The following is a 281,976-nucleotide window of genomic DNA, read 5'->3' on the forward strand; positions in this document are numbered from 1 at the left end:
ATATGAAATCATGTTTTTTTTCCTAATAAAATCACAAACTAGGGCAAATTCATCTGCAATAAACTGTATTATTATTATGAGTGTTATTATTTACACGTGAAATAGCACATACCGCAGATTTGACTTTGTTCGAACGCAGACCAAGAATATGCCTCTTGAAAGTTCTTGTAGGCTGAAATGCTGACATTTTAGGCAGGGGACATACGGTAGCTGTTCTGTGTTGTACTCCGCCCTCCGTTATTAAAAAAAAGTAAAATGTATATTGCATTAAAACTACCCTGCCAAGTACAATGAATTCAAAACGTTACTTGAGTAAATGTCGTTTGTGAGTACACACGCCTGCCAATGGGGGTGCCTAAAAGGGAGAAGAAGAAGCGGGGGGGGGGGGGGGGGGGGAATCCACAGAAGCTGCCATGAATTGTCTGACTGTGTGGGGGGTCTTCCATCTTGGACAACAACGACCACCACCACCACTCACTCACTCGGGCTCCAAGTGTAAGAAGCTGGAATCCCATGTGAGTGTTTCTTCGACATTCCTTTTTGTGACAGTCACTTTGACCTTTCTCACGCCTAATTGAAGAGTTGATTTACATAAAGCAACCGCCGTGTCCCTTTGTGTCTTTCCCAATGCGTTTTTTTTTTTTTTTTTTAAACTCCATGGCGCGTGAGACAACAATGTCATTTGTCCTTTTTTTTTTTTTTTTTTTCCCATATTGCAAGAAACAATCAATTGAGCGTATGTTCATGTATTTATGTTATTTTAGGCCCGCTTTACAACACATTAAGAGACAAATGTAATGACAACGTAAATTGCTAGCAATGTAAAACATATCCGGGACATTGCACAACACATTTTCCGATTGAAGGGTGTCAAATAATTTAGGGGTGCGTGATTGGCGTGTCCGAGTCAGCTGGGAGTCTTGACTAATGAGCAGCTGATTGGCTCCAGACGTGTGGGCGGAGTCTGTCTCTAATTAGACCGCCGCTTTGAACCCATTGGCTGCTTGAATGGCACAAGGCGAGCCCTCGGCCCAATCACAATGAGCGCCCTGTTCCCATCGGAGGATGCTACAGTGGCTTCAACAGGAATGTTGATCAGCTTAGAGGGATTTTTAATGCTGGAGGCAAGAAATACGGGGAAGTGGGTGTAATCCACACTATGAGCTCATTATTGGACTCCGCGGTAACTTTTTGAACTAATAAAATAAAAAAATAAAAAGTGCAAAAGCAATAGATTTACTCTGATTATATATAACACTTTTTCCAGGACTCAGAAGGTCCAGATGAAACATGGGGGGAAATTGAAAAGCTGTTTTGTGCATCTAACTGTGTGTACAGTTCTTGTTTTCCCATATATTACAACAAAACCGGGCATATGCAGACATTTTGAAGGGCAAGTGCTCAAGCCCAAAAAAGGGCACCCATTGCCAAAATTATTCATCCATCCATCCATTTTCTGAGCCGCTTCACCTCACTAGGGTCGCGGGCGTGCTGGAGCCTATCCCAGCTGTCATCGGGCAGGAGGCGGGGTACACCCTGAACTGGTTGCCGGCCAATCGCAGGGCACATACAAACAAACAACCATTCACACTCACACCTACGGGCAATTTAGAGTCTCCAATTAATGCATGTTTTTGGGATGTGGGAGGAAACCGGAGTGCCCGGAGAAAACCCACGCAGGCACGGGGAGAACATGCAAACTCCACACAGGCGGGGCCGGGGATTGAACCCGGGTCCTCAGAACTGTGAGGCCGACGCTCTAACCAGTCGTCCACCGTGCCGCCAAAATTATTCATGCAATAAGAAAAAGCATTAATATATATTGAACTCAATGTACAATATTACAGTCTATATACATTAGAGAAGGGAAATAAAAATAAACAACTTGGATAAATGGGATGTGTGTGTACAGAATTAAACAATCACAATTAAACTCATGTTAAGTCAGAGTCCACACACAACTGTCACAATTTAAAGTGCCTCTGATTAAGCTGTTCAGGCTTTTCTTAAAATGTTTCTAGTCACATCTCACCACACACGCCATCATCTGCAGAGAGCCTCCGCAGCATTAGAGGGTCTCATTGCATATATAATTGGAATTGATGACACAGAGGGTCATTTTTATTTTTCCAAATATTGATGAATGAAGAAAATAATGGGCTGCAGGAAAAAGTCTACTTTTTCATCCAGGGCAAAACGGGCATGTGCTTGATCACCACTTGGGGTCTATGTGTCCGCGTGCCTGAACAAAATGCAATGTAAATGAACGAAAGTTCCTATACAAGTGCAATAAATAAAGTCATTTGGCCTTAGAAATGCACAAACACAAATATATTGTGAATAACAGCCATCTCAATCATCACAAAATCTCTCTCTTCTCTTTCTTTCTCTCCATCAACATGTTCAATGTTAAGTTCTCCTTACGACCTCCATATGTCAGGGACGAGTGCGTGAAAGCTGCAGGAGGTATGTGTTGTAAAAAGTGAGAGCAGTTGTGTGGCGTTTGAGGTGGGAAAACAGGAGATTTTGGTTTTGGGTGGGTTTTTTTCGGGGGGGGGGGGGGGTTGTAGCTTCTTCGCAACACTTTAATTAGTGTGCAATCAAGTTGAACACGAACAAAATGCATGTAGTGTGTAATTGGAATATTTGGTTCCCCTCCCCTTTGCACACACATACACACACACACACACACCCGTCACTCCCTCCTCTCCCGCACACATGCTTGGAGAAAATGTGTGTTTGATTTGAATGGGGAGTAGCCTACTCCGGGCTCACTTTACAACATATGGAAGACTGCTCGCTTCTCAGTTGGGTCGAGGTGCGCATGAGAGAGAGGTGGTCCACATTTTCACGTGCCACGCCGTTGCCTTTAACGCTCTGAAACAAAACCAAGAAAGTCGCCTGTGAGAGAGATTTAAGGGACAGTTTTTGACTCAAGGACTTCCTAAAGGCTCATTTGTGGAGCAAATACGGCTTGCCCGGTAAGTTTAATATGATTATTTATTATTTCAGCAAGCGTGTTTGCATGCAGTGGGAAATGACAGGTTACATCAACCTGTAATTAGTTTTAAATAAAGCCAGTGGCTGTCAGGACCTTATTATAAGATGAGCTTGTGTATAGTGCGCGCACATTCACAGACAGGTGTCATTCTCAGCATTTGGGGGAGGGGGGGAGGGAGGGGGGGGGGGGGGTTAGCAGCAGAAAGAAGTCTGCATGAACTGCGCGAGAGGAGGTGGAAGCTTAAGGGGCGATTCCGAGCCAAGGGTGCATGCCAAAGCAAGCAACGCGGCTCGGCTGCCTTCTTCCTTCAACATGTGTGTGTCACTCCCAATATTTTCCCACCTCGTACTCCATCTCCACCTGAAAAGCATTCTCTCCACAAGAAATGACATTGTAACGTTGCGTCGTCAAATTGCAAACGAGACACCGATGTTTTTACACTGTAAATAACTTGAGTTTATTTGAAAAATATGAACAAAACTAAGTAATGGAAGATATAGACTTAAGTTCATGGAGCTCAACATTTTAAGTCATTGCAATTATTATAGATGATCTTGAATTAAATAAATGTAATATAGCTGAAGTGGATTTAATTCAATTGAGTGAATTTCACTTAGAATGTTTTGTACAGCGAATGATTCCAAAAACTAATTCTCAATTTCATTTTTTTTAAAGTGCATGCCGACATGGAATGTTTCCAACAAATAATTCTACTATTTTGATTTTTGTTTTACACCAAGTACCACCAAAAAAGTACTTTGCTCTCCAAGTAGCACTATAATGAGCTGCTTTCAAATAGTAGGCGTAGCAGTGTTCATAAAAAAAATAAAAATAATAATATTTAATATTGGAAGCCTGCTGTAACATTTGCAGTTTGGACATAAACACTGTGCTTAAATAAAGGTGATTAATAATGATTAAATTAAAATGTATTGCAGAAAAAAGTTGGACCTAAATAAATGTTTTAAAAGACATAGTTCTTAAAGATTTAATTCAAATGTTGAAAAAAGTTAAATACTACTGAACTGCACTTGGGCAGCGGTTCTTCCGCATACCACTAGAGGGTGCTCGCGCGCCACTAGTGGTACTTGTACCACACTTTCAGATCACTTCGCTAAGTGATTAAATTAGATAAAGAAAACAATGTTTTTAAAATTTAAAAATGTACATTTACACATTAGCATTAAACCCTGCCATCATTATCATTGATTATAGTCAGGTTTTTTTGTTTACATACCTGTCCATTTTCTTTACCTAATAATGAGCCTTATGAAGAATATTAGTGTAGATTCTGCATTGAGCCACTGTAACCCTATTCCTGACAGGGTTACAGTGACAAATTAGACCACTGTATAGAATGTGCAAAATCAGAAGATGAAATCAGAGTACAAGTTTAACAGCAGTGCCTTATTCAGACATGATACTATCAAAAAAATGCACATCATTGTATTTTTATTGGTATATTTTGGTGCCTTAAATGCACTGCTTTTGTACCGTGAACACATTGGAATCTTGGGAATTTAGTCCAATGACTAGTCCTTTAGTGTGACTTGCTTGACTCCTATTGTACCTCCATTCGAGACTGTTTTGTGTTTTCTACGGCGCTTTAAGCGATTAACTCTTGAGTGTAATATCAAACCCTCTCAAACGATGAGCTCCACCCCGTCGAAGCTCACACAGTCTGCTCTCAAACGAGTCCGGAGCTGAAAGCGACAGTCCCGTCCAGCTCTTCTTATCTTAAATGCTTCAATGGCCTTAAAGTATGCACCTATTGCCCCTTGAAACAGTGTCAGCCACTTGACCTACTTCTCACCACTAACGACTGGATTCAATCCACCCAAGGAATCTCGGAATTTGAATCGGTCAAGGATGTGAGCAATGTTTGAACACAAAGCATCACTTGTGTGTGTGTGTGTGTGTGTTTGGCAATGAATCGTCATTATTTAATTGCAGTGCGCTGGGTCTCTACCATGAACAAAAACAGGAGAAAGTCGAGCCAGGAGCAGCTGCAGCCACATGATGTGTGCAAGCTAATCCAAGGCAACACTCTGCAGATTTTGGTCACTGTGTTGCGTATGCATGTGTGCTGGGGGTCAGAAGGGTGCTCGCATTGGCACGGAGAACACAAAAACTGAAGCAGATCAATCGGAACAGTTTGAGTAACGTGGACCGACCCAATTTTGTTTCTTCTTTGGCTTCAACGGCTCACTCGTGCAATCAGTTGTTTGTTCATTTTTAATGCCTAAAACTATCTTTCCACTTCTTAACACCTTGATCCCCCCCCCCCACATTTTGCATACAGTAAATAGACAATCTTATTTTTTATCTGAACAATCACAATTCTAGCCACCAGCAGTTTTTCGGGCAACCTAACCCTTTCTTAATACAGTATGTTAAGCGCTAACTTTCAATTCAAACATGTCTATTTTCACTCAACAGAGAACGCCTTGAAGATGCTCTTTAGTTACTGTTATGTCACATGTTGCCTTAATGTAAGCCTTAAGGACAAATATTAATTAAAATTAGAATTACATTTATTAGTGCGCAGACCTCTGCCAAGGCTGAACAATCTTTCCCGTACCTGATTTGTTTGTCATTTAGATTTCACAGAGAAATGGAAAATTGGTGGGTCGCAAACAGTGATGAATATACACTTGGTCGGGGTAAAAATTCAAGCTTAGCCCACAATAGAACACCTGTTTGTACAGTTTATTTTATTTCATTTTATTTAATTTTATTTAATTTTATTGTAAATAACTAATCTGCATCTACACTAGATCTGACATGGAATATTTTTTAGTTCCTTGAAAGTAAAAAATAAATAAATAAATAAATAAATAAATCTGTTATGGCTATTAGGTAGATAGTTCATGTGTGGCGCGTAGTGGATAGAAAACTCGAACGACACTAAATTGAGCACAGACCAAAAACATAAACACAACACTTTTGTTTTCACATTTTAGGGTGGCCTTTTATTGTGGGCAGCCCAGGGCATACCAGTGCAATATCATGCTGTCTCATCACCATCTTGATACGGCGCCCGTGTGAGGTGGGTGGATTATCTCGGCAAAGGGGAAGTGCTCACTAACAAAGATTTAGCCAGATTTGTGAACAATAAAAGAGAAAAAGGCATTTTGTGTCTATAGAAATCTATTGAATCTCTTGAAAAATGGGAGCAAAAACAAAAGTGTTGCGTTTATATTTGTGTTCAGTGTATATTCATTAGTTTTTTTCACAGAGGAATGAAGGCATGTTCTGGTCGAGAGCTTCACCGAATGTAATGTTGGGCTTCCTTGGACCGCACACCACCCCTTTACACACTTTTATGCAAATTGCTTGGTCACAGACAGTGATGAAACCAACCTTGGAGGAGGTAGAAATCAAAGTTTAGTCGACAAAAAGAACACTGTTTGGATGTTTGTTTCTTTTTGAACTAGTGAATTCCAAGGATGTATGTTACAAGCTAATTGTTCGTTCCTTCGGGACAAAAAAAAAACAAAAAAACATTGATGGCCAAATGATATTTCATGTGTGGAGTGCAGTGGATGGAACTGGAATGTGAAACTCATTCATTCGCTTGTAAGTTAGAAGTGAAAGTAAAGTCTTGATGTAAGTGGTTGTGCTTGTGTGTGTGTGTTTGCGTGTGGTGTGCATGCTTATGCCCTCACCTTGCCTGCTAAAGTGTTAAAATACCTGCCGTCCGTCGGCGTGACACTCAAGATGTGTCTGGCAGCGGGAAGACGATGCGCGGGCAAATATCGGCATGCTTCATCCTGCCTGCTCCCCGCGTCCCGCTTGGCCTGCATGCATGTGTCGGGTGGTCTGGAGCATGTGTGCGTGTGCCCACCAACCACCTTGTTCATGTGAACATCTCGGATTGAATCTTTTACTATTCTATATATTATAGATATATATTATATAGTATTTGTTTGAGAATGTAGTCTTATTTTTTCTTTTTCTTTTCCAGAATAAAAGGCTTAACACCATGAGAATAATGTTGTTTTTGAAATTCCCTTAAAAAATGAAAACAATCAAATGTTCCCTTGTTTAGCTTTGACTTGAATAGTATGACTTTTAGTTTTCTCTAGAAAATATATAACTTTGTTCTCGTAATACATACATCTTTTTACACTACAAAATAATGTACATCTTTGTTTTTATAAAGATTGTGGCTGTTTTCTTGAAAAATCCAACTTTAGTTTCATTTTATTTTCTGAAAACTATGAATTTCTTATCATAATAGCGCAAAATGAGCAACGCAAAATGAGCAACGCTTTAGTTGCTATGGTAATTTTGGGTACACTAGGTAGTTATGTTTAATTTGCGTTAGGATTATAACAGGGTTCTCGGAAAAAAACTAATTTCTCCCCTGGAAGGGGTTTCTTGGACCCAAAAACTTTGAGAAGCCCTCATCTAAATATCGTGGCGGGAGTTTTAGCATCCTTAACAAAATGTGCTTCCATGATTTAACAAGGGCCACGCAACCATCCAAGAATTCCAAACATTTGATAAACTTATTTCGTGAGCTCAAAGCGGAATCATTGCTCCTGACTACATGTTGCTCTTGAGCAATAAAGGGAAAAAGAACACACTATTAAGTCGATTTTTGGGGGTGGGAAAAGGCTGCAGACTTTAACCTACAAAGTGTTTTAAAAGCGTGCTCACCTCTAATTTCCTTAAATCCTTCCATGCTTCTAAACAAACCACTTCCTCTCAACACCTAACTTGTCCAACATCCAAACTCACTGCTCCAAATTTTCCCACGCATTTAAAAGAGAAAACATTAAGCACCAGTAAGAAATCATCATGTGCCTTCTCTTTTTTTGTGTGTTTTTGGCAAAAAGGCACAAACGTTTTGCATGTTAGTGCTTCTTTTATTAATTTTATGAATGACTCACTTTAGGCCCACCGCACACCGAGCGCAATTGAACTGCGCAATCGCAAACAATTACAGTCAGCGTACACACATATTAACAGAAAAACAGCCCCGGGTGTTGTGATTGTGAAATGTTTTGAGACTCCATCTGTACTGGACTATATTGTTTTTTTTTTTATTGAACCACAAACAACATGGCACGATTGTCAAAGAAGAAGCGAATTGGTCTCCGTAACTGAATTATAATACAAAGAGAGGAAACAGGCAAGAAATGAAGGAAAGTGTCTTGATATTTGAGAGACTGTTGCCATCGATAGCACTCGTGCATTTCGGTGACAAAGATTCTCCATGCTTCGCTTTTTAGCCAGAGGCATAATTGAAATTATAAATGTTAAGTATTATTGTAAAACTGAGTTGAAAACTAGTAACTACAACCAGCACGACAGTTTAGTTGTGTTCAGCCACGTCGCTCAGTGTGCGGTGGGGCTTAAGGATGTGAAAGCGAACATTGTCAAAAACTAAATGAGTGAAGCTAATGATTGGATATGTTAACTAACAAAACTGCGGCACGGTGGACGACAGCCTCACAGTTTTGAGGATCAGGGTTCAATCCCCGGCCCCGCCTGTGCGGAGTTCGCATCTTCTCCCCGCGCCTGCGTGGGTTTTCTCCGGGCACTCCGGTTTCCTCCCACATCCCAAAAACATGCATGGTAGGTTAATTGTAGACTCTAAATTGCCCGTAGGTGTGAATGTGAGTGAAAAGGGTTGTTTGTTCATATGTGCCCTGCGATTGGCTGGCGACCAGTTCAGGGTGTACCCCGCCTCCTGCCCGATGATAGCTGGGATAGGCTCAAAGTTCAAACATTGTTCACAACTCTGAGTGGTGTCCTAGCCAGTCCACCAATGATAACAGACTGCAAAAATGGCTTGAGAATGACTTTGAGACTTCTCTTCGGATTACAAGCCAGTGTAGCATCAAAAAGATTAAGTTACATCTTCGTATGTTAAGAGAATATTATGACCCTAAAGCAAATTCTCATTTCTTACCTCCCTTATTAGTACTGTCTAGTAAAATGTGGGGGGAATTATGTCTAAAACACAGTATAATAAGCTCTCATTGTCCCCCACTCCTTCATATGGTTCTGGCCAATTAACCCTTTTTAACCCTTCAGTCTAGCAGCTCAACTAATGCCTCAGACTCTTACCCTTCCTCATGTTTGTATGCCCTCCTCCTCCTCCTTTACCCTCCCATTTTCTCACCAAAACTCTGACCTCACAGTACACCTTAGACACAGAAAAACACGCTGTAGCTTGGCCTAGAAGCAATTTTGTCTGCTTTTGTGCAAAGGCTGTGAGAACTACCTTGACCTCGTTATACACCTAGAACCTTCTCTCCTTAAAGGTTCGACGCTGGATGAGATTGTGTTGATCTTGAGACCCTTGCTTGGAGTCCCGGCCAGAACCTGATACATTGTTTTGTGGGGCGTTCAACTTCAGCGTCTCGTTTTCTTAGATGAGGAGATAGGAATAAGCAGCGATGGGATCGAGTCACATATGTGAAATTTGAAAGGAAGTTTCAAGTCTAAACCTTGACGTTTCAACTCTCAGGTTACTGCGGCAAAAATCAAACAAGTCGAATCCCCACTAAAGTTGAGTGAATTTTTCTTCGTCACACATTAGCCACTTTGCGCTCAGAATCTATACTTGCTAGCTGTACGAACACATTCACAATCACATAGCTTTTTAAAACCAGTCGCCGTATCCGCCGTATGCTTTATTGTCTTCTCAATTAAAAGCACCACCAACATGAAGCTGAGTTCATGTTTGACCAGCTAATTGTCAATTGTCAAGTTAATGTAGTTTACCTGCTTTCGGGGGTTTTATACTGAGTTCAAATCGAAGTCAAGTCAGGTCTCATGAATACCAAATCAAATTCAAGTTGAGTCTTGCATAAGGTTTAAACAAGGAAGTCCCAAGTCCTAAACTTATCAATTTAAGCCATATGACTCAAGTCAAGTGAGTCAAGTGCATTGCATTTTATTTATTTATTTTTTTTGTGTGTGACTACTTTAAGTAATACTGTTAGTATATCATTATAATTGCAATTTGCACGACAGCTCAAAAATGAAATGTTGTGTTTGAAACCTCCAGGCATGCTTCCATGCCCCCTTCCTTCCCAGAGTAGACATGAGCAGGGTTTAAAAATTTGTCAGTGATCCCTCGACTAATGACGCCCTCAGCTGGGAAAGTCCACCCCCTCCTGCCCTGAACTCCCCACACCCCACTCACCTCGCTACCAATCTCTGTCTCAGACACACACACGCTTACGCAAACACGAGGATTGTCGTCACCGCTGTGGAGATGGCCGTCATCAAGCAGGCCACTGATATCTGACCTCTGTTACCTGAGGCCTGTCAGTCATGTTGATTCATATGGACAGGTTTATTTGCCCTACTCTCTCTGTGTGTGCGTGCATGTATTTGTGTGTCTGGGTGTGTGCGTGTCGCATACAAGGCCTTTTCCTACACCTCCATTGTTGAACAAAGATACGGTGCAACCTCTAAAGTCGAAATAAGGTCATGCATTTCAGAATGAAAATACTAACTTAAATGTTCCGAAAAATAAGCTTTATGAGTCACACAAAACTTAATCATTTGTCACAAGATCCAAGAGTAGTGACTCATATAAGCTTTGTGAAGATCATCTCAGGATTAATTGTGCATTTTGCCAATACTCTTTTTTTTTTTTTTTTTTTTTATATTATTATTATTTTTTTAAAATCTTTGATAATATGATAATCTTATTTTTTTCCTATTACAATGAAGGCCGTCTATTCCCAGTTCACTGTTCACAAACTCATTTTTATTTTCAGTTCAGCTATTTGTTTAAAAAAAAAAAAAAAAAAAAACTCCTATTGCTGTATTTGTGTGTGTGTGTGTGTGTGTCTGTGTGTGTGTGTGTGCTCTTTCTGTAACTCCCTAAAATCCCTCAGGATGATACCCAAGCCCTGGTTAATGAAGAATTAGTAATTGGTGTCAACAAAGTTTATTGAAGTGATACATCTCGATTGAAGGACTAATATCTTTTTTTTTTTTTTTTTAAGTTTAGCCTGGGTTGTTAGTGGCGAGCCTTTGTCACATTTATGTTTTGCTATATGCGCACTTCTGGGGTATATTATTTTAAAATCAAATCAGCTGTAAGCCATAGGGTAATGTTATAAGACATGTTTGAAATTATATTAAAGTGTTTTGGGGTCATAGTTTGGTGTATATATGATTGAATCATTATATGCCATTTTATAAATTTTGGGGGTGTCAATTACTAGCATTTTTCGCTACTCACAGCAGGGCTTGTTACAGGTCCCATATTTTACCAAACCAACTTTTTATAGTATTTGAGATGCAATATTGTCTCTATGGTGCCTCAGTAAACATGTGAAATATGAATTAATATCGTCCACGCGTTCCTGAAATCAGGTCATTCGAATTTCACAAGCTTATTTACGTCACTAGCAAAGATCTCCGCCTACCTCTCCGCTCACGAGCCAGCGCTGTCAGCAAAACAAATACGTGTGCTCTCGCAAGTGGGTCTTCTACACGGAGGCAACCAATCAGAGGAAAGGGATCGGTCTTTGCCAACTATGGACAAAACTGGGCTGAACAGAAGTAGCTGTCAGAGGGGCTTTTTCTGGACACTCATATGACAAAACCAAGGTGTTTATCAAAATGAAATTGACACTGATAGACTAAGTCCATATTAGAGAGTCACGCTATGGAGGTCTAAATAGCCAAAATATGGGACCTTTAATTAAAAAAATTGCACTGTATTGTATAAAAACACAATGAAAGAGAATGTGAAGAAATAAACTGGTTTTGTAAGCGTACTGTAGTATTTGTGTGCTGGATGCGTGGCTCTAAGGGGCGTCGCCTAATGGATGACATCACAAGCTGGGTGTGACTTGTGTCCTACAGCTGTTCCTTATGAGTGAGCTCATTTTGTATTTGTGTTTTTGACTGTTTGTCCCATTCAATAAACAGCTGAGAGTGCATCGGCGACTACTATTACTGTAGTTTTCATACAGTCCATCTTTTAGCATTTCTCGTGACAATGGAGGTGACTCCGTCGTCAGCATTGTTTAAAAAAAGAAAAAAAGCCTCAGTAGTTATAGAAAGCTGCTAATAACCCCACCAGGGATTACTGTACAGCAGACTGGAGGTACAGCAGGGCACCATATCGGGCCTCCACTCACTATTATCTGAGAGAGGACCTCCCTTTGCGCACCATCTTCGAGAGGGTCAACCCGACCAGCGTGAGAGGCTCCCGCTTGGGATACAAAGCGGCTCAGCTGTCCCGCTCCTATTCCCCCCCCCCGCCAACCCCCCATCAAAAAAAAAAAAAAAATGCAACCTGGAGCCCACCACTATACACCCAAGCCAAATAAAGCCTCTCAGCGACTTCTGTTTTCCTAATCTGTGAACTCTGACTGAGGCGCCCATGCTTGAAAGGGAGACAACTCAACATGGGATGATCTCCCAGTGACAGGGAGAAGCTGAAAAAACGAATCCCGGAATGTTTCTGCTGAAACCACAAGACCACCCTGTCGTCCTCCCGTTCTTGTCCTTCCCGCTCCCCTCCACCTCACCCCGCCTCTTTTTAATCTCATTTCTCTTCCCTTTTGCCCTACATCATCTACCTTGACTAATTGGTTGGTTGGCACCGGATGATCAACCGTGTTCCAGTTGCCAAATTGCCCGAGTGCTCTTTGTGGCAATGCACAACTTGGATGTGGAAAACCTGATATTCTTATCATATTTTATCAGATGCCTAATGGCCAAATGAATCAACACCGCCCTAGTTTATACACTGAGGGTTGAAGTGCAATTCCATTGCCATCAATACATAGAGGAATGTTACACTGACAACAAGCAATGCAGTATGTATTTACATTTGCACTCCTTTTTTTGTAACATGGTTTGCTAGATTTGATTATGTTTTTATAGATTTTTGTTTTCGATTTTGCAGCCTACATACAATGTATGTATGTCCATACAATGGACTATGCAACCAATTACTATGAAATCTATTCACTAATGGGCTAAAACCGATGGGGATAAAACAAAGGTTCTTTTTTAAATTCAAAACCTTATCAATTGCTCTTAGAAAAAAAAACAGTCTTCAGAAGGTAATGAAAGACATTTTAAGATCCCCAAATACTGTACATATAAGCCTGAAAACAATTCTTTTTTTGGTTTCTTTTTTTGCTTGCAGTTTATTAAAGACGCCAGCGTTAAAGTCCATTAAAATATTTTCTCAAATATTTCGACCTGAAGGATTTCAGCAGCAGTTTCAGCATCAACCACATCTAAAAAAAAAAAAAAAACAATGCATGAGCACACCATGAGTGTTGAATGCTGAGGGTTTTTTTTTTTATGTTGAGACACATTGTTAGTATTACAAATGTCAGCCATCTAGACCACATTGGCGAGCAAGAATATTGATCTTAAAAGATTACATGAAACCTGTGCTTTTTATTATGATATGGGAGACGTCATGAGGATTTTATTAAAAAGAAAAAAAAGCTAGCATCCCCTCCAGAGAGTGTGCTTTGTCACTGTTCCCACTCTGTTCAACCACCCGCTCATCTCCCAGGCCGCGCCATATTTAGTCATTCCAGGCACTGACACGCACCGTCGCAGTCGTCCACCTTAATCTGTCTCCCTTCAGTGTCTCTCCCCATCCATCCATATTTTTGTGCCCTAGTCACATTCGTCCTGTCGCTGTCTCCCTCCTATTGCGTCCATTAATCTCTGTCTGCGCTCACCCTCCATGTCTGCGCACTGACTCTCCGTGTGATTATGTCTTTACTTTTAACATCTTGCAGGCTCATCTCATTTACTCTCCCGGAGTTGTTAAATCTGGAAGCTTTTAACAACTTTTCCTACTTCCTTCTACCTCCCGTGTCTTCATTCCATCTCTGCAAACTTTCAACCACCTTTCTCCCCTCTCCAATCCTCTGCTTGCTTTTTTTTCCTTGGATGAACTTGCTGCTATTGGAAGCTGGGCCCGCATGCTAATGATTTGCTAATTCCATCAGTCGTCCCTATGTGTCCTCCCTGCGGTACTGAGCCTTTTTGATGGAGTGCCTTGGCTGATGAACTCTCCCCACTTCAACCTCCTCCTACTCGGACACATGCAATTGATCGATGTCCCATTCCCTCTCTAATCATTTATGGGCAGCCTCCTTCCTTGAAATCCATTTTTTATACAATGATTGCAACAGCACGGGATGTTCCTTTTCAGTAATGTTTGCATGCCTTTCATTTCTTTGGGAAGAATCTTTTTTTTTTTTTGCTTTTTAAAGCTGATTCAAAAGCATGGCACGAAAGGGGATATGAACTCAATGATCCACTGCAACTGTGTCCAAACGTCTGCCTTTACAAAATAAATGCTGTTGACGTTGGTTTACTAATTTAGCAAAATGTTAGAAATGCCTCGCAGTATGAGCAATGAGGTTCTTTAATAACAGTAATAAACAAACTTGCATACCCTGTAAAGTGAATTTGGATATTTGGTTTTAAATACATTATACGTTGCTGAAAGCATATACAAAGACTGGGAACTATGTAGTCCTCAGTTGAGCAGATAAACACTGCAGGTTTTTTTTTTGGGGTGGTGGGCATGGGGGGGGGGGGGCAAAACACTGTAAGAACTTGCGCGCCTTCATTTGCATCAGCAGTTATCCACCAAACTTGCAACGTGCAGTTAGCTAGTTAGCGATGACTATACTACGAAAATGCATCTTCCCTTCGGATAGTCGGCTCCACTTCAGAGTGCCTCATTGTCAGCCGTGAGTGCATGCACGTAATAGAGAGAGAGGGGAAAAAGCGATGGTGGAGGAAAAAAAACTTTTGACAGCCTGCATGTAGTCAGGGGCTTCTTCATGCTGGCGTGGCCCTTTTAGAGTGCCTCGTTGTCAGCCGTGAGTGCACGCACATCACGAAGAGAAAGGCAAATGAGAATTGGGGGGGAAGTCTGACGTGACGGCCCGGTGGGATATATTCCAGCCAACGGAGGCTTGAAACACATGGAGTGATTTGTTGGCATAAGAAAGATGCTAGGCGAAGTAGCACCCCTTTTTCCAGGTAGTGGAATTCGTATTTGCTTAACAGTTGAGCGAGGCATGTTTTTGTTTTTAATTCATTCAAATTTGGCAGGGTTTTCAGAGACTTTAAATACATGCTTCTCTGAAAATGTCAAAATGAATATGATCATCTTTGTAAAGGAGAAATAATTGTTGTATTGAATGTCGTTCGATTACACAAGGGTACCTAATGTGTTGGCCATTATATTCAAGCCAGGAATTTGGACACGTATTATTTATCAAAGTGCAAAATTTGGAGGTGCACCATCCCAAGAGATACGAATGATGCCAGGATCCACATTTTCGAATACACTTTCACATTGATACACATTTTCGAATGAGTGTAATATTACCTTTCACACACCATAAGCAGCATTTATATATCCTATTTTCTTGACATTTTCTTCCTACGTTGGGTAATTTTACTCTCTTTTAACACTAAGTCTTCACTTGAAGTGAGGCCAAATAGTGTGCAGATGAGTGCCTTCTTTTGGCAGTGCACTCATTTTTTGTTTTGTTTTTGAAGGGTTGCAATCCTTGGACTCTTCACACATAGGAAGAACAAAACTTTTGTCTTTCCGACTGCCCTTAAATCCATCTGTCTGCTTTCTGCGCTTGACTGAAGTGGATACAGAGGCCACCTTTTGTCCTTTCCCGATGAAGAGGGATGCTGTTGTATGAGGGAGAGAGTGCGGGCAGAAGGAGGTGGCGGCTGTGATTCATTGTAATTTAATAAATAGCACACAAAGAGGGATGTGGTTCCCTTCTCAAAACCCCTTCAGCTGTCAGTTTTCAAATGAGGCACCTCTAGATTTGACACCCAGGGAAGGAAAAGGGGGATTAGGGAAGGAAAAGCCCCAGGCCTTATTCATCCCCTTCTCTGTCTTCCACCCCCCAATAGCTTTCTCACCCTGAACCCCTTGAAGATTTCTTTGGGACCAAGGGGCCCCTTGTCTATCTGAGGGTGTAGAAATGATGTCACTCAGGTACCAATCAATGAGGATTGAAAGCAAATCCTAAACAGTTATCACTTGTGGTGTATTCACGCGTCATTGAATGATCCTAATGCTGCTTTCTCCTCAATTAACCAAATATAGTGTCATGATTGTTTATCACCAATCCACGTTGAAGAACACCCTAAAATACACACCTTCAAAATAGTTTCTGCTCTTCGGCAATCATGTCTGTCATCATCATGTCTTTGACTGTTTTTTTTTTTTAGCGGAAAATACATTTATAGTTAATTAGTTAGTAACTCACATACTTTGTGGAAGTAGGAGTTGCGGCTCAAGAAATAAATTTTCCTCTTCACTGTTGGAGTCCAATGTCATAACTAACTGCGGACCTGACGGTCAGTTGCGACCGTAATAAGGAAAAGTGGGATGGAAAATGGATGGATGGATGGATGGGCTGGATGGGCTGTTCGAGTGCAGTTTGGACTTCAGGTGAAGACATTTTAGTGTTGCAGCTCTTTGTATTGCATATTGCCACAAGCTACAGGACTCGGGTGAAACTACGTGGCTCAACATGTCAGAATTTTTGGTCAACGCAGTTACACAGACATGTTTGTGATTGCTCAGCCTTGGCAGAGGCCTGCGCTTGACTGACTGATCTTTTAGTTATTTCCTTTTGTGGTAACAATATAAGTTTGACACTGACCTCTGTGTTTGTATCTGTCTCCTGCAGGAAGGGCCTTACGTGAAGGGTCACCGAGCACTGACAATCTCCTTCCTCTGGGCTGCAATTAAGCACGGCTAGAGAGATTTTAGTGAGAAGTCCGACACGTCTGCACGCACTCTCGCCGCTCGCATTTACTCACACTACTTCTCTGGTAGATTTGCACAGATTTACAGCTGAAGAAGCGTCCATTCATAGGTAGCCAGGCCCTCGGAGCAGAATGAGGGAACCCTGGTCGTACCTGCTGTGCTTGTGCCTCTTGGTGAGCTCAGCGTCCTCACACAGTGCCAACAACCCCTTCGCGGGGCAGCAGACCCCGGCGGACCCTTGCTACGACGACACCGGTGCGGCCCGCCGCTGCATTCCCGAGTTTATCAACGCCGCCTTCGGCAAAGAGGTGACAGTGTCCAGCGTGTGCGGCCGGCCGCCGTCCCGTTCGTGCAGCGTGTTGGAGCGCGGCGATGATCGACCGTCGGTGCGGACGTGCCAAATCTGCGACGCCGCCGACCCCCGTCGCTCCCACCCTGCTTCCTACCTCACCGATCTCAACTCGGCTCACAACTTGACTTGCTGGCAGTCGGAGAACCTCAACACCTCTCCGTACAATGTGACTCTAACTCTTTCCCTAGGTAAAAAGTTTGAAATCACTTATGTAAGCTTGCAGTTCTGCTCTCCCAGACCTGAGTCACTAGCCATCTACAAGAGCATGGACTACGGCAAAACATGGATGCCCTACCAGTTCTACTCATCACAATGTCGACGCGTGTACAATCGGCCCAACAAAGCCACTATTACAAAGCAGAATGAACAGGAGGCTCTGTGTACTGACGGGCACACTGACCTCTACCCACTCTCTGGAGGACTCATTGCGTTCAGCACCTTAGATGGACGACCGTCCGGCAAAGACTTTGACAACAGCCCGGTCCTTCAGGACTGGGTGACCGTCACTGATATCCGTGTGGTCTTCAGTCGGCCTCAGCAGTCGCGGGAGCTGGGAATGCCTGCCGGGAGCAACGGCGGAGGAGGGAGGGACGAAGACCCCGTACCGGTCACCTCCACTCTGCCGGTGTACTTTTACGCAGCGGGGGACTTCCAGGTAGGCGGAAGATGCAAGTGCAACGGCCACGGATCACGCTGCCTGAAAGACAAGGAGGCCAAGCTGGTTTGCGACTGCAAGCACAACACGGAAGGGCCCGAATGTGACCGCTGTAAGCCCTTTCACTACGACCGGCCATGGCAGAGGGCCAGCGCCCGCGAGGCCAACGAGTGTCTGCGTAAGTACGTTTTTCTCTTTAGGTTTCAATGAACTAAAAACAAATAGCCAGCGAGATAATCGCTTGTACGTGTACACTCACAAACTCATGCGGACCAGTGTAAAGTAAATAAATATGCCCGAGTGCAGTGGCTCCCAACTACTGTGGCGAAATCATCCAATTTGTCTGAAAATGTATTACTTTCAAATAACTTTTTTCCATCTGTCTATGCCACCGACGTATCGTGACAGTCTCAGCTCTAAGTAAGTCTTCAGATTTGTTTGCTTAACATGTGCAATGTAAATAAGTGATTAAAGTAAAGCCCTTCCCCATCATGCAAAGAGTACACTTTGGTATCCAAGTGAAAAGAACAGTCATTTTATAAGTCTGTTTCATACAGGCTGTCCATTGTCGCCTCACAATTAGATTTGAACAAAATATCCATCCATCCATCCACCATTATCAACACCGCTTATCCTGGTTAGAGTTTCACTCTTGAGGTGACATACTGCCACACGGGTCCCGCAGAGCGAGGAAAAGGTGGAGTTCTGTGAATTCTCAGACATTTCAAGTGTCCAAGAGAGGTTATAGCATTGTTCCCATGCTATTTTCAACAATGCATTTTGATAATGCATAAAAACAGCAGACAAAGTGAGGATAGATAAATACCATACCATTGACCATACTTGGACATACAGGGTTTCCGCCTGACAGCGATGATATATGAAAAAGGGGTAGGTTTGTAATGGGGTGCAACGTCTAAATAACTTAGAAACAACAACAACAGAAAACAGCAGATGTGGTTATGTTTTTGCAGCTTTTGGTAGCTGCCTGTTTGAGCTGGTAAACGTGGCGACGTCTTTCAAAACGCAGAGAATCCATCACTCGCCTGCTTTTCCCATCAGGCATGCGAATTAAGTGCGCCTCTTCAGGGAAACGGTCATGTTTTCTGGAAATGTCTAAATAGTAGATGACAACTACTCAGCTCACTGGCACTCAGCGACAGCTAAATCATCCAAGCCATCATGCGACTGAGCAGTGTTTACGCTCTGGAAGCTTGCCACATCAAATTGTTATTCTTATTTATGTGCCAATGTCTGTTAATGTAATTGTATAGCCCTTATGCAATTATGTTGATACGCTTTTTTCGATTGACTCGCTTTTTCATGTGTGTAAATTTCATATTAGATTCGTACAGCTGTTTTAAATACAAACAGACATTCAGTGAAATTTAATTCAGGTCAATTTTGCCTGTCATAAAAATGTGGAAGCGTGGCAAAGTAATACCGAATTAGTAAGCGCTGTCCCCATTTTCACCTCTGCCTTCTGATGAAGTCAAATTGCAGCCAGAAAGTGTGTGTGGGGGTTGGTGGAATGAAGTAAAACATTTGCAAAACAGTGTATATTATTTCTAACATGTTGTAATTGCTCCGTGAGCTGGCCTGAGATCATATTTAACAATGCCAGATCTGTTGAAGGGTGACCGGGAGTGACAAAACCAAAGCGAAGAATCCAACTCTCATTCATGCTAGCAATACCTTACCCTCTGCACCTTCTCTTACTCAATACGTGTTCTTCTGCAACAATATCCTGTAAATCCCTCTGTGCTTTCTCCAGCGTGCCTCTGCATACGCCCTCTTTTAAATGTCCCCGTAGCGCTTTCCGAAATGTTACACCCGCTTCCTGTAGGTCTCTTCTCTGTGGGATGTACAACGTATATATGTCAACTTTATTTCTGGTCCCGAACAGCCCCGCTGCACCGTCCAACTCCGATGACCTAATCCCGGTGTTGATCGCGGGCCAATTAAAGCTCGCTGCACGCTATACCTTCTTTCACCAGGACACGCCAGAAAGTCAGGCCCAGATGTGTGAAATGTGAAGTTCAAAACAGTTATTCGGCTAGGACCTGTTCCAAATGATCCTCAGGGAACTTTAAAAAACCTTTAGTGTGTACTATGTCATCCAAAAAGCCCCTATATGCCCCATGTTGATTTCTTTGTGTGTTGTTTTCTGCAGAACAAATGGCTGCAGTGTGATAACTGGAAAGTGTTTAAACAGGACAAATGTGTTAAAAGGGGGGCAAGTTACAGAGCGGGGAAGTCCCTTAGGTGTCACTGGAACCCAAACTGGGGCCTGAGGGTGTTTTGAGTGGAAGGGAAGGTCTGAAGAGAGCAGGGCGTAGGGTTGTGATCCTTTTGCAGGGTGCTGACATGGTTAAGCTGACGACGAGATGTTGTAGGATGTCATGGAATACGAGCAGGGCTCGTGTGTAGACAAATGAGCAATTCTCACTTTCCTGGGCACAAAAAACAATGTGTCGACCACATTTAAGTTCTCGCCTCCCTGGAAAAAAATGGCAACAAAAACTGCAATGTCTTTTAACAAGACAAATAGCACTGTTTGATATTTTACTTTATACAAACATACAGTAATGACATATTTAAATAAAATGTACAGTATTAAACTGCTTTGCCACATTTTTTGACATTGTTCTGCTCTGACTGGCATGCATGCTTTGGCATACCCAATTAATTGTCGTAAAAAACATGGCCTGCTATGATGCTGTGATTGGCTCTTGGCCTTAAATAATGCTGGTGTGATGACTGACATTTCCAATGTGGTCACCTTGCATTGTTAAGCATGACACCATTTTAAGTTACTCAGGAGTTGTTTAAAAAAAACCAAAAAAAATCAATGTTGTACAGTTTGGAGACAAAATAACTTCATGTGTGGGGATCATTTAAATGGATTGTTGGCTACTGTCTGCCCCGTAATGTTAAGAAAGCAAAACCTTACGATGATGTTTAGTTTTGCCTCGCAAGTACAGTCTGGACTCTTCTTTAGACTCATTGGCTGCCTCTACTAGTTTCTGGATCCCCACGCTAGAGGTTAGCGAGAGCAATCTGTTCGTATTGATGAAGACGTGATGGAAAAAGCTCCGATTTATCTGCAAAGTGGAGAAGGAGAGAATGAGGAAACAGATGCGACGGTTCTGTTTGGTTGCTGCTTGTGACTGAGTATTGTTGGTTTTGCTGGCATGGTCCACGCCGGACTGTAAGTACAGTTTGTTGACTTTAAAATTAAGTCTGCTAAAAGAGACTGTATAGGATGAGAGGCCTCTTGTGGAGTCATGTGACACGGGTCCACGATGATTTATGGTCGCGTAGTTGCCTCCAGTGTTGGTGGCATGCAGCAAATTATTCTCCAGTCCTTCCTCTACTTCATTTGGAGCACAGGAATTGCAGCTCAGGGATGCTCCACGGCCAGAGCCAGGCACCATCCATCGCTAATGGAGCTTAGCTTAGCCAGATCCCACTGTGTTACACTGGTATGCATTCATAGCACGAACGCCGCGGGTCATTTACAGGCTACTTGAATCCGTCGGGTTTATTTTTCAAGATTGCAGGTGAGCTGAGGTTGGCAGTAGAGCAGAGGGTGTGACGCTGAATATTTTATTATAGTACATCTGAATTATTGCGCTTGGCAAGCCATCACCGATATGCTGGTCTGGTTTTGCGCACTTTCAAATCAAATCAGTCGAATAAATAAGTACTCAGTGCAGACACGCATTACACATGAATGCATGTCATCACCTGAAGGAAATACCCTCTATTTTTTATACTGCTGAAAAAAAAAGTTCGTACCGGTTATGGAATGGATTCTTGACTCACTTAAAATAGTGTGTTTTATTAAAGGAGAAGTAGAGAATGATTTTTTTTGTTTTGTTTGTTTTTTTAAACTAAGTCTATTTTGGGGTTGCCACAGTCAACAAGTGGTGAGCATGTCCTTCGATGTCATTGTGAGTGTGATTGGCTGTTTAATGCCCTGCGACTGGGCGTCAATCCCTGCGCCACACTCTCCAGGCAAGACTCATCTAGTCACGCTAACGCCAACTCACAATCGCTGTTACATAAGCGCAATAGTTGCATTAAGGGTTGATTGATAGGTCATGCCTGGAGAATGAGACAATGACGTAATATATATATATTTTTTTAAAGCGACTATTGTTGCGTGACCGTCTCGGAGGCTGAAAGGAATCAATAAGCAGAATCGTCAGGCAAGCGAACAAACAGTTCCTACGACTCAACTAGCGTTGAAAAAGAAGTGGTTTTTGATTCCCATCCCTGTCCGCAACCCTAATGAGAATATGTGGTATGAAAAAATGGATTGATGGTACTATTTAGGGACCTTTTGGTGGGCTCAGCCTGAGCTTCTTTGGAAACTATTAGCAGGAATTAAGGAGTCATTGACAGACAGGTTCCCGAGGGAAAGCAGTATGATACAACAGAAGTGTTTGTGTGTGTTTGTGCAATCGAGAGATGAAGAGGCCAGCCAAGAGGAACCCAGCTCGGAATAATCTCAGATGTACACAGCGCTGTGGAAACCCCGAGGACCACATAGTCATTTCATCAGTCTCTGGCCTCTGACAAGGGGCAGATGGTTCTTTGATGCTGATTAGAATTTCAAAATAGGCCCTCCATCCTTTCACTGCGTTTTTTTGTTGTTGTTTTTTTCCCCCACTGCACTTCTACCAGCCGAGGGCAAGTCGAGGTCATTCTGTGTTCCACTTGTAGAGCACATTCGTCAAGACACTCATGATTTGAAAAATGACTTCACTGCACAAATGGAAGCGGAGCAAAAGTTAAAACATGTCACTTCATCTCCGTTGTAACACAAGGAAAGAGCACACTGCGTTGGATTCTCTTCAAATGGAACGTGCAATTTTCAAACGTCTGTCGCCTGAGGGCAACATGGTATAAAAGACTGATGAGATACCAAATTTAGAAGGGGAAGAGAGCAGGGCTGCTTTGATAGCACTGCCCCTATGTGTCATTATCCTACTTTCGCTAATCGACTTGAAGCCCCCACCCCCGTAACTCCCATGCCGCTGGAGGCTAACAAGAGCTCATCACATCAATTACTTACAGGACCAAACTCCAAAACGAGCGGGATTAGGTATTTTTGTGCATTGAGGAGGTGCATGTTCGTGAAAAGAAACCAGTTGTGCTTTTGAATAATTAAACAGCCGAAGAATTTTGTTGTAAAATCAACGTTCCTGTGCAATTATGCCTACCCCACTAAAGAGAAACTTAAACGCCTTTATTTGCACCAGCGGTTATCCCGCGCAATTGTGGTTAGCTAGCTAGCTATGCTCGCACCTCGAAAAGGCATCTTCCCTTCAGATAATCCACTGGCGTGACATCTTTTAGAGCGCCTCATTGTTGGCCACAAGTGCACGCAGGTCAAGCAGAGAAAGACGGCGGGGGATGATCATTATTATTTATTTATTTTTTAAAAATATTTTAGAGTCAAGCTCGACGGCCGCCGGCACGGTGACTGACTGGTTAGCACATCTGTCTCACAGTTCTGGGGACCGGGGTTCAAATCCCGGCCCTGCCTGTGTGGAGTTGGCATGTTTTCCCCGCGCCTGGGTAGGTTTTCTCCGGGCACTCCGGTTTCCTCCCACATCCCAAAAACATGGTAGGTGGTAGGTTGATTGATCGGTTCAGCGTTCTACCCCGCCCGAAGAAAGCTGGGATAGGCTCCAGCAGCCCGCAACCCTAGTGAGGATAAGCAGTAAAAGAAAATGGATGGATGGATGGAAGCTTGACAGCCAGCGTGTGGACCAGGGCTTCGGGCTGGCGTTGCCGCTTTAGAGTGCCTCATTGTCAGCCGTGAGTGCACGCAGAGAGAAGACGGAATAGCAAAGGTGGGAACGGGACAAAAAGCCCAACATGACACCCAGGTTGCAGCAGTTGTATTTGATTGACAGTTGAGCGGGGCATGGTTTCAGCAGGCACGGCCACAGCATTTGAGAGTGGAGCTATCGAATTGAAGCCTTTTAATATATTTGGTGACTTCATCATTGAAATTTGGCAGGGTTGTTAACAACACTCTTTGTGGTGTGTCAATTTTTATTTATAAGACATTTATTTTCACTTTCAGGGACTTTAAAAAAGCCAAAAACCAAAGGGCGTATTTTATTTCCCTGTTTTTACTTTAAAAAATACTTTGCCAGCAGTGATGTCGCTTTACTGGTTGAGGCAAGGTTTGACCTGTTTGATTGACAGTCTTCCCATCAAGTAATTATAACGGGGTGAAGTCATGTTAATTGTCTTAATATGTGGTGCCCACACTGCTCTATCAAGTCACACGCCCACACCTGGTAGCAATCAACCTGACTTTCCCACCAGTGGCTTTTTCTATCAAGTACCCCCTTCGGCTGAAATCAGACCCGCTTGCTTTTGTCGTTGAAATCTTGCAGTTTTTCTTCTTTTCAATATTGTTGCAAGCCTGCGGGCTCTGTTAACTGAGGAACGATGCGGTTTCCAACCAACACGCTCGTGTTGTTGGTGGCTGCGAGACTTGAGGCTGTTAAGAGAGAACATGAGTGCAGGACTGTTCCATGAACTCTTCTGTCTTTACTTTTAATGAAATTGTGTCTGCCTGTTTGCGACTGAGACATCAATCCCCTCTGTATTAATGTGCTTCAATTGTTTTTGACACATTGAGTGTATTTGTCTGTTGGTGTACAGCATGTGACTACAATTGTGGAAGTTGCATGAACACAAGTATGGGACGGTGTGTACTGTGTAGATCAACCAATTCTTGTCCTCTGTACAGAAGGTCCAATTTGTGAGGAGGCTATACCTCATATCTTGTATTGTATGAGTCGCTTCACATAGACTGCACCTTACCAGAAGTGGGACGAAGGCACATATGTGCAAGTCATAAGTCTCAGGTCTTAACCTTCAAGTTTCAAGCACGTTCCAAACTATGCGGCAAAATTCAAGCAATTCAAGTTGAGTGAGTCAAGTCGTTGTTTTTTTTTTTGGAATAAGCGAGTCGTCATACAATCTTGCTCACTCACAACATACGGTATATTTGCACCAGAGCCACTTTGCACTCAGTAGCTGGACTCACAGTATATTAGTTAGCTGCACTAGCAAATTCAAAATCAAATTTAAAATCAATCCAGGGACAGAAAAAATAAATAAAATGGCATTGAAAAAAATAAACAAAACTGTCAGTATGGAAACACATTTATAGACTTGCATTTGCATACCAGAACACGTGGTGACACTATAAGATCATCAGGCCATTTTAGTCCACAGAAAGAAAGAAAAGAAAAAAAACTAGTACAAATCTCTCATTACATAATTATTTGAATAGTGTATTCAAGTACACGGGTTTTCTATATTTTGATCAGCGTTAGGCTATCCAAAACACTGATGTTTGTGCATTATGTGTTTCATGTCATTTGACCCTCCCCCCACCCGTCCATGGATACATTTCCAATACATTCGTATTTGGTGTGTGTGCGTGCGTGCGTGCTTGTGTGTGTTTCACCACACTGTGCCGATGCCATGGCTTCAACAAGGAGGTAATTAACCGGGTGTTCCCCCTGGTGTCCTGAGCAGGTGGCTGGAGCAGCCAGGCGCAGTTCACATATACACGCACATGCACATGCATGCGCACACAACGAAAGCCAGTTTGGCCAGCCAGAGCGACATAGGGTGTGCTGCAGCATGTCTGGATCACAGCCCGGGCCGAGAAGGGAAAGATGGCGGTCAGAGAGTGGCCCTCCACTCTTCGAGGACCAATATGAGTCATTGGATTTTGGGGGAGTTCCACATGCGTCCAAAATCAATTGGCTGTGCATACCACCTTGGCTTTGGTTGAGGTGAAGGAAAAATGAGGTTGGATTTATCCCTAACATATGGGCAGGGAAGAGCGCGGCTGTCTGGTCCTCAAACACACTTGCGTTCTATTTTGTTGAGAGTTGTCGTCAACAGGCCGATTTCTCACATAGAATCCCTGAGCTGCTTTGTGAGCTGGAAAAAAAAGAAAACTGCGCTGTTCTTGAGTCAATGTTACCTGGCATGTTCCCTCTATTTAAAGCGCTTTCTCGATCGTTAACTCAGAAACATGTGCGGAGGAGGATGTTGGCTTCCTGTTGACTGAAGCAGTAAATCTGTCACACAATAACTCCAATTTGTTGCTCTTTATCTTAATGACATAGAGTTATTTTCTTCTCACGTACTAAAAATGATTTGTCGTCGGTCTGTTTGCCAACCGCAGCTTGTTTGTTGTGTGATTTCCTAGACAACATGCGGGCCATTTTTTACACTTCTCAACAGTGGGCTACATGCGAGAGGATATATATATATATATATATATATATATATATATATATATATATATATATATTTGCTACATTTGGAAAATATGTAAGCTTTATACAATGAAACGTGGTCTTCCAAAAGCTTAATTTAGGTGTCAGGGTTGTCCAAGTTTCAGGTTGGGGGTGTCCGTGTGTATTTTTGTGCTCGTCAAAAACAAGTTTCCAGGATCCTTTGACAACTCCAGCTCAGGAGGTGAATTGTACAACAGAGGTGCCTTGAGCTACGAGTGACACAACATTTGTGGGGGTTTTTTTTGGTGGCAGTGACTTGTCTCACTTCACAACAAGCGGCAGTTTGGCAGATTGAATAGTAAATAATCTTCCAGAAAGAGTTTTCAAGCTGTTTAATGCCACTCTCAGCGGAAGGTTACTGTCAAACTAAACATCAAACAAAGAGAATTACTCATTTTGTATTTCAAACAAACACACAGCCTCTGCTAGCTTGATGCCAACATAGAATGGGGACACTCCATAGCCACATGCTAACAATCAGCATCTACTTTGCATTGTCACCCTTTAAGTAAACTATATCTGAACACAAATGGTTCATCAATACACAGGTGACCAAGGCGCACACACCAGAATGAGCAGTACAATGTGCAATTAAGGATACAGTGTGACAAAAACAAAGTGAATTTAATTATGTCATTACTGTGTTTTTATGAAGTATAATATTGTGGAGTGCTAATTTTCTCATTAAAACACATTATAAAGTGTTTTTTGGGGGGAGTGGGGGGTGGATTAATGGCATTTCCATTCATTTCAACGGGGAACGATTGTTTGAGGTATGTGTCTTGAGTTGCGAGGGTGTTCAAGTAACAAATTAAACTTGTATCTCAAGGCAGCAATGTACATCACACGCAGTCAATGTTTTCGCATTATTACAGTCTTATAATTCTGCAAATAAGATGTGACAACCATCCCCGGCAACATATGTTAAAACACTCAAAAGGTTGGATTCATTACAATCTCCACATTTGAACGTGCCTCTCTGTTGGACGATACTGTTGCTTCACAGCAGTAAATCAACAAGATGCCGTAAGACGGCCGTCAGTCCTTCAGCTGCGCCCAAAACGTAATCCATCACTTTCATGTTCTACGACAAGGTGTTAATGGTCCCACATGCTCGCAGCTGTATGTGTATTTGAGATGGCAAAAACAGAATCCTACCGTGTTTTCTTCGTCGTTGCATGCATGATCGACGTTCACATTCTCCACTTGCCTTATGGCCTCGATGGTGTTGGACGGAGCACCCCCGAGATCAGCAGCAGCAACTTTGCGCAATCCGCACCACCTCAGAATTGATTAATATTTGGGACTCTATTTGATTAGCGTCTGAATTCCAAACAAATTGGGCCGCATAGTAACCAGATGGAATTGGGAAACAGTCTGAGAATGTGCTTCCCCCTCCTTTTTTTTCCAGGATCTGGGTTCGGGAAAAAACACAGCCGCATTTCCCTAGCCTGGTGACAGATTTCCTTTTCGAAGTGTGGATATCATGTACAGCTCTCGTGATTGCAGCAACACTATTTAGTAATTGTACCTTTAAAATAACAGCTTAAAAATCACTTTGATGGAACATTGGCTTGTTGTCTGGAGAATAGATTTGCTGATCGGCATTTCCTAACCTATTAAGCCAAAGCACATATTTTAAATTCGAAAAATCTCACGTCATGCCACAAAACAAAATGTCACAAAAATTATACAATGGTACCCCCACTTACGAGTTTTTTAAGAGACGAGCCGTCGGCCAGCTGAAATATTCACAGGCAAATATTATTTATCCTCTGTGAAAAAACATTAATATCACTGCAGCGTACTAAGCAGTTGTGACCGTCTTCTTATAGGAAGATAAACAAAGATGCAGTACATTATTTGTAGTAAATAAAAAATAGCCTTTGGACCAATGATGGGAAACATGATCATTACAAACTTGATTACTGACTAAAATGATCGAAAGACGATAAATACATGATGTTATAATGCACAAATGTATATTTACCATGTCAGGAGCTGATGTTTCAATGCGAATGTGTTCTGTTAATTTTAAGCATATACATCCATTGGCTTGGCATGAAGTTATGACAGTGGATTTATAGTAAAGTACAGACACTAAGGGGAGCCAAAGAACATAAAAAAACAAAAACAATCATTCCTTAGAGCTACTTTACCTCACTCAGGTCCTAAATCTAACTCTGCAACATAAACAAGACGAGCAGGCTTCGTAATAGCCTTTAATCTGAAATGTAAGACGAACCTTTTAAAGTTAGGAAAGCAACCTCAGTGATCCAGTCAGATTTTCAGTTTTAACTGAAAGAGCGCCTCACGTCTCATGTCCCATTATATCCTGGCTCACCTCATCTAGTAGCTCAAACTTCTTCCTTTATCTGAACCCGTTTTCCTTTAATAGGCCTTGGGAGCCTTTACTCATCAGTGACTCGCGGGATTAACGTGTCTCTTCTGCAGTGATTAATAACTTTTGGACCGAAGGAAGCCGGATTCATAAATTATGAAAGGGAGAAATGAGCGCTGCAAATATTATTTTGATGGATGAGGTCCAGAGCTGCAGCCAAACTCAGAGCAGTAATTTAGTTGTAAACACTGACTCTTACGAAAGCCTTCCTCAGTTATACATAGTGGGGATGTAAGCATATATTAACAATATATCGTATAGCGCGTCCAGGAATTCTTTTGACTTTTTCCACATATCTCAACTGTACGGAAGTAAATCTGAATGGTTTTGTCCAATTTATCGCTGTCATCTACTTACAACCTCATTAACCTGCTGTCCGTCTGCAGCGTGCAACTGCAATCTGCACGCCCGCCGCTGTCGCTTCAACATGGAGCTGTACAAGCTCTCCGGGAGGAAGAGCGGCGGCGTTTGCATGAACTGCCGCCACAACACCGCCGGCCGCCACTGCCACTACTGCAAGGAGGGCTTTTATCGAGACATGGCGCGAGCCATCACTCACCGCAGGGCTTGCAAAGGTAAGCCCTCCCATTATGCGCTGCATTAGCGTGGATTTGCTTGTGGCTGACAGGAATGTGTGATACTGTGGAGGATTGGTGTCATGTCTTTCTATTTTCAATTCGCAATCAAAAATGAAAAAAAGTGATTGTTTGTTTTTTTAAAGGCAAAAAATATCACTACATAAACTTGCTGCTGCACCAAAGTGTCACTGGTTAGCCTCAATGCTACCAGAAACACAGTTTTGAGATGTGTTCCCCCTGTGAACATTGTTCCCTCATCTTTCATTTCCCGCAATATCTGGCTTTAACATTCTCTCTCTCACACACACACTCAATCCTCGTGACTGTGTAATTGTGTTTTATCAAAGCGAAGTAATGAGGACGTAAACAATGTATCGCCCTCTTTTTTTTCCCCTTCCCATCTGTCCCAGATGTGACGGATATTAAAGCCTAAAACACTGAACGTCTTGCTCCATGACAGATCACAGCAATACCTCATACCCTTGCTTGCCCCCCTTGCTCCAATTTGAGTGTAAAACCTCTGTCTTTTCCCCTCGCCTGACCGTATTTTATTTTCTCCTATTGCCATATGTCTGGGTAAAATAGAGGTGAAAGGTGCGGTATGCTTGAGTGGGGTGAGTGTCACATCTGAAGTGGAGTTACGACAATAAAATACAGGTGTCTCCAAAATGGGGGGGGGGGGGGGGGGGGGCAAAGAGGCAGCGTCTGTTACTAATCAGACCTGCTTTGTAAATGAGCATCTATAACCGATTTGAGTGGGGGAATTAACCCACTGACAAACCAATTCTTGCCTCCGTCGCCGCAATTTACCTCCCACGAACACATACTTCTTTATTTGCTACCCAAATCAACCTACAGAGGATCCTGTAGCACTGATGCATTCCTGTCGTGGATTTTAAAAAATACAAATAAAAAAATGTCAGCAATGTGAAAGAAAAATCCCAATCAAGCCCAGCTGCTTCAAAACGAGGTCTTAAAAATGCAAAAGTGTTATGTGTGAATCCAAGCCTTTGGCATACAGCTGTCATTCTATTGGCCACAAGAAACAATTAATAAAAGACAAATGTCTGTGTGAAGAACCACACAGGCAATAAAACCACATTGGTCACAATTATCTGTAACATCAGTCTTTATACAATATGCTGTCAGAGATCACTGTGGGAAGAAATCTCATTCTTCAAGGCCTGTTGGGCAATAATGTCAGCATTTCTAACGAAGTTTCATTGAGTAGATTTTGTGTAGTTGAAGTGAAGATTTGTCAATGTGCCAACTCCAACTGGAATTCAATTAATCAATCACAAAATTGCAGAAACCTGCGTAACATTCGCCAATGAGCTGTACCTGCAAAAGAGGAAATAACTGTCTGGAACGTTCCAAACAAACCTTGGAAGGTGATCAGACAAACTGTCGAATATATTACAGGTCAATCTGATCAATAAACTGCAGAGCCTAGCGCGACAAACCATGATATACTGAAGAAAGACAACCTTTCCTGTCATAGCCTGTGTTTTAGTTTCGAGGATATTTAGTTTTGTTTCATGTTTTCCGGTGTCCCATGTTGTCCATGTCTTGTGTGCTCGTTTGGTTATTGTCTCCAACTTCTCGTCGGCCCTCTACCTTGTGTGAACCAATCAGCTGCCTCCAGCCACTCGTGCCTTGTCCAGGTGTTCCTCATTGTCTCGTCAGTTTTCTTGTATTTAGTTCCCTGGTTCCTTTCAGTCCTTGTGGGTTCATTGTCGTATGTCGATTGGCATCTGTTGTCCTGTCATGTCTCCTTAGACCCATCATGTTTCTGTAGCGGTTAGTTCTTTGTTCTCTGGTGTTTCTTTGTTACTTTGTGTTTAGATTTTGGACTTTTTTTAATTTCGCTTTTTAACTTTTTTTAATTTCGCCTTGGTTGCCTTTTTTGGTTTTGTAACTAAATCCTTTTTTGAGATGCTTCCCTGCACTTTTTTCCCCTCAACCTTTTTGCCTCCAACACCTCGAAGACCTAATACTGACACTTTTCATCGAAGAAAAGCCTTTTTAACATATTTTATGCAAAACCATCACATGCCTCACTTGGGACTGCCAGGAACATTCTTCCGCTTTGTGGTCTGCAGTTCCGGCATTGTAACAGATGTTGTTTACGGGAAATGTATCAAAGTAAAAATTGCCAGAAATCTAAATAACAAAGTAAAGTATAGATGCGTGAAAATTATACTAAGTTATATTACAGGATTGGTTTTGCTTAAGTGACGTCTAAACCACAGTCCATCTCCATCCCCTTGATCCAAATAGCTACAACCAGTGGAAGGTGTATTTGCGATGGATGTGCTCCATTTTACATACTCTACATCAACAGTATCCTCCAGGTGTCTTGAAACGTTTCTTGGCTGGTTGTGCATTTAAAGTTTACCCGCCATCCTCGTATAACACTTAGAAGCCCCGTTTTGATTTTTTTTTCTTCATTCCCGATGGCCATGTCCTGTGAAAACATTCAAGCATTGCATTGTCGGGATGAAGTCGTAAAACAAGAAGAGTGGCGAGAGCGTCTTAATGCGGCCCGTAACAGAGGACAAACATCCACTATTTGCACACGAGAGGCTCTGATCAGATAAACAAATGCCTGTTAAAAGGACTACAAATCCCAAGGCAATGTCTGTCACAGCTGCATTTGCACAGGCTTGAAAAGTCATCAGCATCTGAGGACTTTTTACTGCTTTTTAACTGGCCCGAGCCCCCCCGCTCATAAAACTTCAGGAAAAAAAAAATGTTTGAGGAGAAAGGGAGGGGGCAGAGTTTGACACCCCTACCCCCACCGTCCTGATCACCCTTACGACCTGCTCATATTTGCCAGGTTGTTTACTGAACACGGTGGACAAAGACTATAAACTCTGATGTTTTAACAATCTGAGTTTGTTTTGTTTAGAAGGTCTGCTCTCACTCATGTTCTTGTTCCTCCTCTAACTGGACGACTTGATGCTGTTCACTCACCAGCCAGCTAGTAGTGACGTCCATTTGCCACTCTTGCGTCCTGGCGGGCCCACAGACCCCAAACACCACATCAAATCCAAGGGTGTCTGCTGATTTAACGCAAGTGAAATCATTCCATAGGGTCAATCCAAGAAGGATTATCTGTCGAATTTTTGATCAAGAACTTCAAAGATTCTTTATCATATGACAAATGATAAGTCAGAGGCTCATTTTAAATGATGTTCATATTCATAGCTATGTGTAAGTGGTCCAATCTGCTGGATTTCATTACCACTAATGAGGGCAGAACTCCAGGAATGCCATAAATGTTGCTGCACCTGGTGATGTTGCCTCTGGCCGATGAATTAGGAGACACGGTTGGCACGGAGTGGCAAGGACCATCTTTTCTTTACAGCAGAAAGTCTTCCTGACTTGACCCTTGTGTCATGCGCCACCATATTTCTCTGCGGGTCAGTCGCTTAACCCATGCCATCAAAGCCCGACTGTTCCGGGTGAGCCGGCGTGACCTGAATGGCGGGGATTTTGCACGGACTCTGAGGGCGTCAGATTTACGTCCGCGAGCACTTTGACACCTGTGGACTGGACTGGCCTTGCCCAGAAAAGGAGAACGCATTTCTGAGGATCTAAGCTGTAGTTAATCCTCCACTGGCAGATCTTTCTTGGGTCAGTTTCAGCCTTTTAAAAGCTCCAGCCAACAGGTGGGCCCTCGTACGCCGCTCTGCTCTAGTGGCTCAAAAATGTCCGGTGCAAATAAACACATTCACACTTCCATCAAGTCACGGAAAGAAAGCGTGACGTGTTAGCAGCTGCCTGGCAAGCCCCGGAAAAAAAGTGGAGGGTTCCAGGGTTTTCTATGTCCGAGTCATTTTGTCTTTTCTAATCTTTTTTTTGTAAGGTTGACCTTTTCTAACTGTTCTGTTAGGACTAGAAAGAAAAAACAGGGACTAAAAGTGAAAGCCAAGGCAGTCAGTCCATCCCCACTTGGAATTCAAATGCTACGTTTTTGTCATTGGTAAATAATCCATTTGATTGACTACAAATAAATAGTTTGCTCAATTTGGATCATTGTAAAGTCACATAATTGCACAAAAATTATTTCACTTTCTGGTCTGGTGGGACCAAAGAAGATCCCATAAAATGTTCTTTTTGCTTCTGTTAACAATTTCTTTAATATTTCCAAAATTAACATGTAAATCTTAAAAATACAAGCAAATGCTAGAGGGTTCAGAATAGGGTGGTTCACCTTTGGGCTTGGGGTTTCCTTGGTGGTACATTATTTCAGTTGTCTTTCTTGCCCAAACATTTATAGGGCTTTAAAGCCAACCCAGCATGGGTGCAGTTGGTTTACAAAGCACTCAATCAAAATGATCGCAGAAGGTTTAGATTCACTGTTGTTTACTCTTCTGAACACACCGGAAGTTCTCTTTGGAAGTCGCTCTGTCTCTCCCTCTCTTTTTCTCATCCTGAAATTCACTGGTTCCATCCTGCATTCACCGCGGTCCCTATGAACCGAGTGAACATCCTGTGTAACTAACTATAAGTGAATTGGACAAACATGTATTTAATAGCTCTTTAAACCAAAACCCATGTGAGAACAAGCTTACCAAGAGTTTTTGCTTGTTTATGTTAGGCATTCGCCCAGGGTTTGCAACACTTTCGAGAAGTGATGTGTCACCAGACAGGCTCCAGAACAATCATCCCAGATGCAGACTGAGTCGCAGTCCCTTTTCTACTTATTTTTTACCTACCCTCTCACTTCGTTTGCTTTTTTTAAGTCAGGTTGATCTGCCGCGGCCACCTGCTAGGATTAGTTCGCTTAACAAATATGAATTAGTTTTCGAATCAAATGAGAAATGTGGAAGGATTGGATTGACAAAAAAAGTCGGTGGAATATTACAAATAAAGAATTTCGGTGCAGAATAATGTGCTCTTCAGGATTCACACATGTAATAATTCTCTGACAGTGTCAGTCTACCCTGAGCATTATCGTTAAGGAACGCGGCTATTTTTCATCTCGAATTGCATCTGAATATGTATGTGGTGGCCAGAAAGAATATAGGTGGCATCCAGTATGTGTTTCAGAAATCAATTCTAACTTCATTATCTCTGCTCTCCCAATTATCCCAACCAAATTACCCCCCCCCTCAGCCTGTGACTGCCACCCTGTGGGAGCAGCGGGTAAGACGTGCAACCAGACCACAGGTCAGTGCCCCTGCAAGGACGGCGTCACCGGCATCACCTGCAATCGCTGCGCCAAAGGCTACCAGCAGAGCCGATCCCCCGTCGCCCCCTGCATCAGTGAGTAAATGCACAAACGCGCTCGGCCCAGTAGTGGTTCAATTTCAGCTCGGAGCACATTATCTAATAAAAGATGCAATAGCTAGGAAAAGTTGTAACCTAAAGTAAAAGCAGCATTCGCTAAAGTCACGGATATTAGCGGACATAATTTAAAGCACACGTCTCAAGTAGCCTCAAGTCACTTTTGGGCTTCTGACCGGCCAAGCCAATGTACATGTGTTTTGTGGGATTGGGCAGCCGCAGAAAATGCCACGATAATTTCATAAAGGAAAGACCAAAACATATGTGAGGATGTGCGCCAAGCTGATGCAAAGTCGTGATAAAGCGCAACGTGATCGTGGCTGAGAGCTCACTGAAAACTTCAAGTGAAGAGGGACGTTTTTCAGGTGGAGAACTCTACAAAACGCAACATTGTGTAGTGGTTTTCCAGCTACATGGAAACATATTACTACAGTATAGCTTTGAGCAGGCATGCCCAAAGTCCGGCCCGCGGGCCAAATCCGGCCCGTGTCCAAATTTCCTCCGGCCCGAAGCATCATGTCATGAAATCAATAATATGTGGCCCTCCAGCAGAGTTTACCACAGTAAACAATACACACATACAAAAAAAAAGTCATTTTATATTGCACCAGAGTGTGGCAGTAGACCTGTGGCTGCATTCTCATCGCGTGACCCCTGTGTGAACTTTTACCCCTGTGGTATGTTTTTAGCCCATTTCTAAAATGGCAACTGAAACTAAAAAGAGGAAAGTTGACAACGAGGGCCGCCGTGTACGAAACAACTGTGTCTGCCTAATTTGCCAAGTGACTGTGGCTGTTTTCAAAGAATTTAATATTAAGAGGCACTACCAGACGAAACATGCTAACTATGACAAGCTAACGCCGAACGAACGCGCCAAAAAACTGACGCCACTGGAAGCTGTTTTGATAGCACAGCAGCGCTTTTTCACAAGAGCCCGTGACTCAAATGAAAATTCTACAAAGGCGAGCTACAAGTTTCAGTGAATTGATTTTTTTGTGATGATCAAACCACAGTTTTGGCAAATTTCTGTCATTTGATGTGACAATAGTATAGTCACTATACTATTCTTTGTCAAAATGCACTGGGATGTGATTTGTTAAAACAAAATCCATCCATCCATCCATTTTCTGAGCCGCTTCTCCTCACTAGGGTCGCGGGCATGCTGGAGCCTATCCCAGCTGTCATCGGGCAGGAGGCGGGGAACGCCCTGAACTGGTTGCCAGCCAATCGCAGGGCACATCGAAACAGACAACCATTCGCACTCACAGTCATGCCTACGGGCAATTTAGAGTCTCCAATGAATGCATGTTTTTGGGATGTGGGAGGAAACCGGAGTGCCCGGAGAAAACCCACGCAGGCACGGGGAGAACATGCAAACTCCACACAGGCGGGGCCGGGGATTGAACCCGGGTCCTCAGAACTGTGAGGCTGACGCTCTAACCAGTCGTCCACCGTGCCGCCTAAAACAAAATCAATAAATAAAAATTTCAGTCAACTTTCATAAAATAGTTCATTTGTATTTAATTTGTTAATATTTTAACCTTTAACTATCCTGGTAATGTAATCGAAAACAGATTCTCATTTGCAATATCGACCAAGCTGCAGACAGCAAAGTGATATTGTTACATATTTATATGTTAATTTACAATGGTAATAGTTCGAGGAATGTCAGGCCGAATGATCGGCCCCCATACATTTTCATCTGACCAAATCTGGCCCTCTTTGCAAAAAGTTTGGACAAGCCTGGCCTAGAGGCTTCTTACGCCGTTTTTCCTAGGATTGCTGCATGACAATATGAAAAGCCAATCAAGGTTAACAGGCTAATTTCTTACACAGGTTCAGTTGGTTAAGTTAGTTGATGATGGCAAGCCGCTTCTGGTTTCAGGAGGACAGCAGTATCGTACCACTTTTGATTCTGGGGCTGTGCAAACTTAATGATGACATTCCTACATTCTGAAATTATGTACAGTGAACACTTGCTATTCTCAGGAGGTCGGGACCAAGACAAAAATAAAAATTTTCTCACCATTACACTGAATGTAGTTGGGTAATTAGCGAAAGCCTTCCACTTGTTTCTCTTCAGAAAACCGGCCCACCAAATGTCTTCCTTCAGTCTGCATTCTGGTGGTTATGCCACAAAATTCTCGAGAATTTTCTGGCTTGCTGTCATGTGTGGTGAAGGGCAAGCAGACTGTACCAGGCACACAAACTCTCAGAAACGACCTTTGCCGATGCAACATCACGCTGCGCCATGCCGCACGGCGCCACGTGGTGCCACATGGTGCAGTGTTGTTTCTCTCGCATTGCAGCTCCGGAGCAGATGGCCAACAGGCGAGGAGAAAGAACTATGATCATGGATGGCAGACTCCGACCATTTGTGTGCCACTGAACCGTCCAGGGACCAAAAGGAACTGTTTGTATACGTGTGTATTAGGCACATGCATACATTAAGGCTTATTGAAAACTTTGTGTGTGACAATATGGCCTCATGGGGAGCATCTTTGCTCCTGTTGCGCCCCAAGACAGAAGACAAGGTTGTTAAGCAGCCAATTAGTATTTTAGATGGCAGCATCGCTGATCACACTGATCCTCTCATTGTGTTTCACTAGATGTGGTGGAGTCAAATTAGCCACCAGAACTCACCCCCCCCCCCCCCCACCACCACCACCACCACCTCCTTTTTAATATGCTGTAATGACCTTATTTGCTGTCATCCATGATTTTACTACTGATTTATAACAGTTCCTTGTGAGTCAAAACGGCCTTCGAAGAGCAACATGTCACACTGGCTTGGTTTGGAGCATCTAATCACATCCAATCAAACGTCCGCAGCTAAAGAACTGTTTATAGTTGTTGTTCGTCGTTATTTTGGAATGTTGCATATAATTGGAAGAGGTCCTCGAGGGGTTCCATGAGGCACTTTTGGGAGAGCCAGAGGACTGGAAAGGGTGGGGGGCGAGGGGGGGATTGAGGGCTGCATCTGTCTCAAGTTGATCCAAAACCAAATTGCCTCCTTGCCATCTGTCCATCTGTCTGTGCATGCTTGTGGTAGATTACACGATGTTGACTTTGCCACAGAACAGAAGAAGATGAGCTGTATCAAATATGGGATTTTACATCTCTGGATTGGATTCTTTTTGTCACATCTATCTTTGACTGTTCTTTGTACGTCAAATGAGCAAAACCATGCCATCGGTTCATTGTTACAATGCAGTTTCTTTAAGCCTGTTTTCCTTTCATCGTCTTGGTTAATCTGCGTATTTGTATGTTTTGACCAGACTTGGATAGTCTCCCTTCCCGCCTCATACAATCAGGGTCCACAATATTAAGTACACCTGCACTGTTGTATGAGACCCAGCTATAATCAATACTTCTGCCTTGAAGATAACTTTACAAAGTTTACATCAGTGATTCCCAACCAGTGTCGCACCACATTAGTGTGCTGCGGTCTGAAATTATTATTTCTTTTGTGCAAATATTCTATCTATCTATGGCAGTCACATATCGTGACAGGCAGGATTATTAAATGCTTTACCATGTCAATCTGCTCAGGGCCTTCAGAATCAGGAGTCCTGTTCCATGTAACTTAAACTGTAAGTTAACTAAGATAGTGCCTAAACAATTAGATTTCAAATTTGTCATCATTCATCAGTATTTTTCTGTCTTCTGATTGGTCGATCAGAGCAAATCTTGTTACAGCCAAATTTGACAAGGAATGCACGTTTGTAGCAATCTGCACACATTAATACGTTTAAGAGTCAGCATCTCTAGGGGATATGATGTATTTTATTTCATCGTTTTGTTTTATCATGTTATTAAATGATTGATTCTGAACTGCTCCAGCTGACGTACATATCTTCAATCTCACCTGGTAATGTCATTCTGTTTGCCTGCTGACTGACAGCATCACTGAAAGGTGAGGATTTATGTTTCAGCAGAGAACCAAACGTTTTCCTTGTCTGTTTCAGAGATCCCCGTGGCGAACCCCACAGCTGTGGTGAGCAGCACAGAGGAGCCAGCAGGTTGGTGTACACTCGGTTGCACCCCGCCCCTCCACTACTTCACGAGAGGAACAAAAACATTTTTTTTTTTTTCATATTTCTGGGCTCCAGTTTGAAGGTGTGGAATAAATATTAATGGAGGGTGGGGCGCCTCCTTTTTGAAGTGCTTTGGCCCAGACAATTTTTTTCCCCCCTTTGTCTCGAAATCCCCAAGTCCTCGGCCAAGTTTCTTTGACCTCGAGCCCGCAGGCGCTCTAAGCATCGCCGCAGCTCCAATGACAAGGCCGGCCAACAAGCAGCAGAGGTGATTGGTTACAGCGTACGTGGTAGATAAAGTGGAAGGAAGCGTTTTGAGGCGTGAAAAGACTTTTGGCAACCGACTTGGGAGGAAATTGGTTCAGTTTCTCCCTTGAACCCCCCAAATTCTCCGCTCGAATACCCTTATTTTCCCTTCTTGATTAAAGTTGATTTGGAAATGTTATTGATTTAATGGGCATAGGTTCCACTGTGGAAGGTTTTGTTTTTTTCTTCCTCAGTTTCATTGAAAACGAGCAGTGGTACAAATCAATATTGGATACATCTTGTCATTCCATACAAGACAACAACATGCTCTTGTCTAACAGTTCAACAAGATGATGATTTGTAATAAAAATACAGTGCAATCTCTGAGATCAAACTAAATACATTCTACTCACTGTGAGTCCTTATACAATGATGCATTAATTACTGTAGATATGACAAACAGATATAAAGTGATGCAAGAGTCATCAAGTCAGAGTCTCAGGGCTTGTTTACAAATGTGGATGCTGATCTACTCGCTGGGCGCATCCAGGATTGTATCTGCCAAAACGAGCAAAATTGTCACGCAGTTAATTTTGTGTGTTCTTGAAGGAGTATATGCAAATAGTGAATTTAGCACGCTCAATGGGATTTATAAAACCTAAGACGAATTGCGCTGGCTGATTTTGCGTCTTTAGATACCGTGACTGAAAGGCAGGTGCAAACCAGCATGTTAAGCGATGTCAAATGCAAAATGAGAGACGGCACGAAGACCTTTTCAGTAAGTATTTTTGAAATGCCAGAAACAAAAATATTCGGAACATATCGTCTATTAAGCGATGCATTTTGGAGCTTCTTAAAGGGCAAACTTGGAGCTAGTCACAAGAAGGAGTCATGCCATATCCCCTACGACAAAACCCCTTTTAACTCTGACTTTTTTTGTATCTGGGTCATTTCAGCGCACTGACACCATTGGTGCTGGCCTTTTCCCAGAACAGTTTTTTCAGCATACTGTCCTAACTTTTAAATGCAATGTTATACAGGATTGGTTGAGGACTCTGATTGCTCTTCGGTGTGAATGTGTGCGCAAATGGTTGTTTGTTCATATGTGCCCCGCGATTGGCTGGCGACCGGTTCAGGGTGTACCCCGCCTCTCGCCCGAAGATAGCTGGGATAGGCTCTAGCACGCCCGCGACCCTAGTGAGAATAAGCGGTACAGAAAATGGATGGTGATACAGGGTGGGCACTCGGGACGACTTAGGTTTTTGCGTTTGCGGTGCTGTACCAAATTTTCTATAGTGAAAACCATCAGAGCAACCTGAAGCGCAAAACCCTCTTTTACAGGCAGATGTCTCCACTACTTTTACATCTGTTGCTAACAGCATGTGCAAACTACTCGAGTGAGTGAACATGCAATTTAGCGCTTGCTATTTGGGATCTTATCAAATAAGGCCTTAAGAGTTCTAACCGAAATAACTATGTGCTTCCATAACTGAATTTGAAACTGTAATCTCAAATGAACTGTAGAAAAACAACAATCACACAATAACATTGCATTTGCTGTCTTCAGTCTCCTGCATGGCCTTTTCAGTATAAATTGCCATTGATTTTTCAGGATGTTCTGAAATAAGTTTTCATTTCCCTTTGAGTTTTTCAACATATCACAATTGAACAATCAACGTCTTTTGTGTTGTTTGCTGCCTCCCTGGGAAAATGTTCAAAATCCCATAGGCAATTCTCCTCAGGCACTCGTAAATACGCCATCCGTGTCTTTCTCGCTCTCCTTAAACTTGACTGTCCGAAATGTTGGTTTTGTGTGGAAGGGGCGGAGGATGCAATTTGTCCTTGTCGTAGCAGAGAAAAGGCTTCAAGGCGGCAAAAACATCGAAGCCCTCAGCCAATTGTGCATGTTTTCACTGGGTCAGTGGCCGATTTATTTATTTTTTTCTTTTCGCGAGAGCTTTTCCAGGTGAAAAGTGGCTCCTCATGGGAAAACGCGCTCTTGCTGTTCCCCTGCCAACGTTTCACCACCAATACCTCGGGGGCCAACCGCAGTATACCTCGCATTATACAAGAAGCAACGCGCACATATTTGGCGTCGCTGTAATGAAATCCATGCACTTCTCATACAAATGCATGCCTGTCACAGTTGCAGGCACACGTTCATGATAATGAGCTGCATATGAAACCGCAAGTTCACCTATAATGAAAAGACTTTTCGAATGCTAAGATTTTTAAAGCAACAGTTGGGAATTTCTTCACACCCTGTGTCTTCAAAATAATTTGTAATGAATTATTATGTTGTATCATTAAAAAAAAACCAACAACAACAATTTGCATAGCTACATATGGGGACCAGCGTGCCAATAAAACAGACTTAATAAAGCAATTACTCCTCTCTTTGTAAGTTTAGGCCAATTAAAAGATCTGTTTGTGCCGTATTACATCAATCTTGTTTATAACATTGAAACTTTTTTCTTTAAAATATATGAACTTATCATAAAATTTGCTAACTTTTCCTCGAAGATCCTTTTTAATTCCTATGAAATTTAGGGGTACACGTAGTCATGTTTAATTATCATTAATATTTAGGAAAATGTGCACTCTAAGAACCATGTAGTAGTGAATTGCGAAGATATAGCGTTACACTGTTTTTCACCCTTATTTGTTTTGGGGGGGGGTGGGATTGTGGCTAAAACAGCACCCACGCAGTGACGCAGTTGGACATCCAACATGAGTCGTGGCCGCTTTTAGAGTGTCTCGTTGTTGGCCATGAGTGTGTGCAAGTCATAGAGCAAAGGCGGAAGAGCGAGGGGGGTGAAAAAAGTCTCCCTTGACAGCAAGCGTGTGGACCGGGGCGTCACACGGGTATGGCCGCTTTAGAGTGCGTTTAAAAGCCCGGTGACCCAGCGGACTACACTATATTCTAATTATCGGGAGCAGAAGCATAAGAAAAATGCCAGCTTAAGCAGCATTCATTTTCCCAGGTCGAAGTAGTGGTGTTTGATTGACAGTTGAGCAGGGCGTGGAAACACCATTCCAACATAGTTATTAAAGGTCTTTTTTTTTCCCCTTCCCTTTCTTTTCTCTCCTCTCCTCTCCTCTATGTGCCTTATAAAATCTCCTGCTCATTGATAGACAGCCAAACCTGCTGAACATTTTTATGACTTCCTTGGTCTTCTGTTCCTTCCTAAACACCTTCATTTGCTGCATCCATCTTTCCTCCCTACACCCAAAAAAAAACAAAAAACGATGCAACACCCTGACTCGCATGCAATTCGGGTGTTTTGTATGTGGTCACTTTTGAGTGATTTACTTTGGTAGGCGACGTGACCGGCTGGTTTTCCTTACAAAACCAGTGAGACTACAAGGACCCGGTCCAGTTTACCAGCATGCGGGTTCTCCGTTTCGTACTCTCGACATTCCAAGCAGGCAGCACAGTCAGTTTCCCGTGTCCCCTCAAGATGCCTGACTTCAAACGTGGGAAATGATTTTTGAATCGCCTTTTATCTTGCCACTCATCATTGTCAGGTGTCTTTTTTTAAAACCGCAAATACAACAATTCAGCATTGTTTCACATTTACAAAGTGATAGTGCTCATCTGTTTTGAATAGTTCATATAATCTCCCGCCTCCTCCCTCTTTTCATCATCATGCAACAATTAGAATTTTGATAAAAAATCAAACATACAGAGGAAGATGTGCGTTCCCTCCAGCTTGCTTGAGGGCTCTCCATATAAAATGAAATTATTGGCATTTTTCTCTATGCAGCTTTCAGGATGAGAAACTTGGTGGGAAGCGTACGTTTCCATTGTAGATTAACGAGCAGGACGACTGAGGCAAAGAAAAAGTTTTTAATATGTATCTGGCCAATGTGTGGTCTCGGGCTTCGCACAGGCACCCAAGGCCCACTCGCCCCATCCAAGCACGACCTGCTTCCACCTCGCTCTGTCTTTTCTCAACAACCTAGAAAACATGTCAAGCTTAACACTTTGAGTCCTCTGCTATGGTTCACCTGCCTTTCGGCACTGCTTTTTGTCCATGTCAGATGTTGTTTTTCTTCCACACAAAATAGCCACGCTAATCTTAACATCATCGTTGGACTCCTTGCCATGTAATCCAATATGAGCTCTTTAAATTAATTTGTGTTTGGAAATGACATGCTTGCCATTATGTAATGAGAAAGAGCCAGAAACAAAGGAAGTTTTCTCTCAAATTAAAAATAACAACTGCTGGTTTTCACTTGAATAAGCACATTTGCCCTCAATTTATGAGTTCCGTCCTTGGCTTGCTCCACAACTCCAGGTTCATGAGAATGCGACCTTTTGTATGTGTTGAGAGATATTAGATGATGCAGGTCATTTTCAGAGAATATTTTTCCATTTTGGCAGTCAGGTACCTCGACGTATGAGTGACCCGACATCAGTTTTTCTAGATACAAGCCATCGGCCGATTTTCTGCTTTGATTCGCGAGTTGCTGGCGGCAAACTTTACAGCAAGCTGCAGTTTGACAGATAGTGACCAAATCTTCAAAAGAGGACAAGTGCGTTCTAGGAGCTGTTTATTGCCACTCTCAGTGGAAGATTACTGTAAAACTAATCATAAAACAAAGGGAAATACATGTGGTGTTTTTAACCAAACTGCATAACTTTGCCTTACAAAAGACCAGCGGCTTTATACTAGCACTTAATGGGAAACGCCATTGGAAACTAGCATCGATATTGCGGTAGTTGTCAACCTTTCAACAGCTTATATTTGAACACAAAGGGTAGCAACACATGCAGACAGACAATACAACAATACTCACAGGCATATATTCTTTATCCTCAGCGAAAAAACGACTATTACTGCAGGTCGGTTGCGACAGTCGTCTTCTGCGTTTTGTCATCAAATCTATGTGTAGCTGATATGTATGCGTTGTACAAATTGTTTAACTGTTTGCATTGTATTTAATCTTTTTTTTTTCTAAAGTACAAAATTATACAGTGCTATTTTTCTTATTTAAAAAAAAAAACACGTTAAAAATGTAAAAAAACATGTTAATCTGGGTCAAAGTTTCAAATGGTAAAACCTCAGAAGTATTTGACTAAATTGAGCCTTTTGTTGTTGTTGAGCTTTAATATATATTTTTTGCTTTTTCTTTTTTATTCATGGTGTTTTTGTAGACTGTGAGTCCTACTGCAAACCGGTGAAGGGCAACCTGAAGATCAACATGAAGAAATACTGCAAAAAGGATTATGGTAAGTGTTCACTATCGTAATGTAATGTTAGCAGTGGCATTGTTGACCTGAGGTTGTTGTCGAATGTGTCCTCAGCGGTGCAAGTGAACGTGCTGGACATGGAGACGGTCGGTGACTGGGCCAAATTTTCTGTCAACGTCATGTCAGTGTACAAGAGTCGCGGCGAGCCCTTAAAGCGAGGGGACAACATCCTTTGGGTGCACATGAAGGACCTGGCCTGCAAGTGTCCTAAGATCCAGATGAGCAAGCGCTTCCTGGTTATGGGCGGCAGTGACGGTGGGACGAGCCCGGGGGCGGGGCCTGGGGTCGGACCCGGCGGGGGAACCTCCAACCCGGGGGCGGAACGCGCGGGCCTGCTGGCTGATAAGAACAGCCTGGTGATCCAGTGGAGGGACGTTTGGACGAGACGACTGAGGAAGTTCCAGCGCAAAGAGAAGAAGGGGAAGTGCGGTAAAGCGTGATGGGGGAGTGCCGCGGAAACCTACCTCTTCCTCCACCTCCATGAACCCTGACCCAGTCCCTTCCATCATGGGAACGCTGCACATTACCAAGACTGCATGTACCCTACCAGTTTTAAGGACCACATATTGTGTATAATGTATAATTATTTTCCTTTTTATTTTTTTGTAATGTCACGTCTTTCTCGTCCTATGGTTTGCCTTAAAAAGGGACCCTTAAAAAGGGTATGAAGTGTAGACAAAAGCAGACAGCGTTCCCACCATCGGTGATGACTTTGGTGCCAACCAACCGCTCCGTTTCCAACCACTACTCCTTCAAAAAGTCTTCCCAAAGGATTTTTAGAAGCAGCAATGAAGTCCAAGGAATCATCTCCAGTCGCAATGGGGTGTTCAACCTTTTTTGGGTACCGGACATCAGCAGGAACGTCTTTGAATCGGGATTTTTTTTTTTTTTTGTAATACACTCTTTGGAATTTTCCACAAAAAACTTGCTGCTGCCACAAGACCGGACTCATGCAAGCGCACTGCTTATTTTCTTTTCCCGTTATCTCATCCAACTATATACTCTTGTCATAGCATCTGAGCATTCTGTTGGCATACTGTGGGTCACATTTCTGAGGGTATTTTCGCACCTCTCCCTGGCTGGACCCTCTCATCGAAGGGTTAACATGCATGACACATTGCTTTGGCGGGAAGAAGGACAACTGGTTAGTATTTCAGAAGGAGACCACTCGACGGTGGTCTTGAGCGCATTCGTTTCTGATGTGTCATGTGACTGGCAGAATTTAATTACGTCAAAAGTGGGCTAAACGAGCCGACTATTTAGTCTGAATGAACGAGGCCGGAACGTTTTTAGCGTACTGTATTGTGACATGAGACCATCGCAATTCATTCCTCGTGTGTTTTGTTATGATAGCGTTTTCGTGGTTTGTGCCGGTCCATCGAGCCCCTCACAGTGAGACGCTCAAGAACCAAACCAATGCGAGCACCTCCCAACTTATCTCCCCTGTCGTCCTTTGCCAAATGAGCACAGTGGGGTTTTTAAATTTAATTAAGAGACTATGAAAGTCAGATTTGAAAATAAAATGTCTGGTAGCTCTCCAGCTTTTTATCCGCCTTTCATTCTACACGTTGCAGTCTACAGTATAAGATAAACAAAAGTTTGACTCTGAGGTCCATGCTGACAGGCATGTCTTGAAAGTTAGCGGTTGTTTGGCTTCGGCCGAGGCTGCGTGTTTGGCTTGTCCTTCCTCCAAAAGACTCTCTCCTCTGCTGCGTATCAGCCAAGCGCCAGCCGAGCACCCCCCCCCCGAGCCATTTTTGCATGTTGTGTATTGAGTGTCTTAGATAAGTGACAGCGCAGATCGAGGTTGCCAAATCTCCTGAGTGGCGCACTGTACTCCGCACTGTAAGCGCTCGTTTTCCTCTCCGAGAATGTACGTCAAACTGTGAAGGACTCACTCTAATGTATTGATCGTGTTAGATCGCCCTAAGAACTTTGCTTCTTAATGTTTGATCCAAAAACAAACGTAACCAAAATAAGTTCCTGTCAACAATTGATGACTTCACGGCATCATGCCCAGGGCTCCAATGACAATTACAGTGGAACCTCCACATAGGAAATATAATGTAACGTGAAGGAATCCGTTCACAAAACATTTATGACTGTACAGATGGTGTCGTAGGTAACATTTTAACATTCATGTCATACAAGTGTAAAGACGAGATAAAGTTGCTGTAACGTGACAATAAATGTCTTCTAAATTTGACAAAGCACTGAGAAGGGTGTTTTTAACAACCCTGCCAAATGTTATTGCTGGAAAAAAAACATACCAAGTATAAAAATGAGGCTTCAAAATGGATGCTATTTTGTCTAGCAACTTTCTTAATGCATGCGCATCCCTATATGTTTGAGCCACAAAAATGTATCTGCTGAAAGCCTACAGTGGATGAAAAATATCCTGAGAAAAGAGGCAGTAGCCAGCAGCTAGCTAGCGAGCTAACAGACTTTCGGGGCTCCTCTCGCCTGACGGACGGGCGGCGGGCTCGTCCTCGGCGTCACGTCCTTGCTTAGGAATTTCAATAACGACGCCAAGCTGTTCTGTAAATTGTGGCATTCAGGGAAGAGGCAGTTTCGGCGTGTTGGCATAGCTAGCTAGCTAACTGCGAGTAATTCGCAATTGCGCTGGATAACTGATGCGAACGAACACGCTCAAGTTCTTATATAGTGTGGGAGGGGTGACTCATACCGGAAAACCAAAGTGCATCACTGGACGCCATTTTAGCCACGCCCAAAACAATCAGGAAAACTGAAATGGTGAGGAACATTTTAACGGTATTTCTCCACAATTCAGGACTGCGTAGTTCTCAGTCCTTGCACGTTTTCAGCAATCATCTTTAAACATGTATAATGTAATCAGAAACAAATCTCTGAATTCGCTCTACAGGGTCAGTACGATAAAAGTCAAAGAAATTAAAATGACTTGGCCATTGAAGGCACCCGACAGACACGTAACGTACAAGAAAATAAATTGTCTCCAAGCTTCTCTGGTCATTCACATGCTAGTCTTACCCATTTATGTTGGCTTGTGATGGATAGATTAATTTTTTGATGTAATTGATTCCCAACATTCCCCCCAAAAAATGCCTGTTAGGTTAATTGAAGACTCTCCATTGTCCATAGGTTTGAATGTGAGTGTGAATGGTTGTTTGTCTGTTTGTGCCCTGACATTGACTGCCGACAAGTCCAGCGATTAGGCTTCATCTCACCTGCAACTCTAATGAGGATAAGTGGTATAGAAATAGATAATTGAATGGTTATCATCACACTTTTGCAATCACTGTTATCTGCATCACACACACACAAAGCCAAAGAAAAAGCAAAAAAAAAAAAAAAGAGTTGTTGAGTTAATTCTTTAGATCCTCATTGACCTGAAGGCAATCATGCGTCATGTGATTTTTGATACGTGCAACTTTGGAGGTTCCACTGTAATTGCAGTTTCGTACAAACGGTAACTTGTTTGTATTTCTACTAATAACTGGTTAAGCAGAGCTATTTTACTCTGTATCTGGAGCTCATTTCGCAACAATATGACTGTGCCATATTTTGGCATCTCTCTTCACGTCTCTCTGGCTCTCGCTCAAGTGCCCACCCTGAACGTTGACGCGAAGATAAGAGCGTGCCAGATGTTTTCTCGTCTTTTTAGTCAGCCTCATGGGGAGAGCCGTCCTGTTGTTTTTCATTAACAAGACCCAAAGCTTGGCAAAAGAAGCCAGCCACTTTCGTGCTTTTGCGTTGTTTCTTCCGCCACTGCTTTTTATAGCATTCACAGGTGTGTGTATGTGTGTGAGAATAGGTTCGTGTGTGTGTCTAATTATTCAACGCAAGTAAACAAGTGATATGCACATCACGCTCTGCGCCCTCATTGCTTTAGACGCTTTTGAAGCTATTTTGTATGTACGCTCACTACCCGCAACATTACAGCGGGTACACTTGCACAATCTAATGTACAGGTGTCAAACTCAAGGCCCGGGGGACAGATCCGACCCACCACATCATTTTATGTGGCCCACGAAAGCAAATCACGGGCATCAACTTCCATGATTATTGCTAAAATTTGCACCAAAATTAAAAATTGTCATATGTAATAAAAAAAAAAATATTGTTTACCAAACCCCTTTTTTGTACAGTAACTTGAACAATAGTTGAACAAACTGTTACTGTATCCTTGGCTTCTGATTTTAAAACTATTTATCCATCCATTTGTTGTGTAGAAATTAGGTGCATAAACATTTATATGGTTTCACAGTCATACTGGCCCTCTTAGGAAATCTGTATTTGGCCTGTGACAAAAATGAGTTTGGCACACTTGAGTGAGATTCAGTAGAAGAGCTGTCTCAAAGGTAGGATTTTTCAACACTTCTCAGACAGCGTTCAAGAGACCGAAGAGATTTATTTTATTATTTTCAGCAATTTAAAATGGATCATTACTGTTTAAAAAAAAAAAGAATTGACAATGTGTGGACAGATCACTATTACTGATTCATGGAAAAATATTTAATTGATTGTTAAAATGTTACCTAAAACATCATCGGTACAGTATTTGGACGTGCAAGTATTCCACCCCACCGCAGCGAAACATGAAATTGCCCCTGCATTTGATTGTTATAAAATACTGTATATTATATGACTAAAATGTAATTTTAAATCAGAAGTCATGGAAAATAGTAGTAGCAATAATCATGGCAAAGCCAAAATTATAGTGCATTACTTATCCAATTTACATTCAAAAACTGACTTGGTGAAAATAAATGCTTGTAAAACCAGTTGAAGTGAAGAAAAATTGCAATTTCGGTGCACATTTTTTGCCAACATGGATTTAGTGAGCCATATAAAATGATCGGGCGGCCCTTGAGTTTGACACCCATGCTTTTCACAGTATCGCAAACTATTGGAGAATTAGCATCTAAATATTAGATTGATTTATTTCTAAAGTACTGCAAAATACAACCGCAATTATTAAATCAATCGAAAAGGGTGAAATTATCTTCCAAAAGCAGATTTGTGCAGGTGTACCAAATAAAGTATCCTCCTTGTTTTCCTCCCATTTTACCCACTTGTCATGCTGTAAATATGCGGCGGGCTGCCGTCCTCTGTTGCATCACGTGAGGCGTCACCTTATGACTGGCGTCCATGTATTGTACAAACAAATCTGATGATGTTTCACGGATGCCGAAAGAAGAAACATGTGCTTTTGTCATCGCTGCCTGGAGATGTTTCACATGGTACGCAGAATGTATTCCTTTAAGCTTCTACGACAAGCGCCCTATTGTAAATAACTCTGGGCGTAAAGATGACTAAGTAGTATGTGACACAGGGATGGTTGGACCCTTTGATTCCACCCGTGGAAGTACAGATGGAATAGACCCCACCTCTTTCTGTTATATGAATGTCTGGAATAATGGCTCGCTCATTCCATGAAGTATCCACGGCCTTTTGTTTTGGTGCATAGCCTGCTCCTTACTTCTATAACCAAGTCTTCCTTGTACTTTTTTCCCCTTGAGGCAATGAACCACTGAGTTTTTCATTTAAATGAAACAAAAAATAAATTATTAGTTAATGAGCTGTGTGCCTTGTTGATGGTCTGTCTCGTTAATAGCGGGCTGCGGAAATTAACATGAATACGGCTTTCCCGTAGGAAAAAAAAAAAATGCTCGCGAGTGCATCGGGCGGCGCTCCAGCGTTTCCTCTCACTGGGGATCGACTGGTTGGGAATGAGGGATAGAGTAGCTCCCCTCCTCTGTGAACGGAGCAAGACCAAAAGCTCTGTAAATAAACTTTGAGGCACACCAGTGTGCTTCACCTCTGTGGAAACCTAACCCTCCAATCAAAGTCTGGTCCAAAGCAGGAAGGTTTTTTTTTTTTTTTTTTTTATCCCCTTGTATTTCACTCTGTCACCTACGTGGTCGTCGCTCCCCAAATTCCCAATTTCTATCCAAACAAAATCCTCCTCCTGCTGGAAAGCAACCATTTATCATTCAAATCCCCCCTTGGCCTAAGCTACCAAGTCTTGTCTGGATATTTGTATACCTTAACCATCAAACGCATCTGTCTCGGACATCCTGTCCGCCATGTACTTGTTGTGCCAGCTTCTTTAACCGGTCAACATTTTTAACTTAATGGACAGTGCTTTATGGTCCTATGTGGGAGTCAGTGACAGGAACAGATTGTTAGAGATTGCACAGATAGCACCTGCATGCATTCATTATTAGTGCTGTTCAGGGACAAGGAGATTTTCCCACAAATCGGGTCACGTTGGTTGAAAAAAACATTTTTTTTACCCGCAGTTTAGTGTACAGTGTATGTGAATATTATGGCAAAACAGTGGTTCTGGGGAGGAGTCAAGTTTTTAAATTGGGTGTGGTTTTGTTCAGAACCCTGCCAAATTGGATTATGATTAAAAAACATCGTAAAGCACTTAGAATGAGGCTTCAAAATTGCAAAAAAAAAATTAAACTATGCTCTCAAACGCTGTGCGCATGTCTGCTAAATGCACGAAACCACACCCCACTGACAAATGGATGCTACTTTGTCTAGCATCTTTCCTATGCCTGCACTTAACTACATCTTTAAGCTGCAAAAATATATCTGCTGAAAGCCTCTGTTGGCTGCAGTATAGCTCACTGGGTCGTCATGCGGCTTTCCACGAGAGGCGCTAGCTTTGCGTTGAGCGCAACTGTCGCTGTCCCAGACGCTGATGTCACTCTGGAACTAATTATCTGAATGCACGAAAATGTGAATACATACTTGGCAGAAGGGGCGCCGTACGGGGGAGAAAAGTGATGAAAATTCCAAGGGTCCTTGAAAATAGTATTCTCGACTCGCGGCATTGAAGTGACATTTTTTTTCAAGCGGCCCAAAATTCCTGGCCGTGCCCCAGCTCGGCACACACGGCAATGTCCCGCATCGGCAAGTTATGTCTGAAAGGCACCGGCAAATGAATCTTGGCTATACACAAAAGAAAAAAGTTACAAAATGTATATAAAACTGAAATAATGATGGTTTCGTGCGGTGGTAATGTGGTGATCACCGCCAGTGGTGGGACAGCACCCTAGTGCCCTCTATTGACAAGCTGCCACTGACTTTTGTTGTTGTTGTTGTTGGAGTGAATAAAAACGAATTTTGGGACCAATTAACCAAATTTTATGTTTTCTTTTTTTCATTTTGCAATGTGACTCTCAACTAGAAAAGTATGAAAAACATTTGGAAAAAACATCACTGCCAAGCCTTTCAAACTTGGCACTGATTTCCTTTTTTTTTTTTTAAAGAACAAAGTAAAACATAATGGTAAAATGCGGTCCGGTGATTTATACGAAAGCTTAGGAAGTGGGTGTTAGTGTGTTTCTTTGACGGTGACACAGTGTAGCAGAGCTGGTATCTGGAAAGCGGCGAGCTGTTTTGAGGCTTTGGAAAAGTGGCCAAAGACGGTCCATTCTTCTCCACATTCTTCTTCCAGCACTCGCCGAATGTGCTTTCATAAGCTGCCAGCGCAGCTTCATTGGCTTTAAATGGAGCCTCATTACCACTCGGCTTTAAAGTTCAACAGCCTTTTCCAGCATAGGGTCTATTGTGTGTAAGTATACGTGCGTGTGTGCGTGTGTATAGGCCGTGCACTTTTTTTAAATTTTTATTTTACGATCGCTCCCACTTGGTTTATTTCTTTATTCTCTTAGTTTTTTTCCCCCTGGGAGAGGTGTCTACATGTGTGAATATGTGGATACCTCAGCGAGCATGAGCGTGTGTGTGTTTGTATGTGTGTGCGGTTCACCACACATAGAGCCTCCCTCCCCTTTGAAAACCGCAAAAAATTGTGGCAAGAAATCTTTGTGGGGCTGCATCATAAATATTCAGCGCTGAAGGTCTGATCTGGAGCGCTCGTTTTTGGGCCGCATGTCTTCGCTGTGAGTGAAAGCAGCTGTCGTGTGAGGAGACAAAACTCCCTATGGATGTGAGCGTGCGTGACAATAGCCACACCTCTGCTCACACATCTGTCATGCTTCCATCTTTCCATTTGACAAAAGCATATTCCAGAATGCATGACAGCGACACCCATGTGTTTTCTCTGGCAGTGGCGGGTCATGCCTTTTGTACCTGGGCCTTTAGTGGGCACTTACCCAACTTAATACAAATCTTAATATTGCGTCATAAATATAGATACGGTCGATACTATACAAAAAATGTAATAAAAACAGCACGCAACTGGGAAAGTTTTGAAGGAATGAATGTTGACGGTGGAACCTTAGTTTTTGTGCTTAATCCATTCTAGAAAGTGTGACTCAAAACAAATCGTACGAAATCCAAAGCCATTTTACCCGCAAGAAAAAATGTAAATCCAATTCATCTATTACAGACTCCCCAAAATATTAATAAATAGATGATATAAGGATTACTGTAATTAAAGTTTTCCATATTGAAAAAAGTGACTATTGAAGGGGAACAACAACTCTCCCGGTCTACTCGGCAACACTTGGACAATTTTGGAGTCACAGTGGCATAACTTCCTGTTAAAAGTCAGGCCTTTCAAATACAAGCTTAGCACACTTTCTTTGGCCCCATGGTGTCTGATTTAGCAGTTGCACTCAAGCTATTTTGTGCTTGTTTATTGAGTGACACTGAATGACAACCGGTGCATCCTTTGACCATCTTCATCTCGTCAGAAAGGTTCTATTTCAGTGATTTCTTGATTGATCACGTCTGGAGATTATCAGGCTTGGGTGTGATCAGTGCAAATGAGCTCAGCTTTCCCCAAAATGTGATTAGCCCGTTAAATCATAGCATATGCTCTTTATCCTGTGCAAAGAATGACTATTATTACTACGGCTTATTGAGGAGTGACCTTCTCCTTGTATATCCGTATGTCAGCACAATGTCCATTGAATTGAAGCAAAAAATGTGGCAGTCTTTGCATTCCATTCAGTTAATTAATAGTACAATAGTAGATAGTGACATTTGTTTGAATACAAAAATGTCATTTGTTTTGGGAGGCTGGACGGATGAATCAATATTCCGTAATAAGTCCCCATTAATGTTGCAGTTTTGCAAAACTGTACACATCGAAACAAAAGTCAAGTTCTGAATTTTAAGTTAATTTTACACAATTACCTATGTAAGATTTTAAGAGATAATCAGACAAGATCTAACGGTGGTATTGATATTTGTTTGTGCCGAATTATTTAGTGCCTGACCCGTCTTTGTCATAAAAAGCCTCAAAGTTAGAACGTACAGCCATGGAAAAAGCCACCTTTGACCTCCCAGTGCAGGCCGTACTGTATCATACTGTCCCGTTCTGACCCTGTCCTCTTCAAACCCCATCTGTTTCCGTTTAGCGCCAGCTTCCCCACCTTTTGCGCTGATCTCCGGTCCGCATTAAGCGCCCTAATTTGTCTGCCAAAGCCCGGCTCTGATTGCTACCATGTGATGTCGTGTGAAAGGTGAGGTGATGCCTACTTATCTGTGCAGACGGACAGCTCGGGAAGGTCAGCACAGGCGAGGGTGACAAGGGTTCAGGTGGGGGCAAACCAAAAAGCCATGAGAAAGTGAAATATGGAGACCACATGACAGCATGGACATGGGGGTTGGGGGTGACTTGATGGTTTTTGCGAAAGCTGAAGAGTTTTTCCTTTGGGATTTCATCTGGCTCCACTTGTCCACCAAGACCTTTCCAGTTACGTTTCAACGTCTTCAGGCCCGGCAATAAAAGATATCCACTTCTTCCAATTCAACTTTTCTTCACAGGCTTCTTCTCCAGAGAAAGACCAGAAAACTTTCCTCATGCTAAGAGGGAATTGTGGTGTTTGCTTGCAAATCTAAGTGATGTCATGCTACGGTTTTAGGTGCTTTGTACAGTCCTGCGGTGCTTTTCATCTGAACGCTGAAAGCTCAGGCAACCAACTAAACACCAGGTATTGATGATAAAACTTACAGCTTAACACCATGAATTTGGAAGAAAAGTTAACCACAATTTTGCAGTAAAGTCCCTCTAATGGCTTTCTCCACAGGTTGTATTATGGCATTGCTCATTTTGTTTCTACCAGGATGGACAATCCAACTGCAGGATATCATGCCTTGCACTCACTGAATTCAGAGGTAATCCAGGATATTCACACTTTTAAATGTTGACAAGCACTAAAGACAGTACAAAAGACTGACTTAATATGTTAAATATATTGCATTATGTGTGAGGTGTGTTTCAGCTGTAGCATGAAGGTGAAAGGTATGCTTGTGTGCGTGTGGTAACACACATAATGACAGCCAATCAAAATGTGCCATTATTAAAGGGAGAATATGCAGTTTTCTAATTGCTAGCAAGATTTCAATGAAGTCACATTTCAGTCCGTCCGTAAAGGATTGACAGAGTATTTGGTCAGAAATCGGATCAATGAGCAGTTTCGATAATGGAATCGGAATCGCTAAAGTCTTATCCCTAAATATGAGAGACACGACATCTAAGGTCATCTGTCATAAAACCTACAAAAAATGACTTGAAATTTGAAGCTCAATGGACTTGTCGAGCACTATGGGGCTCTCTTGTTCTTCAATTTCTAATTTGGCAATTTGCAGCCAAAACCGCTGCTGCATTTCGTATGAATGCTCCGAATGCATGTGCTAGTAAGAGGTGTGGTGCGGCGTTAAGAGAGCAGAACACTTTCTAAGGGAGCCGAGGCCCACATTCCCTCCAAGCCTCCTCCAGGGGAGAAGTTGTGGACAAGTGAAGCCCTTGTGTCAGCCGAGCAAAGAAACACGACTCGGGCTTCTAGTTTCAACAACAGCCGCACCTGTGAAAATACGGGTGCCGTATCCACGTATCAAACCAAATAAACTCACCTTGGCGTCGAGCGAGCGCACGCTCTGATGACAGGTGCCACTCGGCGGCCGAAACCGGTTGGCCAGTAAAACGCCCTCCTGGCACACTGCTTTTTTTGAACTTATAGAGGAGCTTTATGTGCGGAGTGACTGCGCCATGCCAACTGGTTGGGCAGTGCCAAATTACTGGTCTCCATGGCAGAACTACTGAGCAATAAATGTTGGGAACCAGTAATTTTTAATAACACATTCCAAAGAGGGTATGTCACAGCTTAGCGGGCCAAACAGCACCCAAGCAGTAAAATCTGCGGAAACTTGACTTCCTGCACTCTGCTTCTGTTTCCTGTGCAGCAAGGCCTCAAGCCAAGCTCGAGCCAGGGCAGAACAAGCACTGGCAGCATGTGATCCATCGCAGTTTATTTACTGGCAACAGAACCTCAGCGCGTCGGTACCAATGCTGAGGGAGGTGGGAGTAAAGGTGGGAGTAAGCCACATGTGGAAGTCCAAAATAAGTCTCAAGTCCTAACCTTTCAAGTTTCAAGCAAGTCCCAAGTTTTTTTTTTTTTTTTTTTTTGAGAAGTCGTAGCAAGGGGAGGGAAGGTACCTCATCATGCAGACATGTACTGCAAAAGCCATCGAGAAGTTGACCTGAAACCTTTTGTACCTCATGTACTGTACATCTGGGAAGATTAACTGCGCAGCCTTGAATGTTTGACATACATCATAATGTTCAAGTGAAGCCGTTTGAAGCTGTTTTTACAATGCATATGCTTAATCTTTACTCTTATTTTCCACTGTCAAAGGACACCCACCGGACTCTTCTTTAAGTTCACCTGCCGCACATCAAATAGTAACGCTCTGTCAAATATTTTGCTTTGACAACGGTAATGGTGTTTAGTTTTGGTATTTTGTATGTCCAGTCCATTAAGCTAATTATTGAGGATTGTAGTTGCAGTTGCGGGGCTGACATATTTACCTCCACCAAGGAAAGTTTGGATTCCGTGGTTTGGAAGGTTTTAAAGCGGGCACACTCACATTCGGTCATGTTGTTAGGTACATTTGCACATCTAAATATGTTTGTAATTGCAGTTGTAACAGAACTGCAACGGATCCGACAGCGAGGAATTTGTTACTGTAGCAACATGACAAATATTACAACCATATTACTTTATAATACAGTGCAGTTGTAAAACCAAGATAATGAACATTTTATTTTATTTTTTTTATCTCAAGTGGGATAGTTTTGCTTGGAATGTGGCGCTCTGACCACAACACAAGTGCAATGTGGCTCTCTGTCACCGCCATTCTTTCATTTTATTCCCCGGAGAGGTCATAAGGCTAAAAGAGCTCTTTTGTCTGATTAATGGTGTTTGCTTCACTTGCGTATTTGCTGCCTGGCGTTGATGAATCCCAGTGTCCTCGTAAAGTACAAGTGCGCACAAGTTGTTTCTAAATGGCAATTGTTAACAGCTCGGTGGTCTCCATAAACGCGTATCAACTCAGATTGTGAACAAAAACAAGGCAGATTTAAAAAGTGACAGTGACGGAGCTATAAAGATGTCATATCCGGGTCCTCAACATGAAGCTTAGTTCATTTGACCTGCTTTTGGTTAGCTGAACTGTGACGTTAACGTAATTTACCTGTTTTTGTTGGTTTTATCGTGGTGGATATAGTTGTTGTGTCTCTTACCTTTGAGTTGTAAACCTTGCATGTTGCCCTTATGTTTTTTGTTTTTGTTTTTCCAGTTTTATCAAAAACATAATCCTTGAATCTAAATGAAATAATCTTCGGCGCTCCCTCCACGATACTTGCTTCACAATGTGGTCGCTGCACTCCGCATCGTCGCACACTGCCAGTTTTGCACGCACTACACTAAAATAAACTATATCTGACAATGGCAATGCCAATAATGGCATTATTTAGGTCATGTTTAACTTATTGTTAACAAATAATAATAAAAACAAAATACTGAAAGTTCAAATATGACTAGGCAACTGCTATTAGGTTAACGAAATGTGAACATGCAAGGCTTGCCAAGTTATGTAGTTTAAGTCTAAGCCAAGTCATGTCTTATGAATACCTAATCAAGGTCAAGTTGAATCATTCATTAGCTTTGCAGTAGCTTCGCAAATACCAAGTCCTAAAATTGGCGGCTTAAATTTGACTCAAGTCAAGTCATATGGCTCAAGTCCCCACAACGTATTTAGCTTACTAACAGCTGGCTATTCTTAAGGGTGAAATTTGCCCCAAAAAAAAAAAATATATATATATATAGCTGGGCTAGGCTCCAGCAGCCCGCGACCCTAGTGACGATAAGCGGTAAAGAAAATGGATGGATATATATATATATAATATATAATATATATATAATGTATGTTCCACTAGATGGCAGAAGGGACAATAAACCAGTGCATCCACCTGTTGTCATTTGTTAAACAATAACAACTTAGTGTTCATCTAAAGAGGTCCATCTGTATATATGTATATATATATATATATATATATATGTATATATATATATATATATATATAATGTACTATAATTAAATCTAAGCAATACCTTAAGTAAGTGACCAATATGACAACACATTTTTGGCTAATATTAATCATTTTAAAGCTGTTATTAATGATCCTAATTATGAACCAAAAGGTTTGTGGCAGGTCTTGAAAGCTTCTCACTCCATTTTGCTTATTTATTTATTCATCTTTCACACATGTTGGTTTGTGGTGCGCACAGCAGCACGGAACGACACATTCCACAGCTCCATTCGGACATGTTGAGCTCCGACGCAACTAACACCAATCCTCCAATCAGCACTGCGGTCAGCACTTTTCAGCAGCGCTCTGTGACACCTACTGTGGACTTGGACTGACTATTGACCTCTTACCCCCAAAATACGGGACGTAAACTGTTGTCTGCAGGTAATATTCAGATCATTTGAAACAGATTTCTAGGCTTGATTTATTCATTTTTTGCTTGTATATTCATGTTATTGACAAGCTTCAGTACACCTGCACAGCCTAATGATCAACTCCATGAGCTGTATCCAAAATCCAAAATGAGCTTTATTTTCTTTTATCTCATTAAAATGTGCAGGGAATACTTCCTTGCCAGAGGTAAGTAAATCTACAGTATTTGCTAGAAGTTGCAGCTGTGTACACTTCCAAAGTGAGGCATGTGCAGCATCAACATCTGGAGGTGAGATGTTGCGAGTTCCCCTGAGTCAGCATGGGATGGCTTCCTGTCAGCTCCCAAAGTGGTCCATGGCTGGTTTTTTTGCCACATGTGTGCCAAGGCTTCAACATCTCTCACAGCTGCTTTCTCACGTCCGTCTCCTCCTCGGCTTCAGGCCAGCGCGAAGATTCCTCACGCTTGCTTTTTGCCTGTTTGTCTTGACACCTTTTCACATGCGTGTCTACCCTGCAGCTATTCTCCCACGAAGTCAGCACCCCCGCCTCAGATAAGAAACCCATCGTAAACGGTCGAAACCACGCTATACACAACTAAATCTACTTGTTTAACTGCAGTTTATAGTGGTGCCGTACCTCGACATACGAATGACCCGACTTGCAAGTTTTTCAAGATACAAGCCATTGCTCGGCTGATTTTCAGTCTTCAGTTGGGAAAAAAATATATATATATAATACCCCTCACACATGCTATAAACGTGTAAAGTTATTAAAACACACTTACTTTAAACAATGTCTGCCTCAGTTGTAACACACAACAAATTAATTTGCAGGGATAAAATGTATAGAAACTCTATTTACAAAATTGAAAACATTAGTTTGTTGATTCAGTCAAGTCATTATTTTCTTCCCTATTGTTTTCAAACAATCAAGTCAGCATCTGCTATATGATTAAACATGACAGCTGTATGATTTATTTATTTTTTGGCCTATGGGGCCCCTTGAATTCTGCCTAGCAACAAGTGACCAAGGATGACCAGACAAAAGAATCAAAGCAATTTATTTACATTACTGCGTCTGCTGGATAGTTAACATTTTATTCCAGCTGAAGCTCACATTATTTTTTCCTTACCTTTTCTCTATATGACATTGACGTGGGACGATTTTATTACTTGATTCATGAAAAAAAAAAAAAAAAAAATTATTTACAATGCATGATTTCATATCATCCAATGTATTTCTGTAGCTGCTTGATTGCTTTAACTGTATCTACGCTAAAACAGTATTGTTCCATGACCCGGGACACAAGATGTATGGAGGTTTTCTCATAACACACAACTCTTAGAGACCCTATGTACTGTGTTTATTGTGCTGTAATTCCAATATGCTTACATTCTACTGAACAGGCCCGTGGAATCGACATTGTGCAAGTGTTCTCACGACGAGTTGGAAATCATACGCAAAGGTAAGCACCACATTAGGGAGAGTTTGGAGTGTTGCATATTTTTTGTAGGTGCCAATCTATACGGCTTATTGCACTGCCGGTTTTCTTTTCATTACTCTACCTGCGGGCTGAACCCCCGCTATCACAATAAGCTTTATTTTTATCGACGTGTCCAGACGGAAGCGGCATTCCTGGGAATTAGGCTCAATTTCATTTGGCCTCCAGTGTTTTTTGTTTTGAATACTCCCACAACTGCACCCCCTGATTGCTTTGTATAGCGCACATTATCTCCACCCGATATCAGATATTGTTGCCCCACATTCAAGCTTATTTATTCAATTTGTTTTCTGAAGTATTGCATTTCAGTTATTGTTCACTGACCTCAGAATTGAACCACAACCTACACTGAAAATGTGTGTTTTTTTTCGTAGTACAGAAGAAGAACGAAAAGTTGCCAGTAAAGCATGTCACTTTGTATTTGCCTGCAACATTACCTGCACATTTTATTAGTGTTTTATCATCCATGCTTTGAGGTCAGGGGTGATGTTGACCTTGCACTATACAGCAACCCCACCGCCGCCCTCCCAAACTTCACTTTTAGTCTCCATATAAGAGCGACCTGCCTGTAATTATCTGCCGATTACCCCTTTATTATGAGCAAGCTTTATAGAGTCTAAAGGCACTTCCTGCTTCTCGACCCCCTGAAAAAAAAAATCCTACAATAAATAGCCTCCTCTGCCGGATCGCAGCAAGACGCTAGCCAATCAAAGCGTTGGCCCCACTGTTGTTTTTTTGGGGGGTTCATACGGAATGAGTTATAAAAATATGAGCACTTCATTTCCCACATTGATAGGCTTCTATATCCTGCGTGATGCCCAATTTTGCTTGGTTACAGAGTAGCGAAAGTCATCTAGAGCGGTGGTTCTCAAACTGGAGTACCCGGAATCCCCCCGGGTCAGTGGCTTGAAACATGAAAAAAAGAACCCCAGGTCTACATCACAGACAAAAGCTGTGAGCCACCAAAGTTTTAGCGAGATTGTCTTGATGGTTAAGCATTTTAGTTACAATTCTGTGTAGACCTATTCCAAGCCACCCTGGATGACAACAGGTGCACCCGCAGTAAAATCCATACTAAACCACAATGTTGCCCAGGATTGTCCCCAGTGTATTTGTTGTTGCACGCCGTTGTTGCCGACTGAAAGGTCCCCAAATCACACCGACAGCGGTGGGAAGAGCTGTGAACTTTGTGAATGGGAGAATGAAAAAGGGAAAATCCGTTACGTGCAGCTTTGCCAATTGTAGGGCCAAATATTCAACCCATCAAAAATTTCAATCCTCATATAACTGGGCTGTTTTTTGGGCTGAAATGTACAAGACGGTTTGGAAGCTAGCTCGCGAGTGAGCACAGGTGGCTTTCAAAAAGAAAGTGCAGGGAACAAGTATTTTTACGAGCTCCAAAAATCGAAATGTGTGCATTGCGTGCCTCGTTGTGACTTGTTTTTCCCAACCCATTAAAAGCAGGCCAGTTTGCGGAGAAATGTGTGAGCCTGAAAGGTTTATGTGGTGTTCCCCCAAAAGAAAACCGACTTCCACTGGCAAAAGAATGGTTTGTTGAAACATTGGCACTTTGGAGTTCAATCAGAAACAATCTTCTTTCCACACATGGCGTCAAATGTCTCGCAATGTTCCAAGCGTCCTCCCATGTCGCCAAACATGCTGCCTGTTCTCCACTTGACTCCGGGAGTCCATTGGAGTGAGAAGTTCAATATTTACGTGCCCTAATCGGTGCCCCTTAAAGCTCCTCGGGTTCTTTTACCTGTCCAGTGTTTTGCGGTGTGTATAAAAAGTCTGCACACCCCTGTTCAAATTCCAGGTTGTTGTGATTAAAAAAAAAGATGAGACCAAGAAAAATCATTTCACAACCTTTTCCGACATTGTGACCTACAACCTGTACACAAGCAAATAAACAACTGAAATAGTGTGGTTGCACAAGTGTGCACACCCTCTTTTGGCTGTGTTCAGAATTAATTGATGAATTAAATCACTTTCACAAAAAGTGACTTTCACCTTCCACCATTTAGACTGTCTCTCTGATGAACTCCAAATGCATTTCAGATACTCTAATAGGCTTTTATTTACATGTTTTTTTTTTCTATTCCTAAATTTTGTGGTAAAACTGCATACTGTTTTGAACTGTTCGTGGTTCCCTCCTCATTGACTAAGGCCCCTGTTCCAAGCTGAAGAAAAACAAATTTAGGCCAATTATGTCGTGGTCCAGCTGCTAGAAAGAGGAAGAAGAAGAAAAAAGTCAGGAAAAGCCCACTAGAACATCTGAAATAGATTTGGAGTTAAACAGACTGACTCCCATTTAACATGAGTTTGAATGTGTTTGGTTCGTCCTTGTTATAAGAGCAACGTGTTCCCATAGCTCGCTATCAAGCTACCTAGCACAATAGCAATCTATCCATCCATCCATCCATATCTGAGCCTCAGAACTGTGAGGCAAACATGCCAACCACTGGGCCACTTGCTTGTTCTAACCCTAACCTGAAAATATTTGTACTCAACATCAACGTTAGATTGTACACACCAGTGAGGTGCTTCCATTTAATTTTGAAAATAAAGTAGATTAGAATAATTCCATCACTCTTTGTGCTTCTGAATGTACCAAAACAGGTGTTCACATTCCTTCACCCTCCTCGCCATTACTTTTTATTCTCACACCCGCTCCCTTCCTTTTATTTAATTGTAGATATAAAAATGTCCAAATGTTGCCCCTTTGATGCAGAAGGGCATTCCTGGCATCTCTTAGATGTCGGTGCGGCTTTGTGGTAATCCAAGCCCTCTTGAAAGCATTTTCCTGGGGGGAAAAAAAGAGGGCAGCCTGCTACGGACGGGGCAGTGGGGAACACCTGCAGCTCTGGAGCAGCAGCGACTACAGATGCCTCTTGGACAACATTCAACGCCAGGGTAGAAGCACACACACTTACACACACATGCGCTGACACTTGCGTTTACACAGATGAACGCTCGCTAGCCCAGGCCTCCACATCCACGTGTGTGGCAGAGGTTGGAGTAAGTCACATACAGTATGTGCAAGTCATAAGTAAGTCTCTGGTCTTAACGTTCAAGTTTCAAGGAAGTCCCAAGTGACTGTGACAAAAATCAAACCAGTTTAGTCGAGTCCCCACAAATTTCAAGCAAGTCATTACTTGGGTTAAGCAAGTCATAAGTCAAGTCATAAAATCCTGCTCAGTCACAACTCGCTCATTAACTTGCATTAGTGAACACATTTATAATCAAATTTTCTGACGGTCCTACCAGTGTCTGTATTGTTTATTACTTTTTTTTTGTCTTCTCAATTAAACACATAGCCAACCAACATGAAGCTTAGTTCATGTTTGATGAGCTACCGGTCAAATAAAGTAGGGCAAGTCAAATCATTTCTTTGGTAAAAAAAAAGTCATCATAAGTCGAGTCTTACAATCACTCAATCATTATAGCAGAGGTGGGAGTACATATATATGACAGTCATGACTACGTCTCAACCTTTAGGTTTCAAAAAAGTCCCAAGTTAACGGTGGCAAAAATCAAAGTCAGGTGACTGGAGTCCTCCAAATCTGATGGTATTCCACTCTGCTTTTCCCCCTTCAGTTAATTCCATGATGAGAGAAGCATGGTGAAAATAGGGACAGCTATTTCCACAAAACCCTATCATCAATTTGTCTCTCGTTGTTAAAATTAGCTGTAATTGGCCTAATTGTGGTCAATCGTGATTGCCAACCACGCAGAAAGGAGTAGGGTGTCCCTTCACGACAGGATCACATAGTTGACGATTGTGCGCTCTTCGCATAGTATTTGATAAACTGTTTAAATGAAAACAGGACAAATGATGCACAAGCAGGGTTTGCAGTGGACTGGAAAGCTTTAAGGGTAGGACTTCAGAAGTGTTTTTTTTTTTTTCTGGCATGTATATTTCGGTCTGCGACAGACTGATTGACTGACTGACTGACAGGGCTATTCTTCAACTTTCCTCCACATCAAGATTTCTATCCGCACCAATTTGTCACAGCTTGACACAATTGTCCATTTCAAATCAGTTTATCATTTGATCTGTTGGAGCCCATCAGGAGAGGCGCGAGTGCATCACAGAATGGCCGTCTTTAAGCATACACGGTGAGATTTGAAGTGACAAAGTACTCTAAGCAAGTGTGAAACCAGATTCCTTCTAGGGGCCCCATCAACTGTCACTCTGAGCCGGAGATGATTGACTCAGCGGACACTTTCTCCCTTTGGAACATGGTATTCGTTACAAACACGGGCGTGTCAGCCTTGAGGAGAATGGGACAACCAGAGGTGGGAGACTCGAGTCGCACGACTTGACTCAAGTCAGACTTAAGTCACCGATTTTGCTTGACTTGCTTGGCTAAAACTTGTGAAAGATTCGACTTAACTTTGACTTGCATCTTTTCCAGACACCAGTCCGGGAACTTTTCTGACACACCTCGTAAGTCACCGCCATCAACCAAACGTGCTGAACAAAAACTCTGTTGGCCAGGGTGTGACTTAGTAGAGAAGGTTCCAGGGCAGCTTAGGTTAACCAGGACACATGGCTGCCCTGAGAAGAATTTGTATTAAATTCTTCCCTACCTCCATCCCACCTCCTTCAAATTGTTTCCAGGCCGCTGCCATCACAACGCTGTCAACTGCTTCTCTCTTCTTTGGATTCTCCAATCACACACAATTCCATCCTCATTCCTTCTCGCCGCCTTGAGTCTTCACTTACACAAACAACTAAAAAAAAAAAAGGGGGGTAGGGGCAGGGGGTTCTGTCTGAGCGATGCAGTGTGGATGTATGAGCGCACGGCCTTGTTCTTGAACCGCCGTGAAAGGTTGCCCCTCCAAAAAGGCAGCACTCGCCATAATTCCACTGTGACTGAAACTATGTCTCGTGATTTCGTGCATGCTTGGCTGAGGTAATCAATCTCTTTGAAGTAGTGGCCTGTCTCATTTGGAAACCAAATAAATGGACAATTTCACTGAGTTGTTTGACGTCAGGTTTCACTGAATGTGGAAAATGGAGTGTGATTTCAGCTTCTTTTGCACATTTACTTCAACGTCCCCAAGTCTATCCAAGTGCTTCTTTTCATGCAGTAGCCCCTCAAAACTCGAACGTTTTGACAATTAAACTATTTGACATTTGCCGAGAAGAATACGTCAAAACAAGATTCCACTACCAGAACTAAATGGGGCGAGTCTGATCAAATAAAAGTTAATTGAGTGTTATTATGGAGCCTGTCACAAGCGCATCATAGACGAGTGATTCATAACCACTGTGCTGAAATTTTCTGATTTCACTTAATTATTCTGAAATAGATTATTTATTTATGACAAAAAAATATTATGTGTTCATCTATTTATGTCAGTGACGTAGAGTCTCAGGCAGAGCATTCAAAAGTAACTTTGGATAATGAAGCCACATGCTGCTTCACCATCTCTAAAGACAGACATACTTATCTGATCCAGTGTAGCACCTTTGTTAAATTTCCATTTGAGTGTTACTTTTATAGAGCACTCCGTTTTTTTAGGGACCAAAATCTCATTGGCATATGAGCAAGTTTGTCTGGAGCAGCACGGTGGTAAGTGGTTGGCACGTCTGCCTCACAGTTCTGAGGATCAGTGTTTGAATCTTGTTTTTTTTTTCTGATGTGAAAGACGTGCCTATTAGACAGATCCTACCTGTATTTAAAAGTGAAATGAAAGTGAAAGTTCCATCCCTGTAATCCTGTAATGGATTTATTCTGTTTGTAAAATTTCCTGAATTTGAAATGAATTGTGTTCAATTTACGAGGGTCATTTTCTATGGATCGAAGGTTCTACCTGCCATATTTATAGCCCACAGCTTTAGACATGAGTTCTAATGCGGCTCTGGAGAGGAAGTCTCCTTAGAGTTGTGGTCCTAGGTCATGGTTCTGGGTCCCAGCTGTGAACGCTTTGATGGTCGGTTAAGTTCTTACGTCAAAAAAAAGAAAAACTCTCGGGGCAAAGGGGGATGGCTGCATATGTGTGAGGGAGAAGGTGGGAGAGTGAGAGCAGTCAAATTGCCACCCGGAGATCTGGAGATGCTGTGCGAGGCAAGGCCCGATACTGAGGAGGGTGGATGTCAATGAGAAGCAAATGTCGTCCCATTGTGCCGCTTGTCTCAGCAGAGCACTTGACGTGACCCAGAACATATCGCTATCAATAACCATCATCCATCTAAAAAAGTAAGACAAGCTTTTCAAGGAGCATCCCAACTCACTATTTTCCCTGTAATGATATCCCATTGTTGACAGTGGATGACCCGCTCTGCCGTGACCCGCACTTGGCTTTCAAAGATCTCCCAGAAGTGGACAGGAGGTCCTAATGAAAACCAATTACCAGAACGGAGAAATTTAAGGATGTGTTTTTCCCTTAGAGGTGTGAAAACATGTAGTGTTAGGACATGTTCCATAGATGGATTGTTGGATGGGTGGGCGGGTGGGTGGTTGGTTGGGTGGTTGAAAAATCTTTCAAAAGATTTCCAAGGATGACTAGTTGGTGCCTTGAGAAAACACAAGGGCTTGAAAAAAGGGATGGCAAGAAAACAAAAGAACATTCCAGAGGCGATAAAAGTACCCACACGCTGTACTTAAACATTACGTACAATTCATTTTCCATAGTATGCCAAGAATATCCTCATCTATACCAAATAATGAACTACAGATATCTACACATTGTAGCCTGTCTGGCATTATTATGTAAATGATGAAACCTTCATAATTTTTTCTGAGTAAATGGAAACTTTATTTATTTTATTACCCCACAATATGATTTTTTTTCAAATGTTGCTACATCGCAGGTACTTGACTTACTTTGTTTAGTATGTATTGTATTTTTTTTCTCTCTCTTTTATTGTTTTGAGATTCCCCCATGTACCTTATTAAACAACAGGTCCAACAGGAACCTGTGCAAGTGTTTCAGGCTCCCCTTTGAACAGTGTTAGTACTCCCCCATTAAAAATGCACACATTTATGGCATGCAGTTTCACAGTTTCAAGATTACCACCCTGTTCCTTGATTTAACACACACCATTTTAGTAGACATGGGTCAAATTGGACCCAGAAAAGCCTCAGTGTACATGAGCTTTTAAGCACCTGTAAAAAAACAAATGATGAATAATTTACATTTTGCATATTTTGGGTCACTTTAGGAAATGTCATGCAATTCCAGGATGAATGAATGACCTTGATGATATTTGTATTGATGTCAAATGTCAGACAGGGTAAAATTTGACCCGAACTGTATGTAGGTAGGAAGGTTAAAAAAAAATTACATTTTTTTTTAGAAAATCAATAGCGGTGTTAAAGAAGTAGGAATGGAGCTCTGAGATTAGTGAAGAGACACAAGAGAAGGGGAAAAAAGGGATGCAGATGGAACGAAGGACTACATCCATGCACGGTGGATTAAAAGCACATGTGCTCGCCGGAGGTGAGGACACCACCACAACACATGCGAGGAACAAATGGCGTCACTTGGCCCCACCGGGGACCACACGCCGCATGCTTGTTTCCACACGTTGTTTGCCCATGGTAGCTTTCATCTCTTCTCACAATTTTTCACTTGTTTTGAAAAAAAAACAAATTAACGTCGAAAAATATTATTTTTCATCCCTATCTTCCCTTTTAACTTCAGTCTGCTGATAGAACAATGCTTTGGTGAGCTATGAGTGGATGCTTCCAGAAGATACCTGTATGACTGGAGAATCATTGCGACAAAGTGTTTGGGATGCCAAGGATGTTGTGGAGAACCAGGTACACAATTATGATTTTTGTATTCATCCAAATATTCTTGTCAAATACACACTGAATATCTTTAGTTCAAGTTTATAATTGAATTTAATCTCATAAAATATTCTGAAACAAATATATGAATTGAAATATACATGTATTTTCTTTTTCAAAAATATTTAATTTCATTCAGTTTTCTGATTCAGATATGTGAAGTTCCAATAAACATTTCTTTTCGCTGCCAAAATATTTATGTAATAACATTTTCTGATTTCAAATATCGGAAATTAACACATAGATGTATTTAAATTTAAATTAATCTAAACATCAAAACATTCTACATTAAAGAGAAACAATTTTCTTATTCAATTAAAATATGCAAATACAGTAATTTACATCCAGTTTCTGGTTCTAGAATATTACATTTTGGACACCCCCAAAAAATGTCTAAATCAATTTTCTGCTTTCAAATATATGAAATGAGAGCGAAAGAGCTGGAATATTGGGGACTTGGGGGTGCGAGACAGCCATGCTATGGGAAAGTGTTTTGGGGAAACCAAATTAAGGGGAAGAAAGGCTGTACACAAAGGCCTTTGAAAGAGGCAGACAGCTCCCTTGACGTGGGCCTTAAAAGAGATGCTGCTGCTCATGCCAAGGGGGAAACAACTTAGGAAAGAGAGATGGAAAGGAAGAAAGGAGGGAGGGCAAAGGAAAGTCAGGCCTAGCATCAGAGAACTAAACTGCAAGGAAAATCTTTGGATGTCATAAAAGGCAGTCAACAAGTGCAGCTCTATATTTTAATATCCTGTGTGCATGCATGGACTATACAGCATGACTGCATATATGCAATATGGCAGTGATTCTCACTGTGCATGCATAATGTTAGTGTCTTGAACGTTTTTTGTTTGGTACAGTACATTCTTTAGGTACACTCCAGTTGTATTTAACTTGTAAGTACAACACACTTACATTTAATCCCTTAGAAGTGTTTGTATAGAAACATATTTTTATTTAACTTTGATATGCAATACAATTGGATTTCACCATTATTTTAAGATACAGTTTTTTTTATTTTCCTATATCCAAGCACAGTGTTGATATTGAAACTGTGCATAACATTACAGTTTCTGATTTTTTTTTTTAAACCAGTACAGTACAGTTGTATTTAACAACCCCAATTCCAATGAAGTTGGGACGTTGTGTTAAACATAAATAAAAACAGAATACAATGATTTGCAAATCATGTTCGACCTATATTTAATAGAATACACTACAAAGACAAGATATTTAATTTTCAAACTGATCAACTTTATTGTTTTTTGCAAATATTCATTAACTTAGAATTTTATGGCTGCAACACATTCCAAAAAAGCTGGGACAGGGTCATGTTTACCACTGTGTTACATCACCTTTTCTTTTAACAACATTCAATAAACGTTTGGGAACTGAGGACACTAATTGTTGAAGCTTTGTAGGTGGAATTCTGTCCCATTCTTGCTTGATGTACAGATTCAGCTGTTCAACAGTCCGGGGTCTCCGTTGTCGTATTTTACGCTTCAAAATGCGACACACATTTTCAATGGGAGACAGGTCTGGACTGCAGGCAGGCCAGTCTTGTACCCGCGCTCTTTTACTACGAAGTCACGCTGTTGTAACACGTGCAGAATGCGGTTTGGCATTGTCTATCTGAAATAAGCAGGGGCGTCCATGAAAAAGACGTTGCTTGGATGGCAGCATATGTTTTCTCCAAAACCTGTATGTACCTTTTAGCAATAATAGTGCCTTCACAGATGTGTAAGTTACCCATGCCATTGGCACTAACACAGCCCCATACCATCACAGATGCTGGCTTTTGAACTTTGCGTCCATAACGGTCCGGATGGTTCTTTTACTCTTTGGCCCGGAGGACACGACGTCCACAATTTCCAAAAACAATTTAAAATGTGGACTCGTCGGGCCACAGAACACTTTTCCACTTTGCGTCAGTCTATCTTAGATGAGCTCGGGCCCAGAGAAGCCGGCGGCGTTTCTGGGTGTTGTTGATAAATGGCTTTTGCTTTGCATAGTAGAGTTTCAAGTTGCACTGACGGATGTAGCGCCGAACTGCATTTACTGACATTGGTTTTCTGAAGTGTTCTTAAGCCCATGTGCTTCAGTAAATAATAGAACTACTTGTGTCTGTGTTTTTCTATTTAGATGCATGTGAACCATGAAATCCATTAATAATCTTTTCAGTGATATAAATTTTCATGATGATTGTCTTGGAATTGGAATGTCCCTCAGTCAAAATAAAAATAAAGGCCGATTGCAACTCATTTGTGGGGATAAACAATATATACCCATCCAAATGACATAATTCTATTTCTAATATTTCTTGAACACATTAAAAATACCAACAAGGAAGAAAAAATACTGTTTTTGTAGTTGTAAGATCCCAAATAGCAAATATACAATCATATCCTGTATGTATGAATTGTGGAAGTACACAAATCTTAAATGACTCAAGTCTGATGAAAAAGATCACAACTTTGCATTGTAGTCATGGAGTCCCAAGATGTGGTGCGCACACCTCCACGGGGGTGCGTGACATTAAACGTAAGTCAAAAGTAATGGTGGTCTGGTATGATAATTATACATGTTTATATAGTGAAACTTTGAAGTGGTGTTTCAATTAAACGCACATGGGAGAGTGTGTTGTTGATTTTTGTTTTTATTAGTTTGTCTCATGATTAATTGATTAAACATGGTGCCTTTGTTGGCTAGCCTTGTTTTCTTCTATGTACTATTACTCTAAGCCAACATTACGCACTTTGAACATTAGCACTGAGCTATAAGTAAGTAGAAAACTGTATTTAAATAATGATGAAATGAAAATGTATTGCACATAAAAGTAAAATAAAAACTGTACAAAATAATTGTTTAAAAACTAAGGATTAAATGCAAATGTAACGAACTTAAAAGTTAAATACAACCGAACTGTACTATGGCAGCAATTCCTCAGCATCTAGTTGTTAAACTACTAGTTTAAAGGAGTTGCGAGGAATTGTAAACATCCGATTTACACGACAACAAAATGCTATTTCTCATGCGCCTCGTCTCTATGATGCAAGTGGGCTGACCTTATTCCTTCTATTTGACCCCCACACCCCCACGCATTAAAACCACATTGGACTCTGTCTCATCCTCACACAAACAAACACACCCACTTTTTCTTCCTTCTTCCTTCTGTGTCCCGCTCCTCCATGAAATCGATTTCAGGTCCTTTTTTCACCCAGCAGAGAGCAAGACACTTTTCTGTGCCAGCCTCGGAATTACGCTCATCCGCCCCTCCACTTCTCATCTTCTGCCTCTGTCCCACAATCCTTCTGTGCTCATTCTGAATCATCTCTTCCGTCTTCTCTGTCAAGTCGTTCCTATTGGCAGGAGTCTCCCAGTTTCCACTGTAAATCAGTTTTAATTTTTGTGTTTTATATGACACTTTCAATCAAATTATCCCAATTATTAAATCAGTAAGACATGAAATTGTGGGTTGTAATTGAATAAAGCCTCTAAAATGCAAAATCTCTAAGGCAACCTTCGGCAAAGTTGTCAAACTCAAGGCCCAGGGGCCAGATCCGGTCTCATGCCATCATTTAAGTGGCCCACTAAGGCAAATAAAGTGTGTCTACTTCATGTTTCTTTCTAAATGGATTTGTGCTTTTCATTTTCGCAAGAAACACAGTACCAAAATTGTAATTTTTTCTTCACTTGAATTGGTTTTACAAGCATTTATTTTCACCAAATCCCTTCTGAGCATAAATATTTGCTTGCAACTATTCTGAATTCAATTTGTTGTTAAAAATATACAACAATCCGATGCAGGGGCAATTGTGCATGTGTAATAATATGATGAGGTGACCATACTGTATTTTTATACGGTTTTCATATATTCAGTTTCATACAACCGTTGTTCAGAAAATGAACAAAAATAAGCAAGTATTGGTATTTTTCATTGGTAACAAAAAGTTAAAAAGGACTGTGAGCTGGACATGTTAACCACTAGGAGACCATAAACATATATTTAAAAAATGTTTCAGTGCTTTGCTGAATAGTTAGTGGGAATTACCTATAGTATACCATTATTATTTATTAATAACAATTGCAATAAAATATACAAAAAAATATTTATAAGGCAAAATAATATGAAATTATTATTTTAGTTAATTATTATATATGTATAGACAAATATTTACATTTTTCTTTTATAATATTAAGCGCTGTAAGAAATTACATTGCATGAAGCATTTAACTTTTTGGTGTTTTCACCATTTTTCATTTTCTGCAATGACAATATTTTGCATTTGGAATTTGGGAGATATGTTATCAGTAGTTTATCAAATATAACAAAAATGTCCATTTTACTCAAGCATATCTACCGGGATAAATAGTAAAATCTGAGTAACTGATCATTTTGTAGTGGTCTCTTCATTTTTTACCAGAATTTTACCAAAGAAATACATCGTTTTTGAGTCAAAAACAAAATAATATGGATGAAACTTGAAATGTAATTATTATAGTATCCCACAGTTTCATTGTTTCAGTTTAGGAGTTTGAGAATCCCTGCTCTAAAGCTAAAAAAAACACTTTATAATGGTATAATATTAACTATGAACAGAAATCAGAACTGGAACCCAAGTGAAATTACTTGGTTGATTCACAGAATAAGTGGCCGAAGTGAAAGCAGTTGTTAAAAAAACATATTTTTGAAAGCGCAAGTTAAAAAAGCCAACTGGGTTTGTGATCTCCTCCATCAGGTTGCTGCAGAGCGCTGGGGCCCCGACGCCAAAGGCCCGTCTCTTGCTTTTAGCCTTGACCTGGGAATTACTACCAGACCTCAGCCCAACTATCCCAGCCTGCAATGGAGCCTTGTTACGCTCTCTAAATCAGTGATGTAATCAGCCATTCAAATTTGAATACCAGGTGTAACCAAAGAGGTGGTGCTATATTCTGAGGCTTCCATTGGCGTGTGTAGGCACTGATTAACTCGTTAAAGTCTTTGAGAGGTTCAATTGAGAGAGACAGGAATACGACGAGTAGTTAAAGTGGGATGTCATAAAAGTCTAGATGACAGGTTCCAGATTCTTACAGGATGAAGAAGAATTTTCCAGATTTGACAAAGTTGCAGAAAAGCACGAAAACTGTCCTCGTAAATTACAATCAGGAAAGAATGAGAGTTGATGCTTTCCATATGATGAATGGTAGGTGGAAATAACACTACATGGACTCCAGTATTTGGAATAGGGTTTACAGATCCTAGGATGGCTCCGTGTTGTATGAGGAATATGTTTATTTTATTCACTCATCAGTTGTTCAATGCAAGAAATTGTTTTTAATCACTGAGAAGTGACAAAAATTCCATAGAACGAGTACATTTTTTCCCACATTCTACAGATTAAAGATTAAAGGGCAAAATCCCGAGAAGCCAACTCAGCAATGTTGTTTACATAGTGCAGTGTAATGAGGAGTATAATGACCTCTACATTGGAGAGACTAAGCAGCTGTTGCACAGGCTCATGGCGCAACATCGATGGGAGGCTTCTTTGGGTCCAGAAACAGCGGTTCATTTGCATCTCAAGAATACAGTACATTTCTTTGAGGAGAACAATGTGCACATTTTGGACAGGGATGACCGCTTGAAAGAGGTGTAAAAGAAGTCATCTATGTTAAACTGGAAAAGCCATCTTTAAACAGAAAAGGAGGTTTGAGGCATGACCTATCGTCTGCCTATAGCAATGTCCTGACATCTGTCCCTCCAAATTACGCCTCATTCAATGGGAAGAGTGGCCCTGTTTTGCCACAAGACGAGTAAACAACTGATTGTTTGCAGGACGGTCGTTTCGATAACCACGCTCAGCAACATCAACAGTACCCTATTGTTGACTAACCCCAGGGAACACATCCACCATGGAATAAATACAGGGACTCCACATCGAAAAGTTTAAGGTGAAACGTCTTCAACAAACAAGAACAGTCCATTTGCCTCAAGTCAACCCTTGCGGCTCTCCAGATTAAATTTCCATTGAATGGCTATATCTTGGACTTCATTCAGATACACCTCGTAATCAATAATTTACCGAATCAATCAGAAGTTGCGCTACAACCCCTTAATCATCATGATTTTGGACAATTCTATGGTTCCAACTTGGGGCAATTTTCTATTCCAGTCTGACTGTTCCCCTGTGCACAAAGCAATCTCCGTAAAGGCATGCTTGCATGAATTTAGTGTGGAAAATGCCCATCAAACCCCTTTGGGATGAACTCCTGTAGAATGGACCTGGTAAATGTTTTTCTGTATAAATGGACAAAAATTCCCACAGAGACTCTCCAACATCTTGTAAAAAGTCTTTCCAGACAAGTAGGAAGCTTTTATGGTTGCAAATGGGAGAAACAGCTCGATATTCGTCTCCATGTACAGGTAGGATACTACAATACTATCATATTGCATCCGTAACTATTGCATCATTAAGGCCACTGGAAAATATGCAGTTTCACTTAATTGGTCTCAGAATGATTATTCATTTATTACAAATAATATATCTTGGGGCGGCACGGTGGACGACTGGTTAGAGCGTCAGCCTCACAGTTCCGAGGACCCAGGTTCAATCCCCGGACCCGCCTGTGTGGAGTTTGCAGGTTCTCCCCGTGCCTGCGTGGGTTTTCTCCGGGCACTCCGGTTTCCTCCCACATCCCAAAAACATGCATGAATTGGAGACTCTAAATTGCCCTTAGGTGTGAATGTGAATGTGAATGTGAGTGCGAATGGTTGTTTGTTTGTGTGTGCCCTGCGATTGGCTGGCAACCAGTTCAGGGTGTACCCCGCCTCCTGCCCGATGATAGCTGGGATAGGCTGCAGCACGCCCGAGACCCTAGTGAGGAGAAGCGGCTCAGAAAATGGATGGATGGATGAATATATCTTGCTGTAGTTATCTATGTCAGTGACATTTAGTGACAGGCAATGCACTTCCACTAGATGGCAGAAGGTGGAATGAACCTGCGTGTCCACTTTTTATCATTCATACAACAGGATAAAAGTTTTTGTTCAACGAAACACGTCCAGATTCACACTGAGTAAGTCAATTTGTTAATAAATTGAAACGAGATCGTCGTCATTCCAGTATTGAGTCGTACCTTGACCTCGCTGATGTTCCTAACTGGACTTACTTGCACATCAAATCAATTTTCCCCATTGAAATTAATTGATAAACATTAATCTGTTCTAGCCCCCCCCCCCCCCCCCCCCCGCCCAAAAAAAATACATTTTTTGTTTTGTTTTTAATCAAGAGAATGTGAATAAATAGTTGTTTTATCTAAGTGTAGTTACTGTATGTACTGCATTATCTACTGTACTGTAGTTAATACAATAAAAAGTTGGTGTTTAGTGGGGGACTGGAACGGATTAATGGCATTTTCATTTGCTTTGATGGGGAACACTGATTTCAGATGCAAGTGGATCACTGTATATGCTTTTTGTGACATTTTTCTGTTTGGGGATGTGCTGTAAGAGTTTTCAAATGTAAAATATATGCCTTGGCTCAGAAAAGGTTGGTGAAACACTGGTCCAGAAGTAACAAAACAGATATTTGCTCATTATTAGTTGATGACAGAAGATCATCAAGAAGTGTGTTATAGTTTCATTGCTATGAATGGAAGCTCATTCAATCTTCTCATCTGATTTCAAATCCCCAAATTACCCTCAAGTGACACAAGCTGAAGGCAAGATGGACATAGCACAGCTTATATTGCTGTCATTGCCCCAGGTGATGCCCACCACTCTTCCCTAATCCGCACTGACAGGGTTTTCATCATCTGGGAAGGTGGGAATGATGGAGGACTACTGGGAATCAGGACAAGTAGAGCAAAGGGAGGCGGAACGTTCCTCTTCTCGCTCCCCAGTGGCGGTGCACGTCTTGTAGCCTCAGCCGGGGCCACCAAGGCCCCCATTGTGCCGGTTATCACCAAGTGGTGAGTGACGGCGCCTCAGCCTCCTGCTCCCGAGAGAGGGAACAGCTACAGGTAGGACGGGATTGGAATGTTCCCAGGTGAGAATGCATGAGAATGGAAGAGGGAAGGAAATTACGAGGGCGGTGTAGCAGCACCTGTAGCGGTCTCACAGGTGCAGCGCAGGAGGAATGTGCTTTCTGTAGTGTGGAAGAGCAATAAAAACTTTAAAGTGTAATTTCTCTGGAAACTGCATGACAGTGCTGAAGTGGAAGGAGGAGGTATTTGTGTAAAATGTCAGCATTTATTTGGGAATGCTGACATTGAACATTTTGAATAATGAAAAGTTTGGGAATTTGTGAAATGAGAAGAATAGTTCTCAAGATGTTCTAAATTAGCTGAATATTTCGAATGGGTGGAATTGGTCAAGAATGTGGAAGGAGAAGGTAAAAATGCAAAATATCTTTTAATTTGGGAATTTTATTGTGAAACTTAGGGAAGTTGGGGCATGTCTTAGATACTTTCCAAGAAGTTGTTAATGAGCTGCAGATTGGGATTTATTTATTTTTAATCAATAGATGTGAAAAATGTGGAGTAATTAAAGGTAGTTCCAAAGATGTCCTGGATGAGGTGAACACTTTCAAGTTGGAATGGTTTGAATTGGTCGAGAAATGTGGAAAGAGGAGGTCAACATGTAAAATGCCTGCATTAATTTGAGAATGTCGACATGAAAAATGTGAAAGTGTGTGAAAAATCGTTCATAAGATGTCCTTAATAAGATGAAAATTTTGAAGTTGGAATAGTTTGAATCGGGTGAGAAATGCGGAAGGAGGTGGTAAATATGTAAAATATGTCTTCATTTGGGAATTTTACTGTGAAAATTTGATAATTTGGGAAATGTGACAAATATTTCCGTTGATGTTGGATCGAAGAAATGTGGAAGGATTGGAAAGACAAAACCGTGGGTGGGATTATTGTGTAAAAATAAAGAATTTGGTGCCGAATAACAATGTGGGGATAGTCAGGATCCCTCTCATTATCTTTCCAGTTTATGTTCTCTAATTTAACAATTAGCTGATGTCATCAGTCTAGCAGGGCTGCTCTGCGATGATGTCATCTCCTACCTCAATTTGGCATGTTTAAATACAAATGACACACATTTTTCGATGATGAGCAGACGGCATTTTGAGTTGCAACCGCATCCTTATCGCCGTTGATCTCCCCTTCCGCTCCTTCTCGAACCTTCTCCCATGCCCTCGTCATCCTCGACACACCTGTGTGTTCAATAGCAGCTCTCTCGTATCTGTCGACAGAGATACCAGCATCACAAACATCACACACACACACATTCCTTGACTTTCCAGCTGCCTGTGCACCTGGGCTGGCGGCTGTCATCACCATGGTAACCGGCCTACAGCTGCCTGTGTCACTATCATCCCCCTCATCTTTTTCTTTTTTGATTGGCAGCGGGAGACAAATAACAGCGAATTGTATGTAGAGAATGAAGGGAAGCTAACAAAAAACATTACAGTGAACCTTTGCTTATTCGCAGTCCAGTATTCACAAATTGTGTTAAACCACTATTATGTAGATTTATAAGCAATCTCTTTTGATGGGTTTTTACAGTTATACAGTCAGCACTCAATTAACAAACGTGAATTGTGAACCTTGAAGTGTAGTACCAAGTTGTGCCACAACATGCCGGGCAGCACTGAGGTCTGCAGGAATAGAAGTGGTGTAATTAAGAGCAAAAAGAAGAAGCACTGCACACTTAACACTATCCTCCACTAATAGTCCTTGTTCACAGTTCACGTAGAGCAGGGAGAATATATAGGTGTGAGTATCGTTGTCTGCCTTGTTTATAATATGTTGCTGCTCTGTGTGTGTGTCTCAAATTAGCACTTGGTTGAAGGTTTATATACAGTACATCTATGCTAATTTCCGTTAGCCTGTCCATAGCATTTTGCATCGTAAAATCACTTTAAGCTACACTGAAAAAAATAAACACTGCATGAGCTCCAGAAAAAACGTAAGTAGTCTATCACATTTAATATTTTAGCTTTGATTCAGTGAAAATGATTCATTTAGTGTATACTTTTTTCTTTTATGTAAACCGTCTTTGAATGTTGGAACACACATTACCAGTGTTAGCCAAAACGTTAGCTCTTGCCAACTTAACTTAGTTTAAAAACACTGCAGTGAGGCTCAGCGCTCATACACATTCACACACTTATAAATGTGTCAGACTAGGCACAGGCTCTTACCTTTTATTTGGAGAACTGTGCAAGCAAGAGAATGAGACCAGGCTCTATAGAAGAGTTTAAAAAGTGTGTTTCAGTAGGTTTGTTTGCGTTTTGATGCATTTAAACTTGATTGAAGGGATAGAACTATTCAAGATGTTTTGGTTTTTTTTAGGTATTATCTACCTATAGTGCAGGTTCTCACCTATTGCAGCTGGGTGTGGAACATATCTGAAGAAATGTATTATTCTGTTGTATGAATGCCAACAAGTGGGTACATGCAGGTTAATTGTCCCTTTTGTTCTGCCTGTCACTACATATCGCTTATTTACTGGGGTAAATAAATTCTAATTTTCTTTCTAAGTTGTCTGCCTTTCACCCAGTCAAGTTGGCTGGGAAAGGCTCTAGCTCCCCTGAACATGAAAATGAGGGTTGGGAGGGACAAAGGAAGGAAAGAGTATTTTATTTAAATTCTGAACACTTCACCTAATTAGGAGAAATCCATGGCCTAGAGTGGTGTTTCATAGAACCACCTCAGCAATAATGCCACTCAAGCTTTATTTTTATTTTTTTTATTTTTTAATACCCGCAAATGAACAAAAATAGTAGCTCAATATTCCCATTGTGTTTTCTTGTTGTGCTCATTTCCAATTTAAATATTCCTGTTTTGACTCACAGCAACTGTCCAGAAGGCATTAAAGTCAAAATCCAACACAGACTAGCTTTGCGTTAGAAGTCCTGGGGAGGACCACCTTCCGAGTAGCAACTTTTTCCTTCAGTTTGTCATCCAACTCTGACGGGCTTTTACAGCATGTCAAAGTGACATCGCTGTTAATCATTTCACTAATGAAATCTGCTCAGACGGCATGCATGTATAATAAAATCCACATGAAGAAAAAAAGTGCATGACCACCCAGATTAAAACATCGGGCCGTGTTATTCCGTCTTAATACCAGAAAAAAAGACCTCATTCTCTCCTTTTTAAAAGGTCATTATCAGACGCGGGGTCGGGGGAACAAGACTTTTAAAGACCCCCTGCATGGGCGGCTTTAATTACATCAGAGGAAGTGGCAGCCACCCTGCTCGGCTGTTCCATCCCATGACTCTGACTGAAAGCAGAAATGCCGTTTATATCTTTTAATGCACCCGTGCACGCTAGCAGTGACTCAGCATATGTGCAGGCATGTCTGCAGCGCCTCTTAAGTAGAGAGGACATCAAAAGGTGGGCTTTATGCCCCACCCCCCACCACCACCACCCCACTGCACACCCCATTGCCACTCCTCACTATAAATGCCACCCCAAAAGGAGCCATTTATGGGACAATAAGAGTGGATTTATGGGCCTCTAGTAAATGAAGGCAGTTTAGAGGTGTGGGATGAAAGATGACAAAAGCTATCGTGGGAGGAAAGTTGCACAGCGTTTTGTTACAATTGCCTCCTCCATTCTGGAGATCAGGGTTGGGAGAAGCCACATGTGGACCCCCGGGCACTCCCAATATATTTAACATGTATTTAGTATATATTTTTTTTTAGTTTTAGTTTCTATTCATTTATTTAATGAATTAAATGGTTGATGTAGCTATTTGAACCCAAAACAATTTTATATTCACATTTAACTAGACTTTACCCCGATCTGATCGGTGTGATCAGTATCGGCCGATAATTGGCACTTTATGCTGATCGGCTTTCATGTCATAATTCACCGCGGCTCCGCACAAGACATTTAACTCTGCGTCGCCGTTGTGTATGAATCCAAAAGCGAGTTTATTTTTAGCCTTGTTACCTGTCTTGTGGCGCGGTACTGTAACTATCTGACAGCCAATAACGTTTTTTTCAATCTTGTCGGTTAAAAACATGTCATTGGTGTGGGACTAGTTTGCGGTGTCTCAGACAAACAACACGTAAGTTATTTGCAGTCTGTGCACAACTGATGTACGTCATGGGGAACGTCATCTAAATGCTTCAACACAAATTTGATCGAGCACCTGAAGAATGTACACAAGAAGGAGCATGCCGCGTTCAAACAATGCAGCATGAAAAAAAAAAAAAAAGGAAACGCTAAATGTACGCAAACTCTGGACAACACACATCCATAAAGCTGGGACAGTGAGAAAGTTAGAGTAAGCATGTCATTAACAGTATTTATTAAAGTAATTTAATTCCAAAAAAGTAATTTAATTACAGTAAGTTAGCACCCATTATTTCTGTCATGTTGTAATGTTGATCTGACCTAAATTTATGTCAGTGGCCAATCCTTGAATGCCCCCTAGAGGTCATTGATGTTTTAACTTTTGTCTCAAATGCATAGAGAATAATCATTTTGAGCTGGGATGGGCTCCAGCACACCCGCGACCATAGTGAGGACAAGCGGTACAGAAAATGGATAGATACAGTACTCAGTATACAGTACACAAGTATATACAAAAAACTAACAAGTCATAAAGTACACAAGTATATACAATAAATGAACAAGTCATGTCAAGGGACACATTGCTCCATCTTGTGATCAGTTATCGTTTTTTTAAACTTGCTGATCGGCCCCAAAAATCCTGATCGTCATCATTTAACAAATTATAACTAAATTAATTGTAAATAATAAAATTGTAAAATGAGAATGAATTATTATCCTATTATTAGGATCAACTACTTTTTTATGTACATTTTAACTTTTTTTTAATGTGTGAAAGTCAAGTCTATCTTTGTTTTGCAAAATTAAACTTTTTTCGGTGTGGCTACAAAACTACAAATCTAATCTTCAAGAAAACATGCATCCGTTCTTCCATCCATTTATATTCTATTCAGTTTATCCTGCCTTTTATGGGCAGATTCATTTACAAAAAATAATTATTATTATTATTATTATTTTTTTTTAACTTTATTGAGCCTCAGCAAAGGCACACATTTTAAATTGCCAACAGACAAAAATATCACAAAAATGAGATACTGAATTATCGATCCATTCATTTTCGGGGGTGGGGGTGCGCTGGAGCACCCTAGACTGGTCACCTTCAATCAGTATAGGAGTTCTTTTGGGCTCCTTTCTCCCTCGTGTTCTCACCCATTCTTCTCTTTGTTTTATTGATTCTTATTAACTGTCTTTAATAGTTACCAAGTATTAAGGCCGGCCTCTGTGGCTTTCAGAGGCGCTGTTGGCAAGCCAGGCGTTTGTTGTCGGCATTTTATTGGCTTCCAGCGAGGAGCTTTTTAGTTGTTCGATGCAATCTTGGCACATCACTAACGGGTTTTAATAAAGGCAGCTGCTTTCTTATGGTAGTTAAAAACACTCTCTTCCCTCACTGTGTCCTTTTTAGGAAGTGCATTGTTTAAAGAACAGACAGGAAGTCACTCAGCTTTTGTCCTATAGTCAGCATTTCTCTTTTATTGCTATTGTGTGATTGTTGTATCTTATCCCAGTCAATTTAACAGCATGCGCCAGCATTGCCATTACTCCATAGATATGAACAAAATGTGCGGCTGAATTAAACTTTATTTTTAGTTTTTAAAAAAATGTTTTTGGCGTGGCTGGAACAGATTAATATTTCAAAGGGGAAAGATTAATTGCAAGGTACCACTTACAAATTTTAAATAATAAAATTTAAAACTCCACATTTAAAGGAAATAACCAAAAAGTGTGAATAAAAAATGTTCAAATGTCCAAATTCTAATAAAATATAAAAACAAAAAAGTAAAAAAACATCCAATAAAATAGTAAAAAGAGTAAAAATTTAAGTATAATAAAGTACAAATTCTAATAAATGGTTAAAAATTGAACCGTTCAAGCAAAATAGTAAAGATGCAAAAGAAATAGTCAAAATTCTAATAAAATAGAGGACAATTTTTCTTTTACTATCTATGGAGAAATGGAATGGATTCCACAATAACTTAATCTTTCGGTTGTTTTTTTGTTTGTTTGTTTTTTGTTTTTTTTTGTCCGTCAACCAATCAGACAATCCCGCTCAAGCACCATTGTCCTGTTGGACTAGTTGGAGATCCTTCATTTTTCTTGGCCGTGAAGTTTGACCTTGCCACCACATTCCAGTTCATAAAGGTAAAGGAAAATTCATCCCTTTGAGGCTTGAAGAGTTCCTTTCCCGCATGTAAAATTTACATTATTGAACCTCGACCGGAGCGTGAACATTCCACGATGTCTGTCAGCGTGTGACCCCAGTGCGTGTTTCCTTTTCGGGTTGCTCCATCAATCATCTCTTATTTTCACACAGTCTAATGGTTATTTCAACATGGAAGAGGTGGCATGCAGCTGGCACTTCAAGAGCAAGTATGGCTATGAGTGCCCCATTCAAGCAAAAGGAGACCATCGGTTGGTTATGGCTCTGCAGGATGGGGTAGGAAGGTCCATTTTAGTCGACTGATGGACAGAATGAAGACATTTTATTCGTTTGATACCGGTCCCAAGAGGACAGTTTGGAGAGTTACTGCTTGAGTTTGTCATTTGAGTTGTGCGCATGAATTTATGCCATCATCTCAAGAGCTGCATTTTGACACCTTTTTATGTTCTGTAAAAGAGGTGGGCAAAGTTTTGTGCAAAGAACCCAAATGAATTGACCACAATCCACCAAAGTCATCAGGAACATTGTTTACACGGGCCCTTTCAATCCCAGTGACATCATCCACTTTTGCAGCACGGCCCGATCCCGCAGCGACAACATATTCCGGTCACACGGAGCGCATCGGAGTGAAAACGTTCTCCCTTTTTGCCAATAAACGTCAGCCAGTGGGTCAATTCCGAGAAACGCCTCTCATCCGTTCCAGTTTGAAATAGCCACATTTGTTGACGCCACATTGGCTAACACAGCTGCAGCATGTATCAATCACTTAAAGGGTTTATTAGGGCCTGGATCTTGGGCCTTAGTCCTTATCATTTATTTCTTTAATGAGCAGTGAATGATAACCCATTCACGCTTCAAAGTTGCTAATTCACGCTTGAGTATTTTTGAGTGCGCCACATTGCTGCATATATGCTTTCTTCTCTTCAATACTTGTTGGTATAAACCAGGGGTGGGCAAACTTGTGTTCAAGGGCCACATTTGAATTTTAAAATGGACAGATCGTTCAGGTCATTCATATACTGTAGATGAGCTAAATAAAAACACTTAAACCAGTTTCTAAAATAGTTTATTTTAATAATAAATTAATACTTAACTGTAATTCATTCTTGTGTTTGTACTTTGCATTGTACAGTTTGTCTATGTATTTATTTGTATTTTCTTTTTTTATGCTTTGTTTTACTCTACTGTATGGGGAAAAGAGAATGTTCTCCATTGCCTTGACTGGACAAATAAAGGTTAATTGTCAATTGACAATTGTCTATATAAAATCAATTAACCAAAATTCGAATTGATTAACCAATTAAGAAATTTGTATTTTGTTGTTTTTTGCAATTGTTCATTTTGTTAATTTTTTTTAAGAATTTGATTTTAATTACAAAATATTATTTTATTCTTTATTTATTGTTATTCTGTTGTTTTATTTTATATTTTATGTTCAGTCTTTATAAGGTAAAGTACTGTTTGTTTGTTTTTTAAAATTAAATAAATTAGAATTAATACATTTTAACTATCCAATTTTGGGGAACAGACTACAAAATCAGTGAAGCAAACATTACTTTTCATTATCTAAATATCCATCCATCCATTTTCTGAGCCGCTTCTCCTCACGAGGGTCGCGGGCGTGCTGGGGCCTATCCCAGCTGTCATCGGGCAGGAGGCGGGGTACACCCTGAACTGGTTGCCAGGGCACATACAAACAAACAACCATTCGCACTCACATTCACACCTACGGGCAATTTAGAGTTGTCAATTAACCTACCATGCATGTTTTTGGGATGTGGGAGGAAAGCGGACTGCCCGGAGAAAACCCACACAGGCCACCGTGCCGCCATTATCTAAATACTCTGGGCCTAATTAAAGAACGTGGGCCATATGTGGCCCCCGATCCATACTTTGCCCACACCTGGTATAAACCTAAAACCTAGCCTTTAAAAGTGTAATTTCTTGTCATGTGAGTCAAGAAAACATCATTAATCCTGCCTATAGTGACAGAATGTGTTTGAAAGACAAACAGTGTGGGCCAGCCTCCGCTCATGGGGACTATGAAGTTAAACAAAGCCAAACAGTTGGGAAGTGGCGGTTTATATGACGATATAATCACGCTCATATGGCAGTGACCACCCAAAGGCACCCAGAGGTTATCCATGATTCACTGCGATAATGAGCCTCATCACTTAGGCTGTCACACTATCTCCTAAGAGGCCCGGGCCCATCATTTACATCCCACAAGGAATCAAGGAACCCTGCAAATGTGACCCGTATGATCCATTTCTAGTTGTGTGTGATCCAGAGTCTCCCAAAAGAGGGGCTTCACTTTCAGCGTAATTAAGAGACAGTGAAATAGAGACGGGTTTAATAGATGAATCCATCATCCTTCCATCGTCAAGTACGAGCAGATAATGATTTCGTTAGTTGAAGAAGATGGCCAATTATCCTGACTGCACAGCAAAAACTGGGCTTAAAAAACAAGGGGGTAACGTAATGAAATAAAGAGTAGTCTACTTCATTTAACTCATTCACTACCAGTTAACATGGATATTTGACCTCTCACAACATCAGTGGCAGTGAATGAAAATTGTCTGCTAATAGAACATGAAATTTTGACTTGGCAAAATTACTTAAAACAAGTGAACAGTTGCCCTTAAAAAACCACAGCGATTTCTTTAAAGTAGTGTATTTATTCGACTTACACCCATAGAATTATGTTACAGTGGCATCTTGATTTAAGCTTAATTTGTTCTGTGAGCACGCTCGTAGCCATTAATCCGTTCCAGCCCCACATTGGACTCATTTTGGTGTGCACACCTTGGCCAACAAGGGGCATTATAATAGACACAAACAAAGAAGAGTTTCACAACTAAGTGACTGACTAAGCTGCAGTAATGGCCTTTTTTTTTGCAGAGAATAAATGTTGCTATCATTTGTGATCAAATATCTGTTTCTTCAATGTGTCTTAGCATTAAGCTAGCAGACATTCCTAAGGCAAAGGTGTGTGGTTGCTTAAAAGACACAAAGTGTAATTCTCTTTGTTTTATGTTTAGTATGACAAACATCAACTGAAAGTGGCAATAAACAGCTTGAAGCCTTTTTTTTTGAAGACTGAAGTAGGGTCACTCATAAGTCAAGGTAGCACTCAGTTTCTTATTTTAAGCTAAACTTTACTCATAACCGGTAACAAAAACCTCAATAGGATCTTGTAATACCTTATCAAGCTCTTTCACGGAAAAATGATGGAAGCAAGTGAAATAATCTTACACACACACACACAAATGGTCAGAGGAAACATCTTGGCAGACAAAGAAGAACAAGCATATTTTGTCTAAATTTTAGATCTTTAAGCTTTGCTAGAGTTTAGTTCTTTGCAGTATATAGTATTTGCATCTCATGAAGGCACAAGAACCAAAATGCATGATAATTGGACACAGCATCTGTTAACTTCCTGTTGTCCAATTTAGCAGTGATTACCATGAGAGATTCCTGTAGGAAATTATCAAATTTCACCTAATTGCTCCCAATTATATTTACTACAATAGATGTATCTTTGTTTGTCTTTCTATGCCAGCTACGAATAGTGACAAGCAGAACAATAAGATGCTGTTCCTCTAGGTGGCAGTAGGTGCATAATTAACCTGTGTAGCCACTTTTTATGACATTTTTGTTTGGTGATGTGCCGTGACAATTTTCCAATGTAAAATAATATGGATATTAGCTCAGTAAATGTTGGGTAAAAACTGTTCTACAAGTCCGGGATTGAGTCAGGACTGAGTGCCACCTGTCCAGGTTGGTAAATTCTGCACGGACACAGGCGGCGGTGAGAAGCGTCTGAGCCGGCGCAGCTGAACAACAGCGGTTCCTGCTGGAGGCGACAGTGTCGACCCCACGGTGTGTAAGCGGGGAAGATGTGATTGACTTCCTCGGTCATGCTGGAACAACCGATTGCTAGCCTGCAAAATTGGAAAGAATTTGACTGACTAAGTAACATCCCGGCAAAAATGTAAGACAATGGTCCCTGTTAATTTATTTCATGACCACAGTCATGGAAGCATGTTTTAAGGCTTGAACTATAAATCGATTTGTTTAAATTTTTCATGGTAGTTTGTATTTTCTTTACACTTATTTTATGCTTTAAATTTTTGTTTGTTTGTGTGGTCTAATACATTTGCAAAAACATTTACAACATTTAAAAAGTGTGTTTTATTACGTTTAAATGTGTTTAAAGCATGTGGGAAGGTTATTTTAAGCTCCTAAACTTTTTTAAAAATGATTTTGAATATTTTACAGTTAAGGACTGTACAGATTTGAAAGGTATGTATGGGGCAGTGTGGCCCAGGCGGCAAGTGTATGCCCAGCAACCAGGAGGGTTGGCTGTTTGTATTCCCGCCCGAGCGCATGTCGTTGTTGTGCCCCTGGGCAAGACACTTAACCCACATTGCCTACGAATGAATGTGGTTGGATTTTTGGTGGTGGTCGGAGGGGGCGTAGGCGCAGAATGGAAGCCACGCTTCTGTCAGACTAACCCAGGGCAGCGCTGGCTACACAAGTAGCTTACCACCACCAGGCTGTGACTGAGGAGTGAATACATGAAATTGTAAAGCGTCTTTGAGTGCCTAGAAAAGCGCTATATATGTGTAATGCATTATTATTTCACGTAATAAGGTTCATCTCTCACCTTGCGAACACGTCGGGATTGTTGAGCCGGTGAAACTGTGAGGGTTCACACACCAGCGAGGCGCGCTTACACACGCTTACACATGACTGACCGAGGGGACCCATGTGCAACCTTAGCACACTTTCGGGAGGCCACGTGGCGACTGATGGAGTGCAGAAACTCTGGAGGGAGAAAGTTCATAAAAATCGGATTATTAATGATATGTAAACATTTCAGTTGAATATTGTTTGAATGAATGCTGGGACTCATTTATCTTATGAGAAAATGACTTAATAAAACCCTACTAAATGGTAAATGGACTGCACTACTAGAGTACTGGCTGTTGTGGCAAAAGTACTCACACTGCATACAGAAGTACAGAACAGATAATTGTGTAAAAAAAAAAAAAAAAAAAAAAAACTGATTCAACCCCGTCCACCATGTTCCGGCATCTGCAACTCTGCTAGGAGCCACTTGCCGATCAGCAGAGCCGGACAGGAAATGTCGTCTGACGCGGATCCATGTATGGGGGATGGGAGAGGAACAGGTGCTGAAAATCAGCACTACCTTTGCCGAATTTTTTGCGTTAAAGAGGAGCAACTGCACGTCAGACTTTAAATGAGTCCATGGTATAACATCTTGGTGCCCAAAACCGGTAGCGCGTCATACAATGAGACACCAAAAATACGTAAAAGAATCAAATTACTTATCAACCGTACACTATTTATCCTGCTCATCTAAAAATAAATGTACATATATTTTGAAGTATTTTATTATAATATTTCATTGTCATTATTTATTTAGCGGCACGGTGGCCGACTGGTTAGAGGGTCAGCCTCACAGTTCTGAGGACCCGGGTTCAATCCCCGGCCCCGACTGTGGAGTTTGCATGTTCTCCCCGTGCCTGTGGGCTTTCACCGGGCACTCCGGTTTCCTCCCACATCCCAAAAACATGCATAAATTGGAGACTCTAAATTGCCCGTAGGTGTGCATGTGAGTGCGAATGGTTGTCTGTTTGTATGTGCCCTGCGATTGGCTGGCAACCAGTTCAGGGTGTACCCCGCCTCCTGCCCGATGACAGCTGGGATAGGCTCCAGCACGCCTGCGACCCTAGTGAGGATAAGCGGCTCAGAAAATGGATGGATGGATTATTTATTTAAGGTAACTCAGTTGAGCGGTAGGACAGCGTCCTCACTCCCTCTATTGACCAGCTATGGCAGCTATATGTAGCGAAGCGCATTTACCTGCTGAGTGATATAATGATGAACCCGGTCCAGCATTCCCTCACAAGAGAACTCTCGAGGAGTTAGAGGCTTCACCTGCAAAAGTACAACTGCTTTAGTTGTTGGCTTTTTAATATGAATCAAATTGGTGGGGCACTACCACTTAGGTATGCTATTCAGCTGCAGACCAAAATAAAAATACCAAAAAAAAAAGTGTTCACAAACTTTATGGCTCCAGATACCCCGTAACAGGGAGTTTTTTTTTTTTTTTTTTTGTATAACAAATTAATATTTTTTTTGAGAAAAAAAAGTTGTAATGTTGAATGTATAAAGTCTTATTTTCTTCAAGAAAAAGTCGTAATCGTAAGAGGACATTTTGTTGGGGTAAAAAGTCTTAATTTTATAAGAATAAAGTTTTATTTCTCCAAAATATAGTCTGAATATTATATATTATTATTGTTAAGTAGTTCACTTTAATGATTAAGTAGTTCATTTTAATGAGAATAATTAATTGATCAATTATTTAATCATTTTAAAATATTTGAAATATGTTAAATGCCATATACATTATCTACATAATGTATATTATCATTAATCATAATTAAAATTAACAAATATATGTAGAAAAGTGTTATTGGATTATTTACTATTAATAAATCAACCAAATATGAGATAAATTATGTAAAAAAAAATAATAATAATTCATGAATAGTTTAATTAATCAATTTGAGGGTCAATAGAATAATAAATAAATGCATCCCCTATTATAGGACTCTTGATTATATACTATAAATGTTCGGTGGCAAAATGCACTTTTACAAAAAAAGTAGTGTTAATAATGCTCGGTTTAGAATTTAATATTTGTTCATCTTTAGAATTCCATTACAACCTATTAAGAGGTGTTTCATATGTTGCTTTCCTTATTTAGCTCCATGATCTGATCTCTTCGTTGGACGTCATTAGATTGCACCAAATGAAGTAAGTGTGCATCAATACAATCAGGCTTACCTCCGTGCGTAGAATTTCTTTGACTGCTTCCCGTACTTGCGTCTTGTTGGTCACATCCACAGTCCACACGTGAGGTCTGCCAATGGATTTTTCAGCGTACGGGTGCTGGGAGGAGATCTGTGACCGAAGTTAATCACTGCTATTAAATATAAAATTAATATGAACTATTTACTCTAATATTTACCTTTCTAGTTGTGGGTTTTCCTTTGTAGAAGTTGTTATTGTCTGAGGAGTGTGGCGGGTTCAGCCGTGGCTGTAGGAAGACGCAACCGAGAGCAATGGCCTCGATGGGAGCTGGACCCTCATAGGGGAAACCGAGACCTACGAAAACCTGATGGGGGCAGGCACGTATTTTATTCATTAATAAAAGTATTTAAAAGGATTCTATAAATCGAGTTCTTTAATCTAACAATACTCATATGTAACATTATCCAACATAAAAATCGTGGCTATTGAAAATGCCGAGTGGCTAGTACCTCTGGGAAACCACTAGCCACAGTGGCTGGTGAGCAAAAAAGTTAATGTCAAGCCCTTTATGACTTTTTTGTCATTAGGGGCTGTTGTTTGTTTGAGCTCTACGATTGACTGGCAACCAGTCTACCCTGCCTGTCATCCCAAAGTCAGCTAGGATACGCTCCAGCTCACTTGGGACTCTGACGATAAGCGCTATGGAAAATGAATGATTGAATGGAAGTTGTGATGCATTCGTGTCTGACCTTAGCTCTGCGGAGGAGTCTCCGGAAGTGTCGCTGAGAGAGCAGGCCGTGGTTTCTTACGAAGCTGGGTAAGGTGGAGACGTGTCCGGGTGGCTGGTAGACAGTGGCGTGGGTCTCCAGCTCTTCGCTGATCACCTTGACATACTCTGAAAGTCCCTAAAATATTCACACACAAGTACAGATACTAACAAAAAAGTACTGGTAAAAGTAGAAGCACTGATACAACTCTTTCAGTAAAAAGTACAGAATCTGAAATGTACAAAAGTACAATTGAATTACTTCCAATACCACTGTTTACATGCATGAAACTTCTACTTGACGTTACCTGCCACATGTATTCCTGTTTGCCATAAATGACGGCAATCTTCTCCTTCCTATTGAGGTCGGACTCCTGCGCCCTCACTGCATCGTCACTTACAAAGCCCAGGAAGGAGTTATCAGGTGTATGCGCTACATCCACAAAGACACATATTACTAAAAAAAATAGATGATTTAAATGGATGAAACTGCAGATGAATAACATTAAAACGCTGGCCATGCCATATTCACGTTGTGCGTTAAAATAACAACTGTTGGAGGAAATGAGAGCTCTCCACAAATAAGAAGTCCACCGCTGACTGTTTGGATAGGCAGCTGCCCTCCGACACACTGAGCGAGGTGTGAGGGATGAGTATTTACCTAAGAGATGCAGGAATGTGCCAGGATAGGTGTAAGTGCTGTTTTAGTTTAAAAAACATTTGTGGCGTGTGGGCTTTTGTGTCCGTCCAGAACAGCAAGCAGAGTTGAGTTGTTTACACATACATTTATCGCCGCTAAACAAAAACAACTCAAGCACCTACAGTATCTTCTATCTTTATTTGCAATCTGATACTCTTCATCCCCTTGACTCACGATACAAATGAAAGGGGCATGGGTGAGCAAAGTATGGTTCAAGGGCCACACATGGCCCACTCTGTACTTTTTTTCAAGGCACTATATATCTCTCTCTCTCTGTCCTCCTCCGGCAGGACAAATAAACACGTTCCCGGCGGAGGAATGAAGAGCGGCTCTCATCTCGGCGCATCCAGCCTTACTCCATCCGCCGGCAGGACGGCAAAGGTGACAGGGAGAGGTGTTTGAAAGTTCTGTCTGGGCCGGCAGTTTATTTAACCTGGCTATTAATCCTCACAAGGAGAACACCTTAAAAGTATGTGAGAGATCATCATGGATAAATACAATCGTGTATCATGTTTCCTGAGGCTTTTATTTAATGCGGAGAGTAAAAGGCTTCGATAAGGGGTGGGCAAACATTTGTGCACAATTCGATTTTTTTAAACAGATGAGCCCCATCATTATTAGATGACGTTTAAATTATAATAAAAAAAAGATGTCCATTTAAAATTTGTAAAATAGTTAAATATAATAAAATAATTAATGTCAATTGTTTATTGTAATGTAATAAAATGTACTTATAATTCATTATAATTGATGAATTTATTAATTATAACGTAAATAAATCTAATAAATGTATATAAAAAGAAATACATTTTAATTAACCAATTTATTTGAAAGAAAATTGAAAAATTAATTATTGCAACAAATATTACAGGACTCCTGATTTTGTAAATGCTCAGTGAGGGGGATTCAAGAACTAAGTGTGCTATTTGTAGATCATGGACCACTTTAGATTATGAGAGGTCTTTATTTTTACAATTGCATGTTTCAATTCAAATGAACACCGCAAACTTCAGCTTTACCGATGCCATGTCTTCACTGCAGCTGGCACGCATCTATGTATGGCGTCTGTTTGATGTGCGACGCTAATAAATGAGGCATATTAGATACTCTTACGCAGTAAGGCATGGTCCTAAACAATGTTTACACAATAAAAATATAGAAATAATGCATGCACTATTGATCATACAACACTCACGGAACATGGTCATGTACTGCAGAGGTTGGAGGCCCCAGCTACCCCAAAGTGTTTTAAATCCATGGGGCTGAGCATAACTGCCCAAGTTAAAAGCTGGTTCAGTGCCAAACGAGTCCAGAATTCTGAAGCGGCACCTATAGAACACATTTGCAAAGTTAATGTTAAAATTGGACAGAACCTACATATATATATATATATATATATATGATCAGAAAACACGATGCATGTCATAGGAGAGTTATTCCCAACCACTGTGCTGGGGGAAATTATCCAATTTCACTTAAGAGGTCCGAAAATTATTATTTAATTACTACGCATAATGTATCTTTGATCATCTACCGATCCCTGCGATGTATAATGACAGGCAGAACAAATAAATGCTCTTCCACTAGATGGCAGAACACAGTTAAACTGTGTATCCACCGCTTGCTATTCATACAGCAAAATAATTCCTTTGTGTTCAACTAAACAGGCCCAGATTTCACACTAAGTACATTTGTAAGTCAGTTGAGGCGACATCCTGATTACTTTAGTATATATTCTTTTTGTTACATTTTTGTTTGGTGGTGTGCCGTGAGCTCTTGTCCCAATAGAGGTTGGGAGAAACTGCTAGGAGATCTTCAGTCTCTCATGCATTCTAGTGCACAAGTGGATGAAAGCACTGAAGAGAAGTGTAGTTGCTCCACCTAGTGGTGAAGATGGTAAATTACAGTTTCTTCAATACAATTCAAATGCAAATTTGAATCAGAATGAACCAAAAATGACGACAAAGGGTCACCGGTGTGCCGGACCCTATCCCATCTGATTTTGGCTGAGAGTCGGGGTACACACTGAACTGGTTGCCAGCCAGTCGCAGACATTTCCAACAATATTACATTAACAAAAATGATTACTTAGACTCACTGGTAATATTGGAAAGCCAGTCCCATGGCCCCTCGAAGGTGAACAAGACCGTGATAGTCAGTATAGATGAGGTCAAACGACAGGGGGCCCTTGATCGGACAGCTGCCTCGGCCAGGAGCGGCACCTATCAGTCTGGAGCGTTCTCAACAAAGTCATTTTTGCACCAAAGCTACTACCTGAATTATATCTCTCAGATAGGGGTTGCCCACCTGTGGAGGTGATACTGCGAAGTGGTGAGGCTCACATTGTGGCCCAGTATGGTCAAACAGGCGCTAAGGTCTGCCCACTGAACCAGCTCTCCAAGAGGACCACCTCTTTCCACCATAGCTTCAAAATGTTGGCCTGCACCCCCAGCGAGAGCGCCGGGATAAAGCAGTACCTACAGGTCCAGAGAAAAACTGCATAAAATTTACCAAAGAAAACCAAAATAGTAAACTTAAATACAGTACAGAGCTTCACTTTTTTCACATTTTGTGTCACAATTCCATCATGGGGCATTGTGTGTAGAATTTTAAGAGGAAAAAAATATCCGTTTTGTTATGTTAAAGCTGTAATATAACTAAATGTGAAAAAGTGAAGAACTGTGAGTACTTTCCAGATACACATGTAAATAAGTTGCGAGTTCTAACCCTCATGAGAGATGAATGTGTCTTGTTGTTTTGCTGTCTCATCGTGAGAGCCGCCTGTCTCCAGCACTCTGACATCATTTCCACTCTGGAGCGCATGAATCTGACTGCAGGGCCGCTGCTGTTGTTGATGGCTTCATAGAGTGAACTCATGCTTGTGCGTATCGCCGCCTGTGCAAGAAAGTGGTGTGAGCATGCAAGTGCAAGTCCAGTCTCATGAATACAAAGTCAAGTCGACTGTCGACTTAAGTCTGACTCAAGTTATGTCACTCAAGTTCCCCACCTCTGCTACTTTCTAATACTTGATACCTTCTTTGTGTAGGGCTGAGCTCTCTGATGCCAAGTAGGAGTAGAGTGGTTCCGGCCAGGTTGAGGGGGGCAGAAGTTCTCTATTTGGCTGAGGTACGTTAGTATGGAGCAGGCGGTACCATCCACGTCGTAAAAGGCATAGCAGGGGTCTGACTGCCATTTGTCCTGCAAGAACTACAACATAAATGATAAATGATACTATCTTTAGGAACAACACAAGTCTTTATAAAGCAGTTTTACAATAGGATAACATTAACTAAACCTATGCAAATACTGTATTGAAGTTGCACCTAGTGTATGCAGTGCACCATGAAGGTTCTACAAAAATACTTTCTCACCGCAACTTTCTCTGCACACACTGGATATGCAGTATCCACGGGCAGCACACACGTCTCCTTGGGCTCTATGAGAATTAATTACATATGAATTTACTGGACTCTTCATTGGATACATCTGCACAGTCTAAGGGGATGGGGGGTCAATACAGTGTGTGTAATAGAATTTAAGAGTACAGGCAGTGTGTAGACTTCCCATAAGCCACACCCACCCCACAACAAGCTCTTGCCAATGTCAATTATATGTAACTAACACCCACATACACACCCACCTGATCCACCTGCTTCCTACCAGTTTTTTTTAACAATGCTGGCCCTTGCCAAAATAAACACTCCTTTGCTGTGTAAAACAACCTAGTAAAAGGGAAAAAGGGGATAAGAAAAACAACAAGTATAGCCATACCCTTAAGAACAGCAAATGGCGCATGTTAGAGGTGAAAAAGCTCCATTTTCAAAAATATGAGTGGGCAAGTTTTATGAAAACGCTCATGCGTACTTCATGAGTCAGATTTTGTGGGCGCAAGGCAGGTGTCGGTAAAGTTCGGGCTAGGGCAGGGGGCCAACATCAGGCCCACTGAGCAGGTATTCAATCAGAGTCCTGTAGTAATGTTTGTGTTAATTGTGTCATTTGTATCCCTAATATTGGCTAGTTAAAATGTATCCGTATTTTTTAACCTGGTCCCCTGCTTATTTGCAGAAACCCCCGTTTATTCATGCATTGATGTTTTTTTTTTGCTTTTTTTATTTTCATGGCAATTATAAGGCAGCGTCAATTATTCACTGACAGACTTAATGTGAAATAAATAAGTAAAATTTAAAAAATTACACATTTCACATGTATGCATTTTAATTCAATTGTTACTCTCTTTGTTGTATTAAAAAAATCTTAATTCTAATTGCATTAATTATAAGTAACACAATTGAAAAATGAGAATGAATTATGATTTTATGACTTAAACTAACTATTTCACATATTTTACATATCGCTGGTGTTGGGCCGAAACCTCCTAAGCCCAATTTGGTAGATTTCTTATTTTTTTCACAAAACAACACTATTGGTCAGTCCCCATGTGGGTATGTTATTTTTATAAATTATTGACCAATCTTAAATCTTGAAAATGTCTTTGTCATTGATGATGCAATGGTAATGGTTCAACGTTTTTTTTTTGGTTTCTTGTAAAGTGATGGTTTTGGAGATGGAAGGTTTCTGCCCAACACCAGCAGTATCACATTTTCACTTCATGATGAATGACCTGGCCCCATCTGTTTATTTTAAAAATCAAATGTGCCCCTTGAGCGCATAGGTTTGTCCACCCCTGGTGCAAGGGGAGACGAGGAGGTGTGTGTTTTTGTTTTGTGCATGCGGGTGGCTTGCGTGCACTGTAAGTGTGTCGACAAGCGTGTCCGTGTGGCCCGGCTTTCATGAATTGTTCAAACAAGGAGGTGAGAGTGCACCCGCACATCTCCATGGCCAACACACACACATTGCATGCCAACTATAGTGTGCGTAACCTAATTCTCACCTGACACCTCTCAGGTGGGTCGTGGTGGGTGTTGTTAAAGTTCTATTCAAAGGACTTCATTCCCCTTAACACCCTGCACTCGTTGCCCTTTAACCAGCATCCCCTTGCATTCACATCCATTATCACAGCTTGTTAATTTGGCCCTGTGGGTAACCTCTCTAGCACTGAAGACTTTGAACTGAGGTTTTGGCTCACATTGACACACTGCAAGGCGACCGCAAAGGCGCTAGCAATTGGCCAATTAGTCAATTATAACTGGAGCAAACCACAAACTCTGATGTGAGCAAGTGTTGCTTTTAGGAGCTTATATGGTTGAAATTAAGGATTGGCCAAGCAGGATCTTTATCTAGCAGCAACATCTGAGCAATTTGCCAGTCACTTCTTATACAGTAGATATAAAAAGTCTACACAACCCTGTTCAAATGCCAGGTTATTGTGACGTTAAAACAAATGAAACCGAGATCAATCATTTCAAAACTTTTGACACCAGTAATGTGGCCTATAAACTGTGCAACTCATCCATCCAGCCATCCATTTCCTGAACCGCTTATCCTCACAAGGGTCGCGGGAGTGCTGCAGCCTATCACAGCCATCATCGGGCTGGATGCAGGGTACACCATGAACTGGTTGCCAGCCAATCGCAGGGCACACATAAACAAACAACCATTCACACTCACACCTACGGGCAATTTAGAGTCTTCAATGAACCTACCATGCATGTTTTTGGGATATGGGAGGAAACCGGAATGCACGGAGAAAACACACGCTGGCACGGGGAGAACATGCAAACTCCACACAGGAGGGGCTGGAGATTGAACCCCGGTCCTCAGAACTGTGAGGCAGACGCTCTAACCAGTAGCACACCATGCCGCCTGTGCAACTCAATTAAATGTTTTTTAAATATCTTTTCATGAGGGGAAATTAAAAATGAACAACTGAAATAATGTGGTTGCACAAGTGTGCACACCCACTTCACTGGGATGTTGCCTGTGTTCAGCATTAACCCATCACATTTATACATATTTTGAGTGTGAGTCAGCACACCTGTCACCATTAAAAGAGCCTTTGATTAACCTCAAATAATTTTTTTTTTTTTTTTTTTTGCTTTGTAGCAGAACCCTGAAGGCTTCATGCGCACACTGACTGCTATTTTGAACTGTTCATAATTCCCTCTGCTTTGTGTAAGGCCTGGTGCCTTTCAACTGAAGCAAAACAGCCCCAAAGCATGATGCTGCTGCTACCATGCTTCATTGTAGATATAACAGTTCAAGTCTTCTGGCGAGGCTTTACCACAAGGTTTAAGAGCATGGTTATGGGACTTTCTGACCATTCTTCCAGAAGCGCTTTTGTGAGTTCCTGCAGTGATGTGGGACGAGAGGGCCTTGCTCTGAGTCTCCGCTCTAATTCATGAGTGAGGTCAGGACTCTTTGCAGGCCAGTCCAGTTCATCCACAGAAAACTCTTTCATAGTTGTCTTTATGGACCTTGCTTTGTGCACTGGTGCACAGTCATGTTGGGACAGGAAAAGGCCATCCCCAAATTCTTCCCACAAAGTTGGGAACATGTAATTCTCCAAAATCGTTTGGTATGCTGAAGCATTCAGAGTTCCTTTCACTGGAAATAAAAGGCCTATATTTTTGTTCAAATACCTATGTGCTTTCCTTGATTCTCACGTGTTGGCGGGGTGTTAGGCTGGCGCTGATGATGATTGAAGTGGTCCAGCCTCTGGGAAACCCTGTTCAGCTCCTTCTCCACCAAGCGGGCCAAGCCTTGCTGGTCCTGTCTCAAGCTGGCAAACCAAGATCAATCGATGATCGCAATCAAAATCATGCATATTAACATATACCGCTTATATTGTATCCATATTTATATCTCTCAATTTGTGCTTATTTTTCAAATGTGACTGCAGAATGTCTACATTATTTTTATGTCTATAGTCTCTTTAACGTTTCAATGTACAATACATAGAACTATTATACAAGTATGCATATCAGCAGTTTAATACACGCTACATACTATTGGGTGTATTATAATTGATCATTATATTATTATATATCACTGTCAACAGTATACTTCCCACGATGCAGTAATTGTACAAATATTACTATAGCATAATCAGATAATATTAATTACCACATACCAAGATGAGACATCTTAATCTTGTTTTTTTTTTCAGGTTTGACTAGATTCAAATTTCTTTTAAGTCCTTCTCAATGCTGGTTTTTATTTATGTTGGTACTTTGTTGGTTGTTTCTATTTATTGCTTCTATCTAGCTGTCTATCTGTCTATGATGTGTATAATTTATAGTTTTATGCGTACTATACGTATTCCAAACCTTATTATTCCAGTATTCCAGGTGTCGTATTAGTACCTCTGCAGAAGCATATGGAGATCCTCTGAGGTCCTCTTAGCGTCTCGCTCTCTGTTCAGCCTCTGCACTTGAGTACTAAGAGCCTCTAAGCGAAGAGCCAGCCTGCGAAAACCCAGACCTGAAAATAACATTACACACATCTACATGTAGTGTCACACCACTATGATCATGCTTCAAATTGTTTCTTGGTTTTTCTACCCCGATCCTCAGCAGGGGACCTCCCAACAGGGTCATCTTTGGATATTTCCAGTGGCACCCAGAGGCTCTGCAGCAGTAGCGAGAAGGCAGACAGACCCAGGCAGAGCACCAAGCAACCACTAGAGGGTGCAATAGACATGGAGAAATGAGCTATTTAGTATTTGTTTGCCCAGTGACCACTTTGTGACTCCAAACATTCATATCTCAAATCATATTTCCCCACTGAAATGAAAGGAAATTCCATTGATCTGTTCAAACCCCACAAAAATGTTTTTTAAACAAGAAAAATAGCACTCTACAGTATTATGCTGGCTAAAAACATGCAGTTTTGCATAATTAAATAGAATGTAAATGTGCATCATGATTTCATTGTTCAATGCCCATTGACATTGTGCTCACACCAATTAAATAGAATGTAAATGTGCATCATGATTTCATGGTTCAATGCCCATTGACATTGTGCTCACACCTACAAAGGGACTCAGTAAGATGCTGTAATGTCTTTTCACAGAGGTTAAAAGATATATATGCCTGTGAGTAGTTATTGTCATGTCTACATGTGTTGCTGCACCATTTGTGTCCAATTATCTGTCGCTTATTCGACCATCTATGGCATTTTGCATTGCTTGTTAGCGTTAAGATAGCGGACATTTGTAAATTACGTGTTTTGATAAAATACACAACACATAATTCTCCTTGTTTTATGTTTGCATTGCAGGGAGGTGGAGTCTATCCAAGATGACTTCAGGAGAAAGGTGGACTACACCCTAGACTGGTCCCCAGTCAGTCATTGGGCACATATAGAGACAGACAAGCTTATCTACACACACTCGCACTGTCACTGAGTGGAAAATTAACCCACGCTGTCTGCACCAAAGTCAGACATACAACACCATCAGTGACTAAAGATTAATCAAATATATTTTTTTAAGAATAAGTGTTAATTAGTTTTCAATTACAAATGTCAAAGAAATTGTTGATGCATGTGCGTAACAAGTCATTCAGCTATAGTAATAGTCCACAGCTAAATCTGTTGCATCTGAAAACTGTGATCGTTAATCTGATGATGCTCAGTCTTACCTGCGTGGTCGCAGTGCAACACGCATGACCTCTTTTTTGTTGTTGTCGCAGCTGTCGGATCTCACTGCCAAACACAGAATGAATCAAACTGTACAACATGGTGAGTAATCATTGTGCAACACCGGCTCTGCCGTAATATCGTTTTAGACTCAAATTGTAATTGAATTATATATTTGGGTAATGCAAAAGTCATCATGTCTGGCCAATAATGTGGCCTTAGGTGTTTGCGCAGAAGGTTCAGCAAGCTGATATAATACTGAAGCCATGTCACCACTGTGGGATGCACACTATATAGAATCTATATAGTCTATCTATATGATAGATGTCAACAATTGTGTTAAAATAGACAAGGCATATGCAGACACTCCTCACCTCCTGATATCTTCTTACCCACTGCCAAGCTCCATCAGGCCTGTTTAGAAAACAAACAAGGCTTTTTAAAAAGAAAAGAAATGAAGTCTAGGCTGAAAACTCCTTTTTTGTCTGCTTTCGCTCTTTACATCCTTCTGTTTCTGCGCCCTTTCTGTCTCGCGACCCATGGGTGGGCATCATGTGGTTGCCATGGTAACTTGACTCCCCTTTTTTAAGGAAAACAATACCCACGGTAGCGCCGGGGCCATTCACGGACACAATGGAACCCACGCTATAGGGTGACAGAGTTTCTTTTTAGGACTGCTAGACACACACAAGCTTGGGCTGTAAATGGATGCCACAATGCTTATTTAAATTGCTGCATGTGTACATACACTTTAGTATTTACAAAATTGTTACAGACAGAAAATACTCATCCAAACAACCAAGATAGTGATGTGAGAAATGTGGGAATGGAAACATGTATTTCAGGAGAGGTTTACTTTAGTGGTAAATAAAGAGACTGAACCAGCACTAAGACAGCAGAGGTAACTCCTCTTAATCCCAATTGTAACTGTAATAAATTGTTCCTTATTTAATATCATAATATCCCTCCAAAATATTTGACACCATAAAAAATGGCTGGGCTGGATTAATGGCATTTCCATTCAATTCAATGAGGAAGGATGAATTAAGATACAAGTGTTTTGAGTTGGATGTCCACGGAATGAATTAGATTCCTATCTTAAGGCACCTCTTAAAAGTAAAACAAAACAAAAAACTGCTACATAGAGTAATTATACTGTAAATGTCTGGCAATTGGCATATCTGCCATTTGGAAAACACAAATTGGATTGAAAATGATTCTGTATTGTTTTTGTTGTTGTTTTTTGTAATACTGCCTCTATGTGATCATTCTCACTGTCATTCAGCATGTCATGGAAATGGCGGTACATTTGAACAGCGCAGTAAAGCAAACACTGTTTATCCATCCAAACAGGACTTTCCAGCTCAACCGTGCCAGAAATAGAAAGTGTTCAAACACACTGTCTATCATGACTACAAATAACAGATCACTTCTGAGCCCATTTGTCACACCTTCCCTTCTTGGAATTAAGCAGCAGTACGTATGCTGAACTCTGATTGGCTGAGCGCACCAACTCATGTAAGTCAATTCTGGTGAAGCTGTTGAGCTAATGAGGAAACAATGAAGAAACTGCATTTTAAACACAGGGTTCCGAAAGAGTTCAATACTTTGTGGCCACTAAAGATCTTCACCAAATGCTTAAACGCCATATTTTGGTTTTGTGTTTGTGCACTCCTTCATGAAACTGTGCACGCAGTGATGTCACGCGATGTGTGGGAGCGCAAAGATTTGACGACCATAAACCTCCATAAGCTCGGCCCTGAAGGCTTACTGGCTTTAGACCCATCTGTCTCTCGCTTTCCCTCACACACACACATACACATGCACAATCATGGCATTTTGCCTAGTAATTCATGTACATACTGTACTCCGGTGCGATCCCAGTCATCTGGTTGCACTGCACAAGTCTCACTGTCATCCAAATTGAAATATTTTATAAATCTGACATTCCGTGGCATGTAGAATTATATTGTCTTCAACCAACAACCTTCTCATGCTACATCGATCAGCATAAGCCTTTTGGAGGAGGTGGAAGCTGTGGACACAAAAGAAGCCTCAGTCGTTGTAGTAGTAGTAGTAGTAGTAATTGTTGTTGTAGTATAGTAGAAGGTGTAGTTGGTGGTTAGGAAACAGCCAAATCCATCTCGGGCCTAATTTTTCCTGCTTTGTTTTAAAAGGCCGACCATGCGATAGAAATAAAAAGTCTCCACACCCATGTTCAAATACCAGGTTTTTGTGATATAAAAAAAAAAGAGAAAAATGCGTGATGATGGGTCACTTCCCTTTAACATGAGTTGAAATTTAATTGGTTCATTCAGAACACAGCCCCATCTTATTTATGTGCACAGTTGTAAAACCGCATTATTTCAGTTGTTTATTTCTACTTGCCCTCTCGAAAATATTTCAAAACAAATTCAAATGAGTTGCACAGTTTATAATTCAAATTAATGGTGCTTTTGAAATGGTCTGTGTTCTATTGTGTTTTATTAACCTCTTAGTTCCCAAAATATGCACTAATTTTGGTCGATCTGCTTTTTTAATTTTCTGCCTCAAATGACTGGAACACTCAGCAACAAATAATCAAAATAATGCCATTTGAACAGGGGTGTGCAGAATTTTTTATAACCACTTTATTTGACAAACATCTGTAGTTCAGGACACTGTAACATGACAGGATAGGCTCCAGCTATGGAAAATGGATGGGTTGATATAACATGTATGCATTTAAGGTTTTTGTCCAGATGAGATACCTAGAGCCTTTGAAGTACTGTACTGTATTAGAAAATGAATGACATAATATATTTGTGTCTCAGAGAGACAACATGACTGGAAGAAAAAGAAATAAAAGTTGTTGTAAAAGGCACGCAGGTTTTCCACAATTTAATCATCAGTAATAAGGGTCATGTGTTGGGCGGCTGTGTCTTGGTGCTGACTTTGACCACAGCACAAAGGAAGGTTTTGTTTCCCTGTTAGGGTGCTTCCTGTCCAACTGTCATCCAGTCTGGATGTAAGCAAGTAGCCTGTATGTGTTGCATTATGCGTGGGGGGGGAAAAATACTAATAGTGCGTATATGATCTGGGGAGAAAGAGGAGAGGGATTTTAGTCTTAACGTTAAGAAAATATGTCAATTTTTAATCAGTTCATTTGAGCTGTTGTGCTTGTCGTGCAGCAGCAAATTGAGTTTGGAGCAAATGCGCATGCGCGAGGCGACTTCCCCCTCTTGAATGCCGCTTGACGTCTCAAGACATCTCTCCCTCTCCAGGTAGGAGCAACATCTGCATTGTTTGTCGCACCAAGACACGCTCTCACTCACGTTTGGCGATCTAAAGGAGCGTATCTGCTCCTTTTTGACAAAGGCGTTGAGATGTCCACGCGTTGCTTTCTCACCAGTTCACAGTGAAAAGGAGAAAAGACGACTGCCCTGCAAATTTATGCGGAGGTAGGTGAGATTTATGGTAGCCCATGGCAAACCGTTAGCCGACGTTTTTTGGGTTTTTTTTCCTCACGAAGTTATTTTAATTTAACTGTTTGTGCCTATGTGATTCGTCGGTAGCTGTTTGGTTTTAAATGGTGGGCGATTGTGTCAGTGGGACACGGGCAGCTGGCGGCTAGGTCATGCTAACAATGCTAACTTGGCGAAAATGAATGGGAGAGGTTGAGACAGATTTGTTTGCATTTCTTTTCGATGCACCTTGTGAATTTACTTTGCCTAACTCTCTGAGGATCACGTTTATGTTTGCCTCAATTATTGTTTTCAATGCATTTTGCAGCTGCATTTTGGTAGAACGAGGTGGCAGACACTTCTTTTGACTTTTTGCAGGACGCAAAGATTATTGAGGTCAGATTATCATAAAAGAAGCCTGTAATTATGCTCTGAGATTATTTCTCCATAGACCTAGAGGAACTCGTGCAAGTGAGAGGTTTGTAAGTGCGAGAGGTAATACTTTACATGCCATTCTAAGAAATCTGAGGTATAAATTTATCTGCCGGAGAAATGACGTGGTGTATGAGGTGTTTCAGCAAATCTATACACTTTCTTCTGCGTCAATCGTTGAAAATGTGTATTTGTATTCCATCCATCCATGCGTTTTCTGAGCCGCTTCTCCTCACTAGGGTCGCGGGCGTGCTGGACCCTATCCCAGCTATCTTCGGGCGAGAGGCGGGATACACCCTGAATTGGTTGCCAGCCAATCGCAGGGCACATACAAACAAACAACCAATCGCACTCACATTCACACCTACGGGCAATTTAGAGTTGTCAATTAACCTACCACGCATGTTTTTGGGATGTGGGAGGAAACCGGAGAAAACCCACGCAGGCACCGGGAGAACATGCCAACTCCACACCGGCGGGGCCGAGGATTGAACCCCAGTCCTCAGAACTGTGAGGCAGACGCTCTAACCAGTCGTCCACTGTTCCACCTATAGTTGTATTATTATTATTATTATTAGTATAATAAGTTGTCATTTGTATATATGAGGCATATTTAATTACAAGTTGACCCTCTTGACTGCAGATTCACATTAGCCTAAAGTCTGCCTTGCCTTTCTTTACAGACAATTGATATGCTGTGTGGATAGATGTTTTTGTGAATTGGATCATGGGGAAAATGTGCCATTTAAGTGGATAAAATGCTAGAAATCAGTTAAATCAGGATCAGTGTGTGCAGAGATGAACTATGAGTGAGTCGCAAATGTTCTGTGTGTCTGACTGTTGCATAAAATGAGCACTTAGAAAAGAGTGTTTATGAAGACACACCTTTTTCAGTATATTGCAACTGATCTTTGGACATGCTCTTTAGCCCTCCATGTGACACGCACTAAACCAGTGTTAAATAATCTTCTGTGAGTATGCCACTTTTAGCTCCTTTTGGCCAAATGTCGTTCACGCTTCTTACATTAACATGAGCTTGGCTGATTAAGATGTTTTGTTGACCAGCGAGTCTGGTGAGAAATTGCATTCCCGTCACGTCACAGATTTACTTTTAAGATGTTTTCAGCTCTGAAGAGGTAATGGATTGGATAATGCTGTTTCATAGCAAACATTTACTGTGACCAGCCAGGACTGAGAAGCAAAGAAAAAAAAAAAATCTTTTAACACAAATCTATTCTGTTTTATGAATGGCAACAGGTGGATACCGAGGTATCTTCTGCCATGTAGTGGGAGGGCTTTTAATTGTTCTGCTTGTCACGATATGTGGCTGCCATAGATAGATGAACAAAGATACATTATTTCTGCTAAATGGATAATAATTCTAGGACAGACACAGTGGTTGGGAATGTCTGCATTATTTTATGCCTAATTCTTTCCTCAAAATGTCTGCTAATTTCTCCCTTTTTCCTGTTATCTTTGCAGTGACAGTCATGGGCTGTTCAGTAGAATAGGCCAGTGATCAGTTGTGCGGAGGAGTAATACTGTCAGAGAGCCCCATTCAGTTTCCCACCATGGCTGAAGAGGACTATGCCACCTTTGTGGACGCGAACCAGATGGGGGATCTGGCGAAGAGCAGCGGGCCCACCAAGGTAGACTGCAAGGACCTGAGAGAGTTTAAGCAGATGGCTCGTCAGGGTTACTGGGCCAAGAATCACAAACTTCGGGCGCAAGTGTACCAGCAGCTGATCAAAACCATCCCCTGTCGCACGGTGACGCCGGATGCAGAAGTCTATCGAGACCTCATGGGAAGTGAGGTCACTACGAAGCCGTCCTCCAACATCCCGCTGCCTGACTTTGTGGACGGGAGCCCCGTGCCGCGCTACTGCCTGAAGGCCGATGCAGTTGGCTCCGCCCACCGCATAATCAGCTGCCTGTCTGGTCAGTTTCCTGATATTTCCCACTGCCCCTCCCTCCCAGCCATCACTTCTTTGCTCCTGCACTTTAGCGCCGACGAGGCTCAGTGTTTCGAGCACGTGAGCCGCATACTCGCTTGTAACGAGCCGGGAAAACGGCTCCTGGATCAGACCTTTCTGGCCTACGAGTCGGGCTGCATGACTTTCGGGGATCTGGCCAACAAGTACTGTGCGCCAGGTCATAAACTGATCGTGGCCACGGCCCAGGATGTTCTGGAGGTCTACTCGGACTGGCAGCGCTGGGTGCTCGGCGACTTGCCCTTCAGCCACATAGTCCGCGTCCTGGATGTCTACCTGGTGGAGGGCTACAAGATTCTGTACCGCGTGGCCATAGCTTTACTCAAGTTCTACCGAAAGCACAAGGCGGGAGCCGCAGGGGCGCAAGCCGACCAGCAGCAGGATTCCGGGAAAGTCAGGTCGGACATTCAGGCTTTCGTCAAAGGAATCGCTTCGGTGGTCACGCCTGATAAGCTGCTGGAGAAGGCCTTCTCCATTCGCCTGCTGAGCCGCAAGGAGATCACCTTGTTGCAGCTCACCAATGAGAAGTCCCTTCAACAAAAGGGCATCACTGTCAAGCAGAAGAGGTAGAATTAATACATTTCATCAATCAAAAATGCAGTAAAACCTCACTGCAGTGAACCCGTTTATCGCGTGGGATACATTCCTGACCCACCCGCAAGAGGTGAAAATCTGCGATATTGAGAGTTAGTAATTTTTAATTAGGTTTACTCTTCCCACACACTATCAACATTTAAATTTATTAATTCACACTTAACCGAATTAAAACACACTTTTTTAAACAAGAAAAGGCAACGCATCCTTGCTTCAAGCTTTTTATTTGTCACTCAAAGTTGACGTTAACTGTAAAATTGACTGAAACAAAGGATACTTAAAAATATATTTAAACACCGTAATGTTCAACCATACCATATAATTTCATTTTATGAGTGTCCGCTAATGCTACCATATAATGTGAAACCCCATAGATGGGCTAACGGATATTTTATGCAGCGGGGGGGGGGGGGGACACTAATAGGTGAGTTTGTTAACTGCGAATAAGGAGGGTTTCGCTATATTTATTTATTTTTTTGTCCCCATGAGATGGTTTCTCTTGTATCTTTGTCTCACTTGCTGTCCTTGCTTCCTCATTTGTTTTTTGCAACGTTCTTCCATCAATCTTCCATCTCATCTTCACTCTCTTCCACTTTTGGTTCAGATTTAGGTGGGTTCTCTCCTATCATCTATGATCTCCATTCATTGCTTTCCTTTCTCAGATAATTTATTTTATGCCACAATTGTAGATGTATGGATAAAAGTGTTGCCGCCACCCGGTGATTACACCTACAGAAAAGTAAAACTAGAAGAAAATATAGCCAATCCTGCATTTGTCAGCTACAACAAATCAAATCTACTCTGCTCTGTTGTATGGCAAACATGTTTGTTTGATTGGCTTGAGTTGAGGACTACATTCAAGTTCTTTAATATTAACCTCCTTGTTTCCCAAACTGTACCCACAAAGTTAGAATAAAAGTGTCCAAAATGTTTTAGAATGAATAATTCAGAAATAAGTAATTTAGCCCAACACCAAATTGGCCGATTTAAGTATCGCAATACTTTTGTCCATATACTGTAGTCCATTGCTTCCAGGCTTTATTGATCCAAGGCACATATATTGGAGAAAGAACACACAGCACACCACCAAACAGAAATGTCACACATTTACTGAAAATGATGCTGAAATCTGGGGCTGTTTAGTTGTACACAAAGCTGATCGTTAATTGTTTGCTTGTCACATTAAATCGCTGGCATATACAGATAAACAAAGATGTTATTTGAATTAAATAATCATCAATCAGACCGTCCATCCACCCATTTTCTGAGCCGCTTATCCTCACAAGGGTCGCGGGAGTGCTGGAGCCCATCCCAGCTATCATCGGCCCTGAACTGGTCGCCAGCCAATCGCAGGGCACACATAAACAAACAACCATTAGCACTCACATTCACACCTACGGGCAATTTAGAGTCTTCAATTAACCTACCACGCATGTTTTTGGGATGTGGGAGGAAACCGTAGTGCCCGGAGAAAACCCACGCAGGCACGGGGAGAAAATGGAAACTCCACACAGGCGGGGTCGGGGATTGACCCCGCTCCTCAGAACTGTGAGGCAGACGCTCGAACCAGTCGCCCACCGTGCCGCACTCAATCAGACCGATTCAGTTAAATTGGATAGTTTCTCACACCCGCCAATCTCTCACAACATATTATATTAATGTGCCTTGGCACAATGGCTGGGAATCACTGCTCTACTGTCTATTCAAACCACTCACCAGCCTTAGAAGTGGATGATTAACCATCCCTTCCTGTGTGTTTCTTCCTGCGGCATCTCCAGGAGGAACGTACAGCTGGCACTTAACCCGGACACTTTCTCCTCAGAGATTGTCAGCGCTAAGGAGATGCGGGACATCTGGTCGTGGATTCCCGAGCGCTTTGCCTTGTGCCAACCACAGCTCCTCTTCACCACCTCCACACATGGCTGCAGCCTCAACAGGTACTGTACATTTTACTTGTTTTAGTATTTATTCTTCAAATGACTTTTCACTTTTACTCCCTAATTTAGAAAATGGGTATCTTTAATTTCTATTCCCTATTTTATCAATGTAGTCTTCTTACTTTTTTAATTTATCCAAATGGGTTTTGAATGTAATTGACAGTGCAAATTAATATTTTGTACTCAAGTACGTTTCAGAGACCTTTTTACTTTAACTAAACGCGTTGAATCAGTTATTCTATAGTAAACTACGGTAAGTCTTTTGTTCAACCCGAGCCACCCTAGTTGACAAGCATGTGTGCCTTGAATGAATTTTGTGTTGAATGTACATTGGGTTCTTTGCAGCAAGTTAACTGTGGAACTTCTTCACCCAGATTCTACGAGCATTGTGAAGGCTACGAGCCCACGCTGCTACTTATCCGAACCACAGACGGAGATGTAAGGCAGCAAATTTAAAAACAAATGTCAAACATGATTAAGGATGGAGCCTAATGAATCATGACAACACTTGTTTGGGCTCAGGTATGCGGAGCCTTCCTGTCTACTGATTGGGAAGAACGCAAGAGGGGAGGCAACAAGCTGAGTTTCTTTGGCACAGGGGAGTGCTTCGTCTTCAGGGTTAGTTGAGTTTTTTTATTTATATATATATATATATTTTTTTTTTTTTTCTGGTGCTTCATATAATATCGCCAATAAAAAAAGCTTTAATTCAATGCATTATCGCATTATAGCCAGCAGAGGATGCTGTTCACTCTAATTTCACATGCTTCAATTTGCAGAACCAATTTACCATGTTGTCATGTTGAACAAAACAAAAACAAACTAACCAGTCTGTGTGGTGCGTAGGTGAGTTTCCTGCGCTGATAATAGAAATGAGATATCTTCAATGTGTGAATTATTTGCTTACCACTGATCTCTGCACAAAACACTCATCGTACGCACACATGTTCAAGCAAGGTGTGATCCGGAACTGCTGTAACCTTATCCAGATGTAATTCGTCGGGTCGTAAGTTCGTAGCATGACACCAAAGTAGAAGGACTGAACTGATGTCAGGAATTGGCACCCTAAAGATGATGTGTACAGCGAACGTGTGGTTTATTTTACTTATCCTCTAGTTATGGCTAGGTTATTTATTTGCTATATTGATTTAATTAAATGTTTTTGCATTTTCTGCTTCCGTAATTCAAAGCGCATCCTCGCTGACAACATGGCAGTTTAGGATCTCATGAGTCGTGCAGGTGTTCCTAGTGAAGTGTCCGGTTAATGCCTGACCGAATCCTAATTGTTTGTTGTCAGCTGAAGCCGGAGATGGAGCGCTATGAGTGGGTGGTGATCCGCCACCCAGAGTTAGCCTCCGCCGTCAAGACTCAGGGTCAGGAGGACGCGGAACCCTCCGAGGGCCAAAACTCTGTCGTAAATAGTTTGCAGCAGACAGAGAAGGCAGCCGGTGAGCTGTCGCCCTTCCTGTCCGCCCGCCACTTCAACCTCAACTCAAGGAACACTTCCATGTTCATGGCTGGGAACTTTGACTCTATCATCATAGGTAAGTGGCAGAAGGAACACTCTTTGATGCAGTGATTTCCAATCATTGTGGGCAATGATCCAATTTCACTTAGTGACAGGCAGAACAGTTCAATGCTTTTCCACTCGATGACAGAAGGTACAGTTAACCTGCATATCCACCCGTTTGCATACATACAACAAGGTAATAGCTCTGTGTTCAGCTAAAGAAGCCCGGATTAACGTGTAGTGGTCTAATTTAATTTAAGACTAAATCCAAGTTTAGGCCACTATCAAGAAAAGTGCAACAAAGACTAACTGAAAAACAAAAATAAGTACGTCTCAGAGTAGTTTAAATCCAAGACTAATCTCAAAGTAATCTAAATCCAAAACTAAATGCAAGACCTTGTCTGAAAGTAATCTACTCAACACCCAAGTGTAAGAGTAGTTAAACTAAGTCCAGTGCTACAGTAGTCTAAATCCAACAGTCTATTTCTAAAACTCGAGAGTAATCTAAGTAGGTCGCAGACTAGTATAAATCCAAGAGTAAGTCTAAAATTAATCTTAGCCAATCAAGTCCAAGGCGAAGTGTAAGAGTAGTCAAACTATGTCTACGGCTACAGTAGTCATAGGTTAAGACTAGTCTAAATCCAAGGTTAAGTCTAAGAGAAATCTAAATAAGTTGGGTCCAACATTTAATTAGGTCCAAGACTTAATTAGTGTAAAAGTATTAAAACTAAGGCTTTGTTCACACTGCAGGTCAATTCTGATTTGTTTTTGTTTTTTGCCCATATGAGACATGTACCTGATATTTTTGTGTTAATGTGAACCGTATAATTCCGATTCCACCCAACCCCCCCCCCCCCCCCCCAGGTCCACTCAACCCCCACCACCCCCCCAACAACCCCCAAATCCAACTTGGGCCTCTTTCGTATGTGGCTATAAATCAGATTCAATCCGACTGCAGTCTCACACTCAGGTGGTGCTCCTCTGACCTCAATGTCACGAAAATAAATCACAATTGTTTGACAAAACAGACAAAAACAAGCCTACTAAAATGTTTCACTATCGCTATTTTCACTCCTTATTGCCTTAAAAACAACATCCAGACTTTCAATCGTCAAAAATTACAGCAGAATATGTAGTAGTTCAATGAGGAAGTGCCATTACCTCCTGCACCTGATATGTCAGGCCGTGACCAAAATGTGGGTGGGCCAAAATCTTGCTGAAAAATAAATATTTCTGAAATACCACCAACTCTGCGTTCTCTGGTCAGGTGGCGGTGAAGGCAACGCTCTGTACATCGACTCAGAGCTCAACCACGGGCGCACCGGCTGCTGCACCACGTTCGACAACCCACCACTGTGTGCCGAGAGCTTCCAAGTGGCCCTGTTGGAAACGTGGGGCTTCCAGGACACCATGGCCACATAATGCTACGTCCACTTTATACAACCCAACAGCGTGAAGCGCTTAATCTAACGTACATTACTCACAAAAAGTTAGAGATATTCAGCTTTCGGGTGAAATTTCATATGAACCTAAAATGCACTATAACGTTTTGAGGTAAAACTAATTCGGCCTTCTCTAAACATCTAAATGCACGTCCAACTTTAGGTGAAAACATTTCCTGCAAAATACAGCCGTCCTGCAAATCAACTCTTGAGTGTATTTATGGACCTTATTTCATCATGAAGAAAATGTCATGTTTTTTAGTTTTGTCTATTTTTATGTATAAATGTTCATAACTAGCCTGATAACGTGTACAGTTTCATGTCATGTCGTCTCTGTGGCATTCATATCCATACTGAGGAGCAATTAAATTTGTAAATCTGAATGTAAATTTGTTTTTATGTGAAGTTGTTCATTTCAAGACTACCAAATTCACACTAAAACTAAGTGCAGTCCTAAAGAAACATCAGTGACCACATCTGGTCGTACTGGTATATTGTTCCTGAAATATGTGCGGCCATAAAGTGTTTTTAAATCTTGGATAAACAGGATTCAAATGTAATAATAATAAGTGGATTTGTTAGCTGAAGTTTTGGTCATATAGCTGTAAGAGCTCGAACTAAATTAATGTGACTAGTATCTGTGATGCATTTCAGTGTTGCCATTTTGCACTATGTTTATGCCAGAGCTGCCAAGTGAGTGACAGCTAAGCAGGCCAATTTTTTTTTTATTTTTTTTTTTTTTCTAAAGGAATGTGAATTGTGAGAAATGCTTATGTGTAAAGGTAATGGTGGCTCTCGTGTTTTACCATTTGAGTTTTCCGTCCTCTAGTGACAATGGTAACAAAAAGTCCAGAATAGTGGTCACTTTGGCAATATGTTCTCCCACTTATGCAACCTTTTGATATTTGTACATCTGTATGGTTAAATGTGTATTAAAAGGTTAAGAGTGTAATACATGTGATAATGCGGCTCTATCCTTTCATCGACTCATGTCTTGACTTTTTTCTTTACTTCGTTCACCTACGCCAATGTGTTTTAATGTCAGCTGACCTTGAATTTAAACCTCTAATTCCATCACATTGTGTCTGTCGTCCCCCCCTTCTCCCACTAATGAATCATTCTCTAGGTTACTACTCCAATTTCATTTCCTTTAACACCAGAGATTATTTTTGTTGGTGCAGTCAGTTGCTATCTAATTAAATGATTCTTGTAAATTCTTTTAAATACACTTAAAAATTCAGAAAAATAGATACATGAGGGAAAGAAATAACTCACATATACCTCTATTTTTGTTGTATTTTGAGGAAGTGTCTGTCTAAACTGCATGACTGGAATTTTTTTTCCACAGACATCCACACCTATTTGTAATATACAGTTATTTAGTTACAATTATTTATTTTAAAATGAGTTTTTTTTTTTTTTTTTTTTTTTTTAAATCTGTTTGACCTCAGTTGAAACATCATCCATTGTATTGGTAGACACTGTGTAGTATTAAATGTGGGTTTTAAAGCATTCATATTGTAAATCATTGTTAAAACTGCCAATCCATTTGCAGTGGGTGTTGCAGCGTAATGCCTGCCCGCAAGATGTAATATCTCGGATGGCAAAGTGGCACAGTAATTCCCTCTTTACGATAAGTGCCGTTGACTTCAGCCTGCCAAGGCTGCACTGTTTGTTCATCGAGGATTCTGCTAATCACATGTGCTTTCTATATTTAGCCTGCTGCTTTGGGGTTTGGTCAGGAGCATCACTTGAAGACCACGCTTTCCAGCCCCTGCAATAAGATGCTTATGTCTTAACACTGTACTGTGACAGGCCTCTTCTCCACCAGCCCCCCTTTGGAAAAGAGAAAAATTAAGCAGACTATAGGAGACAATCTAAAAGGATGTTTCTGTCATGTGAGGGGGGGGGGACGGGACATGTTGCATTTAGAGTAGCAATGTGACCTCATCATGGCCTTGTGAGAATTTGTCACATTTCCTCTTTACAGAGGCTCTCAACAAGGACAATGATACTACAAATGTCAGCTTGTCTGTCTATACCTGATTGTTGTAACTTAACATTGTCACCCAAATGTAATTTTGTAGGATACTGGTTGAAAAAGACACTTAAGGCTTAAGGCCTGTGGTGGCGGTGTAGAAATGACATGACGTGTGAAGGCGCTTCAGTGTTACACAGAGGGGGAGGGGGGCCTTCTCTAGTGCTGACTGGACTGCGGAGGAGGAAGGATGGAGGATGAGGAGGCGGAGGGAGCGCACCAGCGATTTCTGACGCACACACTAGCTCCCCATCCGCTCACGTGCCTGGAGGAGAGGGGATTTCTCAGCAGCCACCCCCCTCTCATGCACTCCACCATGCACACGCTGCCTCAAATTCTCTCACTCCTGTGCCCCACGTTGCAGCATGTCACAGCTCACCGCAACGCACCCGGTGCTGCACTGTAGGGTCATGGTGCAAAATGCTGGAATAGGTGTGAACACATGCAATGTAGTGACACATTTACTCTCTCATTGAGCTCAGCCAATGGTGCTTTGAGATATGAGCGATCGGTCTTGCGTGTTTTTCGAGATGAGAGCTGTCGTTGGGACGATTTATTTTTGCTTTGACTTGCGAGCAGAGATTTGAGATATGAGCGCTGAATAGTAGCAGTGAACTCAACTCACTTCACAACAAGCAGCACTTTGAAAAAGAGACATTAAGATGTTTAATGCCACTCCCACTTTAAGCTTACTGTCAAACTCAATATTAAACAAAGAGAATTTAAAACAACCACATAACTTTGCCTTAAAGTCTGCTAACTTGATGCTAACACAATGGGAAACGACATGGACGGACTAATGAAAAGCATCTTTGTGGCCGTGTTATAATACTTGAAGCAATGGCTATTTGAACACAATTGGTGGAGCAGCACATTTAGGCACTTTATAATATTGTACTTTATAAAAATAAGAGTAATAACATCGTCAAATAGAATGTAAAGAATTAAACAGCTTGTGCATTATTAATGTTTGTACTCAATTCATTGTGACCCTCCTTCTGGTGTTCCTGCCTTGGCCAACGGGGGTGCAGTATAATACAGCCATACAGACACAAATGAAGAAGAGTCACCACTACTCTCAGTGACTCAGTAATCTACAATAATAGTCATTTTTCACAGATGATATTGTATGTCTACTTGTGTTGCTCCACCGTTTGTGTTAAAATATCAGTTCATTAAATGGCGTTAAATCCTATGTAACCTACTTACAATGTTCATAAGTGTAGGCTGTTTTTTGGTTCAGATTATGAGTTTTTTTTAAGACACTACAAACTATCAAGTGCATTGCATTATTCGGTTGTTAAATGATATGCCAATAAAAACGTTAAACAAATAAAATTACAATATGTGTTTATAAGACACTGCAAACACAGACATTTAATCCTGCATAACATACTTTCAGTGTTTGGTAGTATGTTTCTTTTTTTAGATTTCATTTTTAGGTCTTTATAAGACTGCCAAATCAGTGTCATTGCATGAATAGCTTCTTTACAGGGCTATACCGATTAAGGCGTTAAATCATGCATAACATAATTCCAATGTTTGTTTTTTTCGTTCTCATTATGTGCTTATAAAACACTGCAAACTAAGAATATAATGCACTGATATCGGCGTTAAATCCTTGAATCCTGCTGCTGCCTCCAAAGGGTCAATATACATCAAAAGGGAGCCTGCAGCGGACTATACCAATTCCACTCCTTTATAGGGGTGACCTTCAAGAAATGAGTGACGAAAATCAGCATTTTACACAAAATACAATAAAGCTTTTCGTATATTTTTTACGTCAAAGCTGTTTTTAGTATTTTTATGTAGAAGAGTAGCTTAATTGTCAATGTTCGCTAAATGTAAACATAAATAGCCGTGTTTGATGGCTTCTACGCTGGTCAGGTGATATTTTCCGCTTCGCCATTTTGTGCCTCTGCGCCGGGTATTTATCGCAAGAGTCGTGACTGAGTCGTTACACCACAGACTGCTAGCTTAGGTACAAACATCTCCCCTTCCCTTCGTCATCCGCCTCAAACCCGAGCTTGTGGGCTTTTGCCTGGGATCCCTTTTGTCACTCGACGTCGTCAACTCCCAAATTTTTTTTTTAATTAATTTTAAAAAAAAATACATATATCTTGTGTGGAACAATGTCGACCGAAGGTCCCGAATACTCTCCGTTCTTCGCAGTGATGGGTGCCTCTGCGGCGATGGTGTTTAGCGGTAATTATCACTCAATCTTTTCTTTATTTCGTTTTTTTAAATTTCAAATTATTCTTCTTAACAAAATGGCGACTTTTTTTATGTCTTTATACGCCAACAGTTTCGAGCAAGTTCTTTCAAAAATGACAAACCGTAAATTGGCCATGAAGCTACCTCCCAAATGTCGTTGTTGGTTCCTTAATTCTTCTTATAAATTAATTTCTTTGCTTTCGGTTTAGTCCTTTAGTCGTTTTATCACATTACATGCTCCAACACGACAGGCATTTGAGCTAAGAGTGCTAAAGCTAACGTCCACTAACTTAGCCTCAACCTGAGCCAGACAGACAGATACTTCATTAAAATAAATTCTCAGAGCAGCAGTATTCACATATTTGAACAAAAGTACTAATAATGTACTACAACCAAAAAAGTAGAAAATGGGATCACAGACTGACACACAGACTGACCAAAAATAAACGTGTGAGATTATAATAATGGTCTCGCTAAACAGAAGTTTCAAATTGGGTCTTATTAATTACATTTGTATTCTCGTAGTAGTATTACTTGCTACATATACAAAAAGGAGTACAGGATTGCTTGAACTGCAGCCCATCTTTTATCTTAAATATGCACAATTGCAGCATAGTTTGTGGTATGTATCAATGTAGATTATACACTGGATATCGTTCAATAGAAGTATATCTAAAATACAATCTGTCCATGAAGTCTGTTTTTTTTTCTTCTGTCGGGCTGGAATCAATCTGAAACGGAACCTATTTCATCAACAGGTATAGTGTGATTAAAAACCTTCATCATCATAAAGTATGTAATGTAACAACTGTCATTTATTTTGCAAACGCTTAGGAACTGTGCTCAGAGGGGTAACTTCCTTATTGCTCAAAGGAATGATACCAAGTCACATGACAATCACATGATGAGCCTTCTGACTGCACTGGCCGTCTGACTGGTCTTGTGAAATGTCGATATAAAGGCATACCTTAGCACTACGTCTCTGAACGGGACTTAATAATGACTTAAAATATATTTGAATATGTAAGATCAACCTACTAGAGCTTTAGGCTTGCTCGTGTATGCTGTTTGTTGTTTTATAGGTTCTTTTATTTTCTGCTGATGGATCCGATGCCATTTCTGAGCCGCTTATCCTCACTAGGGTCGCGGGCGTGCTGGAGCCTATCCCAGCTGTCATCGGGCAGGAGGCGGGGTACACCCTGAACTGGTTCCCAACCAATCGCAGGGCACATACAAACAGAAAACCATTCGCACTCATATGCACACCTACGGGCAATTTAGAGTCTCCAATTTATGCATGTTTTTGGGATGTGGGAGGAAACCGGAGTGCCCGGAGAAAACCCACGCAGGCACGGGGAGAACATGCAAACTCCACACAGTCAGGGCCGGGGATTGAACCCGGGTCCTCAGAACTGTGAGGCTGACGCTCTAACCAGTGGATCCCATTCCCTTCCTTTTTTAAATTAATTGATTTATTTATTTCCACCCCCCAAGGATATTATTGACACAACAAGAGGCTGCATGGCTCTTCGGACTAGTTATTAAACCTCAAGGTAGTGTTAGTGTTCGGCATGGTGAATGACTGGATAGAGCGTCTGCCTCACAGTTCTGAGGACCGGGGTTCAATCCCCGGCCCCGCCTGTGTGGAGTTTGCATGTTCTCCCTGTGGGTTTTCTCAGGGCACTCCGGTTTCCTCCCACATCCCAAAAACATGCTTGGTAGGTTAATTGACAACTCTAAATTGCCCATAGGTGTGAATGTGAGTGCAAATGGTTGTTTGTTTGTATGTACCCTGCGATTGGTTGGGAACCAGTTCAGGGTGTACCCCGCCTCCTGCCCGATGATAGCTGGGATAGGCTCCAGCACGCCCGTGACCCTCGGAGAAGCGGCTCAGAAAATGGATGGATAGATGCTACAAGATGGCAGCAAAGCACTTAAAACTGAGAGGACCATGAAGCACCAACAGCATACATTTAGCCTGTACGCAATCATGAATGCATGTTGCATACAACAACAGTATTGAGTAGTTAAATTATTCAAAACAAACAAACAAACAACCTTGGCATGAGGCTCATCAATAGTATCAGCTAACATCCTAGCCTAAATGACACTCTAGCCCAAACTGATGTGACATCACATATCAGTAAATAAATATGCACACTAGCATTTTACACAAACAGTATTAAATCATTGAACTCCCCTTTTGGCATCTACAGAAAATAATACATTGTGAAGAAAGAAATTCTGAATGTTTTGAACTTGTCTTTTCATGCCAATATTGTATTGAGCAGAATACACGAGTAATCAACAATCAACTCCACACAGTTGCCAGAATAATTGACCATCTTCACGACTGATCTCGATATTGGACCAGTGTTTCCTTGTTTCCCTCCTCTGCAGAACAGTCTAATCTACTACGCCTGAGCATTTTGCTTTCAACATCTTTTGTTGCTCTGACATCACAAGACGTCACTGGAGCTTCTCATCAAACAAATCATTAGTAGGGAGGGAAAAAAATGTAAAAGCTTTTAGCCAGATCTGAGTGGATTAGGAATAAAATCTAGGGGTTTTCGGTACACACCGCACCAGCTGCAGGAGCTGCCACACATGACATATTTCATAGTCTGCATTGAATGCTTATGTTTGAGGACTCCATTGTGTCTTGTCACGCTCTGCTGATGATGACGCACACGCCCAGAAATAATAGAGTTGCTACTGGATAATGTTACTTGATATTATTTATTAGCTTGTTGGGTAATAATGGATATCGGAGCACTGTGGTACCTGGATTTATCCATCCATTTTCAACACCGCTTATCCTGGTTAGGGTCGCAGAGCGCTGGAGCCTATCCCAGCTGACTTCGGGCGAAAGGCAGACTACACCCTGAACTGGTCGCCAGTCAGTTGCAGGGCACATATAGACACGTACATTTAATTTATCCCATGAACCAAGTTCATAAACAGCAAAATGTGCCTTTGAAGTGCATATATTGTTGTCCACTTGATCACAATCCTAATAGTCCACTCTTTATCTGTGGTTTTGAGTGTGTGTGGCTTGGTGGTGGGGCCTGGCCTGGTGAGTGAGATGGAAGTCGGCAAATGGGAGTGTAGATTAATAATTTTAGCGGTAGAAAAGTCAAAGTACTACTATGTAAGCTTTTGTAGCTTCTGTTTTGAAATGAACATGTACATCAGGGAAGTTGTTGGTAGTGTTTTTATTCTTGGCCCGCAGTGCTCAGTTCTGCTCCAGTTCAACAATGATTTAACCTTGTATTGACCACATCAGTCATATAACTTGGCGGATGTGGTGAGCCACTGTGTGGACAGTTAAGTGATTGCCCTGTGTCTATATCCATTTCCCAGAAAGCCTCACTGCTAATCATTACATGGCGCTGCGCAGTCCACCATTGTCTCTCAACACATTGTCACGAGAAATTAGTTAACCGAGAGCATCCCAAAGATGTCTCTTGAGGCCTTTCAGATGCTATTAAGAGTTCTGCGGAGAACACTGTGCACATCTGTGTCTTTTGGTCACAGGCCGAGTATACAATTTGGTGTGTATTGATTAATAGAAAGACGTGCTTGACTGAAGAAGATGGAAAGCATAGTAATCTTCATCTTACGATGCTGTTAAGCCTCACCTGGGAGTCATTTCACGACCTGTTTAGCCAAATTCTCACCAGCTCTGTTTGGTTGCTAATTTTGAACCTATGTAATTGTCCTTCTCTCGTGCTTGCACATGTATGTGTGGTATTTTCTGTGTCAAAGTCTGACTCTCCACTGATGCCTAAAAAGCTGTTTACTTGCTGCCCAATAAGCGAAATGAAAGGTTTGAAGCTGCCAAGTCAAGTGCTGAATTTAAATCCAATTGAGATTCTGTGGAATGATCGATATCTTTTTACAGCAAGTTCATGCTCAAACTGTCAAGGGGGGAAAATGTTAACCCTTTAGTCGACAAGAGACAAGCCAAGCACTTTAGGAATAATCAGAGAGACAATTTAATAAAAACTAGCATGCAAGGAGACATTTCAAATACAACCTGATGGCTGCTTTCTAAGAAGTGTCTGCCCATTTCTACTTTGGCGAGGCCATATATACACATGAATGAGCTGTTATCATCTGCCTCATGCAACTAGCACCCCCAACCACAGACATCTGGCTTTGTCACACAGCAAAGTGGAAATGAAATATCAAAGAGAGAGAGGAAAAAGGTTTATTTTCTTATCATTGCACTAAAACAAAAGATTCTATGAAGTGATGATTAACATGGAATACATTTTATAAGTAAAAATAAAAAACTCCAATTTGACTGAGATAAAACAATTCTGCAAAGAAGCCTGGGCCAAAATTTCTCCTCATTGATAGCAGACTCATCTAGTTATTGCAAACGCTTGATTTCAGTTATTGCTGGCGAGAGTGGCACAACCAGTTACTACATTCAGGGGGGCATTTACCTTTTCACGCTGGGCCAGATAGGTTTGGATTTTTTTCAACCTTAATAAATAAATTCATTTAGAAACTGCATTTTTTTTATTTACTTGGGCTTTCTTTGTCAAATAAATAAAATTGGTGTGATGATCTGATCTGTGGTAAATTTGCCCCCCCCCCCCCAAAATCATTAATCACAAAAGGGGTAAGTAGTTTTTCACAGCAATGTACTTGCCGTCTTCTCACATCGGCTTCTATTCAGACAGCTCAATATTGAATGTATAATTAATTAAACCATTTCAGACTAAGAGGGACTTAAAGTAAAGTGTTTCTGTTTAAATGGAAGCAGATATTCCCCAGTGTCAGCATGTTGGACTTTTAGGAGGAACTGAAAGTGTCATGACTATTTTACATCTCTTTTTATTCATGCGTGATGTCCAGTCTGTGCAAATCTAACCCGTCTCGTTCCGTCCTCTCCTCCGACAGCTTTGGGAGCGGCCTACGGCACGGCCAAGAGCGGCACGGGCATCGCCGCCATGTCTGTGATGAGGCCGGAGCTCATCATGAAGTCCATCATCCCCGTGGTCATGGCTGGTATCATCGCCATTTATGGCCTCGTTGTAGCGGTGCTCATTGCCAACAACATTACAGAGCGGGTCAGCCTTTACAAGTGAGTTGGCTTCCACCACGCTCCTTACATTCTTTTATTGTAGTGCTGTGCCATATGGACAAAACTTTATATCCTGATAACTACTGTCTGTGTGTGTGTGTATATATATCCTGGACCTGAAATGATTAGCAGTTTTTGCTTACCTTTTCTCCATTTATTTGATGGTTGCAAGACCGGTGGAGCGTCCATAAAAGACAGAATGTCCAATGTTTGGGATTATTTCACACTTTTATTTAATGAAAAAAACTAAAGTCCAATGTGTACCACCACATGTATACAATTGCCAATACATAAGGCAACATATCACTGTTAGATCATTTAATATAGCCTATCATCACTAGCTAGAATGTATTTTAATGCCCCCGCAAGTGGTAAAAAATATACAGTGATACCAGTGCACTTTCAGTCGCTTTATTGAACAAACTGTAAGAAAACAAACGAGTAGTAAGCACATTTATTCACGAGCTGCCGGTGACCACAACGGATTCAGTTACTCAACATGCAGACAGCTAACAGGCAGTCAACTCTTTACTAATCATCCGCTGGCGCCCACATCACTCACCAAGCCAAGTCACGCCTTCTATAGCCATACAAACGTCACTATAGTACGATATGATAATAGCGCCTCCAAATGGCCAAAAATAATAACGGCACCTTACACTCTGTTGTTTAAGAATGCAAAATCTATTTTTCCGAATAATCGATGGAATATTCGATTTTAAAAATATTCATATTATTGTGTGTGTATATATATATGTGTGTGTGTGTGTTTTTTGCACGCCACAGTAACTTTTGGTTGAAACTTAAAGGTTAAGACTTGAGATTTATAATTTACACATGTGCGACTTACTCCTAACCTCTGCTAATCGAACACAATTTATATGCTGATATTTCATCATATGCTGACCAAGACTTTCTGTCCCCGTGTTCAAGGAGCTTCCTCCACCTGGGAGCCGGCCTGAGCGTGGGCCTGAGCGGGCTGGCGGCCGGCTTCGCTATTGGCATAGTGGGCGACGCGGGTGTGAGGGGCACAGCTCAGCAGCCGCGGCTTTTCGTGGGCATGATCCTCATCTTGATTTTCGCTGAGGTTTTGGGTCTCTATGGGCTCATCGTCGCCCTCATTCTTTCCACGAAATAAATGCACCCCGGCAGCACATTTCCACTACAAGATAATGTCCTACATGTCGCTGCTAGACATGGAGTGTAAATTCTGTGCGTGGGTGTGGGGGGACATTTGTAAAATTTCCGCAAAACAAAGTGAAAGATATAAGAAAAAAAATAATAAAACAAATATTCAAATGGCTCCATCATAGGGTCTCGTCTCGTCTCAACAATGTGTACAAATTCGATAGTTGACTTGTAAATGCGCAATGTAGTGATTCGTCTGTCGTGTGTGTGTATGCGTGTGTGTTTCAAAACAATTGTATGATAGAGATACCCCCCACTTATTTGGGGTCTGCAGCTGTGGTCTTGGAGAGCTGACCAAAGGGCCGCACAGCTTTTTGTTCTGCTGCAGGATTGCATTCATCTTGAGGATCAGTTTGTAAAATGGACTTCTCCCACCCCCCCCCCCCCTTCCTCTCCACTGATTTTATTTATAAGAAATTGTCCATTAAACTGTTGAAATGCATCAAGTCTTTTAACTTTCCAGGATATATATTTACATATACACATCATGTATACACAGACTTAGAGATATTGCTATCGATAAGTTAAATGCACTATGGGTTGATTGTGCTAAGTGGTTGGAAGTCTTCTGGATGTAATTGTCGGTTTCCTCATTGAAGACACGGTCCGGGAGTTGTCGTGTGTAGCTGTATTCTAATCATGACCGCAAACATTTTCAATGTTTTCCTGTAGAACTGCTATTTGCATTAAAGGTTTGTGCGTGTGCCCGGTGCCGGGTCTCAAACGCTCCCCATCTGCTCTTTGTCGCCCCCTCATCTGTGGCTGTACCTTGTCTTTTCCTCGCATTCCAGCTGTTTAAGTCCTGCATGGATTTTTTAAAAGTGTTTTGTTATTGTTTGATTATGGAGCCGGATGGTTTCAGAAGACTTATTCCAGCTCAAAACCTCTCTGACTTGTTTATCACAATCGAGCCACTGAGAGCTAGAGTGGGCTAACTCCATTCTGGTCATTTTGCAGGAGAGTGGTTACAGGTTTTATAGCTGCAATAAAATGTGGGTTATTTAGATAATAATTCATTTTTCAATTTGAAAAAAGGTTTTGCACATTTGTGGTCTAAGTCAAACCTATCAATAATTCATCACATTCACTTATACTAACATGCAGATGCACTGACACCCAAGCAAAAGAAAATTTACTTTCTAAGTCTTAATTTTTGAGTCTCACCTTCTGGTATGCGTTTGTGGGAGGTGAAGCCTAGTTTTATCAGCAAGGCCATCTTAGAAACTGGAGTTGACCCAGTTGCACTGATGAATAAGAAAATGTGTTGAGTGCAATAAGGGACTGCCCCCGAAGTGTCAAAATTGGAACAAAACCTTGACTTTGACCAATATGAAAGAGAGGTATTTTATCTATTCATTCTGCACTTAACTAAAAAAAAAAAAGAAATAAATTGAGTTAGCCCATTCTAGTTCTTGGTTGCTCAATCTGTCCAGGTCGACAATGAAATCATTGTAAGCATGAAGTGCAATTCAGTTGTGGTGTAACCTTTTGACATTTTGACCTAAAGAAGGTTTCCTGAAACTACTCCTGAGCCGTTTACTGACACATCAACCTTACAATCCTGTATTACCACTATTATCCTAATGTGTCGACATGAATGTTTCCACAAGCAAATTAAAGATTCCATCTTAGATTTGAGTGGCTTCCCATCAACGGCAATCAGTTACGCCTCTTCCACCTTTCCTGACTTATACTGAAAAGATGACAAATAGAATTGTGTTGTTTAAACATAGTGATCATCACCTTTAGAATTCAAATTTATATTCACTCACAAGAAAATGAACACTGAAGTAAGAAATACTCCTTCCTGGATATTATGGGGAACATGACTACAGTCAGAAACAGCTTAATAACTAATACATTTAATGTTTAGATTTCTTAGGAACACTGACATGAACGTGTCTGCAAAATACTTCCTTTTGTTGTAGTGGTCCCTTTTGTACTTTATATTTTTTACACGTCATTCAGGCAGTTAAGAGGTTGTCGAGGAGAGTTTTTGTAATGCCGCTAATGGCACTGAAGGTGGCACTGTCTGGGAATGACTTGAGGAAGTCTTTGCCTTGCTCGACACTGGCGCTCAACTGAGGATCCAAGGGCACGGAACCTGGATGAGAGACAACATCAGTTACTTATGACAAAGTATTAGTTTCTCACTGGACCATTGCTTATATAGTTTTAACTATTTTTAAAATTAAATTACGCACCAATTATTTTTTTTTTTTAATAAACTCACCGAGGAAAGACGATCCTGTAAGTTTGGCCAACTCCTCACCACCGCCTTTGGAAAATATATTGCTGCATTCCTGAAAAGAGGGCATATTATTCAAAATAGATTAAAGCAAGCAGTGACAAAAGGACCAAGTTCCACTCACTGAGCAGTGCGGGCAAACAAAGCCACTCATGTTTTCTACAATGCCGAGGATGCGCACTCCCGTTTTCTTGCAGAAAGTCGCCTCTCTCCTGACATCGCCCGTGGAAACTGCCTGAAAGATAACCCAAGGGGATTTTAAGAAACTAGTTTTAAAAGTCTAAATTCAACTTTCCACAGAGGAACCGCTAAAGCTCTCCGTTGTTTTCTTGTACCTGAGGTGTGGTGACCAAAATAGCCCCGTCCACTACTTTGTGCTTCTTGAGGTTCTCCAATATGGCCAAATGCTCGTCAGATGTCCCTGGCGGCGTGTCCACCAGCAGCACGTCCAGCTCTCCCCACGCCACGTCTGACACAAACTGAGCAATCATCGCTGAGAGGAACAAAGAAGAGGACGATGAGTTCAAGTCTCATAGAGGGTTCCTACACACAACATTATGTAATTTTACCAGACTATAAATACATACCAGACTTTATGGTTACTTTTTGAAAAAAATATCTGATAATTATATTACTGTTTTTGTGCTCAGATCAAGGCCAAATGGTTTTATGTTTTCAATTTCTGATACTTTTCCAGACTAGGAAATGTATAGAACCAAATTCCCTACTTTTCCATACAGTGTAGAAACTCTGGTAGATGTACGCCACCTGTTTTCTTGGGTCCCCTCCACACCACAGCTTCATCCGGGTCGTCCAGCAGGAAGCCGATGGACATGAGCGCGAGGTTTTTCTCCGCGTCGGCGTAGACGGGCACCCAGCCCGAGTCGCACTGGTGCACGTCTGGACGACCCACGCTCAGCATGCGCGGGATACTGGGCCCGCACAGGTCTACGTCCAGGATGCCAACCTGATGGAACACAAAACTAAAGTGTAAATTATCTTTACCCATCTCCTTCATTCTCTCATTCCTCGCTTATTTCCTTCAACGACTTCTTTCCTACCATCCTTCCACGCTACCTTCTGCCCCTTCTTTCCATCATTCTTCTTCCCTTCCTTCCATCCATATTACATCCTCACTTCATCTTTTGTTCTTTCATTGCTCCTATTCTTCCGTTTAGTATTCCTTCTTTTTTTCCATCCCTTTCATTCTTTCCTCTCTTTCCCTTCCATTCATTTAAAACAGTGCACACCTACTTTGGGCCCGCCTTGTATACATAATATATTGGAAAAATACAAATAATACAACTAAAGGACCCCAAACAAGCTGTGATTTCTTTGCCCAATGATTTATGAAGTATCACTGGCCTTTTTCCCAGCATGCCTCAGTGCCAGAGCAAGCTCGGCAGTGATGGTACTCTTCCCCACACCTCCTTTTCCGGACAGAACCAAGATGACATGCTGCACTTGGGACAGGCTGCTGCTATCTAGGAAGAAAGGAAAAACACCTTTAATTCACTGGTGGGAAGAAACGTACTTTATTACTGCAATTAAGTAGATTATTTCAGGTATCTGTACTTGAGTATTTTTCTCACGACTTTTTCATTTTACTCCCTACATTTGAAAACAAATCTAGTTTCTACACCTTACTTTGTCAAAATAGGCTTGTCACTTTTTTTAAACATTTGTTTTATTCTTGAAAAGCGTTTACATTTTTTAGAGCAGTGAACGTCACGTTTTGTCACCTGACACCACAAGTTCGACAAAAGTAGGTTAGAGTTTCTTTTGGGTGCTTTTTCCAAAAGTGTGGCACGTTTTTTTTTTTTTTGTATTTTTTTTTTTGACCAACTAATAATACGTTTTCATTATGAAAAACTACCACGCATTTTAGGTACGGTACTAAACGCGTTTCCTGTTATCTAATCTAGCCATTTGTTGGATTATAAAACGTTTGATCCGTTTTTGTTATTCATCACGATACTCTAGCTATAAACAAGCGTTAAATGGTAAACTAACAGAAAACTCACAATTCTTCTGTTCCATAACTGCTATTTGGCAAATTTAAGCAGCATCCGTGCGCATTGGGTGCCGAAAACACTTCCGTAAAATGGCCACCTGACTAGTGTCAGCCAATCAGATGCCCATGCAACGCTCAGTGTCCAATAGCAAAGCACGTGGTGTTCATGTTACCCATATATGCTCGGACTTAAAACAACTCTACAGGATATTCATTGAAATAGCAGACGTTTTGTCCTCCATTAGCAAGTTGTCTTATGTATTACACCTAAATTTAGTTTTAAATATCATTCGGTATTTGTCATAGATATGTAGTAAAGTAAAGATTTCCAAAGTCCATAAATATACTTTAATTCACAGGCTTGAGGCTAAAGCCACATAGTCCCTCCCCCTTCTTCGGTGTTATCCAATGAGCGGAGAGCGGAGGCGTGATCAGGGTCATGTTTACGTCTGTCTTTCCGGGCGCGAGAGAACAAGAAGTGGGCCACAGTGTGAAGTGCACCTGTCGCATACTCGGATATAGTGGCAGGCTGACACTCAAATGAGCCACTGCTGCTGGGCCGGGCACCAGAAGATTCCAGTAAGGTAAGAGCACAAACCTCTTTTTTTAATATAACATTCATCGACAAAAAAAATGAAACAACAAAGGAAATACTGTGCACATTTGTAGTGTAATGTCATATAGTGTAACATTTAAAAACGGGACAATTCAAACAGTTTAGCTACTGCACTGGCATTGATTTACCTATTTAATTGCAGTTATCAATGGTGTTTAAATGCCTATTTCTATTACAAAATCTTAAATAAGCATCATGGTAACTCATTGCAACTGTGCACACCACATTACTTTCTGCTCACGAGTCCAGATGATGCATTTCCACTATTTAGGCCAAAGAGCACTTAAAGCTAACAAATCTAAATTGTTGGCAATTATCTGGTGCACCTGCTTGGAAAAGTAGTGACCAGCTGCTGTGCTCACTGGTGACTTGAGCCCAGACATACTAACGCTGATCTACAGTACTATTGGAATTTCTCTCATTTTGAATGTATTTTTTTTTTTAAAGCGAAAGGTGTCTTTACAAAAAGGTACTTTTCTTTATCGACATGATAATCTGCTGCAATAAATTGCTCAATTTGCTGTTATAAGTATATATTTTTTATTGCTATAATGACATGATTTTCCATTGTATTCGTCATACATTATAATGTAATATCATGCTTTTGTGGGGAAGATTTTTTTTTTTTTTTTTTTAAAAAGAATGTTCCAGAAACTGCAAAGTGAGCTTGACATACATGTGACCTCATTTTGTGCCACAAGTGCAGATGCGACTTGTTGTGGCAGAAATCTCGGCACAGCGTCAGAACAGAAGGCTGGCTTTAAACATGGCACGTATACGCGCATGCCAATTGTGGCATATGGGAGTGGTGGAAAATGGGCACGCCAGAACTCAAGCTGTTCGACTGCGAGGGACCCAAGAACCTGAAACAAAATGCATAGTAACGCACCATATTGGGATTAAAAGTCGTGTTTGCTTTATTGATTCCAGAGCCCTTCTCAAAGCTGAATGCTGGTTTTAGGAAGCTGTAATTGGTTCACAAGTAAGTCTGTTTCCCCATCGGTTTGCAGAAGGGAGTTTAGAAAATGGGAACTCAAATACAGTGGAAGCCAAAACATCCCAACACAACTTGGAGTCCAAACCATTGTCATGCATGGTGCCAGCAAATCTTGGTCGACTTCAGCTCAGTGACCATCGAGTGGTTGTGGGGATGAGGGCAGAGCATTTATGTTAGCGAGACTCCAGTAATATTTGGTGTAATAAATTAGCTATTACACCCCCCCACCCCCAACCCCTAAACTTGGTTAGCTAAACTGTATTTGTATTTATTTTTTATTCATTCATCTCATTATATAATTGGTTGTTGATTCACTATAAATAATTGATTTAGTAAATTAGAAAACACACTGTTGTGCTCATATGTTTGATTACCCAGGCAGAATTTGTAAGATGGGTACAATTCTTTAAAGAAAACATGAAGGACCAGGCGCAACACATTTAATTTTATTTTAATGGGATTCAAATTCAAATTCGATGATAGCTGGGATAGGCTCCAGCACGCCCGCGACCCGAGTGAGGAGAAGCGGCTCAGAAAATGGATGGATGACCATAAAGAAATTAATGGTGGTTATTGTTCAGTCAGTCATATTTAAAAAAACAGAACAATATTTCACGAATTCTTACCAGGGTAGGTAAACTTACGAGCACAACTGTACATATATGCAGTCATATGTACCCCTGTCATATTGGAATGAAAGTGTAGGCTACACTTTTTTATAACCACTAGGTGGCGGTGGCATTTTGGAATGAAAGGGTACAGCTTTTTCATAACCACTAGATGGTGTCATACTTTTATAAAATATGAAAGTTTTTGCCCATTTGCCCCTGTACCCATGTATAATGCGCACTATTGACTTTTGACAATGTTTTGGGGGGGGGGGGGGAAATGCGCATTATACATGAGAAATTACGGTATTTCCTACTGGAAAAATGACTTGAAAATTATGGAATTAGAATGACTGTGTTCAACTTTGGGGGTTCCGCTGTTCATAAAAGATTCGATTCATCAAACAATAAAAACAGAATGAAGAAGAAGCTCAGTTTAGCATTACAGTAACTGGGGCCTTTTGGGAACTCTCGATTGCAGATCATCCATGCTGAGAAGGGGAAGGAGCGGCCGCCCTCGACATTTGGCCCGGAGCGAAACACGGCGCGGGATGGATTCTGTGACGGGGATGTCCATATCGGCCGAAGCCGAAGAATGGGATAGGCAGACAACAACGCAGGTACGGACTGTGTTCTCCCACTTCCTTAAACACTTAAGAACATTCGCGTAGGAGCTGCTGTTGACCACAGCTCACACCCAGATTCTCAGATCTGTCAAATACACCACAGGAAGGAATTTCTCTTCTGGTTCACTGCAAAAACTGGGCTTAAAAAAAAACCAAAAAGACGAAAAGGGAAACACATTAAGCAAAATTTAACTTTTCAAAATTTCTTTACACAAGTAAACATAGCTGGCCTAAAAAAACAAACAAACAGCGATGTCTTAAAACTAGTGTATTTATACTACCTACACCCATAGAAAATTGTATCTCTTATTTTAAGCCAACTCATAACCAGTAATAAAATCTCAACAAGATACAATACCTTTCTTCAAATTCTTAAAAAAAAATGCTGGAAATAAGTGAAATGCTACAACAATAAAACAAAAAACTGCCTGGTAAGAAATATATTGGCACACAAACAACATTGTCTTGATTTGAGATATTCCATTTTGGTTGGATTCTTAGTTTTTGCAGTGATTTAATTGCTTTTCCAGCTCCGGGGTCAACCTTCGCGGATCACATTCATGGAGCTGCAAGATACTGTAGCACTGTTCTTTTCGTCACGCAGATCACTGAGGTGGAGTCTGAGGTGGATCACCTGGGGAGCTCTGAGCCGACAGAAGCGACGGCCCCGTCCAGCCTGGCGCCCGTGCTCGGCGAGTCTTTCTGCCAGTGTGCCTGGGGAGACGAGCCGAACGCGGGCTTCGGGATCGGCGCCGACTGCCTCTGTGGAGAGGACGACGACGGTGAGATCAACAATAATACGATGGTTGCAATCCATTCGGTAGCCTACAGTAGATGTAAAGTCTACACACCCATGTTCAAATGCCAGGTTTTTGTGATAGAAAAAGAAACCAAGATCAATTAATTCTAAACTTTTTTTATCACCATTAATGTGACCTATACCCTATTGAACTCAATTGGGAAAACAATTTTTTTTTTTTTTTTTTTTGAGAGGGGAAATGAAAATAAACAACTGAGAGACTTTTGTAACTGGGGATGGGCTCAGAATTAAGCTGTCACTTTCAAATGTTATGTTATGTTCAAATGTTCATGTTAAATATGAGTCGGCACACACCTGCCACCATTCAAAGTGCCTTTGATTAACCCAAATAAAGTTCACTTGTTCTAGTAGGGGTGTGTATACTTTTTATAACCACTGTGTATATGTACATTGTAAATTACTTTAAATTTTATTATTTACAATAAATCAAGTAACCAATTATCAAGGACGTTAAATCAAAACCAAATAAAAAAATGGGGGAAAAAAAAGCATTTTGACCAATTTTAGGGAAAAGAAGGCTAAATTAATGCAACAGTTTTATCGCCATGTTATTAGTTATATAATTATATAAGACTCTTGATAACTTAAATTTGTAATAAAATAATAGTTTATTCTCATTTTATATTATGTCATTTGAATTTATGGGATTATTAATAAATTTAATACGTAAATAAAAATAAAAATTTTAATTTCTAATAGATAACATTATTATTTACAATTAATTCAATTAGAATTAATAAAAAAATATATAAAGCAATACAACTTATTAAATGTATTGTACAATTGTTTATGCACCATTGATGCATGCATAACTTTACAATTCATAATTTATTGGATTATGTTTAATTACCCCATTCTTTCATGGTATAATTAATTATTTCATAAAAAATTAAACAGTTGTAAGTGTACATAAATTGTTTATTTCACTAATATTTACTAATAATAAATTGCACCATTAATTCATCCCTAGATAACATTCTTATTTATAGTTAATATAATTATGATTAATTAACCAAATATTTAGTAATAAATAAAAACATACTTGTAATATTTATATTAATTATTAATAAAAGAATGTAATCGAACATTTAAAAACAGGTAAAAAAAAAACATTTTAATTAACCAATTTTAGACATCTATAACATCTATATTCCCCTCCGTGCTCAGTCATGTCTCGGCAGCTATTTTACGGATTTTGTCATCGTTGCAAGCTGTGTCTAATTTTACACGCGTTTGCTGTCCGAGAGGCTCAGAGACAGAGGGACGTGTTTGCGTCTATTATCATTTGTTTTGTGAAGTACCTTGTGTTGCCTTTTAAGTATAAAAGGTGCTGGGGTATACAAAAAAAGTTTCAACTGACTGATTGATTGATTGATATGTAAAACTTGCCGCTGTCAGACTTTGCCTGGGTGTGGGACGAGCGCCTGAAGTCGTCGGGCGCCTTCCTCAGCTGCGACGACCGCAAAGTGAGCTTCCACTCGGACTACAGCTGCGGCACCGCCGCCATCCGGGGCACCAGAGAGCTCGCCGACGGGCAACACTTCTGGGAAGTCAAGATGACCTCGCCGGTCTACGGAACAGACATGGTATGTGCAATGCAAATCTACTTATCAAATCAGATATACAGTATGTACATAAAGTCTCTTCACACTGCAGCCACTGAGGACTACAGAGGGCTAACTCCTTTTTGTCATTTCTCAGGAAAGTGACTTTAAAGTATTTTGGCTGCAATAAAATCTCTGGGCTTTATTTCTTGGTAATTTATATGCCAATAATTATTTCTTCTAGATATTTTCCACAGATCTTATAATTTTGCCAAACATAATGATTTTGTTGTTGATGAGTTGTAATGACACTTTTATCCACAAGTGAGGTACTGTCATAATCTTCAGTTCCGTGGGTCGGATAATGGTCAGCATCATCTAAATTGCCTGGACGAAAAGAAACTAACATTTTTTTAAAAACATTTTTACACAATAGTGGTCTAACCCATTGGTTCTCAAACGTTTTACCCCAAGTACCACCCAAAAATATACCCAGCTTTCCAAGTACCACCATCATGTGTAATATTAAAAAACAGTTGCATTGTAAGTGTTTATCAAAAGCAAGTTGTTTTGAATATTATTGTTAGCCACTGTAACATTATGTACAGGTTGAACATAAACACTGTGCTTAAAAATAGGAGAATTAAAATAAAAAAAGACATTAAAATGAAATTTACATAATACTATATGAAAAGTGAACTTAAATAATTGTTTAAAAGCAAACCGTTCACGATTAAATGCAAATATATTCAACTTAAAATACAACTAAACTGTACGTCGGCTTCTTTTTTCACTTGCCACCAGAGGGAGCCAGTGCACCACTAGTGATACCACACTTGCGAAACATTGGTCCATCGATCAATATTTTATGAAAGATGCTAATTAATATTGACTTGTACTAACATACAAATGTACTGGCACACAAGCCAAAGCACTACTTACCTAACTATCAGTACTTACCTTATGAGTCTTCTATCAATCTCACTCTCTGGGGTGTTGGCCCAGTGTTGCACTGATAAATCAGGAAAAGTGTGGAATACAATAATTGACTGAATAATTGATATGTCAATATTGGAAAAAGACCAGTATTAATTTCTTTCTATAAATGACATAAAATGGAGTTAGCCCACTCTACTTTCTCAATTGAACGAGTGGTGGGCGGTCAAAATTGCTTTAGTGGAGGCTTTGTGGACGGCGTGTATAACTCGCGCCGTGTCGTGGATGTTTCCCTTGTGCGATGCCGAGTTTCCACGGTGATTTGTCTACTCTAGATGGTTGGAATTGGAACTGCGGAAGTGAACCTGGAGAAATTCAAGTATAACTTTGGCAGCCTATTGGGTCACGACGAGGACAGCTGGGGGCTCTCCTACACAGGTTAGCGCTTTGGAGGTGTCCGTGAATGTGATTACAAACAATACAATTACTAAAGTAATGAGACGCTGGCAATTGTCGCGAGGCAATGGCAGGGCACATATAGACAAACAAGTTACTTATTCACACTTATGGGCAATTTAGAGTCGTCAGTGAAGTTAAAATGCATGTTTATGGATTGCAGGAACCGAATTCATTTAGTCAGGCCGTAGCCTTGTCTCTTAGGAAAGATGTGATTTCCTGCCATCTTCTGGCATATATAGGAAATTACAACCCTTTTTGAGTGGGCGTTAACTATACTGGTACCAATTTGCGTGCCTTATCTTGTATGTGAAGCATGGCCTGAAGAAATTTTTGTTATGTCTATTCATGAAGGTCTCCTCCAGCATAAAGGTGAGAAAGTGAACTTCTCCTCACGGTTCGGTCAAGGATCCATCATCGGATTGCACTTGGACACCTGGCACGGTACCTTGACCATCTACAAGAATCGACGCTGCGTAGGTGTGTTCTCAAATGTGTGTGGCCTTTCAAATAAAAGAAGACCGTAGAACAAAATCCCTCTTTGACGTCCTTAGGCGTCGCTGCCAGCAGGCTGCAGAGCAAGAAGCTGTACCCGATGTTGTGCTCCACAGCGGCCAAGAGCAGCATGAAGGTGATCCGCGCCTGTTACACGCCCACCTCCCTGCAGTACCTCTGCTGTACGCGCCTTCGCAAAATCCTCCCGGCCCGCCCGGACGTGTTGACCGCCCTGGAGCTGCCTCCGGGCCTGCTGGCTCTCCTACGCCGGCGGCTCGGCTGGCTGTTCTCCGTCACGGAAGCCGAGGGGGACGCCGACGCCGGCTCCCCGGCGAGCCGCGACCTCGGTGGCCGCGGCTCCCCGAGTCCCCGCGCCAGTCCCGTCCCCAGACCATGTTTCTGCCCCCCGACGCCCCCCGGCGGTGACGACGGCCCCGAGCCAGATGATTATCGGAGTAAAAGATGCCGCTGGACATGATGCGTGCGACTCCCATCAGTAAGTCTGTGGCAAACGTTCAACTGTTGCCGAATAAGATGAGCAAAAATTCACTTTTTTTTTTGTGGATAGCGCTCGACTTATCCGACTTCAAATAATGTGACGGCGTCATGTCCAGCAGAGAGCTTATTGAATTGCTGTCTTTATAATGAATGTAAAAGTGATAATCAGCAGATTAGACCAAAAAGAAACGTGTGAAAAACTCACACTGGGAATGTCGTATGAGGAATATAAACCAGGAAAGAACTGAATTACTTTTTGATACTGTGGAAAAAACTTTTTGTAACATTTCACTTTCTTACTTGGATAATCAGGAAAAAAATAAAAACCAAAAGACAAAAGCTCTGCTGCAGATTTGATTATTTATTTTTTATAGACTCATTATTAAGAAAAAATTCATGCAGTCTAAATTGAATGCGTTATGTCATGATCTAGTGTCATTTGGACCATACCGAAATACCACAAGCATATTTTTACCTTATCGACACAATCGATCAACCGTCACATGATAAATGATGGATGGAACTTTCAACGTGAGGTAATCTTTATTGACCGTTTCAAGTTAGTCCAGGACCAGTTCAGGGTTCTGAGCAGTGAGGCAGCGGTAAACTCTGGTGGAAATGTCCGGTCCAACCCGCCTTTCTCTGCCTTCGCCTTTCACGACCAGATCGGCCAGCAGCTTCTTTTTGTCCTCCTCTGAACTCAAGGCCTCGTACGCCTGGAACACAATGCAGGAAATACAAAAAGTTGGACTAATTCAGTCACTAAAAAAAAAAACTAAGCGTGATGAGAATTATTTTGAGACCCAATACTCAAATGGGACCCAACACAAAATTGGAGGCCACTAAGATGTACCTGCAGCAGCAGTTGAGGTGACGGGTAGGCTGCGGTCACGCAGGAGGCGGTGGCCTGACTGACTCTGTTGAGCTGCTGGATCTGCTTGCTCCAGACTCGTTTAAGCCCGGAGCCGTCCTTCTCCACCCGGACCCCGCCGGCCCACGAGCCGTCCACGCAGAAGGGCAGCTGCTCCGGTTGCTCCGTCAGCAGCCTGCCGGGAGGTCAGAAAACGCTTGCTTTGTCAAGGAGGAACAAATATGGAGAGCCTGAAGCTAAATGCTTGTAAGAGGGGGGGGGGGTTGATACGCAGACGTGGGAGTAAGTCTCAAATCTTAAGCTTCAAGTTTCAAGCAAGACTTAAGTTACTGCGGAAAAAAAAAAAAATGTCATCACTTGGTATAAGGAAGTCCTAAAAAAAAGTTAAGTTGAGTTTCACGAATGTCAAGTCGAGGCGTCCATAATTTCTAGCCCAAGTCCCAATTCCTAAACTTGGCCACTTAAACTCGAGTCAAGTCCTGCGACTCGAGTCCCCCCCCCCCACCTTTGGAGATGCGTACTTATAAGGGCGTTTGGACAAGGACTTTGTGACGGCGCACACGTGGTCTGTGACTTCCTGCCAGCCGTCCACGAAGAGCACGGCTATGTTTTTATGCAGCTGCAGATACACAAGAACCTGAATGGAGTGCAAAGGGCACATTTAGTTTTTGTCATTTTAAGCAACCGCAGCACAGCAAATGCGATGGACGACTGACCTCCTCGATATCCACATTCTCGCCGCCATATTTGGACTGGATTGTTTCATCTAATGCATAAGCATGTTTCCTGTTGGTCAGAAGCAGAAGTGTGTATACACAGGTGTCACACTTGTTTTTTGGCGCACGTTTTATTTATATAACTGGTAACCCTGAGGGAAACCATAACAAAAACAAGGCCTGCGATGAAAACGTTATAATGAAGTTATTGTATGAGAAATATGCGCACTTGTAATCTGGCTGGGACTCTGTTACTAAGACAGTGGCCACCTTCACCGCATCCCGATTGCGGCCCAACTTGAAAAGACCGTGAGCAGAATCCGCCGCTGGCTCCTCCCCTTTATTGTCAATCATCTGTAGTAAGCAACATTAACAGTGTAACATTTTTTTTAACCATCAAATTTGTAACACTGATTATTTTTACCATCAAATTTCAGATGTTTTTTTTTTTAATGATCAAAAAAATAAAAATAAATCTCTGCAATATTCAGTTTTCAAAAATTCAATTGTCTATTTCAGCATAAAATTCCAAATTCAATGTCAAGCATACAGCATACTCCGCTTACAATTTAACATTCAGAAGAACATTTGTCGTCACAAATTCTTCACCCTGGTGACTTGGAACTCGTATTTTGACACAGAATTTGTGAAGGTGGATTTTTAAGTGAATGTTGCATTTACGCAGAATTGTAACAAGAAGTTTTGGAACTGAATATTGAGAAATTTAATGTTCATAAAAAAAAAAAATCTGTCACTAATTCACAGATATACTTTTGCACACACCACCACTAAAAAGATTTATACTGTACTGTAATTGCCTATAGATGCCACCAGATGGCGGTAACAGGACAATTGTGTAAATGAAGTTCCTCAACTCACTTCCGCGCCAAGATGCCACCAGACAGCGCCGAAGCAATATTGCGTTTGCCCGAAAAGGTGAGTTTTTCAGCGACTGACGGAGGATAAGTTAAAAAAGAAAGAATAAATAAATAAAATCCACGAATGGGCGAACTTGCGACTGCTGAACCGTGAATACGCAACTGCTGTGACGCTTTGTGTTCAACCAAACAGGCCCAGATTCCACACTAAGTAAGTACATTTATGATTAAATTGAAACACGATTATCATTATTTCCGAAAATATGTACACTTTTAAAAATGTTTTTACATTTGAGTTGGCTGGTGTGCCGTGAGATTTTTTTTCAAATCTAAAATATCAGCCACACGGTGAACGGCAACGTACTTTTTTCACACAGATGACCGTGTCTAAGAATTCCGATGGACCGAGCACCTGCACCAGCTGGTCCTCTGCCACCGGTCCTGCGCCATCCTCGGCCAGCTGATCATAGAAATGCAATGCAAAACGGTGAAAACATTTGCCAGCCACAGATATTATGCAGTGCACCTGTTCACTCCCCCCTCCCCACACATTTTGTATTGTTATTACACATATAGAGAGGAGCTCTTTTGGAAACTTAAGTGCCCACCTCAGGTAAATCCTTGGTCCATGTGATGCTGTTGGGAAGCGCCTGTGGTTGGATGCTGTACCTCCAGTCAAAAGAAGACAGAGTGCCCAGCAAGATGTCCGAGCCCTGCTGTTGCAGGAGAGCTGGAGATGTGGGAGTGGAGCAGATAAGTGTTGAAAATCCTGACATTCGCTAACTATACTCTCCAAATTCCACTCAAAATTCGCAATATTCAAACATGGCGGCCCCAAAATCAAACACCCCCCCCCCCCCCCCACATTTTATTATTATTATTATTATTTATTTATTTATTCCCTTTATAATTCGATATACATTGGTTTTAGTGTACTAATGTGGACCATCACACCTGGATCAATGCAGACAGTCAAAGTCTTGAGGAAGTTTTCTGGCTTGAGACTGTTGAGATGTTGTGCAGCTTCTTTCCTCCTCTGCAGCTCCTTCCTCTTCTCCTGCTTCTCTCGCTCCTTTGCAGCTCGGCTCTCCTCTCGAGCCTCCCTCCGCTCTCTCGCTTTCTGCTTGTCCGCCTCGATCTCCTCCTTAGAGCGGCGTTTTCTCGTCGGACTCGGCCGTCCGTATTCATCGGGTGGCGGTGGGACTAAAACGTCTTTCGCACTTCTGTCGCCTTGAACAAAGCCTTTTGCTTCCACGCCGCCTTCGGAATCGGAATCGGATATTTCCCATATTGTAGACTGATGCAACGTGCTCATTTTACTTGTAAACAACTTTCGATAAATACGTAAAATTCGGCCGATCGGTTAAAAGAAGGATCATTTAAATCCTGCTTGCGACGGAGTCTGACGAGGGTCAATTAGATGAAACGATGCCACGGTGTCTGTAGAGGGCCAAATAAACATATTTGAAAAAAACGCGTAGGAATTATTTTGTTGAAAGTTTTGCAAACAGGCTAAATGAGCAATCACTTTAAGACGAAAATGAGCCACTCATAAATACATATTATTACACTGTTATTATTTGACGAAGACGTGGGGGCAAAGTCTTTAATGCTGTATAATACGGTTGAGACAGCGTGTGTAAATTATTGAATGACTCTCCCTTTTACGAAAAGGACACCTTAAATAGTCAATACTATCATAAAAACGTGTTACTAATGGTCAAAAATGTGTATTTCGACGAAGGAATATAGGTAAACCTTGTGAAAACACTGTCGATAAAGTTATATTTCGAAAAGCACGTGAGGGCGGCAGCAAAATTACGCATGCGCACTTGTGTGCACTGACTTGTAAACACAACGCTCCGCCATGACTGTGAATCAGTCGCATCCACGTTGTTGTAAGATTTGATTTGTTTGGCCACTTGCAAATGTCCATGTAAACAACACTACCACTACTCGCTCCTGTGAGTTGGACTTTTCCCTCTTTTCCAATCAGTCGTCTTTTATCCTCTCACTATGGCACAACCGGCAGAGAAAGGTAGGCTTGGCAAAAATACACGATTTTGCTTCGTTAGTCGCCTGACCAGATTTCGGTCTTGTCTCGTGAAACCGAGCCACTAAAATGGCCAACTCAGCATGTTTGACTTTGGTGCCGAAAAATCCGAATGGGATTAATGTTTAATCCATTTTTAAATGGAGGAATGAATGAATGAATGGCCAGTGAAATTATGCCCGTTTTGCGTTGGGATCTGATGATTCGGTAAATCAGACAGGCTTGGATCTCAAAAGCTAAACTAGTCAAGGTCTTTGTAGACAAAGATACCTTTCATGCATAATTGATTATATAAGAAGATATATTTATGTAATACTATTGTTATATATTACGATCAGAGGTGGGTAGAGTAGACAAAATGTACTCCAAAGTACCGTTACTTGGAAATAATATGACTGAAGTCAAAGTGTAAAACAATGTGAAAATTATTCTGCTCATGTTGTCTGTTTCTTGGTAGGAATTAAAGTCGCAAGTCGCTTTTTTTTGAAAAGATAGTCACGGGGGTGGATCAGAAAAGTTGCTAAATTGGTAACACCGACTCCTCTCCATTCGCAGCCATGTTGTCAGTGTAAGCTGCGCATGTCAGCGAAGATGCACTTTGGACTGCAAAAAAAAAAAAAAAACCCACCCTGAGCACTGAACTCCAATTAATTGATCAAATCCATGAGTGCCCCTAATGCAGTGCGACATGACCCTTCTCTTTTCCAGATTACTATCGCTTCGTGGTGCTCTTCTTCAACTGCCTGTTGACGTTCGGCTCCTACTTCTGCTTCGACATGCCCAGCGTTTTGCAAAACCAGTTTCAAGGAGTATGTCAAACTTTGATGAGTAGAATTATGGCCTAGAGATAGGTCTGATCTGTCAAATTAATCACATGATAACCTCCATCACGGTCTTGTACCCCACTACCCCCCCAGAACCTGACATGCCCCAATGGGACGGTGGACTGTGTGGAGGGCTTGGGGATGACCCCTCAGGAGTACAATCTTCTTTATGCGATCTATGCGTGGACGTAAGTGTGCGGACACATGAAAGCAGACAGGGGGAGGTTTTTTTTTTCCCCATTCCCCCCCACCCGCCTCATAATCCTCACACCAATTAAATATAACTACCATGTGTACCCTTCAATTCCATAGGAAGCCATAATATTACGATCACAAAGTTCCGTGTGTTGCTAGCCTAATGGCATAATGGGCGAAGTGTAATTTTTAAATGACCTTCACAATATCGATTAAAAAAAAAAAAACACCAACGTGTTTGCTAAAAATTGTGTTTTGTCTTCATTTGTGTGTGGATTCTCAGTCATCCGGGTCATGGTAATCCGCAAAAGTTCAATTGAGGAAAGTGGACTGTTCTTGTTGATTGAATTTGTTTCTTGTTTTCCGAAAACAGAAAAAAAAAAATGGCCTAGGCAATTATGCTATTAGGTGAACCAAGTCATATTTTTACAAGGAAAAACAACTTGTATTCTTTTCAAGAACAATGGTGTATTAAGTCAGGATGGAAAGTCATAATCTTACAAGAATAAAGTTATATTTTTCCAAGATAAAGTTGTAGTATTACAAAGTTAAAGTTTCATGAAGAACACAAAAATACTACTTTACTGTTGTAATATTACACATTTTATTCTGGAAAAGACAACTTTTTTCCCCCTCTATAAAGTAGGAGTGTTAATTCTTGAAAAAATATGCCTTCAAAATGAGAACTTGAGATAAAAATAAAAAATAAATTTTATTCATGTCATATTTATGTGAAGGTCAGAATCATATCATAGCTTTGATTTGCCCCAAAAGCTAAGGTGGGTAGGAGTAAGAGGTTTATGTTCATATGTGTTTCTTAATATTATGTAGGTATTCGCTTTTCAAAATGATACGACATAATAATGCATTGCAATTGAAATGAAATGCGGACCCCAGTTTGGGAAGATGTTCAGCATAAACATGGCTGATCCTCTTTCTCTCATCCTCAGGAATGCCGTCGTGGTGATCCTGGCTGGCTTCCTGATTGACAAATTGGGCAACCGATGTAAGACCATGTCGACCTTACTGGATCAGATTGGATTTTTATTTCGCATTCAAACAAAACCATAGAAGGAAATTGGTGCAGGAAAGGTGCGCTCTTACCTTCCTTCCAAATCGTTAGTTCCAAATGATTGGACTTTTCCTGAGAGGATCAAGGCACTTCTGCCTCACTGTTGTGAGGTTTTGGGTTCAAATCTCGGTTCTGGCTTTCCTGTGTGAAGTTTGCATATTTTCCCAGAGCTTGTGTGTGTGTGTTTTTTTTTTTTTTTTTTTGCAGGGTCCTAAGAATTCCTCACACATTCCAAAAACGTGCATGTTGTTGGGTTCAGACTCTAAATTGTCCTTAGGTGTGAATGTGATTGTGAATGCTCATTTTTGTGCCTTGGACTGGTGACTAAGCCTTATCTTGATTACATCCCCAGCTGATCACAGCACTTATGAGGCACTCAATCAATTTGCTCTGATATCATCATCGACAATATGCTGCTCACAGTCTCTAGGCGCCATATTTGCATATTGTCATTGATTACCACTGTTGTGATCTGGCCTGAAATTAAAATGTTACATTATTATTATTATTATTATTTTTAAAATTAGATTTCAATATTTAAATCATTTCCCCCCCAAAATGCAAATTGCAATCAAATTATTCATAGTTTTTTGTTGCTTCTGGAATTTGCTTTATTTCTCCGGATACCAAATGACCTTAAAAACCGTTGTTTTCCCTTGAGCATTAACTTCCACCAACTTCCACTGAAAAAATATAAATATATTTTCTTGACAGATGTAAAAAATTTCTTTTGGGGGGGGAAAAAATGTGTGTTAACCTCAATAAATTAGCATTTTAAATGTTCAACATGTCACATGAAGCTTTGTGGATCAAAGAGTAACTTCTTCTGGTCTTTTCCCATGTACATCAGCACAATGTTTGCAATTTTTTCTAGCCTATCCTTCGGCTCAAACGTTTCCAACAGGTTGATAAATCACTGCTTTTGCAACAAAAATTGGGCATATGAAAAACTAAGTGAAAATGATTCTGATTATTCTGTTTTTGAAATAGGAATTTAAAAAGTCCGTAAATGTAGCAACCAAATCACGAAGACGTTACTGCTAGTGAGGAGTGCACATAAAAAAAAATACAAATAATCAAAAGAAAAATCACCCTGACAAATACATATAAATTAATAATCACAGATGAATTGTTCAGTTCTAGTTGTGATTTAATAATAACCCATGTTCAATTGTTTAGTTGTTTTACATGTGCTGACAACATTCATATTCGAATTGGGAATAAATTGAAATTTCTGTTCGGATCGTTTGTGTCTATCGCTCTGCAGTCGGAGTCTTCCTCTTCTCCTTCTTGTGCGTTTTGGGTTCCTCCCTGTTCGCCCTGGGCTCCCACTTTAAAGGAACTCCGTACCTGATGCCGCTAATGCTCACGGGACGACTCCTGTTCGGATCAGGCAACGGATCTCTGACCAGTAAGTGCCGTGCATCAAAACTGCATTCTGAAACAATTCATTTGAAGTATGGTAATCCCTTGCCTATTCGTTGTTCACTCTTTACGAATTCACCTATTCACGTGTTTTTTTTTGTTTTTTTTTTTTGGCTAACATATCCTCGTGTTACTCGCTGAAAAATTCTTCTCCCACTTTCGGGTTTTTGTGCTCTTTCCATAATACAGTAGGATGCCACAAGATGGCGCGAAACCCCGTCTAAATAGGAATTGGTCGTTGAAGTGCTATAGCTCAACCGAGAGTCGAAGATCTTTGTATGTCGGGGACGAGCTACGTTTAGCCTGGGTTGTGAAAGGAAGTTAGGAGAGTCTTCCACGCATGTTTATGGACGCGTACTTCAGTTGTATTTTTTTTTGGAGTCAATTAATGTGTCAGCCATTTATTTTTAAGGTTGATGTCAAATGAGTTTGAATTGATATTAAACTGTTTTGGGATAATAGTTTAGGCTATGTTTACGGGCTTGGTCAGTGGTCACACAATATATTATACTTCTAAGTCAAGGCTCCACTAAATAGAAACATTTAGGGGCTATTCGGTGTTGGGCTGGGTCTCTATTTCTTCCAAATAACACTATTCGCCATTTACGGTATCATGCTCTTCTCCTTCAGTCGTTCAGAACCGGATCACTGCCTTCTGGTTCAAGGGGAAGGAACTGGCCTTAGCCTTTGGCCTGACCTTGGCGTTCTCTCGCCTGGGCTCAGTCCTCAATTTCTTCCTCACGCAGCGGTTTGAGGAAAGATTTGGCATGCAGTGGACCCTCTGGGGTGGTAAGCGGAAAGGAAATGTGATATACTGCAAACCTGTCATCTTCGGACTCTTACTGCATGTTCATATGACTTTTGGGTTTTATAGGCGCCGTCTTGTGTGTGCTGGGTTTTACATCGGCTATCGTAGTCAGCTCCCTGGACAAGGTGGGAATGAGGCAGCTCGGTCTTGAAGGGGTCATCCAAGAGGAATCTCGCAAAGTGGTATAAAAATATTGTCTGAATCTAAACTCTTCAAACATCATCGACGTTGTGAAAGACCGTATCTTGACTCTTTATTTCTGTATACGGAGCCCCAGACATAACATGGATCGGGGGATATTAGGTGCGCACAAAATACGTATTTAATTTGTGGCAACAAGTTAGGTAGAAAGTGCAAAGAAATATTAATCTCTGGCCATGAAATACAAATTTGTGACCACAAATTAGGTATAACATACGGATGTAATACTAATTTACGGCCACAAAATACTAATTTGTAGCCACAAATTAAGTGTAATGTGTGCAGGAAATTCTAATTTGTAAATTAGAAATTCTGTATGACGTGCACACAAAATACTAATTTGTGTCCATAAAGTAGATATAATGCTCGCACAAAATACAAATTCATCATATTAATATAATACTTGGACAGTTGTTCATAGGAAGGATGTTAAACCTGCAAATTAGTGTTTTGTGCACATGTTAATACCTATTTAGTGGCCACAAATTAGTGTATTATGTGCACGTTATATCTATATATTGTCACCATAAATATGTTGTTCCCTTTGTCGCGTCTTTTCTGTTTCTATAGAGAATTCAGGATGTGAAGCAGCTGTCCCTGAGATACTGGCTGCTGGTTCTCACTATCATGTTCTTTTATAACGGAATCTTCCCGTTCATTGCTGATGCCAGGTACGGTTAAAAAAAGAATATAGGAAAAAAGCCGTACGCAGCCCTCTATATGACTAAGAATGCTTTATAAAAATCCTTGCATTGTGATTTCCTGTGCAGCAAATTCATTCAGGATAAGTACGACGACTACACTCAGAAGGAGGCGGCCTATATCGCCGGCGCTGTTTACGACAGCTCACTCGTCCTCTCCGCCAGCGTGGGCATTCTCATAGTAAGTTATCTCTCTCCTTATTATTAAAGTGATGTTTTCATGTGACCCTGAAAAGCCTGCACAATCAAAAGGGAATTCAGAGATTTGTTTTTAAATGCAATATACATGCTGGAAGAAAATGTGAAAAGACTGAAAACTAAGTAGTACTCACCTGTGGAGATGGAGTTTTAAACTGTTTTTCACCCTTTTAAGTTTTCCAGATTAAAAAAAAAATTTTTTTGGAGTGCGCTGGTGTCGAAAACGATTGCTTGCTTTTCACGACGATACAATATCATCGTGACAATGTACAGGCCTCAAAAACTCAAGTGTCACGTATTTGGCGTTCCAAGGCAAAATGAATTGATGTTGTGATGGTGTGTTTTTCAGGATTACGTGGGTCTGCGAGGCATTTTCGCCGTGTCCTGCGCCGTCCTCACGCTGCCCGTGTTTGGGCTTCTGGCCTTCACTTTCGTGGCTCCTCTGGTCTCCACCATCTGGCTGGGAGTCACCTACTCCTTTGCTGCGGTGAGTCTGGCTCAGGTTTATGAGGCAGTTTTATTCCTAAAAAGTAATATGATTGAAAGCCACTGTAACATTATGTATAGGACAATTAAAAACTGACAAAGTTAAATAAAACAATTGTACCTAAATGTTTGAAAAGTAACAGTTCTAAAAGATTAAATGAAAAATGTTTTTGCACTTTAAAGTTAAATACAACTGTACTGTATTTAATACATGCACTTTACTGGATTGAAAAAAGAGGTTTAAAGCGCTGTAACATACGCAGTATGAACATTTAATTCCGTTTTTCCTTCTTGTACCACTAAAGGGAGCCTGCGTACCACCAGTGGTACTTTGACCACACTGAGAACCATTGGCCCTACAAGTATATGGTCCTTCCTGAAAAACGGAGAAAAAAACAACAAATTCAACAAAGAAGAAGAATCCAGTTGTCTTGAGACAAAACACAATTTTTAGCAAGCATATTGGTATTTATTTCAATGATATAATGAGAGTGAGCCAAAATGACTTGGGCAATAATGCTATTAGACTAACGATAGACATGAATCAGAATCCGAATCATCTTTATTTCCCAAGAATGTCCAAAAACACACAAGGAATTTGTCTCCGGTAGTTGGAGCCGCTCTAGTACGACAACAGTCAGTCAATTGACAGAACACTTTTGAGACATAAAGACATTGACAAAAACAGTCACTGAGCAATAAAGGGTTGCTAGTTATCTGGTAATGCGGGTACAACTATTTATTTATTTTTTGGGCAATTGTGCAAAAAGATGCAGAGTCCTCTAGCACTTAGAGCAGTTTGAAACACTAATATAGCAATAGTCCGGTGCAATGACCATTGTGCAAAGGGCGCCGAGACTTCAAGGAGTGTATGCGGTTTAAAGGGACGAGTAGCGCGGTAATCTGGGACAATGTTGATTGTGCAAATGTTGCAGATACTCCTCAGTCAGTGTGGCTTGAGTGGCCAGTATTGGTCCACAACAGCTATGCAAATAGTGCAGCGTGGCGAGACTATTACAGCGAGTGCACGAGTGGTATATAATTGGCGCAAAAAAAAAAAGAAAAACTTTAAATTTGACTAAATAACAACATATTACTGTATAACAATCTTACAAATACATTTATCAATTTTATTAAGATTGGTTAATTACAGAGAAAAATAATGAATTCTTTTCTTATTTAAATAATTGCAATAAAAACAAAGAAATACACATTAATAATGTAAAGATTTATGTAATATATTTTTATATTTTGTGTATTTTCCATCCCCATTTTAACTTTTAACTTTTTATTTGTTATTCCATCATTATACAACCACCTGAGGGACTCCACAATCAGAAGCGGGCAATTTTCCAAAAGCCGAAAGACCGTCTTTTTGCAAATTGACTTTGTCTTTTTGGATCGTCTTGTTTTACGATGGATTTCTGGTTTTACTGCTCATATTGCTCCCCCGTGACCCTAATGAGTAAATAATTGATGAGTAATTGATGCTCCCCAAAAGTACACTACTTTTCTATGAGACAGGAGTTTTGTGCTATCTTGCGACCAAAGCGATTTGTCAGTAGGTGGGCGAGCACTTTATGGAAAATGGAGGGCTCGATTATAGTGTTCCAAATTGGTGTTGGAATTCTAATAGTTTGTGCTTTGTTGCAGGCGAGCATGTGGCCGTCCATCCCTCTCGTGGTGCCTCAAGCGACCATCGGCACGGCCATGGGCCTCGCGACCTCCGTCCAGATGATCGGGATCGGTATCGCCAATCTGGTTGTCGGGCAGATTTTGGGCACTAAAAACGGGTAGGAAATCCAGCATCGATGCTTCTTTTTGGTGCGTAACGACCCTCGCTGTTCCCGTTCACTCAGCGACACGAAGATTCCGCTATGGCGGTGGCAGAGGATGATGATCTTCATGTTGGCCAACACCATCGCCTGCATCGTCACCTCGGTGCTGCTCAACGTCGTCGATCACAGACGGGTAACACATCTTTTTCCCTACCCCATCTATTCGAAACGTTTTTGATTTGGGAGAGGTGAAGGGAGAGTTAAGTCGCTGAGTTTAGAACTTGGGACTTGTTTGGCTAAAACTTGGAAAGAATCCACTTGACCTTGACTTGGTATTCATGAGTCTCGTCTTGAATTACATGCCGCTTGCAGTTGAAAATCTGCATTTTCAAGATAGTGCGCCTTCGTTTTTGCTTTCGAAAGGTTTTTATTTTGTATTTATTTTATTTTTTTTGCTTGAAGTTGTGCAAACATACCTCGCAACCCGCTAGTATGTATCGAACCCACGTGACCACAGTCCTTCAGAGTTTTGTAGCTTTGGCTAAATGCTTGGGCTGACCACCGACACACACAAAAAAGCAGTTCCTCAAGAGAAAAACATTACTAACATTTCAGTCCTATTTACAGTGTTTTGTATTAACCTTAATTAAACAAGAGCAATAGTGACATCTTCACTCGTCTGTATTAATAAACTCGACTACACCAAGTTAGCATGATAGCAAGCTAGCGACCAATAATAGCAAATTTACCTTCAAAATTCCAGGCGGCGTGACTTCCTCCCACCGCTGATATTCTGGACTAACTAAGTCTTTTATTTTAGGGTGGGACACTGAACAAGCTGACCAAAAGGTCGGCACAGGCGGAGCGAGAGTCTGACACGGAGTCGCTCTTCCGTGGAGAGGAAGTGGGGAGCGATGATGAGAGCGATGCCGCGCCGCCGTCACACTCCATCAACTCTGTCAACGCCTGACTTCTCCAAGTGTCCTCAAGTTTGAACATTTCTCTCAACCTCCTTTTCGAGCAATTTGATTTGGATGACGATTTTGGAGAGACTGTTTTTAATTGAATTTCAAGGATTTTTACAAGACACTAAATGCAGATCGAGGATGTATTTTTTTCTTCTTTTGCCTAAAATGTATTGTATGATTTTACTGTATAGTTAAATACAAAAAAGGTAATTTCTATATATCAAATAATCAAAACATATGGTATTGATTACTAACAACACTACCGTGACTGTTACACTTTTGATGTTTTTACAGCAGTGTAATTATTATTATTTTGAACTATTTATCGCCAGTGGTTTTAATGTCTTCGTGAAGAAGGGAATTAGAACAAGTCATAGCACAATTAAAAAAAAAGTTAACCAAAAGTGAACACACTTCCTTCAAAATGCACACAGTCAGATATGACTTGAATGTTATGTACAGATGGTTTGAAATCCCTGCAGAAGTTCTTGCAAGCTAAACCATAAAATATGTTTAAAATAAAACATTTAAGAAAGTATAAATTTCTCTTCTTCATCAGTGAACTGAAATAATTTTTGTGGAAAGGCTATTTTAGGTACTAGTCAGTGTTCAGGCATTTGTGTGTCTTTCTGGGGAGGTAAATTTTATGCATGACAGCGCATAGGTGGCGCTATGGTATTTATTTAGGCTATGCTCCGTTTTTAAATCCTCCCTACAATACTGGATTAAGAGTCCTACAATATTTGTTGCATTAATTTAGATTGTCCCCCCTCCCAAAGAAAAAAAAAAAAAAAAAAAATCGGTTAGTTTAAAGGTATTTGTTTTATTCGTCTCGTTAAATATTTGGTCAATTTATTGAATTATTGAGGTGAATTAATCATAATTAAGTAATCTGTTATGTGAATCTGAATCGAAATGCATATGCCCATCCCAATCCAACCAAGAGGAAAAATAGATACTCCAATACTAATAAATGGACTGCCACTGCCTTCAATAAAAACACTAAGAATTTGAAGTTCCATGTTTTGTCCTGTATTCCACTTTTATTGATCTTTTAGGTTTTTCCTTTCAGTATCGATATTGCGATACTTTATGCGGGGCTAGTATCAAAATCACAATTGTGGTATTGCGACAACACACTAAGAGGGAATAACATTTTAAGCTCTTATTATTATAACAGAAAATACAGACTATTTAATGTAGCATGATTGTGCATCTTTATATTAACCTTTTTATAGAAACACTAGGTAGAGTTGGCGGCACGGTGGACGACTGGTTAGAGCGTCAGCCTCACAGTTCTGAGGTGCAGGGTTCAATCCCCGTCCCCCCCCCCTGTGTGGAGTTTGCATGTTCTCCCCGCGCCTGCGTGGGTTTTCTCCGGGCACTCCGGTTTCCTCCCACATCCCAAAAACATGCATTCATTGGAGACTCTAAATTGCCCGTAGGCATGACTGAGAGTGCGAATGGTTGTTTGTTTGTATGTGCCCTGCGATTGGCTGGCAACCAGTTCAGGGTGTACCCCGCCTCGTGCCCGATGACAGCTGGGATAGGCTCCAGCACGCCCGCGACCCCAGGTGAGGAGAAGCGGCTCAGAAAATGGATGGATGGATGGACTAGGTAGAGTTGTGTTATGTTGAAATGCCTTAAAAAAAATCATTTGCCACAATGACTGCATCTTTGTTCGCCTATCTAAGCCAACGGCACATAGTGACAGTTAGAAAATGAAAACATTTTTCCACTAGATAGCAGAAGGTCAAGTTAACCTAACTTGTTGCCATTCATACAACAGAATAGGTCTTCGTGAGTCAAACACTCACAGTGGGAGTAAATGTGTCAGTAAATAGAGAGAAGAGCATCATTATTTCAGTATTGTGACAGTTTTGTTCGGTGGTGTGCCCTGAGATTTTTGTAATGTAAAACATGTGCCTCAGCGCTACAAAGGTTGGGAAACACTGCCTGAGAGGAATTGTTTTTGTGCAATGTCATCGCTGTATGTATTTAGTCCTACTGTATGCTGAAACATTACGAATGATTACTCTGAGTCAAGGCTGAATAGTGGCCATGTTGTGGATGCTAAACAACAGTTGATTTAGAATGACAGCGTGGATTAGTTACAAAACAAAAAACAATTACAAATTGTGTTTTCAGCTGATAGTTGAAAAGGTTCTTTGGGATACATTATTTAAATGGGCCATGTTCTTTTTAATCTGACGAACGATCAGGCAGAAAAAGGTTACAAAATGATTGCATCAGTGTAAACCCAGCCTTTATTGAACCAAAGCACATTCAGTATTATGAGGACAAATTTCATGGCGCATCACTTAGCAGAAATGTCACAAAAAGTATATACTGTATACCAAAACAAAGATCTCGTCTCACTTATTGACTTATTCAGCGTATGCCTGCCATGATTTATTCTGTTGTATGAAAGGCAACTGGTGGAACAAAGGTTAATTATGTACCTTCTGCCATCGAGAGGAAGCGCATTTAATTGTTCCGCCTGTCAATGTACAATGGCACCACAGATGTTTGGCAGATAGTGAACAAGTCTTTAAAAAAAAAAATAATAATAAATAAACACTTTTGCTTTAGATTAATATGTTTAGCTTTATGCTAGCAAATAATGCAAACCACCATAGATGGTGTTGTGTTATTATGAGCCTTATTCACTGTCAGCCCTCCCAGTTAACATGGATATTTGGCAGTGAATGTGTTAGCACTGGATATTTGAATACAAACTAGGACAGAAAATACTAACAATACTCACAAGCATATATTCTTTATCCTCTGTGAATACCAACTAATTTGACTGCGGTAGTATATCCGTATGTCTGAGTTATACTGCCACCAGGTGGCCAAGGTGCACACACCAGAAGGAGCATCACAATGCCCATTGAATTGAAGCCAAAAATGTATCAAAATAGTTTAAATTCTTTCCATTCTGTTTGTCTTTACTGCATGTTTATTTTATTTTATTTTATTTATTTTATTTGTTTAAACTGGACAAGATGAACAGATTACTGAACAGATGAATGGCATTTTCATTCATTTCAATGGGGAGAAAATATTCGTCTTTTGCGTTACGAGTGTGGTCAGGGAACAAATTCAAGTCGTATCTCAACGCGCCACTGTATTACAACAACATAGAGTATTTCATCTGCTACAATTATGGGATTGTGGCAAGTTACTTGGAGGAATGTTACCTGCGAGACTGGTAAAAATGCTCTGTTCACTGTGAAGATAAACACTATAAATACACCCGCCTTAATCTTCTTAGAGTACCTATGCTGCTTGATGGACCACACACACATGAGCGCACACACAGACACGGATTGATCCTTAGGAGCAACCTAATTCCGAGCGTCATCCCCATCCAGGGTCTCCTCTTATGGTTTCTCGGCCTGGAGGGGTTGTGCAGCCCGGACTGTCTGGACAAGATGAGCACGTCGAGCCGCCTCAGCCTCAGCAGCTTGGGCCGGATCTGCGGAACCGGCCCAAGCAACGACATGGTGGTCCTGGACCGGGTCAAGAGGAAGAACTCGGTCAGGCGCATGTCCATCATCGAGGACGGCCAAATAGCCGAGGTTCTCTACTTGATCCCCAAGCAGTGCATGATGGACCAGCTGCCTTTCCTCAACCCCAGTGACTACATCTTATGTGAGAAGCTGGCGTCCATACCTGCGGATGTGTCAGGTACACGCACACACATGCACACACTGCTGCTTCTTTGTACACGGAGGGGGGGCAACAGAATATTGACACCTCGTAAATCATGCCTTGTCTCTATTTGTTTTTTCCTCGGGCACAGTGGTTTCTTGTGTATCAAATTTGAGGTACAATAAGAAGCCAAATCACAGATCATATTTATCGTGTACTCCTCTGAAGTCATGTTGAATGTTTTCAACAAACACAAAAAAAAAAATTTTTTTTTTTTTTTTTATTTTTTTTTTAAATCGCTAGCTCCAATTTCAGCTTTGGTCAAAACTACCAAATATATGATTTCTTTTAGGAATGCAGTCTTTAAAAATGACAATTTTGTGATTTTTATTTTTTTTTTTCCCAAATAAATCAGAACAAGTAAATTGTTTTTCATGTAGTAGTTAATGTGGTGAGGAAAAAGTTCTCACAGTTCTGAGGTCGGGGGTTCGATTGGACATTCTCAGCGTAGTACGGCTGATGATGACGTTTTGGAGACGCCGGCAATAAAATAAATAGTAGGGTGATGGGGCTTTGGTGGTGATTAGAGTCTTGGATATGCCACTGATTAGCAAAAAAAATATATATATATACTGATGCCAAAAATGCCTTGATAAAATTCAGCCATGACAGTAGAAAAAAATTAATTCTCCAATGTCTGTATTTCATTGAGAAGAAAAGCAGTGATATTTGATTTTTTTTTTTTTACCGTTTTCCACCAGATTGAGCCATTTTCCAATTGTAGGTTGACTCATGAAATCAGTATCTGTATTTGTACGTACAGTACGTGTAGGCTGAAGGAATGAGACTCATACTTACCAGTGAGTGGATGATGTCATGGCTCAGAAGCACATTTGCTGAAAACACACACACACACACGCACACGCACACGCACGCTCCAGCCCTCGGCCTGCTCGGACCGCCCCTCTCCCCTTTTTTCATGAAGCAATAGTCCAGCTTGTTCCCATCCTCGCGCTGATCCTCTGCAGTCAGAGCTCTCCTCTCCAAAAGACGTGCACAGAGTCAGCGCCATGAAAGAGAAAGGTAGCGTGTGAACATGTGTACGCATCCTTAAGACTTTTTCCCGTTTCTATTCAGAAGGAAAGTTACATCGTGCAGTAATGCTTTATTGTTTCGTGTAGTAGCATCTAATTATGAGTACGGTACAAAGAATATATTCCATATTCGTATTTGTAGCACTATATATGCCGATTTTAAATGATAAAAGCAATGTTAGTGATGAATTTGGAAAACTCTTAGCATTTATTAAATATTTACATTTATTTGTGGTGAGACTGATTGATGCTTTATTTTAAGTCGTCCTTGAGTTCATCTGTATAACTGCAACGTTTCAAAAAACTGTTTAACTTACTGCATGTCTTTTTTTTTTTTTCAAAAAAAGTTTTCAAAAAAGTCAAACTTGGAACGTGTACGGAAGTAAAGAAATGAGGGGGGAAAAAGCCATTTGTCATTTTCTGCTCCAATATGTTTCACTCTCTACCTCAGTGCATCGCTCCAGAAATATTTTTAACTGACAGATGGAGAAAATATTCAGGAAATGACCAGAACAAAATGAAGGGATACAAACTTTTGTTGCCAAGTGCGGCAAAGAAAAAGCTCAGCTGTTGCAGTTAAACATAGAGCAAGATGTGAATTTGCCATGACCCTTTATAAAAAAAAAAAAAAAAGGCTCCATTATTATTTTCTTTTTTAGACCGGGAAGGCAGGAACGTGTTCTTTTGTGAGTTATCTGCTTAGTCAGGGTGAGGCTACTTTCACTTGCAGTGATAAGTGGGGGAAAAACAGTTCTCTCCTTCCACGTGCCTTCCTGATGCATTCCACGAAAATCTCCTGAGCCTGACTCCCATCTTTCCTCACAATTATGAGATCATCGTTTTGGTAAAATGTGACTCACGGCCAAACTGCCTCCCTTCTTCTCTGTAAAAGAATGCAATGTCGTTCAATAAGTTCACACTTCCCGTCTGCGGCATAAAAACGAATTGTGATGCTTTAAATAGGTCCGCCGTTGCTCAGCCGCACTTTGACGATTAAGTGGTCATCTCGGGTTTCTAACCATTTGCCGTCTTTCTAAATCCACCGTTTGCTAATACTTGCCAGCAGATCATCTTCACATTCAGGGAGAGATGTTTAAACAGTGCAGTGTAGTCCGTGTTGTATAATATACTTAATTTTTTACTCCTTTACATCACATGTATCGGTGATTCTGCTCCCTCTAGTGGTGCACGAAATAACCACCGCCCAAGTACAGCTCGATTGTATTGAACTTTGAAGTTCAATGCTGCTTGGAACAAAAACGGTATGGTGGCAGTGAAGTTAACTCAAGTGACTTCACAACGAGCAGAATGTTTTATTGCCACTCCCAGTTGATGTTTACTGTCAAACATAAAGCAAAGAGAATGACACGTTGGTTATTTAAAACAACTGCATGCCTTTGCCTTAGTAAAGTCCGCTTAGCTTAATGCTAACGAACAATGCAAAACGCCATAGATGGATCATGAATAGCGTTAAGTGACGCAAATGGTGTCCCAACGCATGTAGACAGACAATATAACAGCACTCTCAGGCATATATTCTTGATCATCTGTGAAAAATGACTAATATTACTGCAGCGCACTCAGTCACTTAAGAGTAGTTGTAAAACCTTTCTTCGTTTGTGTCTGCATGACTGTTCTCTACTGCCACCCGGTGGCCAAGTCGCATACAATCTGATGGAGCTTTGATTTTGACAGTCAATTTTTTTATTTACATTTTTATTTTGGACGTGGTACAGAAAAATAAAATGTTGAAAAAATACCAGATAAGTTCAGCATCAAAATGGATTGAGGTTTCAGTGTATTCCTGCTAAGGAAACACACAATGTTGAAAACATGAGGTAGTAATTGTCCCAGCCCCTCTCTCAAAATGGCTTAATCGGTTAACGTCAACCTTTGGAAAGCATGTTCTCGTAACCTTGTTTGTTACGATGCACATGCCTGTTACCATGGCGACAAATCTCTCCTGTTGCGGGGCAGATGTGGGGCCACATGCCGATGTCTCAGTTTTATTAGCTTTCATGAGGCTGAGTCGTGCATATATATATATATATATATATATATATATATATATAAAAGGAGTAACCTCTATTCTGGCAACATTAACAACAAAGAAAAGCTTAAAGTGTCTTTTAGAGGAACAAAAAGAAAGAAAGAAGGTGTCTATACACACAGGGTGGGAGAGGCAATGCTCTCAATGTGTCACATTCTTTCCTCTGCCAATCACAGGCGGGACCTTTCCAGTGGCCTGTGATTAGATTGTACAGGCATCCTCTCTTTCTGCCTGCCACTGTGACACGGACAGATAGATAGAAGAATGGGGCCCCGAGCACATGCTGCACTGTGACATAACTCGGGTCCGACCTGTGTGGCGACCCGCTACGTCTCTGCGGGGAAAACGCATTGCGTTCACAAGCGTCAATTGGCCTCCCCTTTGCACTGCGGTGTTTGCATACAACTCTGACCAATTAGTCATGAAATTACCTTGAAAATGTCTTTATTTAGGGGTTATTCCAGAATTGGAGGACAACTTAAGTATTTTTGAAAAACTGACCATTTATTTCATTATTTTTTCTCTCTCACGTTTTGAAAATAAACCGGTAATAAATCATCTTGTCAGTTTGTTTTGGGACACAAGTGCAGTTCCAGTCACTGATTCCGTGGGCACTTATGTCAGGGACCAAATGTCTTAAGCGAAAACAGTCTGTCAGTTGAACCAGTCATTGAGATTCTTAAAATAAAACAAATAAAATAAAATAAAATTAAAAAAGTATTTTTGTTTTGCTAAAAAATGGTGAAAAACGTCAAAATGGCCTTGAAATAAGGACAGTAAGATGTTTTCACTCGAAATAAGACACCTTGGTACACCTTTTATGAGACATCCATCAGAATATATTTATTTATTTATTTGGTGCAAACCGGTTGTAGATCCTGAGTCACCTGGAAAACATTTAAAAAGTATTGCTGAATAAATCATTGACAATTAAATAAAAATGGTACAATTTTATTTTCATAACTAATTTAATTTTGGTATCATTCTAATGACAGTAACAGAGTTGCAAATCAGTGCTCATCTTAAGAGTTTTTGAGTTTGATCTCAAAAGGACGTGCTAGCTGTGTTAGCTGCTGTGCTAATTGAGCAGAACAAACTTAGCTACAGCGTTTATTCTAAAAATAAAAATAAAAATGTTGATGTTTATTGCTTTTCGGATAATATGAGTAATAATGTCGCATTGGTTTGAGTGAGCCACTCCATGACAGCTAAAAACCATGAAAATGATAAGAAATTCCTTAGCAATTACATTGATTATGTGATTTCTGCTGAGTTATGTGGCCCACTATTTTTTTCTCTTCCTCTAAACGGCTAAAGAGGTTTAGTAACAGGGTTGCGTCTATATTGAAAGACGCAAATAGCCGCATCTGTGGAAATTATGACAAAATGAGGAGCAGATATTTATTTATTTTTCACTTGTTTGTTCAGTTTTGTTGTTGTTGTTGTTGTTAATTTGGTCATCCAGTCCTTTTGTCCCGCTCTGTCCTGTCTCCGTACATTTCTTGTGCAATGTACAAATTGATGGACGTTACGGCGGATATCGTCCTCGCTTAATCCCGTATGGAAGAAACAAAGTGATTCTCTCTTCACAAGGGACAAAGTAGACATGAACTGCATTTGATTCTGTTTACGGCCAAGTGACCACAAGTCACCTTTTCCGTGACACGCTGACGACAAACAAATGATTGAAGGCTCGCCTTCTGCTCCACCCCCCGCAGTGCTTCACACTCACCCTCCTGTGGCCAAGCAGGTCATCAGATGCGTCAAATGCGGGGAGGTCTGCAAAGGGGAGGTGCTGCGAGTCCAGTCCAATCACTTCCACATCAAATGCTTCACCTGCAAGGGTGGGTATACCGTTCCTATGCCACCGAGCAACCAATGTGAGCAGGTGGAAATACTGCGGTAATGTTGCCAAATAATTCCTGAGAAAATGGGGCAAGAGTTGAAGTCAGTTACATCAGTGTTTCCCTGCCTTTGTAGAGCCTAGAAAATGTTATTTGATATCAGAAAAATCTCACGGCACTCCACCAAACCAAAACAGAGTCACAAAAAAGTATATACAGTATACTAAAGTAAGGATGATCTTGTTTCTCAGTTTACAAATTTATATAGCGAGAGTGTGCCATGACTTATTTTGTTGTATGAATGGCAACAGGTGGCTGGATTAATTGTACCTTCTGCCATCTAGTGGAAAAGCATTTAATTTTTCTGATTTTCACTGTATGTCGCTGGCATAGTTAGAACAAATATGCATTATTTGTAGTAAATAAATTAAAATTTTCAGCTCACTTGAGGGAATTGAATCATGAAAGAGGTCGATGCAGTCAATGTGGCATTAAATGTAAACATTCCACTTTTTTCAAGGCGGGTATATCGTCCCAACTCATTTTGACCTTGTTATTTTACGGTCACGTGACTCCAAATTGTGTTTTCAATTTGAGCACGTGTTGCTGCCACTCATGCATTATTCAAACTCAATTTATTGCAAAATCTTCCCTTTTCAGTGGGCTCTTGTGGTTGCCAGACAACCACACACAGGAGGAACTGCTTCATGGGATTCGTGTTTACCCAGCAGGCCATTGTCTTCACCTAATTGACCCTGACAGGCTTCTCGTGTTAGTGCCCTTGTTGTGTTCTTGTGCTGTGTTTACCTCGCAGGGGGGAACAAAAAATAGAGCAGAGAAGCTTACAGAATTTGAATCTACAATAAGCACGTGGTTTGCTTTGTCGAATGGGAATCGCCTTGAATTGTTTTGTTAAAATGCTATCGAAGCAAAGTTGAGGTAAGTTGTGTTATGAATTTGAATTTCTCAGTTTGACTTTGTAACACAGATTTTTTTTATTTTTATCAAGAGCTTAATTAAAAAAAAAAAAAAGCATGAAGCAAAAAAATCATTGTAAAAAAATATATCAACATCTCCAGAGATTTTATTAAAAAAAACTAAAGATTATTTGTACAAAAAATACAAATAAAATAACATAAAATAAATTAATCGTTTAAAAAAAAAAATCAACAACTACAAGAATTCGGTGTAAAAAAAATTAAACATCCCCACAAATCCAGTGTGATAGAAACTTGACATCTAAAAATACTTATGTGTGTAAAAAAAAAAAAAAAAAAAAAAAAAAAAGTCTATATTCAAATTCAAACTGAGGTGGCACAAAATATACCATACAACATCACGTCAAAGGTTATGTGATACAGACACTGGAAACGTAAACATATGGCACAGATATCCTTTGGCAGATTATAAACTATCCAAAAATAGAATTAACAAATAATAGGTCAGTACTGTATTGTTGTTTTGGTAATCCATGAAACCTTGACCAGTTATCAGTTAGAGGCAATATATTGTACTCTGATGCAGATGCATGTTTTCATTGTAGCAAACAATGCTCATGTACATAGTGAGTGACTCCCCGGACAGAAATAGACAGCCCTTGGAATTTGAATGCATTCTGCGGCGGTGCAACTGTTACAGCCTCATATAGACGCAAATAATTGGTTACTGTACTACAGCAGATTTTTCAGTATTTATTTTTCAGTTTTCTTCTGGCATTCAAAAATTCTCTGTGAAATCTGAAAAAACAAAACACTTGTTTCTCTGTTGTTATCATGAGTCAAATTAGCATATTTTGTTAGTCATTTCACACAGCAAAGCTATGGGAAAACGTTATTTGCATCAAAGTCGAGCCAAGCTAGCGTAGCGCTTACAACGTGCGACGTAAAGTTCCCCCCCCCCCCCCCCACCCCTCTTTTCTTTTCAGTACAAGCACTATTGTTAATATAAGAGGGAAACTATTTTGTGTGTTGGGAACTATTATTTTTTCCATTGTGCCAAGTTATCGAAACGGTTACTGTATATAAATACTTTTATTCTTAGTACATTTCAGAGTTTGTAGGCTACATTTTGTCACATCCACACATGACGACCAATGAATGCTTGTCTTTTTTTTTGTTTTTTTGCAGAATTTAAGGTGATGGATGGATTGCTTTTCTTTTTTTGCCGTGTTTGTGCAGTGTGTGGCTGCGACTTGGCACGGTCCGGCTTCTTCATAAAAAACGGAGACTGCCTCTGTCCGCTGGACTACCAGAGGCTTCATGGCACCGTCTGCAACAGCTGCGGAGGATTTGTGGAGGGAGACGTGGTCGCCGTCTTGGGAAAGACTTACCACCCGACCTGCTTTGTGTGCACCATTTGCAAGTAATATTAAAAAACAAACCCACACATGCTGTAATCTAAGGCCTGACACAAATAGCTCCCCCTAGTTTGAACCGTCAATACTGTGTAATGTCTGTACCGCAAACTATGATCAAAAAGATCACTTTCATATACTGTAATTTCAAACTCATTTTGTGCTATAACATTCCCTTGGAATAAATAAATAGCTTAAATGTTATAAGATTTTGAAAAAAACAAAATGCACCAGAAGTACGTCATGTCGTGAAAGTACATGTATCTGTTGTGCTTTGTGCTTGCGTTTTCCATTTTTTGTGCAGGTATTTTTCCAAATTTCTTTTTTCTAAACGTGTCCTAAGAATGTGAGTGCTGAGGAAAAAGAAGTGGATGACGTCCGTTTAATTAAATCTTGGAATCATTGAAAAATAGTCTTGATAGAGTGACGTGTGTGTGTGGTCGACTTTGTGAAGCTTTGCTAAGTACTTCTACAATATACGGTATACTAAAGAAAAAGGATGCCAGCAAAAGGCTTTCAAAGAATTGCTATAATGTCCATGAAAAGATGGAGAAGCTGCTGAAAGTGAGCAAAGTGTGGCAAAAAACAAACAAACAAAAAAAACAGTAAATAATATTAAGTTCAGTGAAAGTGAAGTCCAAAAATGTTGCAGTTAAGAAAAAAAAAAAAAAACAGTTGCTTTCTTTACATTCTATTTTTTCTTGTTATTACTGTAATTTTATACAGTACAATTCTTTTCAGTGCTATTTTTTTAAATTAAGTAACAGGTTACAAAAAAAGCAAAAACAAACTAGGGAAGATGATGACGTTATGCATTGTAGATTTTTTTGGAGGTCAGTTTTAGGAGGCTGGAACGGATGAATGGAATTGCTCTTCATTTCAGTGGGGAAAGTTGACTCGAGATACCAGTAACTCACGAAATGAATTAAACACTTAAGTCAAGATACTTCTGCACTTCCTTGCTGATTTACCACTTTCCTATTAGTATAGCAATATAGGCAGAGAACCGTGAATTTTCCAGCAAATCACAAAAGGGTAGATTCCAAAGAAAAATGCAATTCGGGGACTTTGAGAATAGTGAACCGTAAATATGCTGTAGCATACACACACACACACACACACACACACACACACATATATAATATATATATATATATATATATATATATATATATATATATTATATATATATATGTGTGTATATGTATATATATGTGTGTGTGTATTTTTTTTTCTGTTGCTCCTCAGGCAACCTTTTCCTGCTGGGGATTGCGTCACCTTCAGTGGGAAAGAGTGCATCTGTCAGCGGTGCGTTAGCCCCTTGACTCCTCCACCAACTGGCATCAGATACTCCAACAGTAGGTGCATCTTTTGTGTCATTTTCAGGGGGACTTTGTAGAACGTATTTGAAAGACCCAAGCGTGCATATTTCGTGATATTGTTTTGTAGACACAGCTGCTATTAAGATACATAGATAAATAGGTGTGCGCTAACATTCTCTCGACGCACAACATGACTTTTAACACACAGCTGTCCTCTTGGGAGTGTGTCAAAACAATGACTCAGCACAGGCTGACCTGAACTTGACTCTACCTCACTTGGACTTCTTCGTACTGCGGGGATCGAGCCAGGTCTCGAGATTAAGAGGACAACTGTGCACGACACAATGGGACGAGGCAAACCCGTGTTCACTTTTTGCTGGTAGAATACGCTCATGTACTTTGTCAAATGCAGTAGACTGTACTTTTGAGCATTTACTTGTACACAACATGCAAAGGGGTTGAGGATATTTCATTCACAATTTAGCTACAATAGCTAGCTGTCTACCTACCTACATTCAATTGGATTTCCCCCCCCCCCCAAAAAAAATATGAATATTATGAATCAACAATTTGACAGTAAACCATTAAAAAAACAACAAAAGGTAAAACAAATGTCTGCATAGTTGACAATGGTGTGTGTGTTTCGATGTGCTCTTAGACTGCAACGGCTGCGGTCGCGACATCAAGAATGGTCAGGCTTTGTTAGCCTTGGGCAGCCAGTGGCACCTCGGCTGCTTCAAGTGCAACATCTGCAGAAAAATGCTGAGTGGAGAATACATCAGCAAGTAAATACAAATGGTTTTTATGACACCTTTCTCCACCGATCATGGTCCCGTTTAGCGGCGTTTGCCAGCAATTATTGAGCCAAGGCACACATTTGACATTGAAAAAAATCTCACGGCACGCCACCAAACAAAGATGTCACAAAAAGTACGGAAATATACTGAAATAATGATGATCTCTCACAAACGTACTTAGTGTGCAATCTGTTTAGGTGAACACAAAGTGTGTTAATTGTACCCTTTGTCATGAACTGTATGAACATTTAATTGTGTTTGGTCATGTCCACCTTCCAGGGATGGCATTCCATATTGTGAGAGGGACTACCAGCTTCAGTTTGGGGTGCAGTGTGACGCATGTCAGAAGTTCATAACGGGGAAAGTCCTTGAGGTGAGGCAATGACATATGTAGCTTGCATTTACACTCGGGAAAACGAGCACTGATTTGAGATTTGAGACCATTTTCATTCCTGTTCGTACACAAGAGGATGTTTCAAAAGGTAAATAATAACAAATTAAGTGTCGATATACAGCAAAAACTATAAGGTTAAATATCTCAAATCTAGGCAAAATATGCTTGGGAAAAGATATTTGTTCTTACCAGGCGGTTTTTGAGTAAATTTCACTCACTTCAAGCCTTTTTTCCCCCCTTAAATATCTTTAACAACATCTTTTTTTTTCTTGATTTTTAAGTCCAGTTTTTCCAATGTAGGATTTTGATATCTAAACTGTAATGTGATATTATTATTATTATTATTATTATTTTTTTTTTTGTGGACTGCGTCTTGAGAGTGATTCTTTCTGATTTGCAAAAGGCGGGGGACAAACACTATCACCCGGAATGTGCAAGATGCAGCCGCTGTGACAAAATGTTCGCAGAGGGCGAAGAAATGTATTTGCAAGGTTAGTGTGAGCATTTACGATTTCGGCACATGTGAACACATAAGTGCAAATTGTCTCCGTTCGACAGGATCGAGCGTGTGGCACCCGGACTGCAGGGAGATCAGCGGAAACCATGAAAGCAACAGGGTAAGAGCCCTCGTTTAACACTCAGCTTGTCTTGAAATGATTGATGAGATGCAAGTTTTAGAGAATTGGATCTACTTCTTCTCAGGTCCGACGACCCAAAACACCTTGTCTTGATTTCTTTTATCCTCCAAGTGCACTGAAGGTTAATATCGTGAGCGGCCTATGCAGTTTGATGTTTTTTTTTTTTTTTTTTGGGGGGGGGAAGAGAGTGCGCTGTGTAATGTCATAGTTCGAGGTGAAGCAGCACTGGCTTGTTTCACATGCCTCCTAACTCTTTGCCGATTCCGCTCATGTCATTATACTTCATGTGCTACAGTGCGTCTGGAAAGTATTCACAGCACTTCACTTCATACGCATTTTGTATGTAACAGCCTTATTTCACAATATTTCATCCCCCACCCTTTACACTACATAATGACAACATGAAACTATTTTTTTGTAAATGTATTTAAAAATACTACTCATCGCATCATTGTTATAAACATTACTACAAAATTGAAAACTGCAATAATCATGTTTGATGTATAGCATTGACCAAGGTTCCATCTATGTTTTGCACGATTAGGGTAGATCACATAGCTTGTGTGTGCATTATTAGCTCATTTTTAGCTCGTATTCAATAATCAGTCACCATATTAGATTACAGTACACCTGCACAATCTAATGAGATCCGTGATGAGACAATCCGGCCTAATGTCACGCGCATGTAGCTAAATTAGGTAACCTAACTACAAGAAACCCCATGTGCTGTTTTAAATCTATTGTAATGAACATAGTTAAATGAGTGCCAATCAAAACCGAGCGTTATTGCCTTTGTAAAGCGACATTTTGGATCTCAGTGCATGACTTGGTTTGATACCATCGTCATACGTTTGTACACCCATCCATTGGAAGCTATAGCAGTGATTCCCAACAACTGTGAAATGATCCATTAGCACTTGATTGTCATGAAAATTACTATTTATTTCATATAAACAATGTCTTTGTTCGTCTATCTATGCCAGTGACATATAGTGACAGGTAGAGCAATTACACAAGATGGCAAACGGTACAATTAACCGGTGTATCCGACGTGTCCCATTCATACAACCGAATACAGGTAAAAGTTTTGTGTTCAACGAAACAGGCCTAGATTTTACACTGACTAAGTACATTTGCCAGTAAATTGACATTCTCATTATTTCAGTATAGTTACGATCCAGACACACAGCGATGAAAAGCCGCCATACAGAGATACCATATAAAAGAAATTATAGTTCAAGCCTTCTAATACCACTGCCAAATGCTTTAAACACATTTATACTTCTATACTATGGACCGTGTTAGGTGAAAATGTATTTGATATAGCATTCAGTATTTCTTGTGACAGATTAGTTTGGTGGTGTTCCATGAGATTTTTCTCATGTAAAATATGTGCCGTAGCTCAAGAAACCTTGGGAAACACTTTGCTATAGATGTGTGCAATACTGCAATAGCGTTTCCATGAGTGTTGTTAATGCACACGATGAGCAGATTGCTTCATGTGGACCTCATGATGTGTGAAATAAGAAAATGGAAGAATATGCTGAATCTAACTGATGCGTGTTTTTTAATTTTATTTTTTCTCTCCCTTAGTCGACTTTAACTTCTTCTGAAAGCTCCTGCTCGAGACCAGGCTCATGCACACCTGGAAGCCCCGGTCGCTCCCTCTGTGTAAGTCACAAGCATGGTGTATACATTTAGTTCCAGCATTGTTTCCAGAGGTGGGAGTAGTTTTTTTTTTTCAAAAAGAAATCGAAAACCTTAATCTTCAAGTTTCAAGCGCGTCCCAAGTTACCGTTCAACATGAAGCAAGTCAAGTCTCTGCTAAGATTTGAAAGCAAGTTGAATTAAGACATTACTTGTTTTAAGAAAGTATTAAGTCAAGAGAGAGTCAAGTTACTCATGGTCAAAGCAAAAACGACGAGGCAATAAGGTCAGGGGCAGACGGGGTCGGCAACAGAAAATCAGGAACAAGTCCCAAGTCCTGCAATTTAGTTTGACTCCAGTCAAGTCATTTGCCTCGAGTCCCCCACCTGCGGTTAAGTTAAATTATAAGATCTATTGACGTTGTTGTCTGTTGTCGTTTTGTGTTATTCAATGAACTTTAAGACCACCAAAACACCCAAATCACAATACAAAACATCAGCAGTGTGGTGTCGTGGGATTAAAGTCTCATTCCTCCCAGTCGTGCAAACTTTGAACTTTCACCTGACTCAACCCGTCCCATCTCCTCCCATTTCAACCCACCATGTCCTTCTCCTATTCCCCCCGCCCCTCCCACCCGCCACCCACTTTCCCACTCTCGCTGTCCCACCCAGGCTAAAGTAGACGATGAGATCATTGATTACCGAGACTTAGCAGCGATTCCCAGAGTCAAGGCTATTTATGACATAGAGCATCCTGATATGATGTCCTATAAGAGTGACAACATCACCTCAGCTGCTTTGGACAGCAGAGGCAACACACAGGACAGACAAAGCTCTGCAGAGGTAACATGCTTCAGTGGTCAAGTCACTCACTGGAAATCAGTCTCCAAAATGTGCTAAAGAAAAAAAATAATCTCCATTTTATACCTCATCTGTTTTTTCGTTTAACAAACCAGATGTAAAAAAAAATATTCTGTGGTGCATCGAAGTTGAGGTAACGTTGCTAATACTGTACGTTTTGTCTTTCTTTAGTCTCTGGCAAATGTCTCCGAGACCACGGAGGTAAAATTGCGTGCTTGCTGGCCTGTTCAATCATCAATGTGACATCATTTCTCCTAATCTGTCATTTGCGTCCTGTTGTTTGTCAAGGAGAGTTACGAGTTGAGAAAATGCATTCCGAAATCGGCGAGCCACGGATCTTTCGGCGTTCAGTCGTACGGCCGTCACAGCTACACGCCGACTCGATCGCCGCAACACTTCCACCGGCCTGGTAAAACTCACAAAATTCTTTCCACCGGTGTGTCAGTAGCGACCCCTCTGCTCACCCGTTCTCCACCTTGCCGCCTTTCCACTTCTCTCTTTCATCCTCCACTCCCTCCCTTTTTTTTTCTGGAATAACAAATAGGCTCTTTACTTTCTTCCAACGACACCTTGCTCAATCCCTCTTCCTGTCCGCGCTCAGTCCCCGACACAACAGGTAAGATCACAATAGCCTCTGCTCGTGTACTTTCCTTTTTCACCTATTTCTACTCCCAAACCTACCTGTAGTTTATCTAATTTATATGGCAATCTGATTTTGAGTTGAAACACTGTAATTTCCAGAAAGAAAAAAAAGTTGTTGTTGTTGTTTTAATGAATAAGCATTCACAATACAATACATTGATGAATACAAAAAGGAAACGATTTACGTTGGCTCCATGGAAACATTGAGCCATCTTGTGGTCAAAGTTAGCTGTTAATTTTAACTTTCATTTTCAAGAATGGTGTGACGGTGATACTGCATCGATATGTGCTCATTGCACTGGATTGTTGATCAAATCATTTCTTTGGATTATATCACACTGTGCATGCTGTCAAATGACTGGACTGAAGAATCTTTTATGTGGCACGGCTGCATTTTGCGATAAAAGAATCATTCACTGAACGCATGTCCGCCTACAGATCAAGGTTTCAACATGTACAGAAGACCTCCAATTTTCAAACAGCAAGGTACTTTATTTATTTATTTATTTATTTTATTCTCTAATAAAACAGCAACCAAACAACATGACGTGTCGGAACTCCTCTGACTACATTGGCTGACGTCACAACCTCAGCTGAATCATCCTGACCTTTCATCCGCACTCATGCAGTCTTGTCAAGCTTTACAATGCTGTGCCTAGTTTTTACAGCGGATGACATGTACACATATGACTTTGGCTGTAGCTGAAAGCACAGAAGAGAAATCCTTTAAAAGCCTCTAAAATGCACATCATTTTCTTAATTAAAAGGGTGTCATGTCAGGTCATTCAATCAATCAAAGGGAGAGAGGCAGCCAATACATAGAGATAATCTATCTGCTATTTTATATTGCTATAGATCCAAACTCCACCCAAACTTCCTCTTTGCCTGGATATGGTTGCAATGGCCTCAGTCCGGTAAGTGAATTTCAGGACACTATATTCACATTTACATTCAGGCTGGGGGCTTTCATTACATGTCTTACAGCAGGAGTTGTCAAACTTTTTGGCTACAGGGACAGACAGACATTTTTCCAAGTACCCCCTCAAAAATCGGAATACCACCACGTGTATCCCAAAAAGGTTGCTTAGTTTGGAGAAAAAAATGTCAAAATGTTCCAATAACAAATTTCTATTTTTGTTGTAATGCTATGAGAATGAAGTGACATTTTTTCAAGACAAAGTCGTAATATTGTGATATTAAAGTCAAAGTCGAAATGTGAAGAAAGTCATATTTTAACACGAATTATTTGCTTACAAAATAGCACTACAGTCTTTAAAAATACAGGTTTAGTTAAAAATGACGTTATACCTGTAATAATAGGCCTTTTTGTCCCTAAAAAATAAAACAGAAAACTTCATTCATGCAGGGATGTGAAATTTCAGTGACATAGTGATAGCACATATCAGAGCTTTTAATTGGACCTAAGCTATGGTAGTGATGAGTGATTGCTTAACTAGGTTTGGTTTATAATTTATTTAATTTTTTAATTATCATGCCGGTATACACCTTTTTAAAATGATATGGCACAATATTTTTTGTGGAACTTATTTGGCACCCCTGAGGGCCCGGGGACCCCAACGTTAGAACCACTGACTAACATAACGTTTTCTTCTATTCAGCCACGATCCACTGATTTCCTCCGGAGCAGCGGCGACACATTAAGAGGTATGCGTAGCAATGGTCTATTCCTTTATCTTAATCATTTTTTTTTTGTTTTCTGTTAATCGTCCTAAAACAAGTGTTTTCCCCTTCAGATTTCAAGGTATGTGAGAGGATTTTGCAGGAGTTGAGTCCATGACGCTTTCTTGTATCCTCCTTGAAGCATCCCTGCAACTCAAACTCGAAAACCAAGTAACTATTCAGCTCCTGGTGACATAATTGCCTCTTTATTAACAGCGCAACTTTTACTGCAAATGTCTGCGTTGCTGGTAGTAATTGTGCCATTTGTCTGCTTGCTGCTCAAGTGATTAACCGTGTTGAGATCTCTTACTGCTGCAAGTGTTTGCTTGTGTCTGTAGCTCCTCCGTGACAGCCCGCATCCATTTGCACGAATGGACAGAGGAGTGTCAATGCCTAATTTGCTGGAGCCAAAAGCAAGTATTGCATTCATGTTTAGTTCTTCTCTCTAAATTGTGTGCTTGAAGACTATTTGCTTACTTTGCGAATACTAACCTTGCACGTATCTCAGTGGTGGGAAGTAACAAAGTACAAATACTTCATTAGTGTACTTTAGTTGCGTATGTATATTTCTGATGTTTTACTTTTACTCCATTTATTTGTAAACAGATATCTGGACTTTGTACTCCTTACTTTGTCAAAATTGGCTTGCTACTTTTTTAACTTCCACAGATGCCAACATAATGTGGAGAAGATATAAATAGAGAGAGGTATTGTCAACCGTGGTTCAAATATTCTCTGTGTAAAAAGACATATACAAGTAAGGTGTATTTTTTTCAGTTGTTATCATGAACTACATTAGTATTGTTTTTAGATCAGTTCGCAACATTAGCTAAGGGAACACAATTTTTGATAGCATAAAAGTAAAGCCAACACTATCTAGCTCTTCGTTTAAAAAAAACATGAAACGTACTGTGATATTATTTTATTCTTACCCCCCCCCTCCATTCAGTATTTTGCAAGTTAGCATAACGACATTATTGTCTTCAGTTTATTTTCGTAGGGCCAAGTTGTCAAAACTGATATGGTATATAATTGAGAGTAAAAATTCCTTTTTCATTTTGTCCTTGTTCATTTCAGTCTTACTTTTTTGTTTACATTTACTTAAGTACAAGGGTTGGATCAATACTTTTACTTTAACCAGAGTCGTCATCTTCCCCCCCCCCCCCAAGTATCTGTACTTCTACTTCTACTAAGTACTGAGTGTGAGTACTTTTGTCACCTCTGATGTATTTGCACATACAGTTCACATTTGGGCTTTAACCCAGTCTTTGCTGTGTCAAGGTCTACCCATATGAAATGCTTACGGTTGCAAACAGGGGACGTGTGAAGCTTCCCAGAGAGGTTGACAGAACGAGACTGGAGGTAATGACATCATTTATAGAAAGAAATCAAATAAAGAATAACGCTATAAGTAACAATGCAAAACTTTGCAATGTGCATTTTGCGCCACAAGCGTTTTGCTAGTTGAACAGTTTTGCTTTGACCAACCAACCAGAGAACGAAAAAAAAAAACGCTTACGTTATTGTGAGGCAAATTTAAATTCTGATTGGTTAAAGAAATAGACCTATTGCTAATATAGTTTAAGTTACGTGGGCAAGCACCACTGATTCTGAAGGCCGGTGGGCCGATTAGATTGACATGGCAGCACATGGATCCTAAAATCTGATTGGACCAAGAATCTAATATCTACATACTGGAAGCAGAAACGCTACCAAATGAAGAGAATAGACTGTAGGGATTAATTAATCCAATGTACATATATTCTAATTTTGGTTGTAAATGTGGGTCATGTGCTTTTCTGATAGTGATGCTTTTATACGCTTTTATTTCAGCGTCATCTGTCCCCAGATTCCTTCTTTGACATCTTCCGCATGTCGATAAAAGAATTTGACAGACTTCCGCTTTGGAAACGAAACGAGATGAAGAAAAAGGCTAATCTCTTCTAAATGCATCTTTTTATTCATCGCTGTCTTTTATTTATTGTCAGATTGCTATGATTTCAATTTACTGCTGGGGGCACCAGAGCAGCAAAAAGAAAAGTACTCTTGTTTTTTTTTTTTTTTTTCAGTCTGTGCTCATATTGAAGGATTCTGAGGACTAAATTATTTGAGCTAAAAGCTGAATCATAGGAATTTTTGTGCATGGAATGTTATGTTAAAGCAATCTGGAGGATCTCAAAGTGGGGCTTCCAATGTTAAGCTTAGCATTATACCATTGCGACATGCTCACTAATGCCTCAATTTGCACTTGCCTTCATAAAATGATTGAAAAAAAGACTTGAGGATATTTAAATTTGTTTTTTTTTCTAAAATTGTTGCAATGATAATCACACATAAAATGACTTAAAGCACAAGGGAGGAAACTAAGTGCGTTAGCTGCCATAACAAATGAATCTGTTATTGCGTGACGATATATCATGCAAAACTGTATTTGTATAGTGTTTTAAACCTGAATCTTCATGTAAATGTGATTTAAAGGGAAAAAAAAACAAGTTGTTTCACACAAGTATGCTTTGGTGCCTCATCATCAAGCGCTGTAAAATAAAATGAGTTGAAGTGGATAGTCATGCCTATGTGTGTATGTTTGTGTGCACATTTTAGTCATATTTTTGGCTCACGTCCCCGAGGAGGCCTCACAAGGTTGCACATGAACTCCTAAAATGAAAAGTATGTCATTTTTTGACTTTCATCTGGACCTCAAAGAGCCAGTTTATGATGACAGATGATGACTTGATCTGCTTATCTGTACTGTGCATAGAGCGAGAGATACCTTTGTTGCCATTATCCTGTCTGCAGATTATTTTAGCAAATTTCAATTACAGTCAGTTTATGAAGAAAGCAGTCGAAAAGGCATCTTGACTCTTAAAAGGCTGGAATTCTAATGGGACCACTCGACTTTTATGTTGTCAAAGTTGGGCGAACACGCGGATATTTTTGGATAAACTGCTTCAAAGAGGCCGTCTGTGTCATCACGCTCACTGACAATTCTGCTTTTATACTTTTTGACTATTAATATCAATCCATTCCCTTCAACTCACAGTTTCTGTATATTACAGTAATACTTATTTGCTGTTTGTTTTTTTCCTGGCATCTTTTCCTTCTTTCCTTCCCCCAGAGTTGCATTTCATTCTTGAATCCTTCCTTCCTTCCTTCCTTGAAACCTTCAACTTTTCAACCATCATTCCCTTTTGACCTCTTTCCTGCCAATCAACCATCAGACCTTTTTTATGCATCCTTACATCTGTCGCTTAACCCTACTTTTCTGCCTTTCTTCCTTCATGCTTTCCTGTCTTTTTTTCACGCATTCTTAACATCCTCCCTTCCGTCACTTAAAGCTGGTTTGCTGCCTTCCTTCCTTACCTGCTTCCTCTACCTCAGACCTGCTTTTTCTTGTTTCCTTCCTTCCCCCCTACCTTCCTTTCTTTGTTCTTCCTTCCTTTATGCCCTCTTTTTATTTTGCATCCTTACTTTGCTTAAAACTACTTTTCTGCCTTCCTTCCTTCCTTGGTTACCTGTCCAGTAATCTGCATTTTCTTTTTTTTTTTGTCTTTCTTGACTCAAATTATTTGCCATTATTCCCAGTATAGAAGTTAATGTAAAAATAATAAACCAGTTTTGGCCCACCCTGTTGACTAGTGCACTTTTTTTTAATTAGTGAATGCACTTTACTTTTCTCATATTTATTTGGTCTGGTGATTTTTTTTTTTCTTGGGACGCTTCAGTCCTCATCTTGGAGATGTATAAGGTCAAATAATCAAGGTTTGCACCTTTGATTCAATCCCTACGTTGGTTGTCTCATCCCCTGCATGAAGTCATATGTTTTGACTCTGTTTCAATGAAGCTGCCAACATTTTGCAAATGTTTTGACAAACTGTCACCTTTCCTGTGTCTCCTTGTCCTGTTGTTGTGGACTTTCAAAGGTTTACGCAGCAGACAACTAAACAAATTATCGGCTCAAGAAATAACCTTGACTGATAACGAGACCAAGCTGAACAAACGCAGAAGAGAAAGAATGAAAAATATTTTCTCAGGTTGACATGGAAATTATTTTATTTTTTACTTTGTCGTCATGAGTTTTTTAAAGCAGCGGTCCTCAGCCTTGTTTTGTGCCGTACAGTGGTTTCAGGTCAAAGCAATATTTGAATGGACCCACATGAAAACAAATCAGAACAAATGATTTAAAATCTTGCTTCACAAACGTAAACCTGTATTTTAAGTATAGCGCTGCCGATGTTGTCTCTTAAATGCAGCTTTCATTTTCTTGGAAGTGGTATAAGCTCTTCTTTTGAAAGAAAAAGACAGTTTAGATTATTTCTATGATGAATATTTCTACAGCTGCTTTGTCCTGGTCTTCTGCCATAGGGCTCTGCCATTCTAAACCGGATGCAAGTGCATCGACCCGTTTTGAATGCAGACGTTGGTTGTGCATAAACCCTTTTTGGAACTTCATGATTCCCTCCACAGCCCCAAAGCGTGACGCTACCACCATCATGATTCAGTGTGCGTATGGTGTTCTTTTTTTCAGTACAGTTGAACAGGTTATTTCACGTTAATGGGGGGGAAAATTTAGTTTTCTTGGTCTAGTTGTTTTATATCACAAAAACCTGGCATTTGAACAGGGGTGTGTAAACTCTTTATATCCACAGTAAATTGAAAAGTCTGTACTTTTTTAAAAACTTGAGTGCAGGAGTTTAATCAGTAATTTTTAATTTCTTTTTTTTTTTTTTTTTTTTTTTTTTTACCTTTACCAGAGTCGTTTTTTATGTATCTGTACTTTTAGTTAATCACAGAGTGACTATTCCCCCCTGTCCAGTACCAAATATCCCACGGGCCGGCTCTGGTCCGCGGCCCGATGATTGGGGACCCGACTTTAAAGGGCACCTATCTTGAGGGAGGTGGGACTTTTGTGGCGTGTGATTGGTCAATCTAAGGAGCGCTCTCAATCGTAGGCGCCTGACAGGCCAGTATTGCAGTCAGTCAGCAGCTCCCACAGAGTTAGCCCCGCCCCTTGTTTGCAGCGTCTGCTTGTCCGGCCAAAGCGAAACATTTTGACGAAAACATCCAACACGGCGGCACTCGTGCAGCCAGCAGCCTCGTCGATGGCGTGTTTTTAAACGTTGAACATGTACGGGCCGGAAGCCAAACACGTTTGAACGCGCTATCACTCGTTCGATAAGAGCCAGGAGGAGGAGGAGGACAAGGAGGCGGAGGCGGAGGCGGGTCGGACTCCCCTTCGCTGCTTCGGTAAGTTGGCGTCGTTCCCCCCGCGATGGAGGCTGCTGACGGGACCCGCCAGGACCACCGCAGTGTCGGCCACCAGACGTCGACGCCTCGTTGAGCCGCTCAATTAAGGGCCAAAAATTGCACACACCTGTCTCCGCTAGTCGACAACCTCGGAATCAGAGCGAGAAAGAGAGAGAAGTTAACGGGTAAACGTTAACCGCCCCTCCCCGGAGCATGATGACCAGCGTAGACGTGACCTAACGAGTCCAACATTCGTCTTAACCTCTAACCAGGAGTTGTTCTAGAAAGACATTTTTTTTTTTTTTTTTTTTTTTTTTTTTTTTTTTTAAATATAAAAAGCTAGCACATACCGTCTTCCATTCGACCACCATGTCATTCAAAGAGAACCCCTGTCGGAAATTCCAAGCCAACATTTTCAACAAGAGCAAATGTCAGAATTGTTTTAAACCTCGAGAATCTCACCTGCTCAACGACGAAGACCTCAACCAGGTGAGTACTTCGTTGTCCTACTATTGCTGTGTTTCCTATGAAAAACAACACAAAATATCCTTTAGAAATTCAAACTTACATACACTGGTGGCAAAAGTACTCACATGTTGTGTTTAAATTAATAAATAAAAGACTGATGAAAGTTCAAACACTAATTCAACCTACTTACTTAAGTAAAAGTAGAACCACTGAAATGTACCTCAGTACAAAAGTAGTAAGTAAGCATTTATTGTCAATCAGAGGGTAGCCAAAAGTTCTATTCGAGTAAGAGCATGTCAAATTATTAAAAAGTATTAAAAGTATTCAGTGGAAAAAAAGAAAAAAAACTCAAGTACTGAGTAACTGGTTAGGTACTTCTCATTAATTTTTTTTAAATGAATGTCATGGACAAAAATAGAAAATGGCAATAAATATGCAAATTCAAATATTGCCCAAAAATATCACTTAAAATGTGCTATTTATAAAATAACTCAATTAAGCCAAATTCATCTTAATTCAATAAATGGTTTTAAATTAACTTTGTTGACACACATGAAACATCACAATAAGCTCACCAGGCAAAAAATTATAAATTTTTATGCTTATATATTTCGTTACACAGTGGAACCCTATCTGCAGGGTATAAGGGATGGGGCCTGACTGCGAATAGTGAAATTCTGTGGAAAAATTGATAATCATTATCATTGGCATGCCAATCTGCATTCGTGTAGAATAAAAAAACCCGCTAACGAGCGGGGGTTAGGGGAAAAAATACTGCTAATAAGCAGGGGTTTCCTCAAAAACTGGGAGATAGGTTACCCAGAAAATCCGCCAATAGGTGAATGCGCTAATTGAATCCATCTGTTGAAGTTAATTACAAACTACTACGACAGGTGGATTCACTCACATTTATCAGTAATGCTGAGATCTGTTTTATTACTCTAAAACAAGGTGAGTTCTGCCAACCGCAATCTTTATCTTCAGCGCTGTGCATACATTGCTGATTGCAGAGGAAACTCTGACCCCTTTAAATGTGCACAACCCTTTGTACAGCGAGGAACACAGAACTCCAATGGGTCCGAGTGTGTCGGACAAATTGCAATTTGCTGTGGTTGACCCGCTGGTTTTATTCCACAGAACATTACATTGAGACCGCCTCAAACGTCGATTCTCAAACGAGAATCAAACGTCACTAGTAGTTACATTGTATTTGTGAAACAGTCATGTGACACCAGTCTCTGATGAACCAAAATCGCGCAAGCAATAATAAATACTGTACATCCAGATACCAAATACAAGTATCGAGTGTTACTTAACTCAATGTAACGAAGTAAAAGCCTTAACGGCCCACGCTCAGAGTTACAGATATTACAGTATGTTGCATGAAAATGCTCTGACAAGTAAACATTTTTTCCAAACGGTTACGTGAGTAAATGTAATGTGCCATGCGACACAGTAGTTGGGAATCACTGCCGTATTGTTTGGTGTAACGTTAACATTAACGCAACACTAGAAGGAATGGCCATGGGGTCGGTAGGTTGGTTTCTGCTTCGTGTCAACGGAGCCTAAAAGTGCAAAGGTTTGTTTCATTGAGCTCAATTAGTGTTCAGCCCAGCGGCCCTTATTGACCTTAATTTCATGCTGAACTAGGCCTCCACCAAAGCTTTCCAGCTCACTTGCTATTATTTACTGCTTTTGCTGATTAATTGGGTCAAAAACCATGCAAAAAAACAATCACCAGCTTCATCCTCTTTTATTTGTCACACTGTCCAAACTCTTATGTGGATTCCCCTTAGGATAGGCTCTCCGCAAATGTCATTACTGTATGTTCCATTTGTTGATTAATCACAAATGGTAATATTCCAACAGTACTTCCCAGCTGGTCACAGAGTGACGGCTCTGGAAAACTAACAGCACACTTTCCTTCCTCATCATCTAAAAAAAATATGATGGAAAATATCTCTGCTTTCCCTGCAGAGCACCGGCTGTCAACCTCCAACCTAGCCAGTATGTCTTAGTTGTAAAGTTTTCCTACAGTGAAGTGCTTGAAGGTGCGCTGGTGTCATTCGGTTCATGTTTGTAGCCCAGTTGAAGCTCTAAGGTCGGGCACAATCTGTTCTGGGAAGCTGGATGACATTTTCAAAATAATTTTTCCTGTAAGAAAAATCCATCCATCCATTTTAGGAAGAAAAATCTATTTCAGTGTTTAACTGTAGCCATCAGAAGGTCTTTTTTTTTTAACTACAGGTAATATTTTTACATTTCTGTCATAGAAGTGTAAAAATAATTCAACTACTTTATAACTCAAACAAAACTACTCTGGTGGCGGCGGCATAACGGTTAAGTAGAAAAGGAGGCTTCATGCCTCAAGGTTTTGAACATTTTTTTGCATCTGTCATGCAAGCGTAAAAAGAAAAACTACATAAAAACAATTTTTGACTCACCACAACTCTCACGTAGAAGGTATTCACAAATTTGTGGTGTGCATTTCATTGCTATGCTAATTCTACAGCGTGGTAAATCCCGTTGATGCCCACTGAATTGAAGTGTGATGATTCGACTTTGGGATGCATTGATGCACTCGTACGCTGTACTCGTAAAAATGCTTCAATACTAAAATACCGATACCACTTCAATAGCCCGACACATATATTCCGAGTTGGAGCCATGTCAACTGTGTGGAGATACTTGAAGGAGATGGATGACCACACTTTTAGGCGACTGCAAGTTATGCTCTGCAAAATGTATGATGAAGTCCGCTTTGGGCGGCGATGGAGGCGGGCGCCGTCCGGCAAGCACTGAGTTTCGCCAGCCCCGTCACTCGCTACACGCTCCTCTGCTCGGCTCTTCAAGTAAAGCAAAGTAGACGATTGTGTGATCACTTGGTGATAGAGTATCACTGCAGTTGTCCTGTCCCAGTTTTATTAGTATTATTATTTTTTTAAACTTGTGTTATTATTAAGAAGCAATCCTGTATTTATTTTTACTCCCTTTATTTTGAAGTTAACACACATGCGTAATTTCGTCTCTTATCTATGTACTCCTTTTACGTAGTACCCCTTGTGTTCAGACTGAGATACTACATAATTAAATTGCCTTGTTATTGGCTATATTGAAGTGAAATGTGTGGCAAGACTGTTTAAAAAAAAATAAAAATAAATAAATATGGAGTTGGTTGTAAAGTCAGTAATGACAAGTTGTGACTCAAAAAAGTGTTATATTTTGAGTGCAACTCATGCCATGTTCAAGAAATGTTTGTGCCGTGTTTTCCCCCCACAATATTTGTTTAAAATAAAACATTTTCATCACAATTGCGAGACGTAATGGCATGATCAAATATCGACGATTAATCAAATGTAGGTTTTGGTACTTGATCTGGGAAAAAAAAATGGTATTGGTGCATCCCTAATTATCATTATGCGACTTTTGAGGCAATTTTATCCCAGTAATTTAGGTCATGTCCAAATGTTAAGACTTTTTTCTTACACAGAGGAACGCCGGCTGTCAACCTACGAGTTGAGCCAGTCACGTCTGAGTTGCGAAGTGAGGAATGCTTGAAGGCCCTTCCGTTTGATTCGTTTAATTCTTCCATTGGCCTCGCTATCCAGAGCTCACATGAAGACCCAGACTCTTGAGTTGCGTTATGGGTCAAGAGCTGTTGCAACACATACACAGATTTCAAAAACCACTGAAGAGGAAAACTTGACCTGGAATTATCAGTGTATTTTTCAAATAGGGCTGCTGTCAGGTCATGTGAGGAAAGACAAGATATTTCTTTTCTTTTTCTTTTTTTTTTTTTTTCCTCTTCCTGAACTCTGCACAGTCTCCTTGGGTTTCAGGCATATTTTAACAGGCTTAGACGCAGCCAGAATCAGTGTGATTCCTTCCTGCAGACAAGCCCATTATCAGATAGCTTTGGCTGCAAACCGCTGACAGTCCGAGACGGTTGTGTTGGGGACTTGAGATTGAAAATTGCTGTTATGTCATTTTGTTTACCGAGTCACAGTGCAGAGAAATGCTCCGTACCTTTTGCAATCAAAACAAAAGCGGATTTTAGGGGGGATTATAAATGGCTTTACATGGGATGAAGTTATGACTGTAATCAAAACCCCTGACGGAGGAGCCGGTGGCTATAAACGTCCAAGCTTTTCAACTTGATTTCTAGTCCACTGTTTCATGGAATTTTGAGTGCACCGTTGACTTTGTCGAGGATTTATGTCTTATCATTTGAGCGCAAACATTTCTTGCCATTCACACTTAAAGCCAGCTGTGGTTAGGCAGGGCTTGTTTGACTCGAAATAACTGCTGACTACTCAAGTGGTAGGAGTTCAAGTATGTGGCAGAACTATTTAAAAAAGCACACCAGGCCAACTCGCATTTCTTAAGTTTATATGGCAAATTCGTAGCCGCAAATGCTCCCAGCATCTGCACTAGCGCTCTGAAAGTTTCTTATCCACCTCACTGTTTTTCTTGCCGCCCCCCCTTTGCCCACTTGTACACTCTCTTTAGAGGATCAGAGAGAAAATCACGTGTGTTGGCCTTTTCCCTTTCCCCCCTCTCTAAGAGCAGCATGGTGCACTGGAATAAAGCCAGCGGGGAATAGTAGCCTGCATTCAACTCAAGACAAGCAAGTGGACTTGACTACCCTGGCAGAAATCTAAACTGTACTTGTGTTTAGCTTAACGATGTGGTCACTGTGAGGGAGCTGTCTAAATCTGCTGCCACTTTAATAAGCGTTTAATTGTACTGTTAAGGTTTCTGTTTCATGGTTTGGGCCTTATAATTATGTTTTGTCATTAACAGGCAAAACCTATTTATGGAGGATGGTTGCTCCTTGCACCAGAGGGAACCAATTTTGACAATCCCTTACACAGATCACGGGTAAGTGGACAAAAAATATTCAGTCGTTCAACCCCTAGGTTTGACATGATCGATTCTGTTACGGATTATCCGATCTATGTCTTATCTGATTAATAAAAAAAATAAAAAATAAATAAAAATCTGACCTTGCACATGGGAGATAAGAATCGACATTGTCACTTGAACCATGTTGTGTAAATGTAAATCTTTAGTTTAATATTGTGTGTTTTCATTTTGGTACCCATACTTGCAGTCTTTGGGGAAAAACAGGACTTCAGCTTCCTGTGGGAGTTTCTACCCAGAGTGATAACTGTAGTTCACAAGCAATAATGAGCCTGATATTGAGTTGATTCCTTGAACCCTGCTCCCTTGGCATCGTGTAACGTAAGCCTAACGCCGTTGCACCGCCTTCTTTATCAACCCCCAGATAAAACCGTGGCGGCGCATCCCAAAAGTGGAGCTGGGAGAATGTGGGGGAGGTGATGGAAAAGTCCCAGTTCTCACAGCCGCTCTGATGGCTTCCATATGTTTTTTTTTTTTTTTTTTTTTTTGAGGGGGGGGTACACATCCAGATCATTCAACCCTGCTATTGTCAACAGCCTTCTGCTTGCACTGACAGCACTGATATGTTCAACCTAGTCTGATTGTCTGTGCTGAAGCAAGCAGCTTAAACTGTATGCGACCATATTGGTTAAATAAACATTTTCGATTATTTCCTAAAAGGACTGCAATGTATTTGCATGTGACAACAACTACAAGGGAGAGGCAGACCTGTCTGGTGCACCTTAGAAAGAACTGCTCAATATTTCATGGATTATGTTGGAATTTGAGCCCAGCAAAAGTAATGTAACACTGTCTGAGACAAAGTACAAAATATCGCAGCTCACAACCCAACAATAATGTCACAAAAAGTAGATACACAGGTCAATTATGCACCTTCTGCCATCTCGTGGAAACACATTTCATTGTTCTGCCTGTCTGGCATAGATAAACGAACAAAGGTAAAGTTTTTGTGGTAAATACATTTTCGGACCAATTAAGTGAAATTGGATAATTTTCCATGGCAGACTTGATCTTTAACATCACACTGATTGGGAATGCCTGTACCTCATATGATTTTTACTTGCTTTTTGGGAAACAATCTTTCTTTCAAAATCAGTTTTCTGCCTGAAGTCATGTTTCCGTATACATATCTGAATACATAAAACTTGCATAGTGTACAGTAATGCAAGAAGGATCAAAATGATGCTCCACGTGCTTCAAAACGTGATGTGCGCCATGCTAAAAAGTTTTCCAAGAATTCACTTGCCAACACATGGTAAATGTTTACCAAAGGTTGGCTAGTGTATTTACTCTTTGTATGTGTGTGCAGTAGAGTGCATCGATCTGGGTTCCCCCCTAAACTTGGAATGTTATTGCAGGGCAGCACAGTGTAATAGTGGTTAGCACATGTGCCTCACAGTCCTGAGGTTGTGAGTTCAAATCCAGACTCCAGCCTTCCTGTGTTGAGTTTGCTTGCATGTTCTCGCCGTGCTTGTGTGGATCATCTGTGGGTATTCTGGCTCCCCCCGCATTCCAAAAACATGCATTTTGCGTTCATTGAATATTCATTAATGTCCTTATGTGTGAATGTTTTTTTTTTTTTTTTTTTTTTTTTTTTTTTTCTTCTTCTTTCTTCTCTCCTCTCCCCCCCGCCCCCCTATATCTGCCTGTAGGCCTGATTCAAAATTGGTTACCCATTCTGGGAGTGTGTGACTTGGAGTGACAACTCCCAGAATTCCTGACATGCAAAAAATGTTGAAGTGAAAGGGTTTTTCTGTTCTGCGGCTTACATTCTCCCGACTGTGTCCAAAGGCGTCCTTGACTTTTATGTCGGGGATAAAGAATCAAGTTGTTGGGAGCCAAATGTGGCTAGAAGGGCGGGGAGCGACAAATATACTCGTGCGGCCAAAAAACATTCACACTTTCAACAGTTGTGTGCCAGTTGCACGTTGTTAGTTCCAAAAACGATTTGAATCTTTGATAGTCTGGCAGGAGGGGATGAGTGTGCGGCACTTTTTTTTTTTTTTTTTGGGCTATATTTCTACTGGAGGGTCACTCTGACCTTCGTTGATAATGATCTCCAATATCATTCAAAACTCTTTGACTTTGCTTCATGACTTCATTGTCTTATGCTTTTTGGAGAATTCGACAGGTTTGACACGTTTTAACTTGTTCAATGAGATCATTCATGTTGTTAAATTTAAGACCTCTCAATAAATGTTTTTGTTTCATTTTTGGCTGCCATATGAAATGCTAATCTGATTTTAAATGTTACTCATCCTGATGTTGTTCATCTGTCAATGTTAATAATGCAAGGCTTTTTTTTAATATTGTTTTTTACATGCAGAAATGGCAAAGGAGATTTTTCATTCTTTACGAACATGGCTTACTCCGCTACGCTCTGGATGAAATGGTGAGTGAAAGCAGCCTTTTCTTTACTTGGAAATTTATAGAATGGTCTGGGGTTAAATACTAGCAAAAGTTGCTGGCCCAAATAAGTCTTCCACTTAATACTTTTCTTGCATGCTCTGTGAAGTTGATTCACAAAACCTCACATATCTTCTGCATTATCCTTATTTTTAACATTTTTGTATCACCAAATGTAATGGTTTCTCTTTGGCAATTCTTTCTTTTTTTTCTTTTTTTTTTTTTTTTTTTTTACCTGCTGGTAATTAAAACTTTCACTGTATCAAACAATATAAAGGAAGGTACTGTGGCCCTTGACTCCTCAAAGGGGTCCGTTTGAAACTGAAGCACCAATTTTGCGTTACAGCCAAATGTCAGTCCAAGGGCAATTCTCAACTCATGCAGGTTAATCAGGTGATGATTTGAAATTGGCTCCAGTCACTTGTCACGTAAATATTTTCATTGCTGATAAAACAACGGCGAACAATTAGTTGAGACATTGCTCAATGCTGCTTTGCACTATTTTGTTAGTGTTAAACGTCCAAACTAGCATTGCGGTGTCAGGAGGAATGAAGTCACACCACACACGGTGTTGTTGCAGAGAGCGCTGTCTGTTTGGGTTGTGGCTTGTTCAAATATTGTGCAAGATCCTCATAATTCCTTTGGGTTCCGAAAGGAAAACTAGAAAAACCACCCCGGTGCCAGCAAGATCTATGTCGTTTTACAGTGCCACAAGTTCCCTATCAAATGGCTGGTGTTTTTATAAGTCTTCTGTTCATGTTTGGTTCTAGTTGCAGCGTGTCATGTGATTGAGCAGTGACTGACCCAGAAGCAGCGCATGGGATACACACTGTATTATGGTGAAGCATCAGCACATCCTTTATTTGACCCTTTCTCTCTACATGTGGCATGTTCTGGCAGAAGAGACGCTGAGTGTTTGTATAATGCGGATGGAACGGATTTGAGTTTAAACCTTGAGGGGAAATTGCATTTTCCCCACAGATTGACTCTGACGCTGAGTGCTTTTTGTATTCATGGTGCATCCTTACACAGGGTGGATATTTCTTCAGCAAGGTGCCACAACATAAGACACATTGTGAGAAATATTGCACAATGTCCTGTCAACACTGGAGGCCAATCAATGGAGAGGTTGAAGGATGGTGTCAACGGAAGAACAATTCATGATTTGAAGAAAAAAGCTTGTCCTTGTCCTCTGTTCTTTGTTCGCTGGAAGTCAATCATTCTCTTTTAATCTCCTTACTGAATGTAGGATCAAAAGGGAAGGAGGTTAGCGAGGGTCTGGAGCTGGAAATATCAAGTGACTCTAAATGCAGAGCCTCATAGGAATCATTTGTATTTCATTTGTTGGCTCATTTTCCACATTGAGCTCTGCTTTCAAAGATAAAATATTGGGGGGTGGCTTTCGATCCAACTGTGTGGCGTCACCAGATGCATTTTATCGCTTACAGTTTATAGCTAAAGAAGTGGACAATGTCAATTTACCCAAGCTGAGTTCTAATATTTTATGCAAAGGTCACATACTCATGTGGGTTATTGAAGTCAATAGCATGGTGTGTCCGTTGGCTCTTCTCAGAATGAAGTCTACCATTTTAAATGGTGTTTTGTGTGTGACATCAGGTCCAATTTAAAGACCGCTATCTTTTGCCAGTGTCATGTTGCTCCAGACCACATCGCATGTCCCATCCGAGAGAATGTTAGGATTGTAGATGAGGTGGTGCCCCTCTGTTTTCCTCTCGGCCCACTTTTATAGCTTTGTATCTTGACTTTTAACCAAAGCCAGATGGGCTGCGGTCCCGACCTGCAGGATGTGGACCGGGTGAAGGGGGAAGAGAGCAATTTGAGCAAAGGCCTTGGATGTCACAATTCTCCGTGACATCGACTTGGAGTTTGCCCACCTGTGGTGAACACCCACCGTGACTCGCAACCATGATTGATCTTTGTGCAAGAAACACTTTGTAAATAGAAGAATGCCGAGCAAAGAAAATGAATTCTGTTACAGGATGGATAAATAGCTGCAGAAGACGAGGGCTCCCATGCAGGATTAATGGGTCACTACAACTTGTATTTGGTATTGGAAATGTCAAGCGTGTAATGTAATTTGTTGCTGTTTTAGTGCACATAAATACATTCACTTACAGTGAACAACTGCGAACAATTCAAGTCTCCTGTACTAGACTATAAAAGCTGGTTTCCCAGGGTAACGGCGCAGTTATTTCAGGGGGACTGTGTTGCCAAGGGCAACATGTTTTGTCACTTATTCCAGCAATAAATGCCCAAGGCATGTATAACAATGGACAGAGTTATTTTTTTAAGGGAAGCTCTTTCTTTATACGTCCAGACTTAAGGCAAACAGAACAGAACAGAGCAGAGCAGAACAAAACGCTCTGGCAGCATCATTAGAGCTTGTTTTAAGTTCTTCTGCGACTGACAGGAAACAGCAGCCATGCACATTTGTGTACTGCGTTTGTATGTCTGACTGATTTCAGTGCGTTTTTGTACCTTCATTAATGAATCCCAACACTTGGGACTAATTCAATTATTCAAGCATGACTCCAGTTTGTCTGATCAGGAACAACTGCAAAAGGTGAAAGTGTGAAACTGACGATTCTTTTCCCCCTTCAGACTTCCCTTGAATCCTATCATGCTTTTTTTCCATCCAACCTATTGTCCGCTTTTGCAATGTTTATTGTTCTGAACTATTTACATGTAGGAAGGTATAAAAATCTGTCTGAAACCTCCTTGGTCAGACATTCGATACGCTGCATGTCGAATTGTGTAAGATCTTTGAAAAGATAATAAAAAGCGCAAGGAACTTTGTCTTCAAGTTTTGGTTTTGGGTGTTCTCTAACACAACAACTAATTCTTTTTTCCCACAACACGGTGTAAACAGAATTGGCACATGGACGCAAACATGTTTGCTGATTAAGCTGCTTTGAGCAACTGGTTCAGGGGCTATCAATCAACTATGAACCAAACCTTGACTTCTGCTTTTCGTGTTTGTTTAAAGAGTAAAAGTAAATGCGTTGGCAGAGTTCCCATTTTCAACTTGATGAAATGGAATGCCTTTTTACTTAAATTGTCATGCTTCAAAATGTCACTTTTTTGGCTATTGTGTGCAAGGCAGGGTGGGGCACAGTCATATTTTGTGCTGACTTGCAGGTGTTTTTGTGTGAGGTGCACCTGTGATCAAGGGCGCTTGACCGCATAGGTCGTGTCAGGAACAGGTGCTGTGAACAGGGTTCAGGAACCTCAGTCTTGAGCCGACTTGTTGTGCCCCTTTCCATCAATGAGGTGTCATGCAGAAGCATACAATATGGGTGGCGATATGTCGGAATATGAAACTAATAAATCTTAACAATCAAATAGAATGGAGATGTTTCAATGCTCAACAACGAGCTTGTCAATTACTTTATTAATGGAGTAAATGAATCAAGTTAATGATATTGCCGTGTCTTCACTGTCAGATCATGAACACTTGTAGGAGAATTTGGACTAGCGTGTTAACCACTGCTCTCTGCCACTAATCAGTAACACACCACAGCAAGAAGTACTGTATGTTCATCTGTCCAATATTACTCTGTGGTTTTACTAAGACTTGTTAATGCTTTAACATATCTTAAATCTACACAGTTTAATGATTAAACCATTCAAACCCTTCAAGGTACATTTAAAAAAAAATAATAATAATAAATAAAAAAGTTGCGTAAATTGGTTATGTGGTGCTGAGGACTTTCCAGGTGGGTGTTAAGAACCCTCCAGGCCAGCTTCAGTTATGCCAGGATTAGGGCAAATGATCAACACCCACACTCTAATAACCGCTGTACATTGCTTATGTAATGATTTTCTGCCACTGAGTGCACTTTCGTCCAGTTAACACGTATATGGAAGGAGGTACAGTATTAACTTGTCTTGCTGGTTTATGTACCAAATTATGGTTAATTTTGAATTGTCTGCATTCCTAATGTCCAACACATTTCAACTTGGGGGTTGAACCAATTAATCGAACAGTCGATGCATCAACGTATAATGCTTGAAGTTGACTCATCCCTAATCGCCTGTTTTTGGGCACCTCATCTTCCAATCGGCCAATTTACAGAGGATTTACGACTCGCTTGTCTGCTGCCGTTGCCGGACTGTCACACACTGTGGCGCGATGAAATGTCCGACCAACAAGGTGACAGTCTGCATACATCTGCGTGGGTCAGTCCGAAAATAAGATGATTGTGGAAGAGAATAGCAGTCAGGCTGGCTTGAGGTGTGTCGAAATACGTCCTTACGTGAAATTGGTTGGGGACCGCTGTATTGTGCTGAAAAATATCAAAGATGCCATTGACTAATTGACTTCGAATTCACTTTCATCACATTATAGTCGACTACCAAAAAATCTTAAATTGTTCAACTCCTAATCCAAACATTGTTTTTGAATAAAAAGATTTACAATAGTAGAAGCAGCTAGCTAAACATGTATTCCAACTGACACATCCCTTATTATTCTCCACATGTTCTCATGACGTTTTTGCTGTTGAAGTCCTGCTCACTTCATGACAGCTCCATTAATTTCCTTTGTTTACTGGAATTCAAAATCGTGGACCTCTGCCCTCTAGCACTGTCAAAGATTGGAGTTTTGGGAAACTTCCTATTCTCATTTTGTGCATTCTTCGTTAATTTGAGACACACCATTCTGCTTTCTCCTCCAAATCTTGCAGACACAAGCCTATGCAGCCCTAACGAGTGTTTACATTCAGAATTGTAAGCCCTGTGGTATGCTTAAACATTGCATGGACCCTCTTCCCTCTGTATCCTGAGGAGTTTAACAATGCGGCCTCTTTTGTCTTATGTTGGACTGGGACTGAGTTTGTAGGATGTCAGGCATTGCTTCCAGACTTTCCATCCAGGGAATTAATGGAGACCGACCACCAAGACCCATCGAATAGGGGACACTTAAAGGGGGACTTCAGTCTTCCTCTCGTAGCATACAATGGCGATGGAAGTCAAGTGTGGAAGTCAACTAGTGAGTTGTTGAATAGACTGTAAGCTTATTGAAGCGTTAAATGAAAACAATTGGAAGAAAAGCAGATGAAAAGCATGTATTTGACGTTGACCTTGACAAGACCATGTATGCAATCCATATTGAATCATTATTGCTGGGTTAGTTAGTCTGCATGTGTGTGCGGGTCGTGTGGGTGAAGCATCTGCTGGCTTTGCAGAGGGGATGGTGCTTCTTTAACCCTTGCCCTTCCTTCCTTGTGAATCCGGTAGTAACCGATCTGCTGGAATGTAAACAACCATAGATTACAGTGGGGTCAGTGTTCGCATCGCACAAGGGCACAAAACCATGGGAATAGTCTGCCTTACGGCTTGTAATCATCAGGCTCTGCGGAACTGCCATGCAACCTAATGACAGGCCCGCGTTACAAATGATCCCACCAAAGCTTATGTACACTTGACACAGACAATGCATCAATTTATTCTATTGATGTGGCTCACTTTATTTCACAGCATGAACCTGTGTCATTTTTAATGTCTGAATCGTGAGTCAGGGAACCACTTGTAGTGAGCAACCCAAAGTTTTCGATATAATGTTCTTCATGAAAAAGTTGGAAAGTAAATCCCTTCGGCATTATTGTATGATTTAAACACTCAAAACATTTCGTGTGTACTTAATTAGATTCTTTGCGGGTTTGATGGTAGAGTTTTCCAGATTCTTTGTGCTTCATTTTTTTTTTCCTCCCAAGCTATTCATCATGCAGTGAAGGGCAAGCCCCACAAGGCTTTGGCTAAAGCCAGCGACCACGACTCTAGCTGAAATAGCCGTCACCTTTGCTTATCCCATTACTCCCTCTGGTTCACTTTCCCATCATTGTCTGCTCACTCTCGCTCTCGCTCCCTGCCAGCCTCTTGTATGTCCGTCTTTCATTCTAGTTTGCTCTGGCCAATAAATCTTTGGTGTCGGAGAAAGCAGCCCGCCGCCTTGTGCAACTTCTCCCTCTCTCTTTCTCCAGAGCCTGTTTAGTTTCAAAACTAGACTAGAATGCTAAGAAAAGGTTTATTTAAAGTGCCGGAGTGAGGGGTTAGCAAGCACTGAGAAAGGGATTTATAAAACAGTGGTGTAGACAGGTCGGTGTGTGTGTGTGAAGGTGGGGTGGCTGTAGGCCACGAGGTAAGAAATATTGTAGCTATTGATACAATCACTATGATCCCCCATGAAATTGTTGTCATTTGGATTATGACTATAATCCATCTATCCATCTTCTGTACCGCTTTATATTACCAAAATAGTGACTCTTACGTTTGATTGGGTCCAAAGACACAGGTGTCAAACTTAAGGCCCTACTGTGAAAGCTTGCCGCTATTTTTTTTTCCTGGATTTCTGTTCAAAAATAGACATAAAAATTATAGTAACCAAATGCAGGGGCAATTACAGTATGTAATATAATGCGCAGATTAAAGTTTTTATACAGAACATATTTGGTAAGAGAAAAGAACTGTACCTGCCTTACTCTCTAGCCACCAGCCTAGCCTGTAAATAAACACCATGCAGCTCAAATTCTGCCTAACAGACGTTTCGTCAAATGTTTTTAAAAAAAAAAAAGTAACACAGTACCATTGTGGTTTTTATAGTATAATAATAAAGCATAGTAATTCAGACGGTTGACACTGTTAGTTGTCCTTGTCTTCATCTTTCTTTTCCTAAAAAGACAAACTGTTGATGTTGACCTTTCCCAGAGCAAGAAGAGGGGAAGAAGCTGTTGATGTGGCGTACCATTACATCCCAAGTGATTATATGTTTATATGCAGGCACATGGACACACAGACCCCAAGTGGCACTCAAGCACCTCCCCTGTTGCTCTGCATGAAAAAAGTGCCCTTTTTGCCACACCCCCTTTTTTTTTTTTTTTTTTTTTTTTTTTTCTTTTTCCTCCCCCCCTCATTCATCAATATTTAAAAGAGTCACCTTGTCTGTCATAAGCGTTTTGATGTCTGAGGGGCATTAATTTGAGTCCTTGGGAGAATTTTGCATATGCTCCACCCTATTTTATGATCAAAAGCACTGGATGGATGGATGAAATTTGATTCCTTGATTCTGAACACAGCACTTGTGTAAGCGCTTTATCTCTTGTATTTACTTCTCCTGACCATTTTTTCCCCTGATTGAGCTGTACACGTTATATGGTAACTAATAGTGGAAAAAAAGTTTTTAAATGATGTATCTTGGTGTAATTATTTTGTCACAAAATCTCCCATTTGAACAAGGGTGTGTAAATCTTTTTTAATTTTTTTTTTAATTATAACCACGACAGCGTCCCTTCAACTCCTTTGTTGATAGTTATATAATTGACTGTGTTGATTGTTTTAAGAGAAGTAAGTTAAATATATGCTGTTGTTTTTTTAAATTTATGAATAATTTTGGCAATGAGCGTCCTCTTTTTGGCTTGAGCACCTGCCCCCAAAAATGTCTGCGTACGTGCCTGCTTATGTGTTTACACTGTCATAACCGGCCCCCTGAGGGCAACCAAAACTACAATGTAGCCTGCGATGAAAACAACCTGGACAACCCTGCGCTGGACTGCACTGTTTCTCGCTTTAGATGGCTTACTTCGTTTCCTTAAGATTTCGTTGTTGAATTGAGGTCCAGTTGTAACCCAGCCTGATACTGATGTCTCAAAACGGACCGCAGGCGCAGCAGCTGCAGCAAAATGTCTTTTCGAGTTGCGACAGGTGTATTGACTGACCTTAAACCCTTCACCTCAGCCAGTCCAACCATCTGTTCAGCCCAGGGCCTTATAGCCATGATATTATTGGAAACTAAAGTTCAGCTTTGGTTTTAATCCTGATTTTTCATATGAAGCAAGTATGAATGTAGCAAAAATATAAGATATAAGAGACTCAGAAATGATTATCTGTAACTTGGCAAAGAGCCTCAACAAAAAATTGGTTGTTTCTAACCTTGGCCTACTTTTAAATATATGACAGAGCAATGTGGGATGCTGTGGGTGGTTGCGTTAGTTGCAGTGAAGAGTGAATTTGATGGTGGTTCTGGAGTTGTCTTCAGAGCTACGATTCAAATATTTACTGCTACGTCAGTGAGTCATAGTAAGTGCTTCTGATGGTCATTCTGGAGTCATCCTCAGGGTTACAATTTGAATATTTACTGCTCTGTCAGTGAGTCACAGTACTTTAAGAAAATACTGGAATTGGCTACACTGGAGAAGAAAACTGGATCAGATATATCTCGTTTGCGTAGACTGCTGATTCCACCTGGGAAACACGAGAGACCAGAAGATTAAAATACATAACCCGAAGAGGCTTTACAACTTGAATATAAATTGCAAGTAAAATGTGTTGTAGGGCAACTTTTTACAATGCCCATTAATGTTCAGGCAAATTCTCAGTTCCCCTCAGGCTCAGGGAGATAGACTGTAGCTCCAGTCCTGCTTATCTGGACAGGGACCACCTGTTGGTATTGGTCTGAAGGAAGGCGTCGTAACAATTGCATACTAAAAGGAACAGCAGACGAGTAATACAAGACACTATCTTTAAACGGATGCTTGCCGGATAATTTGTTATTGTGGTACCGCTGTAACCTACAAGCTTTCCCAAATCAAATCGTTGGCTGTTGTGCCACATGAATGTGCGATTATGTGATTCCTTGCGTTTAACCACACTTGATTCTGGATGCGCACTGAATGCTTGGTAGAAAGGGCGACCTGATAAGCAAGGCTGTGAAAAGAAATACATTGTTGTTGTATTAATAAGAGCTGGACAGCACAAGAGAAATGTTATCAGTCTGGGAAAGCGCACACCCACTTGGACTAATTCTGCTAAGACGTGAGCGTGAACAGGCCACATGACACGAGTTCAGTGTAGCACCTGTTTAGGTCCATTTCCCAGCCAATCTGTCACCATCTTAAATGATTTCTCACAGTCAACTGATGATGCATGTATCATTTATAGACATTACATAAATCCCGTGACCAAAGCTTGCACTTTTAATAGGGTGTGTGTGCTTTGGCCCACACACATCTAACTATACAGTACATCTATTTTACTGGGGTTCATCTGGGTTGGAATGCAATTTTTTAAACAACAGCAATTTTGGAAATAGTGATGATGGACTCTTCATCCTCCAACACTTCCCTCCTCTTCCTCCTCCTCTGCATCCCCATCTCTGACGATGTTGGGCTCATAACAGGCCGCGTGAAACCACCCACACTCCTCTCGCTATTTGCCATATGAGAAACAACACTCTGGCTTCCCACGTTCTATGAATTACCTGCTTGGAAATGTGTGAAGTGAGTTTGCAGCGGCCCATTTTATGTCATTGTGGCTCTGTAACCATGGCTGGAGCAGATACATGCACTGAATGTTTGTGACAATGACAGGACGACTGTGTGAAGATGTCTAACATCCACTATGAGACAGCATAATACTGTAAATCACAGCGGGGACATGTTTACATTTGTCATAATACTGCTGTCAAAGGAAATGCGCTATCATAACCTTGTTCACAGCTCGCCTATCAAATGAAGGTGCTTATTCACATTACTTTAAATGTCTGTTTGGATACGGGGACTGTTAGAGGGGGGCTTGGCCTAGCAACTTTAGAGGTGACTCCAGTTATCTGGCACCTGAGGACAATCCCCCCCGCGGCAGCTTGTGAGTTCACTTGTATCTAAAAATGTGTTTACCTCTATTGTCCCAGGTTGCTAAGGAAAGTTTTAGTGCACATTTTCTGTTATCCGTAATGAGCAGGATGTTGGACCCACCAAGAGACCTGACTGCTTGCCATATTCGTGAGTCAGGATGATGCAGTGCCAGCTCATCATCGTTACTTCACACTGGATGTCTTTAAGAACAAAGATGAGTGACTGTGGGTGCTGGGTGCTGACTTTGGAACTTGTTCGAGGATTCCTGTTGTTACATGCCTTGCAAAAGACTCTAATACAGAGTGAAGGAGTAGCATTTCAATATGTCAAGCTCAAAGTTGGCCGACAATTGACACCTAATACCAGACAGATGTTTACAATCATCTTACAGGTGTTTGTAACCAAATAACCCGTGCAGTGAGCAATATTTGTGCAGGAAGCGTGCGTCTGATTTAGAAAGAATGTCGTGAAAAAGATGTGATGTCTGTGACTCAATCACAGGTCACATTCCATTTTGTTCTCTCATGCTATCTTTTTTTAACTGAATGAGATTATCCACATGTTTTTCAGGACTACAAATGGGTCTGTCTAAACAAAATGTTGATGCACAGGATGAAAATGTGCTTCACAACCCAAAAATGTAAGAAAATAGTAAGCCAGCTGCCAATGTAAGTAGACACTTTAGTTCTTGGCTGTGTCACAAGGAAGAATGAGATACTTAATCGCACTTGCTTAGTGACTCACAAGACAGTATTTTCCACTATTATTTGACTTCTCCAACAGAAATATGTGTTGTATTCCTAATTTCCATGCACTGATCCCAAAATTTGTTGTCTCTCCATCATTTCCTTGTGTGATGGTTACGGGTAGGAGAGCTTCTATGGACTGTGGTGGCTGACAGTCCCACATTATGTGAACTGGCGCCGCTGCACAAAGGGCCCATTGTGGTCGGACATTGCCCAGAGAGGGGACAGGGTCTGGGATAGGTGACAGAGTTGTGGGTTCAAGGGGGCTTGATCTGGGGGCTACTGTGGCCTTGGCTGGACCAAAATAGGGTTTGGGGCTATATTGTGCTGGAGGGTCCACACGTGTGAGTGGAGTCTCGTGCTGCGTTCCTCACAAACCCACTATTACAAATATTAACTGTAACCGCTACACAGCCATCTTATTAATGCAGCAACCTTATTGGTGGAATTGTTGGTATTGAACTGTAATCGGTTCTTGATTTTGTTTGTGATTGTGATGTGAATTAAAATCTCAGTGCTTAAGATGCTTTTAGAACTGTTCCCAGAATTATAACTTTTTTTTTTTTTTTTAAATCCTGTTTTGACTCCAAATCAAGGACAAGGCTTGCATGAGCAGTGTACGCTCGATTTGTTTATAGACAGATGGGGCCAAACAGTCAACAGTCAGTCCACTAAACCATTTATTTCCCGGGATCCCATTGACCACCAGCTAGAGATCCTTAATCCGCCTCGCCACTTCCCCTTCTCTCAGTCGCCAAAGCTCTCGCCAAGTCTGAGAGTGACGGGGCTCTCAGGTCAAGCTGACGCAAGTTTCTCCTTTGCGATCTGAAGCAGGCCCACCAGGCCCTCGCCCAGCTGTCCCAGGGTCTGTTTGTCAGTCTACCTGTCAAGCACAGCTGTGGCGTCGACCCCTCACCCTGTCGAGGGCCCTTCATTGAGTTTTAATCCATGGGCACAAGCGTTTGCCCCCACCGTGGCACTCCTTGACTGGCACAGCATTCTGCCTAGATTCTTCCTCTTTAAAGTAATCCCCTGCTATTGGCTGTATTGGGACATTGGGACACTGTATTGGGCCCTGCCACGAAGAGCAAAAAAACAGGAGTAATTGAACACCCCCCACCCCCTCTTGATTTTTCTTTTGTAATGACTGGTTATTCGAACAGTTTAAACCGCTGGTGTCAAATTTCAGGCCAGGGGGCCAGATCCACTAAAGCATCATATGCATCTACTTCTTTTCTTGCTCAAATCTGTACCAAACTTTTTCACTTTTGATGGCGTTGATGTATTGCAAGTATTTTTTTTGTGTGACCTGACACCTTTTTAATATGAATTGAACAATAGCAGAACAAACCGTTTTCCATGAATTCATATTTTAATATTATCTATCAATTTGTTGTGTATATGTTATAATATGATGATTCATTTATCAGACATTTTAACACTCATAACGGCCCTCAAACTAGAAGTTCAATGTGGCCTGTGACAAAAAGTGATTTTGATACTCCTGGTTTAAAATGTAAATATACCACAAACTGTGATTCCTAAACATTTTGATATCATTTTTACAGCACTACGCTTAAAAATAAATACCCTACAGATGATTTGATTTCAGTAAAGTAAAAACGTACCCATGTGGTGAAGACTCCGCAGGAATTGCACTAACAACCCAGGACACAACCATGTTGTGGCATCTTAGCATAGGACAAACATTCATCTTAAAACACGGATAGGTGCATTTTTCAGCAAATAATCAAGGATAGGTTAAAAAAAAAAAAAAAAAAAAGTTGAATTTGTCAATGATGAACTGTTAATATGTGGTGGATTACTGTACTTGAATGTCACTACATCAGCAGTTTAACCCAGTATATAACGTGAAAGAGCTTCAGCGTTGAACGTGACATTTTACAGGGACACATTTCAACGCAGCTAGTCACCCGCCCTCAGGGTGGATTAACATCAAGTATTGACTTCTCCATCCACATCAGAGGCTATCCACGGGATTTAATTGCTCTGGTACTGTCATGGCACGGTAACGCTGCACAAATAAGTTTCGCGAATATGATTTATTGGGTCACCGGCCAAGTTGAGTGTGATGCCTTTTAATCTTGTCTCGCTCTCATACGCCAGTGCACAGAGGGCTGTAATTTATCATTTGTGGTTGGTACTTAAAGACACCAAGACACTACAGTGGTTGCATGCTCTAATTTTTTCCGTATGTGTAGTGTCGTGATGGCAGAACCCAAATGTTCAAAGAACGCTTGTTCTGCTTTGCATTACGCATGTTACTTTATTCAACAACTATTTAAAAAAAAATCAACATTAAAAAGAAAAATGTCACAAAGCCTACTTTACCCTAATAATTTGAAGTTTGTGTATTATGGTCATTCTGAGGTAATCAAAAATCATGTTTACGGATTTGGAGTCGACTGGCTTGTAAATGCTCTCAGAGGAACATGTTGCTCTGCACAGACTGTTGATGTCTGCCGTGCAAATTCTGGCACCATGTTGATGTTTGGGCGGATTATGTGAGAAAATTATGTGGCTGGAAATGCGTCTGTTCAATTGAGTTTCCGCCCTCTCTCGCTCTTCCTACATGTCCTTCTGTTGTGTCTTCCAGCCCAGTACTCTTCCTCAGGGTACAATCAATATGAACCAGTGCTCCGATGTCATCGATGGCGAGTGCAGGACCAGTCAGAAGAACTCCTTGTGCATCCTAACCCCTGAAAAGGAGCACTTCATTCGGGCTGAGTGTAAAGAAATTATTAACGGGTAAGTAGGATTGTGGCTGACAACCTGATATACTGTTTGTAAGAACTGGTTCAGGTGAGCAGTGCAGTGTTATGGGCCAAGTTTAAAAGATTAGACCAATGTGTAATTTCCTTTCCTACTAAAACTATTCTGCCCTCTGGTGGCTTCTTTAGACTGTTTGTCATTGAGGACTCAAATGCACATTGCTATTTTCTATTGGTAATTCTGCATACGGTCAGGTTTACCAGCTTTATGGTGCATTTTGAGGCTGAATTAAGTGTTGTCTTGGTGAGTACATGTCCAGCAGCAGCAGTGAAGGGTATTTTATTGTCAGTTTAATGTTACAGGAACACGAAATGTACTCTCTTCAATGTTCACAGATGGCATGAGGCTCTGAGTGTGTACCCCAGAACAAACAAGCAGAATCAGAAGAAGAAGCGAAAGGTTGATAGACCCACTCACCAGGTAAGGCGTTTAAAATATTGTTCTTTAAAAAAAAAAAAAAAAAAAAAAAAATGTTTAACCTTGCTCACATTGGTCACTGTTAAAGAAAGAAGACAGCAGTTATGTTCTTCCATTGTGTTCCAGGCCGACTGTAGTGTGTATATATATATATATATGCATATCTGGGTGGAAGAACAATTATGCATCCATTACTTCTATCCTATATCGGTACGATAAAAGTGGCCTATGCTGCAGTATTACACAGTGTAAATGGTTTTCAGTCCACCCACAATGCAATACTGTGTCTTCAGTCTGTAGTGGGTGCCCACAAAGTTCCCTCTGAGGTCCATTGTCTGGTTCCCCTAATGATGATGCCATAAATTAGGCTGAGTTTACTGACATAACAACTCATTTGCAGAGAGAGAGTGGTGACACTGTGCAGTCTTCCGAGATTTCATGGACTGTTTTAAGGATTGTTGTTGCCCTAGAAAGCCTGAATTTGCAGCAGACTTTCTAAAAAGTTGCAAAAAAGTATTATCTAACACCATAGAAAAGGATCAGGATTACCAAAAGATCCTAACAGTGATTTTTGTCAGTACGTGAGTTATCACGTCAGCATTTGTAAACAAGGAAGTGAGTATGTAGGAGTTTTAGACAGAGACACATAAGAGGATCGAAATTGTGGGAAAATGACAAGTTGCAGTAATTGCACAGTGTTATGAGTCATGCACAATTTGTGGAGATTGATAGAATTTTAAATGGAAACATTGTGAAGTGTACCGAGTGTCCCACGGGACTTGAGCATTACACCACATGTAACAGCACATTTGCCTTCTGGTTTGTCACTCTTAAGTTAAATGACACAACAAAGTGTGGGTAATCTCCACGTCTTTGACACTTTGTAAAATAGACATAAAGAATACAGTGGCGCTAACCTTTTTCAAAAAATGGTCATTTTATTCAGCGCCACATAGCTTATATTTAACAATGAAAGTTTTATTTGATTGGCAGGGTGGAGTAACTACAATCCAGTGTTTTTCCACAAAGGACATGAATGGACACCCAGTGAGTTTAGTTCAGCCGAACCTTCTATACTGCTCCACCTCTAAAAAGGCAGAAATAGACGATCTATTTTACTCTCAATCAAGATTAAGGCTACTGGACATTAATTTTCCTTCTCTTTAACATGGAAATCCTCAATTGGAACAACTGCATGTTGGTGGTGATGGAAAACATTGGGGCTAATAGTTGTTGGGCCGCTTGAATTCTAAATCTTTGTCTTCTAAACACTTTACATGAAGGGGACTTCTATCATTTACTTGTGATGTCAAAACTTTGAATGCCATGGTGATTTCAATCTGTACACTTATTTGGGCAGTCGGACCAACCTCCAATCAGTTAATCAATCAGAGGTTTTGCTGTTCTTCTATGGTGCTTAATGAAGTTTTGTATATTTCCACAGTTTGTGAACAGTTAGGTGGGAGACCCTTTTTCTGTTTCAGCTCCATCCAATGATCCTTAATGAAAATAATTTGTTCCAAAAGGCAAATAACATATTGTTACTGTCAGGCAGAATCCTCGCATCTCCAAACTCACTACTTTTCAGGAAATTTAAAAAAGAAAAACACCATCTTGCGTGCGTCACTGAACACTGCATTGTTCAAGTTGGTACCTGATATTGCTATGTATATGCAATGCACTGTGGCACACCACACATCAAACATCAAAGAAACACCACCCCGAAATCATGTTCAATCGCTGATTGAAGTTAATACGCTGTCATTGATTAAAACGGTAGGACGCAATGCTGTCGTCCACAACAAAAGCTGCACTCACATTGACCCCCCCCCCCCCCCCGAACAAACAGAAAGTCTTTAATACTTCACAAAAGCAAACGACTGTGGATACATCATCTTACTTTTTTCACAGGCCTAAGAGCCAGGAATGATGCAATAAATAAAATAAGATAACTAAGCAGTGTAATCGGCGTAAAGGAATCTGCATGCCAACTTACCTGAGGTTTCCTTCTGCGCTGAAGCATTACAGCTACCCATTTTTAAAACCTGCTTATTCAAATAGTAGTATCAATATTTTCACTTATTGTCTAAAATAACACCCAGACTTTCAATTTTGAGGAGACATTAATACCACTGTCTTCTGTGGAGTGAAGAAAAGACTGGAGTATTTTTTTTTGACACTGCACAGACAGTGTTCAAGAGAGTTAATAGATTTCTTCTCAAGCTATTCTCAACACAATTTGGTTAATAATGCATAGAAATAACATATGATGTGGAGACAAGGCAGATAAATTTGGAAAAAATATGAACTCGACCATATTTAGACATACCTAACCTCGATAGGGGCGGGGGGGGTGTCATCTGATATAGCCGATTTTCCGTTACATAGAAGCTTTTTTTGTTGTTGTTGTTTTTTTGAGACCCTATGCACCTGTATTACTGTACAGTAAAAATTATTGTTTTGTAGGTTTTTTTGTGGTCTGAAACACCCAGCACAGTACAAAGTTGTTGTAAATATAAAAAAAGCTTGAAAATGTTTGAAAGTTTGAGATTTTATCAAAACATATCACGCTGGTGTGCTTGGTCAGGGTGACGTTGTTGACGTACAGTACTCCTCGGAGGAGAGTCGCTTTCATGAGCCGCGAGGCATTCGTGCGCTTCCCAAAGGCAAACGGCTTGACAAGAAAACATTTTACTGTACCAAAAGTAGCATGTTCCAGACTCCAGAAACCTGTTTATGTGCCTTAGAGGTAACACAGCCGCCTCTCGCTCGCTCAATCGATAAAGCCATCATGACATGGCCGCCACGTCAATGTCACACATTCAACATGACCGCCACGTAGGCATGGGAGGCAGGTCTTTTGGAATGTTTTATTTATTGATTTTTTTTTTTTTTTTAATATCAGTGACCTGGAAATACGTCAGTCTCATTCTCTGCCTGTTTGGCGCCAGTAAATAACAGCAGCCAATTCTGGAACTAACAGACTTTGTCATCGACATTTTGAGTGACAAATGGAAAATATTTGTAAACACAATGTTCAGTCCCGATGGTCCATTTTTTCCGTTATATTGGGGTCTGTTTTATCGAGGTTCCACTGTACGGGTTTTCTGCCTGACAGCGACGAAAATTTTCATATTATTCTATTATTTAGTGTAACAGCAATGTGTCTCAGTATTTTCGTCTTTATAGTTGCTTTTATCAAGAATGTCACCAAAGGAATTTTAATCTGTTCATCTGCATGATGGCAATGTTTTTCTTATTGTAGTACCATAGATGACATTTATTTCTAATGTTGTCTTCATTCATAGCATTTTTTTCACTTTCTTCTGTTTTTTTTCCTTTTTTCTCTAGTCTCGTTGTGACCTTGCCTCCCATTTTGTCCTCTCCTCCTCCCTCCCACTCCTTCCATCCCAAACCCCAATCCAGGAACCGGGCCCCGCCAAGGTGACGGTGACCAGCAGCAGCAGCAGTGGCGGCAGCATCCCGTGTCTGCCCAGCAGCATCGCCAGCGCCGAGCGTGTCCCAATGAGCCGCGCCACTTTGTGGCAGGAGGAGAACCGCTGGAGTCGGGCCACCATCCCCTGTAGCCGCAGCGCCTCCTGTCTCAGCCAACTGGGCCAGAGCCAACCAGACTCCACTATCCCTACTCAAGATGGTTAGGATTGATGCCCTTCATGTCAAACTGGGGTCCCAATTCCAAAATTAGCTTTGGACCAATTTAAAGCTCTAACATGATTGTGACGTTACACATACTGGTAAATCAAATATTTAAAAAAATATATATATTTTTTGACAGCATAGATTTTTTTTCTTTATTTATTTTTGGAGAATAGTTGTTTTTTTCCTGAATAAATGCCTTACTATGAAAAGTTTGTATTTTTTAAATTAAGTTGTTAGAATGACTGTTTGAACTTTGACTTTAATATATTACGACTATCTTGGAAAAATAAAATTTTATTTCTGTAAGATTACAGTTTATGACCCCAGTCTTGTTTTTTCTCGTAAAGATTAGTTTCATTCAAAAAACTTTGTGATGTTTTTTTTTTTTCCTCCTCAAAATTCAGAATTTCTCCCCTGTAAGTTGGAGAAGCCTTGCATTCACAGTCTCCAACATTTGTGTACAAAATGTTCGATGAGGAAAAACACAAAAACTATATTATTTGCATTACAGACGGTGGCACTATGAGCACTGGGCGCAAAGTACGCGTGGAGAGTGGTTACTTTTCCCTGGAGAAGACTAAGTCTGAGCCCTCTCCAAAACCTGCACAGCATTCCCAAGCACTGCAGCCACCCCAGCATCTACCCCTGTCCTCTTCAACATCCTCCTGTTCTTTAGGAGCTCCCAGTCCCAGGTACAATTCTGACCCCGAACCCCCAATTTCCTCCTATGCTCCCTCCTCAGGAACCCTTGCGTCCCCCAGCTACTCCACCATCAGTTCCTCCCAGAGCTCACTGGACTCTGAACCCAGCGGTGCTACACCCACCTGGGAGGGTCACAGTGGAGGTGGAGGGAACAACACTAGTGTGAATATTACAGGAAGTAGAGTGGGTCATTCAGGCAGGCAGTATGCAGCACTTTCAGACGTGCCACGAGCTCGCAGGATGACTTACCACGAAGCCTTTCATTCTGAGAAAAAGCGACAAGAGCTCAGAGCGCGTGCACGGAGTCCTGGGCGTGAAGAGGTGGCGCGGCTGTTTGGAGAGGAGCGCAGGTGAGAGCAGACAGATGCCAGTCTTTGCATGGCATCTTACATCACAAATATGAGACAACGATGGCAACAAATCATTAAAGACCCTGTGAAGTGAATTCAGAGATTTCTTTCTAAAACGATTATACATGTGGAAAGACTGAGAACTACAGTAGTAGTACTCACTTGTATAGATCTAGCGTTAAACTGTTCTTATCAGGTTTCCTGATTTTTATTTTGTATTGTTTTTGGGTGGCATGGCACGTTCGAGTTCATTGGAGACCTTTTGGATACTCTTCTACACACTCACTGTAGAGAAAAAGCTTAACATAGCTTTATGTCACAAAACTGTTAATGTGATGTTAAAGCATTTTGCGCTCCATATGCTCACTTATATAGAAAAAGCTTAACGTTGCTTTATGTGCAATCAACATACTGCCATTAATCATCACCAAAATCTATGTGGAGATCTCTACTTATGCCCACTTCAATATCAGAACGATCGCCCGACTATTTTGGATTTTATGGCTGAACAGTGTTTTCCTCATTGTGGAGGACTACTATTGTCCGTGCTCAGGCCGCCGCCGCTGAAGCTTCGGGACGCGCCACCCATGTGAGAGTTCGATGGTAAATTATTTTCTTCTGGGCGGTGGGCAGCAAGCTACAGCTGCACCTGCGCACAACAACCACTGCACCTGCTGCACATTCCTCGTTTTTCTTCGATTATGTTTTTATAATTGTGAGAAGCCCAAATTTAAATCATGATTACAATTTGATTAATTGCCCATTCCGTTCGCTAAAAGTGTAAACGGTTTTGTCTGAAGTGCGAGCTGTTGTTAAGCCTCTGTTTGCATTAGTAAATTACATCTGGAAACCAATGTCTCACCTCTGTAGGCGATCAATCAATATTTACTTCTTCCGGTTGGTGTGGCCACGTTAGAGCGCCATATTGTCGCTGCGTGAAAAGCCAAGCGGGATATATTCCAGCCACCAGAAGCTTTTTGTGGATATTTTTTTGCAACCCAGTCATGTAGTTATGTTTAGGAATAATAAAAGATGCTTGACACAGTACATAGAAGCCGTATTTGATAGACAGTTAACTGTTGCGCACGGCATGGTTTCAACATGTTCAATGTCCATGCCCACAGCGTTTGATAGTGGACAGAATGCTTTGACTTTTCATAATTTTGAATCCTCGTTTTATATACTTGCCAAATTGTTAAAAATTGTTAGGGTTATTAACAACACTCAACACTGGTATTTCAAATTTAGAAGACATTTATTGTTGCTTTACCAGGACTTTAATGATTTGGTACAAAAACAAACAGCATGTCAAGTAATATAAAGCAGTTTTTCCCAACCTTTATTAACCAAAGCACATATTTTACATTACGGAAATCTCACAGACCAACACCCAAAAAATGTAGCAAAAGGTATAAAGATACATATACTGAAATCTTTGTCTGTTTACTCCCAAATGTAAATTACTCAGTAGCAAATCTGTGCTATTTATTTGAACACAAAGATGATATACTCACAGGAATTGATGAAAGACACACGGAGAACTTTGAATTAGGTTTTTTTTATTTTTTATTTTATTTTTTTAAATCATTTCCCATGGCACACTAAATAATCTCTCGTGGGCACAATGGTTGGCAATCACTGGTTTAAAGTAGTATGACAGCATTTATATACTGTATCTTAGCTCTACCCAGGGTTGTACTCGCTGTGTCCTGAATGATTTGGGGTGTTAAGTGCACATGTTATTTTCTTTGCTGTGGGCCCTTTCACTCTTGCTGCCTTTGCTAGCTGGTTTTGTTGTTTTGATCTTTTCCAGGGGCTTCTGAACAGAGCTCTGTTGAGCTCATGCTCAACCAACCCCTCCACCTCTGTCCCAATGCTGTTCCCTGCTGGTCACCGTTGATTCCTGCTTTCTATCATTTCATCTCTTCTCTGCCTGGGAGCACACACGAACACTATAATTTTAATACACATGCTCATGTTACTGTAATCACACTTGTGCTGGTACATTGGTTTCTTCTCTTTTCTGATGCAACATTCACACATTAACCGATTTTCCCAAGGTAATCCCGCTCTAAGTTGTCATTACTGCTACTTCTGCAAATTGTTAGATTCGCCATCCTAGACATTTCATTCCTTTAAATTTAACTGCAGCATACAATTTAACAATACACCCTTTGATGAATCTTCAGGTTCATCTCTTGGGGAGAGACCTCATTAAGTTGCACATTGTTTTCCATGAAAGGGGCTTTGAGTCAAATGATTTCACCAGTCAAATTGTCACTGTGTATAAATGTAGCAACATTTAATGTACACAATAAGTTTAAACTCTGTTGATCATGGGCACAGATTTTTGGCTCAAATTTCCTTATGGTCCTTTCATTTTTTTATGAACATTCTTACTTTTTAATAGCAATTCTGCCAGCATGGTAATCAATGTATTTTTCATGCTGAACTTTGTTGGAATGTAAGACGTTTAACAACGGATGGTTATTGTATTTAACATGCTGTACGTGTTGTGTTTTTTATTTTTACTGATCAGAGAAATGGTCTTCTCTCTTTCTCAGGCGTTCGCAAGTAATCGGAAGATTTGAGGAGAGTCCAAATGTGGAGCGCATGGACACTAGCAGCTCTAGTGAGCTGTCATCAAACGTCAATAATGTCCAGCGACAAGGCCGCAGTGAGAGACGCTATCTGGCAGACAAACATGTATGCATATCTCCGAACTGACATGTTCAAAACATTTTTACCGAGTGGTTTATTTATTTGGATTGTGATGCACTGACCTCCCTGAGGGATCATTCTGTGTGTCTATGTTGTTGTAGGACATGACGTCATTGGATACAGGAAAAGACCGCTCAGTCCCGGATGTGTCCACCTCCACTTTTGCAAACTTAAGACGAGCCAAATCACTTGACCGCAGAGCCACAGAGTCCTCAATGACTGTGAGTTCCTGCAGTGCTTCCCAAGTATACACAGTTAAACCAGTGCGATACACTGTTTTCATGTAAAGTAAATGAAGAAAACATTAATTGTACATGAACTGAGCCATCTGGATCCACTATTGCAAGTGAATGTGGCCTGGTGTCTGTCTTGCTTAAACAATGAAAAATGGTAGATTTATGACACTGAGGGTTAGACCATGACAAAAGACAATAGAATAAAAAATAGATTGCACATTTCTTGCTGTCAAAAGACTGTTAAATGGCCTGGTTGGCATATTTTGTTCATCCCTGGAAGTGTGCCAAGGGTGAAGGACAAGGTGATTGGGATGACAGCTTTAACAGATCATGTGTTGTCAGCAGATCAACAGACCAAAATATACTGTTGACATTATTGTTGGATAAAGAAGCATGGCAATATGTGTTGGTGGTCATAAAAAGCTCAAATGAAAAAAAATAATTGTCATATCGTTTCAAGTAAAATAAACATATGGGGAACAGCACGGCAATAAAACAAACATCTGACTTCCCAGCATGAATTTTCCCTACCTTAGCGTTGGGACAATTAAAAGTTCTAGTATGATTGTGAAGTATCATCCGACACATTTTATTTTTATTATTATAAAGTGATTATAAAGTGTTCACCGCCAAGCTGCTTAAGGTTGCAAAGGTGTACTCCTGAGACCCGACTCTTGCACGTCAGCTACTGATCCCAGGTCTGCTCGGAGACTACCGGTAATCACTGTGATTGGTCTCTGCGATTGAGTTGCAGCTGCCAGGAACCCCACCCACCCGCTCACTCCCACACACTGACAGCACTGCCGCCACCGCTACTGGTGTTTTATAAATAGCCGACACAGAGGCAGTCGCGGTCGAGCGTTGTGTTCCCCCCAGGGTAGAGGGAGAGCAGCGGATTGTCAACACATGAAGTGAAGGCAGTTAAGTGTCACAATGACTCTCTGCCAGACGGTGACTCCGCACCTGATGAAGCTAAACAAAACCAAGGTACCTTAGATTGCACAGACATAGGCTTAGTTTGGACGTGCGTGTTTTTAAGTTATAGCTTGGTTTTTGGTGTGTAGCAGTTTATGCAACAGTCAGTCACCTTTTGGCAGATCTGCTGGCTTGGCAAAGGTGGTGAACTGAATGTTGCACACGGATTAAAGCAGTTTAGTGTAAAGTCAATTGCATTTGCCTGTGTCACACAAACAAGGGGTCTTGTTACACTAACCGTAACCCACAACAGAATTAATGGCCATTGGGATTTCGACCAGATGGTATTTATTAAATGACTCCATCTTTACTGCAGCCTGATCTGCTGAACTTCAAAAAAGGATGGATGACCAAGCTGTACGAAGACGGAATGGTAATCATTGTGTCATGACATCTGTGTCTCCTCCACTACATCATTTATATGCATAGCTAAATGCTGAAGTCACGTAACTGTTTCCCCCCCGCTTACAGTGGAAGAAACACTGGTTTGTTCTCACAGATCAGAGTCTGCGGTACTACAAGGACTCAATAGCTGAGGAGGTAAGAAGTCTTTAAATATGTCTCACAGACATTCCAAATTGTACATGTTGTGCATTTATGTTATGCTTTTTCCAGGCTTCAGAACTGGACGGTGATATCGATCTTTCCACTTGTTATGATGTGAAAGAGTTCCCAGTCCAAAGGAATTATGGCTTCCAAATCCTGGTCAGTGTCGATTCACGACATCAATTGTGTCGCGTCATGTATCACCAGTAAGGATTGAGTGCATTGTCGACTCGGTTAGCTCTGCTGTCTGTTGCCAGTCTATAAACAACTTTTAGACGCCATGTGGTGCAACTTAAGGTATCAGGTTTTGCTGTTTCTCTTTTTGAAGTGATTCTTTGTCTGTCATGAAGGATGCCACTTGACTTGTCATCTCTGTATGACATCACAGTCTAAATCCGCCTCAGTCGTTACTAGCCTTCACTTGCCTCTGTGAACACCCGTACTCCCCTCATCCTACATAATCGTTATACAGTATAACATGTCTACCATAGGATGTTCTCTTCTTGGCTGTTAAACATTTTAAGCTCTTTGGCCGTATATAGTATGACATATTGAATGTCTATAGTATCCTCTTTATGACAGTATTTTATTTCAGCCTATTTGAGAACACAAGCAATGAGTTCATTACCTTTTGTTTACATTTACTTTGACTATCTTCCTTGGCTATTTTTTGGCGGATGTCAGAAATAGAGTAGTCAAGGGGATCGTCATGTCTTTGGCGAAGAACAACATGGGTTTGGTGTCAAGAAATTAATAACTCCAGTATTTATATCCACAATTCCTCACCACAGCGAGGCTGAAAGAGGCTGCACTGTAGAATTCAGTCTGACATTTCACATGTTAATGTAGGAATTGAAGTTCACTGCTGTATGTTGGTCTTTTTGAAAATTAAACAGTTACCACTCGAAGTTACTGAGGTTTATACTCGCATGGCACAGGAAGTGAAGCCAAGAATGCATCAGTTGGAAGAGTGTCTTAGTTTCCTGCTCTTTTCTTTTAATATACAATTATATTGTCTCTTGCAAGTGAAATTTGACATGACATTCCTAATTAACGGTGATTTAGGTTGTCAATATCATTCCATGTGGTATAAGCTGAGTTACTATAAATGCAACCCTTGTAATTGCTTAACTGTCAATGAAGTATAATGGTACCTTGAGATAAGTTTGATTTGTTTTGTGACCATGCTCGTAACTTAAAGCACCGGTATCTCAAATCATATTTCCCCATTGCCGCATTTTTCTTTTGTGCTACTTCTCTGGAGTGCGCTTCTTGGCCACCTCAGTAAGTCGCATATTAGTTGTTCTTCATAGAGGGTAAAGAATATATGCCTGTGAGTATTGTTATATTACCTTTCTACATGTGTTGGTCCACCATTTGTGTTCAAATATCCCTTGCCTAAAGGGACGCAAAGCTATTCGTTAGCGCATCTATGGCATTTCCCCTTATGTGTTGGCATTAAGCGAGCAGACTTCAAGGAAATGTTTTTTTTTTTTTTTTTTTTTTTTTTTTTAAAGTACACATGTAATTTTCTTTGTTTGATTGTAAACTTAAACTGCAAGTGGCAGAAGTATTGTTGACTATCTGCCAAAGTGGTGCTTGATGTGAAGTGAGTTGAGCCGTATAGCCCGTATCAAGTTTTTGCTCACAAGTCAAAGCAAAAAAATAAATAACGGCCAATTGACAGCTCTTATCTTGAAAAGCTCATAAATCGGGTCACTATCTCAACGCACCACTCTATATCTTGCACCTCAAAATAACCAGTTGGTCTTGCTTTGAAATAGTTGTATTATTCATCCAGATATTTCTATTGCATGAGCAGGCCTGAGAAATGCGTAGTCTTGAAATTGGGTATGATTTATTGGAAGCAGACAGATACAGCGCATTTAGTCAACAATTTTAATTATTTCCATTAAGTTATTTAGCACTGTCAAAAAATAGCCAGCTGCCAACGCAAATGGTTTAGTTGGACAAAAGGGTACAGGTAAGGTTGTGTTGATTGCCTTGATAATAGTCCTTCGAATCATATCAAAAGTAATAGTAGGACCACGGGCTACATACGACAGTGTCCGTATTGTTACTAAGAGATTGCTTACTGACTCCCTGTTCCCCCTCAAAATTTTGTGAAGTTTCCCTGAAAAAAATCACTAAAGCCCCAGTTGCTCCACATTATGTGATGTCCAATGTGAATTTCCCCACTCTTGGACATTAAGGAATTATCATCTCGAGCTTGTGTGGGACATCTAATAGCGCCACACTGTAACCCACACAGCAGCTGTTTCACACCCATTGTAAACTGTAATCAGGTTACTGGTGATCGTGATGCTAGAGCCCTGCATGGTCCAATGTATTTGCTAAATAAGTGTCAAATAAAGGGTTGGGCACATCTTGAGTTCTCCGAAGCATGTCTGACTCACAGTAGAGAGCTTCTGGGTTCTAATCTTGGCTCAGGTCTTGTGGAGATTGCACATCCTCCCTGTGCTTGTGTGGGTTTTTGTCTGGGTACTCCAGCTTCCTCCCACATTCAAAGACTCCAAATTTTCCATGGGTGTGAGTGTGTGTGTTTGTCTATGTGCGCCTTTTGCCTGATTGACTGGCCAGCAGTCCAAGGTGTTTCCCCCTCTCACCTCAAAGTCAGCAACCCTGATGAGGAAAAGAGGTATAGAAAATGGATGGTTCTTCGAAAGCTGCAAAAATTCTTCTTGGTGGTCCGTGAGCCGCACTTTGGCAGAAATGATTTGCAATAAATTGGCATATTTTTTAAGTGCATACCTGTGGGGACCGACGTGCCAATAAAACAAACATACTGAATCAATTACCCCTCCCTACCTTAATTCTGGGCCAATTGCAAACTCTATGATTGTGACGTACCAGTATTATGTAAATCTGTCATCCCTGCATCAATTGCTTTACTCGTGAATCACTTCCTGCAGCATTTCTAGCCAATGGATAAAGATTTAAATGTCAAATGGTGCTAAACCTGCTAAAATGATGAAATTTGAGTATGTAAATTGAAACAAAAAACTTCCTATGGCCTTTAGGAGTACACATGATAGTTATCGTATGTTTATTGGTATTGGAATTATGAGGGAGTCCCTGGAAAACAAATCTCCTCTGTAGGGGGTCACCAAATCCAAAACGTTTGAAAACTCCACATCTAGTTTACCCAGCACAGCTATGTGGTGTTAATTTGCATTATACTGGATTACATTGAATGTAATGTGCATGACGTAAAAATGAAGTTTGCATTACATACCGTGTTACAAGTGCATGAAGACGACACTGCAATGTGATTTCATGAACAGTCTCAGTTGAATTTGTTGCGTCCTCCTTGTCATTCATTTGTCAGCCATGTCCATTCTGTTGTCAGTGTAAAGAAGGCGCGTGCACCCTTTCAGCCATGACCTCCGGAATCCGCCGCAACTGGATCCAGGCCATCATGAAGAACGCTCGACCCACCATCGCCCCTGATGTCACTCGGTAATACCCAGAGAGATTGAACACTTGACCGCTGGCAGATGCAAACGCCGCTCTTCTCACCTACTTGAACTTAATCCCTCTCTCCTCATTACCCTCTGTTTCCTCCTCCTCCCTCAACCGGTGTTTACAACTTGCTTCCAGGAAAAACATCTCACTGAAACTATCCGTTCTGAAGCCCAGGTTGGAAAACTTGTGTTGAATATCGCCTGCCCCCCATCGCCTTTCTCCTTAAAAGTGATGTCATTGCCCCACAATGTCTGCCCTGACATGTTTGTCGTGCTGCCCTATGTCATTTGACGTTGAGTCATGTCTCCTTGTCCGTTGGGCCGCTGTATAGCCAAACAGTAATCAAATCAACAAACTCTGATAACCCTGCTCGCTCACCTTGATTAACAGCAACTAACTTTTAGGAATAAAGATGTAAACCTTCCTCATGTTAAGCATGCCAGTATTATTTTAGTTTATGTGTTAATATACACACACTGGCCGGCATAAACAGGGTCACAGCCTGCCTGTGCGTCTTTAAGGTTGATCTCTCCAAGATGTGGTATATTTGGCATTTCTACATAGACACGCGCTCACCTCAGATACCTCTCTCATTGAGGGCTGTTCCTTCTCAATTTCCCTCACTGACCCAACCTAATGCCCCAACGAGATGTGATGGAAATATATTAGTCGCTTGTGAAACTTTTTAAAAACTGTCCTGCCTGTCAACTCTAAACATGGCAATCCATCCAGTTTACCGCAAATACATTCTTCACATTGAGCCACCGTATAAATGGCATTAACATAGCGGCTGAAAGCAGGCGTCTGCCATCGGGCTTATTTTAGCTTGTGTGTAAAGACTAAAGCTGCTTTCAGCCCTACACGTAGTGTGCCTTACAAGTGCTTGGATTTTCATGTGTCTAACCATGCGTCTGTTTTTTTAAAAACACAATTGAATAATGCTCCACTGTCAAGCACTGTGTGTTCTCTTTGACAGCAAAGCTTCAGCTTCCATGGATATAAATACATCGGTAAAGTCTTATGAGTAACTTTTTTTTTTTCCCCCCATTCAGATCTGTTCCTGAGGAGAAGATAAAAACACAGGTGCTGCTAGAGCCATGTCACCAGGTCAAGCCTGAGCCAAGCCCCTGTTCCGAGCCCCCCAAGACTGATGGCCACAGGCCCACCGGCAACGGGGGCGCCACCCCTCCCTCTGAGCCTCGGAAAAGCAGGGTTCGTGAACGCCGACGGGAGGGCCGCTCAAAGACTTGTGACTGGTCCGAGTTCAAAATGGAAAAGGCAGACAAGCCGACGAAGGAACGAGCCGACACTGTTGACCTCAGCTCGTCGCTTTCCACGACCACGCCCTGCTGCTCTATTTCCTCCTCTCTTTCCTCGTCGTCATCCTCTCCTGTCTCTACCTCTGCCCTGCAAACCCCCTGCGTATCAGAAGCCCACCCGCCCTTGACAATAGAAGATAACATCATGGGGGGCACCCCGAGCCACTTGACAAATACCGCTCTCGTCACCTCCACATTGAAGACGATATCTCCCGTGCAGCCATCCTTACCTGAATGTCAAGACCAAGGAAGGATGGAGGTAGACCACCCTACAGCCTCGCACAATGTCGAGGAGGATAAGTTCAACATAACTTCAGGCGTGAAGGAGGAGATCGAGCAGCGGTGGCATCAGGTGGAAATGACGCCACTAAGGGAAGAAAAACAAGTGCCCATCAGTACGGCTCCAGATAACTCCAGCGCTGACAGACTCCCTCCACATGAGCTCGCTGCACTGCTAGACAAAGAGGCATGAGTTGTGAATTTGAAAACTCTATACACACTACTGACAAAAAGTTAGGGATATAAGGCTTTCAGGTGAAATTTCAGGAAAAACCTATGACACTGTAACCTTTACAGGTGAACTTTGACTTTTGAATGCATTTATCCAACTGTTCAGTGTCTCAGTACTTTTCGCACTTCTTTTTGTTCTCAAACAAAGAGCTTCACGTCAAAATTCACAACATGTTTTTGATCCATGAATCAACCAACAAATGTCCTGTTTTCAATTAGAATTAGTATTAAAACATCCCTTGTCATCGTGCTGGGCACATTTTGACATAATGAGACCAAGACTGACCTAGCGAATGGTCGATTTTACCTCGACAATGCCAGGCTTCAAAAAGGATGTTCTCAGAGGGTAGTGGCCACTGAGCGTAGTCTCATAGTGTCATCAGCAGAGCTACAGAGAGACTGGAAGAGTGACGGAAATGCATAGAAGTGGACATCCTTGTAAAATTTAATGCATCACACACCTGTTGTGAATTTTGCTGTTCAGCTCCTTGAACAAAACTGCAAGTGGTGCAAAAAGTTCTGAAGTTGTTCAGTTCACCTATGAATTCCAGCTTTGTCCTCAAATTTTACCTGAAAGCTCAATATCCCTTTTTCTTTTCTCTCTCTGTCTCTCTCGCTGTGAGTTGTGTAAAATCTTAATGTGTCTCATTGGAATTTGCCCATTTCTGTTGTCAGTTGGGACAGAAGCAAAAAGAGCTGGACCAACTTCAGAGACAGAACAGTATGTTAAAGGAGCAGCTGGATGATGCACTCGGAAGAGAACAAAGTGCCAGAGATGGCTATGTCCTGCAGGTAAGACCTTGGGTGAAGTAAAATGGCAGACACTATAGCGTCACTGGTCACGGTTTGGGGGTAGAAATGTTGGGGTTTTGTATTGTAGTCGACTTTCTCAAAATATCTAATGTAACGTATGGAATTCTACTAACTGGTGTGGGTTCTCCTCTGGAACTTATATGCATGGTTGTGGTGTTTAGCATGTGTTTTACTAATGTTTTGTTACGGAGTTTCACATCTCCTGGGAATAATAATTTGATATGCTCGAGGTAAGAAACTTGATCGAAGGGCCTTGCGCTGTGCTTTTTCTTGGTTTCATCTGTGCTTTGTGTGTCCTTTTTTCAGCCTGGTTTTGGTGTATTTTGCATGTATTCTGCTGGTCTTGTAGAATGCGTTCCTGACCTAATGGCTCTTTGGGAACTACTGGCATGTTCAACAGTTATTTTTTTGTTTTTGTTTTATCACATCACAAAAGTCTTAAAAAAAATAGTAATACATTAGTTTGGTTCACTATATTCGTCACCCCTTTTTATGGTATACATTGGGCAAACCTGATGTAGTGTGTGTTCTCTTATAGCTTTTATATCACCTCTGAAAAAGCACAGTGGAAGCTTTGGAGAAAAAAAACATCTTGACATGAGATTGGTATCAAGAAACTTGAGATGTGGTTCTCCGTATCAGAGAGGGAAAGTGAGGCAATGCAATTAATCAAACTTGTTTCATCAATCTCTTTCAAGAGTGCAACACCCCCTTCCTCCTCACCACACAGAGTCCCATGGCAACACTTGCACAAGCTGAACCAAGACTTGCAGGGCGAATTAGAGTCCCAAAAGCGCAAGCAAGACCTCGCTCAGCAGCAGATTCAAAAACTAAAAAGAAGCTACACTGAAGCGCAGACTGCTGTAGACTGCCATGAGGCTGATATCCAGGCCCTGCAGTGTAAGCTGGCATCTGCATTGGCTGAAATCTTAGCAAGTGAACAAGCTGTGACCCGTATGCGCAACGAGCTCAAGCTGGAGCAAGACCGTTCAAAGGAGCAAGAGGAGGAATACGGACGCAGTGAGGCCACCTTACGAGCCCAGCTAAAGGACAGTGAAACTAGACTCCGTGAGGTCGAGGCCAGCCTTTTAGAGAGGAACCAGGCCCTTAGGAATCTTGAGCACCAGCAGGCCCTTCAGCGAGACCATACGAGAGAGATCCAGAGGCTACAGGAAAGACTGCAAGAGGTGACTGCGCGACTGGTCGCTACAGAAGAAGGTCAGGCGCTGAAGGAGGAACGCCTGAGAAAGGAGCAGCATAGTATTCAGGAGAGTCATGAAAGAGAGAGACAAAATCTGTGTAGAAGAATAACCGAAGCGGAGACTGCACAGAAGGAAATGGAGGACAGACTACTAGAGGCCGAAGAGCAGGTGGAGGCCCTGTTAAGAGGGCGGCAGGCCTCAGCAGGAATAGAGCACAGTGAAGAATTGCAGAACTTGCAAGAGGAACTTGCCCAAAAGATCAACATGTTGGAGTCACTGAGGGAGAGTGTGCGTATGCTAGAAGAAGAAAGAGGTCTGCTCACTTGCCGTTGCCAGGAGCTCCAAAACCAGATTGCAGAGGCAGACCGAGAGGTAACCAAGCTTCGCAATCGCCTTGAAACAGAGGAGGCAGATTATTGCTCTCTGGAAAACTCTTATGAGAGGGCCACCCAAGAGTTTCAGAGATTGAGCCAATTCCTCAGAGAGAAAGAGGAAGAGATTCGTCAGACAAAAGAAATGTACGAAAGGCTGATGGAACGCAAGGAGGAAGACTTGAAAGAGGCTCTTGTTAAAATGACTATACTTGGCAACAGCTTGGAGGAAACTGAACAGAAGTTGCAAGGTAAGGAGGACCTTCTTTGTCGAATGAGTCAAAGTCTGTTATATCAAGTTGAGCCCGGCAGTGCGGAACAAAATCTAAAAGCCAAGCTTGTGGTCGCAGAGAACCGCATTGTAGAGCTTGAGCAGCACCTTAATGCACTGCAGCTGGGATATGCTGATCTGCACTTAAGGAGGAAACAAGTCCAAGAACAGAGCAAACGGGAACATGTTAAAACCTCAGCTGCTTTTACTTCAAATGTGGAGTCCCCAATGTCATTCACCAATCCATCTAAAATTGAAGACTCCACAGATTCTCAAGCTAAGAGACCAAGAATCTGTTTTGCCAATATTCAGTGCCAAAAATATAACAACCTGGATTACCTGGGTTATTGCCATACCTTTGATGACTCAAGACAAGATGTTAACCAGAAAGACCTTGATCTAGCTGAAGCACTTTCCTCCCCTGATACTGCGTTCCCACACGCTAGTGACTCTGAGAAATTTATCTCCATTGTACATGCCCTAGAAACTAAACTGCTCGCTACTGAGGAAAAACTAAAAAATCTCACTCGAAATTTACAGGAACAGCGTACCACACATGCTGAAGACGTGTCCAAGAAAGATCTGGTGATGGTTGAAAACAAGCCTTTAGGATGTGACAGTGGGCCCCAGATAACTGATGTAAATAATCCTTATGCCAAGGCCCTCCTTTGTGTGGAATCAAGTCGAGACAGAGTCAAGGCTATTCTGTCTGGCTCTCTTGATAACACTGATTCACAGCTTCAGTCGTTGTCAGAGGTGGAAAATGAGCTATTCAGTGCATCAGTGTATATCCGCCATGGACATAAGACCTCTGAGGAACAATCACCGTATCGTGCTCAAACTCAAATGTCAGAACCTTTAGATAAAGAAGCAATTCATCTCTTTGCCAAAACACTTTCTTTTGAAGCACTTGTTTTGAATAAAATGGCTATGCTGGTACAGACATCAGAGTCTGACCTCCTCCAAATGCTTTCTGCGATTTGGGAAGATATAGAGAACATGACTCGTGACAAAGATTGTTTAGCAATAGTTTATGCAGATGTCTTGACCAGAAAGTTAATGTTAGAGAATGCATTCTGGAAAAACCTGGAAAGAGAGGCGACACCCTGTGACGATTCAAACATTGCTGGATCGCTAGAAGCCAGTGTTACAGCTCATGCGGACATGAATACATCAGCTATATTCAATACTTTAATCAAAGCGGAACTGTCCTACTCTATTCAGAACCTCAAGCTTGGCTACGAAGAGAAATTCAGGCTTCTTGAAGGGGAGCTGGCTGAAGCACGCCACAAACTCCATCAAAGGGAAACGGCTTTGAAAGCAATTATTGAAGCGTCCAAGAGGTCTGATTTGAAAAGTGTGATAAAAGAAGTTAAAACCAACTTTGGGTTGAGTAAACAAAAGTTAGCCGATATATGCCCACCTGAACTTGCTCCGTACACGGAGCAGATAGAATTGCAAGAAGCCCGGGATCTCGCCGAAAAAATCATCGAACGGCATTTGGTTGAGAAAATGCCATGTTGTGGTGTTGACTCTGTTGAGTCTCTTCCAACTGCACGTGACAGCCTGGCTACTGAGCTTCAACAACAGGCAGCAAAGCTCCACAAGTATGCTCAAGAAATACAAAGCACTGGGAACCATTCTGAACTGGCTAAAATGGTCAGTGCACTTTTAGTGCCACAGACATCACATGTATACACAAGTACATCTCTTTGTATGCGGGAAGCCCTCATCCAGGCTCAGGTGGCTTATGTGGCATGTAGATTACGATCCACGCATGAGCAAAACTTGGGTTGGTGTAAGCAGACGCACCAGAGTATGGACGCTCTCGTGCAGCAGCATGCCTGCAGCGTCAGGGCGATTCAAGAGAAGTATGAAGCATCCTTTCAGGAGGAGCGCCAGAACTTCACGCAAACACTGGCCAATCTCCAGAAGGAGAACAAAACTCTCAAGACTGAAATAGGCCAACGTTCTAACCAACTCTCACAGCAACAAGAGCAACTGGCCATCCTGGAGGAACATTTCCGGATGCAAATTGAAGAGCTGAAGCAGAAGCACCAGCATGAGTTATGCCTCGCTGAGAAAGACCGTGCTTCAACGGAACTGGCCTTCTTGGAGACTGCAACGGACAGCCAGCAGAAGCTGGAGGATCTGCACCTGGATGTGGACACCATGAAGGAGCAGCACAAGAGTCATGTGAAAAAACTAGAGGAAGACTTTGAGCAGAGAATCTCTCAGCTTCAATGTATCTACGAAGACGAGATTGTCAAATTGCATTCCCGACATAAGGAAGACATCCGGAATATCCAAGAGCCACAAGTGAATGAGAAAGACTGCGAGGTGATCTCGGCACCAATGGAAGAGGAGGAACAAGGCAGGGAGGGGGATGTGCACACCATGTCTGAAGGGGACACAATGGTGCTTCTAAAAGACAGGATTCAGGAGCTGGAGACTCAGATGAACAGCATGAGGGACGAACTGGAGAACAAGCACCTAGGAGGAGATGTGGCCAGCCTGAGGGAGAAATACCAGAGAGACTTTGAAAGTCTTAAGGTTTTTGTTTTTCACTTTTACCTTAGCAATCACATGTGTAGATAGATAGATAGATAGATACATTCTACCTTTCATTAATATTAACAGCCTATTTGAAATGGGAAATTGTGCGACTTCACAGACGTTTTACCAAAACAGCAATGACCTTTTTTTCTATTGCAGGACTGCAGACATCAGAATGTAGATGACTTACAGTATTATAAAATTCTGCAGCAGACACTGTGCAAGTGATTCAAATACTCCGTTCTATTATTTTAATTGAGGAGTCTATAGACAAAAAAAATGTTGATCCTGCCTGTCATACAAGTATAGAAAGAGGTTAATCGCGTTTAATCAAACTTAAGAATACTCACTCTTTGTTTTTGTCCAGTTATCAAAAATGTCTAAAATGGAGCTCTAAAATATGTAATTTATCATTTAAATGTAATCATTTCCCACTTTCAAGAGTGGAATATTAATTTCTCGCCTGTGCTGACTTGCTGCCACTTAATTTTAACTCTTCAACTAGGCTAGCTGGCCTTGAGGTGTTCTGCTACCAATGCTGTTGCATGACTGCATATAGCCTAGACATGTGCATATAGTGTACTGAATTAGATAAATATTAGAATTCAGTGCAATCTTTTTTTTATAACTCAACTGAGTTGCCCGTCTCTTTTGCCAGGCCACATGCGAGCGTGGCTTTGCAGCAATGGAGGAAACCCATCACAAGGTGGTTGAGGACCTCCAAAGGCACCACCAGAGGGAGATTTGCAAACTTATGGAGGAGCGAGAGAGGCTCCTTGCTGAGGAGACTGCTGCTACTATTGCTGGTACAGAAACTATGTTCACCCCAAATTGTGTTGACGAAAACTTGTCGTAACTGCTATGCTCGTGCCCATTAGCGTGTATATGGTGTTTGACATTATATGTGAACTGACTTTCATCTCCAAGTTAAATACGTATGATCTCTTCTTTTACTATGTAGCTATTGAAGCTATGAAGAATGCCCACAAAGAGGAACTGGAGAAGAACCAGCGCTCCCAGCTCAGCGGCCTGAATTCTGATATTGATGAACTTCGATTACAATACGAGTATGTTTTCTAGTAGCAGAGGTGGGAGTAAGTCACATAAGCGTTAGCCTAATAGGTTAATTGCCTCAGTCATTTTTGAAGGCTTTCAGAAAACAAGTAAAAACACAACAAATGCAACAAACGAGTCCAGTTGCCTGGATTCAACCTTTGTGGATTATCATGAACCTCGATGACTGAGAACCTACACAGACCTAACGAAAAAAACAGTTTTTTTTACAAGCACATTGCTATTTTTTATTGATATTGTGACAAGAAAAATGACTTGGGCAATTATGCTATGAAGTAAAAATATGTCCAAGTTCGGGCAAGTCCCAAGTTAGTACCATCTCCCTGCTGACCGGCAGAAATCAAGCAATTGCACTGAATTTCCAGCAAGTTGAGTCAAATCATTACTTGGGTTGTAAGTCAAGTCATACAATCTTGCTCAGTCACAATGTATATTCACACTACAACCACTTTGCACTCAGTTTTGCACTCTACTAACACATTCACAATCGCATAGTTTTTAATGGTCCCACACAAGTCTCCAATGTAACTCACAACCGACGGTGAGCTAAACTATCTAGTAAACATAGTTTACCTGTCTTAGAGTTTTATACTGTCGGATGAAGTTAGATATCATCGTTGTTGTCTCTTTCAGTTGCAAACATTGCATCTTGCCATCCTCATTTCCCCAATTTTATGAAAAATATAATATTTGAATCCAAATGTAATCATCCTCCATTATTTATCATAATAAAATGGGAATGCTTATACTTTCTTCCACACAATGCTTCAACACTGCATGCACTTGACTGTCCAGGGAGGAGCTGCAGTCCATCCAAAGGGAGCTGGAGGTTTTGTCCGAGCAGTATTCTCAGAAATGTCTGGAGAACGCCCACCTGGCTCAGGCCCTGGAGGCCGAGAGGCAGGCCCTCAGGCAGTGTCAGCGAGAGAACCAGGAGCTCAACACTCACAACCAGGTCGGAATCCGCGCGCACGTGCACTTGGACATGCAAGGGCATCCGCTTTCCTCCCTTTTAACTTTGTGCGGTCCAACAGGAATTAAATAACCGTCTGAGTGCGGAGATCACACGGATGCGCTCATGTTTCAGTGGGGAGACGGCGCTGTCGCCTGTAACGCAAGGCAAAGATGTGTATGAACTGGAGGTACGTAAGCAGGCTCGCACACAGACGCATAAAAATACTTTTTACTGCATCTCAACTTTTCCCTTCCTCTCTGACCGTCTTGAAGGTGTTGCTTCGAATCAAGGAGTCAGAGATTCAGTATCTTAAACAGGAAATCCACTCTTTGAAGGATGAGCTACAGTCAGCCCTGCGGGTGAGTAGATGGAGTTTGACTGTTTTTAAACCACTATACAAGAACTTGAACTATGTTCACATCAGCGGTTATCCGGCACAGTTGCGACATGCAGTTAGCTAATTAGCCATGCATACACCCCGGGGGAAAAAAAAGTAGATATTTCCTTCGGATAGTCCGCTGGCGTGGCCGCTTTAGACCGTGTCATTGTTGGCCCTTGACTGCTCGCACGTTGCACAAAGAATTTGTATTGTTTTTAAAGAAGTCCTACTTCACATCCAGCGTGTGGGCAGGGGCTTCACGCTAGACCGCCTCGTTGTCGCGGCGTGGAAAAGTCCCGCGACGACCTGGTGGGATATTCCAGCCGCTGGAAGATATAATTTTGTGGCTCAAACATGTAGTCATGTGTAAGTATAAGAAAAATGCTAAATGAAGTAGCATCCATTTTTCCTGGTCAGAGTAGTGGTATTTTATTAACGGTTGAGAGGGGCGTGTCTTCAGCACGTTCCGCGGACACACCCACTTCTAATTTTAAGCTAACTTACTCATGACCAGTAATAACATAAAAGCTCTAATACGTTAAGATTTGTAATTTTAAAAAATGCTTGAAGCAAATGAAATGCGCATACACAAAAGGTTCTTGGTGAGAAGAAACGTCTTGGCAGACAAAGAACAAGCATAGTTTGTCTTGATTTGAGATATTTAATCGTGGTTAGAGTTAAGATTGTGTAGTGTAGGAATCACTGCTGGAAAGGATACAAGATATAATTCATGGATCATCCAAACAGGACAAGAAATACGCCACAGACAAATATAAAGACATCTACACGGAGCTGAGCATTGTGAAAGCGAAGGCCGACTGCGATATCGGCAAACTGAAGGAGAAGCTGCTTATTGCCACCGAAGCGTTAGGCGAGAGGACCGTCGATGGAACGGTCACGTCTGGATACGGTAAATGTGATAGTATACTTGGCATTCTTTCATCTCTCCGCCTCCACGTAAGATGTTTTACATTGAACTGGAACCACCCTAAAATAGTGGAATGGATTAATAGAGCACTTTGTTTGCCCATTTGTGATGCCACGTCAATTTGTGCTTGTGTGTTAGTTACTGTCGTATGCTAGCTAATACTATTGGTGAGCCTCATGTGAAGGTTTATGTTGAATAATTTAATTACTGAATAAAGTTGATTATGCAACCAGGGTTCATACGATAAAATGCTCGATGTACGGGGTTGGTGCTTTATGATCATTTCTGTTTTAAGGGTTTCGTTGCTATATTGAGGCATCCATATGCAATTACGAACCCTTTTAGAGGAGCGTCGGTTATGATTCAACGAATGATGTAACACTGTGCTCATTTTGTCTTTGGAAGACATCATGAAATCCAAAAGTAACCCCGACTTCACGAAAAAAGAACAATCACCAACCTCCAAGCCATCCAGAGGTGTCAGGTCAAAGGCAAGTGTCATTCTTTTTTTGTTCCCATACACATTTTGTCTTTGTTTTTCCAAGTGGTCAAATTCATTCACTTGTCAAGTTTGTGCCAGCACATTAGACACGTGTCGAGTCCTGCGTGTTTGTCATGTGTGTGTTTTGTCCACCAGTCTGTCACTGAACAGGTCTCACGGGACAGCTGACACTTCCCGTGTGGGTCTTAGACCCTCCCCCAAAACCCGCCCCGAGATACGCCGTAGGTATATAACAGTATAAGCATGATGTAGAGCAAAGTGTTCTTTGCATGACCTCACCTCCCTCCTACCTCCTTCATTCACCCACTCACAAACAGCTAATTGAAGTAAATATAAAAGGTCCGACAGTCAGGGCTGGTTTATAGCAGCCGTTTTCCAATGACTGGCCTCGGGAATTTTGACTTGCACTGGACATTTTTTTTTTACTTGCACTGGACATGAGAACGAGGCTGGAGTACTGGAGTCTTTTATCATCATACTTTCCTGTCAAGGATTTTAAGGCCACAGGCAAAATAAACTCAATAATAATACAGTGGTGCTTGACTTACAAGTTGACTTCGTTCCAAACAAAACATTTTGCAAGGTTAAAAAAAAAACTAATATTGCGGCTTAGTACAACCGTCTTTTTTTTTGGCATCAACAAATCTACGTGTATTATTTTTTTGTATGATACTGCCCCTGGTAGCCAAAGTGTGCACACTCGAAGCAGCAGCAGCACAGAGCCTGCCGAATTAACACGATGCACAAACTGTTTAATGCTTCACATTATTTAAATCTGTTATTACTCTATCTTTATAAAGTACAATACTGTAGGATGCTGTTCTGATTAAAAAGGAATATTTCAAAAACCTTTGTGGTTTTGGGCCACTGGAACGAATTAATTCCATTGCCATTCATTTCAATGGGGAAAGATGATTTGAAATACATATTTTGAGTTTTTATGAGTAAAATCATCATACAGTACTACTTTACCACACTAATTGCATTTTTCCTGCCACTCACCTACCACTGTGAATTTTGCTGTTCACTTGTAAAAATTGTCATTACTTTTTGTTGTTGTATTATAGGATCCTGTATTTGTATCTACTGACATTTGGAATTCATAGTGGTGCCTTGAGATACGAGTGACCCGACGTGCGGGTTTTTCGAGCTACAAGCTTTGATTGGCCAACTTTTTTTGCTTTGACTTGCGAGCACACACTTGCCATACGAGGGCTGTATGGTGGCAGTGAACTCAAAAGCAGCACTCAGCGGATGGTGAACAATTCTTCCAAAAAAAAAGTTTTCAAGCTGTTTATTGTCACTCTCAGCTGAAGATTACCGACAATGTCAAACTAAATATAAAACCATGAGAATTACACGTTGTGTATTTAAAACTACATAGCCTCCTAGCTTAATGCTAACTTTCAGTGGGAAACACCATAGGGCTAACAATTAGCATCTATATGGTGGCATTGCCTTTTAAGTAAAGGATATGTGAACACAAAAAGTGGAGCACATGTAAAAAGATAATATAAGCATTTATTCTTTATGCGCGACGAAGAATAAGCCGAGAGATGAGCTGAGTCACCAGGAGAGTATAGCCGTATGTCTTATACTGCCCCCAGGTGGCCAAGGTGTGCACACCGGAAGGAGCAGCACAATGTGCATTGAAGGAGAAAGCGTGACAAAAACTGTTTCTGTCCATCCATTAACTGTACTGGTCGTACAGGAACCGAACAACCCGTGTTAAGGGGTCTGGTACCCTATTATTTAATTATTTTAAATTCTATTTGTGTTTTTATAAAGTATAATATTATAGAGTGCTATTTTTCTCTAAAAGACACTTTCTGATTTTTTTAATTTTTTTTTTATTTCATATTTTGTGGGAGGGGGAGATGGAGCGGATTAATGGCATTTCTATTCTTCTCAACGGGAAACGATGATACGAGATCTTTGAGAGCTCAAAGGCACCACTACATATTATATTGTCTTCTCAGTGGCTCTAATATTTGTCAGACCTTCGGCACTAGAATGTTTTGTTTGTTTTTTTGCATGTCACACCCCCCTGCCAAACCACTTGTTTGTAAATGCTTTGTTGTTGTTGGTCTTCTTCTATGCTCACACGTTGTTCTCGTCCTGTGTTGTCCTTGGCAGAGCCTGAAAGAGGGACTGACCGTGCAAGAGCGGATGAAGCTGTTTGAGGGAAAAGATTCCAAAAAGATCTGAATGTCAAGACCCCCGAAACTAAGCTTCTCTTTACCGGCCTTTGTGTTTCATTGTATTTTAGTTTTTTGCTGTGACTACGCACTCATCATAGGAAGGGTCCGTTTTGAACACAAGACCGTCTGCTTCCACGCATTGCAAGGTTTTGCATGTTCAATTAAGGGAAACGGTTTTACTGGACTGAACATAGAAATTTCATTTAAAAAAAAAAAAAAAAAAAAAAATGGAAAAAACAAATGTATTTAATGTTCTTGCTGAAATTGGAGATGTGTGTAATAAGCTGTGAGAGGGATACATGACAGCGTTTTTAATTTTCCCATATGCCAAAATAGACATTTATACAGTCTGAATAATATATATACCTGTATAGTATATGTATTTCCTGATATGAAGTATTTGTCTGCTGTATTTTATTATTATTGTTACAATTTCTATTTCGGAATGATTTTACTGTGTTTTGTGTACATAACTACTGGACGTACAGTGTGTAAGAGCATGGTTTGTTGATGTGTTGGGCATCTGCTGTACTATAAACTAGTTTGACTGATGGTGGGTGGAATCTATGTGATGATGCTTACATAAGATTTTTTTTTTTTTTTTTTTTTACTTTTTATATAAAAGTACATTGTGTGTTGGGGGAGTGAAAGGTTGGGATTGCACTTATAACTTGACTACTTGAGGAACCTTTTTTTTCTTTCTCTCTCTCTCTCTCTCTCGTCCAATCGATGTGATTTTCGATTATTGCAGTGCAACCGAACACGGTGATTGGCTGATAACTTCAATCTGGCATTTGTCTTAATTTCAATTTAGTGAGACAAATTCCTGTTAGGACTTTACATGATTCTGTTGTCTTTTTCCAATTGTGCATGTGGCCTGTTTTTCCTGTTTTGACGCTTGAGTGTGGAGTTCTCCTACATAACCTTCATAAGCTTTGCCTTGCGAGTCCTACTGTTTCACCGTTACTGTGAGCGGCAATTCCCCGACCCCTGACCTCTCGCTTCCAATTCTAGTTGTGCCTCAACCCAGTGAAGAACACAAACCACTTGCAATAAAATCAAATTTAAAAAATAACTGCAGCTATGGAAACACACTGTATAGTATTCAAAACGCTTTGGAAATGTACATATATAGTATATATGTGCCACATGGAACACTTGTGCTCTTGTTTTAAACTTTGCTCATTAGCTCTTTATGAAATATATATTATTTTTTATTTGAATGTATAAAATTAAATACATGTTTGGAAAATATGTAAATATTTGTCTCCTGTAATATGTCCGCTGCTTTCTTCCCAACAGGGCTTTAAAGTCAAAGCAATGGGGAGAAAATATTTATTTATCAGAACCGCATACCCGAGGTAGTAAATAGTCATAAAGCATTCATCATAATTGAAGTGTTGGAAATTGACATCTGGTCATGGCCAAAGATGTTAAATTGCTTTTTAAAATTACTGTAACATTTAAGCTGTTGTCCACAAGAGGGCGTTATTAGCTCGCTTTCATAATTGGGCCTCCCGAGAAGGCCTCTTCCATACATACTTACACCCTTAGTTTATCACTTTAACTTCTGCATAAACAGATATTAAAGTGTTTATGCAGAAGTGTGAACTTATGCATACGGGCCTAAGTGCATAAGTTCACACTTATGCACGCATGCGCTTACATATGTACAAATTTAGTCAATTTCTTATTTTTCACAAATCGATGCTTTTGGTCAGTCCTCAGGTGGGTCTGTGATTTTTACAAATTATTGACCAATATAAAGTGTTGAAAATGACTTCCTGTCTTTGACGATGCAATGTTAATGGCTCAACTCAAATGGCTTTTTTTTCTTTTCTTTTTTTTCTCTCCATTTCCTGAAAAGTGATGCTTTTGGTTTCTGCCCAACATTGGCAATATGTGCTTATACAGTCTCCTTGCATTCACTTACACTTACAAACATGTTTTTTTCCCCCCAAATAAATTTGGTTAAAAAATATGTACTCCATTTTGGAATAAGGCAAAATGTGGAGAATAGTGAAGCGCTTGTGAATAAGTCCAGACAATTGGACAACATCAGGCCAGGCTTTTGCCGTTATGGCAGCTGACCTTTCGCTTGGTGTTGAAGAGGCCGCAGCAAATAGAGCCACCCGTTGTTGGGCGCCCTCTGTACTCCCCTTGTCTCCTGTCATTGTAGAACTTGGTACGATGACCTTTGCAGGAGGAGATTGAGGTGACCCTCCTGATGGTGATTTTGCTTGAGGAGCTGCTTGACTTTTAAGAACCTGTCCGGCCTAATAGTAGCGAGTGCTGATAAACTTTAAATTGGACACTTTGTTAGCTCAGCATTTCCTAACCTTTATTGAGCCAAGGCACATTATTTCACATAAAAAAAATAAAAATTCCCGGGTGGCACACTACCCCCCCCAAAAAAAAAAAAGCCACAAAATGTGTATAAACTGTTGATCTTCGCATCGATTTACTTGCAAATTCACTTAACTCAGAGTGAAATTTGGGCCTATAAGCTATTACAAACCTTTTCGAATGGGCATCACTTACTTGTTTAATTGTATTATTATTATTATTAATTATTATTTTATTATATCGGTCTTGTTCCCCGACCCCCACAAACACAGGGGGTTCACTGTATTTTGTAAACAAGCTTGAAGCTGCGCCCCAATTTCGTTGTGTCTGCAACGTATACTAATAATATAGGCTGTCTATTCTATTCTGTTATTTCTTCTGTTCTCTTCTATTCTATTCAAGAATGGTAACATTCACAGGTTAATTGGACCTTTTGCCATGGAGTGGTAAATCATGTAATAGTTCTGCCGGTCACTATATGTCGCTGGCGTAGAAAGATACATTATTTTTACGAAATAAAATTGAATTTGACAATTTTCCCGCGGCAAACAAAAAATCAAAATATGGTTATTATTACGGTTGAGTCCACGGTGTACCACCACACAATTTATCTCGATTATTACCAAATATTTGAATTGTATGCATAATGATGAATAATTAAATGCAGTGGCACACTGCAAGCAACACTCGATTAAATGAATACCTCTGATTGGAGTTTATAGCACATTTAATTAACCAGGACTTAATGTTTGTGATTCTTTATTTTGTATGTAAGTACAGTATTTTAACCATGATGTGAGGCTCTTTGTGAGTCCTCCATGTGAGACATGCTACATGAATAAAATGTAAAATGTACAAAATCTTGGTATGTTTGTATTTATCATTTTACTGTAATATAATGCTCGTCATTGTTTTGTTTTTTTTCTCTCATTGAATTTTTGTTTTATTATTGGGTTTATTCCAAGAAATTTTTCAGTGAACTGACAACAGACATAAAGCTGTCTTTATAAAACCATTTACCCTTTTAAGCCCTGTACATGGTTTTATTTTTTTTCCACATCATTTACAAACTGGTGGAAACAATTGTTCCTTGAACTGATTGCTACAATTTTTCGAATGACAACAGCGTGACAATCAAAATGTAATAGTGCATCTGTGAAACGTGTCTTTTTGTCTTTTATCGGAAAGGATGACATGACATGGGAATTAAATTTTTTAAACGAATATCAATATGACATGCTCACGAAATGCTAATTTGTGGCCAGGAGATAAGGTGTACACGAAGTACCAATTTATCGGTTTAATATTATTTCCATGAAAAACTACATCTGGGTAAGACAAATGGAGCACACCTTCGCTTGAAAAAGCAATACCATTGTCATTCATTTGTGCACACGCTATATACCTAGTTTGTCATTTTTGGCCATAAATTTGTATTTTCCGGCCACAAATTAGCATTCTGTGCACTCGTTGTACCTATATTTCAGCCACAATTTACTTTTGTCCCCCCCCCCCCCCCCCCCCATGTCATGTCTGGGCCTCCATATAAAAGTGTTGAATGTCCTTTTGAACTACAAAAAAAGACAATGATGGTGACGGTGGTTCTGCTGTAGTCTGAAAATTTCAAAGACAAGCCTTCAAAATTGAAGACTGCGTGTTTATAAGAAGAATCTGCAAAAGTTGAATGGAGGCAAGTGGACTCCTTTGCTGATGATGACATTTCACATTTAGTCCAAACAGTTTCTTTGGTTCTAAATTTTACTCACCAGAGATGCTTATTATTAAATATCATAATGTGTGCAGATGTTTTACAAAATCTCAAGAAGAGTCCATTTTCCTCTATTCTGCTTTCGCCGATTGCTATGATCGATTCTGGATGATCGACAATCTCCGTAGACAACCAAGCTTTAATTGTCTGCAGCTGTTAATGGACTTTGGGGGCACTGCATGGACGACGGCCTTTTGGCCACTTTGGCGGAGGACGGGATGTCTGCAAACATGACCGATCTGCCATCGGGGCACAGCAGCACGCTGGAGTCGGCTTCGCACTTTGTGGTTCTGCTGTGCCACAAGGCCCCCGGAGCCAGGACTTCCGCCGTCGCCGCCGGTGCTCCGGCGTTACTCATCTTGATCAGCATGTCCAGCGACTGCTTACGAGTCTCCAGCGAGGCCCTCGTGGCTTTCCTCTCCTCTTCCTCCCTGTCCTCCTCTTCCTCCTCCTCTTGCTCCTCGTCCGTCTCTGCCACGTTGTCCTTTTGGCCAAAATCCTTGGAGTCGGTGGACTCTCTCTTGAACGACAGGTCCAGCGGGCCGTCGCTCTGGCGAGCAGTCCTCTCCAGCGCTTGATGGATGAGCGAGAGCTCGTTTCGGATTTTGCTCAGGTGCTCCCAAAGGTGGTGCTGGACGGGGAGGTCTTCCTTCTCCAGGTGGGAGATGTTGCGCTCCGCTTCCTGGTACTCCTGTAAGGCTTTCGACAGGTCATTGAGGAGAGCAGCCACTGAATCCGAGGCCCCGCCCCCTTCGGGACGCGTGGTCGTCAGGTCCTGGCTCCCGTGCCCCCCGGTAGAAGCTGCTCGAGAGGATGCTTCACTTTTTGGACCGGTGAGGTGATCGGTGTACAAGGATTCTGAGGATCTTGTCTTTCGGTGAAAATTCTGTGAACTAAAAAGTGGAGAAATGTTCAGTATCAGTCTGTTTAACAACCAACCAATGACAGAAAAGAAAAAAAATCTTACTTATCATAGATTGATTTCTGTACATTTTGAAATTCTAAAATAAAAAACTTTCTTCTTGCTGTTTGGTTGCTGTTCATACTTAAATACGAAATGATCTTTAAGTTTATCCAGTTCTTCTTGATATTATTGGAGTTATTGTAACACTAGCACTTACCTAAGTTTGTCTGACGCTATATTTAGAGTTGGACTTGTCTTGATGTTCTTCAGAGGGTCCAAAGTGAAGCCCGCCGTCTGCTTCTTTTCGACGGGACCGTCGTGGTTTATTATGGGGCCGCCCGTCCGCTTGAGACTCCAACTCGTTTTACCTTCCTTGACTGAAGCTTCCACTTTATGCGCCAGTCCGTAGGCTGGTTCGGAAGAACCTCCTTGAGGTGACGACCGACCAACGGGGGAAACCGGAGTAGCCCCGGGTCTCAAAGCTGGCACTTTCCACAGGTTAACTTTGGGCTGGAAGCCAGATAATGAAAATGTATCGGCAGTGTTTAGGGATGTTTTGTGTCCTTTTGCAGTATCACTCTGAGCGGAGGCCGATCCGAAGCTGCGCTCGCACAGGAACGGGTAGTAGAGCCGCGGGGGGATGAGAGTTCTGTCCGCGTGGTTGCCGGAGGCCGGATGGATCAGCTGGCCGGCTGACGCCAGGAAGGGGAGTTGGGCGAGCTGCGCGTGGGTTTGAGTGGCGGGAAGCGTAGAATTCATGTAGGAGAAAAGACCGGGGCCAATGGGATAGCCCACCCCGAGCACGGAAAGGTTGAGCCCAGCCGGATCCTGGTAATCCACCAGGTTTGGCGGGGGAGGATAGCACGGGATTGAAGTGTTCATTCGGGCCTGAGCGCCTTCGCTTTTGGCCTTGCTGGCAGTCAGGAGACGCCACTGGTCTGAGAGCAACGCGGGAGCTGTCATGCAGGTCTTGGATAGGGTCTTGTAGTGTTTCAACTGGGCCTCCACCTCCACGGAGCGCGCTCGCAGGAGCTGGTCCTCGAGGGAAAGCATGTCTGCCATCAACAATTCGGAATCTGCTTGGCACTCCGCAGTGTCTCCTTTTTCAGACCTCTCCTTCACCAACGTCTGGCCCTCCTCTCCCTCCTCTTCCTGTCGCCGGTTTTCCCGATCTTCCCCGTCTTCCTCCGCGCTCCTCTGCTGCCCCTCCTCAGTCCGAGTCGCCCGGTCCTGGGCGTCTTTCCCAGCCCCACGGAGGCCCTGCTGTGACGGTCGCAGCTGGTCCGGGTGTAGGACGTTGTTGCCCTTTTTGTAGGGCCATTCGGACTCTATGAGTAGCGAGAGGGAGTTCTTGCACAGGCTGTACTTCATGTGGTTGTACAGGTGGGACTTCTCCATGCAGGTGAAGGGGCACTGGAAGCATTTGTAGTTGTAGGGCTTGCCCCACGGACGAGGGATGTAGTGAGGCTTCTTGGGTTTGCGCTCCTTGTGCTTCCCGGCAGACGTCACTTTGCAAGCGTCGTCCTTGGACATGATTGGTCCTGATACTTCGGAAGACGCCGCGATTGCGTTCAGGCCAGGATCGTTCACGAGAGTGCCGCTAGTCGTCGCGGCTTTTTGATCTTTGCGATTGCTCGTCGGAGGTTCTGTCCGTCAGCTGCTGACGTAAAGCTGCATTTTCTCAGGACCTGTGAACAGACAAGAGGGTTTTCTTCTCTGTTATATATATATTTCTTTTTAACCTCATCTATGGCTCTCCAGTCCATTTTCAAAATTTAATGTGGCCTTTAGCACAAAAGTTTGCCCACCCCTGCCCTACAGGTACAATGATCCTGGTCCCTTTTTCCCCCCGAGACGATACTCCGAGACTGCATGCGTTGTCTACCTGAGCTAAAGGACACTTCAACACTAACCTAACTTGAGCTTCTCACTGTACCTGCCACTCCTCATTAGTTGGAGCACAGTACCAGGCCCAGGCGAGGGCTAAGGCTCGGGGGCAAATAGGCCACGACAGGGGGGCTGTGCACCTGTGCGGGGTTAGGGATGGCCCCCAGTCTTTGGGACGACAAACCTTTAAGGCCGACTAGCAGACAGGACAAGGCCAGGCTGCGGGTAGCGCATGGCAAAGAAGAGAAAGTGGTGGTGGTTGGAGGCTGGTTACTAATGAGGGCCTGGCGTCAGGCCTGGGGGGCATCATTAGTGGCAGGACTCGGATCTGGGTCAAGACACGATGCATAAGTTCAAGAGCTCTCCTTGAACTAGGTCTCATCTCGCTACTCAAGAACTTTCACGTCCTAATATGCTTTATTTCTATCGCCTACATTTACTAGAGAGGGGGTGAAAAAAGTTGAATTAACATCCCTCTCGTTATGAACAATAAAAGCAACTTTTATCTTGTTCCACTTCAGGGGGGGCCCTGCGGTGAAGGAGGATGCGAGGAGCCCCCGTTGAAAATGCTCCGCTTTGAGGCTTTTATTTCTTCGGTTTCCTCGGGTTATTCAAAGATAAAAGAGTGAAGCTGAAGATAAATGATGCTTTTAAAAAGGTTTCAAATAGTGAGCTAGTGGTTAGCACGTCCGCCTCGCAGTTCAGAGTTTTGGGGGTGGAATTTGGCTCTTTCGCGTGTTGTCCTCGTGCTCGCGTGAGTTTTCTCCAGAAACTCCAAAAACATGAACGTTAGCTTCATTGAGTCAAACTTTTTTTATGTTTGTTATGACCGAAATATAAGTGTAGGGTTAAGTGTAAGATGTAAATCATAATATCTATATACAATTGCCGCTGCATTTCATTGTTATTATATTCTGTATATTTTTAACAACACATTTCATTTGAAAGCAGAAGTCATGGAAAGAAGTGGCGTGCAAATATTGTAGTGTACAGCTATTGTCCAATTTATGTTAAGGATGGATTTGGTGAAAATAACTGGTCGTAATGAAGAAAAACGGCATCGTCGATGCAGATTTTCTGCTCAAATGAATGCAAAATGTCAATTTAGCAAGAAACATGAGGTACTGCTTTAGTGGCCCACATATCAGGATCTGGCCCCTGGGACTTGAGTTTGACACCGAAGTGTAAGTTACAATGGCCATAGGCGTGAACGTTAGCGTGAGTGCGTGTTTGGCTCGCAAGCAGTCCGGGGTCTACCCTGCTTAAGACCGACCGGGACTGAGTCCAGTTCACTCGTGAACCTGACGAAGACAAGCTGAATACAGAATGGATGGATGAAGCGGAAGACGGGGGATGTTTTAAAGGCAAGGCCTGTGGACAATCGTGGGATGTAGTATTACAAAGTACCAAAACTTTGTTAGAGTACTTAAGTAGATTCTTCAGGACTACGTACTTTACTTGAAAATCTTTTTTTCTGGCAACTTTTGACTTTTGACTTCCTCATCCACAGATGGCTGTACTTTCTACTTCTCACTTTGTCAAAATAGGCTGGTTACTTTTTTGTAAGGAGATTTTTGTTATTTTTTTAGATTACTTTTTAACACTACAATGTGTACTTTTACTTCAGTAAAGAGAGCGAGTACTTCTGCCTTCTCTGCCGGTAGATGCTGCCGACTTTCGTTATCCCGTCGGAGCCCGATGACCGTCCCATCGACTCCCTTGTCGGCCTCGGGCCCCCAACCCCCCTCCCCCTCCCTCGCTGCTCCCCCTTTTGAGCTCATAATGGAGCCTAACAGCTGCTGTTACCAGACAATCAATAAAAAAATGTTTTTCTTTTTTTTTTTTTTTTTTACAGTCCAGATTTCCTCCTCTTCTGGCCACTGCATCTGGATGACTCGCTGCCGACTGTGCACTTTGGGGCCTTCTCCACCCCACCCTCATATTCAAAGCCTGCGGTCTTGTTTTGGCCTTTTAGAGCTGATGATCCGACAAACTGAACCACTTGAATATCCATTGTTACAATTACGGAGGGATTAACCACACTAGAAATACTTTGGCGTGCATCAGCAATCACAAAAGTGACACTCGATGGGATGGCATTCTATATTTCTATATATGTACAGTACATACTGTATTTATTTATGTATTAATTTATTGACTTACCTTTTTTTATGATTTCAGGGACGGCGTGTTGTCACCCTCCAAGAACAGAGCAGCCCTGGCACAGAAAAACAAACAAACAAAAAACTGTTAAATGATTTTTTTTGACAGTTTTAATTTGCAACTTTTCCCCAAAGTACATGTATCATAAGAATAATAATTATCATTATTATTCAAAAGTATTAATAGTACAAAAACATTGAGTGAATTGTTCATGAGTTAAAAAAATATTTGGTGGCAGTTTCTTAATTACATTTACATTTGGCAGCAAGATGTCTGAATTTACGTATATCAAATAAATATATGCCTTTAATTAATATTACATATTCTAATATTTTTCTGTATATTTATTCCAGTCATCCATCCATCGCTTCTCGGGTTGCGGGGACAGCAGCCCAAGCAGATTTTGATTTTATTTGTTTTACTATATTCCACCTTCTAACCTTTTCGCGTAAACTTTTATAACATTTTCCCATTCACTACACATGCATTTGTTACAAGTAAATTCAATACAGTTCAATATCTGAAATGCATTATTTGCAGTCAATGATACGAAAAAATAAAACCACAACAAAGCTGTTGAAATAACAAATGATTTCAGTTGAAATTAAACAGAAGTGAAAGAAAATAATAAAGAATGAAAATCAGGTTTTTAAATGTCTCCAAAGCCACTTTTTTTTTCGACCATGCAAGATGACTTATAATTAAAATATGACCAATAATAAGGATAGAACCGCAACAAAGTTGTCCTCATAATTTGTTTCCACTCAAATTGCATTTCAGTGAAATACGAACAACGGAAATCGACTTTTTAATGTCAAGTTAAGTTATCAGACACTCCACGCAAGACCACTTATCCTAAAACCACCGGCGATAGAGCTGCGCCATGTCCTGCGTTACCTGCAAACAGAAGCGTGAACTATCTGCCAGCGTAAGTCGTGCAGTGCAGTTGCATCCCGGTGCTGTGCGTCCGCCTCCCGTCCGTCCCCGGTGCTCGAATGGGAGCGCAGCAGGAGCGAGCGTGCACATTTATATTGACTGGGAGCGTCGCCCTCAGGCGCTACAGTACAGCAGCCCACCCTATACGCCGCCCTTCCGCCCCTTTACCCCGCAACCGCCTCCCCTTTGGATTGTCAAACGTGCTCTCTACCTTGCAGCCGAGATGAACTTAAAGGTTACACGAGGAGTGAGTGATGGCATCTTAATATTTGACATGACTCTCTTCGCTCGACCGTGACGACGAGGAGTTTTGAAACGATGGTTATTGTCTTTCGCACGTACACATTTAATCAGTGATGAGGTGTTTTAAGTGAAATGAAAGGCATCACGGTGTTTTGTTGGGGAAGCGGCATCACTGAAGAAACTGGCCCAAGCTCTTTCATTGAATGACTCTATCCTTCTATCCATCAGTTTATCAATCTATGTGCGTCCATAGTGAAAGCGTCCGTCTGGCCGTCCGTCCGACCACCAAGCTCCCGTCTCTATCTGTCTGAGCTTTCCTGCAAAGTGAATGAGAAACAACTTCCTACTCTCAGTAAAGAAACCGATTCCAATGTGCTTCCTTTCTTCTTCCTCGTCCTGGTCGTCCATGTCACGGAGCTCTCCTGCGCTTCCTCCTGATTGAGCGGACATGGTGGTCCCCCCCGCCCCCGCCCCCACCCCCGCCCTCCGCCGCCACTGTCACATTTGCTCCAGATGGTTAGGCTCCATGTAGCGGCCTGTCAGCCTCCATTCGGCCGCGTCGGCGCGACGGCCGGCCCGATGTCTTGTGAAGGGTCCCTGAATGGCTGACTGACTTCCACGGTGCGCAAACGCTGACACTGAACATTTGACGTACTCTTGCCACGCCGGAAGATGTGAAGACGATATGTGGAAGCGTGGAAAGGTTCTTACTGGTATCGGGTAACTGGACCACATCGCCGCAACTGTCTGAAAATCACTACCCTGTCCAGTTAAAGAATAAGGGAAAAAAGGAAAATGGCCTTGGCATTAGTCCCGAGGGAATGGTCTACTCTAGTCCCAAGTGAAGGTTCTAGTCCCGCGACTGGGATTTTAGCTTGAATTTTCTTCTTTACATTGAATCTTGGTTTGAATCATTGCTAAATTTATTTGCCTCTGTAAAGCCGTATGGATTTCCCTGGTGCATGAATGGTGCTGCACAAATAAACGTGCCTTTGCCTAAAAACAAGAGTAGAGGGTTTTCCCTTTTTCCCTCTCTCCGCTCAATCCACGGTTATCTTCCACATTCAACACTTCAATGGGCCTCGTGATGCAGAGGCAAATTAAAGAAGAGACTTTTGCAGCGTGAACCCGCTGACGCTCCGCAGGAGGATGAGGAGGGCGAGCTGAGGGTCCTTCTGGAGCAGCATCTGCGGAGGCTGACAGTCGCACTTCATTACGGCGCTGAGAAAGGAACTGGAGGGCTCCCACAACACGCCCACCAGGCACGGCCAGCTGTGCGCATGCATCCGAACACGCTCACGCACGCACTTCGTGGGATGTCTTCTAAGATGGACTATTTGTTTGAAATAGAAAACTCGCCTCCAACTCGGGATGAGTCTGCTTCTCTCCTTCCACTCTCTGAGTTTGAGGCCCGAGGTGGAATGACTAACAGCTCCTCTCTGAGCGTGCGCTGCTGGGCACATTAACTAAACTCATATCGCTCTCAGCTACTATCAATTATTCACCGCGGACCCCCTCCCCCAAGCCCCTTTCCCCCTTCCTTATCAAAGGAGAGCAACACCCTAAAGCTATTCCCCGCTTTCTGTCGGTGAGGATTTTCCGTCATCTGCTTCAATGAAGAGTTGGATGGAGGCGACTGGACCAGTGTGAGCTTCTACAAGGGATTTTTTTCTACAATCTAGAAGATTTCCATACAAAAGCTAAGCACCGCCTTTCCTGTCCATGTGTCCATGCTTTCTGGCAGTGGCGGCTGGTCAATAGAGGGCGCTAGGTCGCCGACCCCCCCACACACATTGGTCACCACGTTTTAGGAATTCTCAAGGTGCGTCCTAACGAGGCCTTGCCACGTGAACTGATGACGCCTGCTCGGATGAGAGGCGAAACGTCTTCTAAGACAAACAAAACAGTCCAATTCCGATGGATTCTATGCCCTGAAAATGAAAACAAAAAACTGGATGAATCAGAATATTCACTGATATACTTTCCATGAAGACAAAAAAATGAAATCAAAATATCGCTAATCAGACTAAAATCATCCAAAACATATGCCTATCTGGCGGCACAGTGATCGACTGGTTAGCACATCTGCCTCACGGTGCTGAGGACCCGGGTTCCAATCCGGCTTCAACTGTGTGGAGTTTGCATGTTCTCCCCGTGCCTGTGTGGGTTTTCTGCGGGTACTCCGGTTTCCTCCCACATCCCCCCCCCCCCCCCCCCCAAAAAAAAGCATGCAAGGTAGGTCAATTGAAGACTCTAAATTGCCTGTAAACGTGAATGTGAGTATGAACAATTGTTTGTCTATATTTGCCCTGCCATTGACTGGCGACCAGTTCAGAGTATACCCCGCCTCTCGCGGTACAGAACATGGATGGATGGAAGGATATGCGTATCTTTTGGAACTTTGTTGAATTGAGTTGTGGCGCTTCAGTTAGACAAAAGAAGCTGCGATCTTGTGCCATCTGTGAAATGTAAACCCTTTCTTCGGGGGGCAATTAATGGTGGATGTTCGATTTTCACGGCCGGGCTTGGCTCCGATTCACCCCTAATAGCGTGGTTCACTGTGCACCCAAAATATTAGTTTATCACTATACAAGTAATTTCGGTGTATCTAACCTTGTAGTCAATTCATTTCAAATTTTAGATCTTAGTTTCAATGCATTTTACATTTTTAATTGTGGTTTTTAATCCCACGAAACCAAGACACGTAAGCCTATTGCTGTATACTGTATAACACACTTGTCATCCAAATAATAGTTGGATAATAATAATAGTTGTTTCTTGTTCTCGCTTCGAGAATTAAGCTAGGCTAAGCAAAACTAGGCTAACCACCAACTGGCTGCTCAGCAAATATTCTTATTGAGGATAAAGCGGAATGGAAAATGAATGAATGAATGAACTTGAGAAGGGAGCAAAACTTGTAATCAGATTTATTCCCCAAAAAGGTCTCTGAATGCTGTGCTGAAATGTACACACTATTTTAAAAAATGTAACAAGACGGACAAGCGTCTTTGACTGAGGCGACCTGCCCTCACATTATGTCAGTCGATGCCGCCGGGAACAAACAATGAGACATTTCCACTTTCACACTTAAATGAACGCACAACGTAATTATACGGACGAACGTTGGCCGTGGTCCAGCGTGTTAAAAGGCGGCCCTTCAAAGTCAGCTGGCTTCATGTGCGAAAAGGGCAGATAACAAGGTTCAGCCATGATGGGACCTATGAGTCGTCGGGGGTTTTCCTCTGCAGACAGTTGTGCCCTTCTCTTTAGTCTCAACACACCAATATCACACACACGTGTCCACCAAACCGGACGCTTTAGTTCAGCTCGACCTGCCACGCTTTGGAATGGTAAACACATACAGGCTAAATAATACACACAAATAATAATAACATAGTCATTCCTAACCGCTGAAACACTCATTATCCAGTTTCACCTTTTTGGTCTCAAGACTATTATTTATTTATTACAAATGATGCTTCTTTGTTCATCTGTCTATGCCAGCAACGTATCGCGACAGGCAGAAGAATAAAATGTGTATCATGCGTATCCACCTGTTGCCATTCATACAAAAACAAAATGACGGCTTTGTGTTCAACTAAACAGGCCCCAGATTTAACATTTGGGAGTAAATCGCAACGAGACCATCACCGTTTCAGTATACAAACGTATATTTTTTTTTCACTTGGTACAGTATACCAAGTGAAAATAAAAAGTCTACACACCCCTGTTCAAATGCCAGGTTTTTTGTGATGTAAAAAAAATGACACCAAGAGAAATCATTGCAAAACCTTTCTCACCGTTAATGTGACCTACAACCTGTACAACTCAATTGATTTAAAAAAACAATCTTTTCAAGGAGGGATGTAAAAATAATGAAGATAATGTGGTTGCACAAGTGCGCACACGCTCATAACTGGGGATGTGGCGGTGTTCAGAACGACTCAATCCCATTCAAACTCATGTGAAATGAATTGCACACACCTGCAAGCATTTAAAAAGCTTTAAGAGAGAGATTAACCCCAAATTAATTGCCATTGTTCTGGTAGGCTTTTTTTTTTTTTTTTTTGCTTTCTAGCAGAATCCTGAAGGATTTTTGGTAACACTGACTGGTAATTACTACTGTTCCTAATTCACTCCGCCTTGACTAATGTCCCAGTTCCAGCTGAACAAAAGCAGCACAAAAATGCAAAAATGATGTTGAAAATGTCTTTTCCTGAAAATATGCATTTTTGCCTCTGCGTCCAGACTTGATACACCCGCACGACTTCTGACGTTGGAAATGGTGTACCGAACAAGACCTGCTCGGTAGTCTTACAACCACCTTTAGCGACACCCTCGTTTCCCGCTGTGGGTTAAGAGACAGGAAGCAGCTGGTGCCCCCGTCGCCCAAATTTTCCTCCATCCATTTTTCCTCTTCCAACCAGCTGCCCTCCACCCCCTCCCCACCACACCCCCGCTACACCCTCAGGAGGTAGGCTCTTTTTTATTTAGTTATTTATTTATTTCATGGGTGTCACCTGACAGGGGAAAAGCAAGTAGAAATGAAGGGAAGCAGCAGATTGTGTCACAGCGCATCACTACCGCTGTCCATCACAGTCTTGACCTTCAGGGTGTGTGTGCATGTGTGTGTGTGTATGAGTGTGTGTCTATCAACAATGTATGTGCATATTAAGTCACTGACCCACAGGGAGTACATGTGTTTGTTCATCAATGCAGGGTGTGTGAAAGCATGTGTGTACTTTACAGTGGTGTGTGTGTGTATCAACACTCAGAGCTCGAAGGGTGTGCGTGTACGAGTGTGTCTCCATGCCAATGCGGCAATCTGTGTACGTTAGCTGACGTAGCCGCTAGCTCGGCGGCCGACCACCCTCAGCGACTCGAGTTCCGAACCGGCTTCTAATCGAGACACTCGCATTGATGTATTTCTTTTAACGATACCGTGCTGTATATTGTAAATGCTATTAAAATCACTTTTTGTCATGCATGTTGAAAGCGTCAGTATAACCTGGCAGAAGAGACGGAAGGCGTTACTGATGAGGTGCCATCAACTCGTGCACTCGCGGGCGCACTACTAGCGGACGCATCCCGCAAGGGCTCGGGCTGACGTGTTACTTTGGGCTTCAAGAACTTTGCTGAAACTATGGCCGAATATCCCCGTCCGGGAAATAAAAAAATGCAAACAAGGGTGAACATAGGAGTTGCCTTTTAGAGGTGGGAGGACCACAGGCAGCTGAAGGGATTCAAAAGCGACTTGAAATTAGCATTTCTGCCCGACAGGTAATTGATTTTACATTCCCAAAAAATAAAACTTTAAACCAATAACATTTAGTATTAGAGAAGCACTCCATTACGAATAAGCCAACATCAAGGTAGCAGCCGTGGCTAACGTTAGCTTGTCTACAGTGCTAATGCTAGCTTAGTGTTGTTTTGTTGACGCTGGACAATGTTGTCTGTGACAATTTATCACAATTCGGACTTTCACAATTGCACTCATGCACGTTAGTGAGGTTAGTTGCTTTAGTCAGAGTAAAAGAGTAACGCCGCAAACTCCCTCATGTTGGTTATGCGTTTAATTGGGAAGATAGAAAAGTAAAATACAATACAAAGACTAGTTTGGGACCATTAAAATCTATGTGATTGTGAATGTTCGAGTACAGCTAACTGGCGCAAGTACACATATGAAGTACAAAGTGGCCAATGTGCGAATATATGCTGAGAATGAGTGAAATTGTATGATTTGATTTATGAGTTCCTAAACCCAAATAATGGCTTGACTCACTTTGAAATGTATTAGTAGCGACTTGACTTGCTTGCTTTTTGCCACAGCGACTTAAGACTTGCTTGAAACTTGAAGATTTGTGACTTACTCCCACCTCTGGTGTAATGACAGTACAGTCGAATCTAATCTTACTGTCACTTCCTGAACAAATTCCCAGAGCGTCGAGGATGCATTTCCCGACAAATGCGTCCAAAATCGGAACACGACCACGTGGTAAACGTCCATATGCGTCGGGACCCGAGCACCAGAGCGGCCTCATGCCGCGACCGGGCTTGTATTCCCTCAGCAGTGCAGAAGCAACACGCTCTGGGGAGCATGGTGTCAGTCACTTTCCCAGCTGCGACCAAGCCCCCCACCCATGCAGCCCCCCATCACTTTCCCTCGGTGGTGGGGCGTTAGCGGGGGAAGACAGCGCCAACTCCTGGAGGACGCCGGTGCGACGCTGGCTGTCCATGCGGCAGGAATCAAGGGAGACAGGGACCAAAGACCGTCAGCTCCATCCCTTAGGGTGCCTCGGCCTCCCAACTACAAGTCCGCGTTTTAGCAAACCATATGTTCAGCCTCTGCCCCCCAGCGCAGCACAGACCCTCTCAGCCAGTTAGCAAATAAACAAGTCAGGAAGCCATAGCTTGGGGGGAGGCTTGTTTGCCTCTCAGTGGCTGTCAGCCTCGTGCTTTTTCACTGCCGCTAAGCTGTTTGCATCATTTGGAGCTGGGGAGCACTGGAATAGTGGCTTCTTGTGGGCTAAAGGATGACCTCTGACCCGACTACATTCAACAGTGGTGGGAAGTAACTTTCCCACCAAAGTTCTTTCTCTGTCCACGCTTGTATCTCAAAACACTCGCAAATCATCTTTCCCCATTGAAATCAATGGAAATGGAATTAATCCATCCCACACCCCCCCAAAAAAACACCAAATTGTTATTTTATGATGGTCAATGGCATTGTACTTTATAAAACTCCGGATAACCTGTAAACTTGGAAAATAGAAGCACAAAACACAACTGTACCTAACATTTTACATTCAACATTCAAATTAATCAATACAAATTTTTGATAATCAATTAATTGTTTAGAGCCATTGTTTAACTTTAAATTGTCCGAATCCTCAGAATTTCAGCTTCTCAACAGTAAATATTTTTAAATTTCTTTAGTCTTCCATGCAAGCAGACAGATTATCTTGACGTTTCATGAAAAAAAAAGACATTTGCTAAATTCTGACTTTATTTTAGAAAACAAGTATCAACATATTTTGCAGATTTTCTGACGTTACAAACAAAACCAGTCAGTGAATCACCATCAATTTATGTTTGTGCATTTTCCGCCCTGTCAATTTGGAAGAGTGTCCTGTTTTTTTTTACTAAAGGGATGGGAATTTTAAATGTTTTTTTAATCTGATTCATCAATTAATTTAAAAGATATCAATAGATGAATCAATCATTAAAATCATCATTAGTGTCAGCCCCAGTTTTGTGCATTCTTGTTCTTCTTCTGTGGCCTCTATTGGCAGTTGGCAAACCAGCTTAATGGCGCATGAGCGCCACCAACTGTTAGGAAACCAGTGTGAATTGATGGTGGCTGAAAGTTGAGGTTTCCTGCTGCCATCTCACGGTGGGAGTCTGAAGCCCACTCGTATCTCAAATTTTTGTTCGTATCTCTCCACAAAAAAAACAAAAAAAAATCAGTTAAGCGACTGCTCGTATCTAAATAACTTGTAAAAACCTTTGTCATTTCACAACATGAGCAAAGCTGTGGGGACACATTTTGATAGCATATCCATTTTTTCCCCCTCAGTACAAACACCATGTGAGTTAATAAAACAGGGAACAAACAACCAAGTGCAGTTTTAACAACTCCTCAGTCCAGTTCAATAAAATGTCACTTACTAAATACTTTAAATTCATAATGAACCAAGATGTCTGCTTGTGTTTTCCAGAGTGGTAAATGATAGACAGAGTCAAACAGATGGACAGTGTGTGTGTGTGTGTGTGTGTGTGTGTGTGTGTGTGTGTGTGTATACAAGGTCCATGGAGTCACTCAGTCAGTCAGTCAGTCAGCGGTCCCTTTGGGCAGAGAAATTGTCCACAAATGGACAGCTGTGCCTTGGGCACGACATTCAGGAAGTGGACTAGCGCGCATAGCACACTTCTGGACCCCTCAGGGTGCAGCCACTCACTGACCTGACCATCACATCAACCCAAAGTTTGCTCCAAGGTCACACCAAATCATCATCTGGTAAGCGGAACATTCATACAGTACATTTTATTTGTCTAATAATGCACACCTTCAGAAAGGCATTAATTAAGTAATTGTGTAGAAGAAGTGTGTCATAATGTGTTTTTGATGCACCACAGCAAAGGATAACCACAACTATGAATACACACAACGCAGTCAATTCCTCCCTACTCGCGTTATATAGTATATATACTTTAAACGCACTTTTTATAGTATTTGTTAGTGCTCTCGCTCTGTTCTCCAAATAAGAGCTATTTATTTGTCACTCCCAGGTGAGGTTTACTGTAAAACTGACACGTAAAACAAATGCGAATTGAACATTGTATTTATAAACAGCTAAACTCAACCAAACCATATAATTCCGTCTAATAAAAGTCTGCTGGCTTAATGCTAACATACAGGATAATGCAAAACGCCATTGACGGCTAACGGACATATTCCTGGATGTGACCATAATTATAAACCTTCAAACAACTGCTACAAACACAGCATACAACAATACTCATATATATAAAATATAATATATCTCAATGCTGCCCGTCATGTTGTGACACAACCTGGCACCACACTGAAGGTGCGTAACTTTCAATTTCGACTTGCCAATATTATTTAAAACTTAAAAATAAAAATAAAAATCTTAAAAATCTGCGATATAACAGGGACGCAAACAGTGAACCGCAATATATCGGGGGACCTCTGCATATAGATCCTTTCCTCATTGATTTTAGCTGGTTTACACACACAAACACGCACACACGGAGTGACGTGACAGATGGCCTCAATGACTGGTCCATTGAGTCATCAGTGACCTTCCGCGGGATTGGACTTGCCGGGCCAATTGACCAACTCACTGATCTTTAAAAGCAGCTCTGCGGGCACAAGGCAGGGGCGGCGGCAAGGGGGGAGTAGTGACCGCGCAGCCCCAATGCGCTAGTGAAGACACACACACACACACACACACACACACACACACACACACACACACACACACACACACCACGCACGCATACTCCTTCCATGCACCTCACTCTCTAATCAAGGAGCAGGCAGGCGTGGTGACACTAACGAGAGGCGACAGCTCCACAGCGCTCGGGGCAACGACCAGCTCGGCTGTCGAGACCGCCGAGAGTCCGCCAGGCACGCACTGAGGCAAGGCAAGGTTTGCTGTTTTGGGAGGAGGAGATGGGTGGTGGGGGGCGATCACAGGGAGAGAGCTGCTGGTGTGGATGCGAGGGGAGTTCACGAGGAAGATGGCAAGAAAGACGAGTTGGCTTACTTCATCCGGCTGCCGGCTCATTGTCTTTACAAGCGTCTTTTCGTCGTTGTGTGAATGCGCTTCAGCATGGAATGGGAATCGGTTGAGAAATGTGGGAGGGAGGAGGTAAATATGTCAAACTACAGTGATTTGGGGATGTTGACATTGAAAATGTGGGATGGTGAGAAATAATGTGGGCATTTGGAGGAGTGTGAAAAGTAGTTCGCACGTTAGCCAGAATGAGATGAACAGTTTGAAGTTGGAATAGTTTGAATCGGTTAAGAAATGTGAAAGGAAGAGGTAAATATGGAAAACGTCTGCATTGACATGGAAAATGTGGAATTCTCTCATTGTTACACGTTTTCGATGAAAGTAATTCCCATTGAAATGACATCTTCCACATTGAAGTGCCTTCATACACCACTTCCGTCAACTTATTTAATAGATTCAAGCGATTCCAACTTTCAACTGTTCAGCTCATTCAGGACATCTGGGGAAACATTTTTCATACTAACTCCCCAAATTCCCACATTTTCCACGACAACATTCCCAAAGCGATGCAGACATTCGACATATTTACCTCCTCCTACCACATTTCTCAAGCCGGACCGTTCACACTCCGTTCAGGAAATATACAGAGCTATTTATCACATTCCCAAAATGTGCACATTTCCACAATAAAATTCCCAAATGAAAAGATATTTTACATATTTGCCCACACCTTCCACATGTCTCAACCGAAACAAACCCTTCACGCTTCAAACTGTTCCGCTCGTTCGGGGGCATCTTCAGCGCTATTTCTCATATCAATTGTGATACATTTCACATATTGACCTTCTTCCACATTTTGAGGCCCATTCCAACTTCACTTTGTCACATTGCGCATTTCAAGGCTTCAATTTCCCAGCATTTCAGTTCAGCATCAGCTCGTCAGCATTCACACCCAATTTCTAGAGATATTGCGTTCTCTCGTTTGGTTTAGAAGAAAGCGACGCACGAGGCGGCGCTAAATATTTCCAAACCATCGAGCCCTGGGGCCTACTTGCGGAGAGCCGTGCCCCCCTCCTCCCCGGCTCCTCCCCCACCTCCCCCACCACCTCGTCCCCCTTCGCCCATCTCCTCCGGAACACAGTTTAACTTCTGTCATCTAGATGAAGCGAGTGAGTCAGTCTAGCAGCGGCGAGAGGATGTGACAGGTCGGTAATGGACAGGACAAAGAGAGGATTTATGAAGTATTAGTAAACCTTAATAATTCACCACACCAAAGACCCCCATGGCTCCCATTCCCGTCGCTCTTTATTACGCCTTCCTGCTGACAAACTCAAGAAAAAGACACATTTTTAATTGATCTCAATTACATTTGCCCTCTTTACCGAAGAGAAAAATAACCACGCTATCTTCGCTCTCTGCTCACCGTGCATACAACCACCCGCACTTTATTAACCTCTCTGTTCCCAAAGGCCTTACTACTTTTGGTTGATCTTTTCAATGTTCTGCCCCAAACGACTAGAACACTCTGTAACAAATAATCAAACTCAACTCGATCTTCACAATATCATTATTGAAAAAGTTAGTGAGGGATACTGTACATACTGGACACAAACGGACGCAAAGATCGACAGATCATTTCAGTCACAAAAGAGAAGCTGCCGAAAGCCACCAGCGAACAATTAGCGGCTATCGCAGCTTAGCAGCTCACTGTCAGTCAGTCAGACACGTGCGCGGAAAATAAATAGCAATAATTTCTCTTGCTATGCGAAGACTGCATCTTTGTGATTGGCAGGCGCAGTCATTAGATACCCCCAATGGCTGTTCTTTTTACTCTCCTCTCGTTTGGGAAGGGGGGGGGGCAGGGGCGGGTTCGCTTGCAGTTTGGTGACGGGTGTCAGCACTGAGGCCGCGTCCAGTCTGCTGTGGTCCGGTGTGACAGCGACGCCGCCTGACCGGTCCAGCCCTGACCCCCTCTCGCCCGCATCGCCCCGAGAGACGTGGAGGGTGATGCGGGCTGGCACCGCGGGGCGCTCCCTGGCTGGTGCCATTGCTGGTGGTCTCCGTGGCCTATTAGTGTCTCGCGATGGGCCTGTCACGCTGACAAAACAGGGTCCTGTCAAATTAAGTAGCGGAGATATGTACTCAAACGCACCGAGGGGAGGACCGGGATGAGGGAAGCACCGGTGCTAATGTCGACGGTAAGTGAGAGTGACAGCTTGAGAGTCGATCGGCGAGAGAGAGAGAGAGGTCCGCGCTCGGTGACAGTAGCCGATAATGGCGGCGGTGGGATTGTCCTGAGGAGACTTGCTGAGGGCCAATCCAAATAGAGCGAGGCGGACGAACACGCGGGAGACGCTCGGGGTTCTGTCCCAAACAGCTTGGAGTTACAGTACTCCAACTTAATGATATCTGACTGTGGAGCTCTGCGTGTGTGTGAGTAGGTGTGCTTTGAGTTGGGATGGCGCAGTTTGCTCAAATGTTCAGACTTTAAGATGAAGACGTGCCCGCCACTGCAGGCAGTCTGCACAAACTTGTCATATCATCCCTTCGAAAAAAGTTTCTCTCTGCTCACTGTTTTTCTTTTGAGGGATGCACATACAGAGCCATCCTCATGATAAAGCACTAACATCTACGCCTACTAAAAGTCACAAAAAGAAACCAGTAATGCTGCCTTGGGAATATGAGTGACCCAACTCACGAGTTTCTCAAGATACTGAGCCGTTGTTCGGCCCTTTTTTTTTTTTTTTTTTTTTTTTTTTTTTTTTTTGCATTGACTTGTGAGTACAAATCCAAGATACAAATCAACTCAACTCACTTCACAACAAGCAGCAGTTTGGCAGTAATTATTCATAAAAAGAGGCTTCGAGCCACCCTTAGTTGAAGTTTACCATCAAACTAAACATAAACAAAGTTAAATACACAGTGTGTCTATAAAATAACAACATAATTTTGCCTTAAAGTCGCTAGCTTAACGCTAACACATAACGGAAAACACTTTAGACAGGCTAACACTTAGCATCAATGTGGTGGTGTTATAACGCTTCAAGCAATGATTTTGATATTTGAACACAAACAGTGCAGCAACACATGCGATATAGACAATAGACAATATAACAATACTCTACAATACCAGTCACAGGCATATATTCTTTATCCTCTGTGAAAACTGATTGACAATTACGGTAGCTTACTGGGTCACTTACAATAGTTGTGTTCTGTTTAATTATTTACCTTCTATTTAAGTATGTTATTGCTATATGTTTTATAAAGTACAATATTACAGAGTGCTGTTTTCCTTGTTAATAAACACATTACAAAAATGTTTAGTGTTTTATGGGGGGGGGGGGGGCGGCTGGATCGAATTAATGGCAATGTATTGTGCATTTAACTGTAAAGTGTCATCAAGCACGCTTTGCAAAACAGATGCTCAGGATGACTTTAAAAATGTGTTTTGATTAGTTGAAATGTGTTTCACACCTCCCTATATCACAGCTTTTCACCAATCGCGGGTGGCTTTGGAACGTATCCCCCCCTGCGATAAACGGGGTTCACCGTATCGCCGCGTGTGCGTCAGCGCTCGTGCGTTTGTGTGCTGCCACTTGGGCTCTCACGTCGCAGAGCGTTGTCGACAGCGAGTGGCTGATGCACAGTGGCAGCTCCCCCCTCGCAGCCACGGGCCAGCCCAGAGCCACTGCAGATGATAGTTTTAATTGCTTTCAATCTTTCAGGCTAGTCTCTGCCCAGTGGCGCACACTGCTGGTGTGTGCATGTGTGTGTGTGTGTGTGTGTGTGTGTGTGTGCATGTGTGGTTATTGTCTGACAATGCTCCACGAATACGTGCGTATGATGGATGTGTTTGTCCAATATGAGAAGAAAATGAAGAGAGAATTAAAGCCTCGCAGTGTTACATGTGCTTCCCATTGCTGTAGCACAACCGCATGTGTTTCACAAACTGTGTGTGTATGCGTGTGTGTCAGATGATTAAAGGTATGCCCAGTAGTAAAGCCCCAAACATGACATGGGGATTGTAGGTAGCCACGATACTCATATAACGTCCGCACAAAATGCTAATGCGTGGCCACAAATTAGTTAACATAATATGCATTCGCAGGAAATGTTAATTTGCCATAAAATACAAATATGTGGCCACGAATTAGGTACAAAGTACGTTAGACAATGTGATGGTTGATGTCTGATTTACTCATGCTAATCTGTGGCCACAAAGATAAAATGTGAGCACAACATTTTAATTTGTGACCACGAAATACTGATTTCTGGCCGCGAATTAGGTATAATGTGCACACGCCATACTCATTTGTGGCCACAAAGTAGTCATAATGTGTGGACAAAATACAAATAAACAATGTCAGACCCCACCTATTTCGTGGCCACAAATCAGCATTTTGCGTGCATCTTATGTCTATATTGCAGCCGCATTTCTCGCTTTGTCATGTCTGGTGCTCCATACAATGTGATGAAAGGTGTGTAAATCCCTTTTCCATAAAATGTGTGTTTATAAATAATAAAGTTAAAGCTTTTCATGCAAAGACCTCAAAACATGCACTCACGTCCTTAAAAGCATTTTATAGGCGGTGAACTACAAAACCAACATATCAATAATTCAGGGCCCAATGCTGAGATGGCATAACACAACACTGAAAACATCCACAAATTTGAATGGCAAGTGGGAATTGAACACTTTCCTTTGCCTTGACTGTCACATTTTAGCACAGTTTCCCCAATCTGACATCAGCGTGTGGCAGCGAACACAAGCAAATCTAGAAATATTAATAAAAGCCCCGCAGCATCTCATTTACATGGATTTGACCTATATTGTTTGTAAATTAAAAAAATAATAATAATGCTTTGAGTACCAACAGCATATTCACAGTATAGGTAAATATATGCAGTTTGCTAAAGAAACTCTTTTACTTAGAGAAGTAAAATGAAATTAAATTTAAAAAATAAAAATATTAACAATGCTCTTCTGAAAAAGTACTTTGGACACATCCTGTTGCCCCCTGAGGAAATCCACCTCAAACCACCCACAAAACACACGCAAGCCATTTTACACCCAGGCTGATGTAGAACACCACCTCCCCTCCATGTTTTTTTTTTTTCTTTTTTAACCACACGCACACACGTACAGACACACACACACACAGAGGAGACTTGTGGCCGGGGGGTAAATTAAGTCCTAACATTCCCACAGAGGCTAATCTCCATCCATTTAGAGGGCTGTAATATTTAATCAGGAGGCCACGGAGCGCCTGGCAGCATCGCGCACTGTGGCAGCGCTCATATGTTTGGAGGAGGCCGCGGGCGCGGAGGCCACTGAGGGCTGATGCTAAAACATGCTTAAAAAAATAAATAAATAAAATACACACCTCCACGGAGGTTAGGAAACGGGCATATTTAGAAATAAATCAAATGTTCACATGATTTTTAGCTTATGCCCGCACTTCTCAGGTGTGCTGTCAAAAATAATCCAATTTCACTTCATTGCTCCGAAAATGATCATTTCTGACTTTATACACAGATATGTTATATTTATAACATATCTTTGTTCATCTATCAATGCCACTGACATATAGTGACAGGCAGATCAATTAAATGCTATTCCACTAGATGGCAGAAGGTACATAATTAACCTGTGTGCATGTTGTTATTGATGCCACAGAAACATTTCACATCGAGTAGATACATTTTTGGAGTAAACTGAGACGTGATCATCATTATTTCCGTATTAAGGGGAGACCCGTCTATTCGCAAATCGCCATTCAACCTATTCACATATTTTGTTCTCTTTCTGCAATGCTCGAAAATGCCATAAGAAGGCCCCAAAGCCTTGGCTAATGAGAACGCTCCAATTGGTGTCAAGGAAGTACAATCAACGTGGTGTGTATTATATTTATTATATTGTATTGTTATATATATGATATTAATACATACTGTTACAAATATGTGAGTAATTGACCCCTACCCAAAAAGGTTTGTAATTGCTGTAAATGCCACAAGATGGCGGCCAAACACTTTTCTTTTCTATTTGACAAGGCTCTGGACAAAGTAAATCTTCTCGTCTTAGTTCAATATAGTTGCTAAGAACCAGGATGTCACTAGATGGTGCCAATGCAAAATGTTTATATTAGACGTGGTGTTGGCCTGAGTATCAAAACAGCAAGCTGAATTTTTCAGGCAAACAACAGAGGATAATGTAGGTTGGCCCCAAGAAAATCTATGCAAATGATGACCAGTGGATTCACTGTTTTGTTGAAATGATGCATCTCGACGGAAGTTGTGAGTGAAAATCTTTGCCATGTACAAATGAACCGGGTGTATTTTATTTTTTTCAAAAGCAAATCAGTTGTCAGCTATTTATTTAAAAGGCTGAGTTTGAAAGATGAGTTTGAAATGTTGGGATCAAACTTTGCCGTATATTTATGGGCTAAACTACGAATATTGGAGTTTCAACAATCGTCACCTTATCACAAGCCAGTGTACCCTTTGAATCTGTGACTCTAAGGTCAAATTGTTCCATATTGTCACGTTAAAGTCCGGTAAGCTGACTCGGCGGACTGTTGGGCTGTCCTGCCTGGAGGTATCGCACCGGTGGAAGCCAAGCGCTCTCACCCTCACCGCTGTAAAGGTCAGACTTCGCACCGTCAGTGTGAAAGGCGCCCACTGAAAAGGGTATTGTCCATCTGTTTTTAACCATTCACGACTGATGATGATGATGATGATGCTTGTGTGTGCATGTTTGTGTCTGTGTGTGTGTTCATTTTGAACATGAGCGACAAAAATTCATCTTAAAAAAACTCAAAAGTGATACAAATTCGGACTATTCCTTGATTTGAGCAAAATGATCAGCTGACAGTGAGTGGAAATTTTCATAAAAGGAAAACAGCCGAAAATTGCACTGATATCTTAAAACTAGCGCATAGGCAATAGCAAAAGAAAAGTACACATAGATCAATACTGAATGTGAAAAAAGGGTGTGGTTGTGAAAGTCCTTCTCTCGCCCTGTACCTTGTGAAAACCATGTTTCGTGCATAAAGCAACGTAAAGTAATAGGCTTTACCCGACCGGCTGTGATTTTAGTGTTTGGAAAACAGAACAATTTGCGTTGCTAAGTGTGAAGAGGTAAAAGTGCGGTGTCGGTCCGACGCGACGCCTTGCTCCCTGATTCGGAATGACTTTAATGGGAAGGCCTAGTGAATTTTTCATACAGCCCAGAGGGGGAGGACGAGGGGCCACACTGGCACATTACATCCTCTTGGGGGGAGGAAGAGAGAAAGACAGAGAGAGAGAGGGAAGGACTAAACTAACATTGAGGTCTTTATGTTCTTATTGCCATGTCGTTAGCCAAATAGCATAAAAGTCCATTTTAACCCACTGTTACCAAATAAATAAAATACCAATGAGCTTGTTAAAAATGTTGGGGGTTTTTTTTCTCATATTTTCCAAAAACTTTCAAATATGACTTAGACAACTGTGCTATTTTGGGCTAATGATTTAGAAATGAAGAGAAGTTGGTAGGTCGCTTCCATCTATCGTGCGGTGGCCAAACTATGACCTGTGGGCCACATACATCCGGCTCCGCTCTTAAATGTGGCCCGCCGAGCATAAATTTAGTCATTTCCTCCTAAAATTGTCTTATTAAAATGATTTTTTTCATTCTTTGATCTCATGAAATCCTTTGTTAATTGATGCATTGTAAATAACAAAACAAAATTCAATAAATAAACAATACAACCATTTCAAATTCAATAATTGTGACTAAGACAGAAAAGATTGTCATGAGTTATTGATTTATTATTTTAAAAACTATTTTGCATAAAATCCAAAACATTAGTAAAAGAAACAATTTTTATTTTACCAAATAATATCCATCCATCCATTTTCTGAGCCGCTTCTCCTCACTCGGGTCGCGGGCGTGCTGGAGCCTATCCCAGCTGTCATCGGGCAGGAGGCGGGGTACACCCTGAACCGGTTGCCAGCCAATCGCAGGGCACATACAAACAAACAACCATTCGCACTCACAGTCACACCTACGGGCAATTTAGAGTCTCCAATGAATGCATGTTTTTGGGATGTGGGAGGAAACCGGAGTGCCCGGAGAAAACCCACGCAGGCACGGGGGGAACATGCAAACTCCACACAGGCGGGACCGGGGATTGAACCCGGGTCCTCAGAACTGTGAGGCTGACGCTCTAACCAGTCGGCCACCGTGCCGCCACCAAATAGTATAACTAAATTAATACAAACACTACAATTTAAAATGAGAATGATTTAGTATTTAACTTTAAAAATAGTTTTTACATTAATTACAAAAACTTTAATAAAATATTGTTTATTTGATTAAACAACTGGTTAGTAACCGATTAATTATAAGCAATACAATTTAAAAATGGTTACTTTAATAAAATTAATTTTTACATAAAAATAGCTACATTCATTTTCTCAAATAATTGGTTATAATTATATAATCCTAAAACCAATTTGGAAATGAAATCCATTCTACATAAATTAGAAAATATGAGTTAAACATTTTATTAAATAATATCAATTCGTTAATTCTACAAAATAACATTTAAAAATAAGTATTAATTGCTACAAAATTCGGAAAATATTTTTAAATACAATTTAAAAATAGTAAAATAAAAACTAGTTAATTAGTATAATTAGTTAATTATAGAAATAATTGTAAAAATAACTATGACTCTGTTACAATACATTTTTACATAAAATATAAAAAAGTACTTATTTTATATATTAATTGGTTAATTATGATTACATAAATTATAAACAGAATTTAGAAATGTATTATTACCTTCTTAAATGAAAAACAATTGAACTAAAATTAATTTTACATATTTCACATACACGTTTGATTTTACTTTTTTTAAACATCATCTAAGCTTGTAAACCCCTTATCTAATATTAGTCAAATAAATATTTTTAATTAATTGTTTAATTAAGTAGGAATAGAATAATCATCAACAATACACTTTAAAAGTGAGCATGAGTTGCTATTTTATTTAAAAATATTTTTGACCTACAATACCAAAATATACGTGTTTTTTAATCTTATTTAATTGTAAATGCAATTTGGAAATGAGCATGAATGATCACTTTCTTACTGAAATGAACATATTTACATATTGCGCTTTTTTTTGGTTTTTTTTTGTTCGCCCCATCTACGACTGACCGGGCCCATCTGTCCGAATCAAACGTGGCCCTTGAGCTGAAAAGTTGGCCCATGCAGCCCTCCCTCAATTGGGAATGATGTGCGATTAACAAGAGCAGCTTGATCCGGCGGATGCCTCTTTGTCATCTCCGTGAACAAACGCCGGCTGAATAATGCCCAAGATCTCAATTTAATGGGCAGAAATTTCTGCAAGAAAGCTCTAAAAACATTACCCATCTGTTCAGTGCACACATGCCTCACTCAGCTCGCCGGGATAGCTCGTAGCACTGTCTTGCCGTATGCAAATATGTTTTGCCTGGAAATCTATTTGGAGTTGCTCGAAGGAATCCAGAACGGCCCTCCTTCTGTCTGCCCTCGCCCGGCTCACGCGCTTCTCCCTCCCGCTTGCCGTCTAGCTCCTCTCGCGTGGAAGACATTTCACCAGCCCCGCACGCACCCGAGTCAGCGGCACCTCAAAGCACCATGGGGCCGATATGCAGATCTGGCAGGAGGGAGGGGGGCCTGCAACCGCTCGCTCACTCGGATAAAACACGCACGAGGATGAGTTATACAGCCACTTATCATGTCCCGCATCTCCAGTATACGTAACACAAAGCCTTGGTCGTGCACAGGGTTTATTTACCTCAACCAAGGTCTAAGTCAAGCTACAACGATGGCAAATATGATGCATATTTACACGGACTTCGAATAAGGATTGTATTTGATCACATAGTGAGGGCTCACTCCCCCCTAAAATCTTTTTAGTTTCAACCCTATACCCCAAACTAAGACACCGAAGCACTTAAATAACATTTCAAACTCATTTTACATTAACTTAAAAAGAAAAAAATGCCTTACACGATTCGATTACGACAAAATGCACCCGCAGTGCAAGGACGCTAGCGTGTACGTAGCCGCTTTGAAAGAAATTACTACTTTCCTATAAGCCGTTTTGTTACATTTTTGACTCAGAGATAGATTTTTAATTGACGCCCACCCAAAAAGGTTTGTATGGTGGATATTCAGACTCATGCCCCATTCAGACTCATGTTAAATAGGAGTCAGCAGACACCGGTCACCATTTAAAGAGCTTCTGATTAAACTGAATAAAGTTCAGCGCCTCTAGTAGACTTTTCCTGCTACTAATCTGCTAGCTACTCCTCCACTTAGCATGGCACCTTAGAAGGAGCAAGGTGCTGGGGTGCACGGAGAGGTGCAAAAGGGTGCGTTTTTCTGCAACTAGCTTTAGTTGTGTTCTACGGGAAAAAGGTAATACAATTTAGAGTTCAACCAAAAATTTCTGGAAAAATACGCCTCAAAAATGATTTGCTTTTTCTTTGGCTGTTTTTAAATCGATTTTTGGGTGAGGACGCCAGTGTTGGCAAAGAGTAAGTGTGTAGGTTAATTCCCGATTCAATCGGCACCTTAAATGTCAAAAAGCTTTTTTCACCACAGTGCCATCTGCTGGATCTGCTGGGGCAGTATCCCACTTGCCCCCAATGCTGGTGAAATACAGTACATCCATGTGTCCATTTTCTATACCACTATAGGGTCGTTTGTGTGCTAGAGTCTGTCCCAGCTGACTTTGGCTGAGAGGCGGGGTCCACCCTGGATTGGTTGCCAGCCAATCGTAGGGCACATATAGACAAATAATCATTTACACTCATAAGTACACCCATAAGGACAATTTAGCCTTCAACTAGCCTAAGAAGTAGGTTTTTTAAATGTGGGCGGAAACCTGAGTACCCATAAAAGTATGATTTATTTTCATTTAAATTTTTATATTTTAAAAGTGTTTTATGTTTGGACTTTTTTTTTTTTTTTTTTAACCCTTACCTAAAATGTTCCATCGTCTCATCTCTCAGAATGAAATACAGAAAGAATTCTTTCCTTTTAGTAAATTTTTTCCTGTTTAAAAAATGTCTTACAATGGACTAATATACTTTTATTGGAGTAATGTTTTTAAAAAAAAAAAAAAAAGTTTTAACCTTTTAAACTGTGCATTTCCAAAAACCCAAAGTTTTGTTAGGTTCAGAAACAGGAATAGAACCAGAGCAAAACTTTACATTCCATTTACAAGCACTTAATAGCATACAATGATGAGCTGTTGTTCGTCTGCATGTATGAGGATTTAGCATCCCTTTTGGGGTGGAAACGCATGAAGCCGTGTGTGCGTACGTGTTTGTGTGTGTGAGCCGAGATGCCAGGCTCGGTCCACCAGATGGTCCGCAAAGGTGTTACCACACAGTGAGTGGGCACCGCGATTGATGCATTGCAACATCCAGGAAGGTGGAACATTTGGCTGCTGACCCGCAGTCACAACTCATTGGCGCTGCCTTCTCCTTATTTAGCAGCAGCCACAGCGCCGACGGCACATGCACGCACCCACGTACACACACACACACACACACACACACACACACACTCAGAACACAGCACTTTCCCAGCCTCAAGGGAGCCTGGGCCGTGCGCCAGAAACTTCTCGGTGGTCTCTGCAAGGAGGTCACGATGTCTTAGCGCAGGCCGAGATAATGAGTGCAAGGAGCCATGGACACAAACGGAGACGGCACACTGCAACTTACACTTGGATGGAGAACATCTGACCCTGAGCTGAATGTTTGCGAAGCAAGCGGCGCCATATGATTTCATTTCTGCTAGTTACATGTAACAAATCCCTCTTATAGTGTCTCTTTGGCACGCACTTAGGCCTGGCCTCAAATGGGGTGAAACATCTTAAAAGGTTCTGAAATGCTGGGATGATTTAACGAAATGGTGAAAAAAAATATGAATTTATCAGACTTTCCCTCGTTTTAGACGATCATGTATAGGGAAGGAAACGTCAATATGATCTTAAACACACTTGGGCACACTTTTGTGTAAATGCTTGGTGGGCTGAATCAAATTATGAAGGCCTTTTCTGGCCTGCAGGTCGTAGTTTGCACCCCCGCTAAACTTAACCATAACTCAAATGGCCTCACTAGAGTGAAGACCTCTGCCAAGGTCAAACAATCTTTTTGCCCTTTTGCTTGAAAGTCAAATGTCAGGCTCGGACATAAAAGAGTGTCTTTTGATAATTGCGTGCTCATATTATTTTCACCCCAATGCTGCAAATTGTCGGAGCCTAACGGATTTTCATTGTCCCTGTGACAGTGACAATAAAGTTGTATTCTCTTCAAAACAGACAAAACAACAGAATTTGAGTGACGCTGATAGCGCTAGCCAAGGAGAACATGATGTCAGCAGGCCTGCAGACAATCGGCTCAGTGTGTGGCTCATCAAACTGACGATTGTGTCGTGATTTTGGATGGACAGCCAATAAAAACACACAAGTCATGTTAGTAACATACCCTTTATTTTTAAGTACTGTACTGCATTTGATTTCACAGTTTTAGTTGATGATTACTCTTTAGTTGTGCATTTTTTTTTTTAAATGAACCTAATTTTTAGGTTCTTGTGGAGTTGTTAATTAGATACTTTATGATGTACAGGTATGCCAGTATGAGTGTTTTCGAGTTGCGATTCGCTGATTGGTCACTTTTTTTGCTTTGTACTGTGAGCAAGAATTTGACTTACATGCAAGCTTTTTTTCTAACCATAGGGAAGGTTCTACAAAAGGAGTGCAAGGGAGCAATGTCTAGTCTGCCCTTCCTTTCCTGTTGTGTGCAGTTTGGCAGATAGCTTGAATTACATGTGTGGTCATGGAACAAATTTAACTCCTAAGTCAAGGTACCACTGTATTATCAGCAAATAAATTAACTGCTTCTTACTAAACCGGTTTCTGTTCATTAACTGTACCACACAGAGTCCCACATTTTGCTTTGAGATATTTTAAACTTGGTCTGCTTCAATGTTCAGCCCTGCACCGTATGCAAATTACCTTTTTTTTTTCTCCCCTTTTTCTTTTATTGAAAGTCCCATCGGGTGACTTTTGAAGCAAAATTTGCCGCCGAGCACACCCGTCAGTCCCCTCACTCATCTTTGCACTGGCGTAAGCATTGACCTGATCACTGACCTTTTAGCGAACTGCGCTGCCTTTCAGATACCCATCCATGGTTAAGATAAAGGAGCGTGGGTGTGTTAATTAATTATGTGATTAATTTGAGTTATTCCATGACTAATGCGATACTTTTTTGTGATTAATCATCAGTTACCGCTTTAACTTTGACATCTCTATTACAGAAAAAAAAATATGCCTTTTGTTTTTAAGGGAACAAATTCAGATTCTAGTGTTATCAATATCATATCAGAGCTTTTAATAGGTCCACAGCTACGGTATGGAGGTGTAATTGGTTAGTATATTTGTTTTATTGGTGTCCATCTCTACGTATGCACTTTTTTAAATGCTACAATTTATAGTAAATCATTCCCCAAGAAGCTACAGCTCTTAGACCCCCATAGGCCTGGGGACCTCACAGTTTGAGAACCACTACCTTAGGGGCTCTAATCTAACGTTAGATCAAATGTAAGTAAGGCGATCACACATATCAGAGGTGGTCCAACGCGGATGTCTGGCTTCCCTCCACGGGACGCCACAGTGAGTCAGTCGTCTTCCACCACCATGACATTGCCGTTAAGCTCATAATCAACGGTGGCCCAGTCCAAGATGTTGCCTTGCGGGACCTTGTGGCCGTAATGCCAGGCTTGGATCGTGCTCCTGGAGAGGACATAGTCCCACATATTCACATCAGTCAACTCCCCCACGAAGCTCTGTAAGGCCTCCAAGCCCCCCAAATGTTTGTCAGGGTCCTGGCCCAGGAGGACGGTGCCCTCGGGACGGATGCCGTGTCCGGGTTTGTACACCTGGTAGGTGCTGCGCTTCCCGTCCACCCAAAAAGCAGCGAGGCCGGTGACGGATTCCCAGGTCAGGCAGACGCTGGTGCGGAAGGTGCCCAGCGGGGGGAGGTAGAAGAAAACGCCATCTCCGCTCATGTAAAAAGAAACGCGTCCGTCCTTCTCGCGCCACACGTTGAGCTCGTCGTAGTCGGCCGTGCGGTAGGCGAACAGGATGATCTGGCGCTCCTCGGGCAGCTCGGTGGCCACACGCATGCACAACGTGAAGGCCTTGAGCGCCATCTCTTTCAGCGGCATCAGGGTCACATAGCTGAAATCGGTCTCGTAAGGGAACACCAGGACTTTGCCGGTCAGACCCACTGGAGCAAATGAAACAGGCGGGACATTTTGTCACCGGAGGTCGCACGGTACAACACGACTGTTAAGTGTTAAAATTATGCCAAGAATTGTGTTGTTGCACTATTTGCATATCTGTTATATATCTGTTGTTGACCAATACTGGCCATTCATGCCAGAGTAGCAGTGTTACAGTGTCTGTAACATTTGCACAACCATCATTGTCCCAGACGATCGCACTACTCGTCACTTTAAACCGCATACACTCCTTGAAGTCTCGGCGCCCTTTGCACAATGGTCATTGCACCGGACTATTGCAATATCAGTCATTCGAACTGCTCTGAGTGCTAGAGGACTCTGCATCTTTTTGCACAATTGTTTTTTTCTCAATGTCTTTATGTCTCCAAAGTGTTCTGTAAATTGGCTGTCTGTTGTACTAGAGCGGCTCCAACTACCGGAGACAAATTCCTTGTGTGTTTTGGACATACTTGGCAAATAAAGATGATTCTGATTCTGAGATCTGCATTAAAGCTTAATGAGAATTTAATATTCTTAAGCAGCAAACACATTGGTTGTTGCCAACTGGTGGGAAGTCACAAAGTGCAAATACTTTGTTACCATTAATGAATGGGGGCAATTTAATACAGTCATGCAGACACAAATAAATAAGTGTTTCATAACTACTGTGACTGGGAAAACTGCAGTAATATTAGTCAATTTTCGGAGGGTATAAAGTATATATGTTATATTGTCTGTGTTGCTGCAACAAATAAAGCATTTTACCACCGCCACATAGATGCTATTTGTTAGTCCATCCGTGGCATTTGCCTTTGTGTGTTAGCATAAGCTAGCAGATTTATGTGGGTGTAATACACAAAGTGGATTTCTCTTATATTTTTAGTTTGACAGTCAACTTCAACTGGGAGTGGCAATCAACAGCGTCAAGTCTCTTTTTTGAAAAATTGCTCCCTGTCTGCCAAACTGCTGCTTGTTGTGAAGTGAGTTGAGTCGCAAGTCAAAAAAAAATATTGTCCGGCTAAAATTGCGAAAACCTCATATCTCAAGGCACCACTGTATTCGCCATCCTTATTTCAAAGAATTGTCCGTCTAATCAGAAAAAGAAAAAGAAAAAACACAAGGAAGGTGTATTTTCTTCAGTAGTTAACATTTGTTAATCCGTTCATGTTAGCAAAGCTATGGGAACCCGTTTCAATAACATAAAAGTCATGGCAACGATACCTAGCTATTCTCAGTCAAATAACTATGTCAAATAATTAGAAGTAAACATTGTTTGTTGTGTCAAGTTATTAAAACATGTATAATATATAAATGACAGTCAAAAAAAAAATCATAATTTTGTACTTCAGTGAATTTCTGTTGACCACAAACATACTCAACAACCTAATCAATCATTAATCAGTATTAAGCAAGTCACATACAGTATGTGAGACTTAAGTACAGTAAGAATGTACACAAATAAATCTATGATTGTATTCATTTTCCATCGACGACACACTTTACCTTGTCTGGTTGAGGACTGGGCCAAAGCAAACACGCCAAATAGAAGCGCGGCTAACATACAGATATTCTGCAAATACACACACACACACACACACACACACGTGGTCAGTGCAGAAGTCACAAGAGACAAAATCCTGTTGAAAAATCCTCTTACCATAATGATGCTGTGCTGTTGTTCGTCTGCTCGTCAAAGTAATGCCCTCCTCTGTCCTCTGCCCTCCTTGTACCAGCCGTGATGTCAGCAAAGACAATGGGCTCGGTGACGGACTCATACACACAACCCCCCCCCACCCCTTTTTATTTATTTATTCATTTATCGTTTTTTAAAATAGGGATTTAGTTTTTCCACTGAGTCACATAAGGAAAAATGGAACGAGGGGGGCACTTTATCTTGTGTTTATGAAATATGCGCAAATCAACTCAATATGCTATGGGTCAAACATATAACAAGCAAACAAATTGGTGAAAAAGCAAAATGTTATTGGTACAGCATTAGGGCCATGTCTTATTTTTATTATTAAAATGCAGCTTTAATTTTTTTTATTGTTACTATTTTTATTGTTTTATATTTTATTCATATACAGCACTTTGTTTCAGCTGTAGTTGTTTTTCTAAAGTGAAAATATAGTGTGGTATTCAGTAAAATAGTGTGGTATTCAATAAAATTCAACTTTTGTTACATTTGTAATTTTGTTTGAAAAAAAAAAAATTGTGTAATATTACTTTCTCAAACGTTTCATCAAGTCATGTTTAATTGTATTATTGGAATAAGAAAAACATGCAGTGGAACATAAATGGCCCCCGTACCGGACATTGTAAACCTGCTTTAAAATCTATGGAAGCCTAAAACCTTCCACCAGTAGTTCGCAATGTTTTGCATTTCATTGTCAAAAGTTATGAATGGTACCAAATCTGTTGAATAAACTAAACCTGCCATATTACTAGCCCAATGGCAGAGTTGCCTAAGTCTTATTTCAACGTTTTCAGAAAACCGAAAAGAGAGAAACCTGTTGTGGGAGATGATCTTAGTTAGCGGAAGCGCAGAACGTCTCGCTCGGACACATTTTTAGAAACAGACATAATAAAAGATTGACTTGGCTTTTTAATTTCACATTTGAATTTTCATTATTTGGCATTATACAGTAACTTAACTCTTGGCCCACAGCTTGACATCACTGTTGCTGCTGTTGTACTTTAGTTGGATGGAAATGTAAAAATGTTAAGTACCCGTCCAGTAAATAGGCATTTATTTGAAGATAAGCCAATACGTTTTATGCTTTTATCCATAAATGAAAAATCCCTATGATTCTATTGTTATGCAGTTTTATGAGAGTTTCAATCTTTTAATGAATTAACTGGTAATGATGCGTCTTCATGCTACGCTAAGCTAACAGGATTCAACTACAAACCAGCCTCAACGAGCAATTAAAGCAAGAGGGCAAAACAACAGCTTGTTGTTTAAACATTCGGTTTTCTGCTTGTTTCCACAAAAATCATTTTGTCATTTTATTTCTGCTCTGTTTTATGTGAGTTTCAATGTTTGAGGAATTAGTTTATGTTTGGCTAATAGAATGCGACAAACTAGCCTCAATTAGCAACTAAATCCAGAGCGCAAAACCACAGCTTGTTGTTCAAATGCTTGTTTTTACATCAATTAAGCCCTTTTGCTATAACACACTTTAATATGTAAATACCAAGCAAGGTGAATATGAAATCAATATGTGAGCTTTTGTGTTAGGATACACAATTTAGAATATTTTTTTTAATATTTTCAACAAATAACTGCTGAGTGCACAAATATTTGAAATAACTGGCATTTATTCACAGGTTCATGTCATCTGCTTAGTCGTATGGCTATCGTAACCGCTTACCTTCTAAATTGAAGTTATACCAAAAACACAATACCAATGTGTAGCAAGAGTTGGCATGTTAACATAGTGAATGTCTCTTGAATGATACTTCAGTGCCCAATAACACAACAAGCTTTAATGGTGGACCAAAAAAAAAAAAAGAAAAACAAACGGGGCCTTCATGTTATCAACATATCTACATTTAATACATTTTTCTCAAGCTGAAAGACGGCAAGAAAAACGAACGAAGAGAACAAAGAACCATATTTTGTCAAGAAATAAGACAAGCTAATTATTTACACTTTCTTCACCCTGACGTGAACCACTCGGCTAGAAGATCAGTCAACTCAAAGCACAGTTTTACAGGAATGCTGGCAAAAACGGAGGTATGCATGACAGATGCTTTCCCAGCATTTTAACCGAGGGGGATGATGACAGTCAACATGGTTGCCCCCCCCCCCCCCCTGATGATTGTTTTTTGCAAGTCAGCAAGGGGACGCTTCAAAGTAACAGCAAGGAGGATCAGGGTCCGAAAAAAATGCTTTTTTTCATGTTTTTGTAACAAGACCAGTCACTTCAACGGCGATCTGAGCAACAAACACATCGTCGCAGCACACGTGTGCGCGCATGAACACCATTTAAAGCACGTGCAAGCGTCACCCTCCATCAGCTGATTCGCACACATTATGATGGAATATTCAACAATGTGAAAACTTTTTCTTTTTGTTTCAATCCAGCAGAACTTTTGTCTTCATTTCTCCACTTCAAGGCAGCATCTCCCCCCCCAAAGAGTCCTTTTTAAACAGTTTCAGATCAAAACCAAACAACACATACTGCATACATTCGTCTCATCTCAATTGTCTGTACTTGAGTGTATTGCAAGTCGTTTGAGCATTTATTCAGTATCCTGGAGACCCAGCTTAAGGTCAACGTACTCGTACAGTACACTCTTTTGGATCAAACAGCTTGCCATAAAGCTGTTTGGGCCTTTATCTGCTACGCTACTAGTGCACTGCAAATAAATGCTCAGACTGGTTTTATGGCAAGCTGATATCGTTGATACCCATCTCAAGGTTCAAGTACTAGTACGCCCTGTCCTCACTAAAAGGACAACTTTGGCATACTAGTAGAACAACTACATTACTAGTGATGCAAAAACTATGCACGAGTTGACAACTGCATGAGAATTGTACCACCAATGACATAAAACACTAGTTCTCTACCATTAACTAGTAGTACTAGCCGTGCACATCAAAAATATCGAATAATAAATAAATGCGCAAAAGGCTTCATGACAAGCCGTTTGAGCTGTTAGTCGATAACCTCATAGTGCACTGAATTGTATTACTAGTGAGGACAAACTGCATATTAACTAGTACATGAATCTCAATCTGGATGGATATCAAGGATATCGAAGAAATGCTTAAATCGCTTTCCATGAGTAGCACAAGAAGAACGATTCACTAAAAATGTCAAATCACGCAGCTGCGCGTGAGGGATTGTGGCGCCACCTAGAGGTCGAGCTGACAACTGAAAACAGATAAACTTGTAACTTTTTTTTTTTAACCCCCCACTGTCATTGTGTAAACTTGCACACAAAGTGGTCACACAATGAAAACTGTTTTTTGGGTTTTATGTTTTTTTTTTGGCATGATTACCATTTCAGGTCAAAATGTTAAAAATGAGGAATTTCGATTGACTTTCTTTTGGCAGTCACGTGATGGACACGAGAGCATTTTATTGACGCTTACCTGGGATTGTGGCACTCGAGCTAGAAATAGAGAAGAGAAGAGAAGAGAAGAGAAGAGAAGGAGACCTGAGAGCGTGGCCCCATGTTGAGGAAAGAAAAAGGAGGATGAAGGTGTAGAAGATGGTGGGTGGGGGTGGTGTTAAAGGGTGTAGCAGGCCACAAACACACAGCCTCACATGTTTGGGATGCAAAGAGAACGGGACGAGCTACGAGGCCCCCGGCAGCTCCCGTGTTCGCGTCCAGGCAAGCCGCGACATCTTCTCTACAGTCTCGTGTTGACTTGAGGAGGAGGCGATAGAGAGACCAGATCTGTCTAGTAGTCCTCCACCCATCCATTCTCCTGGATAAAGGCATCGATCACTTCCTTCATGGCCAAGTTGGGGATCAGCTGGTCCTGGGTCAGGGGGCTTCGAGTGACTGGGTCGAAATGGCCCACTCGCTAAAGGGTTGAAACGGGAGGTTGAAATTGGCGGAAAACGCCCACCTGGTCGCTTGTGCTCTACTTAGATCACTTGCGGTTATTTTTGTCCAGCGTTTCAATGCAGACGACTTGTTATTTGGGAGGAGAAACTCAGGAGAGGATATATTGCATCATCATCTAGATTTTTTTAAGGTTGACTCGTGTTTTTTTGCCATTGAGACTAATATACATCACTACATTAATACATTTCATGTAAACATCGCAAAGACGGACAGCAACCGCATTTTCAGTTTTTAAGGCCTTTACTGCAGATTTCCGAATTAACTGATATATGGATTGCTTTGCCTTTTAGAAAAAAAATATTACCAAGAGAACACAACACTGACGAGAAGCTATTTAGATCGTTTAGACAGTTTCCGTTTTTTAGCACTACCATCGATTCCAAAAATATGCATTTCTTTTTTCGTTTAAAGTGAAAAAGTTGGTACCTGGAGGTGCTCCTCGATGTCTTTGCGATCGTAGGTGATCCCGCTGGGTGTGATGCACGGCTCTCTCATCAGCTCAAAACTGATCTTGCCGCACAGATAGTCTGGAATCTCCCGTTTCTGTCGGGACGCCGCATAATCACACACACAGCGCTCAAGGCTCACTCATTTGACTCTTAAATATGTTGAAGTATGCTGGAATAAATATGAAAACGATTATGCAAATATTGGCTAAAACATAAATGTTCTTTGAATATTGGGATTTTTGAAGGAGCAGTCAAAAGCAGTGAAGTAAAACTCGTATCGTCTATCAAAAATATCCTTCGAGGCACGTTGAACAACACGGCCGACCGCGACTGAAGTGGATCATCGAAAAAAAAAAATGACAGTTGGCGACTCACACCCGCACACCGGGCGATTAATAAATATGTGCCCGGTTCATCATTACAATGACGAAGATACTCACTTTTCTTTTCTCATCCACTTGAGAGAAGAGCTCATCCATGTCCATTAAGTACTTGTCCTGATTGAGTCACATTAGTGAGCAATTATTCAAGTGTAACACAGATACAAAGTGGAGGTCACCAATATGTATTAACGTACGTGTTTGGATGCAATCTTGGCCACATCGCCTCCAATATGATCGTCGTCCTGCTTTTCCTTGTAGTCTTCAAGTTGCCTGCGATACAATGTGATAGTAAACGAGTCATCTGTTCAGATGAGGAAAAAAAAAGAAGACAAAAAAAAACCAAAGCTTAAAGCACACCCTCACCTCTCCTTCTCTGCTAGGATGAGTTTGCTTAGGTAGGCGTGCAGCTCGTTCTCCTGGTTGATGCGCTTCTCCTCGATGCTGTTCCAACGCTTCTTCTTGGCGATGCGCAAGGCGCCGGGGATGTCGTCCCCGAAATTCAGCCGCTGTTCTTTTGCCAGATTGTACGCTGCAAAAAAAAAAAAACCAAAAAAAAACAGCAACAACAAAAAAAACACAGAAATTATGTTTATTCAAACAGCACATTTTAGAATCCAATAGGCTGTTTTGATGTAGTGTTCACCCGCTACACCGCGCTTCATCGTTCACAAGCCCACTATATAGCGCGCAGCGATTCAACACGTTTGTCGTCGTTCTGACCTTTCTGCAGGTTGCCGATGGCTTCGTCGTAGTTCTCCAGCTCCAGGTGACACTGGCCCAGGAAGAAGTGGGCCTTGACTGACTGGGTGTCCAGTTCCAGGGCGTGCTTGCAGTCTGCCAGAGCCTTGTCGTGCTGCTGCAGCTTCACATGGCACAGGGCCCGGTTGGTGTAGTACACTGCCACGGAGGGGTTACGGTTCTGGAAGGCGGAGACATCACACCAACATCACGTACAGACATTCGGATAAAAGCGAAATGCAGTATGTTAAAATGATTTAATGTAGCTATTGGAAGGATGACTGACTATGTTCAGTTGATTAGAAAAAGTACACACACTCCTGTTCAAATGACAGATTTTGGTGATATTTAAAAAAAATCATTTCAAAACTTTTTTCATCATCAATGTGACCTAAAACCTGTACAACTTAATTTAAAAAATGAAATCTTTGAGAGGGGAAGTAAAAATAAGCTACTGATATGTGGTTGCACAAGTGTCCACACCTTCTTATCACTGGGGATGAGGCTGGGTGCAGAATTAACCAATCGCACTCAAACTCATCTTCAATGGGAGTCAACACAAAACTGCCACCATTTAATGTGCTAAATAACCACAAATAAAGTTTAGATGTTCTAGTAGACTTTTTTGGGAGGGTGACATTTTTGTAGCCACATTTTCCAGCACAAGCCATGAGCTGCAGAGAGGTTCAGCAGCATCAGAGGTTTCTCATTATTCAAAGCAATCGGTTAGGAGAAGGGTACAAAAGAATTTCCAAGGCAGTCATCATCAAGTAACACTACCAAGGACTGGACGTCCCTGCAAATTTAATGAAAAGATGAGAAGGAAACCAGTCAGGAAGGCTGCCAAGAGGCTGACAGCAACATTGAAGGAGCTGCAGAAATTTATGGCAAGTACTGGCTGTTTAGTACATGACAACTATCTCCCCTCCTCTTCATATGTCTGGGCTATGGGATAGAAGGCGGCAAAACAGAAGCGTGAGCTTACAAGGAAAGAAAACCACACTTGAAATCTCCCAAATATGTGGGAGGAAACCACTGCTGAACCTTCGGGCCATAATTCCAAAAAGGCATGTTTGGCGTACACACAACAATGCATCAAGCCATCCATCCTTTAGTGAATAGATGATACTCGGCGAGTCGCATCACGGAATGAAGTAAAATGTTGATAGGCTGTATATTAAAATAAACTTTGTATCACGTTGCTCTATGAATGTAGCGAGGACGGAGGGAGTCCAAGAGGATTTACTCACAATGGCTTTGCTGTAGCAGGTCGCAGCCTCCTGGTACTTGCGGCAGAGGAACATGCGGTTGCCCTGCTCCTTCAGCTCCTGCGCGGTGGAACTCTTCTCCGGGCTGCCGGCCATCTTCTCCACCGGCTCCGCGGGGCCCGCCTCGCCCTGCTTCCCAATCCTGTTCCCCGTCTCTTCGGCTGGCTCGACCGACAGACTCAAGAACGCCCTGTCCCCGCCTGGATCTCCAACACTGTGTTAAAAAATAAATACAATAAAAACAAAAAATTTTTTTTTTTTTAAAAACGAAAGGCAGCGGGCGAGTTAGGTCCCGCGATGCACCGGCAATGCGTGTCTTCTACATACAAGCGACAAGCGGACTTTCTCGTTATTTCGCTGACTGAGAAAAACGGCAACCGCCGAGTTTAACTCTTCGTGAGACGGGTGGCAGCAATGCAGCGAGCTAACCGAACACTAACCAACCAACTAACTAACCAACCAACCAACCATTCCGATGCAACCGCATTAAAAGAAAAAAAAAAACAATACAGAGGGAGCAAGTGGAAAAGTTGCCAGCTTGCGTCCGTTTATCAAGGAGCTGACTTCAACGCTGAGTAATTGACATTAGCCAGTTAGCCACCTAGCACGCTATCGTAGTCATTCTCGAGATGAAGCTTAATAGAGCAATTAACCTGATTAACTGTCAGTAACAACGCGAACCGTAAGATGTTAATCACACCAAAGTCGGGTAAAGTGCGGGAACATAGAAATTAGAGGGCCGTTAAAAAAAGCCTGTTAGCATTCGGCTAACATCAACAACGCTCCGTGGTTTGTTGTCGTATTTTTTTTAAATTTATTATTAGTTATTTTTTTATGTCATCGCGACGGCAGCAGTCGTCGGATTCATGGTGATGAATGTGAGTAGTTTAAGCGCTCACCTTTTAAAAGACGTCTCTCATCCAAACGGCTTTTTGGGGGGTATTTGGTCGGCTAGGAAATGTTCCTGGATTAAATTTCTCTCTCGTGAGCTATCATGACAGGTTGTTGTTATGCTGACGTCATGCGCCGCGTTACGTCGACGGAAGCCGCGATAGGGTAATTTAGTTTCTCGTTCGGTATCTATTTTACGTTATTACAGAGTGGTTTCCTGAATTCAGTAAAACGCAGAAGTTTGTTAGTGTTTTTATTTTATGAATATATACTGCATGTAAGAGCAACGTTTAGAAAGTCTACTAATGTTTTTTATTTCGGAGCATTTTTCACACTCTGCAGTATAATATATTACCAGAAGAGGGTGGTGTATATTCATTTATATATACAAATCAGTTTCAACTCAGGATTGGATTGTGATAATAATGTGTGAAGATGCAAGTGCAGGAAGGATGTGGATGAAGGACAAATACAAATGCAGAGGCCTGAATTGCATATTTACATGCTTATTTGTACTTGTAAGAGAATAAAGTTTTCATTTTGCAGGGATGAATGAAGTAGTTTATTTCAGTCTAAATACAAAATAATTAATTAATTCATTCCTTTTCCGTACCACTTATCCTCACGAGGGTCGCGGGTTTAAACCCTGAACTGGTCGCCAGCCAATATCAGCAAAAATAAATTTAAAAAAACACAAGTGGCCGTGTTGGAAAAGGAGCATGAATAATTAAAACTTCTATATCCCTACCCTGCCCAAGTTTACATTTCTTCTTTTGGTTATTCTGTTATTGACAATTTCAGTATTTGCAACACACAAGCAAATGTTTTCCCAATTTGTTTGTTCATAAAATAAATAAAAATAGCAGTCCTAGTAACCATAGTGTTACAGAAATATATAGTCATACAACTCATACCCCTATCTCTACCGGTTGTCAGACATATTTTTTTGTGTAGTTTTTTTTTTTTAAATTGATTAATTGCTCTGTTTCAACTCATCACCCAGCCCATTCCACAACTCCACCATGTACACAAAAATACACAAACTCTTTGAATAACAATTTAATCTGCACACGTACTGTAGGTTAGTCTATGATCTTATTCATTTTGTAACTGTAATTACATTTGGACAAATTGATGTGCAAGTGTATCGCATCTCTGAATCGCAGCTTTGAGGTTCAGGATTCACATCTCTGTTCAGGAAGGCTCGAGCCGAAATTCAAACCCTGAATGTCCGAAGTGTGAGGCAGACCTGCTAACCACTCATCCACCGTGGTAGCTTAGTCTATTATTCTATTGATATATATATAATGTTATGTATGACTTGTATGTGTTAAATGGATGTATGGCCTAAGAGTCTGTGGAAAGTAGAATCCAATCTACAGTAAAAAGCAGATCATCGAATCATCTTCAAGTTTTTTGTTTTGTTTTTTTTTATACCAGGAGCATCCCACCCAGGGAGAAAATGCAGCCCACACAGATGAATCCATAGATGACCCACTGTGTCCTATTTATACGTTTATAATACCAAAAACATTCCCATTTAGCTGTGGGTGAATTAGCAAGATGGCGATTGTCACTTTCATCGCAGGTTGTCAAGCCTCTGCAAAGGCTTGCGTGAAGATTAGTGCACATCCCTAAAGCAAACACACTGTTCAATAAATGAGTGAAGTGAGGGTTGTAGGAGGCGGGGGTCACCGTTTCTGTGTGTGTGTTTCCCAGCTGTGTTTACACATCTACGGCGGTCTGGTCCCACAGAATACCCGCCCAGCCTACGACCACTGACAGAGGGATGCTAGATGTTCGGTTACGAGGTAATCGAAGGATGGAGGAGGAATTAAGAGAAATTTACGTAGAATCTAAACAAGAAAAAAAAAAAAATCTGAAGATTAAGATTTTGCATGTTGGTATGTGGTTAGTAATAAATCCGTGGCTTCGTTCTATCACATTGAAACGAAGTGAATAACTACTTTGCATATACAGTGGTGCCTTGCCTTGGGGGCAGTATGATAGAGACATACGGATATTCATGGAAATGGACACGGTTTAACAAATAAGCCGTAATAATATTTGTGGTTCTTTGCAGAGGATAAAGAATATATGCCTATTTTTATTTCATTTTTTAAAACTATATGGTGTCTCTTTTTGCAGATTTCCACCCATAAGTAAGGTATTCACTTTATTCACAAAAACAGAAGAGTGTGCAAAGAAAGCCCGCACAGATAAAAAGAAATTATTTGAGGGCGAGCATTTTGTTTGCACATGATTATGAGCAATATAGAAACAAAAGTCTTCATATGAATACTGTTTCGAGTGTTTACATTTAAACTGGCCGTCACTGTGTCTCCCGTCCCAACCGTCGTTGCCCCTCCGCTCCATTCAAAGCCGCTGCCCGCTGCACCAGCTGGCGCAGCTTCCCGTCACCTTGGCGACGGGATGAGGAAATTGCCCGGCTCCTCTGGCACAGCTGAAAGGCAGCCACTTCCTGATTGATTCTCTCTATCCGCGCTGTTGTCGCTTTCCCGTTTGGTATTGGCGCCCAAAAAGCCCGTGAAAAGCCAAAAAGAGTGAACACACTCTTCTTAACAGTGAAGGGTGGGGGGTGGGGGGGAGCTCAGGTTCAAATGGGCAAAACAAAAGCAGCATTCATCCATATGGGCGGCCCATTGTGGGGTGGGTTTGCTCACTTTGACAGAGGAAAAAGCTCATAGACTCTTTGCAAAAGTGCTTGAATGCAAGATGAATGCTAACGTAAAATAATGATGGAAGACGAGGAAGCAGTTTGTTGTTGATGTGAATGTGTGCACGGTTCAGCTAATTAACCTACATTGTATTACCCACAACACAGGCCGCACACTGTAGTCCGTTTACCTGTCATACAACGTGTCAAAAACGCAAACATCCAACACCTGCTCACAAAGTTTGCAACTGGTGGCAGAGGATGTTTGCATACAAGCAGAAACGGAAAAGAACTTCACAAGTTAAAGTCCTGGAAAAAAATATGTGAAATTGTTTGAGCCATGTTACAATATTTAATATTAAATGATCATATTTCTTTTAACCATTGTATTTTTTTCCACTATTCAATGATTTCAGTGATGTAGATGAGTGGTTCTTCACCATTTTACAAATACCACCTCAAAAATTCTTGGCTCTCCAAACACCACCATTATGACCACATTAAAATACAGTAGTGTAGTAGGCCTACGTGTTCATCCAAAATGCGTAAAACTGAAAATGAGTATACTTAATATTATTATAAACTGACATTATGCATAGTTTGAACATTCACGCTGTGCTTAAATATAGGAAAATATATATATTTTAAAGTACTTCAATTGAAATGTATTGCACATAAATGAAGATTTTACCTCAATAAAATATACAAAAATTAAAATAAAAGCATTCTTAAAGATTGAATGCAAATGTATTGTACTAAAAAGTTAAATACAACTGAACTGGACTTGAACGTCAAAGTGATGCTTTCAAGTACAACTAGACGGTGCTCGTGTACCACACGCGGTTACTAGTACCACACCTTGGGGATCACTGATAAAGCTCACCATTCATAAAGTGGAACTAAAGTTTCATTCCCAGAAAGTTTGTTATTTCAACCACCATTTTGGGGAAATGTTTTACTTCAATCACATGCTTTAAACACATTCCAAATGTGAAACTTGCACATGGATGACTTGATCCCTGCCTGACACTAGACACACATTACTCCATGTGCACTTATTAACCGTGGAAAGTTAATAAAGCACCCATTTCCCCTTAATGTGCCTGACCAAACCAGAGAAAAACACAACTTAAAAAAAACCCAAATCTAATCAAAATGCACTGTGTGTTATATCACCATGTTTATCAATGATCATTCATTTCCTGTTTGAAAGCGTTTCATTGTGTTGTACAAGAGAAACTTGGGCTCTTTCCCTTTAGTGCAACACTTTCCACAAGCACAAGTAGCGCAGGTTCTGTATACGTTCGGCTCGAATCACTCGTCTTAACCTACTTGTGATATTTCGGCAGGTCGCATGCGAGTCCTTTGACATGCAGGAGCCGGCAGAGTGCACAGGAAGTCAAACAAGGACTGATGTGATGAGAGACTAAAAGCTGCAGATGTTGCGTTTGCTTTACAAATGACATCATCATCATCATCATCTTCATCTCTGGCCTCCTTCAGTCATTCAAAGTATTTCATTTAAAGCACACGCAGGGAACCTTTTTCCACTCTCAGGAGGTAGTTCAGTTTTAGGGCTATATGAAATGTAGGGCAAATATGTTTTTTTTTTTTTTTTTATACACGGTGGCATTAAAGGTAGGTATACACATTTTCATTTCAGGAATATAGGAAAGAAAGGAGGATGAAATGAAGGGAAAAGGGTGGAAAGGGAGGAAGGTCACCGCCACTTTTTGGGTCTCCACCTGGTCAACACAAATGCAAACCCAAACCACTGGCCTTGAAACCCTAATTTGAAACCTTAACCCTTGTTTAAAATCCTAACCCTGGTTTAAGACCTTGATTTGAAACCTTAACCACAAACCCTGCACGATAGAAAACCTACCTAGAAAGACTGTAGTAAATAAGTGAGAATGAAAATTTTCCTCACTTCCTTCCTTCAATAAGCTCATTTAAAAGTGGACATATACTAACTTTTAGCCCACCCTGTTTATTACATTTGGGGCCTTTGTGCATAATAAGCTTTGGTGATTTTTATAACAGTTCCCTCGAGGCCGTGAAAACCTACTTTGCATTACCGGTAAGTGTGAGCCAGCGGTAGCTGAAAGCCGAGCACTGAGGTTCAGAGCCAAACGGGGGATATCCTGACGTCAAAGCTTCAAGAAAAGCCAACGATAACCGCGGGGTCAAAGTTCATCTTCACACCTCTGCGGCCCAGATTAAGCTTCCTGACAAAAAGAGGAGAATAAGTGTTGCATAAGTCACACTTTCCTCCTACGTTCCGGCAAGTTGACTGACTCGCTCGTAAGAAACCAGTAAAAACAAACAATAACCTCCATTTAGAAAACACACACAAAAACAAAGTTTGTTGTGGAAAAAGATGCTTTGTTTGTGCAAGAAAATCCTCCACGCCCCTGGAGGGGGGTTCAACACATACGCACACACATGGACCACCTTCCCAAAACATACACCCACACACCGTGGATTGATGTGCGGCGGCTGGGGGGGCTGGAAGGCGGCTGCTGTTGTGGCTTGAGTGGCAGGCGGCGGAGGAGGGGGCGCCTCGACAATACAGCGACACTTTTGGAGGGAAATCGAACCTCCTGCGTCGGACTTCTTTCTGCTGACGACGAGGAGGGAAAGCCATCATCACTTCCCCCACCGAGCACAAAAAAAAAAAAAAAACAACAACAACAACAGCTTCACCAGTTGAATTTAGCTGGATAGATGAGAACTATATGGAATGAATTCAGTATCTACGTTCTATAAAATAAGTAATAACATAGTTCAACAGAATGTCAAGAATTAAACAGTTTGTGCATCATAGTTAATTCATTGCGACTCCGTCTGGTGTGTGTGTGTGTGTGTGTGTGTGTGTGTGTGTGTGTGTGTGTGACTTGGCCACCAGGGCGGCAGTATAATACAGTGACAGAGACATAAATGAAGACAACTTTCACAACTACTTTAAGTGACTCAGTAAACTGCAGTAATATTTGTCTTTTTTTTTGCCGAGGTTAAAGAATAAATGCCTGTGAGCATTGTAATATTGTCTGTCTACATGTGTTTATGCTCCATTTGTGTTCAAATACCTGTTGATCAAAGTGTTATAACACCGCGACTATCAACGCTATTCGTTAGCTCGTCTATGGTGTTTTGCATTGAGTGTTAGCATTAAGCTAGCGGAAGGCAAAGTTGCTTTAAATGCACCATGTGCAATTTTCTATGTTTAGTGCTTAGCTTGACAGTAAACGTTTCCTGGGAGTGGCATCAAATAGCTTGAAGCCTCTTTTCTGAAGATTTTTTCACTATCTACCATACATCGCTTAAATATTTTCTTGCAAGTAAAAGCAAACAAATCAGCCAAAAGTCCCCTCATAAAAAAAAAAAAGGATAAGTCGGATCACTAATATCTCAAGGCAACACTGTATATGGTACGTCATAAATACAGACGAATTATGCTACAGTAACATTTTATAATGGGTTGGAAGTGTAATATTATTGACAGTGATATGTATATAACGACGTATTCAAGAATCCTAATACTGTCCAACCAAAATTTAAACTACTGTTCAAAGGTTTGGGGTCAAACAGACAATTTTATGTTTTCCGCTGTACTTTTATATACAAGTTTGTGGGTCACTTGGAAATTTTTAAAGAAAAGCACTGTGGATAATGTGAAATTGTCTGTGAAGTGTATGTTGATTTGCCAAAGATGAACAGTATGTCATTTGGGCAATTCAAGAAATAATATAGTCAACTAACAACTACTGAATCCAGATGGGGACAATATTTGTTTACATATTGGTAGTAATTGCATGCTCCAAAAGACAAAAGAATCGTGTTATCGTTCAAATGGTCTTTTGTTTTTGCAGGCTCATCACACGATCAAGTGAACGGCACTTTTTCTTGGTGGAGCTCATTCGATCATGTGGCCCACTTCAGTCACATTCCCTTAACTTTTTTCACAAACAATGAGGAATCTTCAGGGCAGTGAACGCAACCAGCAGTGGCACCCTGACGTGCCCCCCTCACCTCCCCAAATGTCGCCTTGGGTCATGCTCTTAGGGTCAACAACCCCCGACCCCCTAGCCAAAGACACATAATGAGCTTGGGGCTAATTGTGTGTTCGTGCGTGTGCGTGTGTGTGTGTGGGGAGCATAGCAAGACGTAACATGTACGTAACTCTAACTCGATTTGTTTAATGCATCATGTGGCATGCAACAAACAAACAGACAGACGGAGCGACCTACAGACGTTTCCACAGTGCTCGTCGTATTGGACACAAATCAGTTTCATCGGCTCAAGACAATTTTTCATTGAAACCCCTTTCTACTCTTTAAAATAAAATAGAAAGGAGGGGAGGAGTTGCAGTGGTTCAGGGATTAGGTGGTCTGGGGGACTAGGGGGGGGGTCAATGGTGGACCTTTCAGAGCCGCTCAGTCGAAGGACCATTAAAAAGTTTCCTTCTGTGATTCCTCCTTGTAGCATGGACGTTCCAGTTGATGCACCCATCTACGTGCGGTGGTCATTTTAAACTCAACACTGGATTGTCCATGCGTGGAAAAGACATTGAACGCAGCACCAAATGGTCTGGGCACGAGTCGGTGAATGAAAAAAAAAAAAAAAAAAAAAAAATCAAGATATTTATCGGATTACATCCAAAAATAAACTGCTTTGAAACAAAAGCTTTGACAACTCCTTCAAATCTGTCATGTGACTCATTATTATTTTCTTTTTGAACACTCACTTCTCAGTAAAACTAAAAACAATGACATGCTTGTGCTCACGAGGCAGATCCTGAAATGAAAACCTCATTTGAACTATTCTCTTATATATATATATATATTTCATTTTATTAATACTACGAAGAGCGATGCAGTCCTGATCTCGGGACGTATTTTCCCCCAAACGCGAGACGTGTTATGTCATGTGTAAAGTATGTCGTCTGTGGGACGTCCTGTCTACGAGCTTTGTTTTCCTACGCCTGCCGTCCAAATTTCCATCACAAACATTTCACCCCGAGTGACCTTTTTGCTTTCTGTCAGTGAAGAGGCCCTGATTAGCCTGCATACATGTGCAGATCGGCCCAAAATCCTCCAGGTTGAAATATGCATGAATGTGTGTGTGGAGAAGAAGCAGAGGCAAGTGCACGCACTCATGCATGTAAGTTGTGTGTGCATGCATGAATGTGCCAGCCAAATTCAGGACAATCCTCCGTGCTCTAATTATTCAGCTCCTTCTTGCATCCGCTTTTCCCGTCTTTGCTTCTCCCCACAGTTGAGTGCAGAATGTATTTTATTTTATTTTTGGGGGGGATAAGACGCAGCCAGTCACTGGAGCGACTACTTTAATGTCCTTTACTATAGAAAAATAAGAATTCACAGTCACATTTGTACACCTGAGGACAATCTACAGCCTTCAACTAACATAAGATGCATTTTTGGGAATGTGGGATGAAAAACCCACACAAGCGCAGTGAGACTTGCAAACTGCACGCAAGATGGCCGGCGCCGAGATTCGAACTCCAAACCTCCGAAATGTAAGGCAGATGTGCTGAACACTCACCACCGTGCCGTCATCCAACATACGTGCTACTATTACCATTGAGAACACTTTTAAAAAGAGAATATGCCCCTGTAATCATGGTAACCATGACAACAAGAATACTGTTTCATCTAGATATATTTTAATTGGTCAATTAATTTAGTTAAAAATTATGAAAAATACATGTAAAAAACTGCTTTCATTATTATTTCCTTATTCAAATAAACAGACAATATATTATATGCAAATATACAGACATCCAAAATATTAGTAAAATAGACACTTTTGCATTTTTGATTCTATTGAAAATGGTTCATTAATTATAGTTATATTAATTATAAAATATTTTAAAATTGGCACGAATTAGAATTTTATTATTAGAATTAAATATTTTACTTATACTACACACAAAAAAAAATGTCCTAGTTGTGTTCTTTTTCTTTTTTTAACTACATGAACAATGTCTAGAGACAAGGGGTAACCGACCTGGTGCCCGCAGACCACACGAGTAGCCCCCTGGTCTGTTCTTAAAATAGCTCACCATCGATGGGACATTAGGATTTCCTAGGAAGTGATCATTTGAAAATGTGAACACTTGCAGAGGTTTATAGAAATGTGCCGCATTTTGATATTTAACTCTATCCCAACCGGTTAAAAATTTGTCGATCATTATTGTATTATTGTGAGGCCTCATGAACATGATCAATGTCTTCTTAATAATAACATGTAATTAAAGGTCATTTGAGCAGATTTCTCATTTCAGAAGTGTGTATAAAACTAGTAGTCAAGAAGTAGCTTACAGTTTCAAAATGTTGGTGACACCTCATCTTGACTGTATTTCTGATTAAATTAACGTTACGTTGTTGGAGGGGGGAAAATGCACTTTTGTTTGAATGACAAGGACATTTCTTTCTATCCCAAATTTTTAAACATTAGTGTACAATTTAACATGTTTATTTTTCCAAGTATGTCATCTCAATGGCCATCTGTCTGCTCTTAAGAAAAAAAATAATTAATTGAACTCAAAAGTTTGCCCACCCTTATTTTCGACAGAAACGGTCACATTTGCAACCCATATTCCAATATTTGCATTTACAAACTAAAAAGAAAACAACAACAACAACAAAAAACACTTTTCTTCAAACCAAACAGCCACAGCACGTTTGTCCCATTTTGTGCAATTCATCCACACCTGTTGTAGACTTTCAAATCCACCTGCTTGCATGAGAACGTTGCCGCCTGACACCAAGCGCACCCTGAGGGACGAGCGAAGTGATACCCCTGTAGAAAGCGGTGTGTGCGGCAAACAGGTGGGGGTTTTGGTTGCTTGGGGGTTTACTCACTGACGGAGCCAGGGAGTTACCCGATTGTGGCGGCGTCCTCCAGGGCTCCCCAATTCCCCTCAACAAAGGGCTCCTCACTGGCAGCACATTTCTAAAAGAGACAGGTTACAATGATGAGCAGGGGGTGTCTTCTTTTTGTTGTTGTTGTTTTGGTTTTTGTTGTCGTTGTTTTTTAAGTGCAGGTGGTAATAGAGCAAAGACTATGCGGGGATGTGTGCAATAAAAAGGGTGTGGGGGTTGAGGCTCAGGTCACCAAAGTAGACTGAATGGCTTTAACGGAATATAGAAGGCGATAAAAAGAAGGCTTCACGTTCACGTGTGGTGTGCAATTACACTCACAGTCAGTGTCCATTCAAACATGTGAATTATTATCTGGAGGACCATTATGTCAGACCTTAATCCTCTTATTTTCTCGACCAAAATCTTCACACTCTCCTCTTTTCAATCATGATTAATCTTGTTATTACTATGTTATTACAAAGTTATTACTTTCAATTATGGTAATGCTGATTGTGTGATGGATGGATGGATGACTAGCTTGACTACTAGATATTGTGTTGCTTTACTGTCTCCTTAAGGCATCATCTTTTCTTATCCTACTACAACTTTTGAAAATATGCGTATAATGCTTGTGCAGTGGCTGTAAAAGTCATTTGACGACTTTCAGTGTTTTACGAGGCGACCGTCGGGCTCCATCTTTGGTTACAAACTTCAGAGCTTTGGAGTCATATAATTTTATGAAGTCTGTTATCTGAAACTTAATCCAAGGGGACGACGGTGACACGTCGACCGCCGACCGCACGCCGACCGCCGTCCGCATTCTCCTCGGGAAAAAAGATGAGATTAAGCAGCTGTTATGCTTTTTTTCCAATTTCTGCTGTGTGAAATGCGACCTGCCCGTGTGTAATGTTAGAGGGGAGAGGCCGGTGTTCTTGTGCATGCGGATGCGGCCAAGGAGGGTCAGTATGAGGGGCCGTCAGGGACATAATTCAAGATTACCTCTCACGCTGCTCTCATCTAATGGATTAAAATGCTCTCACACTTTATACTAAAATGAGCATGTGAGGGCGTTTAATTGTGTGGGTATCAGGCTTTCAATTGTGTGTGTGAGGTAGCGTTTCAGTAGTGTGTGTGTGAGCGTCAATTCTGAATTGCGTCTCCGATGCCCCGTCATAGATCAGAGCATTGGCATGTGTCCATTGTCTGACCAGGTCATTGTAGAAGGGACAGGGGCGGGGGGTCTTAAAGTTTGGTTTCAAGCCTGTTTGTGTGTGTGTGTGCATGTGTGCAGGGAGGCTAATTACATTGTGCACAGCCCGGAATGACCTTCGCTGACCACACTCGAGGAGGAGGAGGAGATGAAGAATAGTCATGCAACAAAAGGTGGAAAAAGTGAGCATGCATTCTTTTGGTCTTTTGCAGTTTGTTGCACTTTATGTGTGCAAGGGTGAGATTTGTATCCACTTAAATGTGTCAATGTCAGTGAAACAAGCGTGTAAACGTGCTTTTGCTTACTGTTACTTTACCCTGGGAGCGGTTTTTATATAGACTTTACCTCATAGAAGTGTTTTTTTAAGATAAGCTATTGGTCTGCTCTAATCAGATAAAAAAAATGTCATTTTACAGTGGGTAGGGATTTAAACACTGTTGAGTGAATAAGACAATGAAGATAGGAAACGAGCAGATAAGATAAAGCAATCACTAAAATAACAATTAAAGGTGACTTTGACACACAACCTAAATATTTTAGTTGTATTTCTGATTTTAAAAAATACTATACGTTATCTTCATATCAGTAAAACATCAGGGATGGCAAAATACATTAAATAAATTAAGTAGAAAATTTAAATACCTTGCACATTATTGTTTTATGTCTGTATGTAGGGAATATTTTTATACCATTAAAAAAAAAATCTAAGGAATTAAATGAAAATTCAGAATCATAATTCTCTTTGTTCACAAAGGAATTTGTAGTTGGTGTCTGGACAATGTTTTGCAAGTGTCATATTTGGGACTGAATGAAATTGTTAAATGATCACTCATTGAGTCAAATTAAAGACAAATTGGAAAATTGCTGAATTGATGAAAGAATGATAAAGTGATCACGTGGACAAGGTTTCAACGATGTTTGTTAGTCTTCCAACTTTAAAATAATTAAGTAGCCAAGGGAGCAATTTCAGGAACTATTTTGCCCGCCCGAATGATGTGCATCTGGCCTGACCGCCAAAATTTCGAGCCTTTGTACTCTCCCCCATTGTATTCCAATAAGGCCTATTCAAATGTGGATGCGGTCGGCAACGCCAACATCTGTCTTCCCTGTGGACGTATGTAAAACACTCGGGCTATCCTTTGTCAATATTTGGAGGGATCGAGGATCTTAAGTTAAGTTTCCCTCCAAATCGATCCGGCCAATTAGAAGCCGCGGCGGGGGAAGGGCGCCTCGCAAAAAAAGCTAAAGACTTTGCAGACAGCGGTGAACCTCTGTCTGACCCCCGACCACACCCAGCTGGGCTCAAACAACAACGGCCCCCGGCATCCCCCCCAACCCCGTCGGGTCTGAAGATGACAATCACGCTCAGTTGCAGTACAAAACGTCTCCTCCTCCAGTGAGAGACGTAAAAAGGGAAACGAACGGAGCCGCAAGCGCGACACAAGCAGGTTTCCCTCCAAAATCAAACAAACAAACAAAACAACAGCAACGACACCAACGGAACTACATGAGAGTCAATCATGACGAGCTATGAGGGGTCGCAAGGGACATCATTCAAGATGGCTTCTTACACACACGATTTAAATGCTTATTTCAGCATAAAACTGTATATGAGAGCACTTCAGTAAACTGTTATATATGACAAAGATTTCAGTAGCTATATAATAATACAAGCACATTTCAGTGTGATGTGTGAGAAACACAGTACTGTGTGTGAGTGAAAAGAAATTCGGTGGTGTGAGAGAATTTTGTTTTTAGTAGAAGTACACATGAGAGCATTTCAATAGCCTATGTGAGAACATTTCAGCCGTGTGCATGCGAGCCCGTTTCAGTAGTGTGTGAGACTATTTTCCGATGTGTGTGTGTGTGTGTGCGTGTGAGAGAGTGAAAAGAAATTCAGGTGTGTGAGAGCATTTTAGAAATGAGTGTGAGAGGAAAACAATGTTTAGAAGTCGTCTGCATGAGAGCGTTTCAGCTATGCGTGTGTGTGCCAGAGCGTTTAAGTTATTTGTCATTTCAGTACAGTGTGCACGAGAGTATTTCGACAGTGTATGTGTGAGAGCATTTCAGTAGTGTGTATGAGAGTGTTTCATTAGTGTGTGAGAGTGCCTGTGTAAAGTAAGTGGGAAAAGAAATCCAAAGCGGAGTGAGAGTGCTTAAGTAGTGTGTGTGTGTGTGTGTGTGTGTGTGAGAGCATTTCCCTTTTGGGTGTGAGAGGCAATCCTGAACGATGTCCCTGCTCCCCCACACGCGCGCATTTTCAATCTGGCAGCAATTTCCCGGTAACGTCTTTGAAGAGCCCCGAAAACCTCACCCGAAACTTCCTGTGCAGTCTGTAATGTTTGCACGTGTTGTTGTTGTTGTTTTTTTTCCTTTCTTTTTTTTCTCCTTCGTCAATTATTCCCAATCTGACTGTCAAATGCAAAACGAATGTCGACTGCGTGACTGCGACGCTGTGTGAAGAACCACTTAAAAGAGTCGGTACTGTTTACTCTGCAGCTAAACTGCTCCCGCGTGTGCCTTGGAAGCAGAGGAATGTCGGGATCAAATGGAAAAGCTCGTTTTTCCCCATACACGCTACATCATATCCTAATTTATTTTGAGTTTCTTTGTACTGTTAAGGCCTAAATAATTCATACCCTGGCCACATTTTGACTTAAAGTGGCTTTTCATGTGGTGAATGTGTCTCTTTCAGCGATAACATGATATAAGAGAGTGGCAAAAGGCATTGAGAATTTTTCTGAAGGTTTTTCCTGCAGATTTTCTTCCCTTTTGCAAACGCGTCAGACGATTTCCTGGATTTTGAAAACAGGCAAATATTTTTTCGCTTGTCACCAAGCACGTCTGATTTCTCAGGAAAAAAAGTATCTGAAACGAGAGTGACACTTCAAGTAGTCAGCTTTTCGCAATAAGCAAGTATTTTTCGAGTGTAAGTAGAAAATATTGAAGAGCAATTAAATGCATGTACAGACTTCACATTTACTGTGGATTTTAAAAGTCTACACACCCCTGTTCCAATGCCAGGTTTTTGTGATATAAAAATATGACTCCAAGATGAATCATGTTTAAAAAAAATAATCATGAAAAATATCACCATAAATGCGACCTAACCTACAACTCAACAGAAAAACAACAAAAATATTTTAGAGAGAGGAAGTAAAAATTAACAGGTTACAGGACACGTTAACGCTTGGAAAAGTTTCACAATTGTCTTTTGAAAAATACATATATACCACAAAAACATAGCATTTGAAGTGGGGTGTGTAGACTTTTTATGCACTGTACAACATTGGACATGCATGATTTGAGAAAGAATACGAATAATTGTTGACATGGAATTTTTCCAGCTAGAAAATAAAAATTGGCTTGAATTTGATTCTGAAATTAATCATTTTATCTTCAAACGCATGTCTAACGTATAATTTAACTTGAATGAATTTCTCATATACGTCTCATTTCCATTTCCAACTCATTATCCCTCAACTGTGTTAATGAATTCAAAGACTCTGATTTATCAGCTTAAACCGAAATCAACATCAATACGGGAGAGCCGAATTTAAAGCCTGTAAGAATGCGATCGAATTTCACATTAGATGCAGTCAAATTTGAAAGTTCACACACAAAAAAGACCTTTTGTGGCCAAATATTTCCTGATTCAGAGTTCATTTTGGACACCTGCAGCCTGCCTCGTCCGTTCATTCTGCAAATGGACTGTCCCGGGGGGCACACAGCTGTGACCTTTGAACCCAGACACTATAATTAGGTTATATATAGAGCTGACGGATGCATAAAGTGGGGGGAAAAGTCAAAGGGTAGAGCAGCGCAGGCCATGACAGGGATGGCCCAAGTAAAAAAAAAAAAAAAAAAAAAAAAAAAAAAAAAAGGGGAAAACATTCAACAATAATGAATGGGAACAAATGAGTCCAGTAAAATGATTGAGATTAATTGACATATTCATAGACAATATGTGTAATCAACCATTTGAGTGATTTGTGTAGAAAATGATGGGGAAAGTTCAAGTCAGGATGCATAGCGTAAAATGTAGAGAATTTAGATTTTTTTTTTTTGGGTGCAATTTTTAAATATTTCACAATGATTAACAAGCTGATATTTGAAGATAAAATGACTATATTTTGAAGTGGGATCCCAATGGAGAAGATAAAAGCACACCAGGGCTATATGAGAGTTTTGTGACAGTGCAGCTAAGTGATCGATTACATGTTTAGAAAAGCATTAGGGAGCATTCTCATGGCGTCTCTGCGCGTTTCCAGCTGCGTTTGTTATGCAGCCTTTCTGTTAATCTGCTGTCTTGTCTTCAGGTTCCCGCTGGGCTTTACGCTAAAACAGCCCCCACCCACACACACGAGCTGAGATGAGATGAGAGGCAAAAAAATAAATAAAAAAGAAATTTACTGTCAAACAAACAAACGCACACATCAGGATCCTGAGAAAGCGCAATGAGTAAGTAGGTGTCACTTTTCACATGTGATTCTCACAGCGGGGCGCTCGGGGAGTGATTATCAACAAAAAACAGAGATGGGAGGAAGTCATAAGTGCCTACTGTGTGTGGTGTGCGCTGATCATTTGAACACAGCACACCACGCACAAACATTTTGTCGCACCACTGATCTAGAGTCTAGTCCCCCAAGACAGCGATCTCGCATGATCGAACGTCGACAAAACCGAAGCAGAAGAAACATAGCAATGACCGGGAAACCCAACACACGCAACGTGGAAGAGGACACACGAGAGGAGGGAGTGATGGTGGTCTTGGGACTATTTGTTTTATGGAAAAAAATAAAATAAATAACAAGAAAAGACCGTGGAAAAACTTGTCAAAGACGTTAAATAAGCATTCTCGGGCAACCCGCAGCTCCACGAGCTGGTCTTCCATTTCCTGAGGTCCACCAGACTTTGTCAATACCGAGTCAAAGTCAAGTCTAGTCTTTGTTTTATACGTTTTTGCCAGCCCTAAAATTGGCAACGTAAGTCTGACTCGAGTCAAGTCATCTGACCCCAGTCCCCTACCTCTGACAAGACCTCTGACTCTTCTTGCAGCCTCTGGCCGCCGTGCGACTCGGGACGCCACTCAACCTGCTTGCAACTGTGGGAAAACTTCACGAATCACACTGAGTCAACAAAAATGTAGACTGGGTTTAAGTTAGCATCTGCATACAGAGCGCACAGAATCTTTTGCTCTTTTGTGTCAGAATGTTGGGAAGAGAAGTGGAGTCAGTATCTTCGTCACGGAATCTGGCTGGACATGAAAGTAACACATGAGGTAGGCCACAAAAGGTCACTTAAAGTTGATGTAAATAGACAAGGTAAAAAAAATAAATAAAAACAATCACATGGTTGTGTAAAATGTTCACTGGCTTTCCCATGACTAAACCAAGCAGGCCAGACAAAAAAAACAAAAAAAAACAAATGCGGTACAAGCAGTCAAGGTTTGCCGCCAATGTGCAGGAATGCTGATTATCGGGAAGGCTGTGACAAGATCTCATTACCGGCAGATAGATAGATGACTCAGTGCTGGAAAGCAAACAGCAGCCACGCCAGATCAGACGGATTAGCACTCAGGTGCCATGGGAAGCTACCAGACAGTCATGGGAAACAGGGAGGCCGGGATCATGTTTGCCTCGAACGCCTTCGAAACGTCATTTGAAAAATCTTGCACAAGAATCCACTTTAAATGGTCACGCACACACACAAAAAAAAAAGCCTTATTGTAAAGCACCTGAACTTTTACCTTCCTCGTTTGAATATGCGATCGTCCTTCAGGAAAACCTTGAAACCAGCACCAACTTTTTAAAGTGGGCAGATGGGCCAGGTGATTTCATCATTGAGGTTAAGAAAACATTCTTCATGTAAAATACACTACCAGTCCAAAGTTTAGACACACTTTCTAGCACTATTGAATGAAAAAGTGTTGAAACGTTTGACTGATACCCAATGTAATATAAAAATGTTTAGTAATAAAATAATAACTTCATCAATCATATCGAATTAACCAATCACTTTATAAAATGCATGAAGAATTGTTTAAAAATGCTAAAAATTCTAAAAATCTATATTTTTTTTAATCATAAAATATTGATTCGTTCTCATTTTAAAGTTTGTATTACTTATAATTAGTTGAATTATAAATAATTAACCGGTTATTTATTTTAAAAAGAAATGTACATTTTATTCTATGTAATTAAGTCTAATCTTTATATGGAACTAAGAGTAATATTATTACTTTACTAATGAAACAGTATTTTTGTTCCATTTAATTATTTCTAATTAATTTAACCACCTATTTATTTAAAAAAAAAATACAAACTGGTTTAAAAAAAGTTCACATGTGCATGTCAAATGTGAAAAAGTCTTTGTTTAAGAAGAAAATGAGATTTCATTCTCATCTTTAAATGGTATTATGTACATTTAATTCAAATCAGCTAGGTTAAGTACAGGACGCTTGATCATGTAACTCCTCCGATGAAATAATGGAGGGAACCGTGCATGTCCCGCGGGCCTTCGTTGCCCACCCTTGCTCTTTACACAGCAAAACTTGCCACAACGACTCTTTGGGAATGTTTCGGCAAGAAGAAGCGCTGAGGGAAAGTTACACACGTCACGTCCCATAAACATTGCTGACACCACACTGTTACTACATCCTCCCCATGTTTGCACACACACGTATATACACACACACACACACACACACACACACACACACACACTGGAATCCAGAACACTGAGCAAATACAAGAAAGTCCCACACATTCATGCCAACTCGCGTTCGCGTACGGCGACGCTGTTTGAAGACGCTCTCATTGGCGGCCAGGTGAGATTGAGAGCTGCACAAGTGGACCGCGGCGGGAATCTGCTGTGTGTGTGTGTGTGTGTGTGTGTGTGTGTGTGTATGTATCACGGAGTGCAGTCAAAAACAGCATTGTTTGAGACCCTAAGCGGAAAAGACAGCGAAACTAAGAGTTCATTCTATTAGACACTGCAGCCTGCATAAATCTAATGGATAAGGGTTTTCAATGTATTATCATTGGTTTATTTTATTCATATTAAATTATCTAAAGCTTATTGACTTTCCATCCATTTTCTTTTTATTTTATTATTATTTGTTTTAATAGGGTTCCAGTAGGGTTGCGAGTGAGCTGAAGCCTATCCCAGGTACACCCTGGACTGGTCGCCAGCCAATCGCAGAGCACCTGTAGACAAACAATCATTCACACTCATATTCACACCCACGGACAATTTAGAGTCTTCGTTGAAGCGTGTTTTTGGAATGCGGTATCTGGGAAGGTCGGTGCCGAGATTTGAACCCTAAACCTCCGAACTATGAGGACGACATGCGACCCAGTGGGTGAGTTCAGCAAGAGACTAAAAAGCAAGTGATGTGTTTGTGTCGCATCGGCATTCAAACACAAATGTCAGAAATCTCCTTACGTCAATGCCTTCTTGAACACTTTGATTGAAAATATGAATTTAAAAAAGAAAAAGCCGACTCGAACATCTGAAATTGATTTGGGGTACTTTAAACGGCGACAGGTGTGCGCCGACTCCCACTTAACATGAATTTGAACGTGATTGGTTCATACTGCGATCCCGTTAGCAGTTAGGCTAGCTCTTAGGCTAGATGCTAAGCTAGGCTAGATGCTAAGCTAATCAGTTGCTCGATTTTCAGTTTTCATTGTTATTGTCTTCTTCAACCTACACTTTCTTCTTAACTTAAATAATGAACATAATTTGTATTAATGAAATGTGTCCATCACTTAAAAAGAGTTAGCGTTACGTACTGTGAGATCTTTTGTACTAAAGTATGCACTTAATTCATTGACACTGATGCGTTTGTTCACGTTAGTAAATCCATGCACTCGCTTGACATCGCATTGAAGTCCATCACCGAGTTTTGACATTAATGGATTCATTTTTCCAGCCCCGCGTCTGTGCGTCGCTTTGAAATGACCTCCAGGAACACAAAGCGCCATCTTGCCGGAGACAATAAAGCAGCTGGATTGCTGCACATGTGCCTTTGTTTCGGCCCAGCGGCCTTGTCATAACTCCATCAGCGGGCCTTGACTTTCATCACACACTTCAACGCCCGAAGGTGAGCGACTCAGCGAGATGGATAAGCGGTGTTTGCACAAAAAGAATATTTCATTTGCTTCTAAATACCTCGGCATGAAGGCGAAGCGTAGCGGGGGGCAGGGGGTCACCGGGCCAGGGCAGGACCAATCACCAACGCTGTCTCCCTTATCTGAAAATAACATTAGCTTTATTTAACCGGGAGCAGGGCCTTTGTTTGCTTATTGGATTTTTAACTAGTGACTTTAAAAAATCACTCATAAAATGCTTCATTTTAGGTGGCAGCCGTACTTTAACACAGATTTTTATTGAGTCACTTTTTGTCAGAGAATTTTTTTTATAAGATATTCTATTGATCATTAAATCCTGAGGAGGACCCACATTTATAATCTGGGTCTTGAGCCTAATATGCTTGGGAAACCCTGACTTAAAAATAAAGAGTATGATGTATTGATCATCAAGCACACCATTTATTGGGAAAGGGCTTTTTTTCATCCATGTTGTTGTAAATCTGTACATGTCACATGATGTTATGTTAACACACTACATATTTTGATATCTTTGGGTCCTGAGGAAGACCCACATTTAGAATTTGGGTCTTGAGCTGAAAATATTCGGGAACCCTGACTTAGAAATTTTGTTTTGTGTGTGTATAAAGCTCACTTTTCACATTATTGGGCGCAATCCAATAAAATAAATGTACATTTTAGAAACAATGCTCACCTTGGATTGACATTGTCACAGAGGTAAACAACATGCTTATTATTTTGGATTTAGTTTGTTTTGTTTAGTTTGCCTAACCTGCTGTAGATGTACAAAAGGTCAAAATGTTAAAAAACACCTCTCAGCACAATGCAGTGCAGTTCAACACCGATGTAATAATAAACGTTGAAAAAATATCTTCAAAGATGAGTCTGACTGTAATGCAGACTCTGATGGAAGTATATTTGTGCCATAAGATTTAGAATGTGAATTTGTAATCTTGTGTGTTTGGGGTGGGCAAATTATGCTCCCCTCCGCACTTTCTCCGCCCCATTTTTATTTATTGATTTTCTGCCTTAATTTGGCCATCAAAAAAAAGTAAAATAAACTATTTTACATATAGACTTATTATTTTTCATTTATATTATTCAAGTTGTTAGTTATGACTACATTAATGATAAAAAATACAACTGAAAAAGGAGTGAATTATTATTACTGTGCATTATTAAAATATAGTATTTTACATATTCTATAGAAATAATTCAACTTCTGTCTGCTTTAAAAATCAAATGTGGCCCTTGGGAACAACTCACCCCTGAATTGTGTATGGCCACTATGTGGAAAATAACCCCAAGTTGCCCCTCAAAAAAGACCCCCAAAAAAAATCATGTTTATCTTGTACACAAAATGTGAACAATGTAATTACAGTAATTACAATAATTTGTATCCCCAGAGGAAATGTTTTTGATTGTGTTCATTGAGAATGGAAGAAGCATAACATTTACATAGAGTGTGTTGTGTTGTGTTGTGTTGTGGGGTGGGGGTGTGGGGGTGGGGGTGGGGGTGGGTCGACGAGACAAACTGCTCACATTGTCTCACTTACTTTGCTGTAATGCACTGTTGGGGCAAACACAATGGAGAATTGTAACATACTTGTGCACTGTCACTCTTTCTTCAGGTCACACTACACGACCCCCCCCCCCCCCACACACACACCCACCCCCAGGCCTCACAGTCTCCCCCACCACCGCCTCCAAACTCCACCCTTCCCCCTCCCATTCGTGAGAGTGGTTTAAAGTTTCCTGCCTCGGCCTCTGATTGGTTGCTCAAGTTTCTTTCGGGGGAATAAACTTGGGAACTTGACTCAGTGTAAAGCAGACGCAGACACAGACAGGCAGGCAGTCAGTTGGGAGACATTCTCTTATCTGAAGAGGATGCAACACTATGGCTGCCAAGTCAGATAACATTACTTTGGATTTGTAGAGCAGTTTGGATTATTTTGTCAACTTTTTTTTAAACATTTTTGTTTTAGTTTGCATCACTTCTATTTGAAGATGCATCTTTTGGGGATTTACACCATTTGGATTTTATTCCACACAGCACTGTGCAACTATTCCGAGGATCAGTGTAGCTGGAGAGGGAGGCAAGTATTCCAGATAATCTTCTAGTTTGTACTTGACTTTCTTAAAATGTTGAATTCAAAAGGAGCTACAGATGTTTGGGTTACGGGTGCGCAAGTTGCAGGACGGTGCTTGTCTGACCGCAGCATGTCAGGACCTGTTGGCCATCAGCAAGTCCTCAGTGCGCTGGAGGGGCTTGACGACAGGAGGCCTGCAGAGTCCAGACACACAGGAGACTGAGGGCATTCATTGTGAACACGCACCCTGCGTGCGCTGCACAATTTGGAATGATATTCCCACTGAGGGTTTTTATATTTGGGTAAAGTGACTTGTATGTTGAGAGCAGGGGCTGTTCTTCGCCAAGTTGCCAACAGGCGGTGCTTTCTCTAGCGGTTCTTAAGGTTTCTGCAAAGTTGAATCGACTGTCATGTGGCAAGCAACACATGCAGTGACTTAATATGGGCTCTCAATTGGTTGCCTCGGTTATTTCCCCCCCCCCAAAAAGTTTTTTAAAAACACGGAAACGCAATGATAGTACGGTTTATCGTTAAATGTCAAAGTTGAAATTTGGAATTTCCAAGTACATGCGTTCTAAATGGGCAAGCATGGCGACCTAGTGGTTAGCATGTCTGCCTCGTAGTTCTGAGGTTCCAGCTCCGAATCCCAGCTCCATCCTTCCTGTTTAGAGTTGAAATTAAGAATTTTCAGGTGCATGCGTTTTAATGGGCAGCACGTCGGACTAGAAGTTAGCGCGTCTCCCTCACAGTTTTGAGGTTGCGGGTCGGAATTCCGGTTGGTTCTGGCATTCCTGTGTGGAGTTTGCATGTTGTGCCGGTGCTTCCTCCCATATTCCCAAAACAGGCATGTTAGTGTTCAGTGAAGACTCAAAAGTTGACCGTAGGTGTGAATGCGAGTGAGAATGGTTATTTGTCTGTTCATGCCCCGTGATTGATCGCCGACCAGCTCAGGGCGTCCCCCGCCTCTCGCCCAAAGTCAGCTGAGATAGGCTCCCGCTCATGAGGATAAGCGGAATAGAAAATGGTCCGGCTCAAAACATTCTCTTCTTTCTTCTTTTCAGTGGTTTGTCCCAGCAGCAAGGCAGCGTGGAGCAGATCTCCCTCCACTGCTCCGAGGGCACCCTAGACTGGCTGTACCCCAAAGGAGCCCTCCGCCTCACCCTGTCCCCCCGCCTGCCCTCCGTGGCGGTGGGCCCCGGGGGCGGCGGCTCGGGCCTCGTCACGGCCTGCGTCAAGCCCTCTGAGCATTTCCACGGCGCCCAGCTCTACCTGGAGAGGGACGGCGTCCTGGAGCTCCTGGTAGGGGACCGGCCCGAGTCGTCCCCCCCGCCGAGGGTGCGTTGCTTCAGCCGCCTGCCGGGTGAGAAGGTGGCTCTCTTCATGCAAGCGACGCCTCACCAAGACATCAGCCGGCGCATCGCCTCCTTCCGATATGAACTGCGAGGGGACTGGACCGCACGCCTGTCGTTGGACTCCAACCACATCAG

At 41.3% G+C, this 281,976-nt stretch overlaps 14 protein-coding genes across 33 annotated transcripts in view; 8 read left to right on the forward strand and 6 right to left on the reverse strand.

The window, feature by feature from the left end:
* Positions 1–2,818: 2,818 nt before the first annotated feature.
* On the forward strand, positions 2,819–48,635 carry ntn2 (netrin 2). Its single transcript, XM_061663954.1, has 7 exons — positions 2,819–2,981; positions 16,705–17,969; positions 28,933–29,121; positions 34,249–34,398; positions 38,388–38,441; positions 43,864–43,938; positions 44,014–48,635. The coding sequence occupies exons 2-7, from the start codon at positions 16,916–16,918 to the stop codon at positions 44,397–44,399; spliced, it is 1,908 nt and encodes a 635-aa protein (XP_061519938.1). The 5' UTR covers positions 2,819–2,981; positions 16,705–16,915; the 3' UTR covers positions 44,400–48,635.
* A 36,307-nt stretch (positions 48,636–84,942) lies between these two features.
* Positions 84,943–98,119, reverse strand: LOC133395259 (alpha-1,6-mannosylglycoprotein 6-beta-N-acetylglucosaminyltransferase B-like). The gene is made up of 17 exons (XM_061664019.1): positions 98,059–98,119; positions 96,979–97,097; positions 96,781–96,898; positions 96,058–96,197; positions 92,890–92,954; positions 92,552–92,725; positions 92,246–92,413; positions 91,826–91,995; positions 91,617–91,748; positions 90,714–90,847; positions 89,127–89,251; positions 88,802–88,957; positions 88,270–88,416; positions 88,086–88,202; positions 87,099–87,173; positions 85,876–86,036; positions 84,943–85,150 (listed from the first exon to the last, which is right to left on the reverse strand). Exons 1-17 carry the CDS (start codon positions 98,082–98,084, stop codon positions 84,943–84,945), a joined length of 2,235 nt encoding a protein of 744 aa, XP_061520003.1. The 5' UTR covers positions 98,085–98,119.
* A 3,146-nt stretch (positions 98,120–101,265) lies between these two features.
* On the forward strand, positions 101,266–110,337 carry tbc1d24 (TBC1 domain family, member 24). Of its 2 annotated transcripts, none has more exons than XM_061706209.1 (7): positions 101,266–101,319; positions 103,414–104,488; positions 106,295–106,453; positions 106,828–106,891; positions 106,976–107,071; positions 107,751–107,997; positions 109,231–110,337. In XM_061706209.1, exons 2-7 carry the CDS (start codon positions 103,503–103,505, stop codon positions 109,383–109,385), a joined length of 1,707 nt encoding a protein of 568 aa, XP_061562193.1. In that variant the 5' UTR covers positions 101,266–101,319; positions 103,414–103,502; the 3' UTR covers positions 109,386–110,337. The 2 variants fall into 2 exon arrangements, with proteins under 2 accessions (XP_061562193.1, XP_061562194.1); XM_061706210.1 differs by having other exon boundaries at positions 101,299–101,496.
* Positions 110,338–113,362: 3,025 nt separating this feature from the next.
* atp6v0cb (ATPase H+ transporting V0 subunit cb) lies at positions 113,363–120,678 on the forward strand. Its single transcript, XM_061705342.1, has 3 exons — positions 113,363–113,648; positions 118,572–118,755; positions 119,689–120,678. Exons 1-3 carry the CDS (start codon positions 113,576–113,578, stop codon positions 119,891–119,893), a joined length of 462 nt encoding a protein of 153 aa, XP_061561326.1. The 5' UTR covers positions 113,363–113,575; the 3' UTR covers positions 119,894–120,678.
* Positions 118,670–135,967, forward strand: spsb3b (splA/ryanodine receptor domain and SOCS box containing 3b). Of its 6 annotated transcripts, none has more exons than XR_009770366.1 (13): positions 118,670–118,755; positions 122,532–123,709; positions 124,565–124,789; positions 126,908–127,046; positions 127,657–127,834; positions 129,271–129,458; positions 130,688–130,790; positions 131,163–131,288; positions 131,363–131,799; positions 134,213–134,324; positions 134,460–134,477; positions 134,644–134,753; positions 134,843–135,967. XR_009770366.1 is itself a non-coding variant. In XM_061705340.1 (8 exons), exons 2-8 carry the CDS (start codon positions 124,746–124,748, stop codon positions 131,779–131,781), a joined length of 1,197 nt encoding a protein of 398 aa, XP_061561324.1. In that variant the 5' UTR covers positions 118,670–118,755; positions 122,532–124,745; the 3' UTR covers positions 131,782–132,152. The 6 variants fall into 6 exon arrangements, 1 of the variants encoding a protein (XP_061561324.1); XR_009770367.1 differs by having other exon boundaries at positions 122,532–123,181; positions 123,635–124,789; XR_009770368.1 differs by having other exon boundaries at positions 122,532–122,750; positions 122,990–124,789.
* Positions 121,790–124,301, reverse strand: nubp2 (nucleotide binding protein 2 (MinD homolog, E. coli)). Its single transcript, XM_061705341.1, has 7 exons — positions 124,216–124,301; positions 123,557–123,675; positions 122,960–123,158; positions 122,527–122,684; positions 122,316–122,426; positions 122,177–122,246; positions 121,790–122,047 (listed from the first exon to the last, which is right to left on the reverse strand). The coding sequence occupies exons 1-7, from the start codon at positions 124,229–124,231 to the stop codon at positions 121,908–121,910; spliced, it is 813 nt and encodes a 270-aa protein (XP_061561325.1). The 5' UTR covers positions 124,232–124,301; the 3' UTR covers positions 121,790–121,907.
* LOC133417556 (probable crossover junction endonuclease EME2) lies at positions 132,155–135,735 on the reverse strand. The gene is made up of 8 exons (XM_061705339.1): positions 135,221–135,735; positions 134,875–134,996; positions 134,631–134,726; positions 133,618–133,742; positions 133,389–133,458; positions 133,194–133,309; positions 132,655–132,847; positions 132,155–132,517 (listed from the first exon to the last, which is right to left on the reverse strand). Exons 1-8 carry the CDS (start codon positions 135,579–135,581, stop codon positions 132,362–132,364), a joined length of 1,239 nt encoding a protein of 412 aa, XP_061561323.1. The 5' UTR covers positions 135,582–135,735; the 3' UTR covers positions 132,155–132,361.
* Positions 135,968–136,111: 144 nt separating the features above from the next.
* mfsd1l (major facilitator superfamily domain containing 1-like) lies at positions 136,112–145,789 on the forward strand. Its single transcript, XM_061705338.1, has 13 exons — positions 136,112–136,304; positions 137,028–137,128; positions 137,237–137,331; positions 138,289–138,344; positions 139,678–139,821; positions 140,466–140,624; positions 140,710–140,825; positions 141,415–141,515; positions 141,615–141,726; positions 142,093–142,230; positions 143,883–144,022; positions 144,089–144,200; positions 144,828–145,789. Exons 1-13 carry the CDS (start codon positions 136,283–136,285, stop codon positions 144,975–144,977), a joined length of 1,446 nt encoding a protein of 481 aa, XP_061561322.1. The 5' UTR covers positions 136,112–136,282; the 3' UTR covers positions 144,978–145,789.
* A 2,447-nt stretch (positions 145,790–148,236) lies between these two features.
* Positions 148,237–167,568, forward strand: LOC133417738 (actin-binding LIM protein 1-like). Of its 5 annotated transcripts, XM_061705799.1 has the most exons (20): positions 148,240–148,668; positions 153,495–153,620; positions 155,798–155,981; positions 157,222–157,331; positions 157,954–158,080; positions 158,372–158,465; positions 158,890–158,977; positions 159,045–159,103; positions 160,718–160,795; positions 161,443–161,613; positions 161,803–161,832; positions 161,920–162,040; positions 162,176–162,247; positions 162,712–162,759; positions 163,129–163,187; positions 163,893–163,938; positions 164,028–164,035; positions 164,292–164,366; positions 165,235–165,315; positions 165,787–167,568. In XM_061705799.1, the coding sequence occupies exons 1-20, from the start codon at positions 148,260–148,262 to the stop codon at positions 165,898–165,900; spliced, it is 2,100 nt and encodes a 699-aa protein (XP_061561783.1). In that variant the 5' UTR covers positions 148,240–148,259; the 3' UTR covers positions 165,901–167,568. The 5 variants fall into 5 exon arrangements, 1 of the variants encoding a protein (XP_061561783.1); XR_009770391.1 differs by lacking the exons at positions 164,292–164,366; positions 165,787–167,568 and having other exon boundaries at positions 148,237–148,668; positions 155,747–155,981; positions 164,028–164,124; XR_009770390.1 differs by having other exon boundaries at positions 148,238–148,668; positions 155,747–155,981; positions 164,028–165,315; positions 165,787–165,805.
* A 1,420-nt stretch (positions 167,569–168,988) lies between these two features.
* Positions 168,989–218,795, forward strand: si:ch73-103b11.2 (protein lava lamp). Of its 10 annotated transcripts, none has more exons than XR_009767221.1 (26): positions 168,990–169,686; positions 174,469–174,546; positions 176,915–176,980; positions 190,005–190,156; positions 190,516–190,600; positions 193,949–194,252; positions 194,769–195,309; positions 197,874–198,015; positions 198,132–198,251; positions 199,558–199,614; positions 199,713–199,781; positions 199,857–199,946; positions 203,158–203,267; positions 203,409–203,447; positions 204,326–205,058; positions 205,778–205,894; positions 206,614–210,312; positions 210,974–211,121; positions 211,277–211,382; positions 212,185–212,344; positions 212,424–212,531; positions 212,617–212,703; positions 213,471–213,633; positions 214,057–214,142; positions 214,289–214,378; positions 216,290–218,795. XR_009767221.1 is itself a non-coding variant. In XM_061664077.1 (26 exons), the coding sequence occupies exons 1-26, from the start codon at positions 169,567–169,569 to the stop codon at positions 216,359–216,361; spliced, it is 7,431 nt and encodes a 2,476-aa protein (XP_061520061.1). In that variant the 5' UTR covers positions 168,990–169,566; the 3' UTR covers positions 216,362–218,795. The 10 variants fall into 10 exon arrangements, 8 of the variants coding, with proteins under 8 accessions (XP_061520068.1, XP_061520061.1, XP_061520064.1 ...); XR_009767220.1 differs by having other exon boundaries at positions 214,289–214,374; XM_061664077.1 differs by lacking the exon at positions 214,289–214,378 and adding an exon at positions 191,591–191,644 and having other exon boundaries at positions 194,024–194,252.
* Positions 218,796–220,214: 1,419 nt separating this feature from the next.
* Positions 220,215–226,406, reverse strand: prr35 (proline rich 35). The gene is made up of 4 exons (XM_061664085.1): positions 226,320–226,406; positions 225,423–225,477; positions 221,590–223,060; positions 220,215–221,361 (listed from the first exon to the last, which is right to left on the reverse strand). The coding sequence occupies exons 3-4, from the start codon at positions 222,903–222,905 to the stop codon at positions 220,608–220,610; spliced, it is 2,070 nt and encodes a 689-aa protein (XP_061520069.1). The 5' UTR covers positions 222,906–223,060; positions 225,423–225,477; positions 226,320–226,406; the 3' UTR covers positions 220,215–220,607.
* A 22,000-nt stretch (positions 226,407–248,406) lies between these two features.
* crp1 (C-reactive protein 1) lies at positions 248,407–251,982 on the reverse strand. Its single transcript, XM_061706079.1, has 3 exons — positions 251,854–251,982; positions 251,700–251,766; positions 248,407–250,201 (listed from the first exon to the last, which is right to left on the reverse strand). The coding sequence occupies exons 1-3, from the start codon at positions 251,854–251,856 to the stop codon at positions 249,591–249,593; spliced, it is 681 nt and encodes a 226-aa protein (XP_061562063.1). The 5' UTR covers positions 251,857–251,982; the 3' UTR covers positions 248,407–249,590.
* A 1,515-nt stretch (positions 251,983–253,497) lies between these two features.
* Positions 253,498–259,639, reverse strand: stub1 (STIP1 homology and U-Box containing protein 1). Its single transcript, XM_061705962.1, has 8 exons — positions 259,520–259,639; positions 258,603–258,834; positions 257,335–257,533; positions 256,978–257,143; positions 256,809–256,884; positions 256,672–256,728; positions 256,209–256,325; positions 253,498–255,738 (listed from the first exon to the last, which is right to left on the reverse strand). Exons 2-8 carry the CDS (start codon positions 258,714–258,716, stop codon positions 255,613–255,615), a joined length of 855 nt encoding a protein of 284 aa, XP_061561946.1. The 5' UTR covers positions 258,717–258,834; positions 259,520–259,639; the 3' UTR covers positions 253,498–255,612.
* A 20,555-nt stretch (positions 259,640–280,194) lies between these two features.
* metrn (meteorin, glial cell differentiation regulator) overlaps positions 280,195–281,976 on the forward strand; it is a 6,479-nt gene continuing 4,697 nt past the window's right edge. Inside the window, exons 1-2 of the mRNA XM_061663944.1 lie at positions 280,195–280,495; positions 281,551–281,976. The exon at positions 281,551–281,976 is cut by the window's right edge and continues 8 nt beyond it. Coding sequence (XP_061519928.1) covers positions 280,407–280,495; positions 281,551–281,976 — 515 coding nt within the window. The 5' untranslated portion in view covers positions 280,195–280,406. The remainder of the gene's footprint in view (positions 280,496–281,550) is intronic.

The sequence above is a fragment of the Phycodurus eques genome, chromosome 19, assembly GCF_024500275.1.
Source record: "Phycodurus eques isolate BA_2022a chromosome 19, UOR_Pequ_1.1, whole genome shotgun sequence".
NCBI lineage: Eukaryota > Metazoa > Chordata > Actinopteri > Syngnathiformes > Syngnathidae > Phycodurus > Phycodurus eques.

Coding starts and splice junctions, on each gene's coding strand:
- stub1 (XM_061705962.1), bottom strand. CDS start 258,716: ATGGCCGGCAGCCCGGAGAAGAGTTCCACCGCGCAGGAGCTGAAGGAG. Junction 257,534..258,602: donor CCTGCTACAGCAAAGCCATT/GTGAGTAAATCC, acceptor TCCGCCTTCCAG/AACCGTAACCCCTCCGTGGC. Junction 256,885..256,977: donor ATCCTAGCAGAGAAGGAGAG/GTGAGGGTGTGC, acceptor ATTGTATCGCAG/GCAACTTGAAGACTACAAGG.
- mfsd1l (XM_061705338.1), top strand. CDS start 136,283: ATGGCACAACCGGCAGAGAAAG. Junction 140,625..140,709: donor GCAGTGGACCCTCTGGGGTG/GTAAGCGGAAAG, acceptor TGGGTTTTATAG/GCGCCGTCTTGTGTGTGCTG. Junction 141,727..142,092: donor CCAGCGTGGGCATTCTCATA/GTAAGTTATCTC, acceptor TGTGTTTTTCAG/GATTACGTGGGTCTGCGAGG.
- LOC133395259 (XM_061664019.1), bottom strand. CDS start 98,084: ATGCGTGTTGCACTGCGACCACGCAG. Junction 96,899..96,978: donor GTCCCCTGCTGAGGATCGGG/GTAGAAAAACCA, acceptor TGTTATTTTCAG/GTCTGGGTTTTCGCAGGCTG. Junction 88,203..88,269: donor GAAAACCCACAACTAGAAAG/GTAAATATTAGA, acceptor CTTCGGTCACAG/ATCTCCTCCCAGCACCCGTA.
- spsb3b (XM_061705340.1), top strand. CDS start 124,746: ATGAGCCACTGCTGCTGGGCCGGGCACCAGAAGATTCCAGTAAG. Junction 124,790..126,907: donor CACCAGAAGATTCCAGTAAG/GTAAGAGCACAA, acceptor TCTCGATTGCAG/ATCATCCATGCTGAGAAGGG. Junction 127,835..129,270: donor CTGTGGAGAGGACGACGACG/GTGAGATCAACA, acceptor TGCCGCTGTCAG/ACTTTGCCTGGGTGTGGGAC.
- tbc1d24 (XM_061706209.1), top strand. CDS start 103,503: ATGGCTGAAGAGGACTATGCCACCTTTGTGGACGCGAACCAGATGGGG. Junction 104,489..106,294: donor ATCACTGTCAAGCAGAAGAG/GTAGAATTAATA, acceptor CGGCATCTCCAG/GAGGAACGTACAGCTGGCAC. Junction 107,998..109,230: donor CTTTGACTCTATCATCATAG/GTAAGTGGCAGA, acceptor TTCTCTGGTCAG/GTGGCGGTGAAGGCAACGCT.
- LOC133417738 (XM_061705799.1), top strand. CDS start 148,260: ATGCTGCTTGATGGACCACACACACATGAGCGCACACACAGACACGGA. Junction 153,621..155,797: donor CAAATGCTTCACCTGCAAGG/GTGGGTATACCG, acceptor GTGTTTGTGCAG/TGTGTGGCTGCGACTTGGCA. Junction 162,248..162,711: donor CTCAGTCCCCGACACAACAG/GTAAGATCACAA, acceptor GTCCGCCTACAG/ATCAAGGTTTCAACATGTAC.
- ntn2 (XM_061663954.1), top strand. CDS start 16,916: ATGAGGGAACCCTGGTCGTACCTGCTGTGCTTGTGCCTCTTGGTGAGC. Junction 29,122..34,248: donor TCACCGCAGGGCTTGCAAAG/GTAAGCCCTCCC, acceptor CCCCCCCCTCAG/CCTGTGACTGCCACCCTGTG. Junction 34,399..38,387: donor CCCCGTCGCCCCCTGCATCA/GTGAGTAAATGC, acceptor TGTCTGTTTCAG/AGATCCCCGTGGCGAACCCC.
- nubp2 (XM_061705341.1), bottom strand. Junction 122,685..122,959: donor GAGGGGACCCAAGAAAACAG/GTGGCGTACATC, acceptor TGTTCCTCTCAG/CGATGATTGCTCAGTTTGTG. Junction 122,427..122,526: donor TTTTGGTCACCACACCTCAG/GTACAAGAAAAC, acceptor GTTATCTTTCAG/GCAGTTTCCACGGGCGATGT.
- si:ch73-103b11.2 (XM_061664076.1), top strand. CDS start 169,567: ATGTCATTCAAAGAGAACCCCTGTCGGAAATTCCAAGCCAACATTTTC. Junction 203,448..204,325: donor CTATCCGTTCTGAAGCCCAG/GTTGGAAAACTT, acceptor CCCCCCATTCAG/ATCTGTTCCTGAGGAGAAGA. Junction 205,059..205,777: donor CTGCACTGCTAGACAAAGAG/GCATGAGTTGTG, acceptor TTCTGTTGTCAG/TTGGGACAGAAGCAAAAAGA.
- LOC133417556 (XM_061705339.1), bottom strand. CDS start 135,581: ATGAGCACGTTGCATCAGTCTACAATATGGGAAATATCCGATTCCGAT. Junction 133,310..133,388: donor AGAATGTGGATATCGAGGAG/GTCAGTCGTCCA, acceptor CACTCCATTCAG/GTTCTTGTGTATCTGCAGCT. Junction 132,518..132,654: donor CACCTCAACTGCTGCTGCAG/GTACATCTTAGT, acceptor ATTGTGTTCCAG/GCGTACGAGGCCTTGAGTTC.
- atp6v0cb (XM_061705342.1), top strand. CDS start 113,576: ATGTCGACCGAAGGTCCCGAATACTCTCCGTTCTTCGCAGTGATGGGT. Junction 113,649..118,571: donor TGCGGCGATGGTGTTTAGCG/GTAATTATCACT, acceptor CTCCTCCGACAG/CTTTGGGAGCGGCCTACGGC. Junction 118,756..119,688: donor GAGCGGGTCAGCCTTTACAA/GTGAGTTGGCTT, acceptor CCCGTGTTCAAG/GAGCTTCCTCCACCTGGGAG.
- crp1 (XM_061706079.1), bottom strand. Junction 250,202..251,699: donor CCAGTCCTCAACCAGACAAG/GTAAAGTGTGTC, acceptor CATTTGCTCCAG/TGGGTCTGACCGGCAAAGTC.
- prr35 (XM_061664085.1), bottom strand. CDS start 222,905: ATGTCCAAGGACGACGCTTGCAAAGTGACGTCTGCCGGGAAGCACAAG. Junction 221,362..221,589: donor ATAGCGTCAGACAAACTTAG/GTAAGTGCTAGT, acceptor TCCACTTTTTAG/TTCACAGAATTTTCACCGAA.